General features: G+C 42.8%; 5 protein-coding genes, 2 long non-coding RNA genes and 1 pseudogene across 19 annotated transcripts; 3 read left to right on the top strand and 5 right to left on the bottom strand.

Moving 5' to 3' along the window:
• Nucleotides 1-23,089: 23,089 nt before the first annotated feature.
• Nucleotides 23,090-34,931, bottom strand: LOC106588549 (mucin-19-like). Its single transcript, XM_045709201.1, has 8 exons — nucleotides 34,899-34,931; nucleotides 32,254-32,467; nucleotides 31,468-31,565; nucleotides 25,660-31,249; nucleotides 24,973-25,351; nucleotides 24,042-24,311; nucleotides 23,673-23,978; nucleotides 23,090-23,375 (listed from the first exon to the last, which is right to left on the bottom strand). The coding sequence occupies exons 1-8, from the start codon at nucleotides 34,929-34,931 to the stop codon at nucleotides 23,090-23,092; spliced, it is 7,176 nt and encodes a 2,391-aa protein (XP_045565157.1).
• A 15,317-nt stretch (nucleotides 34,932-50,248) lies between these two features.
• On the bottom strand, nucleotides 50,249-86,143 carry tpm3 (tropomyosin 3). Of its 11 annotated transcripts, none has more exons than XM_014177643.2 (10): nucleotides 85,866-86,143; nucleotides 84,165-84,290; nucleotides 73,756-73,889; nucleotides 72,327-72,444; nucleotides 71,830-71,900; nucleotides 70,268-70,343; nucleotides 66,822-66,884; nucleotides 65,980-66,049; nucleotides 65,714-65,792; nucleotides 64,337-65,217 (listed from the first exon to the last, which is right to left on the bottom strand). In XM_014177643.2, exons 1-10 carry the CDS (start codon nucleotides 85,977-85,979, stop codon nucleotides 65,214-65,216), a joined length of 855 nt encoding a protein of 284 aa, XP_014033118.1. In that variant the 5' UTR covers nucleotides 85,980-86,143; the 3' UTR covers nucleotides 64,337-65,213.
• Nucleotides 75,979-99,418, top strand: LOC106588552 (uncharacterized). The gene is made up of 3 exons (XR_001324674.2): nucleotides 75,979-76,112; nucleotides 93,074-93,153; nucleotides 98,909-99,418. It is a non-coding gene; the product is annotated as an uncharacterized lncRNA (long non-coding RNA).
• Nucleotides 92,420-192,673, bottom strand: LOC106588550 (rho guanine nucleotide exchange factor 2-like; annotated as a pseudogene).
• A 961-nt stretch (nucleotides 192,674-193,634) lies between these two features.
• Nucleotides 193,635-217,830, bottom strand: LOC106588554 (death-associated protein kinase 2). 3 transcript variants are annotated; one of them, XM_014177685.2, is made up of 12 exons: nucleotides 217,540-217,830; nucleotides 204,943-205,103; nucleotides 204,372-204,593; nucleotides 204,079-204,217; nucleotides 203,267-203,396; nucleotides 201,319-201,367; nucleotides 200,560-200,586; nucleotides 198,565-198,717; nucleotides 198,107-198,152; nucleotides 197,047-197,136; nucleotides 195,275-195,361; nucleotides 193,635-194,945 (listed from the first exon to the last, which is right to left on the bottom strand). In XM_014177685.2, the coding sequence occupies exons 2-12, from the start codon at nucleotides 205,005-205,007 to the stop codon at nucleotides 194,865-194,867; spliced, it is 1,089 nt and encodes a 362-aa protein (XP_014033160.1). In that variant the 5' UTR covers nucleotides 205,008-205,103; nucleotides 217,540-217,830; the 3' UTR covers nucleotides 193,635-194,864. The 3 variants fall into 3 exon arrangements, with proteins under 3 accessions (XP_014033160.1, XP_014033159.1, XP_014033158.1); XM_014177684.2 differs by having other exon boundaries at nucleotides 217,344-217,560; XM_014177683.2 differs by lacking the exon at nucleotides 217,540-217,830 and adding an exon at nucleotides 210,834-211,109.
• On the top strand, nucleotides 197,423-202,974 carry LOC106588556 (uncharacterized). Its single transcript, XR_001324675.2, has 3 exons — nucleotides 197,423-197,495; nucleotides 202,503-202,601; nucleotides 202,841-202,974. It is a non-coding gene; the product is annotated as an uncharacterized lncRNA (long non-coding RNA).
• A 1,851-nt stretch (nucleotides 217,831-219,681) lies between the features above and the next one.
• Nucleotides 219,682-230,216, top strand: LOC106588553 (uncharacterized). The gene is made up of 9 exons (XM_014177682.2): nucleotides 219,682-219,840; nucleotides 221,071-221,273; nucleotides 222,334-222,509; nucleotides 227,716-227,805; nucleotides 227,882-228,056; nucleotides 228,234-228,476; nucleotides 228,579-228,939; nucleotides 229,127-229,278; nucleotides 229,703-230,216. The coding sequence occupies exons 1-9, from the start codon at nucleotides 219,813-219,815 to the stop codon at nucleotides 229,877-229,879; spliced, it is 1,605 nt and encodes a 534-aa protein (XP_014033157.2). The 5' UTR covers nucleotides 219,682-219,812; the 3' UTR covers nucleotides 229,880-230,216.
• Nucleotides 230,204-239,123, bottom strand: LOC106588555 (translocon-associated protein subunit beta). Its single transcript, XM_014177686.2, has 6 exons — nucleotides 238,988-239,123; nucleotides 237,936-238,093; nucleotides 237,434-237,532; nucleotides 237,200-237,308; nucleotides 236,518-236,595; nucleotides 230,204-230,958 (listed from the first exon to the last, which is right to left on the bottom strand). The coding sequence occupies exons 2-6, from the start codon at nucleotides 238,091-238,093 to the stop codon at nucleotides 230,848-230,850; spliced, it is 555 nt and encodes a 184-aa protein (XP_014033161.2). The 5' UTR covers nucleotides 238,988-239,123; the 3' UTR covers nucleotides 230,204-230,847.
• Nucleotides 239,124-254,119: the final 14,996 nt, after the last annotated feature.

The following is a 254,119-nucleotide window of genomic DNA, read 5'->3' as shown; positions in this document are numbered from 1 at the left end:
TATTTAGATGCTTGCCAGCAAAACCACTACACAACACAACACTAAACAATGCATGAATTGCACTGTAACGGTGACAAACTGTGCCCACACACTGTTAGGGCCTACATAAAACTGTCCCAACAGCAGTCCCAACGTCTTACCACTGCTACACCTGGCTATCGGCGGTGAAACAGTTCATTCAGCCTCATTTACTGCCTTTCAAAAAAACATAGCTGATATGGCTGACTTGCTTAAACAAATGTGGTTTCTACTGACAATTGAGATGTACAAACTAAGGGGATGACGAGGGGATAAGAGGCAATCCGTAATTTTGATTATGACATTAATGAGAGCACTAGGACGAGCGTAGTCAATATAACAATTTGTTCAGCACTTTTGAAATGTACAGCAACAGAATTCAGAACATGGGTCGTTCTTACAGTATTCTCCCTGTACACAAAGTCAGAACCATAGGATAAATAGAGGGCATATAAGCCGATAATGAAAGCTCTTACAATATTCGATGATTACCTTTCTCTAAAACAGGTTATAGGCTACATGTGCACCACCAAGTCAGAACAGTAGACAAAATTAGGAGGGGAAACTGGACCAAATTATTAGGGTGAGGCACATGGGCTACTAACAACTTACTACACAACATACACTTAGTATTATTTTCTTAGCTACAGTATACATATCTCCCTGGCATAACCTAGTGTTTAGAGCATTAGGCCAGTAACCGGAAGGTTGCTGGATCACATCCCCAAGCTGACAAGGTAAAAATCTGTTGTTCTGCCCCTGAGAAAGGCAGTTAACCCACTGTTCCCCTGGCACTGTGGATGTTAATTAAGGCAGCCCCCCGCACCTCTTTAATTAAGAGGGTTTGGGTTAAATATGGAAGACACATTTCAGTTGAATACATTCAGTTGGACAACTGACTAGGTATCCTCCTTTCCCCATATTACATAATTTATGCAGCAGCATACAATACATTTTTGGACTCACCTTGTTGTGCTGTGCTCACTTGAACAGGAAGGTGACGCGGCAGTCCTTCGTGGGAAAACATTTTCATCAAACTTTGTCATCAAAGTCTGGCATTCTCTGGATTTATGGTGCTTTCAAGATAACTGGGAACTCTGAAAAAAACAAGATTGAATCATGATGATGTCAGTGATCTTCAGGTCGGAGCTCTAGAAAGAGGCTCGAGTTCCCGACATGCAATTCCAAGTTGGATGACCGTTCAAAACGTATTCTTCCAGTCTGAGCTCATTTTTTTTCAGAGTGCCAGTTGTTTTGAACTCACTGAAATCAGATTTCCCAGTTCAGAGTTTTCTGTTGTTTTGAGCGAGGCAGAAGTAACGTTGGATTGACACCATGGCCAATTTTGAATGCTTATCCTTTTAAGCTTGGAAAAGAGACCCTTAAACCCAGACTTGGGACCACACACCTACTCCACTGAGTAGCAGGCTAGTAAAGGCTAGTAACTGCATATTGGCTATGCTTCAATTTGCCCTGGCAATGTTGTTGCGTCTTATGGTCAGTCTGAAGGGAGGGAGGAAGAGGAGCAGCAGTGAGGCTGCCTCTCAGCCGACTCACTCTCCCTCCGCTCTCCCTCTAGTGATGGGAAATCCTGGCTCTTTCGGCTCAGCTCACCAAAAAGAGCTGGCTCTTTTGGCTCCCAAATGGCTCTTTAAAAAATATGTTTTGTATTTTTTAAGTCAAACATTTTGCAATAGTTTGACTATGATTGGTGTTAAAGCAATTCTAATTAAATTATTAAATGAAATCATACTCTACATTAACCACAATGTATTTAAAAAAGCATTGGTTTGTTATGAAAAAGAATGCTATTAAACATTTGCATTTAAAGTATAACTTTTTTATGTATATAAACAAAGTGCATATAAATCTAACCATTCAACAATAATACAATCTGAACAGCATAATAGAATATTGCACCATATCAAAGAAAAATAAATAACAATTTGGAAAACTGCAGCATGCTGACAAATTTAAATAAATGTAAAAAAAGGATGCTATTACACGTGCATTAAAAGTATAACTGGGGCTGTCCCTCCCTGCTGCTGAGGTTATTCCTTGAAGAGCCTCATCAATCGCATTGGCATCACTGAAGGCTAACTTCATAAACCTGGGGTCAAGTGCAGCGGTTTCTGATAGCACGTGATTATATTCCAGAGAACTGTAACTTACTAGTTCAGGTTCATGTTTTGTCTACTGATACTACATTCTCATCTACTGCTCATATACATACAGATGAAGTCGGAACTTTACATACAGCTTAGCCAAATACATTTAAACTCAGTTTTTCACAATTCCTGACATTTAATCCTTGTAAAAATTCCCTGTCTTAGGTCAGTTAGGATCACCACTTTATTTTAATAATGTGAAATGTCAGAATAATAGTAGAGAGAATGATTTATTTCAACTTTTCTTTCATCACATTCCTAGTGGGTCAGAAGTTTACATACTCAATTAGTATTTGGTAGCATTGTCTTTAAATTGTTTCACTTGGGTCAAACGTTTCGGGTAGCCTTCCACAAGCTTCCCACAATAAGTTGGGTGAATTTTGGCCCATTCCTCCTGACAGAGCTGGTGTAACTGAGACAGGTTTGTAGGCCTCCTTGCTCGCACATGCTTTTTTGGTTCTGCCCACAAATGTTCTATAGGATTGAGGTCAGGGCTTTGTGATGGCCACTCCAATACCTTGACTTTGTTGTCCTTAAGCCATTTTGCCACAACTTTAGAAGTATGCTTGGGGTCATTGTCCATTTGGAAGACCCATTTGAGACCAAGCTTTAACTTCCTGACTGATGTCTTGATATGTTGCTTCAATATATCCACATAATTTTCCTCAATCATGAAGCCATCTATTTTGTGAAGTGCACCAGTCCCTCCTGCAGAAAAGCACCCCCACAACATGATGCTGCCACCCCCGTGCTTCACGGTTGGGATGGTGTTCTTCAGCTTGCTTGCAAGCCTCCCCCTTTTTCCTCCAAACATAACGATGGTCATTATGGCCAAACAGTTCTATTTTTGTTTCATCAGACCTGAGGACATTTCTCCAAAAAGTACAATCTTTGTCCCCATGTGCAGTTGCAAACCATAGTCTGGTTTTTTTATGGCGGTTTTGGAGCAGTGGCTTCTTCCTTGCTGAGCGGCTTTTCAGGTTATGTAGATATAGGACTCGTTTTACTGTGGATATAGATACTTTTGTACCTGTTTCCTCCAGTATCTTCACAAGGTCCTTTGCTGTTGTTCTGGGATTGATTTGCACTTTTCACACCAAAGTACGTTCATCTCTAGGAGACAGAACGCGTCTCCTTCCTGAGCGGTATGACGGCTGTGTGGTCCCATGGTGTTTATACTTGCGTACTATTGTTTGTACAGATGAACGTGGTACCTTCAGGCATTTTAAAATTGCTCCCAAGAGTGAACCAGACTTGTGGAGGTCTACAGTTTTTTTCTGAAGTCTTGGCTAATTTCTTTTGATTATCCCATGATGTCAAGCAAAGAGGCACTGAGTTTGAAGGTAGGCCTTGAAATACATCCACAGATACACCTCCAGTTGACTGAAATGATGTCAACTAGCCTATCAGAAGCTTCTAAAGCCATGACATAATTTCTGGAATTTTCCAAGCTGTTTAAAGACACAGTCAACTTAGTGTATGTAAACTTCTGACCCACTGGAATTGTGATACAGTGAATTATAAGTGAAATAATCTGTTTGTAAACAATTGTTGGAAAAATGACTTGTGTCATGCATGAAATAGATGTCATAAACGACTTGCCAAAACTAAAGTTTGTTAACAAGAAATTTGTGGATTGGTTGAAAAACAAGTTTTAATGACTCCAACCCTAAGTGTATGTAAACTTCTGACTTCAACTGTATATAATACTGGATTAAATAATGATGTAGTAATAACTGCTTATTGTACCACTCTCTACTGATATCCACAGTGACCTGCTCAAAGGGTTCCAGGACTCTGCACACCTCCTTCACCATCTCCCATTCCTCTTGGGTCAGAGCATCAACAGGTGCATTGACAATGGCCAGGGTAGAGATGATGGCATCCTTTGACTCAAGAAACCGCTTCAACATATAAAATGTTGAATTCCACCTTGTAGTGCAGTCTTGTTAGGTCTCAGCTCAGGCATCCCCATCTGGTGTTGTGTAGACTAGTTTTTCAGCACCTACTGTGCTCCTGTGGAAGTATTCCACAGCTGCTTTCATTTTGTCCACAGTGGGCTTCATCACCTTCATCACCATTTCTTACAATCAGGTTGATTGTGTGGGCAAGACATGGATGATGGGTCCATTTTAAAATGTTCATGGCTTTGGTTATGTTAGTTGCATTGTCACTGACACAACAGACCACTTGCCATTCTCTGGCCACTCTCACAGTTCCTCTGCCAAGTTCTCTGAGGTGTGTCTGTCGCTGAACTCAAAGCAGTCCAGAAGACAGCTAGACATCAAAGAATGTCTTCAGTGAAGTGACATGTAACCAACATGTAAGAAGTGGTTACCCTTGATGTCCAGCAGACAGTGGTAAGGCAAACTGCAGTAGCTTTTTGGACTCTTTCCCACACTGAAGCCTGTGTGCTCTAGTACAGTTGTGGAATACGTGATTTTGAAAGGGTTTTCCTGCATGGAATTGTGTACATTGGATTTAGACTATTGTTATTTCTAAAACCTCTGTCCTCCACCATCGAAAATGGCTGGAAATTGGTGGCAATAATTTTAGGCAATGCAATATCAATTTGGCCTTGTTTCGCTACAGACATGGACTTTGGCATAAACTGGTCCAGAGAAGACTGCGTAGCTGTGGGTCGCGGAGTAGGTCTACTTGACTGAGTGGCTCCACCACTATCACTAGCAGGCCCGCTAGTTTCTCGATGCTCCGCTACAGCTAGCTTCACAGTTGGGTGCACAGTTTACATATGCCGGTGTAGGTTGTGCGTAGAACCAGCTTTATATGATATTTTGTTTTGGCAAATTCTACACTGTGCAATAACATTGTCTACGTTATTAAAATGCATCCAAATGCTACTTTGCTTCCGACTCATTTTCCAGCTGTTGTTTTCACAGCTGTCCTTCCTCTCTCTCCTCGGCTGCTAAGTGTGTGACTGTGAGTGAGTTGGCTCGGCCCCCCTCACGCATCTTTGGTTCATTGGTTGACACTGCGTGTCTGATTGACAGGAACAACAGGTGAGGCTGTTAGTCTGAGCAGACAGTCAGAATGAATGTGTGTGCGCTTGAGCATTTAGGCCTATATTATTTAATTTATTTTTTCGTTCTTTGAATTAGTTAATTCTATTCATTTAAATATTTTGATTATTCATATATTCGTTTTTTTTTTTTTTTATAGATTTGGCTCTTCTGATATGCGATATGGCTCCCAACGTGTACCTACAAGAGCCGGCTCTTATGGATGGTGGCAGAATTGAGTAGCTTGGATGACTGACGTGCCCAGAGTAAACTGCCTGCTACTCACTCCCAGAAACTAAGATATGCATATTATTAGATTTGGATAGAAAACACTCTGAAGTTTCTAAAACTGTTTGAATGATGTCTGTGAGTATAACAGAACTCATATGGCAGGCAAAAACCTGAGACAAAATCCAAACAGGAAGTGGTCTGTAGGACTTCAATTAATTCCCTATTCAAACTACAGTGTCTGTGGGGTCGTGTTGCACTTCCTAAGGCTTCCACTAGATGTCAACAGTCTTTAGAACCTTGTTTGAGGCTTCTACTGTAAAGTGATTATGAATAAGAGCTACTGGAGTCAGAACACTGCCAGCAGGACATGAGCTTTCTCCGGTTGAAACTTTATTGCGGATTTACGATAAAAACATCCTAAAGATTGATTCTATACATCATTTGACATGTTTCTACGAACTGTAATGGACATTTTTGAGTTTTCGTCTGACATGCGCGTCCTGAATTTGGATTTGTTAACTGAAGGCGCGAACAAAAAGGAGGTATTTGGACATAAAGGATGGACTTTATAGAACAAAACAAACATTTATTGTGGACCTGGGATTCCTGGGAGTGCATTCTGATGAAGATCATCAAAGGTAAGTGAATATTTATAATGCTATTTCTGACTATTGTTGACTCCAACATGGCGGATATATTGTATGGCATGTTTTTGTGTCTGAGCGCCGTACTTAGATTATTGCTTTTCGGTAAAGCTTTTTTGAAATCTGACACAGTGGTTGCATTAAGGAGAAGTTTATCTAAAGTTCCATGTATAACACTTGTATTTTCATGAACATTTATGATGAGTATTTCTGTAAATTGATGTGGCTCTCTGCAAAATCACCGGATGTTTTTGGAGGCAAAAGATTACTGAACATAACGCGCCAATGTAAACTAAGATTTTTGGATATACATATGAACTTTATCGAACAAAACATACATGTATTGTGTAACATGAAGTCCTATGAGTGTCATCTGATGTCATCAAAGGTTAGTGATTTATTTTCCCTCTATTTCAGCTTTTTGTGAGTCCTCTCTTTGGCTGGAAAATGGCTGTGTTTTTGTGTGTGTTGGCGTTGACCTAACATAATCATATGTTTTGCTTTCGCCGTAAAGCCTTTTTGAAATCAGACACTGTGGCTGGATAAACAAGAAGTAAAGCTTTAAAATGGTGTATAATACTTGTATGTTTGAGGAATTTTAATTATGAGATTTTTGTTGTTTTGAATTTGCCGCCCTGCACTTTCACTGGCTGTCTTCATATCGATCCTGCTAACGGGATCAAGCCATAACAGGTTTAAGAGCCAACTCGTTCGCGAACGACTCATCACTATTTCCCTGATGGTGAAACTCAAGTCGAAGTGATTTATTTCTGCCTCATGCACCAATTAATGTTGTTACTCCAATAACCAAAGAAAGTGAAATATTCACCGATATTAAAAAAGACACACGTCGCTAATAGTAACAAGGCAAGCTTAACGGAACACTTTCATTGCAGCTGCAGTGCTGGTTGTGCAGTAGTACATTTTGACGGTGCTGAATAACAACGTAAACATTAACTTACTCGTAAAAACAGCTGTATTCCTTGTCTCCCTATAGTCATGTTTTTAAAAGCTTTCAAATCGCACAGTAGCAACTTTACTGTGCGTGCAATTTGTTTTTACAGTCTGTGGCACCAGGAAATTGTATAAACACGGTGATCTGAGCTATCTGATTGGCCAGCGGTAGGCCCATAGGTGCGCTTGATTTGCTCTCTGGGCCTGCCTGGTAGGCGGAGTTCTACCTTCAGACACATGAAATGGTTAAAAATGGTAAGACTGCTTCCTGGCGCTAGGGCTGCTGCATCAAGGGCAACTACAGTACATGCAAAAGCGCGAAACGATTAAAAAAAAATAGGGACGAAAAGCTTTATCATTGGGTTTTTTACAGAAATGTTTGGTGATTGACAGGAATGCCTCGACCGGATTGTGGCCACTGGTTTAGAATACAGAGAACTTGCTTATATTACTCCATGGGCCAGCAGGCCAAATTTCACACATTTGTCCACTTTGGGGTGGCAAAGTTTAACCTTTTACTACAGTGGGCTAAACCAGGGTCACATAAAGTGTTTTTTGGTAGTCTTAAACAAATCTACTTTGAAACAAAAGTATAAGGTTATGGGCTTAAAAAAAGAAAACACCTGTATCATGTCAGATATAGAGTTGAAATGGATTCTATTTTGAGTTTGCATCCCAATATTACACTTGATAGACATCACAGAAGACTGAAACATGAAACATTTCATATTAATTATGAAAAATATGAAAAACGTTCCACCCATGAGGCCACTAGCTCAATTGGCTGCAGGAAGGGCTACTGATGATTTTCATTAAGGTCCATGAAAGGAGTTTCCATGGGCAAGCAGCCGTACACAAGCCTAAGATCACCATGTGCAATGACAAGCATCGGCTAGAGTGGTATAAAGCTTGCCGTCATTGGACTCTGGAACAGTGGAAACGCGTTCTCTGGAGTGACGAATCACGCTTTACCATTTGGCAGTCTGACGGACTAATCTGGATTTGGCCGATGCCAGGAGAACGCTACCTGCCGGAATGCATAGTGCCAACTGTAAAGTTTGGTGGAGGAGGAATAATGGTCTGGGGATGTTTTTCATGGTTGGGGCTAGGCCCCTTAGTTCCATTGAAGGGAAAACTTAATGCTTCAGCATACAATGACATTCTAGATGATTCTGTGCTTCCAACTTTGTGCCAACAGTTTGGGGAATGCCCTTTCCTGTTTCAGCATGACAATGGCCCCATGCAAAAAGCGAGGTCCATACAGAAATGGTTTGTCGAGATCGGTGTGGAAGAACTTAACTGGCCTGCACAAAGGCCTGACCTCAACCCCATCGAACACATTTGGGATGAATTGGAACGCCGACTGCGAGCCAGGCCTAATCACCCTACATTAGTGCCGCTCCTTACTAATGCGCGTGGCTGAATGGAAGCAAGTCCCCGCAGCAATGTTCCAACATCTAGTGGAAAGCCTTCCCAGATTAGTGGAAGCTGTTATAGCAGCAATGGGTTGACCAACTCCATATTAATGGCAATGATTTTGGAATGAGATGTTTAACGACCAGGTGTCCACATACTTTTGGTCATGTAGTGTATGCGACTTAAACCCATAGTGTCTGCCATGATGAACCCCTTCTATATTTTTCCCTTAACTATGTTTTTTCATACTGTTGCAGCTCAAGTGAAAAAGAATTAAGCCGATGAACCAGGAATTTGTTCAATGGAAGAAAAAAGCAGAATTCCTCCAGCCTCGAGTGAAGACCTGAAGGCATTTCTGGAGCAGCAACTGGGCGAGATGACTGCAGAAAAAAGGTAGGTGACGTTATTCCAAATTTGGAAGTCTGTTTAATTGCATATATTATATTTTGGTTTATGAGTTCTCTAAAAATAAGCTATGAGCAAAAAACATTTACATTTCTTCAGTCAGTACATAAAATACCAACAAGACAAAAATATTCAGGTCTATAGCGCAATCTCCCACTAACGATATGGCCACATTCAGCAATTCCTCATACCATGAGTCCAGGACAAACCACGAAACACGATGATTCGTCCACATTACTTTTGCATGCGAGAAGCAGTAGCACATTTTGAAACATTGCTGGCGAGTGGTGACATTTTAGGCGAGTGGTGACCTCAGGAGGCTGAAGAAATTTGGCTTACAGATGCACAATTGAGAGCATCCTGTCGGGCTGCGGCAACTGCATCTCCCTCAACCGCAAGGCTCTCCAGAGGGTGGTGCGGTATGCATAACGCATCACCGGGGGCAAACTACCTGCCATCAAGGACACCTACAGCACCCGATGTCACAGGAAGGCCAAAAAGATCATCAAGGACAACAACCACCCGAGCCACTGCCTGTTCACACCACTATCATCCAGAAAGGTGAGGTCAGTACAGGTGTATCAAAGCTGGGACCGAGAGATTGAGAAACAGCTTCTATCTCAAGGCCATCAGACGGCTAAACAGCAATCATTAACTCAGAGAAGCTGCTGCCTACATTAAGACCCAATCACTGGACAGTTTAATAAATGGATCACTAGTCACTTTTGAAACAATGCCACTCTAAATAATGCCACTTTAATAATGTTTACAAACAGTTGAAGTCGGAAGTTTACATACACTTGGAGTCATTAAAACTTGTTTTTCAACCACTCCACAAATTTCTTGTTAACAAACTATAGTTTTGACAAGTCGGTTAGGACATCTACTTTGTGCATGACAGAAGTAATTTTTCCAACAATTGTTTACAGACAGATTATTTCACTTATAATTCACTGCATCACAATTCCAGTGGGTCAGAAGTTTACATACACTAAGTTGACTGTGCCTTTTAACAGCTTGGAAAATTACAGAAGATGATGTCATGGTTTAGAAGCTTCTGATAGGCTAATTGACATCATTTGAGTCAATTGGAGGTGTACTTGTGGATGTATTTCAAGGCCTACCTTCAAACTCAGTGCCTCTTTGCTTGACATCATGGGAAAATCAAAAGAAATTAGCCCTCAGAAAAGACCTCCTCAAAATTGTAGACCTCCACAAGTCTGGTTCATCATTGGGAGCAATATCCAAACGCCTGAAGGTACCACATTCATCTGCACAAGCAATGGTACGCAAGTACAAACACCATAGGACCACGAAGTCGTCATACAACTCAAGAAAGAGATGCGTTCTGTCTCCTAGAGATTAACCTACTTTGGTGTGAAAAGTGCAAATCAATCCCAGAACAACAGCAAAAGACCTTGTTAAGATGCTGGAGACAACAGGTACAAAGTATCTATTTCCACATGAAAACGAGTCCTATATCGACATAACCTGAATGGCCGCTCAGCAAGGAAGAAGCCACTGCTCCAAAACCGCCATAAAAAAGCCAGACTACAGTCTGCAACTGCACATGGGGACAAAGATCGTACTTTTTGGAGAAATGTCCTCAGGTCTGATGAAACAAAAATAGAACTGTTTGGCCATAATGACCATCATTATGTTTGGAATAAAAAGGGGGAGGCTTGCAAGCTGAAGAACACCATCCCAACCGTGAAGCACGGGGGTGGCAGCATCATGTTGTGGGGGTGCTTTGCTGCAGGAGGGACTGGTGCACTTCACAAAATAGATGGCTTCATGAGGGAGGAAAATTATGTGGATATATTGAAGCAACATCTCAAGATATCAGTCAGGAAGTTAAAGCTTGGTCGCAAAAGGGTCTTCCAAATGGACAATGACCTCAAGCATACTTCCAAAGTTGTGGCAAAATGGCTTAAAGACAAGAAAGTCAAGGTATTGGAGTGACCATCACAAAGCCCTGACCTCAATCCCACAGAAAATGTGTGGGCAGAACTGAAAAAGCGTGTGCGAGCAAGGAGGCCTACAAACCTGACTCAGTTACACCAGCTCTGTCAGGAGGAATGGGCCAAAATTCACCCAACTTATTGTGGGAAGCTTGTGGAAGGCTACCCGAAACATTTGACCCAAGTTAAACAATTTAAAGGCAATGCTACCAAATACTAATTGAGTGTATGTTTTTATTTTTTATTTTTATTTTACCTTAATTGTACAGGTTTACTCATTGAGATAACATCTCTTTTCCAAGAGAGACCTGGTCCAATGGCAGCAGGGGGAACAACGTTTCAGACAAAACAACTTACATACACTAACACAACATTAAACAAAACTATAAACACACATACAGAACTTCAAAAACATTTTACGTTAAAAACACAAAAGACTTGACTTAAAACAGCTGTCCTAAAGACAATTACACTCTTCAATGATATATACATCGATCAAGTGTTTAAACTCATCCAACAAAACTAGATCATCAAATTTTTAAATGTTTAGGAGAGAATTCCAGGACCACGGAGCTAAGTAACTAAAACTATTTCTACCACGACCTGTTCTGATTTTTGGTACTGTTAGAAGCAAATGAGAACAGGACGGTAATTGATATTTATTTACTGACCTGACTAAAAAAGAACAGAGATAAAATGGCATTTTACCCAATATGGCCTTATAAATCAGTGTATACCCGTGTTTAAGCCTATGCAAGGACAATGACGACCAGCCAACAGCGCTGTAGAGATCACAATAATGTGTTCGACATTTTTGATTTGTAATGAGCCTGAGGGCTGCATGTTACACTGAATCAAGTGCTCTCAGGGTAGTGGCGGCGGCTGCATATATATAACATCACAAAAATCTAAAACCGCCAGTGATGTACATCGTACCAGCTCCTTCCTGGCCTCCAAAGAAAAACAAGCCTTATGCCTGTAATAAAAACCTATTCTCAGCTTGAGCTTCCTAATCAAGTCCTCTACATGCAGAGTGAAGCTCAGCTTATCATCAACCCACACACCCAAATATTTGTACACTTTAACTTGCTCTATAGTATGTCCATGCAATGTAGCAATGACATGATTAGTAACATGCCTGGCATTTGAAAATACCATGCATTTTGTTTTACCCAAATTTAGAACCAGCTTTAAATCATACAGATTCTGTTGTAAGCTAAAGATAAACTACTACCACTTGAATAAAGAACAGTATTATCTGCATAAAAATGAACATGTAAACTTCTGACCCACTGGGAATGTGATGAACGAAATAAAAGCTGAAATAAATAATTCTCTCTTATTATTGTGACATTTCACATTCTTAAAATAAAGTGGTGATCCTAACTGACCTAAGACAGGGAATTTTTACTAGGATTAAATGTTAGGAATTGTGAAATACTGAGTTTAAATGTATTTGGCTAAGGTGTATGTAAACTTCCGACTTCAATTGTATCTTACATTACTCATATCACATGTATATACTGTATTTTATACCATCTACTGCACCTTGCCTATGCCGCTCGGCTATCGCTCATCCATATTATTATATGAACATATTTTCATTTACCCATTTAGATTTGTGTGTATTAGGTAGTTATTGGGAAATTGTTAGATTACTTGTTAGATTTGTGTGTATTAGGTAGTTGTTGGGAATTGTTAGATTACTTGTTAGATATTACTGCACTGTTGGAACTAGAAGCACTAGCATTTCGCTACACTCACATTAACATTGCTAATCATGTGTATGCGACCAATAAAACTTGATTTGATTTTGATTTGATTTTGATACATGGAAAATGTGCCTTGCTTTTTTTATTCTGATTTTCTATTTCTTCAGCGTGCAACATCAAAGACGTTATCACCAGATACCAGCAGCTGCTGAACCTGAAGAAGAGGAGCTACAATATGACAGTGGCTTTCCGAAAGGCGGTTGTGTCCAGGAACAAACGCAGTGGCCGCCACCACTCCCATTGCTGAGCTCTTCATAGCAGATAGATAGGTGTTTCCTTTCTGTAAACTCACAGATCTGGCAACATTATGCACAGAAAAGACAGTGGGTCAAGTAAAGGTCACAGAGATGAAGAGAAAGAGGGAGTTACTTATCTTCCAACTAAGATAAGCGGGCAAACATGTTTTCCTTGTTTCAGGACAACAGTACCTATTTACTGGTACTAAAAAAAAATCATATATTTACAATTTTGTCAAATTATGGTATCGGGATACTACTGATGTTTTGGTATATCATGCAACACTACTGTACACATGCCCCCTGAAAAGTGTTGCGGAGGCACACACACTTCTCAAGAGCAAATTTACAGTAGTGTTGCACGATATACTAAAACTTTGTGTTGGTTGAATTAAACTACCTTGGTGCTGCAATGTCTCTCTCACACACACTCTCCTCGGGTAACTGCCCGAATTGCACTGGCAGCCTTATGTCATTAGGCCAAAAATTTTGATATACAATGTTGTGATTTTTGTTCATTAAAATATAGATTTTAACATTATGCCTCTGATGTGTTTCTTCATCACCAACAAATAAGACAAGTTTAAGCATAGTGATTGTTTGTTTGTTTCCCTCTTGATTTATTTCTCCAGGTGCTCCAGTGTCAAAAGGCCATTTCAGTCATCCCAACAACAGTTGGACATTTGAATGTGTTGAGTGATTATTGCATAGGAACTTAATTCAACAGTATTTCACTTTATTGCATAGTCCCAATGCATATCTGTTGAGTGATTATTGCATACGAACTTAATGACACAGTCTTTCACTTTATTTAGATTGTCCCAATGCAAATCTACAGAGGATTACTTGTCACGTCCTGACCAGTAAAAGAGGTTGTTTGTTATTGTAGTTTGGTCAGGGCGTGGCAGGGGGTGTTTGTTTTATGTGTTTCGGGGGTTTTGGTAGATGTTCTATGTTAGTATATTTCTATGTCCGTGTCTAGTTTTTCTATTTCTATGTTTAGGATTTTTGTTTGACCTTCAATTGGAGGCAGCTGTTTCTTGTTGCCTCTGATTGGAGGTCCTATTTAGGGTTAGGGTTAGGGTTTTTCAGCTTGTGTTTGTGGGTGGTTGTTTTCAGTCTAGTGTTTTGTACCTGACGGAACTGTTAAGCTGTCGTTTGGTTCTTGTTTTGTTTACGTGTTCAATAAAAGTTAAAAATGAGCACTCAACCCGCTGCGCCTTGGTCTACTCCCTTCGACGGCCGTTACATTACTGGAGTGTTAGTGAATGCACATCAGTTGATACATATTTGAATGTGAAGTATATAGTCTGTAGACCAACTAAAATCAACTTGTGTTTCACTTTATTTGGATAGTCCAAAAGCATATCTACAGATAGAACAATAGAATGAACTTGTTACTGATACACAGTTGAGATGCTGCTGATAATCTCCTGTTTGTTTGTTAATCATCTATAGTCCCGTGTGGCTCAGTTGGTAGAGCATGGTGTTTGCAACGCCAGGGTTGCAAACACACGGGGGACCAGTACGGGGAAAAACTTTTTTTTTAATGAAATGTATTCACTACTGTAAGTCGCTCTGGAGAAGAGCGTCTGCTAAATGACTAAAATGTAAAAAAAATTGCTGGGTCGTGGCATTGTAAAAGCGAGGGGATATACTGTTGAAATATGACTTACGGGCTACAGATATAGTGTTGAAATTCTGCTGATAGTTTACAGAGGGATTGTAGAGCATCTATAGATGGACTATAGACTACCTTGATGAAAATGTTGAGATATACTGTTGAGATGCTACTGAAAGTCTAAAGATATGTTGATGAAATACTGCTGATAGACTAACTGTAGATGAACTACAGACATGCAGTTGACATATTACTGATAGTCTGTAGAGCATCTACAGATGGACTATCCAAATAAAGTGTTACCTTGTGTTAACATCAATACATTTGATGTGAAACCTGCAATGAAATGAAATCCTACAGGAATGCATTGGATCCAGCAAAGAGGTACAGGTAACCCATTTTTGCTAAACGTCTTCACAATGAGTGCACCAAATTTGACATGAAGCTAGAAATATGGCCGCCAACCAGCTCCATTGGTTTTAATTGGATTGGTATGACATTGCTACAACTCTTCCAATAATGGTGGAATATGCCCAATGATAACTGAAATATGATTATAGTTATGCAGGTAACACAACCAACTTAGCCAGGTTTGTAAAATACATCTTTGTAAAATATTAGCAAAAATCTTCACAACTTTTGCCAAAAACACATCATAATTGTTTTTGGTCAGTATTTGTATCACTCATTTATATATTTTATAAAAAAAATGGATCGATAATATTCCTAAAGGGATATTCCTGGTAGCAATTATAATGATATACAATACTATGCCATGTTGTTAAATATAGAATCTACGTCTTGAATCCTGTCATATACACGCATTCCAACATAAAAGTATAACAAAACACCTGACAAGAGCATTAACTTACATAGCTGGTGAAGAGTATAAAAGCCTTAGGTTAGCAGCCTTTATCGATGGTGTCAAGTTACACTATGAAAAAATGGTATATTGTAGTGAAATATGCATTGGTTGTTAAAATTACATGATGCACACCAGTAGTCATCAGTGATGCATTCACTTGTGATGAATGCTGCAGGCATTGATGTCTTGAAATGCCTGCAAGGGAAAGGAAAAATGTATTCATGTTACCCCTCAAGCTATGGACTGGGGTCATTGTGACTCGAGAGGCATATTTCTTAATCATAGCCCAAAGGTGGTTTATTAAATTCTTCAAATTCTTCATGACTTTGTCAATCAACTTGTTCTGTGTTTCTGTATCAATATGGACTTAAAAAAAGTTCAAGTGGCAACGGCAGTGGTAGTAACGGCTGCAGTAGCGGCACTACAGTTATGGTAGTGGCAGCAGTAGTGGCGGCAGCAGTTGTGGTGGCAGCGGCTGCTGTTGTAGTGGCTGCTGCAGTTACAGTGTGGTGGCATGGGCTGTCGTAGTGACGGTTACAGTTGTGGTGGCGGCTGCTGTTGCTGTGGTGGCAGGGGCTGTCATAGTGGTGGCCGTAGTTTTGCTGGCAGCAACTGCAGTGGTGGTTGCAGCAACTGTTGTCTTAGTGGCGGCTGCAGTTGTGGTGGCGGCTGCAGTTGGGATGGCACCGACTGTCGTAGTGGCGGCTCCAATTGGGGTGGCAGCGGCTGTCATAGTTAGCGACTGCTGTTGTGGTGGCAGAGGTTGCTGTTGATGTAGCGGCTGAAGTTATGGTGGCTGTGGCTGTCATAGTGGCAACTGCTGTTGTGGTGGCAGAGGGTGCTGTTGTTGTAGCAGGGGCTGTCATAGTGGTGTCTGTAGTTTTGTTGGCAGCAACTGCAGTTGTGGTTGCAGCGGCTGTTATCTTAGTGGCAGCTGCAGTTATGGTGGCAAGGGCTGTCATAGCGGTAGCAGCTGTTGTCATAGTGGCAGCTGCAGTTCAGTTACCAGCTGCAGCTGTGGTGGCAGTAGCTTTCATAGTGGCAGCTGCAGTTATGGTGGCAAGGGTTGTCGAAGTGGCAATTGTCGTGGTAGCGGCTGAAGTTGTGTGGCAGGGCCTGTCGTAGTGGTGGTTGCAGTTGTGGTGGCAGCTGGAGTTGTAGTGGCAGCGGCTGCTGCAGTTACAGTGTGGTGGCATGGGCTGTCGTAGTAGCGGCTACAGTTGCGGTGGCGGCTGCTGTTGCTGTGGTGGCAGGGGCTGTCATATTGGCGGCTGTAGTTATGTTGGCAGCAACTGCAGATGTGGTTGCAGCAGCTGTTGTCTTAGTGGCAGCTGCAGTTATGGTGGCTGCTGTAGTTGTGGTTGCCTCAGTTGTGGTTGCAGCGGCTGCTGTAATACTGGCAGCTGCAGTTGGGATGGCACCGACTATCGTAGTGGTGAATCCAATTGTGGTGACATGGCCTGTCATAGTGGTGGCTGCAGTTGTGGTGGCAGCGGCTGTCATAGTTAGCGACTGTTGTTTTAGCGGCTGAAGGTGTAGTGGCAGGGGCTGTCGTAGTGGCGACTGCTGTTGTGCTGGTAGATGCTGCTGTTGTAGCGGTTGAAGTTGTGGTGGCAGGGGCTGCCGTAGTGGCAGTTGTGGTGTTTACATTTGTGGTAGTGAATGCAGTTCTGGTGACAGCAGATGTGGTGGCATCAGCTGCTGTCATAGCGGAAGCTGCAATTGGGATGGCAGCGGCTGTGAAGTGGTGGTTCCAGTTGTGGTGGCAGGGAATGTCATAGTTGCGTATGCAGTTGTGGTGGCAGGGGTTGTCGTAGTGGTGTCTGCATTTATGGTGGTAGTGACTGTTGTCGTAGTGGCAGCAGCAGTTGTGGTAGCTGTGGCTGATGTTATGGAAGTGGCTAAAGTTGTGGTGTCAGGGGTTGCCATAGTGGTGGCTGCACTTGTGATTGCAGTGGCTGCTGTTGTGGTAGCGGCTAAAGTTGTGGTAGCCTGGGTTGTCTTAGTGGTGTCTGCATTTGTGGTGGCAAGGGCTGTCGTCATGTGTCCTTAGTTACGGTGGCAGTGGCTGCAGTAGTGGTGGCAGTGGATGTTGTCATAGCGGCAGCTGCAGTTGTGGTGGCAGCTGCGGCGGCAGTTGCACTTGTGGCTGATGTTGTGGAAGCGGCTAAAGTTGTGGTGGCAGGGGTTGCCTTAGTGGTGTCTGCATTTGTGGTGGTAGAAGCTGTTGTCATAGTGGCAGATGCAGTTGTACTGGCAGAGGCTGTCGTCATAGTGGCAGCTGCTGTTGTGATAGCAGCTGCACTTGTGATTGCAGTGGCTGCTGTTGTGGTAGTGGCTAAAGTTGTGGTGGCAGGGGTTGTCGTAGTGGGGCCCTTAGTTACGGTGGCAGGGGCAACAGTAGTGGTGTAAGCTGCACTTGTGGTTGCAGTGGCTGATGTTGTGGTAGCTTTTAAAGTTGTGGTGGCAGGGGTTGTATTTGTAGTGCCTGCAGTTGTGCTGGTAGCGGGTGTTGTCGTAGTGGCAACTAAATTTGTGGTGGCAGGGGTTGTCTTGGTGGTGTATTTAGTTGTGGCGGTAGCAGCTGTTGTTATAGTGGCAGCTGCAGGTGTAGTGGCAGAAGCTGTTATCATAGTTGCAGCTGCAGTTGATGTAGCAGCAGTGGTTGCAGTGGCTGCTGTTCTGGTAGTGGCAGCTGTTGTTGTGGTGGCCGTGACTGTCATAGTTGCAGCTGCAGTTGTGATTGCAGCTGCTGCTCTTGTGGGACCAGCTGGAGTTGTGGTGGCAGCTACAGTTGTGGTGGCGGCTACAGTTGCTGTGGTGGCAGGGGCTGTCGTATATGTGGCTGCAGTTGTGGTGGCAGGGGCTGTCGTATATGTGGCTGCAGTTGTGGTGGCAGGGGCTGTCGTAGGGACGTCTGCAGTTACGGTGGCAGGGGCTGCAGTAGTGGTGGCAGCGACTGTGGTCGTGGTGGCAGCTGCAGTTGTGGTGGCAGCAGCTGTTGTGGTAGCAGTCGTAGTGGTGGCTGCACTTGTGGTAGCAGTCGTAGTGGTGGCAAATGCAGTTGTGGTTGCAGATGCTGCTCTTGTGGTACCAGCTGGAGTTGTGGTGGCAGTGGCTGCTGTTGTAGTGGCTGCTGTAGTTGTAGTGGCTGCTGTAGTTGTAGTGGCAGCTACAGTTGTGCTGGCGACTGCTGTTGCTATGGTGGCAGAGGCTGTCGTAGTGGGGTCTGCATTTGTGGTGGCAGTGGCTGCTGTTGTGGTAGTGGCTAACATTGTGGTGGCATGGGTTGTCTTAGTGGTGTCTCCAGTTGTAGTGGTAGAGGCTGTCGTAGTGGCGTCTACAGTTACGGTGGCAGGGGCAACAGTAATGGTGGCAGTGGCTGTTGTCGTAGTGGCAGCTGCAGTTGTGGTGGCAGTTGCACTTGTGGTTGCAGTGGCTGCTGTTCTGGTAGCGGCTAAAGTTGTGGTGGCAGGGGGTGTTGTCGTAGTGGCAGCTGTTGTTGTGTTGGCCGTGACTGTGGTAGTGGCAGCAGTAGTTGTGGTGGCGGCTACTGTTGCTATGATGGCAGGGGCTGTCATATATGTGGCTGCAGTTGAAGTGGCAGGGCCTGTCGTAGGGACGTCTGCAGTTACAGTGGCAGGGGCTGCAGTAGTGGTGGCAGCAGCTGTTGTCATGGTGGCAGCTGCAGTTGTGGTGGCAGTTGCAGTCGTGGTGGTGGCAGCTGCAGTCGTGGTGGCGGCAGCTGCAGTCGTGGTGGCGGCAGCTGCAGTCGTGGTGGCGGCAGCTGCAGTCGTGGTGGCGGCCGCTGCAGTCGTGGTGGCGGCCGCTGCAGTCGTGGTGGCGGCTGCAGTTGTGGTAGCAGTCGTAGTGGTGGCAAATGCAGTTGTGGTTGCAGATTCTGCTCTTGTGGTACCAGCTGGAGTTGTGGTGGCAGCGGCTCCTGTTGTGGTGGCTGCTGTAGTTGTAGTGGCATCTACAATTGTGCTGGCAACTGCTGTTGCTATGGTGGCAGAGGTTGTCGTAGTGGAAGCTGCAGTTGTGGTAGGAGTCGTAGTGGTGTCTGCATTTGTGCTGGCAGGGTCTGTCGTTATTGCAGCTGCTGTGATGGTAGCAGCTGCACTTGTGGTTTCAGTGGCTACTGTGTTGGTAAAGGCTAAAGTTGTGGTGGCATGAGTTGTCTTAGTGGTGTCTCCAGTTGTGGTGGCAGGGCCTGTCATAGTGGCGTCTGCAGTTACAGTGGCAGGGGCTACAGTAGTGGTGGCAGCGGCTGTTGTCATGGTGGCAGCTGCAGTTGTGGTGGCAGTTGCAGTCGTGGTGGTGGCAGCTGCAGTCGTGGTGGTGGCAGCTGCAGTCGTGGTGGTGGCAGCTGCAGTCGTGGTGGTGGCAGCTGCAGTCGTGGTAGCAGTCGTAGTGGTGGAAAATGCAGTTGTGGTTGCAGATTCTGCTCTTGTGGTACCAGCTGGAGTTGTGGTGGCAGCGGCTCCTGTTGTGGTGGCTGCTGTAGTTGTAGTGGCATCTACAGTTGTGCTGGCGACTGCTGTTGCTATGGTGACAGAGGCTGTCGTAGTGGAAGCTGCAGTTGTGGTAGGAGTCGTAGTGGTGTCTGCATTTGTGCTGGCAGGGTCTGTCGTTATTGCAGCTGCTGTTGTGGTAGCAGCTGCACTTGTGGTTGCAGTGGCTGCTGTGTTGGTAAAGGCTAAAGTTATGGTGGCATGATTTGTCTTAGTGGTGTTTCCAGTTGTGGTGGCAGGGGCTGCAGTAGTGGTGGCAGCGGCTGTCGTCGTAGTGGCAGCTGCAGTTGTGCTGGCAGCGGCTGTCGTCTTAGTATCAGCTGCAGTTGTGGTGGCAGCTGCACTTGTGGTTGCAGTGGCTGCTGTTGTGGTAGCGGATAAAGTTGTGGTGGCATGGGTTGTCTTTGTGGTGTCTCCAGTTGTGGTGGCAGGGGCTGTCATAGTGGTGTCTACAGTTACGGTGGCAGGGGCTGCAGTAGTGGTGGCAGTGGCTGCTGTCGAGGTGGCAGGGGTTGTCTTAGCAGTGTCTACAGTTGTGGTGGTAGCGGCTGTTGTCGTAGTGGCAGCTGCAGTTGTGGTTGAAGCTGCTGCTCTTGTAGTACCAGCTGGAGTTGTGGTGACAATTGCTACTGTTGTAGTGGCTGCTGTAGTTGAAGTGGCGGCTACAGTTGTGGTGGTGGCGGCTGCTGTTGCTGTGGTTGCAGGGGCTGTTGTATATATGGCTGCAGTTGTGGTGGCAGGGGCTGTCGTAGGGACGTCTGCAGTTACGGTGGCAGGGGCTGCAGTAGTGGTAGCAGTGGCTGCTGTCGAGGTGGCAGGGGTTGTCTTATTGGTGTCTGAAGTTGTGGTGGTAGCGGCTGTTATCATAGTGGCAGCTGCAGTTGATGTAGCAGCTGCACTTGTGGTTGCAATGGCTGCTGTTCTTGTAGCGGCTAAAGAGTTGGTGGCATGGGCTGTCTTAGTGGTGTCTCCAGTTGTGGTGGCAGGGGCTGTCGTAGTGGCGTCCTTAGTTATGGTGGCAGGGGCTGCAGTAGTGGTGTCTGCTGCAGTTGTGGTGGTAGCGGCTGTTGTCATAGGGGCAGCTGTCGTAGCATATGCACTTGTATTTGCAGTGGCTGCTGTTGTGGTAGCGGCTAAAGTTGTGGTGGCAGGGGGTGTTGTCGAAGTGGCAGCTGTCGTAGTGGCGGCTGCAGTTGTGGTTGCAGCTCTTGTGGTACCAGCTGGAGTTGTGGTGGCAGTTGCTACTGTTGTAGTGGCTGCTGTAGTTGTAGTGGCGGCTACAGTTGTGCTGCCGACTGCTGTTGCTATGGTGGCAGAGGCTATTGTAGTGGAAGCTGCAGTTGTGGTAGTAGTTGTAGTGGTGTCTACAGTTGTGGTAGCAGGGGCTGTCGTCGTAGTGGCAGCTGCTGTTTTGTTAGCAGTCATAGTGGCAGCTGCTGTTGTTTTTGCAGATGCTGCTCTTGTGGTACCAGCTGAAGTTGTGGTGGCAGCGGCTGCTGTTGTGGTGGCAGCGGCTGCTGTTGTGGTGGCAGTCGTTGTGGTGGCTGCTGTTGTGGTGGCAGTCGTTGTGGTGGCTGCTGTTGTGGTTGCAGATGCTGCTCTTGTGGTACCAGCTGGAGTTGTGGAGGCAGCGGCTGCTGTAGTCGTAGTGGCTGCTGTAGTCGTAGTAGCATCTAGAGTTGTGCTGGCGGCTACTGTTGCGGCAGAGACTGTCGTAGTGGAAGCTAAAGTTGTGGTAGTAGTCATATTGGTGTCTGCAGTTGTGGTGGCAGGGTCTGTTGTAATTTCAGCTGCAGTTGTGGTGGCATGGACTGTCATAGTGGCGTCTGCATTTGTGGTGGCAGTGGCTGTCATAGTGGCGTCTACAGTTACGGAGGCAGTGGCTGCAGTAGTGGTGTCAGTGACTGTCGTCATAGTGGCAGCTGCAGTTGTGGTAGCAGCTGCACTTGTGGTTGCTGTGGCTGCTGTTGTGGTAGCGGCTAAAGTTGTGGTGGCATGGGATGTCTTAGTAGTGTCTCCAGTTGTGTTGGCAGAGGCTGTCGTAGTGGCGTCTACAGTTACGGTGGCAGGGGCTGCAGTAGTGGTGGCAGTGGCTGCTGTAGTGGTAGCAGCTGCTGCTCTTGTGGTACCAGCTGGTGTTGTGATGGCAGCTGGAGTTGTGGTGGCAGTTGCTACTGTTATAGTGGCTGCTGTAGTTGTAGTGGCAGCTACAGTTGTGCTGGCGACTGCTGTTGCTATGGTGGCAGAGGCTGTCGTAGTGGGGTCTGCATTTGTTGTGGCAGTGACTGCTGTTGTGGTAGCGGCTAAAATTGTGGTGGCATGGGTTGTCTTAGTGGTGTCTCCAGTTGTGGTGGCAGAGGCTGTCGAAGTGGCCTCTACATTTACGGTGGCAGGGGCTGCAGTAGTGATAGCAGTGGCTGCTGTCGTGATGGCAGGAGTTTTCTTAGTGGTGTCTGCAGTTGTGGTGGTAGAGGCTGTTGTTGTAGTGGCAGCTGCAGTTGTGGTTACAGCTGCTGCTCTTGTGGTACCAGCTGGAGTTGTGGTTGCAGTTGCTACTGTTGTGGTGGCTGCTGTAGTTGAAGTGGCGGCTGCAGTTGTGGTGGCGGCTGCTGTTGCTGTGGTGGCAGGGGCTGTCGTATAGTGGCTGCAGTTGTGGTGACAGGGGCTGTCGTGTATGTGGCTGCAGTCGTGGTGGCAGGTGCTGTCGTAGGGACGTCTGCAATTACGGTGGCAGGGGCTGCAGTAGTGGTGGCAGCGGCTGTTGTCGTGGTGGCGGCTGCAGTTGTGGTGGAAGCGGCTGTTGTGGTAGCAGTCGTAGTGGCGGCTGCATTAGTGGTAGCAGTCGTTGTGGTGGCAAATGCAGTTGTGGTTGCAGATGCTGCTCTTGTGGTACCAGCTGGAGTTGTGGTGGCAGCGGCTGCACTTGTGGTGGCCGCTGTAGGTGTAGTGGCATCTACAGTTGTGCTGGCGACTGCTGTTGCTATGGTGGCAGAGGCTGTCGTAGTGGAAGCTGCAGTTGTGGTAGGAGTCGTGGTGGTGTCTGTAGTTGTGCTGGCAGCGGCTGTCGTCTTAGTATCAGCTGCAGTTGTGGTGGCGGTTGCAGTGGCTGCTGTTGTGGTAGCGGATAAAGTTGTGGTGGCATGGGTTGTCTTTGTGGTGTCTCCAGTTGTGGTGGCAGGGGCTGTCATAGTGGTGTCTACAGTTACAGTGGCAGGGGCTGCAGTAGTGGTGGCAGTGGCTGCTGTTGTGGTGGCAGGGGTTGTCTTAGCAGTGTCTGCAGTTGTGGTGGTAGCGGCTGTTGTCGTAGTGGCAGCTGCAGTTGTGGTTGAAGCTGCTGCTCTTGTGGTACCAGCTGGAGTTGTGGTGGCAGTTGCTACTGTTGTAGTGGCTGCTGTAGTTGAAGTGGCGGCTACAGTTGTGGTGGTGGCGGCTGCTGTTGCTGTGGTTGCAGGGGCTGTTGTATATATGGCTGCAGTTGTGGTGGCAGGGGCTGTCGTAGGGACGTCTGCAGTTACGGTGGCAGGGGCTGCAGTAGTGGTAGCAGTGGCTGCTGTCGAGGTGGCAGGGGTTGTCTTATTGGTGTCTGAAGTTGTGGTGGTAGCGGCTGTTATCATAGTGGCAGCTGCAGTTGATGTAGCAGCTGCACTTGTGGTTGCAATGGCTGCTGTTCTTGTAGCGGCTAAAGAGTTGGTGGCATGGGCTGTCTTAGTGGTGTCTCCAGTTGTGGTGGCAGGGGCTGTCGTAGTGGCGTCCTTAGTTATGGTGGCAGGGGCTGCAGTAGTGGTGTCTGCTGCAGTTGTGGTGGTAGCGGCTGTTGTCATAGGGGCAGCTGTCGTAGCATATGCACTTGTATTTGCAGTGGCTGCTGTTGTGGTAGCGGCTAAAGTTGTGGTGGCAGGGGGTGTTGTCGAAGTGGCAGCTGTCGTAGTGGCGGCTGCAGTTGTGGTTGCAGCTCTTGTGGTACCAGCTGGAGTTGTGGTGGCAGTTGCTACTGTTGTAGTGGCTGCTGTAGTTGTAGTGGCGGCTACAGTTGTGCTGCCGACTGCTGTTGCTATGGTGGCAGAGGCTATTGTAGTGGAAGCTGCAGTTGTGGTAGTAGTTGTAGTGGTGTCTACAGTTGTGGTGGCAGGGGCTGTCGTCGTAGTGGCAGCTGCTGTTTTGTTAGCAGTCATAGTGGCAGCTGCTGTTGTTTTTGCAGATGCTGCTCTTGTGGTACCAGCTGAAGTTGTGGTGGCAGCGGCTGCTGTTGTGGTGGCAGCGGCTGTTGTTGTGGTGGCAGTCGTTGTGGTGGCTGCTGTTGTGGTGGCTGCTGTTGTGGTTGCAGATGCTGCTCTTGTGGTACCAGCTGGAGTTGTGGAGGCAGCGGCTGCTGTAGTCGTAGTGGCTGCTGTAGTCGTAGTAGCATCTAGAGTTGTGCTGGCGGCTGCTGTTGCGGCAGAGACTGTCGTAGTGGAAGCTAAAGTTGTGGTAGTAGTCGTATTGGTGTCTGCAGTTGTGGTGGCAGGGTCTGTTGTAATTTCAGCTGCAGTTGTGGTGGCAGGGACTGTCATAGTGGCGTCTGCATTTGTGGTGGCAGTGGCTGTCATAGTGGCGTCTACAGTTACGGAGGCAGTGGCTGCAGTAGTGGTGTCAGTGACTGTCGTCATAGTGGCAGCTGCAGTTGTGGTAGCAGCTGCACTTGTGGTTGCTGTGGCTGCTGTTGTGGTAGCGGCTAAAGTTGTGGTGGCATGGGATGTCTTAGTAGTGTCTCCAGTTGTGTTGGCAGAGGCTGTCGTAGTGGCGTCTACAGTTACGGTGGCAGGGGCTGCAGTAGTGGTGGCAGTGGCTGCTGTCAGTGGTAGCAGCTGCTGCTCTTGTGGTACCAGCTGGTGTTGTGATGGCAGCTGGAGTTGTGGTGGCAGTTGCTACTGTTATAGTGGCTGCTGTAGTTGTAGTGGCAGCTACAGTTGTGCTGGCGACTGCTGTTGCTATGGTGGCAGAGGCTGTCGTAGTGGGGTCTGCATTTGTTGTGGCAGTGACTGCTGTTGTGGTAGCGGCTAAGGGAATTGTGGTGGCATGGGTTGTCTTAGTGGTGTCTCCAGTTGTGGTGGCAGAGGCTGTCGAAGTGGCCTCTACATTTACGGTGGCAGGGGCTGCAGTAGTGGTACTGCAGTGGCTCGCTGTCGTGAGTGGCAGTTGTATTTGAGTGGTGTCTGCAGTTGTGGTGGTAGAGGCTGTTGTTGTAGTGGCAGCTGCAGTTGTGGTTGCAGCTGCTGCTCTTGTGGTACCAGCTGGAGTTGTGGTTGCAGTTGCTACTGTTGTAGTGGCTGCTGTAGTTGAAGTGGCGGCTGCAGTTGTGGTGGCGACTGCTGTTGCTATGGTGGCAGGGGCTGTCGTTATGTGGCTGCAGTTGTGGTGACAGGGGCTGTCGTATTGTGGCTGCAGTCGTGGTGGCAGGTGCTGTCGTCGTAGTGGAGCGTCTGCAATTACGGTGGCAGGGGCTGCAGTAGTGCTTGTGGCAGCCGGCTGTAGTCGTGGTGGCGGCTGCTGTTGTGGTGGAAGCGGCTGTTGTGATAGCAGTCGTAGTGGCGGCTGCATTAGTGGTAGCAGTCGTTGTGGTGGCAAATGCAGTTGTGGTTGCAGATGCTGCTCTTGTGGTACCAGCTGGAGTTGTGCTGGCAGCGGCTGCAGTCGTGGTGGCCGCTGTAGGTGTAGTGGCATCTACAGTTGTGCTGGCGACTGCTGTTGCTATGGTGGCAGAGGCTGTCGTAGTGGTGAAGCTGCAGTTGTGGTGCAGGAGTCGTGGTGGTGTCTGTAGTTGTGCTGGCAGTGGCTGTCGTCTTAATATCAGCTGCAGTTGTGGTGGCAGGTGGCTGCTGTTGTGGTAGCGGATAAAGTTGTGGTGGCATGGGTTGTCTTAGTTGTGTCTCCAGTTGTGTTGGCAGAGGCTGTCGTAGTGGCGTCTACAGTTACGGTGGCAGGGGCTGCAGTAGTGGTGGCAGTGGCTGCTGTCGAGGTGGCAGGGGTTGTCTTAGCAGTGTCTACAGTTGTGGTGGTAGCGGCTGTTGTCGTAGTGGCAGCTGCAGTTGTGGTTGAAGCTGCTGCTCTTGTGGTACCAGCTGGAGTTGTGGTGGCAGTTGCTACTGTTGTAGTGGCTGCTGTAGTTGAAGTGGCGGCTACAGTTGTGGTGGTGGCGGCTGCTGTTGCTGTGGTTGCAGGGGCTGTTGTATATATGGCTGCAGTTGTGGTGGCAGGGGCTGTCGTAGGGACGTCTGCAGTTACGGTGGCAGGGGCTGCAGTAGTGGTAGCAGTGGCTGCTGTCGAGGTGGCAGGGGTTGTCTTATTGGTGTCTGAAGTTGTGGTGGTAGCGGCTGTTATCATAGTGGCAGCTGCAGTTGATGTAGCAGCTGCACTTGTGGTTGCAATGGCTGCTGTTCTTGTAGCGGCTAAAGAGTTGGTGGCATGGGCTGTCTTAGTGGTGTCTCCAGTTGTGGTGGCAGGGGCTGTCGTAGTGGCGTCCTTAGTTATGGTGGCAGGGGCTGCAGTAGTGGTGTCAGCTGCAGTTGTGGTGGTAGCGGCTGTTATCATAGGGGCAGCTGTCGTAGCATATGCACTTGTATTTGCAGTGGCTGCTGTTGTGGTAGCGGCTAAAGTTGTGGTGGCAGGGGGTGTTGTCGAAGTGGCAGCTGTCGTAGTGGCGGCTGCAGTTGTGGTTGCAGCTCTTGTGGTACCAGCTGGAGTTGTGGTGGCAGTTGCTACTGTTGTAGTGGCTGCTGTAGTTGTAGTGGCGGCTACAGTTGTGCTGCCGACTGCTGTTGCTATGGTGGCAGAGGCTATTGTAGTGGAAGCTGCAGTTGTGGTAGTAGTTGTAGTGGTGTCTACAGTTGTGGTGGCAGGGGCTGTCGTCGTAGTGGCAGCTGCTGTTTTGTTAGCAGTCATAGTGGCAGCTGCTGTTGTTTTTGCAGATGCTGCTCTTGTGGTACCAGCTGAAGTTGTGGTGGCAGCGGCTGCTGTTGTGGTGGCAGCGGCTGTTGTTGTGGTGGCAGTCGTTGTGGTGGCTGCTGTTGTGGTGGCTGCTGTTGTGGTTGCAGATGCTGCTCTTGTGGTACCAGCTGGAGTTGTGGAGGCAGCGGCTGCTGTAGTCGTAGTGGCTGCTGTAGTCGTAGTAGCATCTACAGTTGTGCTGGCGGCTGCTGTTGCGGCAGAGACTGTCGTAGTGGAAGCTAAAGTTGTGGTAGTAGTCGTATTGGTGTCTGCAGTTGTGGTGGCAGGGTCTGTTGTAATTTCAGCTGCAGTTGTGGTGGCAGGGACTGTCATAGTGGCGTCTGCATTTGTGGTGGCAGTGGCTGTCGTAGTGGCGTCTACAGTTACGGAGGCAGCGGCTGCAGTAGTGGTGTCAGCGACTGTCGTCATAGTGGCAGCTGCAGTTGTGGTAGCAGCTGCACTTGTGGTTGCTGTGGCTGCTGTTGTGGTAGCGGCTAAAGTTGTGGTGGCATGGGATGTCTTAGTAGTGTCTCCAGTTGTGTTGGCAGAGGCTGTCGTAGTGGCGTCTACAGTTACGGTGGCAGGGGCTGCAGTAGTGGTGGCAGGGGCTGCTGTAGTGGTAGCAGCTGCTGCTCTTGTGGTACCAGCTGGTGTTGTGATGGCAGCTGGAGTTGTGGTGGCAGTTGCTACTGTTATAGTGGCTGCTGTAGTTGTAGTGGCAGCTACAGTTGTGCTGGCGACTGCTGTTGCTATGGTGGCAGAGGCTGTCGTAGTGGGGTCTGCATTTGTTGTGGCAGTGACTGCTGTTGTGGTAGCGGCTAAAATTGTGGTGGCATGGGTTGTCTTAGTGGTGTCTCCAGTTGTGGTGGCAGAGGCTGTCGAAGTGGCCTCTACATTTACGGTGGCAGGGGCTGCAGTAGTGATAGCAGTGGCTGCTGTCGTGATGGCAGGAGTTTTCTTAGTGGTGTCTGCAGTTGTGGTGGTAGAGGCTGTTGTTGTAGTGGCAGCTGCAGTTGTGGTTACAGCTGCTGCTCTTGTGGTACCAGCTGGAGTTGTGTTTGCAGTTGCTACTGTTGTAGTGGCTGCTGTAGTTGAAGTGGCGGCTGCAGTTGTGGTGGCGGCTGCTGTTGCTGTGGTGGCAGGGGCTGTCGTATATGTGGCTGCAGTTGTGGTGACAGGGGCTGTCGTATATGTGGCTGCAGTCGTGGTGGCAGGTGCTGTCGTAGGGACGTCTGCAATTACGGTGGCAGGGGCTGCAGTAGTGGTGGCAGCGGCTGTTGTCGTGGTGGCGGCTGCAGTTGTGGTGGAAGCGGCTGTTGTGATAGCAGTCGTAATGGCGGCTGCATTAGTGGTAGCAGTCGTTGTGGTGGCAAATGCAGTTGTGGTTGCAGATGCTGCTCTTGTGGTACCAGCTGGAGTTGTGCTGGCAGCGGCTGCACTTGTGGTGGCCGCTGTAGGTGTAGTGGCATCTACAGTTGTGCTGGCGACTGCTGTTGCTATGGTGGCAGAGGCTGTCGTAGTGGAAGCTGCAGTTGTGGTAGGAGTCGTGGTGGTGTCTGTAGTTGTGCTGGCAGTGGCTGTCGTCTTAATATCAGCTGCAGTTGTGGTGGCAGTGGCTGCTGTTGTGGTAGCGGATAAAGTTGTGGTGGCATGGGTTGTCTTTGTTGTGTCTCCAGTTGTGGTGGCAGGGGCTGTCATAGTGGTGTCTACAGTTACAGTGGCAGGGGCTGCAGTAGTGGTGGCAGTGGCTGCTGTTGTGGTGGCAGGGGTTGTCTTAGCAGTGTCTGCAGTTGTGGTGGTAGCGGCTGTTGTCGTAGTGGCAGCTGCAGTTGTGGTTGAAGCTGCTGCTCTTGTGGTACCAGCTGGAGTTGTGGTGGCAGTTGCTACTGTTGTAGTGGCTGCTGTAGTTGAAGTGGCGGCTACAGTCGTGGTGGTGTCTGCTGCTGTTGCTGTTGTGGCAGGGGCTGTCGTATATGTGGCTGCAGTTGTGGTTGCAGTGGCTGCTGTGTTGGTAGCGGTTAAAGTTGTGGTGGCATGAGTTCTCTTAGTGGTGTCTCCAGCTGTGGTGGCAGGGCCTGTCGTAGTGGCGTCTACAGTTACGGTGGCAGGGACTGCAGTAGTGGTGGCAGCGGCTGTCGTCATAGTGGCAGCTACAGTTGTGGTAGCAGCTGCACTTGTGGCTGCTGTTGTGGTAGCGGATAAAGTTGTGGTGGCATGAGTTCTCTTAGTGGTGTCTCCAGTTGTGGTGGCAGGGCCTGTCGTAGTGGTGTCTACAGTTACGGTGGCAGGGGCTGCTGTAGTGGTAGCAGTGGCTGCTGTTGAGGTGGCAGGGGTTGTCTTAGTGGTGTCTACAGTTGTGGTGGTAGCGACTGTTATCATAGTGGCAGCTGCAGTTGATGTAGCAGCTACACTTGCTGTTGCAATGGCTGCTGTTCTGGCAGCGGCTAAAGTTTTGGTGGCATGGGCTGTCTTAGTGGTGTCTCCAGTTGTGGTGGCAGGGGCTGTCGTAGTGGCGTCCTTAGTTATGGTGGCAGACTCTGCAGTTGTGGTGTCAGCTGCAGTTGTGGTGTCAGCTACAGTTGTGGTGGCAGCGGCTGTCATCATAGTGGCAGCTGCAGTTGTGGTGGCAGCTGCACTTGTGGTTGCAATGGCTGCTGTTCTGGTAGCAGTTAAAGTTTTGGTGGCATGGGCTGTCTTAGTGGTGTCTCCAATTGTGGTGGCAGGGGCTGTCGTAGTGGCGTCCTTAGTTATGGTGGCAGGGGCTGCAGTTGTGGTGTCAGCTGCAGTTGTGGTGTCAGCTACAGTTGTGGTGGCAGTGGCTGTCGTCATAGTGGCAGCTGCAGCTGTGGTAGTAGCGGCTGTTGTCGTAGGGGCAGCTGCAGTTGTGGTTGCAGTTGTTACTGTTGTAGTGGCTGCTGTATTCATAGTGGTGGCTACAGTTATGGTGGCAGCTGCTGTTGCTGTGGTGGCAGGGACTGTCATAGTGGAACCTACAGTTGTGGTAATGTCTGCAGTTGTGTTGGCAGGGGCTATCCTATTAGTGGCTGCAGTTACGGTGGCAGGGGCTGTCGTAGTGGTGGCAATGGCTGTTGTCGTGGTGGCAAATGCAGTTGTGGTGTCAGCGGCTGTCGTCATAGTGGCAGCTGCACTTGTGGTTGCAATGGCTGCTGTTCTTGTAGCGGCTAAAGAGTTGGTGGCATGGGCTGTCTTAGTGGTGTGTCCAGTTGTGGTGGCAGGGGCTGTCGTAGTGGCGTCCTTAGTTATGCTGGCAGAGGCTGCAGTAGTGGTGTCAGCTGCAGTTGTGGTGTCAGCTGCAGTTGTGGTGGTAGTGGCTGTCGTCATAGTGGCAGCTGCAGCTGTGGTGGTAGCAGCTGTTGTCATAGGGGCAGCTGCAGCTGTGGTAGCATATGCACTTGTATTTGCAGTGGCAGCTGTTGTGGTAGCGGCTAAAGTTGTGGTGGCAGGGGGTGTTGTCAAAGTGGCAGCTGTCGTAGTGGCGGCTGCAGTTGTGGTTGCAGCTCTTGTGGTACCAGCTGGAGTTGTGGTGGCAGTTGCTACTGTTGTAGTGGCTGCTGTAGTTGTAGTGGCGGCTACAGTTGTGCTGCCGACTGCTGTTGCTATGGTGGCAGAGGCTATTGTAGTGGAAGCTGCAGTTGTGGTAGTAGTTGTAGTGGTGTCTACAGTTGTGGTGGCAGGGGCTGTCGTCGTAGTGGCAGCTGCTGTTGTGTTAGCAGTCGTAGTGGCAGCTGCTGTTGTTGTTGCAGATGCTGCTCTTGTGGTACCAGCATAAGTTGTGGTGGCAGCGGCTGCTGTTGTGGTGGCAGCGGCTGCTGTTGTGGTGGCTGCTGTAGTCGTAGTGGCGGCTACAGTTGCGCTGGCGGCTGCTGTTGCTGTGGTGGCAGAGACTGTCGTAGTGGAAGCTAAAGTTGTGGTAGTAGTCGTATTGGTGTCTGCAGTTGTGGTGGCAGGGTCTGTTGTAATTTCAGCTGCAGTCGTAGTGGCGTCTACAGTTATGGTGGCAGGGGCTGCGGTAGTGGTGGCAGCGGCTGTTGTGGTGGCAGGTGTTGTCTCTGTGGTGTCTGCAGTTGTAGTGGCAGTGGCTGTTGTCGTAGTGGCAGCTGCAGTTGCGGCTGCCGTAGTGGCTGGAGTTGTTGTTGTTGTAGTGGCTGGAGTTGTTGATTCTTTACAAGGAATAAAAGCTCCAGTAGGAATGAATGGGAAGCCCCACAAGCAAAAAGCTCCTAGTGGGGTGGATGCTACAGATGTTGAAGGAACATTGGTGATGACTGGGGTCTGATCTATCATATAGGGTGCAGTGGGAATATTTGGGAATCCCCATAAATCCCCAAAAGGTTCTTCTACATTTCTTGACTTGAAAGGCTGAGGGAAACACGATACCAATGTGGTGGACAACTCTCCAGCAGAGTTCTGATAAACCAGTTGAAGCGAGAGACTGCCATACTGTGGAAGAAGAAATCATTTAAGGGCAACTGCAATCACCAGCACAAGTTCAATTGTATTTATTTTTACGTCTAAAATGTTCAACCGTTGCAACAAAGAATCATATGTGCATTTTAGTCCGTTTTCAGACAATCTAATACTTACATTTCAGAGCATGATCATTTTTTTTAATCAGTTTCTATGCAATATTGATAAATGACGCCCCAGGACTTTCTTACCTCCACATTTGATTGGGAAAATTTGACAAACAAGGCATTGAGACTTTTCCACTGAGTTACACTGTATCCATCATGAACGTGCAACAACGCCTCTGGACCTGCAAAACAGCATATCAATCAATATCAGAGCCAACTTTTTTAAATAAAGAATTTAACATGACATTGTAGTTCAGCCTGGTAAGTTATAGTAAGGCACAGCCTTTAAAAAAACCTTCCAGTTTACATTTCAGTGTTCAAAGGTTTGAAAGTAGACGTAAGCAATATGGTGATGGCACCACCTAACCTTCCAATAGGTCAAGTGTTGCTGCTACCATGTTGCATCCACCTAAGCCAGCGATTCCCAAACTTGGTCCTCGGGACCCCAAGGCATGCACGTTTTGGTTTTTGCCATAACACTACACAGCTGATTCAAATGATCAAAGCTTGATGATTAGTTGATTATTTGAATCAGCTGTGTAGTGCTAGGGCCGAGTTTAGGAAACCTTGACCTAAGCAGTCTTTTCAGATCTGTGAGCACAAAGGAAGAGTTTACACAGGCAGTCTAATTCAGATTTTTTTGTTTTATTATTCTTTTGGCCAATCACATCAGGTCTTTTGCCAATAAAAATATCAGAGTGGGGCTGTCTGTGGTCAAAACAAAGTAATCAAAAATCCACACCATGACTTGCTTGTTATCTACTACATGACATAGCAATGCATTTTTTATCAATCCATTGCTCCAATATGTGAAACATGTCCTCAGATTAGTATAGACATCAAATAACTACATTAATAATCCGTTCTTACCAAGCACCTTCACATCTATCAGCATTCCAGCAGGTAGTTTAACAGTCATGTCTGTTTTCCCACAGGTGACTTGGGGCAGCCACAATGTTGGTGGAACAGAGGTAGGGGAGGTGGAGATGGGAGTCTGACAAGTTGCCGTGCCAGACACATTCCTCATGAGAAGGCGGTCAAAGTAATGGACTTTCACAGAGTGCTGATGGACGCCACCCTGGATCTACAGAGAGCATGATAATGAGTCCATATGGGAAGAATTTTTTTTAAAATATATATACATTACCCTTCAACAGTTTGGGTTCACTTAAAAATGTCCATGTTTTTGAAAGAAAAGCACATTTTTTGTCCATTAAAAGAACATAAAATTGATCAGAAATACAGTGTACACATTGGTAATGTTGTAAATGACTATTGTAACTGGAAACAGCTGATTTATAATGGAATATCTACATAGGCGTACAGAGGCCCATTATCAGCAACCATCACTCCTGTGTTCCAATGGCACGTTGTGTTAGCTAATCCAAGTTTATAATTTTAAAAGGCTAATTGATCATTAGAAAACCCTTTTGCAATTATGTTAGCACAGCTGAAAACTGTTGTTCTGATTAAAGAAGCAATAAAACTGGCCTTTAGACTAGTTGAGTATCTGGAGCATCAGCATTTGTGGGTTCGATTACAGGCTCAAAATGGCCAGAAACAAAGACCTTTCTTCTAAACTCATCAGTCTATTCTTGTTCTGAGAAATGAAGGCTCTTCCATGTGAGAAATTGCATAAGAAACTGAAGATCTCATACAACGCTGTGTACTACTCCCTTCACAAAACAGCGCAAACTAGCTCTAACCAGAATAGAAAGAGGAGTGGGAGGCCCCGGTGCACAACTGAGCAAGAGGACAAGTACACAGTGTCTAGTTTGAGAAACAGATGGCTCACATCCTTAACTGGCAGCTTCACTAAATAGTACTCGCAAAACATAGGTCTCAACGTCAACAGTAAAGAGGCGACTCCGGGATGCTGACAGCCTCTGTCACCACAATTAAAGAATGTATTTGAGTATATTTTTACATGTATGTATCAATATATTTGCTAGATTTTAAAATGTATTTGGAAATGTGTTCTAAAATAAATTCCAACATGTATTTAAATGTATTTTTAAGCAATATATTTTTAGGTCAAATCAGTGATCATGGTTGATACGCATAAACAATTACTTCATAATACATCAGTGCATTATCACCTACAACATATTTGGCTAGACAGCAAATACACTTGATAGCGAGTTTTCTCAGTTTCACTGTTTGCGTAGTTACTGCTCTTAGTTTTTGTATGGCAGAGCGGGTAACTGAAGTCAAAACATGTTGGAACAAAGCCATAGTGCAGTAACTTAACTTACTGCTGTTGCCTTGATTTTACTTGGATTTTGTAGTTACTGCAAATTTCACACAACATTTTCTCTGAAACTAAACATAATTGAACCAGGACACGTTGTCACAAGATAAAACAGATATTAAAAAGCCTGATTTCAGTCTTTACTCAATTTTGTCTAAAGTGTAGTTACTGCATTTTGCCTTTGTAGGGCAGTATTGTGGGCCATTGCACGATGTATGTTTTTTGTTTAAATCGATAACTCAAATAAAATAATTATAAAAACATTATTTAATTAAGCTGAAGAGAGGCACTTACTACAATCATTTTTAATTTACCACTTGAGATAGGAAAATGTGTTGTATATGTTGTCTTCATGATGTTTTTTTTTCTCACCTTCACAATTCAAATTATATCACTGCCAAAGTTTTGGCTTGGTGGCCAAAATGTTTTCTCTCCATTGATACATTCAGAAGCCGAATTAGGAACCACTTTGGCCACCCTGTAGATTCCATTTTATAGCCATACATTTCTGTAATATTGTCAGGCATTACATGTATTTGAGCAAAGATGCAAATGCACAGTGCCTTCAGAAAGTATTCACATCTCTTGACTTTTTCCGAATTTTGTTGTGTTAAAGTTTTTGTCAACGATCTACACAAAATATTTGAATGTGAAAGTGGAAAAAAAAATTGAAGACTTGTACATTTTTGGGGGGAAAAATAAAACACTAATATGATTTAATCTTGATTTAATCTGTAGCATCGAAGGTCAGCATTGTAGCATGATTGCAATGTACTTTCACCGAGACTGCATTCATGGAAATCGGCATATGTCCGCTCAATCGAAAATGACCTTTACATTTCAATCACGCTACAACGCTACGGATTGAATCCATCCCCTAGTGTTGTTCACTGAACTCTGCATTGTTGAGGATGAGCTTGTAAGTAAGCATTTCACTGTATGGTTTACAGCTGTTGTATTCTGTCATGTGACAAATAAACTTTTATTTGATTAGTGACAGGGAGACATACATTATTTGAGCCGCGCTGAGAATTTGAAAAGTATGAAGCCAATGGTCCAATATTCTAGAAAACAGCTGTGGAAATGCGGACATGTTTTGGACTGATAAGCACTTTGGGCTACATACTCCACCCTATGCACCAGTCAGAAGCTAAACGTGGAAAGATGACACCAACTCGAAATCTGCCATCCCCATTATTATGATCATTCCATGACTTCAAGACTAGTGACAATCTTAAATAGGGTGTAGGTAATAACAACGTACCCAGTGGGTCAGGTCGCAGCCCCAGTAGGACATCTTCAAAAGCAGCCAAGGCCCATGTATCAACTCAACATGGTGGCATTGCTCTGGAAGGTGCATCAATGGAATGGGTGTCATTTCATCTATGAAGGGAAAAGTAGACAACACAGTACAGTTTGAGGTTGTAGCCAGTGAGATGGCAACAGGGTCACACAATTCTGTACTAAAAGCCCAATCTGTAATTTTAACTGCCTGAGTAGGCCACTTTTGTGACATACGGGCTGGGGGGGAAATGTAATCACTCAGATTCTTCTGCAGAGATATGGATGAAAGTGTAAACAGTCCATGAAGGCAACAGTTTTAAATATAGTTTGTAGCTATACGCATTGTTTACAAAGACTAAGAAAAAATGGCCTTAGATATTGGGTTATGATGGTGAAAGACATTGTAAACTCATAATCCATTTCTAAACTTTAGTCTTCAAGAATAAACATATATGGCTATGTACTATGATGCTTTCTTAACTAACATACTGCTTGACTAGCTGATTGCAAGCAGGGGTCACAACTGTAAGGCAAATTGAGATTCTGTATAACCAAACATTGAAGGTCCTAGAAAAATACGGCTACTAGCATTAGCTTTTATCACTGAGCTTGGATAATTATTACAACATTTCAGATGCATGCCTCCATTTTAAGAGACTGAATGATGGTGCTTCTACACTAATAATTTATTAAACAAAACATAGCGTCAGGACGACAAGATCCATTACTAAATGTGCCTAGTGCCTTTCAGGCAGAACAAATTCAGATTGTTTGCTTTTTCAGATTCCCACTTTTAGAATACCCTATATGGAACCCTGCACCTTGTGTATTCTACTATTCTAACTCTCAACAGTAAGTGGATCCCACTCACCAGAGGTCTGGACCTCAGTGTCCTCATACTGTATGTAGCTACGCCCCTGTCTGTATCCACTAGCAGTCTTCTTATATCCAGCACCATTACACTTCAATATTGTGTGAGTTATTGATTGTATACTGTCCCTTCTAATACATTATACTGTAGAGAACAGCGACCAGCCTCTACGGTAATTCCTCATGAAAACAAGACCAAAAATGTCCATGATTTTAAGGGAATTTCACACAAAAAATTATCCATAGAATGGTCCTTTGGAGGATGGATTGTTGACATATTTGACATTTGCTTCTAAAAGCATAATTGAGAAATAACTCATTGAAGTTGGAATATTTGTAAAATGAATAACAATAATTCAATAACAGTTTTCACCTTTAAGACTCCATAATGGTTCATCTGAATGAGTACAGATGAGTAGTATTTCGATTTCAAAAACAATTTTCTTACATTAATTTAGGAATATTTAAAAATATAAACATGAATGTAGAAAGACGCCATTTTTGATTCAGCTAATTGTTCAATATATTGTTGAACATAATATACTTTACTACCGGCATATAAATATTCCAGAGTGGCATCTCTATAGTTTTAAAGTTATGGCCCATTTCATACAGACAAATTGACACAGTAGGCAATGTAACCAATCACAGCATTCCTTATATTTGTATCATTACACATCCTGCAAATCACCAGCAGAAAGCGACCATTTTGAATCAATTTTCACATTCACTGTTGGTAATGCTTGAAAATGGGATCATAACCCTAAAACTAGCCGAGATCCCTCTCTGGAACTGTATATGCCTGTAGAATATATTATGTTCAACAATTGAAAAATTATCAAAATACTACTCATATTACAGAGTAAGTGGTAAAGCTTCAAGGTATTAAGCAATTAAAAATGTTTCTAGTCAATAAAAGGATTGATTGCTTCAACAGTTTTGACTTACCTTTTACCAAATAGAGCTCAGCCTGCCAAATGATTGAAAACCGGATGGAGAGATGTGCATGGCCACAATGATACAAAGGTTGGTTGACATGAAACCGCCTTCCACTTTCAGGACTTTTCGGAAAAACTAAAACATGACAAAATAAAATAATTATTTACATCAGGCAAGACATTAGTTGAAAAGGTATATGAGAAATGAATGCTACATTTTCTATGAAAGGAAGCAGCCTGCTAATAACCATCATAGTGAAATGTAAACACTTAAATGTAAACCCTTGTTGGAAAATATATATTTGTAAAAAATTGTATTGTGTCTGACGGGGAAATGGATTTTAATTAGGAGGTTGCTCCTTTTCATTGTTTGAGAGCTGATACAAATATAGATTTGTTAAATATTAAGATTAATGTGAGATGAAAACCCATGCTTTGTCCAGACTTTAAATTATATGTCTCGGCTAGGCGACTATGCAAAAAACTACGTTTGAAACCATACATAACTTAAAACGGACAACTTTGTGTTGTTCAAACCATAAATTTGATACATTCTCTCCGCACAAGATCAAGGAATGTAGGTCAAATATAGGCCTAACTTACTCAGTAGACGGCGTAGCCTAGCCTACTTTATAATGCAATGGCATTTGCCGGCACGTTCTTACCTTTGAGGTATTTCCAAACACGTAGGTCAATGGCCATTTCACTTCCCAGGTCATTCGAGGGCACAGAGGCTTCAGCATTAGAATCAGGAACATCAAATGCCAGACCTTTATCGGCAAAACCTTGGTTGACTTCACCCGCATTAAAGTAGCCTTTTCCAGTGTTGAGCTGGGCTGGTGTTAGACCAATATAAACCCAAGCCAACAATAAAAGTCCCTTTAATGATATGTTTGAGCTCCACAACATTTTTTGCAAGGAACTGGAGAATAAATTGGCACGTAGTAAGAATTTCTAGGTGAACAAGAGAAGAGCAATTGCAGATATAGTCAATCAAAAATATATCCGGTACAAGTTGCAACAGGGAGACACCTCCGGCACAAAAGCAGAGAAAATGTTTAACTGGCCTCTTGGAAACAGGCCCTTTATATCCTAATCAGACAGCACCAAATGTTCTGTAAACACCAGCCCGAGCGGCTTGTATAAAGTCCCAACAAAAAGGCAGTGACTTTGTCAGCTGCTACAGAATCACACAGTGTTCACAGAACGCTATCAATACAATACAACAGTGAATAATCAGTGTGTCTTCGTTCCATGTACTTGGACTTCCAGTCTGGCGTCAATCACTATCAACAGATAATCTGTAACACAATAATCTGTAACTTTTAGTGTCATGTCTAGTGACCATCGACCCACACCTTAAGTGTCACAAATAGAACACTGGAAATCATGTGTATTTAAGAAAGGGAAAAATATATAAATATGCTCAACATTGTATTAATTGTTCTAAATTGAATATGAACTTTAGTGATCTTAGATTTCCCCATTACAAAGCTATCATTGAAAAGGAAAAGGTGTAATGCTCTCTAACCATTAAAAATGCATTATTTTATTCAAGCAAAGTTTAAAGTTTGACATTTAAGCCTTTATCAATGGTCTTCATCAGAACAATGACAGATAGGGAATGGACAAGTACATATATAGTGCCTTTCAGAAAGTTTTCATACCCCTTGACTTATTCCACATTTTGTTGTGTTCCAGCCTGAATTCCAAATAGATTAAATATATTTTTTTCTTACCCATCTTCACACAACACCACAATGACAGTGAAAACACATTTTTAGAAATGTTTGCTAATTTATTGAAAATAAAATAGAGAAATTTCGAATTTACATAAATTATTCACACTCCTGAGTTAATACATGTTAGAAACAGCTTTGGCAACGATTACAGCTGTGAGTCTCTCTGGGTAAGTCTCTATCACAATATTTGCACATTATTTTTTTAATTCTTCAAGCTCTGTCAATTGGGTTGTTGATCAAGTCTTGCCATAGATTTTCAAGACAATTTAATTCAAAACTGTAATTAGGCCACTCAGGAACATTTAATGTCGTCTTGGTAAGCAACTCCAGTGTAGATTTGGCCTTGTGTTTTAGGTTATTGTCCTGCTGAAAGGTGAATTTGTCTCTCAGTGTCTGTTGGAAAGCAGACTGAATCAGGTTTTCCTTTAGGGGTTTGCCTGTGCTTAGCTCTATTCCATTTATTTTTATTACAAAAATACTCCCTAGTCCATGCCGATGACAAGCATACCCATAACATGATGCAGCCACCACCATGCTTGAAAATATGAATAGTGGTACTCAGTGATGTGTTTGTAATATTTGTATTCTGTACAGGCTTCCTTACTTTCACTCTGGCATTTAGGTTAGTACTGTATAGTAACTACAATGTTGTTGAAACATCCTCAGTTTTCTCCTAACACAGCCATTTAACTCTGTAACTGTTTTAAAGTCACAATTAGCCTCATGTTGAAATCCCTAGGTTGTTTCCTTCCTCTCCAGCAACTGAGTAAGGAAGGATGCCTGTATCTTTGTACTAGCTGGGTGTATTGATACATCATCCAATGTGTAATTAATAACTTCACCATGCTCAAAGGGATATTTAATGTCTGCTTTTATAATTTTACCCATCTACCAATAGGTGCCCTTTGTTGCGAGGCATTGGAAAACCTCCCTGGTCTTTGTAGATGAATCTGTGTTTGAAATTCACTGCTCGACTGAGGAACCTCCCAGGTAATTATATGTGTGGGGTACAGAGATGAGGTAGTCATTCAAAAATCATGTGAACACTATTATTGCACACAGTGAGTTCATTCAATTTATTATGTGACTTGTTAAGCAAATTCTTACTCCTGAACTTTTTTAGACTTGCCATAAGATAGGGGTTGAATACTTATTGACTCAAGGTAAAAATCTGTCGTTCTGCCACTGAGCAAGGCAGTTAACCCATTGTTCCCCGGGAGCCTAAGATGTGGATGTCGATTACGGCAGCCCCCATCACCTCTATGATTCAGAGGGGTTGGGTTAAATGCGGAAGGCACAGTTCTGTTCAAGGCATTCAGTTGTACAACTGACTAGGTATCCCCATTCCCTTTCAAGACAATACAGCTTTGAATTTTTTATTAATGTGTAAAAATTTCTAAAAACATAATTCCACTTTAATATTATGGGTTATTGTGTGTAGGCCAGTAACACAAAATCTCAGTTGAATCCATGGTAAATTAAGGCTGTAACACAACAAAATGTGGAAAAAGTCAAGAGGTGTGAATACTTTCTGAAGGCACTGTAGGTTATAGGGCAGAAAATTACGGAGAAAAATATCTTGCACTTGTGGTGCCAATGGGCACATTCGAGTGGATACATTTCGACCATTGTTGGTCACATCTTTCAAAGTCTGTTGCATTAGGAGGATAACATTTTTCAACATGCACCTACAGTACATGTCGACTGCATGAACTTCAAAAAACAATGTGATCAAAGGTCCTAACGTTATTGATTAAATCACCTTCAAGTCGCTGCACTTGCTACTCACCGGCTGCACCATGCAGCCATCACCTCAATAGTGGGAGACACTATTTGTCAACCAATCATTAGGGTGCTTTTGTTTCAACCACGCAAACATGTCCAAAGACGTGACAGAAACCAGAACCAACTTTGCCATGATATGATAGTTTGAGGCTCTCTCTCACAAATTAATAGTACAATGTACATTGCATTCACAATGACTTTTGCCCCCCAAAATGTAACAGACATTTTTTTAAATCCTCAACAATCTAGACACAATACCCCATAATGACAAAGGGAAAACAGGTTTTTATAAATCTTTGCAAATGTATTAAAATAAAAAAACAGAAACACCTTTTTTACATAAGTATTCAGACCCTTTGCTATGAGACTTGAAATTGAGGTCAGGTGCATCCTGTTTCCATTGATCATCCTTCAGATGTTTCTACAACTTGATTGGAGTCCACCTGTGGTAAATTCAATTGATTGGACATGATTTGGAAAGGTACAGACATGTCTATATAAGGTCCCACAGTTGACAATGCATGTCAGAGAAAAAAGCAAGCCATGAGGTCGAAGGAATTGTCTGTAGAGCTCCGAGACAGGATTGTGTTGAAGCACAGATCTGGGGAAGGGTACCACAACATTTCTGCAGCATTGAAGTTCCCCAAGAACTCAGTGGCTTCCATTATTCTTAAATGGATGAAGTTTGGAACCACCAAGACTCTTCCTAGATCTGGCCGCCCGGCCAAACTGAGAAATCGGGGAAAAGGGCCTTGGTCAGGGAGGTGAATAAGAACCCGATGATCACTCTGACAGAGCTCCAGAGTTTCTCTGTGGAGATGGGAGAACCTTCCAGAAGGACAACCATCTCTGCAGCACTCCACCAATCAAGCTAATCCATTTTAAAATAAGACTGTAACATAACGAAATGTGGAAAAAGTCAAGGGGTCTGAATACTTTTCGAAGGCAGTGTAGATGGATTTCAGAATTAACCTGGAAGAATCCATTGAAGGGTTTAGGTAAACTGTCTGGGAGGTATTTGTAAATGAAAATGCATAATTGACGTACAATGTCGTTAAATAGACAAGATATTGAGTTTCCTGAACAAAGGTGCAGATGGAGCCAGGTAATTTATTTTGTATGATGAGTAATTTGTGTAGGTAGGAAGATGGCTCCGACAGAGATGATCGCCTCGCTTCGAGTCCTTAGGAAATTATTAAGTATTTTGTTTTTTTAAATGTATTATTTCTTACATTGTTACCCCAGGAAAACTTAAGTCTTATTAAGAACTAAGTCTTCTTATTAAGAAGACTTAGTTAGAAACTTAAGTCTTCTTATTAAGAACTATTAGATATAAGAGCGACGTCAACTTACCAACATTACGATCAGGAATACAACTTTCCCAAAGCGGATCCTCTGTTTGGACCACCACCCAGGACAATGGACATAATCCTAGAAGCCGACCCAAAACAACGGTGCTCGCAGAAGGGTCAGACGGAGCGGCCTCCTGGTCAGGCTCCATAGACGTGCACATCGCCCACCGCTCCCAAGTATACTACTCGCCAATGTCCAGTCTCTTGACAACAAGGTAGATGAAATTCAAGGAAGGGTTGCCTTCCAAAGAGAAATCAGAGATTGTAACATTCTCTGTTTCACGGAAACATTGCTTTCTCTGGATATGTTGTCGGAATTGGTTCAGCCACCGGGCTTATCCATGCATCGCGCCGACAGATATAAACTCCTCTCTGGGAAGAGGAAGGGCGGGGATGTATGCTTCATCATTAACGACTCATGGTGTAATCATAACAACATACAGGAACTCAAGTCCTTCTGCTCACCCGACCTAGAATTCCTTACAATATAATGCCGGCCAAATGATCTCCCAAGAGAATTCTAGTCAGTTATCACCACAGCGGTGTACATTCTCCCTCAAGCAGACCCCAAGAGAGCCCTCAAGGAACTTCACTGGACTCTATGTAAACTGGAAACCATATATCCTGAGGCTGCATTTATTGTAGCTGCGGATTCTAACAAAGTAAATTTGAGAACAAGGCTACCTAAATTCTATCAGCATATTGATTGCACTACGCGCGGGTGTAATACACTCGTTCACTGCTTCTCTAACTTCTGCGATGCATAAAAAGCCTTCCCCCGCCCTCCCTTCGGGAAATCCGACCACGACGCCAACTTGCTCCTACCGTCTTATAGGGAGAAACTCAAACAGGATGTACCAGTGACTAGAACATTCAACGCTGGTCTGACCAATCGGAAGCCACGCTTCAAGATTGTTTTGATCAGGCGGGCTGGGATATGTTCCAGTCAGCCTCAGGTAACAACATCTATCTATACACTGACTCAGTGAGTGAGTTTATAAAGAAATCCATTGGAGATGTTGTACCCACTGTGACTATTAAAACCTACCCTACCAGAAACCGTGGATGGATGGCGGAATTCACGCAAAACTGAAAGCTTGAATCACTGCATTTAACCATGAAAAGAGGTCTGGGAATATGGCTGAATATAAACAGTATAGTTACTCCCACCGCAAGGCAATCAAACAAGTGAAATGCCGGTACAGGGACAAAGTGGAGTCGCAATTCAATGGATCAGACATGAGACATATGTGGCAGGGTCTACAGGAAATCACGGACTCCAAGAAGAAAACCAGCCACATCGCGGACATCGACGTCACGCTTCCAGACAAACTAAACACCTTCTTTGCCCGCTTTGAGGACAATACAGTGCCACCTTCGCAGCCCACTAACAAGGACTGCGCACCCCCCCCCCTTTCCTTCTCTGTGGCCGACATGAGTAAAACATTTAAACGTGTTAACACTCGCAAGGCTGCTGGCCCAGATGGCAAACCTAGCCTCATCCTCAGAGCATGCGCAGACCAACTGGCTGGTGTGTTTATGGATATATTCAATTGCTCCCTATCCCAGTCCGCTGTCCCCACATGCTTCAAGATGGCCACCATTGTTCCTGTACCCAAGAAGGCAAAAATAACTGAACTAAATGACTACCACCCCGTAGCACTCACTTCTGTCATCATGAAGTGCTTTGAGAGACTAGTCAAAGATCATATCACCTCCACCTTACCGACCACCCTAGACCCACTTCAGTTTGCATACCGCCCCAACAGGTCCACAGATGGGCCCCACAAGGGTGCGTGCTCAGCCCCCTCCTGTACTCCCTGTTCACCCACGACTGCGTGGCCAGACGACACAACAGTAGTGGGCTTGATTACCAACAACGACGCGACAGCCTACAGGGAGGAGGTGAGGGCACTCGGAGTGTGTTTTCAGGAAAACAACCTCTCACTCAACGCCATCAAAACAAAGGAGATGATCGTGGACTTCAGGAAACAGCAGAGGGAGCACCCCCCTATCCACATCGAAGGGACAGCAGTGGAAAAGGTAGAACGTTTTAAGTTCCTCGGCGTACACATTACAGACAAGCTGAAATGGTCCACCCACACAGACAATGTGGTGAAGAAGGTGCAACAGCGCCTCTTCAATCTCAGGAGGATGAAGAAATTCGGCTTGTCACCCAAAACCCTGACAAACATTTACAGATGCACAATCAAGAGCATCCTGTCGGGCTCTATCACAGCCTGGTATGGCAACTGCACCGCCCTCAACTGCAAGGCTCTCCAGAGGGTGGTGCAGTCTGCACAACGCATCACCAGGGCAAACTACCTGCCCTCCATGACACCTATAGCACCCGATGTCACAGGAAGGCCAAAAAGATCAAAGGACAACAACCACCCGAGCCACTGCTTGTTCACACTGCTACCATCCAGAAGGCGAGGTCAGTACAGGTGCATCAAATCTGGGACCGAGACAGGCCATCAGACTGCTAAACAGCAATCACTGACTCAGAGAGGCTGCTGCCTACATTGAGACCCAATCAATGCCACTTTAATAAATGGATCACTAGTCACTTTAAACAATGCCACTTTAATCATGTTTACATATCTTACATTACTCATATCATATGTATATACTGTATTTTATACCATCTATTGCACCTTGCCTATGCCGCTCGGCCATCGCTCATCCATATATTTATATGTATTCCTTCACCCCTTTAGATTTGTGTGTATTAGGTAGTTGTTGGGAAATTGTTAGATTACTTATTAGATATTACTGCACTGTCGGACCTAGAAGCACAGGCATTTTGCTACACTCACATTAACATCTGCTAACCATGTGTATGTGATCAATAACATTTGATTTGATTTGATATGTACTGGCCCAGACAATATTACAGTAAATGAGATATGGGTAAATTCATTGTTTTACATTTAAAAGATAAATTGTTTATCTGGAACAATTCAGAAAATGTGTCCGTGCCTGAGTTGGCTTCATTAATTGGTGAATCAAAATTCTTGTGTGATAAAATCAAATTGGTATCATCAGCAAAGAGAATGGGATGTACGGTAGAAGACACAGCAGCAAGGTCATTGATATAGATTTGGAATAAGAAAGATCAAATTATCAAACCCTGTTGGACACCACAGGATATCTTGTCCCTGGTAAATACACAGACGTTTGCATAAACAAATTGTTCTCTATCATAAACATAACTATATAACCAATTATATGTATAATCATGAATACCGTAATAATGCAATTTAGAAAGTAATATTTCATGATCAACAGTGTCAAACACTTTGGATAAATGTAAAAAGATGCCAAGAGCGCATTCATTGTTGTTAAGGGCAGTAAATATTTTCTCCACAAGTTGCAAATAGCCATATCTGTGGAGTAGTTTTTACAAAAATCATATTGGTGCTCATATAGAATACAGTGTTGATTTAAATGTTTCAACATTCTCTTAAACCCCAATTTGTCTAGGATTTTAGAAAAACATGGTAGTACAGATATTGGGCAATAATTTGGATCACCAGATTTATAGAGGGGGATAACTTTGGCAATTTTCAAATCTTTAGGAACAATACCAGTTTGCATAGATTTGGTGAAGATATACGTTATAGGCTCAGTGATCGAGGAAGACCCTGAATTCACCAGAGGCACCAATCTCATCATGACCTGCTGCTGATATCTTTAAGTAAACAATTACCTCCCTCACTTCCATTACACCATCACCTCCATTACATTAGGAATTTCAAACTGAAACAGAGAAGGGGAATGTCCCTTAATGTAATCCAAGAGATTTCTATCAGTTTTCAAAATTTTCTTTGACAGATAGAAACCCACATTCACAACAAACAAAAACAATTCACATGAAATAACATCAGAATCACTATAGGTCTTATTTACAACAATACATTGAGATGGGATAGTTGTAGATGCCTTTTTCTTGTTCAACAGTTGATTGATGATTTTCCATGTTGACTTCATATTATTTAAGGGTTATTGGAATTTGTTAGTAAAATATATTGTTGGGGATATCCAAACTAGGGGGTGGGATGTTGTGAACGGTGAGTCTTTGTGGAAATTTCTCATTGACAGACACGCAAACCTTTGAAATTCAAGCCTGACTCTACCAACAGGCCCAAGCCCAACCTGAGCCCTACATTAAAGACACATGATTTACCACGAAGGCATGAATTCTAACTTGATGTATGCATGTAAATAACTTGTATATACAGTACCAGTCAAAAGTTTGGACACACCTGCTCATTCCAGGGTTTATCTTTATTTTTACTATTTTCTACATTGTAGAATAATAGTGAAGACATCAAAACTATGAAATAACACATATGGAATCATGTAGTAACCAAAAAACAGCTAAAACGCACTTTGCACACTCTTGACATTCTCTCATCCAGCTTCAAGAGGAAGTCACCTGGAATGCGTTTAAATTAACAGGTGTGCCTTGTTAAAAGTTAATTTGTGGAAGTGAATTCCTTCTTAATGCGTTTGAGCCAATCAGTTGTGCTGTGAGAAGGTAGGGGTGGTATACAGGCGGGTCAGCAGGTAGCCCAGTGGCTAGAGCATTGGGCCAGTAACCGAAAGGTTTCTGGATCGAATCCCCAAGCTGACGAGGTAAATATCTGTCGTTCTGCCCCTGAACAAGGCAGGTAACTCACTGTTCCCAGGTAGGCTGTCACTGTAAATAAGAATTTGTTCTTAACTCGCCTAGTTAAATAAAGGTTAAAAAATACAGAAGATAGCCCTATTTTAGGTCAGTTACGATCACCACTTTATTTTAAGAATGTGAAATAATAATAGTAGAGAGAATGATTTATTTCAGCTTTTATTTCTTTCATCACATTCCCAGTGGGTCAGAAGTTTACATACACTCAATTAGTATTTGGTAGCATTGCCTTTAAATTGTTTAACTTGGGTCAAACGTTTTGGGTAGCCTTCCACAAGCTTCCCACAATAAATTGGGTGAATTTTGGCCCATTCCTCCTGACAGAGCTGGTGTACCTGAGTCAGGATTGTAGGCCTCCTTGCTCGCACACACTTTTTCAGTTCTGCCCACAAATTTTCTGTGGGATTGAGGTCAGGGCTTTGTGATGGCCACTCCAATACCTTGACTTTGTTGTCCTTAAGCTATTTTGCCACAACTTTGGAAGTATGCTTGGGGTCATTGTCCATTTGGAAGACCCATTTGCGACCAAGCTTTAACTTCCTGACTGATGTCTTGAGATGTTGCTTCAATATATCCACATAGATGGCATCATGAGGATGGAAAGTTATGTTGTGAAGTGCACCAGTCCCTCCTGCAGCAAAGCACCCCCACAACATGATGCTGCCACCCCCATGCTTCACGGTTGGGATGGTGTTCTTCGGGTTGCAAGCCTCCCCCTTTTTCCTCCAAACATAACGATGGTCATTATGGCCAAACAGTTCTATTTTTTTTCATCAGACCAGAGGACATTTCTCCAAAAAGTACAATCTTTGTCCCCATGTGCAGTTGCAAACCGTAGTCTGACTTTTTGATGGCGGTTTTGGAGCAGTGACTTCTTCCTTGCTGAGCGGCCTTTCAGGTTATGTCGATATAGGACTTGTTTTACTGTGGATATAGATAATTTTTTACCTGTTCCCTTCAGCATCTTCACAATGTCCTTTGCTGTTGTTCTGGTATTGATTTCCACTTTTCGCACCGAAGTACGTTCATCTCTAGAAGACAGAACGCGTCTCCTTCCTGAGCGGTATGACGGCTGCGTGGTCCCATGGTATTTATACTTGCAAACTATTGTTTGTACAGATGAACGCGTTACCTTCAGGCGTTTGGAAATTGCTCCCAAGGATGAACCAGACTTGTGAAGGTCTACAATTTCTCTTCTGAAGTCTTGGCTGATTTCTTTAGATTTTCCCATGATGTCAAGCACTGAGTTTGAAGGTAGGCCTTGAAATACATCCACAGGTACACCTCCAATTTACTCAAATGATGTCAATTAACCTATCAGTAGGTTCTAAAGCCATGACATCATTTCTGGAATTTTCCAAGCTGTTTAAAGGCACAGTCAACTTAGTGTATGTTAACTTCTGACCCACTGGAATTGTGATACAGTGAATTATAAGTGAAATAATCTGTCTGTAAACAATTGTTGAAAAAGTACTTGTGTCATGCACACAGTAGATGTCCTAAGTGACTTGCCAAAACTATAGTTTGGTAACAAGAAATTTGTGGAGTGGTTGAAAAACGAGTTTTAATGACTCCAACCTAAGTGTATGTAAACTTCTGACTTCAACTGTATTTACACCGAGGAACTTACCTTCCACCTTCTCCACTGCTGTCCCGTCGATGTGGATAGGGGGGTGCTCCCTTTGCTGTTTCCTGAAGTCCACAATCATCTTTGTTTTGCTGACATTGAGAGGTTATTTTCCTGACACCACACTCCGAGGGCCCTGACCTCCTCCCTGTAGTCTCGTCGTTGTTGGTAATCAAGCCTACCACTGTAGTGTCGTCTGCAAACTTGATGATTGAGTTGGAGGCGTGCATGGCCACGCAGTTATGGTTGAACAGGGAGAACAGGAGAGGTCTGAGAACGCACCCTTGTGGGTGTTTCCTACCTTCACCACCTGGGGGCGGCCATCAGGAAATCCAAGACCCAGTTGCACAGGTTGGGGTCGAGACCCAGGGTCTCAAGCTTAATGAGTTTGGAGGGCACTATGGTGTTGAATGATGAGCTGTAGTCAATGAACAGCATTCTTACATAGGTATTCCTCTTGTCCAGATGGTATAGGGCAGTGTGATGGCGATTGCATCGTCTGTGGACCTATTGGGGTGGTAAGCAAATTGGAGTGGCTCTAGGGTAACAGGTAGGGTGGAGGTGATATGATCCTTGACTAGTCTCTCAAAGCACTTCATGATGACAAAAGTGAGTGCTACGGGGCGATTGTCATTTAGTTCAGTTACCTTAAAATAAAATGAAAAATAACCTTCGCTTTCTTGGCAACAGGAACAATGGTGGCCATCTTGAAAAGTGGGGACAGCAGACTGGGATAGGGATTGATTTATTATGTAAACACACCAGCCAGCTGGTCTGCGCATTCTCTAAGGATGCGGCTAGGGGTGCCGTCTGGGCCGGCAGCCCTGCGAGGGTTAACGTTTAAATGTTTTACTCACGTCGGCCACGGAGAAGGAGATCCCACAGCATTTGGTAGTGGGCCATGTCAGTAGCACTATTGTTCTCAAAGAAGTTTAATTTGTCTGTGAGCAAGACGTCGATGTCTGCGACGGGGCTGGTTTTCTTCTTGTAATCCGCGATTGTCACGCAATGGGCGTTAGACCGGTGGAAATCTGTCCTTTGGTCTGATGAGTCCAAATTTGAGAATTTTGGTTCCAACCGCCGTGTCTTTGTGAGACGCAGAGTGAAGCATGGAAGTGGTGTGATGGTGCTTTGCTGGTGTTACTGTCAGTGATTTATTTAGAATTCAAGGCACACTTAACCAGCATGGCTTTCACAGCATTCTGCAGCGATACATCATCCCATCTGGTTTGTGCTTAGTGGGACAATCATTTGTTTTTCAACAGGACAATGACCAAAAACACTCCTCCAAGCTGTGTAAGGGCTATTTGACCAAGGAGAGTGATGGAGTGCTGTTTCAGATGACCTGGCCTCCACAATCACCCGACCTCAACCCAATTGAGATGGTCTGGGATGAGTTGGACCGCAGAGTAAAGGAAAAGCTGCCAACAAGTGCTCAGCATATGTGAGAACACCATCACTGTTGGAAAAGCATTCCAGGTGAAGCTGGTTGAGAAAAATACCAAGAGTGTAATGCTATCATAAAAGCAAAGATTGGCTTCATTGAATATAAAATATTGATTAACACTTTTTTGGTTACTACCAGATTCCATGCGTTATTTCATAGTTGTCTTTATTACTCTACAATAGAGAAAATAAAGAACAACCCTTGAACGAGGTGTGTCCAAACTTTGGTACTGTACATATGCACCTACGATCTCAAGTTAAGATTCAGGGTAAAGTGCCTAGGACCAGTCACTTGACTGATGTCCTTCAGTTCTGCCAAGTGATGCGCAGCCATTGGATCGGTACAGCAAGGATGAAACATTCAGAGCCAGGACGAAGCGTTCCCACACAAACACATGCAAGGCACACCCTCGACATGAACAACTGAGTGGACACATACGGGTAGTGGTACCAAAACATGGCACATGACAGAGATATTCATACAATCCCTGACAACTCAATAGCATAGTATGGTCTGAAAATAGAAATGTAAGTCAATCAACATATGTAATTCATAATGGCTGAAAACCAACATGATATACAGTATAAAGACATGTAGCACATCAAGACCGATTAAGTTTTTGAAAATGATCAATGAAGATGACTATTCCTCTAAGTGAGCTTAACATTATTGTATGATAGTTATTAGTTGTGTAACATGAAAGAAATACATTTTACTTGTGTTAATTGTTTTATGTATGCATGCATCTCTGTATGATTTTTTTAATTTTTTTTAAATGGTCTAATAAACAAATCAAAAGATGGCTGGCACTCAAGCCAGAGATGGGTCAATTCAATCAAAAAGTCTACACAACAATGAAACTAACTTAGACGATAGTTTTGTATGACAGTAAAAATCATGGTCTTTATTCAACATCAAAAAGTCATTACAATGGAACAAGACAAACAAAGTGGTTATACACATTGAGTTTCCAGTTAAAACGTTGAGTTAATTATTGGTGTTTTAGTTTAATCCCCTATTAAAAATGTATCTGTTTTGCATCACACTGATCATATCCCCCACCCATTTTCTATAATTTTCATGGTACTGGTAAGGTGATAGCCATTGATTTTTTTAACCCAAGAACTTCACCATAAACCTGTCAAACTAAAAAGGCTATGTTGATACAGGCAGTCCAAACCTAATATTTTTCACACTCATTTGTATTTTGACCAATCAGCTCGGAAAAAGAGCTAATATGAAAAGATCTGAACAATTAGTGGAAAAAACAGAATTGGGCTGCCTATGTAAACGCAGCCAAATAATTAGTGTCATACAAGTGCAGCATTGTCTTGTGATAGTGGCTATTGTTTAAGTGGGATAAAACAAAAATATCAGGCACAAACAAATACCTAAGGAATAGGAAAAACACCACCCAATGTGGTTTTGGTCCCAACCCGTATTGGTGTAAAGTAGGCAAAAGGAGTGATATAGGAGGACAGAAAGATAGTTACATTCTGTACCCTATTCACTAACCCTTTTTGGTGTTAACTAGTCAGAAAGGACTGCATAGGCCTAAGCAATGTGGAAATGGCCCATCCCTCTGATAGGCCAAGCGGAGCGTACTCCATCTTGTTTACCCCTTTCAGATCTGTGAACATTCAGAGTTTAAGAGTTAGGGGAAGGTGCTAGCGAACAAAAAAGAACCAGGCCAGAGTATACAACAGCAGGACAGGAGTAAATAGTCTGATGTAGTAAATGGCTGGTAAAAAGAAAAAATGCTCAGTTTCCCCCTTTTTCTAATGGGCTATAATGGATGAGTGGCCTAACCATGTTCTTGTTAACTTGGCAATAAATCCTTAAAAGGCAGTCATGCTAGCACCATTCAAACAAGGAGAAGTTAGAATAATCGACCACACAAGCAAGGAGAAGATAGAATAGACCACACAAGTACAACAGAGTTCCCCTATTAAACACCATTCCAATGGATAAAGGCAAGAGCTTCCGCAAGATGTCACATTGAAGAACACCTAAAGTTTAACAAGAACAATCAATGTTGTTGAGAATAAAGGTGTCATTGTAAATAGTGGTTTTGGCACCCTCCACTACAGCAGAGCGGGGAGAAATTAGACTTAACGAGAGAGAGGCGGAAAGCGAAGGTCGGCAGAGGATAAGTGGACGAAGGTGGTTATTCGGAGAGTCCATCTGGGGGTTCTTAGAAGCTGTTGAGGTCCTGCAAAGTCTGGTCCAGGGTGGCATGGATCTTGAGGTTCTCCTCCTTGGCATTGGCCAGTCTCTCTGGATAGTGAGAGAGAGAAAGGGAGAGGTTCATATTAACACATCTGGATTCACAGGGGAACACACCAAACATCCCTAGGTTCCACTTTAATGGAGGTCTCTGTCATAAAGGTTAAAGAACACTGCCATAATCAGCCGTTGAGAGCTTATAACTGGCTTTACCCCCAATAATTAAGTCAGTTTTCTAACCGTCCTGATGGTTTCTTATTGTGATTGTGTGGTTATTACATAGCCCAATATGACTGAGTTTGAGTAGATTTATCCTAAAAACAATATAACTGGACATGTCTAAAAATGGGAAATCTTCAGTGGTAGGGTTGCAAAGGGAGGGTATATTACTGGAAACTTTTGAAGTTGGGGGGGAGAGATATCAAATGATATCTAGTTGCCTTTGAGTACTTCAGATGATCACAGGTGTCTAATTCTCTGGGCCTCTGGCCTTCTCACATTTAAAATACATTTTTAAATACAAAACAGAATGAAGCTGTACAACATGATCCTAAATTTAAACCATCAACTAAGTGAATACCATTGCTGTTTAATATGACGGTTTCAACATGTTGTAAATGTTGATGCCAAACTGCTGGCAGTTTACTTTTTTATAGTTCGAAGAGTTGGAGTTAATTGAAATAATGACATTTTTGATTAATTAGGCCATTATCTTGAACCATATGGTCTATTCACAAGAAACTAAAATGGACAGACAGATAAAAGGAATACTATATTTTTATATTTATATACTCTTTTGAGTACTTTTTTCTCAAATTAGTCAAGCATATACTTTCAAAATTACCATAGGTTGTAATCATTGGCAAATGTACTTTAGATAACAGTAACTTTGGTAAATTACCAGTAGCTTTGCAACCCTATTCAGTGACTTAACTTGCGTTCATGTACCAAGCAGATAGACGAAGGCTGCGTTTATTCAGACAGCCCAATTCTGATATTTTTTCCACTAACTGGTCTTTTGACCAATCACATCTTTACACAAATATTTTTCAAAGCTGATCTGAAAAAGACCAATTAGTTCTAAAAAGGATCAGAATTTGGGCTGCCTGTGTAAACAGCCTAACACCGTACCCAAACCGATCGCGGGTGTGCGCCATCATGTGGGAATTGATTTTGTCCCCCCACATCAAACGCGACCACGACACGCAGGTTGAAATATCACAACAAACTCAACCCAATTATATTAATTTGGGGACAGGTCAAAAAGCATTAAACATTTATGGCAATTTAGCTAGCTAGCTTGCAGTTGCTAGCTACTTTGTCCTGGGATATAAACGTTGAGTTGTTATTTTAGGTCCTCTACGACAATTAATCCACACATAAACTGGTCAACCGAATCGTTTCTAGTCACCTCTCCTCTTTTCAGGCTTTTTCTTTGGACTTTATATGGCGATTGGCATCTAATAGTATTACCATGAGGACGACCGACCTCAGTTCGTGTTTCAATCACCCACGTGGGTAAAACCAATGAGGAGATGGCACGTGGGTGTCTGCTTCTATAAACCAGAGATGGGAGAGGCAGGACTGCAGCACGTTCTGCGCCACAAATAGAAACAACTTCTATTTTAGCACCTGGCAACGCAGATGCTCGTTGGCGCAAGCAGCGTGGGTGCAATGATTGCAAATGTACAGACGCATGTTATTCAACGCCTGTGCACATGACGCAAGCGGTGTGGTCAGCATGTAAGAAGTCTCAAACACAGCATTCACAGTGGGTCCCCAGGATACATATTGAGCAACACTATAAAGTGTAGACAGTCAAGTGGGTGTGAGATGGCAAAGTACTGGAGCATAGTAAACATGAATAATACTACTAAATAAAATACCAAATAAGCAAAGAGTGCAGAAAAGGTCATTTACCTGAGGATGGAGTAGTTGGAAGATGAAAAGATGGCCACAGGAGGGCAGACTTAGTTAGCCACGAGGGCAGTGTTTCCCAAACTGTTCTTTGGACCTCAAGGGGTGCACGTTTAGTTTTTTGCCCTAGCACTACATATTTAAATAATCAACTAATCATCAAGCTAGTGTTAATTTTTGCACTCTGAGGTGGGGGATTTTGTCTAGTGTTAGTCACATTTGTAAGTTGAATAATGATTTAGTCTAGTTATAAAAATGACTACTAAAATGGCCCACTGTATTCAACTAAATTCCCTTTCATTTTAGTCAGAATTTGTATTGACTCATTAACCTATAGTAAACAAATTACACAGCCTTGTCCTACCACATTTTTGCTGCATAACATTGTCATTTATGCTGTTGGGAAGAGAATACAAACATAAGAATAATATATTAGAATTATCTGGCCATGTACATTTTTAATTGAGCCTACATAGATACTGCACATTACAAAACAGAGGGGGGGGGGCACAAACACCAGATGGTGCTTCAAAGTAGTATCTGTTGTGTCATTGCCATCAACGTTCTACAGACGCCGCAGCCATATTGATTTCCAAAAGTAGAACGAGGGGTAATGACTATTTTGCCCAGGGCTCGAGTCCTGGTCCAAGTGCTCAAGACTGAGTGACTGGGTCCATATTAACTCAAAATAAAGTTATTTACCCAGTCAGCCTATAGCAGGACTCTCCAACCCCGTTCCTGGAGAGCTACCATCCTGTACGTTATCTAGCGCACCTGATTCTAAGAATTAGCTGGTTGATAAGCTGAATAAGGTTCGTTACAACTTGAGTTGGAGTGAAACCTACAGGAGGGTAGCTCTCCAGGAACAGGGTTGGAGAGCCCTGGCCTATAGCGTACTGGCAAGAGGAATTTAGAAATTGTTTGCTATCCCTTTTCCTTTCTGTGCCAATGTAATGCTTCCATATAGGCTACTGGTAATGTTAAATTCTTGAACTTTGCAGATAGAAATTCCATGAAGAGCGCCAACATTATTCCTTATTCAACGTGCCAGAGAGGCATGTTTGTTCTACATAGCATATTTATATCTGAACGTTCTGTCCTGCTGAACGCGGCCCAGGGCGTTAGCTATAGCTAGCTAATGAGGTAATCTCACTGAACAAGGTGTAGTCAAATGTTTAACGGTTCGGTCCGCAAGTAGCCTAGTTCTAGAGCAGCCCGCGATACGCTTTTTATGAATGCAAAATGTGGTCTGCACAATAGAAAGAAAAACATTGCGCCAGTATTATGGTCATGTCTATAGAAATAGAATGAAGCTGTATTCTGAGGAAAAAAAAAGAGGGACTTGGCTACAGAACCTGTATATGAAATGCAGTGGGAAAAGTGGGCAGGTTGAACAAGACTACAATTTAAAAAGACCACCTACTTTTCTACAGCCTACTCAAGGGAGAGAAACTATTAAACTCAATGCTGCCATTGTTTTTAAATTTTGTAAAGCAGTGTTTCATAACCAGGCAAATGATCGCTAACTAGAAGGCTAGTTGTGACTGGTTAGCTAAGGTGAAGCAAGAGAGTCGCCTGCACAATGTGTATGACTCATCCTTCCCACTGCTGAACAGAATTGCGCTGCGCATCTGTGCTGCTAATATTATTTGAAAAGCTCTCAATCCAGTCCACTTAGATTTTATTCACAGAGAATTTTGTCTCGTATCGTTTTAGTCAACTGAAATGAAAGGATTCTGGGTCTATTTAGACAGTTATAGTCTCGTCAATTGCCAGTGAAAAGTAGGTGTGATGAATATTTTAGTCACTATTTTTGTAGACAGAAATTAACACAGCATCAAGCTTTGATTCAGCTGTGTAGTGCTAAGGTAACAACCAAAACATGCACCACTTGGGGTCCCCAGGAACGAGTTTGGGAAACTCTGCACTAGAGACTGAGACAAGGCCTATTACATTAAGTGGTCACTATCTGGAGGAATACTAGGACTGGGCAATATTTCGAATATATTCAAATGTATGTTTCAGCGCGATACTCCAAATGCCTGTATCACAAAAATTAACTATACACCGTTTTATTAGCATTTATGTGCACTTATTCTAATGTCTTTATGGCCTCATTTCCCTCGCTGATTCAGTGGTGTGCGCCTTCCCATTTACACACACCAAGCCCCTCCCCCTGCCACTCACAACAATGATGAGATCACTTCTTCCTCTGACAAGCAGCCCAGTGATTTAATAGAGTCACTAAACCTTCAGTCTGAATCGAGTCCAAAATCCCCTGTGCTCGAGTCCAAATGTAAGTCACCAATGGTTGAGTCAAGTCCCTATGTCTACAATTTTGGAACGGACTGCATACGACGCTCGGTCGCTCTGTTTGTGTAGGGTGTGTATGGCTCTTAAAGCAAACGTTGTGGAACGTTGCAGAAAGACAGAACTGACCCCTATTCGGAGGCATTTTCGTTCTACATAAAGTTTCAATATAAATATTTCACAATCTTGTGCCCAGTTGAACACGTCCTACAATAGAATCCCTGAGAAAAGTGAATAGAGAGCAGTCTCTTGGAGTAATATTTTTTCCTTCAACCACTACATCCTTAAGTTGAAGTAAATTCACTTAAAATACAATACAAATCTGATTAAAGTTCTTAAAATTTACATAAAAATAAATTATGTAGCTGCTGCTCAGTGATCCGCTGAAGCTTCCCCTTGATCAGCGACGGTCGCCCTTGTCTGTTGTAGCCTACAAAACTTCATGTTATACACAAAGGACATGGTTGACATTTACGAACTATTGCATTCCATGCTTCAGTAGGCTACTAATCATAAATACAATTTCAGGGGAGTTACGCATGCGCAAACCGTGAACAGGATGTGAACGCAGTAATTTTACCTGCTATACCAGAGACGTAAAACAGATGTGCGCGTGGAAGCAGAATCAGTAGCATGCAGTCTCTCCTGCCAGAAATGTATTGACTTTGGGTGCAATATGAGTAGCCTGTATGACACCCATATTTCTCATTACATCACAAATAACATTTCTGCAACCACCTGCAGTCAATACATTAACCTTGTTCATTAAATCAACAATAAAAAGTAGTTGGCTAGCTGACTACTTTGCAGGGCCTTTGGGACAACCACTCCCATTGTTGGAGCGGAGACAAGATAATCTTGTCATTATATACAGTATCTGACTAAAAATATCTGTATTGGGATTTGCTTGTGTCATACAGCAGTGTGCTTCTCAACTTTGAGAAGCATCCTCTGCCTCAAAAGATAAAAGGCAGATCATTTGCAACTAGTTTGAATGTGTAATCGTTTCTAAAAAGCGATTACAGTTTTGTTTATATAGTCGATTTTCATACAGGTAGGCCTACTGCTATAGTATTGATGTAGCCTACTGTTATTTCTATTACATTTTCATACTATGAAGCTTAGTGAATGTTTTTAAATTGTCGAAAGGATGTATACCAATTGAGGCAAACCTAATTTTACATTGCTGATACAGCAGCTGTGCAACATCTACACTTGGACAAATCAGTTGAAGTTTAAGGGGGCAATTACTTTTTCACACAGGGAAATTGGGTGTTGCATAACATTGTTAATAAAAGTGTGTTATTTGTAAACTCAGGTTCTTTATCTAATATTAGGTTTTGCTTGTAGATCTGCTAACATTCAGTATCAAAAATAGAGAAAAATCAGTAAGGGAGCAAATACTTCGACATTAAATATTTTCAGCCTATAACGTTACCACATGCCAGCATGCCATTGTTTATTGAAAACCAGAAACGTCTGGAAAGTTACTCCTTTTCACGACTGAGATGAGCATTGTGGCCACTTGGCCGCCTGAGCAAATTCAAATACGGGGTGCAAACTTTGATTTTCTTAACAGAAAATGATCATAATCTGACAATGTTCACTTATTTGAGCTAGTCGGTATAAAAAACAAGATAGATATGACCATCTTATAAAATGGTACAAATGCGTGATAAGATAGCATTTCGCAAAACCGCTCCCCCCGTCAACAAGTTTGGTTTTGACCACAAGTTTTACTTCACTACATGCACCACTGCTTTAATTGGTGTAACATTAGCAAGAAACCACAAGTGTGTTTCCAGATAATGAAAAGGCACCAGCAAAATAAAATTCAAGGAACATCATTGCAGGTAATTTGTGGCACACATGATCGTCAGCAGTCATTGAAGCCTATCATTTCACTTCCCCAGTGAGAACCACCTTGACTTCGCTGTACTGCAGCCTACCTACCAAAAGGTTGCACTGTGTCCATTACAAAGTAGAAAAACAGATAAGCCATCTTTCAATAGTCAGCCATTTTACCAGAGCCTCATCACCCTCTTTGTAACTAAACTCAGCAAAAAAATAAACTTCCCTTTTTCAGGACCGTCTTTTAAAGAAAATTCCTAAAAACCCAAATAACTTCACAGATCTTCATTGTAAAAGGCTTTAAACACTGTTGCCCATGCTTGTTCAATGAACCATAAACAATTAATGAACACACACCTGTGGAATGGTCATTAAGACACTAACAGCTTACAGACGGTGGGCAATTAAGGTCACAGTTATGAAAACTTAGGACACTAGAGGCCTTTCTACTCTGAAAAACACCAAGATAAGATGCCCAGGGTCCCTGCTCATCTGCGTGAACATGCCTTAGGCATGCTGCAAGGAGGCATGAGGACTGCAGATGTGAACAGGGAAATAAAAAGCAATGTCCGAACTGTGAGACCCCCAAGACCGCACTACAGTGAGACAGGACAGACAACTGGTCGTCCTCGCAGTGGAAGACCATGTGTAACCCCAGCAAAGGATTGGTACATCCGAACATCACACCTGCGGGACAGGTACAGGATGGCAACAACCGCCCGAGTTACACCAGGAACGCACAATCCCTCCATCAGTGCTCAGACAGTCCGCAATAGGCTGAGAGAGGCTGGACTGAGGGCTTGTATGCCTGTTGTCTGGTGAGGACCTGCCTTACATCACCGGCAACAACGTCACCTACGGGCACAAACCCACCGTCGCTGGACCAGACAGGACAGGCAAAAAGTGCTCTTCACTGACGAGTCACGGTTTTGTCTCACCTGGGGTGATGGTCGGATTCACGTTTATTGTCGAAGGAATGAGCGTTACACAGAGGCCTGTACTCTGGAGCGGGATTGAGGTGGAGGGTCCGTCACGGTCTGGGGCAGTGTGTCACAGCATCATCGGGCTGAGCTTGTTGTCATTGCAGGCAATGTCAACGGTGTGCGTTACAGGGAAGACATCCTCCTACCTCATGTGGTACCCTTCCTGCAGGCTCATCCTGACATGGCCCTCCAGCATGACAATGCCACCAGTCATACTGCTCATTCTGTGCGTGATTTCCTACAAGACAGAAATGTCAGTGTTCTGCCATAGCCAGCGAAGAGCCCGGATCTCAATCCCATTGAGCACATCTGGGACCTGTTGGATCAGAGGGTGAGGCCTAGGGCCATTCCCCCCCAGAAATGTCCGGGAAATTGCAGGTGCCTTGGTGGAAGAGTGGGGTAACATCTCACAGCAAGAACTGGCAAATCTGGTGCAGTCCATGAGGAGGAGATGCAGTGCCGTACTTAGTCAGTCTGTAGCTGGTGGCCGCACCAGATACAGACTAACTTTTGATTGACACCCCCTTCATTCAGAGACACATTATTTCATTTCTGTTAGTTACATGTCTGTGGAACTTGTTCAGTTTGTCTGTTGAATCTTGTTATGGTCATACAAATATTTACATTAAGTTTGCTTTAAGTAAACGCAGCTGACAGTGAGGACGTTTCTTTATTTGCCGAGTTAATTTCCATGGCGGAGTCAGGGCCGCAATTTATGGAAGATGCCAAAACTTGAGATAATAGATGGTGAAGTCAAAGATAGGCTATTTATTTCCATCTGTGGCAAAGTGTTCCCTAAATCAATGCTTAAGAAAAATAAATCCAGCTCCACAACCAGCCAGAGCTAGCTGGCTAATCTTTCAAATATGTAGTAAAAAAAAAAAAAAAAAGAACCTACATATTAGCTAGCTACACTGAAAAAAAAAAAAAAAAAAACTGCAACATGTAAAAGTGTTGGCCACAAAATAAAAGTTCCCAGAAATGTTCCATACGCACGAAGCTTTTCAAATGATGTTCACAAATTTGTTTAGATCCCTGTTAGTGAGCATTTCTCCTTTGCCAAAATACTCCATTCACCTTACAGGTGTGGCACATCAAGAAGCTGATTAAACAGCATGACCATTACACAGGTGCACCTTGTGCTGGGGAGAATAAGATGCCACTAAAATGTGCAGTTTTGGGGGAGTGTGCAATTAGCATGCTGACTGCAGGAATGTCCACCAGAGCTGATGCCCGAGAATGGAATGTATTTCTCTACCATAAGCAAACGCCGTTTTAGAGAATTTGTTAGTACGTCCAACCGGCCTTACAACCGCAGCCCAGGACCTCCACATCCGGCTTCTTCGCATGCGGGATCGTCCGAGACCAGCCACCCGGCCAGCTGATGAAACTGTGGGTTTGCACAACCGAAGAACTTCTGTACAAACTGTCAGAAACAGGTCTCAGGAAAGGTCATCTGCACGCTCGTCGTCCTCACCAGGGTCTTGTCCTGACTGCAGTTCGGCGTCATAGCCGACTTCAGTGGGCAAATACTCACCTTCGATGGCCACTGGCACACTGGAGAAGTGTGCTCTTCACAGATGGTAGACCGCATGTATGGCATCGTGTGGATGAGCAGTTTGCTGAAGTCAACATTGTGAACAGAGTGCCCAATGGTGGGGTTATGGTATGGGCAAGCATAAGCTACGAACAACGAAAACAATGGTATTTTATCAATGACAATTTGAATGCACTGAGATACCTTGACGAGATCCTGAGGCCCATTTTCGTGCCATTCATCTACCGCCATCACTTCACGTTTCAGCATAATGCACAGCCCATGTCACAAGGATCTGTACACAATATGTATTCCCAGTCATGTGAAATCTATAGATTAGGGCCTATTGAATTTATTTCAATTGACTGATTTCTTTATATGAACTGTAACTCAGATATCTTAGAAACTAATGCATGTACAGTCAAACCTTAAATGTTTTTGGCTAAGGTGTATGTAAACTCAGTTTCACAATTCCTGACATTTAATCCTAGTAAAAATTCCCTGTCTTGGGCCAGTTAGGATCACCACTATTTAAAGAATGTGAAATGTCAGCATAATAGTAGAATGATTTATTTCAGCTATTATTTCTCTCATTACATTCCCAGTGGGTCAGAAGATTACATACACTCAATTAGTATTTGGTAGCATTGCCTTTAAATTGTTTAACTTGGGTCAAACGTTTTGGGTAGCATTCCACAACCCTCCCACAATAAGTTGGGTGAATTTTGGCCCATTCCTCCTGACAGAGCTGGTGTAACTGAGTCAGGTTTGTAGGCCTCATCCTTGCTCACAAACGCTTTTTCAGTTCTGTCCACAAACGTTCTATAGGATTGAGGTCAGAGCTTTGTGATGGCAACTCCAATACCTTGACTACGTTGTCCTTAAGCCATTTTGCAGCAACTTTGGATGTGTGCTTGGGGTCATTGTCCATTTGGAAGACCCATTTGCGACCAAGCTTTAACTTCCTGACTGATGTCTTGAGATGTTGCTTCAATATAGCCACATTAAGGCTTCATAAGGAAGGAAAATCTTTCGTGAAGTGCAGCAAAGCACCCCCACAACATGATGCTGCCACCCCTGTGCTTCACAGTTGGGATGGTGTTCTTCAGCTTGCAAGCATCCTTTCCCCTCAAAACATAACGATGGTCATTACGGCCAAACAGTTCCGTTTCATTAGACCAGAGGACATTCCTCCAAAAAGTACAATTTGTCCCCATGTGCAGTTGCAAACCGTAGTCTGACTTTTTGATGGTGGTTTTGGAGCAGTGGCTTCTTCCTTGCTGAGCGGCATTTCAGGTTAGCTCGATATAGGACTCGTTTTACTGTGGATATAGATACTTTTGTACCCGTTTCCTCCAGCATCTTCACAATGTCCTTTGCGGTTGATCTGGAATTGATTTGCACTTCTCGCACCAAAATAGTTTAATCTCTAGGGGACAGAACGCGTCTCCTTCCTGAGGGGTATGACGGCTGCGTGGTCCCATGGTGTTTATACTTGCGTACTATTGTTTGTACAGATGAATGCGGTACCTTCAGGCGTTTGGGAATTGCTCCTAAGGATGAACCAGACCTGTGGAGGTCTACATTTTTTTCCTGAGGTATTGGCTGATTTTCTTTTGATTTTCCCATGATGTCAAGCAAAGAGGCACTGAGTTTGAAAGTAGGCCTTGAAATACATCCACAGGTACATCTCCAATTGACTCAAATGATGTCAATTAGCCTATCAGAAGCTTCTAAAGCCATGACATCGTTTCCTGGAATTTTCCGAGCAGAACCTAAATGTGCATGTCCCCTCTAGGATAGAAAATCACATTGAAATAGTGTCTGCAACTTCCTCTGGGGGAGTGGGGGTAATGTGCTAGCTATTTGGTTAATATGTCTAAAAACTAGTTAGACAACCTGTCAGTTGACTGTTAGCTAGTCAAGGACTGGTTTTGAAAGTTGGATCTTTTTATCAGTCTTTAAAAGTGTACTTACATTTAAACTAATTGGGTTGGTTAGCAAACATGTTCTAGTGACTCCTGTTTTAATACAAAACCAGACCATATTTGATGAAATGTGATTTTTCATGCTAATTAGTTAGCATGACAAGCAAATGATTTTGCTTTGGCAACACCGGCAACCACCCATGTATGCCAATAGAACAGGGATTATCAACCAAATTCAGCTGCAGGCCATTTTTCTCGAACGGATGTTCGGGGGCCGGAACATCAAATAAATTTGGGCTGCAAATTGACCGCAAGAAGCCTAAACAGAAACTCAGCAAAAAAATAAATGTCCTCACTGTCAACTGCGTTTATTTTCAAACTTATTTGCAAAAAATATTTGTTTGAACATAAGACTCAACAACTGAGACAAACTGAACAAGTTCCACAGAGATGTGACTAACAAATGGAATAATGTGTTCCTGAACAAAAGGCGTCTCAAAATCAAAAGTCAGTATCTGGTGTGGCCACCAGCTGCATTAAGTACGGCAAAGCATCTCCTCATGGACTGCACCAGATTTGCCAGTTCTTGCTGTGAGATGTTACCCCCCCTCTTCCACCAAGGTACCTACAAGTTCCGGGAGATTCCTGGGGGGAAATTGGCCCTAGCCCTCACCCACCGATGCAACAGGTCCCAGATGTGCTCAACGGGATTGAGATCCGGGCTCGTCGCTGACCATGGCAGAACACTGACGTTCCTGTCTTGCAAGAAATCACACACAGAATGATCAGTATGGCTAGTGGCATTGTCATGCTACAGGGTCATGTCAGGATGAGCCTGCAGGAAGGGTACCACATGAGGTAGGAGGATGTCTTCCCTGTAACGCACAGCGTTGAGATTGCCTGCAATGACAAGCTCAGTCCGATGATGCTGTGACACACCGCCCCAGACCGTGACGGACCCTCCGCCTCCAAATTGATCCCGCTCCAGAGTACAGTCCTCGGAGTAACGCTCATTCCTTCGACAATGGTGAGACAAAACCGCGACTCGTCAGTGAAGAACACTTTGACAGTCCTGTCAGGTCCAGCGATGGTGGGTTTGTGCCCATAGGCGACGTAGTTGCCGGTGATGTCTGGTGAGGATCTGCCTTACAACAGGCCTACAAGCCCTCAGTCCAGCCTCTCTCAGCCCATTGCAGACAGTCTGAGCACTGGAGGGATTGTGCGTTCCTGGTGTAACTTGTTGTTGCCATCCTGTACCTGTCCCGCAGCTGTGATGTTCGGATGTACCAATCCTGTGCAGATGTTGTTACATGTGGTCTTCCACTGCGAGGACGATCAACTGTCCCCCTATCTTAGGCGTCTCACAGTACGGACATTGCAATTTATTACCCTGGCCACATCTGCAGTCCTCATGCCTTCTTGCAGCATGCCTAAGGCATGTTCACACAGATGAGCAGGGACCATGGGCATCTTTATTTTGGTGTTTTTTTTGAGTCAGTAGAAAGGCCTCTTTAGTGTCCAAAGTTTCCATAACTGTGACCTTAATTGCCTACCGTCTGTAAGCGGTTAGTGTCTTAACGACCGTTCCACAGGTGCATGTTCATTCATTTTCATTGTACAAGCATGGGCAGTGTTTAAACCCTTTACAATGAAGATCTGTTTAGTTATTTGGATTTTTACAAATTCTTTGAAAGACAGGGTCCTGAAAAAGGGCCGTTTCTTATTTTGCTGAGTTTATGTAACTAAAACAATAATTTCAAACCTTGATTATATTTGGGAACATTGTCCTGCATAGGGTGCCGTCTTTTGGATGGGACATAAAAAAAGAATCCCATGATGCTCATTGTAAGAGTAGTGTGTTCACCCCAGTGTCACGGCTACATTTCCAACCTGGCCACATTCCATCATGACCTCCTAATTGGCATATATCACCCCTCCACCTGATAGCTTATGCGTGTTGAGCACAAAATTGGTTGCCATGCAACACTGGAAGTGGGTGCTACACATTTCCCCTTACTATGTCAAGTACCTCAGCTGGTAGAGAAGAGCTATAAAAATCCAATGAATTATACATGATCACGTCTCCATGAGTGGGAATATATTTCCAAAATTAAGAGCACTTGCAGCTGATTTCACCATCTTATGTCCAACAATGAAAATTCAGAAAACTGTGGAGGGGCACTCTAAAAACAGACACTAAAAGGGGAAGATATTCACATTGAAATGACTTTATTAAATTACTCTTTAATCACATTCATATCTTATAAGCTGTACTGCTAATCAGCTCTGTATTGTAAATTGCACCATTGTGACACATCGTTGTACATGTGAACAAAACCTATCCATTACTTGACCTCATGTTCGAATGAACTTGTTGCGAGTGGCACTAGATGAGTAAATAACCAAAATACAGATGGCACATGTTTAATGAAGTCTTCTGCTTTTCCCTTAAAGTATGTTCTTAATTCTAGTGCTGGCATGATGCTAAACCCCAACGTGGAGGCACCATCCCCTCTGCTCATTAAATCAAATAAAATGTACAATTTCTACCAAGAGTATTTGTGGAAAAACAATGAGCACGTGGTAAGAGAACCAGAAACAATTGTGTTTGTTGTCACTTTGAAGCTACCCTAGCTAGCACAGGCCAAAAGAGAATAAAGTAGTCGTGGACAGGTTTTTCCCTCCTCCCTTTGTTAAATGTTTATAGAGAATCACATGTACAGAGTGTAGATAAAGTAGAGAACAGGGTGAAGGCAGAAAAGAGAAAATAGCAATACAACAAGTACAGGCTTGAGCACAGTGCATACAGTGACCCAAAGATACAATGACTGTTGCCCAAAAGGAGGGGGAAAAGAGGTGAGGAGGGGGAGGGAAAGATGAGGGTCAAAGAGTAATGAGAGAGAGAGTAAGTAGGGCAAAAGAAACAGGACAATAGAGTGAAAAGCACAAAAAGGGAACAGATTTAACCACGTAAGGAATGAGTGAATATTGACAGAAGGGAGAGAGAGCGAGAACTGCACAACCGAGATGGATGTTCAGAAGGACTGAGACAAAATTCTTGAAACCACAACGGGAGAGCTTCCCGACAGTTATCTGAAAACAGAGGGGTTGAGAAACCGTGACTACAGATTGTGAAAATCACTACATTGTTACGATTAGTAGCCATTGGGTATCACAGAATGTTTTCTTGTGGACGTTTAGTGTATCGTTGATACGCAAAATTGCAAGCATTCAGTTATTGAGCTATTAGACTTCATGAACCACCCTTTAATGTCACACCACTCACATCACACTGTTATTAGGTCACAAAAATACATTTTAGTATAAATACAGTCTTGGTTGACAGGTTTTGTAGCATTAGTCAAGCTTTTCTTTTTTGCATGATCTAGTTTGTCACGGGTCTGCCAGCGCTTAAATAATTTGAACAAATGATATGTGATGTTGGGTGACGTGTTAGAGCCAGGTGTTTTTCCTGGACGCCTGATTTCCGTGCAGTGTTAGGGGACTATTAGATTTGCAGTCAAACCCCCCCCCCCCCCCCCAGTCCCTGCACGACAACCACACACACACACAGTAAGCCTGTATTTACATGGAAGTCATGTCATTGAGGGCGTGGTCCAACTCCTCACTAATGGCCTTGTACTTCAGTTTCTGTGCGTATAGCTCATCTGTTCAGAGGCCAAAGAGTGAAGGGAGACATTTTTGTTTTAAAGAATAGGAAGATGTGTATAAAGAAAGGAGAGTGAGGGAAAGAGATGATGTATGCTAATAGTATGATGAAGCCAGAACAGGACTTTTCCTGTAGACAGTACAGTGGGAAATACAGGAGTTTTAAACAAAGTGGCTGGATCCTACCTTCCAGATCATCGATGGTCTTTTCCAGCTTGGCCACAGACCTCTCAGCAAACTCAGCACGAGTCTCAGCCTAAGAGAAGTCAAAGCAAAGGATTCAATCAAGATATTAGACAACCTAGACTAAACATGTTAACTTTGGACTACAAATGGAATCGAACCAAACTAATATCACTTTCTGAAAAAATAAACAAAAAGGTGACTAGACCAAACAAATGCATTGCACAAGACACTACAAACGAGACATCCAGACAAATAACAGATGGGAAACAAATTCCCACCTCCGATCCATTAACTACCATCAAACAAATCTCCTTGAGAAATTGAGCATTATGAATATTTTCTTCTTCCCCCCAATCGTCGCCCCACTAGATACTATAAGGGGACGTCATAGACCGACAACGCATGAACTTAGATGGACCTGAATTTTGCTTGTGTTAGTGTCAACCATGTGCAATTATATCTACCAAATTAAGGAGGCTTTTTTCCCATTTCTACATCAGGGTTCCCCAACTGGTGACCCAAGGGTCAAGATTTTATTTTAACGCTGGACATAAGACTAAAAAAAACCAGCAAATCAGTGCCAAGCGATTTGTGTCTGAAATTTGTTCCAAAGTATTCACACATATAGAGATATACAGTATGTGATCGTATACAAACGTAAGCAAGGTTTGAAATGATTGTTTTAGTCAGGATTTATATCTGTTGGAGCTTCTTGCGGTCAATTTGCAGTCTACAAATTTGTAATACTGTTTCCGGCCCCCTGACCATTCACTAAAAAAACAATAATATCAGCCCGCGTGTGAATCTAGTGATGATACCTGCTCTACAGGTTATCCACTTACCTCTTTGAGCTTGTCAGTCAGGATCTTAATCTCTTCCTCATACTTGTCCTCCTTCTGGGAGTACTGTAATAGAAAATAGGATTGTCAGTTTAAAGTGCATGTAGAGCACAGACAAAAACCATAAAACACCACATCACCTCAATCTCATGTCAAAGACAAGTTTATCGATGCTGCAATAGGATTCTTAAAATGCCATTATAATGCATGCCAATTTAGTTCAATAATAAGACGAATATCAAGGACAACCCCTGTGAAGTCAACAGTGCACGTGTGACTTGCTTGCTTAGATTGCAATTCATGGTTGGATTGCAGTGCCTCAATTGGCCAATCACTGATTGCAAACAGAAATATACCGAAATAAAATGGATAAGGCAAATAAAATCCACATAATACATTAAATTGAAGCATTTCTATGCAAAACATTTATTTTGCCAAATTTCTGAATATTTTCCCCCATAGGACAGGCCATTGGTAAAACATAACGGAGGAATACTAGAACACTATAGTCCATAAAAGATGGAAGTAGAATACCACTTATTTAACCTTTATTCCACTGAAACGGCTTTACTTGTAGGGATGTTTACTGTGCATCTGCTCTGAGCACACCTGGACTTGCATATGCAAGAATGTAGAGGGAACAATCATAAACCTGGGTTGTGTTCATTAAGTCAAACAATGGAAAACTTCTTCAAATGTTTTGCAACCAAAAACAAGTCCCAGTAGTCTCCTGTTTTAGCATTTTCTTCTGGTTGGTGCCTAATGAACAGACCTGGAAGAAGTGTTAATTTGTATTCCACTGCTGGGTCAATGGAAGATAACAATTACAAAGGGGGTGCAAAGGAACAATTCATTTTGGCCCCATTGCCTCTTCAACATAAGAGTAACATTACATTTTATCTATATGTTATATTAGACCAAACCCTAAACTTAGTATGGGGATGTTTGTCCATGTAGGCCTTCGGTCCAATCAGAAATATGGAAATTAAATGAACTCCATGCCTCATGCAAGTGTGACCTTTCTAGAAATTATAAACATAGGCTGTAAAGGGCACTGATGACAAGACTGGATGTCTTGAAGAGGTAGGGGGTATTCAAGCCTAGAATGGGGGTAAATGCCAAAGGGTAATTAACTACACAGACCAATTAACCCAAGGGTAACTGCCTGGGGTATATGGATAGGTAGTACACACACCCAATGTTGTTCAAGGCAGCGTCAATACAGAACCTTTGGTGTAGGGTGAATACAGCAGCTGCACATGCTGCTCACACAGATACAGAATATATATCTATCAACTGCAACACGTACAAACATTTGTCAACACATTACTTACTAAAATCGCTTCCGCAGATAGTCACAAAAAAACATGCCCACACACACAGGTAACATGCTGGTTTAATCTGAGGTTCACACAACCAGGTAAAATATCAACACACACTACCTTCTCCGCCTGGGCCTCCAGGGACTTAAGGTTATTGGTGACGTTTTTCAGCTCCTCCTCCAGTTCAGCACATTTACTGGATTTGAGGGGAGGTCGCCATTGAGTTTGTTTCAAGAGAACAAGGAGAGATGGCACAGAGGGTGACGAGGGCGGAGCATTGTAAAAAAGGAAGGAAAGAGCAGCAGTGTGAAAACATCAGCAATATGGTTTAAGATAATGAGGGCGAGAGATGACAGACAGAGTTGGCAGTGTGGCATAGATACAGTAGTTAGGGAACATGAAGAACGAGTGCCTTATGACAGAGAAAAGGCATGAGGCTAACCACAGACCGCGGCGGTCACAGACCCTTGACACTACCATATCTCTATATTAAAAATTGAGCCCACATGTCACAACAGGAAATCAGTTTAAGCAACATCCCTAACGTAAGACGAGCTATACGTGTAATATTCACGGTCTTTAGAATGGCATGCTTTAAGCTGGAGATGTCCTTATGAGGGTATTAAGAAAGTCAGTAGTGCATGCTCAAGTTCTCATGAGTCAATTCTGAGTTGTGTTCAGTAGGGCACACCTTAGCAAAATGTTTTGCAACAGAAAACTAAAGTGTTTCTTACTGGATGAGTCAAGATGGCATCTCCCATTTCACCCAGTTTCAATCCTACTAAACATGACCCTGAACTCTCCCATCGACTTTAGAGCAGTAGGATGTCAATTAATACACACTGGATTTCATGCAAACAGGATGAGAAAAGAGTAGGGAAGGGAAAGGGAGGCAAGGTAGAGACTGACAAGGAAAGAGAAGGCAAGGTTGAAGTTGGCAAGTCCTGGAGTTATCCAAAGACCACCACCTGTTTGTCCAGAGGCTACGCGTCTGATTACTTCTTTCTCCTCACACAAAACACTTTCCCTGTCCAGCTATTGAGATAAATAGTTCCAACACTATCCATAAATCTCAAGCCTGATGTTCCACCAACGGTAGATTACACTGAAGCACATCTAGTCAGTTGAGCATGAACATACTCTCATACATCTTACACACCCTAAAGTAAAGGCATATTCACCAACACAGAGTAGGGTGTCCAATCCAAAAATATTTTGACCAATGGGTAAATTTATGTTAATTGTGTTGATAATCCAATGGTCCAAATCTCATGTCTCCATTATAAATTGGAGTTTTTACCCTTGTAGGATGGCCAGAATTAGGGTGACTAAATAAATGGAGGCCGGGGGGGAGAGTACAAAAATAAGGAAAATAGCATTGCGTCAGTTAGGCTGGATTCTGTGCAAGAATTAGCCTAGTGGCTACCTGACAGGCTCCCTTTGCCATTGAGCTTGTCATCCTTCTCAAATCCACAGGACACAAAAACAATAGCGGTAAAATGGATAGTGTGAGACATGACGTATTTTACATTTTAGTTTTCGCTTTTCATATTCATAAATTCCTGTTATTTTTGAAGATTTCACAAAAAAACAAGCATATCTGAAATTTACATTACATTTAAGTCATTTAGCAGACACTTATCCAGAGCGACTTACAAATTGGTAAGTTTGTAAATTGAAATGTCAACGGAGCACTGAGTGTATACCAAGCTTTATATTTTCAAAGATTAGTACATTTAATTCAGCTTGTGTCATGCTAGTTTTGCATATTGTGACCTGCGGAAACAACTTTGAAGACAACCACAAAATGTAGAATCTTCAAACGTTATGAGAAACCTACACGCTATGTCAACAGAGCTCGGAGCTTATTATCAGATGTATTAGGTAAAGAAATCTGAATTATTGGAGAAAGACCCCACTGAATGACTCAGAACATGAATAATCATATTTGTCTCGGTAAAATGTATTTTAAAACACAAGGCAGTGAAGTCATCACCAAAGCGCGTTTCCATCCACTCTGGGCTGAGTGGGTGGACACCCTACACCCTCCTTTTTAGCGTACACACACTGAAGTGTAGGCATTTGCGCCATACATATTCACACCAGACACACAAACGCACTCTCTACCTGGTCTTCAGAGGCCTGCAGGGACTTCAGAGATTGGTCGAAACCCCTCAGCTCCTCCTCCAGGGCCCTGGCTTTGCTGTTAGTGCAGGGAGGGGGCGGAATCACGCATAAACATGCGGAGCGGGGGAGTATGGAGGGTGGGGGGGGTCATGCGTGGAATTTAGGTCGGACCCCCAGAAACATGCACAGAGACAGACAGAGGGAGGTCAATTTTTCATTAGGATACAGAACCATTGTTATGCAAACACACTTGTTTATTCTCATGGCTGTGGGAACAGTGAGGATGGGGCCGGTTTGGGATGATACCGGCAGTGGGAAAGGTATAATGCAGAACCGGATCAAACGCTTTCAAAAACTTGAGCTGTGCTTGATTTCGTTGGAATGATAAAATGGAACCAATGGAATAGTCCCAAATGTGCAAACTAAGCAGTATTTTTATTTTAATATAGCTTCAAGCAGCCATGGCAGGGTTCAAGCTATGGCCCCACCATCAGGACGGATTGCAATACGATTTGCAACATCTGTACTCCTTACCATGCTTATCACGTATCAGAACTCAACAGCAAACAGATTATGCACTATGCTTTTGATGCATCTTGGACAATATGTAATAATGTTGACTACTTCAAAATGCCTTCTCCAGAGTCGCTGGCACCAAATTTGGTATATAGCATCTATGGACGCACATCTTCAAAATGCTATGTTTTCCAAGACTCTCGCTCAAACAACATGGCCGCTATAAGCCAATAAGCTTGCATGAATGTTTTTTCCTGTCCAACAGTGCCGCCATGCGGCCAAAGAGAACCATACTCTGCAGGTTAGCTAGACTCAAATCCATGAGCATGTGCCAAATTTCATCAGATCAAGAGCAATAAATAAGTTCCCTTTTATATGTGTGGCCGATTTGAACGTGTTTGCATATGTTGAGTCTTGACAGTGTTATGAACATGTGTCAAGTTGTTACAATACAAGTAATTACATCTGCTTTACAATATATGCATTTCTGTGCCAGGTCAAGCCCACTTGAATGTTTATTGCTCAGTATGTTTGAGATGCTACCCACACTAGCTCAAATGGGGTGAGGGGCGTGACCTTTAAAATTTGCATCTTCCATAACTTGTTATAGCGCCACAATGTGGCCGCTTGCATGGCACTGTATGACATTGTGTGGCCCAGCTTTGCAGCTTGAACCTCTGACAATGCATTTGACTCTGGCCTGGTATAATTATGATGTGACAGGGAATTGTTTAAATATAGTTCACAAATATAATCTACGTGAAAATTCACAATGCATGTGTGCGTTCTGCATGAGTAGTAGTTGTGTGACAAAAGTATGTTTAGGACAACAGGGCTACAATGCAGTACATGTTAAATATTATATAGTATTCTGTGTAGTAGGTGTGTACACATTCCTTAGAGGGAAAAGGTCAGTATATCTAAATCATTTGACAGAATAATCTTTGGCCACGTGGAACAGGGGTTAACGTACCACCAGCGTAGTTCTGTGTATACGTGTGTGTGTGTGTGTTACTATTGTGCAGTTCAATCATGTGGCAACTCACGCCTCAGCAAGCTCTGCCCTCTCCTCTGTGCGCTCGTGATCCCCCTCGATGATCAGCAGCTTACGAGCCACCTGTAGACACACACAGGATTATTTACTGCCAGCTGCAGACGGAAACACTTGCTCACAAGATTGGCGCAGATGGTGTACAGGTGATGTGTGTGGAGAGACGCCCATTTTGGATATAAATTGTGTACATATAGGCCAAAACTGTACTAGTGAGCTTACAGCCTTGTGTGAGAGGAAAGGTATGTGATGTCCTCATCGAGACACAGAAGTGGATGAGGCTATTACCTCATTGTGTCCGTGTGTGCTTATGAGGTAGTACTGAAGCGGCATGGCGTGTGTGTACACGACCGTACCAATTTTAACACACGTATTGTATTACCTAACATTCCATTTTCCCAGAAATGTTGCGCAACTATCCAAGGCTAGTTGAGGCACAGCAGGCAGTTCTGTTCATTCTGAGGAGAACTCTGCCGTGTGTGATATCCTCACCTCCTCGTACTTGCGGTCAGCCTCCTCAGCAATGTGCTTGGCCTCTTTCAGCTGGATCTCCTGTAGCTCCATCTTCTCCTCATCCTTCAGGGCCCGGTTCTCAATCACCTTCATGCCCCTGGAACCAACACAGGCACACATATTGTATCGTGTAGGGATTAATTTGGCCTATCCTAACGTGAGAGCGTGCCATTTTGTGGTGAAAGGCCAATACTGGATATTAGACTTTGGATATTTGTCAAACTAAACACTTAATATTTCACACTGTCAGCAGCATGTGACACTACATTTCACAGTGTGGGAGGGACAATGAGGGAGAAACTCAACGGTGTGTCAAAGAAAACACACATCCAATCAATTAACATTATTGGCTGGGCCAATAATGACTCATGTGGAGAGATAGCGAGACGAAACACACAATCGTCAAAGATACTGGTAACTAACCTAAGATTTATCATCGGCGTCATTTACAACAGGAGCAAATGAAGCACAACGGGGAGAACAAGCAAGGTGGGAAGAGCCAAGCAAGAGCTAGTGAAATCCTATTGGCGCGTTTAAGCAAGTATTCACATATTTCCGTTAGGGAATAGTCTGAAGTGCACGTGTGCAATAACTCAATTTGCCCTTGCAGTCCTACAATTTTTTTTTTTTTTTTTTTACTTAGTTCACTCTGTCCGTAGCGTATTTTAGTTTCGGGTACAGAAAACGATATTTCAATGAAAAAGTGTCGGCCAAGTTTCACGTAGCTCCATATTCTCCCACTTCCCGCCACTAGACTTCTTATCACCATATTTGAGGGCAAGTTTTAAACAGATTTACACCCCCTGTGATGTGTCTGGGTTTCCCCTTGTGTCTGTGCCATCGTTGCCATGTGCTTTCACTTCCTGACCAACAACGATGATAAACTGACAAGGTTAAGACCATAACGGCCGAGGCCAAGACCCTTTTCTCAATATGTTGTCTTACTTCACGGAGCCAATGTTAAAAAGTTACGCTTCCATTGCAGCATAGAGCATTTTATTATAATAATAATAAATAATTTAGTGGGTGCTTATATTTATCCTATTTCACACATGCACAAGTGTATGTAAATGAATGCAGATGACACTTACGTAAGCCATTCCCAACAGTTGACCAGGCTATGTTAGAGATACAAATCGGACTTTGTTTACTTAGAGAAAGCCCTGGTTGTACATAATGTGGGCAAGACTAAATACATGTTGTAGCATGCTAGCAGACACAGACTTCAAGTCATTGCGCTAGCACTAGCTTGTGAAACTACCTCTAACTTTCTTCATACTGGACATAGACATAAAATTGTATCCACGAGTTAATCTGACTCTGGAGAAGTATCCCTTTAAAACGGTGGTGTTTGGAGCATTACAGTGTGTAGGCCTCTTTTCCCTTTTTGTAAGTGTGTCCCACTGACCTCTCACTTTCGTCCGCAGCCTTCTCTGCCTCCTCCAGTTTCTGCAGAGCAGTGGCCAGTCGCTCCTGGGCCCTGTCCAACTCCTCCTCAACCAGCTGGATACGCCGGTTCAGGGAAGCAACCTCAGCCTCAGCCTGTATCAGGGGGGAGAGTTGGGCTAAATGTCAGTATACTGCCCAACTTGAAATGGAATTTACCCCCAACCCTGCTCAGAACATAAAGTACATAATTGTTTGTATATGCCATCTTATAGGATTTATATAGTGCTCAAAGCACTTAACATTGCATCATATGACACCTCGTCCACCGATGTATGAGGCTAGACAATGTTCCAGTCAGATGGTCAATCATTCACTTTGATTTTCTCAACACAGCCATCCAGTACATGGGTCATGTTCAGTGCAGCACAACACTGCAACCATACAATATCTGTTACCTTGTATTCTCCAATGAAAATATATTGTGGGGGAAAGACAATCTGCATAAATGTTATCCTACCAATTTCTTGTTAGTTTTCATGGTTAACCTTCATTGAATAGAGGTCACCAGACTGGCTATAACAATTTGCCAGTGTACCCAGGTATACAGACAGATGACAGGAGAAAAGAGATGGCCATAGATAACAGATGAGAGAGGGGAGAGACATCGACACACATTAAAGACTAGCCATATCAAGCTTTACCTGGGGAGGCAGGTAAAGCGTTCTTATCAAAAGCCATTACTTTTGCATGTGAAAACACAGAATCCAACTCATTACTACAAGTGCTTAATAATTACATCACTTTCGTTTTGAACAGACTTTGCCATCGGCAAAAACGGGGACTTGGCTCACATCCAGAAGGCAAACTGATTCCAAAACTAATGCAATCAACACTACCCGGTTCACCCTGGGCATTAAATCAAATCCCCTCAGTATCTTTCTGTTGAAGTACCTGTCCAGTGAAAATCTCACTTAAATGCTCATATTCCGTTAACTCACAACCAAATAATGTTGTTGACTTGACTATACCTCGTGGCCAAAGCATAAATTGGAGAAAAATGTAAAAAATCTCTACCTCAAACTTGTATCACAGTCACGTTTGTGTAACCGTCACGGAGACCCATTGCAAATTTATTTTAGTTTTTAAAAGGCAAAATACGTGCATTTTATTTAAATAAATGAGGAAATAAAAGCATTTTATTTTTATACATTTTTTTTTTGTTGCATTTAGTCATTCCCCCCCCATCCCTGGCTGGGTAAAGTAACAGAAGAATGTTGGTTACCACAGTCCGTCCTAACCTGCTACGAAAAGTAACTTCCGGTCGTACGTATATCGAATTGGCAAATACCATGTCAATAGGCTCCTTGTAGGGCGGAGGTGTAAATGCATGAATCACGACCCAGTCGTAGGCTACATTGTTTCTTTTTCAAGTGCACCATCAACGCACTTCGTAGATCGAAACAATGTAGACCTATCGACGTGCACATCTTGTCGAAAAGCCTAAACGAATGTTGATTCATGAATATACTTTTTACCTGTTCTCTTGATGTTTTGTCCACCTCGACCTGTCTCTGAAGAATTTCTGCTCTTTCTTCGGCTTCATCTGCCTGTTGCTGTAAAACTTTAATCTTTCGCTTAACCGCGTCGATGCTGTTGTTTCCAGACATTGTCTTGTTTGCGAGCGTAGGCTAAGCCTAGTTAGTTTTTCTTCTCTAAAACGTTTCTTCGAACTTCGACTTCAGCTCGAGTTGTCCTGAAATGAAGAAAAAAAAAGCAGCAACGCCCCACCAAGAAGGGAACACGTTGATTGTAGTAGATTAGTGGCGTGAAAATACGTTCTTTCTCCTAACAGCAGTGACTCAATAACGCACTAAATTTTACACAGGTCTTACCTACTTTCGTAAAATGTTTTCAAATTAGCCTAACCCTGTGTTAGGTGGTTTAGATAGCTCTCCTGCTGCTATAATCAGCTAAGATTTTTTTTCTACAGACGTGGCAAGTAAGCAAACCTAATTCATTGGTTTCCGCTTTCGAAAATGGGAGGGGGATTTCTTTCAATTGTGCGCGGTTCTAACTTAATATCATTCAAACAAACGAATTCAAAATTGCCTTGACAAGCGTTGTGCGGTCCAGTCTCTTCCTCCCTGACTCCAAATCACTATGCCGGCTCGGTTTCCCTTCTCTTTCCTTTTCAACCCACTTCCGGCTTGCGCCACACCCAGTCTAGTGTAGACAATTGACTGGAATGCTGATCCAGAGTCTGCCCCTACAACTAGTTGGTCCCAAGACGAAAAGCAAAAATGATCGCCTGTCAGCGCATTGAGCACGATGTCTCTTCCACAGGAAGGCACTCCCTGTTATACGTGTCCTGATCAGGTAAAGTGACGTACAATTGATAAAATCACTCGCATTCCAAGCCACTCCCGGGGTAGCATATGAGAAAGTCCATATATGGGGGTATATTTGGGAAACTTCAGCTTTTATTAACAGAAACCAACCTAGGCTGTAGGTAGTGTGCGTGTATGATTATTTCCCCAGTATTTTATCTAAATTGATTTCGTTATTTGTTTGTGTCTGTTCGTGTATGGTTTAAACGTTTGACATAGCCATCATTCTGTCTCTGAGCTGCTATGTCACACTGTATCTATACCCTGTCTAGAGTCTAATTTAAGTGGAATGCAATTTTCAACTGCATGAGAATGTAATCTCTACATCACGATGTAGTAAACGTTGTACGTGTGTATGCCTTCTATCTACAGGCTATTTTGTATTGTATGCCTACTTGTTCATCGTGTGTGACTACAGTATGTGCTTGGTACGTGTACATTTTTTTGCTTGTCATCACATCGTACCTGAAGCATGTTTCAAAGCCCTCCAGACACAGAATATGACGGTTTCTTAATTCCTTCATATTTCACAACAACTGGAGGATGCCGAGACATGCACCAGAACACACACACAAATCAAGTCACTACTTGTGAACCATTTATGTGAATTCAGTGTGATATAAAACAATAACATTCGTTTTGTCCTCTAATTATGTTGGTTTAACGATGCGTTAAAATACATATTATTTTTCTATGAAAATATTGGTTACATTTTTTTGCCACGCCAAGCCTGTGCAGCAGGTCTAGATATTTAAATTATGCCCGAAATAATCTTTCCTTGTGAGATGAAATAAGTATTTCGAATGTAATTGAACTCTTTCGTTTCAGTGAATAAACACAGCTGTGAAGGCGACTATGTTTCAAACAGGGAAAAAAAAAAGACTGTTTCAAACAGCCTTGAGATGCAGAGTATTGAGAAATCCTGCTGTAGTCATCATTTCCTGGCCCTCCCTTCTTCTCTCAATCCACCGTCAATACCAGGATTGTGTTTACTAGGGCACACACCTGAAAACATATTGCAACAGAAAAAGAAAATAAGCGTTTCTTATTGGTCAAATCCAGGTAGTCCCCTCCTCGATTTCTTCTGTTTGGCGCCTAACGAACGTGTGTTGTTCCCTCGTGAATGGTTTCAGAAAGTGGCTCGATTGTCCACTTCCAGTTGTTACCGCCAAGTGTCGCTCCAGACAGCTATATACGTTGAGTATCTGGCGCTGCCCATTGATTCTGCTATGCCCAGTTTATCAATTTATAATTGTATAAGTAGGTCGAATTAGACGTTTGTTAACTATAAGTCTATAAAAAAATTATACAAATTTGGCTACATCTTGGCTATTTCAGGATTTTATCTAATGACTGAAATTAAGACATAAAATGTAAATTACGTGAAGAATGATGTGCTTTGGCCGAAAAAGGGCAAAATATGTGTGCCAAAACGCCGTGTGACTGCAATACTGTGGCAAATCGCTGGGCTCTTCCGAAGCCACATTTTTGCTACTTCTATGCTAAAATGGTCAGTTAGCACTTAGCAAAGGATTATTAGTTAGCATGAGTTATGCAAAAATCTGTAAACTGTTAGCAGGAGTTGTAATACTGAAATAGGGTGTAGTGGTAGCCTACATGGTAAAATGTGTTAGCTTTTAGTAGAAGCTGGATGCTAAACAATGGGTGTTTCTCAATATGCATACTAACGTGCTCCACATTGTCATGCTCCAAGTGCATTCTCTTGAGTAGGTTCTCGTGCGGACGAGAGTGTGGAGAATGCATAATTAAGTGATAATGCCAGAGAAGCCAGTGTTTGGAGGATATATTGGTACGGGTGTTGTTTGTCGAGGGCCGGCAAACCGTGCCAATATATCCTCCAAACACCGGCTTCGAGGGCATTATCACTTTTATACAACGGGTTACCAACATATTCAAATAATGATTGACATATTTTAATTGAGAACGTTATTTTGATGAATTTATTCATACTATTTCATCCTTCCACAAGATATAGTCCCGACACAAATCTAGGGTTGCAACCCAAGCCGGCTGGTCATTCGTTCTATCGGTTCGGAAGCCAGAGACCCAGTCGTTCAGTCTTTTGGACGCAACCCAGGTCATTCGTTCTAAATGTTCCATTGCCATATTGCCTGATCACCTGGCATATAAAATGTGCTCTCTCCTCAGGACACTGTTGTTCAGAGGAGCTAGCCAACAACAAAGCTAACACGATCACTTCAAACTGAAGCTGGAAAGACTTCCAACTAGCTGCACGTAGTTTTCTTTGACCTGTTTTCTATTGATAGTTCTTTGTATATATCCATACAAATGATGCTGATTTATGATTTCGACTGGCTGAGAAAAGCTGCCTACCTGTCTGTCTCATCCTGACACATTCATTACAATGGGACAGCTGGAGAATTTGAATTATTGAAACAATGTTGCAAATGTCGGAGAAACAGACAGCAAAGTTTATACAAAACTCGGCTGTTGAAAAATAAGAGTCTAAAAGAAATGTGAGATGAATATGCTTTTTATAGTGGAGATCAAGTTTATAAATTGCCTGGATGTGCTGATGAGACAGTGGATTGCGCATGTCAGATGGAATATAGTAAATATGCATTTTAAACTCATAGATTTAGCCAGTGGTCATTTGTGGAATAGACACGGGCTGGATTGCGGTTTTAACCAATCAGCATTCAGGATTAAACCCAGCCATTGTATAAAACATTACATTTGAGAAGCACTCGCACTCCCCCTACTGTATTACCTCATGCTTCACCTCCCCATTCACTGAGCATTCTTCCAGCCAGGACAATGGCAACAATAGACGAAACAAGATATACACAAAGCAAACGTTTTACTTCATAATTATCAGCTAGCTATATGCGAATCGTAATAATGTAGCTAACCAAATAGTTTAACAGGCAAAATTGACCTAAAACGAATATTATGCCAGTTAATGTCAATTCTTCGTGGGTACCTAGCTAACAATTATTCGTGGCTATCTGGCTAGATAACAGTAGTAGCTAGCCAGTTAGCCCTATTGACTTATTATGGGCTCGCGATCTATGGTCTGTAGGCAGGTAAAAATGTCTAAATTAATTTGAGAAGTGCCCTCTGTGCTCCATTTACCATACTTTGATTTTGACTCATACTCCGACCCTCCCGTGCTCCAATTTGCGTGCTTGGAGCACAGTAGTATGCATTTTGAGAAACACCCTTTGCCTTCAGCAGGAGTTGAATGCACATTTGTTTTAGCCATTAGCCGCTGGTTAAGTAGCGCTGCTGAAGGAGCGGAGCTTTGAGAGCTCCTTAATGTGTGAAGATTGAGTTGCTCTTTACCCTCTTGCTGAAAACTGTGTGCCTGTGATTTAGTGCGTAAGGAGCTAGGCATACTCAGGCAGTCATAAAACTGTCCTTTAGCATGTCTTATTATGACACTAATCACAAGCATGTGGAGAGAGGCAGACGGGCCACGTAGGTCAAGGAAAGGTTTATCCCAACGACTTAGAACTCTGACTCCTCTGAGACTTAATGACACTGGAAAAGACACACACACACCAATAGAGGCTGCTGAGGGGAGGACAGCTCATAATAATGGCTGGAATGGAGTGGTATCAACCTCATGGAAACCATATCTTTGATGTTTGATACCATTCCATTGACTCCATTCCAGTCATTATTATCAGCTGTCCTACCTTCAGCAGCCTCCACTGACACACACACAAATACACACATTGCACACTCAAAAGGACCACACACACACAGAGAAAGAGCGAGCAGAGCAACATTTGGAGAGATCTGGTTACACTTTAGGGACAAATGTCCTTCACTAATCTCTTTGGCACTATCGCCTCACACTAATCTAGTTGTCTCTATGGAAGAATTATTATATTCTGGGGGAGATATTTAGGACATACCAAGGTAGAGGGGAAAGAAAGTGGGGGCCCATATAATATAGAAATACATGTTATTAAGAAAGGTATAAGGTAGACCTTAAAGGTAAATCCATATTAATTAAGAAGAGAAGTAATTGGATGAAAGGGTAATGTACACTTAACCAGACCACTCACACTAAATTCTTCCTCTGCTTTGTTGTTCGCTACATACAGTACTTTAGTCTGAGGATGACATCATTGGAGTAATTTCTGGTGATAGGGCACAAGGAGTATTGTACAAAACAAAGTTTTCAGTGATTGGATCTTCTATAACCAACCAGAGTATCAAAGCCAATGACAAATTTTCAAACCACCACTTTCCAACTGATGTTCTTACTCTGGCCCAAGACATCGATTTCTGGACCAATGAGATGGCCCCAAATGTGTTCGCATTCGGTGTAGGGTTGGGGAGGTACTCAGATCCAAACTCATTACAGAGAAAAAACGAACGTTAGTGGGCGTGGCGTAGCGTTTGGCTGGAACAAGGAGTTTGGATAACCAGGAAAAAGTACACTCCCCTCGGTATGTATTTGGACAGTGAAGCTAAAATGTTGAATTTAACTCTATTCTCCAGAATTTCAGCTTTGAGATCAAATGTTTTATGAAGCAACAGTACAGAATGTTTTATTTGAGAGTATTTTCATACATATCTGTTTTACCGTTTAAAAATGAAGCACTTTATGTATCTGGTCCCACCCTTGTGAAGTCATAGGTATTTGGATAAATTCACTTATGTATCAAAGCGGTCAAAAGTATAGAATTTGGTCCCATGTTTCTTGCACACAATGACTACATCAAGTTTTGTGACTCTACAAACTTGTTGTATGCATTTGCAGTTTGTTTTGGGTTATGTTTTGCCCAATAGTAACTGAATGGTGAATGAAGTCATTTTCTTTCTAATTGAGTAGATAAGATGTTTCTGAACACCTAAATTAATCCTGATAATTCCATGATTAAGAAAAATCATGATTTAATCATGAATAATGATAAGTGAGATGCCGTTCAGACGCTACAACAAAAAATGCTAACCTCTCACCATTACCAAGAAGGGGAGGTTAGCATATTTGGGGAGGTATGATCTTTATTCATGAATTTGGGGGCATGAACATCATTACTCATGATTAACTGTAATCAAGGTAGCATCCACATTAATGTAGAAGTGTTCAGAAACATCTTCAATTCTTGTTTACAATCAAATTTACCATTCAGTTCCTTTTGGGGCAAAACATACTGTAATCCGAAACACAACCAAAACAAACTGAAAATGCATCCAACAAGTTTTTAGAGTCACAAGCTTGATGGAGTCATTGCGTGCTAGGAATATGGGTCCAAATACTACACTTTTGACTACTTTAATACACTATGAGTGAAATTTGTCCAAACACTTATTCAAATGGGGGGACTAGATATATAAAGTGCTTTCATTTCTAAATGGCAAATGTATGAAAATTCTCTAAAATAAAAGGTGACATTCTGTACTGTCACCTCATAGGAAACATTTGAACTCAAATCAAAATGCTGGAGTATAGAGCCAAATAAAAAAATGGAGCTTCATTGTCCAAATACATACGGAGGGGAGTGTATCCAGTATATAAAGTTTAATATTTTTTTGTTTGTTTAGTAAGTCTGTCCCATTGGCTTCTATGAGACAGCTGTACATCCCCCTCCTCTGGTATTTCTGTTATGCCCCATTCTATCCCCCTTTCAGACCACTAAACCCCACCCCACCCCCTCAATGGAAATAACCTTGTGGTCATGGCCTTTGTATCCCCTATACACTCCTCATATAGGATGGCTCATGAGAAGAGATTATTTTACATAGGTCTCTGGTCCCCTTTCATACGAATATACCGTATATTCACACATATGCACAAGGACAAGACAGAGAGGTGTATTCAAAGAAAGGTGTCTTCACAGGTATATGCACAAGAAAATGCATGCATGCGCACGAACACACACACACAATACGGATTTGAAGCTTGCAAAGATGAAAAACACACACATGATTTTACCACATAACTGTACAGACAGTGGAGGGCAGACAGACCACACAAGAGCACATAACACCCGTAATGACCTTGGCTTGTTATAAACCATACAAATCATTGGGTAATCATCACTCCAAGGCACCACACAATACCTATTTACTGTAAAACACACACACGCACACAAACCTAAGCCACTCTGGTATTTCAACATGGTCACTCCATGCATTCTCTCTATTGAGAGAAACGATTGTGATGACAGCTGCTGTTTGTGCTATATCTAAAGTCCGGAGAAAAGTACTTCATTACAGTCAACTAGGGGAAATACAGAGAGAGAGAGAAATAGAGAATTACTGAGACCTAAGTTGTTGGAGAAAAAGATACCTAAACCACAAGAAGAGTAAAGAAATACGAAGGGGGAGGGGACTAGGATGAGATTGCCAACCCAAGAATAGAGAGTGGCAACCCAAGTATAGTCTTGGCCGCGGTAGCCTCAAGGTTAGAGAGGCGGGTCGGTAACGGGAGGTTTGCGGGTTCGAATCCCAGTGCTGACTTGAAAAAGTGAGCTGGCAACTGGAGAATTGCAGGCATCAATAACTCACATGCCATCTACAGTTACTGTGCCCTTGAGCAAAGCCCTTAAACCCCAAACTACTCCTGGGGTTCCGCTCTGTTGCTGACCCTGTGCTGCTCCCAGCCTGCTGTGTAGGTTGGGTACTGTCACAGCAAAAATAACATCTGTGCAAATGGACAATAAGGGTCTATTATATTCTATTCCATTCTTTGGGGAGCGTTCAGATAGTAAAGCCTGTGTGCACAATCCAAAATGCAAATGAAAACCAAACCTTTGAATTTTATCTTAGCTTCCTAGCACTAGAGTTAACCCTTAACTCCAGCGGGTTACTGCTCGAAATAAACTGCCAACAAAGGGGACTAAAAGTGTCAGTCAAACTGTCACTAAATTATCATCCCAGAAACAGGCATGGCCCTGTGGTTTTCACATACTCCTTGGCCAAACTAAAGCAGGCCTTTTTTGGCAATGTATGGGTAAAGGCTCTATGGCTCGCGAATCCAAATGTCATCTGTTGTTCAGAAAGTCTGAATGGTTATATTATCTGTTGCTCAAAAAGTCTTTGGAGTTGGTTAGTGTCTTGTGTTTCTATCGCTTGTACCATAACAGCAACTATTTCCAGTGTACGTCATTCCTGTTCCTTTGGACCCACAGGGTCTGCAAGCTTTTGTTTTAGCTCAGCACCAACACTCCTGATTCAACTCAAGGGCTTATTGATTAGTTAAATCAGGTGTGTTAGTGCTGGGCTGGAACAAAAGCCTGCACACCCTGTGGGTCCCCAAGACCAGACATGACGAATGCTACTCTAGTAAGAATATCTATGTTTATTGTCCCTAAAATGGTAGCATGATTGGTGGGATAGTCATAGCTCGATTGGATGATATCATGGTCAGAATATGGGGATGAAACAGCAGTAGCAGTGGATGGGTGATCAGAGCGAATGAAAGGAATGGGAGCTAGGGGAGACACAAGGCACCAGGTTTAACCTCCTGTGGTCGAAACTTGTCTAACCCTGTAAGAGCAGGTTGTGTTTTCATAGCACAAGTGTGCTCGCTTTGTCATACACTATGTAATATGAGCAGGTATGAGGCTTCTGGTACCTTCAAGCTTGGTAAATCCTTAATGGGTCTCCTGCACAGAACCTGCATCGCTCCGGGTTCAAAGCTCTTATCTCTAACCTATTATAACTTTGGGACTTTCTAAGGCATCTAGCTAGACCTATTCTACACCCTCTGCTGTTGATGATGATCATTGGACCAATTCCACCACCTCTTCAATCTTCACATCGTTTCCAAAGCAACCCCAGCATCCAGGCCATGGCACCAATGTGACCGGCCTGGTGTCACACAAAGATCATCCCTGCTACTCAAGACCATGTAACGTAACAAATAGCCAAGGCATCAGTTCTTGGAGCTAACACAAGTTGGTAGATGTTGCACCTAACCACTGGTCACGGGTCAGCTACTGTATTTTATCGTCCTCCTAATACTTAAGGTTAGGAAATGGGGTTGGGTAATCTGATATTAGACCTGTAAGACCTTGGAAGAACACAACACACTTACATCTGCGGCCTTCTTGTCCGCAACCTCCAACTTCTCCTGGGCATCCTTCAAGGCCTCAGAGTATTTGTCCAGCTCATCCTCAGTCCCCTTCAGCTTCTTCTGCATCTGCAGCAACTCATCCTCATGCTGAGAGAGAGAGAGCAAGAGTGAGAGAAGGAAGTAGAGAGGGAGGGAGGGCAATAAGAGGAAAGAGAGATGGCAAAAGGGTGTGTGAGATTTGTACACTCTTTTCACACTATGGTGTGGACCTGAATCATACTGTGCTGACTCTATTTTCTTTTCACCTTGACCTTTCCAGCACTGTTCCAGCAACTACGGTGGATACATTACCAGGCCAGCACAGTAAAGCTCGGCTTAATAGTGTGAAAATAGTATTCATTAACTGATAGCCTCATAGCCTTGTCCATCTCCATTCATCAAGGCATCTTGACTGTCACCCAGGCCTGGGTTCAAATAGTATTTGTCTTCTTTCAAATAATTTTTGCGCTTGAGCCTTCGTGGCGTGGCAAATGGACCGGTTTGACACTTTTGGGACTATTCCATTGACTCCATTGTGCCAGGCAAGCTAGGAAAGTATTTGAAAGAAAACAAATACTAGTTGAACCCATGTCTCTAGCCACCTCACCTGTCCTCTTGTCACAAGTAACCTAAAGCCTGGTGGACATGCCTGCCATGGTTCCACTTCAATGACATCTAGATATAAATACTTGCTCTGGATGGTAACATCCCCCAACAATCACTCAGTGAAAGGATCCAGCATCGTATTCCATCCTAGTGTCTTGCCCTTCGCAATTTCTCTGTGGAGAGATCACTAGCTAAACCATCCCAGCCTTGACTGACAGCTTGTCTGGCCTCGCTAATGAGAGAAATACGGTCTTACGTTTCTCTCAAGTTGTCTAGGCATGGTTTAGAATTTTCCAGTTGTCATTTTTTGGGGGACAGAGGTCACTTTGGACTCAGTTGTTAAGTCTTGTCAAATCTGTCCTATTCTTAACCGTATTCTAACCTCTAGTATTTATAGTAATGTCATGAACTTGTTACCTTATTTTCAAGAAGAATAAATGAATGTAAAACAAAACCCTTCAAAATAAAATATTGAAAATAATAAAGAAAATATAATTACATCTGTTACAAACACATCTAGAAAAGCAGGTGAGATGATACCTTCACCAACCAGTATATTACAATATCAGTAAAACATGTCACATCTATTTGACCAATTACTTTCTAATTCTATCGTTTAACGATGACCGGCCTAGGAGTTGTAACGGAGTTGTATCTAAGCAGACCATTTCCAATCACACAGCAACATTATGGAAACCAATAAGCCATTTCACCTTTCGAGACTTCCACCCCCCGTCATGACAACATTTTCTGGTGGTTAATTGGATTTCCAGTTGTACAGACAATTCAGTGCTCTGGTCAAAATAAGTTCAATATATAGGGACTGGGATGCCATGTGTGACACACCCATACATCCTTTTCTGGTCACTAAAAAATACATCTGAAAAGTCCTTAAAGTCCGCACAATAGGTATACAACCTGACCATGACGTAGAAAAATGACAGAATGACATCATTGCAACCAGTTTTGCTCCCTGGGGTAGTAGTAACCTATAGTTGCCTATTTGACTGCCCAAGGTGCCCATGTCCCCATCTATGATAGAGGATCCCCCCACTCTCTGTGATGTGGTTGGCCCACCTGCTTGCTTCTCTCCTCGGCTGCCTTCTTGTCGGTATCGGCCTGTTCTGCCGCGTCCAGAGCGTTCTCCTTATCCAGCTTCAACATAAGCATCTTCTTCTTGACTGCCTCCATTTTTATGAAGGTCTTTTGGGCTTTTTGACCGAGAAAAGGAGGGAAAAGAGGGATAAAGGGTGCAGGACAGTCCTGTCAACTCAGTGGAATAGGAGAGACAGAGAGAGAAGGAGGGAGGGAGAAAGAGCAGAAGAGAGACCAAACTCTGGGATAGAAAGAGAACATATATATCCCAGAGTAGATGACCACACCCACAAACATGCCCCTCCCATTCTATCCTTCTGGCTCCACCCAACTCAATCCTTTAAAGGTCAATTCTTTAAATTGATCTACTGAGCCTTCCTCTCTTTAATAAAGCAAAGTAGGATGATCTTACCTTGATGTTGCGTTGTTCTCCCTAATGGTTAAGGTCAGGTTTGGAGAACGCATGCTGATTCTAGATCTGTGCATACGGACAACTTCTACCGGCAGATAGAAAGCCTGTTCTCATCCATTTCCTTCTGTCTTCCTGTGTCAGCTGTCATAAATTTGATTTATTCTTTGACATAATTGACATATATTGTGTGTTTCCTGTTGTGTGGTCTTTTACTAATAAAAACAACGGTGGTGGGGTTTTAGTAATAAAAACAAAGGTGGTGGGAGAGAGAGAGAAGGACAATGAGCGGGGCATAGAGGATTAGGCAGATGCTGTCATAAAACAAAAGAGACGGTTCTATTTCTGTCCTCCACACATGCACACCGCACACACACAGGGTTCAAATTACAAAGGTGTCTAGGAGTGCAGGGTAGTGTGGGGAGTGGGCACTCCCATAATACATCAGGAATCCCCCATACCATAGCTCTGGGCACCATTTAAATATTAGCTTCAGGGTTTGAAATGACAACATTGGCAACAAAACAACAGTAGTAATTTTCCTTATTATTCATCCAAACTACAAAATTACATATTGGGTTCCTTACCCTATAAGGAGTCTATCGACAAGGTAAGGCAGCAATCTATCCTTTAGTTTTTACTAGCCGCTGGCTCCAAACACTAACTTTTGTGCATTTTTGTCCAAAAACCAATACAAGTTAATGTCCCCGATATAAGCATTTTTTGCATTTGATGTCCAAATCATCTTAAAAAGTAACTTTGAGGTAGACAATTAATTTGAGACACTTTGCGATCATTTGGACAGGAAATGCTAAACATGCTAACAAGGAGAAAGCACATCATCTCAACAGCTTACGCCAAAGATTCATGGCATACTAAATATTAAGAGATCATAAACTTATACTACTTCATAACTCTTTTACAACAGCAACACCTGCTCATGTGCCTGACACCACTACTACAAACTCCAATTCTCTTAAACATCAACTTGACAGACAAAGATACAGAGTGACTGAAAGAGAGACGTCTAGCAATTTTACGTTAGGTTAAAGCAAGGTACAAAAGTCAACAACACTTAAGATCCGATTCAATCAGATCCGCTTTAGCCGACATCCGCATAGCTGATGTTTTGATGGTGCCGGAACTGCGAGCTGTCAAATCCACAAGCAGCTCCCAGCATTATACCTAAAGCAGACATTGCCATTGGCTGCACGGACTCGCATTAAAATAAATCCCATGCAGCCTTGTTTACAAGTTCGAACACTGGAATGTGAGATGTAACCTACACCTCGATTAGGCTGATAGAAATCGTCATTATTTTGTTTAATGATTTTCAATATGAACCTTATTATTCCTATATAGCCTACACTTTCTCGTTCTGAACTTCTAACGTGAGTGGGACGGGTGTGGCTTCGTGACAATGATCAAGAGCAGCTGCTCACCGATTTGACAGCTCCAATGAAGTTACACCTCTGACACCCCGCCAAAACATAAGCTATGCGAGTGTCGGCTATCGCCAGTTAGCGCTTGATCTGATTGAATCTAGGCCTTAGTTTTGGAGGTCAGATCCAAGGTTTCATGTACTCTTCTAATAGTTACACAGTTGTTAAATGTAAGAACAATTTAAGACAGTTTGGTTGTACTGTGACCTTCCTAAAACGTTAAGAATACCATAATCAGGCAATTATTTAAGCGCGAGAGAAAAATAAAGAGAGAGACATGTAGAAAGGGAAAGAGAGGGAGATAGCTTGAAGAAGGGGCCACAGTACAGCTTCCCGGTAACCCCACTCCCCCTGCTTCTCTCCCAGACCACCAGAGCTTGTCGGGGCTTACAGTGCCATGGCATCCCCAATGTTGGTAAATTCCAATGATGAATGGGGTGCAGGCGGGCCATAGAGAGGCGCCCACTATGCCAACTATGTCCCCCAATGGGGATATTTATACATGTTACTTGGCTGACATTGTCCCCAGCATTAGGGAGGGAGGGATAGAGAGAAACAAAAAGAGATGGAGAAGGGAGTGAGATATACTGTATATAGCTAGAGAGAAAGAGAGAGGTAGTGGACAAGAGTAAGGGGGTTAGAGAAGGGAGAAAATACAAGTCATGTGGTCGACAGTGTCCAGGTTTAGACTGTGGAAGGAAGGAAGGGAGAAAGAGAAACGAAGAGATGGCTAAGAGAGTGAGATAGAACCTGTCCGTAAACAACTCCTCATGGAGATGAGACAATTGGACAGGTGGGTAGGGACTAAGGGCTGTTTCTGGATGGAGCCATAGAGTGAGAGAGAAAAAGAGAGGTAGTGGAAAAGAGAGTAAGAGAGATGGACAAAGACGGGCGGTGGAATTCATTTAAAAAAATGGCATAGAGAGAGGAAGTTAAAAAGGGTAAAGGGAAAAGAGAGATGGTGAAGAAGGTGAGAGAGTTAAGTGTGTTGGGGTTTGATAGATTTGACCTGTTTCGGTAGAGGCATCAAGTCACCGTGAGGGGTTTAGGGGGAGGTATTTGGGGAAGCGGTGTCAGCCTACATTAGATAGATATAGAGTGTGAGACAGTGGGATACATGAGCTAAGGCCCTCCAAAAGACAGCTGCGTTTTACCACCGAATTGGATTGACGTACTACGGGGATCGTCATAGTCTGATATGAGCTTTGTTAGCCACAGCTAATTGAGTGATTGTCTGTACAATGTGCCAGTTTATAGCAGAGCTAGATTCGATTACCAGAATGCAGTGGTAATGCTTCAGGTAAGAGCAACTGTTGGTAACACTTCCTTTGGACCTTTTTTATCACAAGGTCTACCTAACACTGTCATAATAATGACATACAGATGTCATAAACAGTCATGACCGCTTATGACAACTGTTACAAACCTTTTTTAGGTTTACCTAGGCATTAATTCCAAATAGGATAGGCATATGCCAACAAACTTACCATAATAACGGTTTGTGTCAGGACCATGATAAATTGTGGAAATAAGTCTTCATAACTACACCACCTGTTGTTTTGACAGAGGGCTCAAGTGAGGTGGACCACAACTATCTGTAGTAAGAGCACAAATCAAGAAGACCCTTTTTATACCAGCACAGAACTTGTCAAAACGAGTGGATATATGCCATTGATACGTAAATATGACAATATAATTTTGATAACAACTTGAAAGGCAACATTTGGATTTGACATTCATATCTTTAGTATGGGCTTCTATAAACATAAATTGAATATAGTACAGTCAAATAAAGACAGACACAAAATCATTGCCCATGTCATTTTTAGCCAGATTGATACACACTATGCAAGCCAGCAAAATATGGTACATGAGTCAAATTAAGATGACAAGAAATTACAAGAATAAAGAAAGCCTCATTTAAAGCATTTTAGTTTCAAAAGAATTTAAAGGCAAATATAATGGTTGCTCAGCTGTCCGTTGTTCAAAAACAGTCCCCGATGTCATTGGTTTAGTCCTTAATAGAGAAGACTCCGTTTTATAATTCGATGTTTGCAAAAAGTTGTTGATTTCCCCTATCTCTCAATGCATCTCAAAATGGATTACATGGTGTATTGTCTTAGTTCCACCTTCCAATGTCTGTTTTTTTGACTGCTTCTTTTATATAGTCTACCAAGTCCACTAGAGTTAAACTTGGAAACTACATTGCTTATGCTGTAGTGATCCATACAGGGATTAGGTTTATTTTGTCCATTTAGGTAAAACTTTATTTTATGCTCCCTTATTGCCAAGTATTTACTTTGTAACTACATGGTAATAGCATCATTCTTTCTGGTAATTACTTGAAATTAATTATTAACAATTGTCACTTTCTGGTATTTGTGATGAAGAATCCCCAAGTAATATACACAGAGTGCACAAATCATTAGGAACACCTTCCTAATATTGAGTTGCACCCCATTTGCCCTCAGAACAGCCTCAATGCGTTGGGGGATGAACTCTGCAAGGTGTCGAAAGCATTCCACAGGGATGCTGGCCCATGTTGACTCCACTGCTTCCAATAGTTGTCAAGTTGGCTGGATGTCCTTTGGGTGGTGGAACATTCTTGATACGCTCGGGAAACTGTTGAGTGTGAAAAACCCAGCAGCGTTGCAGTTCTTGACACACTCAAATCAGTGCGCCTGGCAACTCCTACCATACACGTTCAAAGGCACTTAAATATTTTGTCTTGCCCATTCACTCTCTGAATGGCACAGATACACAATCCATTTCTCAAGGCTTAAAAATCCTTCTTTAACCCATCTCCTCCCCTACATCTACACTGATTGAAGTGCATTTAACAGAAGACATCAATAAGGGAGCATAGCTTTCACCTGGATTCACCTGTTCCTAATGTTTTTTACACTCAGTGTATACACTACCGTTCAAAAGTTTGGGGTCACTTAGAAATGTCCTTGTTTTTGAAAGAAAAGCACATGTTTTGTCCATTAAAATAACATCAAATTGTTCAGAAATACAGTGTAGACATTGTTAATGTTGTAAATGACTATTGTAGCTGGAAACGGCTGATTTTTAATGGAATATCTACATAGGCGTACAGAGGCCCATTATCAGCAACCATCACTCCTGTGTTCCAATGGTACGTTGTGTTAACTAATCCAAGTTTATCAGTTTGAGAAACAGATGCCTCACAAGTCCTCAACTGGCAGCTTCATTAAATAGTACACGCAAAACACCAGTCTCAACATCAACAGTGAAGAGGCGACTCCGGGATGCTGGCCTTCTAGGCAGAGTTCCTCTGTCCAATCTCTGTGTTATTTTGCCCATCTTAATATTTTATTTTTATTGGCCAGTCTGAGATATGGCTTTTTCTTTGTAACTCTGCCTAGAAGGCCAGCCTCCCAGAGTCACCTCTTCACTGTTGACGTTGAGACTGGTGTTTTGGGGATACTATTTAATGAAGCTGCCAGTTGAGGACTTGTGAGGCGTCTGTTTCACAAACTAGACACTCTAATGTACTTGTCCTCTTGCTCAGTTGTGCACCGGGGCCTCCCACTCCTCTTTCTATTCTGGTTAGAGCCAGTTTGCACTAGTCTGTGAAGGGAGTAGTACACAGTGTTGTACAAGATCTTCAGTTTCTTAGCAATTTCTCGCATGGAATAGCCTTCACTTCTCAGAACAAGAGTAGACTGACGAGTTTCAGAAGAGAGTTATTTGTTTCTGGCCATTTTGAGCCTGTAATTGAACCCACAAATGCTGATGCTCCAGATACTCAACTAGTCTAAAGTAGGCCAGTTGTATTGCTTCTTTAAGCAGAACAACAGTTTTCAGCTGTGCTAACATAATTGCAAAAGGGTTTTCTAATGATCAATTAGCCTTTAAAAATGATAAACTTGGATTAGCTAACACAACGTGCCATTGGAACACAGGAGTGATGGTTGCTGATAATGGGCCTCTGTACATCTATGTAGATATTCCATTAAAAATCTGCCATTTCCAGCTACAATAGTCATTTACAACATTAACAATGTCTACACAGTATTTCTGATCAATTTGATGTTATTATAAATGGACAAAAAATTTAGCTTTTCTTTCAAAAACAAGGACATTTCTAAGTGACCCCAAACTTTTGTAAGGTAGTGTATGTGCCATGAAGCGAGTTACATTACTTTGAGCATTTAAAGTATATGTATGTGATCCCTGCAGGAAATGAACCACAAACCAGTGGGTAAGTAAGTAAGTAATTTTAGAATAATAATTGTCATTATGCTGTTGCCATGTGGTTTCTAAGTAAAAACATGGTAATTAGGGGAGAGAAATACAGTGCTACCTCATTCTTGTACAGTCACTCTAATGTTTGGCCTGTGTCATGAGAGGTCTTAACTTACCTGCTTAAATAACGAAGGAAGAATAAATAAACAAATCATTAGCATCATAAACAGCGGTGAGAATTAGATAATCCTAATTATGGAAATGTAAAGGACTTAAATATGTGTATGTGAGCATGTATGACTGTGTGTGTCTGTGGTGTGTGTCTGTGGTGTGTCTGTGGTGTGTGTTTGTGCATATCCATGTGTCTCAGCACAAGCTGCTATATATATACACATCCACATCCTAATGCAAAGAAGCAGCTACCCAACCATCATTAATGCAGTGTCCCATTCACTTAGACAAAACCCATCAGGTTTGGTTATCCATTCACTGCTTTTATATTTGCTGTCCATTTCCTGCATATTCTTCTTTGGAAAATCATCATTGCATAACTCCCTTCCTGTTATTCACGCCACTTTAATAGGTCCTCATTAGTCCAGCATCGATTCCAAAAGGGAGCAGTATAAATCCAAATAATCCCAAGCGAGAAACACAAAAGAATAGCGTAGTCACATATTGCCGCTGGTCGTGTACTGTAAAGCAAAAGCCAAGAAACAAATATATATATATATTTGAAAATTAATATGATACTTCCTTTTAAGTGTAAAAAGAGGAAGACTATTTCAAGTTCAGTTCTGATGTTCTCTTCGGCCTATTTTTGAGAGTAGGGGAGCAGTGTGACACGTCAGGCTCTCGTGGTGGTTCTGCTGTGGCTTCGCTCTCCTCTGGAATGTCCTGAAGATCTGAGTAAAGAGACAATTTGCAAATAAACAATTTATATCAAAGCAAACACCATGGCCTTTATTATGATGCCAGAGATGGTGGTTAATGACAGATTCTTTCGAATAGTTGACAAACAGGTTATTTTCATGCAAACTTGGAGGGTACTGTAGTCTTTTGTTTCGTTGGGCTAGAAATCATTGGTGTAGTGCATTCCTTTACTGGGATCTCTCTCTCTCTTTCAACAGGGAGTAGAATGATGGCGCTCAGCACTAGCCCTGGAAAGACATCTCCACCCACACACAAACACTGAGAGAAGCAGAGGGATGTGAGTTGTTCGCATGCACACACAGAGAGAGAACATGAGGTGAGAAGGGCAGCGATGGTGTGTGTGTCCCAGAAAGAGACAATTTGTGCCTCATCACAAAATCGATGTGTTATATAAAACTGTGTGTGGGCTTGCATTAGCATTATGGAGAGGAAAGAAGTAAGCCTATCTCTGCTAAAGTACATTTCAATATAATTATACTACAGGGGGATATCCCCTGTTGGGAATTGTGTATTTCTTTATATTTCGTATTTTGCTGCTTTTTGCTGTTTGAATTAATCACGAAAAAACAGGCCTTATTTTAGGGCATTTTCAACCTGCCAGCTCCTATTAGTTAACACCATGGCACCAACTCGCCTTACGAACGTTCTATTCCCAGTCTATTGTTCTACGTCACAATGCCTGCTTTGCTATTGTTGGCCCACGTTGCTGGTAGTTAAAATGTAAACAACAAAAAGTAACTAATGGAACTCTGAGGTTGTCCCATTGTTTCCTATTGGGAAATATAGGTATGTCTGTCTATTTTGCCAAATATCTCACAATGTGTACATTTAGATTTTTTCAAACTGGACACCATTTTAATCATGAGAATCTCCTCTTTCTAATTATGTAAGGCTGAGCAGCGTACTCTGTTGTCATCAAACGCTACCCCAAAATGCCGTTTGCCCTTGGAACGCTGAGCTCCCCCATTGTTTTCCTATGGAGAGGCATGCTGGTATATTTCGCCAAATATCTCGCAATGTGTATATTTTGATTTTCTCAAGTTGGACACCATTTTAAATCAGGATAATCTCCTCTTTCTAATTACATAAGGTTGGGTAGCGTACTCTGCTGTCATCGATCGCCAGACCAGAAATAGTTAAAAGTTTCAATTTCTTCCCTACTTCCTCATTATGCAGACGTAAGCACACTTGGCACCATCGAGGTGCAAATGTTTACTTTCTACACAAGTTGTTATTTTTCAGTTTCATCAAAAGAACAGATTGTGGTGGTAAAATAAAAGGGGATACATTTTTTGGCGCCAAGCTCTGCGAACGTTCGATTCCATTCATTTGCTATGGGCTCGCGCAAGTGTTCCAGCTTAGCCAATGTTCTTTTGCCATTTTTTTGCCTTGGGTGAATTTTGACTTGTTCTATTGTCCAGCCTACAACAAGTGCAGCTGAAAATTCACTCATCAAAACCACTGCTACAGTTGCTGGCGATCATGGCAATGCAGTGACTAGCCCACAGAGTTTGGCTAGGCTAGTCTCTGTCAACGGTGAAGCTAGCAGAGCCCCCCTCCCAGTACCGCCACCAGCCTCCTTGCCGCCACCCAGCTAAGCAGCAGCTGCTAGCAATGCTAAATCACACGGGCCAGAGCCACTTACATCCAGAGGAGCAACCCCAGATGACCTTGGGGTTGAGAAGCCCAACCAGGTCACATTAGGTAAGTTTCCAGTAAGATTGTATTCAGGGAAGAAGCTGTCTTTTGGTAAGAATTCAGTACAAACTGTTGCAGCCTTTTGTTTCTCCTGATGAAATTTCGGTCCAGCACGTCATCAGATTCAACCTTTACCATTAAAGGGTTCTGTGATTGGAAGCATGCTTTACAGAGAGATAAAGGACTGAACGAACATGCCACCTCGAAATAACACTTAACGTGAGGCTATGGAGAGAGAGAAACGCGTAAAGAGACAGGGCAGGAAATATCAACACTGGTTGACACGGATCAGCTTGCACGTCATCGATATTACCTGGGCTCTATTGTTGACATTATTGCATTTCTAGCAGATAACTTCTCTAGGGTAGGGGGCAGTATTTTGACGTCTGGATGAAAGGCGTGCCCAAATTAAACTGCCTGCTACTCAGACTCAGAAGGAAGGATATGCATATTATTAGTAGATTTGGATAGAAAACACTCAGAAGTTTCTAAAACTGTTTGAATGATGTCTGTGAGCATAACAGAACTCATATGGCAGGCAAAACCCTGAGAAAAATCCAACCAGGAAGTAGGAAATCTGAGGTTGTAGTTTTTTTCAAATGATTGCCTTTACATTATACAGTGACTTAGGGTTCATTTTGCACTTCCTACGGCTTCCACTAGATGTCAACAGTCTTTAGAAAGTTGTTTGAGACTTTTATGGTGAACAGAGAGCGAACAAAGGAAGTTGGAAGTTGTTGACTCAGGTAAGGACATGACTTCATTGGCGCGCATTCACCTGAGAGGGAGCTGTGTTCCATTACATTTTTCAAGACATTGGAATCGTCCGGTTGGAATATTATTTAACTTTTATGTTAAAAAGGCCCTAAAGATTGATGCTATACATTGTTTGACATGTCTCTACGAACGTAAATATAACTTTTTTTGACTTTTCGTCGTGAAATCTTCGGCGCGCTTCCTACATTTGGAGTAGCTTACTGAACGCGCAAACAACAAGGAGGTATTTGGACATAAATTATGGACTTTATCGAACAAAACAACATTTATTGTGGACCTAGGATTCTTGGGAGTGCATTCTGATGATCATCAAAGGTAAGTGAATATTTATAATGCTATTTATGATTTTAGATGACTCCAAAATGGCGGGTATCTGTATTGCCTGCTGTTGTTTTCTGAGCGCTGTACTCAGATTATTGCAAAGTGTGCTTTCCCCGTGAAGCTTTTTTGAAATCTGTCACAGCGGTTGCATTAAGGAGATATGTATCTATAATTCTTTGAATAACAGTTTAATATTTTATCAACGTTTATGATGAGTATTTCTATAAATTGATGTGCTCATTCACCTAAAGTTTTTGAAGGAAAAACATTTCAGAATATTACGGGCCAATGTAAAATGGGGTTTTTGGATATAAATATGAACTTTATCGAGCAAAACATACATGTATTGTGTAACATGAAGTCCTATGAGTGCCATCTGATGAAGATCATCAAAGGTTAGTGCTTAATTTTAGCTGTATTTCTGGTTTTTGTGACGCCTCTTCTTGCTTGGAAAATAGCTGTGTGGCTTTTCTTGTTTAGATGGTGTCCTAACATAATCTAATGTTTTGCTTTCGCCGTAAAGCCTTTTTGAAATCGGACAATGTGGTTGGATTAACGAGAGTCTTATCTATAAAATGGTGTATAACACTTGTATGTGTGAGAAGTTTGAATTGTGAGATTTTGGTGGTTTTGAATTTGCCGCCCTGCTATTTCACTGGCTGTTGAATAGTGTGTCCCGCAGGTGGGACGGCCACGTCCCACATACCCAAGAGAGATGAATCAAATCACTCTGAGAAGAGATCACGATGCATTTAAAAGCATGACAGAGGAAGGCAGTGGGTGGTTCTTGTCATTGTTTGAGTATACCCTCCAAAAAGACCAAGAGTTGGCCAAGATAGCACCAACCCTCCCAAGTGGCGCATTGGTCTAAGGCACTGCATCGCAGTTGCTAGCTGTGCCACTAGAGATCCTGGTTTGAGTCCAGGCTCTGTCGCAGCCGGCCTTGACAGGGAGACCCATGGGGCGGCTCACAATTGGCCCAGCGTCGTCCAGGTTAGGGGAGGGTTTGGCGGCAGGGATGTCCTTGTCCCATCGCACTCTAGGGACTCCTGTGACGGGCCGGGCGCATGCACGCTGACACGGTCGCCAGGTGTACGGTGTTTCCTCCAGGTTAAGCGGGCATTGTGTCAAGAAGCAGTGCGGTTTGGTTGGGTAGTGTTTCGGAGGACTCATGGCTCTCAACCTTCGCCTCTCCCAAGTCCGTATAGGAGTTGCAGTGATGAGACAAGACTGTAACTACCAATTGGAAACCACAAAATTGGGGAGAAGAAGGGGTAAAAGTAAAAAAAAAAAAGTAAGGTAGCACCAACCATTCCCCATAACGCAACCTACACGAGCCACGACGCCCAGAATGACTTAATAAAACAAATGAGAAACTTAGTAACAGAGCATATTGTCGGGGAAGTGGACAGAACGAGGGACCCAACAGACTATGAAAACTTTTCAATCGTACTTCGGTTTGTAGATGGAAACTATGAAATAAAAGAGCCTTCTGACTATAGCCACTGCAGATGCAGGTGATGCCAACACTCTCATAGAAACTGTGGTTGGACTGAGAACTGACAAAATCCTCTGTCAAGTCTACAACAGAGCCTCTGATGTCAGGGAAGCAAGGGGGAGTGCAGAAACGTCTACAGGAGAAATTGGGTTGAGACATACCTTATGTTCATTGCTTTAACCACCATTTTCATCTGGTGGTGGTCCATGCCATGACAGCAGAGATTTTTTAAAACATTTGTAACCTTTAAAAATACTTAAGAAAGCCCACTGTTGGAGTTCATTACAAGGGGGAAACACAAACGCCTGCTGAACCAGCCACTGTACAAGTTATCCTTAAGTCCTCCAAGGATATATCCCAGTAGCTGACGCAGGTTGAAAACTAACAAGCTTTTCCTGCAGATGTGAAAGTCAAGGAAGTGGGGTTGCTGCGCACCATATCGAGCCCAGCTTCAGATTTATCGCTCTCATGGTACCCAAGATTCTGTTACTTTTTGACCCACCAAACAAAATGCTCCAGTCAGAATAGATGGATCTCGTAACAGCTGTCCAACTGGTGAACAATGCATCAGAGTGTGTTGACGGTCGGGATGGAGGCAGGATAACTAAGACCTTTATTAATACACTAATGGTAACGACTTATTCTCTTACCTAATTTAAATAAGTACCGCCTTGTAACCAACATCGCAGAAGGCGTGTTCGGAGAGGGGCGTAGTTTACATAGCTAAGTAGCTAGTCTACTGGGGCCGGTTGCACCAGTTGGTCGTAAGTGGGTCGTAACTACAGCCGACGTAAAATGTGCTCTACGCCGGACCTAAAAATGATACCTGTTGCACCACCTGGGCGTAAGCCCTTTATGAGCTATGCCTTGGCATAGATTCTTCGCCTAGTAGCTAGCAGGCGGAGCGCACCAAAGTGTGTCGACTCGCGAACATTCTCGATGGTAACACTATTCTTCTTAGAAACACTATTCAAAAACTGCAATAACGGAGCATGGGGTGTCTTTGTCTATCGGTTTCACAACCAGTGGGCCTTTAGACGGGAACGAATAATAATATATCGGAGCAACACTCTGGATATGTATACAGACGGGGAGTGTATCGTGAGGTTCCACTATAGCAGTTCTGATCAGTTTGAAATAATCGATGAGCTTTCACCGGCGCTGTCCCCGGCTTTGCAAACTCTGATTGCGCTTCGGTTCTATGCCAAAGGTGCATTTCAAAACAGTGGAGGACAGGATAAATGTCAGCAGATCCACAGTCTACGGGATACCAGGCATCATCGGATGTTATTGACGGGTCTCATGTCAGGATACAGACCCCTTCTGACCATGAATCAGATATGTCAACAGATAAGGATTTCACTCCAACGTACAGCTTGCCTGCAATGAGGGGATGAAGATTACAGACGTGGTGGCCTGGGTCTACCCACGACGCACGGCTCCTACTAGAGAGCGCACTCCAGCGGGAGTTTGTAGAGGTTAGACTTTGTGGCATCCTGCTGGGGGACAGTGGCTACCCACTAAAAAGGTGGCTGATGACACCAATGTTGGCACCCAGGACAGACCAGGAGCAGGAGTACAACAATGCTCATGCTGAGGCGAGGTGCCTTATTGAGTGCTGCATAGGGGTGCTGAAGCACAGGTTTGTAGCCTACTTTTTCATTAGGCTATGAAATGCACCAAATAACATAAGATGACTGCATTACCACACCGTTTTATTGCGTTGTGCTCTCACTAGGTTCCACTGCCTACATGGAGAGATAAGAATGGCACCAGAGAGGACCTGCACCATTGTTGCTGTCACAGTGGTATTGCAGAATAGCTGCGTGAAGAAGAGGCTGCCCCATCCCATGACTGAGCCAGGGCACAGGAAAACCATAGGGAACCTGCTGGTCCAGAAAACATCAAAGGTCGACTGGTCCGGAATCAAATCATCGATCAAATGTAGCCAATAGGTCTAGGTTAAATGAGAGACGTAGAAACTTATATAACCAGCATAACCAATCAATAAATATATACGTTGTAACAATTAAAAAGCATATCTTCCTTTCCTTCCTTCAGTCTTGAAAGTCTTACAGGCAGTATTTACAAATGCAAATACTACACTTAAAATGATTGTAAATCAAATAGGCCTATTCAATGTACAATTTCTTATTATTGCTCGCGCTACAATTAACTGCTGCTGTTGTTGCTCAAGGAACCTAATTTCCAAATGTAATTTATTTTTCTCAAGCTCTAATTTGTATTTTTTCCACTCAGTTTCTAAGTTTCCATCTCTACTCTCTCTATCTCATTCTCTATGAGCATCAGCTGCATCTCATTTAGCTGCTCTTGTGTTGGTACTGACGCACCCTGCTCTCCCACATAAATTTAAAAAATACAGTTTACTATAGAATAAATACTACAGTACTTACTATAGAATTCTGTAATAAACTATAGTTTACTGTAAAATACTATACTACACATCGATCAGAATTGTGTAGTATACTGTAGAATACTATAGTAAATGCTACAGTATTAACAACAACAAAAAACACTTATAGATACTTGTTTAATGGGGGAGGGGAATGAGCAGGGTATATGCACATTAAATATTGTAGTATTTACTATAATATATATATCCACACACACACACTACCGGTCAAAAGTTTTAGAACACCTACTCAAGGGTTTTTCTTTATTTTTACTATTTTCGACATTGTAGAATAATAGTGAAGACATCAAAACTATGAAATAACACATATGGAATCATGTAGTAACTAAAAAAGTGTTAAACAAATAAAAATATATTTTATATTTGAGATTATTCAAATAGCCACCATTTCCCTTGATGACAGCTTTGCACACTCTTGGCATTGTCCAATCAACTAGTTAGCTAGCTTGATAAATAGCGCTGACAATTCCATTTGGGCTAGCTAGCTAAATTATACAGCCAACATTTTGTCTATATTGATGCTGTTTACAATAACCAAACAGTTGGATAAACAAATCAGTTGTGAAGCCATGAGATGTATGACAGGATTGGATGTTGCATGCAATTTCAATGTTGTTTGAGTTTCTTTGTGTAGAGGCAAATTTGCTTGAGATAATGTTGCTTGACATAGGCGTTTTCAAAGACCCGTCAGTCAAGGTAAGCTCAGCCTACTAGCTCCCCGCCCACTCAGTCGGTCTTTTCAGACTTCCTGGTAGTTTGACATGAGAAAAGGGACTTTTTCTGCATTTTTTTGCATTTTTTATCAGAAAGAATATTATGGGTGATGTTTTAGTCATTTAAAGGGCTATTTAATATTCTGGTGCATTGTCTACTCATTGTTTACAGTCGTGGCCAAAAGCTTTGAGAATGAGACAAATATTAATTTTCACAAAGTCTGCTGCCTCAGTTTGTATAATGGCAATTTGCATATACTCCAGAATGTTATGAAGAGTAATCAGATTAATTGCAATTAATTGCAAAGTCCCCCTTTGCCATGCAAATGAACAGAATCCCCCAAAAACATTTCCACTGCATTTCAGCCCTGCCACAAAAAGACCAGCTGACATCATGTCAGTGATTCTCCCGTTAACACAGATGTGAGTGTTGACGAGGACAAGGCTGGAGATCACTCTGTCATGCTGATTGAGTTCGAATAACAGACTGGAAGCTTCAAAAGAAGGGTGGTGCTTGGAATCATTGTTCTTCCTCTGTCAACCATGGTTACCTGTAAGGAAACAGGTGCCGTCATCATTGCTTTGCACAAAAAGGGCTTCACAGGCAAGGATATTGCTGCAAATAAGATTGCACCTAGATCAACCATTTATCGGATCATCAAGAACTTCAAGGAGAGCGGTTCAATTGTTGTGAAGAAGGCTTCAGGGCGCCCAAGAATGTCCAGCAAGCGCCAGAACCGTCTCCTAAAGTTGATTCAGCTGGGGGATCGGGGCACCACCAGTACAGAGCTTGCTCAGGAATGGCAGCAGGCAGGTGTGAGTGCATCTGCACGCACAGTGAGAGGAAGACTTTTGGAGGATGGCCTGGTGTCAAGAAGGGCAGCAAAAAAGCCACTTCTCTCCAGGAAAAACATCAGGAACAGACTGATATTCTGCAAAAGGTACAGGTATTGGACTGCTGAGGACAGGGGTAAAGTCATTTTCTCTAATGAATCCCCTTTCCGATTGTTTGGGGCATCCGGAAAAAAGCTTGTCCGGAGAAGACAAGGTGAGCGCTACCATCAGTCCTATGTCATGCCAACAGTAAAGCATCCTGAGACCATTCATGTGTGGGGTTGCTTCTCAGCCAAGGGAGTGGGCTCACTCACAATTTTGCCTAAGAACACAGCCATGAATAAAGAATGGTACCAACACATCCTCCGAGAGCAACTTCTCCCAACCATCCAGGAACAGTTTGGTGACGAACAATGCCTTTTCCAGCATGATGGAGCATCTTGCCATAAGGCAAAAGTGATAACTAAGTGGCTCGGGGAACAAAACATAGATATTTTGGGTCCATGGCCAGGAAACTCCCCAGACCTTAATCCCATTGAGAACTTGTGGTCAATCCTCAAGAGGCGGGTGGACAAACAAAACCCCACAAATTCTGACAAACTCCAAGCATTGATTATGCAAGAATGGGCTGCCATCAGTCAGGATGTAGCCCAGAAGTTAATTGACAGCATGCCAGGGCGGATTGCAGAGGTCTTGAAAAAGAAGGGTCAACATTGCAAATATTGACTCTTTGCATCAACTTCATGTAATTGTCAATAAAAGCCTTTGACACTTATGAAATGCTTGTAATTATACTTCAGTATTCCATAGTAACATCTGACAAAAATATCTAAAGACACTGAAGCAGCAAACTTTGTGGAAATTAATATTTGTGTCATTCTCAACTTTTGGCCACGACTGTACACTTGGAAGTGTTGTTTACTAAGACTCTTTACACACCATGGGGACTCTCCGAGCGCGGTGATGCTTTGGCCTCCTCCTCCTCCTCATCTGACGTCACCTCCACCTCCAAGTCACTGCCATCATGATGCCCTTCCGAATGCTCGATTGACTCCTGGCTGGCCAATTGGGTGTCTGCGTTGGTTTCACTTGCTCTGCGAAGGGGTGGAGCCTAGGCAAGATGACAAGTGGAACGATACACCAGATCAATTGTGACACCTACTGACTCTTTCTTTCTATATTTGGCTAATATATAACCTACAGTGCCTTCAGAAAGTATTCAGACCCCTTGACTTCTTCCACATTTTGTTGTGTTACAGCCTGAATGAAACATCTATTAAATTGAGATGTTAATAAAAATTCATAAAAAATGAAAACTTTAAATGTTTTCAATAAGTATTAAACCCCTTTGGTATGGCATACCTAAATACGTTCAGGAGTAAAAATGTTCTGAATAATAGTGATTTTGAATGACTACCCCACACATACAATTATCTGTAAGGTCTCTCAATCGAGCAGTGAATTTCAAACACAGATTCAACCACAAAGACCAGGGAGGTTTTCCAATGCCTCGCAAAGAAGAGCACCTATTGGTAGATGGATAAAAAAAGAAATATTCCTTTGAGCATGGTGAAGTTATTAATTACACTTTGGATAGTGTATCAATACATAGATACAGGCGTCCTTCCTAATTCAGTTAGGAAGCCACTCAGGGATTTCACCATGAGGCCAATGATGACTTTAAAACAGTTACAGAGTTTATTGGCTATCATAGAAGAAAACTGAGGGTGGATCAACAACATTGTAGTTACTCCAAAATACTAAGCTAAATGACAGTGTGAAAAGGAAGCCTCTACAGAATAACAAATATTCCAAAACATGGATCCTGTTTACAATAAGGCACTAAAGTAAAATTGCAAAAAATGTGGCAAAGAAATTAACTTTATGTCCTGCATACAAAGCATTATGTTTTGCATTATGTTTGAGTACCACCCTTCATATTTTCAGGCATGGTGGTGGCTACATCATGTTATGGGTATGCTTGTGATTATTATTATTTGACCCTGCTGGTCATCTGTGAACGTTTGAACATCTTGGCCATGTACTGTTATAATCTCCACCCGGCACAGCCAGAAGAGGATTGGCCACCCCTTAGAGCCTGGTTCCTCTCTAGGTTTCTTCCTAGGTTCCTGCCTTTTTAGGGAGTTTTTCCTAGCCACTGTGCTTCTACATCTGAATTGCTTGCTGTTTGGGGTTTTAGGCTGGGCTTCTGTATAGCACTTTGTGACATCGGCTAAAAAGGGCTTTATAAATAAATTTGATTGATTGTCATTGGCAAGGGCTAGGGAGTTTTTTAGGATACAAATAAATGGAATAGAGCTAATTTTAGGCAAAATCCTAGAGGAAAACCTGGTTCAGCCTGCTTTCCAACAGACACTGGGAGACAATTTCACCTTTCAGCAGGACAATAACATAAAACACAAGGCCAAATATACACTGGAGTTGCTTACCAAGATGACATTGAATGTTTCTGTGTCGCCGAGTTACAGTTTCGACTTAAATATATCTTGCAAGTCTTGAAAATGGCTGTCTAGCAATGATCAACAACCAACTTGACAGAGCTTGAATAATTTTTTTAAGAATAATGTGCAAATATTGTACAATCCAGGTGTGCAAAGCACTTAAAAACGTACCCAAAAAAAGACACTTAGCTGTAATCGTTTCCAAAGGTGATTCTATTGACTCAGGGGTGTGAATACTTATGTAAATGAGATATTTCATTTTCAATAAATTAGCTAAACTTTGTCATTATGGGCAATTGTGTGGTGAGAAAAAAATGGGTGAGAAAAATGATCTATTTGATCTATTTTGAATTCAGGCTGTAACACAACAAAATGTAGAATAAGTCAAGGGGTATGAATACTTTCTGAAGGCATTTACTCAACTCAGATGATTGAGAGCATATTCCCATGATCAGATTCTCATCTACAACAATGACCTTGGTAAAAAAAAATCGATGCACCCCCTATAGTTAAGCTAAGTGCAACTACCCAGTGTCAGAGTTGGTGTCTCAACTTACTGTTGCGAGTTGGAATAGTAAAAAACACAAGGTGCAATTTAGAAATTTGGTTGTGCATCAGCAGTTTTTCTGTTGTCAGTCACTGATAGTCAGTCAATTAGCCCATGTCAGCTACATTTTTTTAGATTGCTAAGTTAGTTTAGCACCCAGCTATGTAAACTTGTTATCATGGTCGAATGGGCTGTGGGGCCCCCCATTGATTTTGTTAGTCAGTCTCACTCAGATATATTAAAAACTGCAAACATTTCTCCCACCCTATGGCAAAATGTATAGAAGTAGAAGTGCAGGAATAAGCTGTAAAACAGCCCATTTTCCTCCCGGCCCCATGGCAAAATGTGTCGAATTGCAGCAAATTAACTCAAATTTATTTCCATCTCCAAGGTCAAGAGGAGGGTCACTAAAATGTTTTGCTCACAATGTGTGTGGGGGGGGTGGATGTGGATACACAGACCCGCGAGCAACTGCAGCCCTTCATGATGAGATCAGATTTTTTTGTGGCCCCCCCCCACCCCCATCAAAGTTGCCCATACCTGCTCTGAGCCTGCAGTTCCCACACTGTCCATCATGGTGGCACTGTGGGCCTTCATGTCGCGGACCTGCCTCTCCAGCTGGGCGCGGGCCTTTTCGCTATCCCTCAGACGGCCCTCGGTACCCCGCAGCCTACTGAGCTCCTCCTGCAGGAGGCTGTGCTGCCTCTGGAGCAGGGCCAGCTCTCCGATGGCCGCCCCCGTGCTGGCCTCAGCCATGCCCGCGTCACGTGACAGGGAGCGCCAGACCCGTCCGGTGGGCGTGGTCGGGGCATCGACTGGTGGGCCTTCAGAGCGCAGGCAGAGCTCCAGGATGGAGTCCTGCTTGATCACGGTGCCCTGGGAGAAGGAGAATAAGTTAGAAGGGAATGGAGTGAGATATGAGGAGACTGATCTAGTGGTAGCATTGCTGACTCCATATCATTGGGGCGGCAGGGTAGGCTAGTGCTTAGAGCGTTGGACTAGTAACCAAAAGGTTGCACGATTGAATCCCTCGAGCTGACAAGAAAAAAAAAAATTGGTCGTTCTGCCCCTGAACAAGGCAGTTAACCCACTGTTCCTAGGCCGTCATTGAAAATAAGAATTTGTTTTTAATTGACTTGCTTAGTTAAATAAAGGTAAAATAAATTAAAAATGTGACGGGAGTATCTCCAGGCCATCAGACTGTTAAAGAGTCACCACTAGCTGGCCTCCGCCCAGTACCCTGCCCTGAACCTTAGTCACTGTTCTAGCCAGCTACCACCCAGTACTCTACCCTGCATATATATATATATATATATATATATATATATATATACTGTATTCTAGTCATGGCTCATCCTATAATTTCTTTATTTTCTTTTCTGGAATATATGTGTATAGTTTTTTTATTGCTAGGTATTACTGCGCTGTTGGAGCAGTAATTGCACCTGCAATAACAACCGCAAATCTGTGTACGCAACCAATAAACTTTTATTTTTGTTTGATCCACAGGAATGAAGGCACATAGAGGGCAAGCTATAGATAGGAATACATTTATAGATTTCACAATAGAAAATATTTGATCAACTGTGAGATCATGAAAGGAAAATAATACATTACTATTCAAGCTGATTAAAACAAGCAGAAGCCTAAGCAGGTCTACTGCAAAACTGTAACTGTATTTGACCCTATATGGGTCAAATACTCTCAACTACTTCAGCACATTAAAACCAATTAAATAGTCCCAAAAATTCAAACTCGGCTAAATAAAGAGCACCTCAAATACAGTCAAGTATTAGAAAATATTTGACAGTTGTATTCGACTCAGGTTGGGTACAATGAGATACATCCACTGACCTGGAGGGCATGAAGGTAGGCACTAAGGTTGACCAACCTCTGATACGCTTCCTGAAAAACATACACCATCAGTACATACAAGAAATATGTCAATGCCATTAAGAGCATATACAGTGCCTTCGGGAAGAATTCAGACCTCTTGACTTTTTCCACACTTTGTTACCTTACAGCCTTATTCTAAAATTGATTTATTTTTTTATCTACACACAATACCCCATAATGACAAAGCGATATACCTTATTTACATAAGTATTCAGACCCTTTGGTAAAATACTCGAAATTGAGCTCAGGTGCATCCTGTTTCCATTGATCATCCTTGAGATGTTTCTACAACTTGATTGGAGTCCACCTGTGGTAAATTCAATTGATTGAACATGATCTGGAAAGGCACACACCTGTCTATGTAAGGTCCCACTTTGACAGTGCATGTCAGAGCAAAATCCAAGCCATGAGGTCAAAGGAATTGTCCGTAGAGCTCCGAGACAGGATTGTGTCGAGGCACAGATCTGGGGAAGGGTACCAAAAAAATGTAAGCAGCATTGAAAATCCCCAAGAACACAGTGGCCTCCATCATTCCTCAACAGAAGAAGTTTGGAACCACCCAGATTCTTCCTAGAGCTGGCCACCTGGCCAAACTGAGCAATCGGGGGAGAAGGGGCCTTGGTCAGGGAGGTGACCATGAACCCAATGGTCACTCTGACAGAGTTCCAGAGTTCCTCTCTGGAGATGGGGGAACATTCCAGGACAACCATCATTGCACCACTCCACCAATCAGGCCTTTATGGTAAAGTGGCCAGACGGAAGCAAATCCTCAGTAAAAGGCACATGATAGGATGCTTGGAGTTTGCCAAAAGGCACCCAAAGACTCTCAGACCATGAGAAACATGATTCTCTGGTCTGATGATACCAACAGTGAACTTGGCCTAAATGCCAAGCGTCACGTCTAGAGGAAACCTGGCACCATCCCTACGGTGAAGCATGGTGGTAGCAGCATCATGCTGTGGGGATGTTTTTCAGCAGCAGGGACTGGGAGACTAGTCAGGATCGAGGCAAAGATGAACGGAGCAAAGTACAGAGAGATCCTTGTTGAAAACCTGCTCCAGAGTACTCAGGACCTCAGACTGGGGCGAAGGTTCACCTTCCAACAGGACAACAACTCTAAGCACACAGCCAAGTCTCTGAATGTCCTTGAGTGGCCCAGCCAGAGGCCGGATTTGAACCCGATCAAAAATCTCTGGAGAGACCTGAAAATAACTGTGCAGCAACGGTCCCCATCCTACCTGACAGAGCTTGAGAGGATCTGCAGAGGATCTGCAGAGAAGAATGGGAGAAGCTCTTCAAATACAGGTGTGCTGTAATCGCTGCCAAAGGTGCTTCAACAAAGTACAGAGTAAAGGATCTGAATATGCAAACATTTCTAAAAACCTGTTTTTGCTTTATCATTATGGGGTATCGTGTGTAAATTGATGAGGGGGGAAAAATGTAATACATTTTAGAATAAGGATGTAATGTAACAAAATGTGGGAAAAGTCAAGGGGTCTGAATACTATCCGAATGCACTGTACCAACACCTTGCTCTATCTCATAGGCTATACAGACAGGCACACGCAGACATCTACACAACACAGACACACAACCTCTCGCCATCTCTAGCCAAATATTTCAATGGGTTCTCTGTTAGCTAGTTAGACATGTATGGATAAAGTGACAGTAGTTCATTATGAGATAGTGTGCATTGACCACTGTACCTCAGTTGAGGGCCTATCTCCAGCCTGATTCCCATTCCGGTCCTGGGAAATTTGAAATATTATTATCTTAATCAACGCTTAAATGTCGAAACAAAATTTATTCACAAAGCAATATCAGATGAATTGGTATAAGAAAAATGTAATAAAAGAAACACCAATTAATGCCACAGAGCTAAACTGATAAGTGTTTCATGTAAAAATAATAATACTTTAAAGTTTGCAAAATATCTGAATGATCCTCATATCACTTTGTTTCTGTATATTGAGATTCAAAATGCCATTAAAATAAGCAAATTACTCACTGATTGACTGTAGTATAGCATTGCTTCATATCACATTAGAAATTCCATTCCTTTGGTGGAGGTGAAAAATGTTTGCTAACAAACTACTTTTCAACTTTTGCAATTTATGAATATTTCTCTAAGGAAACCAGTAGGGTTTTATTGTGAAACATCCCTATAATTATAATGACATTTCAGAATAGAGTTGTCAAACAGGCTTCAGAAAAGAATGGTGATTGGAAAAATGTATGTTGCCATGGATACTCCATGGCACTGTCTGAAACAGAGCTGTCAAGCTATAAAAACTCAGAGTGGAAGACTCATGAATAACTGACGCCTTCACTTGAAACTTCAAACATAAGGTCATATTCATTAAGTACCAAACAGAAATCAGACTGAAACAGGGAGGAACTACATGGACAATTGTTGTTTTCCATTGCAAATGCCCTAATGCAGTGGCTCACAAACCTTTTCACTCGGGCCAGGGCTCTAGACTAACTTTTTCAGTTGACAGCACCAGCACATGATTTGGTCGCACAAATGATGACCTGACCTGTGTTCCATAATGTACATGCATTCCATACAGAACCAGGCTAATGATGATCTTTTAAAGTAGCATGCCGTTGAGGGCTTGACATTCAGGCAAATTTGCCCGTGGCACACCAGTGCCAACTGAAAGCTACTGGCCCGAATGAAATGAATACTGGCCCGGGAAAGCAGATGATGCACACATCATTTACATTTTATATTTCATTTTCAGGCTGAGTAAGTAGTCTATAGCCTGTAATGACCTACCCTGCATTCACAAAATTACATTTTACATTGATTGTTTGGAGGAGAAAAAAATCGACCATTTGCGCAATCTCGAAAAGGGTGTTATTGTCAGCAATTTTGAACAGTCACTCTACAGTTATTGGACCCTATAAAATCAATTGTATCTTTTGGAAAATTCTGTTTTCCCGGTTAGATTTTTCCTGATTTTCATTCTCAAAATCATACTTATTTTTTAATAGAAACAATGCTTAAACCACATCAGGAGACCACTCTGGGAACAATTATACTTTGGACGGTGTAGTTGCTCTTTCATTGAATTGCACACCTAGCAAGAGACTTGTGTTTGGCTAGCTTTGTTTTTGTACTGTACAATGTACAGTGTAGGCTACATGTGATGGCAGAGTTTGCAAAACAAATGCCCAGCAATTGATACAAATCAGCATGATATATTTCTGCCAGGGTGTAGTTTCCCTTTAATTCAACTGTGCACCTATCAAGAGACCATTGTGTTTGGCTAGCGGTGTTTTTGTACTGTACAATGTATAGTGTAGTTTTGATGTGATGGCAGAGTTTGCAAAACAAATGCCCCACGATTGATACAAATCATCATGATATCATTCTGCCAGGTAGGTCTACTTTGCAGTCAAACTTTAATTGGAAAGTTTTTGGGGAAAACCTTAAGAAAGTTTAATTCAAACAGTGCATGATGACTGATTTGTGCATTGCAAAGATTCAACTAAGACTTCGGACCAAACCTTTTGAATACCTGGTCAGCATATCAATTGTTGCATACCGATTACTGGTTGAATAAATATTAATAAAAATAAAAGCTAATTGTGAACCAAAAAACTAACATGATCAGCTACATTTATTTCACTGGCACCAAAGTGACCAATAAAAAATTGGTGTCTCACTGCTAATTCAAAGGGTCCCCCGCACGTCATGTCTATTCCTATGGGCACAACCACAGTTCACGACACAAACTGTCCACACCCATCTTGTTAGCAGAGATAACAATTTGCAGGTTTAAAGTTTGTTTCCTGCAATTCTATACATTTTGCCATGCCTTATTTGTGTTTATATGATATCGGTTACTCAAACATTACAATAAAATCAATATGCTAAAAAACCTAGCCAAAAAAACGTTAGCTGACATGGACTAGTTGATCTGGACATTTCTGACAAGTTATAAATAGTATCTCTCTAATGTCTGCAATGACTGACTCCCTGCCCGCCCTGTCGACCCCTCCCACCCTTACATTTGGGAACCACTGCTCTAATGAACATGACCCAGCTTTAAGCGATCATAAGCCTATTTTAAAAATGACTAGAACTTCTAATCTATCTTCAATATTTGTTTATTTGGGTTGACCAGTATGTTGGCAGGGATGTTGTCTACACCCATTTTGTCTTATGACAGACCTGGGGCTGTTGCCACCAGACATAAATCAATCTTAGACTAAAAGAAGCTGGATGATGACATGACACTGTTAAATGGCCAGCTAACCATGAACTTCAGTCTGCAATGTTACTGGCAAAATTAACCTTCATAACTGGATTCATTTATCTCTGTGGTGCCACTCGTATGACTAATCAGGGCCATAACCTCATAAGCACTAAAATATCACTGTGGACATCCTCTTAAAATATCAACGATGGTACAAACCCCTATTTCTATTTAGGGCACCTCCAGAGTGTAATATGGAATTGAACCCTGCCAATAAAAAGTATATGGTAAATATTGTATAACAATCACTATCACAACTAATTTCCATTTGATCAGTTAGTTGAAGCATGGTGCTACCAACACAGGGGCTGTTGGTTTGAATCCTACTACACCGGCTCTGATGCTCGTCGGATGTGGCAGAGCTTGCAAACTATCACGGATCACAAATGGAAACCCAGGAGTGCGCTGTCCAGTGATGCAAGCTTACCAGACGAGCTAAATACCTTCTATGCTCGCTTCGAGGCTAGCAACCCAAACCATGCATGAGAGCACCAGCTGTCCCGGACGGCTGTGTGATCTCGCCCTCCGTAGCAGCGCGAGAGGACCCTGGGATCAAACACCTCCCTCTGCAACTGTATCCTGGACTTCCTGACGGGCCGCCCCCAGGTGGTGAGGGTAGGCAACAACACATCTGTCACGGTGACCCTCAACGCGGGGGCCCCTCAGGGGTGCGTGCTTAGTCCCCTCATGTACTCCCTGTTCACCTTCATCCAGAACTGCATGGCCGTGCACAACCTCAACATCATCATTAAGTCTGCCAACACGATGGTAGTACGCCTGATCACCTGGCAGTGTGGTTCCAGGAAAACAACCTCTCCCTCAGTGTCAGCAAGACAAAGGAGCTGATCGTGGACTACAGAAAACGGAGGGGCGAGCACTCCCCCATCCACATCAACGGAGCTGTAGTGGAGCAGGTTGAGAGCTTCAAGTTCCTCGGTATCCACATCACTACGGAATTGTCATCACACACCAACACAGACGTGAAGAGGGTACAACGACGTCTCTTGAAAAGAGTCGGCATGGGCCCTCAAAAAGTTCTACAGCTGCACCATTGAGAGCATCTTGACTGTCTGCTGCTTGGCATCCCACTTCAAGGCCAAAGGGTAGTGCGTAAGGCCCAGTACATCACTGGGGCCGAGCTCCCTGCCATCCAGGATCTCTATACTAGGCGGTGTCAGAGGAAGGCCCAAAACTGTCAAAGACTCCAGCCATAGACAGTTCTCTCTGCTACTGCACGACATGCAGTACCGATGTCTGGAACCAACAGGACCCTGAACAGCTTCTACCCTTAAGCCATAAGACTGCTAAATAGTTAACCAATAGCTACCCAGGCATTGATCGTTTTTGCATGAACTCTTTTGACTCATCACATACTCTGCTGTTACTGTTTATCTATCCTGTTGCCTAGTTACTTTATCCCTACCTACATGTACAGTACCAGTCAAAAGTTTGGACACACCTACTCATTCAAGGGTTTTTCTTTATTTTTACTATTTTCTACATTGTATAATAATAGCGAAGACATCAAAACTATGAAATAACACATATGGAATCATGTAGTAACCAGAAAAGTGTTAAAAAAATATACTCTATATTTTAGATTCTTCAAAGTAGCAAGCTTTGCCTTGATGACAGCTTTGCACACTCTTGGCATTCTTTCAACCAGCTTCACCTGGAATGCTTTTCCAACAGTCTTAAAGAAGTTCCCACATATGCTGAGCACTTGTTGGTTGCTTTCCTTCACTCTGCAGTTCAACTCATCCCAAACCATCTCAATTGGGTTGAGGTCGGGTGATTGTGGAGGCCAGGTCATCTGATGCAGCAAACCATCACTCTCCTTCTTGGTCAAACAGCCCTTACACAGCCTGGAGGTGTGTTGGGTCATTTTCCTGTTGAAAAACAAATGATAGTCCCACTAAGCGCAAACCAGATGGGATGGCGTATCGCTGCAGAATGCTGTGGTAAACATGCTGGTTAAGTGTGCCTTGAATTCTATAAATCACAGACAGTGTCACCAGCAAAGCACCCCAACACCATCATACCACCTCCTCCATGCTACACGGTGGGAACCACACATCAGAGATCATCCGTTCACCTGCTCTGCATCTCACAAAGACATGGGGGTTGGAACCAAAAATCAGTCATCAGACCAAAGGACAATATTTACACCGGTCTAATGTCCATTGCTCGTGTTTCTTAGCCCAAGCAAGTCTCTTCTTCTTATTGGTGTCCTTTAGTAGTGGTTTCTTTGCAGCAATTCGACCATGAAGGCCAGATTCACGCAGTCTCCTCTGAACAGTTGATGTTGAGATGTGTCTGTTACTTGAACTATGTGAAGCATTTATTTGGGCTGCAATCTGAGGTGCAGTTAACTCTAATGAACTTATCCTCTGCAGCAGAGGTAACTCTGGGTCTTCCTTTCCTGTGTCCTCATGCGAGCAAGTTTCATCATAGCGACTGCACTTGAAGAAACTTTGAAAGTTCATGTCTTAAAGCAATGATGGACTGTTGTTTCTCTTTGCTTATTTGAGCGGTTCTTGCCATATTATGGACTTGGTCTTTTAGCAAATAGGGCTATCCTCTGTATACCACTCCTATGTTGTCACAACACAACTGATTGGCTCAAATGCATTAAGGAAAGAAATTCCACAAATTAACTTTTAACAAGGCACACCTGTTAATTGAAATGCATTCCAGGTGACGACCTCATGAAGCTGGTTAAGAGAATGCCAAGAGTTTGCAAAGCTGTCATCAAGGCAAAGGGTGGCTACTTTGAAGAATCTCAAATATAAAATATATTTAGATTTGTTTAACACTTTTTTGGTTACTACATGATTTCATATGTGTTATTTCATAGTTTTGATGTCTTCACTATTAATCTACAATGTAGAAAATAGTAAAAAATAAAGAAAAACCCTGGAATGAGTAGGTGTGTCCAAACCTTTGACTGGTACTGTACATATCTACCTCAATTACCTCATACCCCTGCACATCGACTCGGTACTGGTATATATCATTACTCATTGTGTATTTATTCCTCGTGTTATAATTGTTCTATTATTTCAATGTTTTTCTCTCTGTACAGTTGGAAAGGGCCCATAAGTAAGCATTTCACTCTTAGTCTACACCTTGATTTGATTCCCTTACATGAACCATGCTCACAATGAGCAATCTTGCCGGCGTCCTGAAGACTTCTGTTATCTTCCCGAGCTAAGGACTTGGCTTTACTGTAGCTCAGCGCATGACTTTAGCTTGGCTTTGTGGCGCATTGGAGACCTTGGTTCTAAGCCTGGTCGACCACAGTAAATTACCATATTATTATTATTATTATTATTATTATTAGGACCTCACCTTTGCTGCTGGGGACCTGTGCGTTCCATTGACAACCACCTCCTGACCATCTACAAACAAACACAACGGTCACTCAATGATCATTAGTCACAGTGCTATGGAGTCTAGAATACTATACAACTTGTCAATCAATGGCACAAAGGAGTCACTCACTGATCACTAGCGCCCCTGTGTGGTTCGGGTGACCGTTGAAACTGCAGGGCAGAGGCATTTCAAAGGTGGAGCCCAGTAGTAGCTCACTCAGCCTATCCACTGGGAGACACAAAGACAGACAACACATCATCAGTGCCTTAACAAAATGTATGGTGCATTCATTTTAACTCACCTACGACACAGCGTGGGTTGAGCTTTTACATTTTAGACCATTCCATTGGTCGTAAAGTGAACTCTACGCCCACCCGGGGCACCGCCCATAAGGAAAAGATATAGAAAGATGTTCTACCTGGAACTTCTAAGTAATACATATGGCAGCAAATACACAAACAAGATTAATTAAAAAAAACCATGAACATTTAAATAAGAATCTTGTAAGGCAGAAGAAGATTATTTGTACAATAATATAACAAATAATATAAGTATCTGGTAATATATTTATATCTCAACAATCATTCTCTTGATAGCACATTGGTAGTAGTCAGTGACAAATATCAAAGCTAAGCAGGGCTGGCCTTGGTTAAAATCCTGGATTGGAGAGTAAAGGGATATCTTTAGATAAATCAACTGTCCAGTAGGAGGTGCTGCCCAGCCTATTGTTTTCTTACCATGGAAACTCATTCTTGAAAATGTATCTACAAATATTGTATTTTTCTGATAGTAATTGCCATGGTTTTTATATGTTAACTTATAGAACAAAATTGAAACCTATAAGGAGAGCATTTATTTTGTAGAGGTTACATTATCAGACATACACTTTTCTTATAACATTAATTGATGACTCATACTGTTAAATTCATTTATTTTGTCTCAAATATGTCGTACCATTTCTATGTGGGAAAATGACCACCATCATGTATTCGGCTGGGGGTCCACACGGAGAGGTTTGAGAATCATTGACATAAGTCGGAAGTCAGAAGTTTACATACACCTTAGCCAAATACATTTAAACTCAGTTTTTCACAATTCCTGACATTCCTCGTAAAATTCCCTGTCTTAGGTCAGTTAGGATCACCACTTTATTTTAAGAATATGAAATGTCAGAATAAAAGTAGAGAGAATGATTTATTGCAGCTTTAATTTTTTTCCATCACAGTCCCAGTGGGTCAGAAGTTTACATACACTCAATTAGTATTTGGGTACATTGCCTTTACATTTTTTAACTTGGGTCAAACGTTTCTGGTAGCCTTCCACAAGCTTCCCACAATAAGTTGGGTGAATTTTGACCCATTCCTCCTGACAGGGCTGGTGTAACTGAGTCAGGTTTGTAGGCTTCCTTGCTCGCACACGCCTTTTCAGTTCTGCCCACACATTTTCTATAGGATTGAGGTCAGGGCTTTGTGATGGCCACTCCAATACCTTGACTTTGTTGTCCTTAAGCCATTTTCCCACAACTTTGGAAGTATGCATGTGGTCATTGTCCATTTGGAAGACCCATTTGCAACCAAGCTTTAACTTCCTGACTGATGTCTTGAGATGTTGCTTCAATATATACACATTATTTTCCTTCCAGCATGATGCCATCTATTTTGTGAAGTGCACCAGTCCCTCCTGCAGCAAAGCACCCCCACAACATGATGCACCCACCCCCGTGCTTCACGGTTGGGATGGTGTTCTTCGGCTTGCAAGCCTCCCCCTTTTTCCTCCAAACATAACGATGGTCATTATGGCCAAACAGTTCTATTTTTGTTTCATCAGACCAGAGGACATTTCTCCAAAAAGTACAATCTTTTTCCCCATGTGCAGTTGCAAACCGTAGTTTGGCTTTTTTAATGGCGGTTTTGGACCAGTGGCTTCTTCCTTGCTGAGCGGCCTTTCAGGTTATCTCGTCATAGGACTTGTTTTACTGTGGATATAAATAATTTTGTACCTGTATCCTCCACCATCTTCACAAGGTCCTTTTCTGTTGTTCTGGGATTGATTTGCACTTTTCGCACCAAAGTACGTTTATCTCTAGGACACAGAACGCGTCTCCTTCCTGAGCGGTATGATGGCTGCGTGGTGTTTATACTTGCGTACTATTGTTTGTACAGATGAACGTAGTACCGTCAGGCATTTGGAAATTGCTCCAAATGATGAAGCAGACTTGTGGAGGTCTACAATTATTTCTCTGCGCTCTTGGCTGATTTCTTTTGATTTTCCCATGATGTCAAGCAAAGAGGCACTGAGTTGACAGTAGGCCTTGAAATACATCCACAGGTACACCTCCAATTGACTCAAATTATGTCAATTAGCCTATCAGAAGCTTCTAAAGCCATGACATAATTTTCTGGAATTTTCCAAGCTGTTTAAAGGCACAGTCAACTTAGTGTATGTAAACTTCTGACCCACTGGAATTGTGATATCGTGAATTATAAGTGAAATAATCTATCTGTAAACAATTGTTGGAAAAATGACTTGTGTCATGCACAAAGTAGATGTCCTAACCGACTTGCCAAAACTATAGTTAACAAGACATTTGTGGAGTGGTTGAAAAACGAGTTTTAATGAGTCCAAACTAAGTTTATGTAAACTTTCGACTACAGCTGTACACCACTGACATATAAGGTAAAACATAACATTTTACCAGATACTTATTAGATTATTTGTGAAAAAAAATGTTTTAAGTAATCTTCTCCTGCCATACAAGATTCTTATGTGATTTGTATGATTGTTTTCCACATGGGCGGGAAAGCTAAAACAAATGTACGCTGTCAGAATCCAGACTCAATGGAAAGAAAGCACCCCATGACATTTCACATGCATTTAGCACTTTCTATGGCATAGTGCTCAAGGAATGGCATTCCATGAGAGAAACATTAGCCTAGGGGTTGACAGCCACTTCAAATTTACCATTGGATATTCATAAACATACACATGATACCCATTGAAGACATTGCCATCTTCACTGTATATAGGGAGGGAACTGGACAACTGTACACGTCAATCAATGTCTCGGTGATGATGAGTTGATAGTTTGCCGTTTGTGTAAATGTAGCTCGAAGGCTTTGAAAAATAAGTTCTAATCTATAATTGTACAGACAGTACACAATTAAAATGTCTCTTTGACTGTTCCATGAAGGAAACTTTGAAGTCAGTCGTCTAAAATGTATGGCATGTTTGGCAACTTCACCACCACCTGGCAGCCATTTTGTGGCAACACATTGCACATGCATCCGTAGAATAGTGAGTAAAGGAATAGCGACAGTTGATGCTTAGACTAAGTGCATTGCCAAGTACAACTGAAAACATGCCAAGGCATTTCATAGCTGCCATAATTCATCTTTGAAGTATCGTTGCAGTCAGTTAAGTGGAAGCACAGTAGCAGTTGCGTTTCTGCATTCAAACAGGCTATTTGCACTTCTCCATCTTTATCTCCTGTCTGCTTATTTTCCTCTCTAGTCTGGCTCTCCTCTCTGTTTCAACATCTCCCTATACCGCTCTCCCTCTTATCACCCTCTTTATATTTTCCTGTTTCTCCTCTCTTCCAGTCTAACCTGCTCTAAATCTGCTTAAAGGCCCAGTGCACTCAAAATTCTGTTTTTTCTGTGTTCTGTATCATATTGTACAACAGCTGATGAAACTAAAACTGTAAAAGTGTGAACAAATTTGATCAGTGTTATTTCTTGATAGTTGCTAGTTGAAAATACAATTTACATCAGGTTTTGCATGGGTGGAGTTGTGGCTTGCCTGGTAACATCACCAGGCGATATAAGTTAAGATAACAATAACAAAGAGAGTTCCAAACCTCTCTGCCAACAGCTAGTCTTCAGGTTCATATGCTTCCTATTTGGACCCTCCAATTAGGTAGATCTGCAGACCACTCCCAGACAGTCCTAGCAAAACTTTTGCTTGATAATTAGTTATTGTTTCTAAAAAGCAACTTTTGTTTTTATAGAAAACTGTTAGGTAGAAAATTGTTACCCAGAAATTATTTGAAATTGAGACCAAAAACTGCTACACCGGTCCTTTAACAACTCTCTTGCGCTCTTCCACTCTTGCTCTCCCTTGCCCTAACTCTATATCACCCCCCCTCCCTCCCTCACTCTGCTCCCACCCCCCCTCCTTGCCCCCCACTCCCTCCACCAACCCCTCACCCTCTGCGATGGCATCAGTGAGCAATCTCTCGCCGAGTGGCGCATGGGGCGTGTCGGCCCGGAACAGGTTCCGGGAGTTGGGGCCCCCCGGCAGCATGACCTCCTGACCCCCCCGTCACCTCAGCCAGGTCTGAGAACAAGGTGACCCGCTCCTGGAGCAGCTCCAGCACCTCCCGGTCCTTCTGCTGGATGTCCGCTGGAAGGAGAGATGAAAGAGGAAGATGGGAGGATAGGGAAGGGTGGGGGGATGGAGGGGGGGAAGAAAGAAAGAGATGGAGTAGGGAGAAAGAAGGAAAGAGTCGAGAGAAAGCGGGAAGGAAAGGGAGAAAGAGAGGGGGAGGGAAAAAGGAGGGGGAGAGAGGGAAAGACTGACTTGATGCTCTTCCTAAAGACCTCTGACTTAACAGTGGGGGCAATCATATTCACACATTGTTCAGTTGGATGTAGGCTATAAGTGAGAGATCGAGAAAAGGAAGAATGGAGATAGAAAAGAGGGAGAGACAAAGAAACAAATGAAGAAGTGCAGGAATAGAAGGTACAAGTGAGCAAGAAAGATGAGAGTCCAAGAGAGTGAAATTGAGAGACAGAAAAACTGTGATGGAAAGATAGAGTTTGACGAGCTCCTCCACTGGGATTGAGTAGGAGGCAGGCTTCACACTTGTCCTCCTACACACAGAGTGAGAATTGCACGTTGTACTGTAGGCACCATGTAGAGAGGGAGAGATAGAGGGGGGTGAAGAGGAAAGGGAGAGAGAGAAAGGGAGAGGTGGAGAGAGCGAGAGATAAGAGAGCTTGAAAGGGAGACGTGTAGATAGAGAAAGGAAGGAATGGAGATAGTCAAAGGGGTTGATAGAGAAAGAACAATGGAGAGAGGTAGAAAGGAAGACAGATAGACAGAGGGTCATGTAGAGACGAAGTGAAACAGAGTTCTTATGTGCAAACAAGTGTGTTTATACCTACATCAGATCGAATCAAAGTGTATTGGCCACGTACACAGATTTGCAGGTGTTATAAGAGGTAGAGCAAAACGCTTATGTTACTAGTTCCAACAGTGCAGTAGAATACAACACAAATACACAAATAATACAAAATATAAACAAGAAATCAAGAAATTATCCAGAATATGAAACAAAGGGTTCAGGTCTGGGAAGTCGAATTTGTGGTGATTTTTATAGATTTCTAATGTCCAGAAGTTCTTATTGGAAATTATACCATAAACGTCCTGAGCAAATAAAGTAAGAAATAGGGCCGCCGTATATGTCGGCGCAATCTTGCCATCCCTACGTTACATATAGATCTGTATGAGTGTGTGTTCATTGCTGACCTTTCAGTCGTCTCAGAAGGGCCTTGTCTTCAGTCTCTATGAGTGGGAACTCTTCCCTGGAAGGACAACTGCAGAGAGAAAAGACAGTGAGTATATGAGCAGTTTGTGTGTGTCTCTGTGTGTGTATGTGTGTTTATGTATATACCTGCTGACAGTGTGCTGTATGATGCGTATCCAGGTGTTCTTGTCATCTTTTGAGGCAGCATGGACCTCGTACATCTCCGGAGGGGAGGAGTCACTGATGAGGAAGAGCCCTCGCTCCTGATTGGCTATCTCCCTAATCATGAGGTTCTGCAGGGAGAGGACCGGAGACTTGTCCTGAAAAGAGAAAGAGGGAGGGAAAGAAGGGGAGTTGCTATATTCCCTGACCTTCCATATATTATATTCAATGGTGACGAAACAAGTCTCTCCATATTCAAGTGTTTTTTGTTTGGTGTGTGTGTGTGTGTGTGTGTGTGTGTGTGTGTGTGCTTACTAGACAAGGGAAGATGAACCTCTGGTCTTTTTCCTGTAGGAACACTAGGATGTCTGTCATCAGCAGGACCTGCACATCTAAACACACACACACACACACACACACGCATGCGCGCACACACACACAAAAGAAAAACTTCCTTTAAAACATGAGTAAGCAACACGTTTTGAGGATAGTTCCATCCCCTACAGTGCCTTCAGAAAGTATTCACAACCCTTGACTTTTTTCCAATTTTGTTGTGTTATAGCCTGAATTTAAAATGGATTAAATTGAGATATTTTGTCACTGGCCTACACACAATAAATACCCCATTATGTCAAAGTGGAATTATGTTTTTCCAAAGAAAAAGGAAAAGCTGAAATGTCTTGAGTCAATAAGTATTCAACCCCTTTGTTATGGCAAGCCTAAATAAGTTCAGGAGTAAACATTTGCTTAACAATTCACGTAATAAATTGCATGGACTCACTCTGTGTACAATAATAGTGTTTAACATGTTTGAGTGACTACCCCACACATACAATTATCTCTAAGGTCCCTAAGTCAAGCAGTTAATTTCAAGTACAGATTCAACCAAAAATACCAGGGAGGTTTTCCAATGACTCGCAAAGAAGGGCACCTATTGGTAGATGGGGAAAAAAAAGAAAAAGAAAAAGCAGACACTGAATTTCCCTTTGAGCATGGTGAATTTAGTAATTAGACTTTGGATGGTGTATCAATACACCCAGTCACTATAAAGATACAGGCGTCCTTCCTAACTCAGTTGCCGGAGACGAAGGAAACCACTCAGGGACTTCACCATGAGGCCAATGGTTTAAACAGCTACACAGTTACAGAGTATAATGGCTGTGATAGGAGAAAACTGAGGATGGATCAACAACATTGTAGTTACTCCACAATACTAACCTAATTGACAGAGTGAAAAGAAAGAAGCCTGTACATAATAAAAAATATAGCAAAACATGCATCTAGTTTGCAACAAGGCACTAAAGTAATACTGCAACAAATGTGGAAAAGAAATGAACTTTTTGTCCTGAATACAAAGTGTTATGTTTGAGGCAAATCCAATACAACACATTACTGAGCACCACTCTCCATATTTTCAAGCATAGTGGTGGCTGCATCATGTTACGGGTATGCTTGTAATCATTAAGACTGGAGAGTTTTTCAGGATAAAAATGAAACAACGGAGCTGAGCACTGGCAAAATCATGGAGGAAAACCTGGTTCAGTCTGGGAGATGAATTTACCTTTCAGCAGGACAATAACCTAAAACACAAGGCCAAATCTTCACTGGAGTTGCTTACCAAGAAGACAGTGAATGTTCTGAGTTACAGTTTTGACTTAAATCTACTTGAAAATATATGGTAAGACCTGACAATGGTTGTCTAGCAATGATCAACAACCAATTTGACAGAGCTTGAAGAATTTTGAAAAGAATAAATGGGCAAATGTTGCACAATCCAGGTGTGCAAAGCTCTTAGAGACAGAAAGACTCACAGCTGTAATCGCTGCCAAAGGTGCTTCTACAAAGTATTGACTCAGGGGTGTGAATACTTATGTAAATGAGATATTGCTGTATTCAATTTTCAATAAATTAGCAAACATTTCTAAAAACATGTTTTCACTTTGTCATTATGGGGTATTGTGTGTAGATGGGCGAGAAAGAAAATATATTTAATCAATTTTGAATTCAGGTTGTAACACAACAAAATGTGGAATAAGTCAAGGGCTATGAATACTTTCTGAAGGCACTGTACAAACTTACTTGACAAATTAAGCTAGTGGAGGCTGGTTACCATGTGTTTGATACTGTTCCATTCAAGTCATTACAACGTCCCTGTCCTCAGCCTCCACTGACACACACAGACCCTTCCACTCACACACACACACGCACCTTTGAGCCTGGATCCAGGGGTCTTCCAGAGCAGCGTTCCCTCATGGATGAGTCTCCTGCGGAGCAACTCTCCTCCCCTGAACAGGCCCCCGTCCCTCACCTTGGCCTCGACCCGTGGGTCCAGCCTGGCCCGGATCTCCTGCAGCCGATGAGTCCGCTCCAGCTCCATCACCTGGACAGCAGGGTCATGTTCATTAGGCACTGATTGGAAGCAAACGGACTGAGAATCACCCATTTCCGTGCCCTAATGAACACAACCCTGGTTCACAATAGTGTTAGTGTGCAATACATTTTCTGCGCTGTGTTTATAGATAAAGTGTGGGAAGTCAAAATGGTGTCCTTTATTTCAGTCTGACTAACAGGTGCTGGTTCATGTCAGAATTGATCTCAGTGATAACTTGAGTAAATCAAACTATAAATGGATGAATAAAGCACCTGCTGGTCCACTGAGCTGAGTAGCTCCCTGATCTGGGTCAGAGACTGGGTCAGACAGGAGGCCTCCTCTTCATTGTCTGGGGGGGGGGGGAATATAAGGTGGACAGACATATCATTAGTAGTGCTGATTTTTACCATGCTCCGTCATTGACTTTAAAGACCCTGTGCTTTTAGTTAGTTCTGAGGAACTAACTCACCTCATGATATTAAAAAGCTGGCATAGTTTGGCTACATTCTTTTACACCCCACGTAACTGTTTGCTGCCCCCAACAATATATTTCAGTCTAAAGTGAGGATGACTTTGATATATCACCCTCGCCCCTGCTATCGTATCAACGGGGTGTTTTTCTCACCCTTGGTGTTGTCAAGGATACGCTGGATGAGGACAGGGTACTTGGTGATGCGTTGAGTGACCAACAGGATGCACTCCTGGACGCCATGGCGACGCAACAGGTGACCCCGACACACCCGCTGAACAGAGAGCGAGGAAGAGAGGGTGAAAGAGAGATGAGAGGGTGAACGAGAGATGAAAGGTGAACGAGACATAAGGGAGAGAGAGAGAAAGATAGAGTTAGTGTGAAAGGGAGCAGGAAAGCGTGTGAGAGAGAAAGGAGAAGCAGAGTGAAAGAGAGGGTATAAGAGCGAAAGAGCAGAAGGGAAGAAATGAATATGTACAAGACAAAAAAAATTGAGAACAGACAGGAAAAGCGGCAAACACGAGGGATGGTTGGAAAAAAACGAATATCTGTGTTTTGTAATGCAATCAAGAGCAAATCATATTTTTAACCGAAATTCTGGAGACGTCACTCGATACGAATGATACAACTTCAAAACTAGCTTGAAGAGCTTTAAATCTTAAACGAAAGATAAAACATACAATTTACAATAGAAAAATATCAAATAACACATGATATTGTACAGAGTATAAATGATTCATTGGATAGGTGCCAGTAACAAAAGGCAAGGTTAGCAAAGTAAATGGTAATGCAACTCCAACTCCTCACAGTTCAGAACACTCATTATCAGTAAACACACATCTTTCTATGTGCCCCCTCTCTCTGCTAAGGAAGGTGAAACGACCAAATATTATCGCAAGTAAGACCTTAGTAACGGTGACAAAAATGTGGGTTTAATAAAAAATTACGAAAACACAAAAGCTCTCCCTCTGTCATGCACTCTACTCCCCCATTCCCCTTTCAATCTGAATTCAAGGTTTTTTATTGACAGGAAATACATTCTGTGAATAGTTCCAAAGCATTCCAAAAAGCATTGTTTTAGAAGTAAAAAATTGCATTAAGTCTCATCACTCATTCTATCCGTCTTGTTTTTCCCTTCTCTCTCTCTGTCTTACCCGTATGAAGTACTGGAACCTCTTGTCTCTAGCCAGCAACTCCTTGTACAGCTTGACAGCCTTCAGGTGGCGGCTGCAGAACTCAGCGTAGGTCTTTCTCATCTCGTCAGCACACTGGCCCGAGAACTGAGAGAAACAATCAGTCCGTCAATCAAATCAAATATATTTCAAGTACCCTGGCCTAGACACCAAAGTCCAATCAGAAGCAGAGTGGCTAGGATCAACTGCCTAGAAGGAAGAAACCTCAAGAGGAACCAGGGGAGGCCCATACTCCTCTGGCTGTACAGTGTAGTTAAGATTACATATGACCATCAAGGCCAGATAGTTTCTCAGGTCTACAAAGAATGAATGACCCATTAGGATGGGTGGGCGGCAGGTAGCCTAGTGGGTAGAGCGTTAGGCCAGTAACCCGAAAGGTTTCGAATCCCCGAGCTGACAAGGTAAAAATCTGTCGTTATGCCCCAGAACAACCCACTGTTCCTAGGCCGTCACTGTAAATAAGAATTTGTTCTTAACTGACTTGCCTAGTTAAATAAAGGTTTAATAATTTTAAAAAAAATTTATTACATTTTTTATTTCACCTTTATTTAACCAGGTAGGCTAGTTGAGAACAAGTTCTCATTTACAAGTTCAAGTTCTCATACAAGTTCTCATACAACAACACAGAGTTACACATGGAATAAACAAACATACAGTCAATAATACAGTAGAAAAAAGGAAGTATATATACAGTGTGTGCAAATGAGGTAAGATAAGGGAGGTAAGGCAATAAAATAGGCCATAGTGGCAAGGTAATTTCGATATAGCAATTAAACACTGGAGTGGTAGATGTGCAGAAGATGAATGTGCAAGTAGAGATACTGGGGTGCAAAGGAGCAAAATAAATAAATAAATAAATACAGTATGGGGATGAGGTAGTTGGATGGGCTATTTACAGATGGGCTATGTACTGGTGCAATGATCTGTGAGCTGCTCTGACAGCTGGTGCTTGAAGTTAGTGAGGGAGATAAGAGTCTCCAGCTTCAGCGATTTTTGCAGTTCGTTCCAGTCATTGGCAGCAGAGAACTGGAAGGAAAGGCAGTTAAAGGAGGAATTGGCTTTGGGGAGACCAGTGAAATATACCTGCTGGAGCGTGTGCTGCAGGTAGGTGCTGCTATGGTGACCAAAGAAACTGAGATAAGGCGGGGCTTTACCTAGCAAAGACTTGCAGATGACCTGGAGCCAGTGGGTTTGGCGACGAGTATGAAGCGAGGGCCAGATTTAATTTTGGATTGGAGATGCTTAACGTGGGTCTGGAAGGAGAGTTTACAGTCTAACCAGACACCTAGGTATTTGTAGTTAGCTAGCAGTGTCCAAAGAAGGGCCAGAAGTATACATAATGGTGTCGTCTGCGTAGAGGTGAATCAGAGAATCACCAGCAGCAAGAGCGACATCACTGATGTATACAGAGAAGAGAGTCGGCCCGAGAATTGAACCCTGTGGCACCACCATAGAGACTGCCAGAGGTCCGGACAACAGGCCTCCGATTTGACACACTGAACTCTATCAGAGAAGTAGTTGGTGAACCAGGCAAGGCAGTCATTTGAGAAACCAAGGCTGTTGAGTCTGCCGATAAGAATGTGGTGATTGACAGAGTCGAAAGCCTTGGCCAGATCGATGAATACGGCTGCACAGTATTGTCTTTTATCGATGGCGGTTATGATATCATTTAGGACCTTGAGCGTGGCTGACCATCTCGGAAACCAGATTGCATAGCGGAGAAGGTACGGTGGGATTCGAAATGGTCGGTGATTTGTTTGTTAACTTGGCTTTCGAAGACACTTAGAAAGGCAAGGTAGGATAGATATAGGATGGTAAATGTATACATCACATAAGGCAGTTGGTATAATGTCCATGTCTGTCTACCACCTGTACCTGTTCCAGCAGCACATCTCCCAGCTGGTGGATAGTGAAGTTGTAGGTGCTGCCAGTCTGCAGGCTGTGATTGCGCCGTGTGAGCAGCTGTGCCAGGAAGCGGACATGGATGCCAGTGAGGCGGTCCAGGCAGGGGAAGATGGCGTGCACCACGCCCGGCTCCAGCTGCACCTCCTCCAGCATGCCCTGGCGGAACACTCGCTCCATAATGCGAAGCGTCCGCACGTGGTGCAGCTCTGTCTGGATCAGCTCTGCGGAAGACAAAAAAACACAAAGAAAGAGTCAATCATGTAACATAGGGATAAAATAAAATTGCCCATCTAGTGAAGGAAATTCATATTTTGCTCTGTTCATCACCTGACAGAAACACATCACCTGACAGAAACACACACATATGAACATTTGGGAGGAGGCACAGGGTCAGCTGCACCCCTGGAGCTATGTCGGGGTTAAGTGCCTTGCTCAAGGGCACAACAGTAGTGGATGGTGGCCATGATCTGAAACAAGCAGCCTCTGCAATTGCCACTTTTTCTATCGCCCAGCCCATGACCTTTTCACCACAAAGGGAAAGAGGTTCAAGACGTACAGTGCATGTCACCGCTCTCACCATAGATGACGTCCTGCCTCTTGATGATGTCTTTGCGATGCGTCTGCAGGTAGCCCGAGTCCACTGCCATGCTCCATGAGTCCGCCTCAAAATCCCGCCCCTCAATCTCCATTTCCTCCAGCATGGAGGCGTAGTACACTTCTCCTGAGAGAGTAAAACATTAATCCAGTGTAAACAACAAATGGCCACTAATTGTCTTAAAATCTCTCCTGACAATGAATATATATTCATGCTTTTTCATATAAACGTTTTCAATGTAGACATGATGACATGACAGTTGCCAATATCTCTTTTACCCTCTACCCAAAATCCCTGAGGCTTTCCCTATGTAATGGATGCAACCTTGTCCCAGACCCAAAGACTTGCATAAGCTACACAATCTGCATGCCTAGGCTTAAGATCAGTAGCAAATACATAGCACAAATGTCCCACGTTTAATCCCAGGAAGGTACAACCACATCCCTGGGTCTTACCCTCGTCGTTGAGCGACTCCATGGACATAGCTCTGTTCCTGAAGTTGAGCGAGTCTGTGGACTGGGACAGGATCCTGCGCAGCCCCAAGGGAGAGTCATCATTCAGGTTCCTATACAGAGGCATGGACGAGGACACACATGCCAGGACAAAAACACAAATATACATATATACACATATACACATGCACCAATAAACATATATAATATACACATGCCATATGCATATGCAGTAAACACAAACATGCACACAGAAACCATCCACATCTGTATGAGTACACAGAAAACAACAAAAGTACAAACGGAGATATCGATACAGTATATATATATATATATATATATATATATATATATATATATATATTATACATACACACACACACTGAACAAAAATATAAACGCAACATGCAACAATTTCTACAATTTTACCGAGTTACAGTTCATATAAGGAAATCAGTCAAATTAAATACATTTGTTAGGCCCTAATCTATAGATTTCACATGACTGGACATTGGCGCAGCTATGAGTTGCCCTGGGAGGGTATATGCCCACCCACTGGGGAGCCAGGCCCAGCCAGTCAGAATGAGATTTAGCCCACAAAAGGGCTTTATTACAAACAGAAATACTCCTCAAATTAACATTCAATTCTCTGGCAACAGCTCTGGTGGACATTCCTGCAGTCAGCATGCCAATTGCACGCTCCCTCAAAACTTGAGACATCTGTGGCATTGTGTTGGGTGACAAAATTCCACATTATAGAGTGGCCTTTAATTTTCCCCAGCACAAGATGCTCCTGTGTAATGATCACGCTGTTTAATCAGTTTCTTGATAAGCCACACCTGTCAGGTGGATGGATTATCTTGGAAAATGGGAAATGTTCACTAACAGGGACGTAAACAAATTTGTGCACAACATTTGAGAGAAATAAGCTTTGTGTGCATAAGGAACATTTCTGGGATCTTTTATTTCAGCACATTAAACATGGGACCAACACTTTACATGTTGCGTTTAGGCACACCTACTCATTCAAGTTTAAAAAATAATAATTGTTACTATTTTCTACATTGTAGAATAATAGTGACGACATCAAAACTATGAAAAAACACATACGTAATCATGTAGTAACCAAAAAAGTGTTAAAAAAAATCTAAATATATTTTAGATTTTTCAAAGTATCCACTCTTTGCCTTGATGACAGCTTTGCACACTCTTGGCATTCTTTCATCCAGCTTCATCAGGAATGCTTTTCCAACAGTCTTGAAGGAGTTCCCACATATACTGAGCACTTGTTGGCTGCTTTTCCTTCACTCTGCGATGCAACTCATCCCAAACCATCTCAATTGTGTTAAGGACGGGTGATTGTGGAGGCCAGGTCATCTGATGCAGCAATCCATCACATTCCTTCTTGGTCAAATAGCCCTGGATGTGTGTTTTGGGTCATTGCCCTGTTGAAAAACAAAATATAGTCCTACTAAGGACAAACCAGATGGGATGGCATATCGCTGCATAATGAATGCTGTGTTAGCCATCCTGGTTAAGTGTGCCTTGAATTCTAAATAAAATCACTGACAGTGTCACCAGCAAAGCCCCCCCCAAACCTCACACCTCCTCCTCCATGCTTCACAGTGGGAACCACACATGCGGAGATCATCCGTTCACCTACTCTGCGTTTCACAAAGACATGGCGGTTGGAACCAAAATCTCCAATTTGGACTCATTAGACCAAAGGACAGATTTCATTGCTCGTGTTTCTTGGCCCAAGCAAGTCTCTTCTTATTGTTGTCCTTCAGTAGTGGTTTCTTTGCAGAAATTCGACCATGAAGGCCTTATTCACGCAGTCTCCTCTGAACAGTTGATGGTGAGATGTGTGTTATTTGAACTCTGTGAAGCATTTATTTGGGCTGCAATCAGAGGTGCAGTTAATTATAATGAAATTATCCTCTGCAGCAGAGGTAATTCTGGGTCTTTCCTATGGTGGTCCTCATGAGAGCCAGTTTCATCATAGCGCTTGATGGTTTTTCAACTGCACCTTAAGAAATGTTCAAAGTTCTTGAAATTTTCCGCATTGACTGACCTTCATGTCTTAAAGTAATGATGGACTGTCATTTCTCTTTGCTTATTTGAGCTGTTTTTGCCATAATATGGACTTGGTCTTTTATCAAATAGGGCTATCCTTTGTATATCACCCCTACCTTGTCACAACACAACTGATTGGCTCAAAAGCATTAAGAAGGAATGAAATTCCACAAAATAACTTTTAACAAGGCACACTTATTAATTGAAATGCATTCCAGGTGACGACCTCATGAAGCTGGTTGAGAGAATGCCAAAAGTGTACAAAGCAAAGGATGGCTACTTTGAAGAATCTCAAATATAAAATATATTTTGATTTGTTTAACACTTTTTTGCTTACGACATGATTCCATATGTGTAGGTTCATAGTTTTGATGTCTTCACTATTATTCTACAATGTAGAAAATCGTAAAAATAAGGAAAAACCCTGGAATGAGTAGGTGTCCAAACTTTAGACTGGTACTGTATATATATTAATTAGTGAGTGGGACTTTCATTTCTACTATGAAAAGTGTATATGTGGCATGATGTCACTATTAATGTCAATGACAAGTTTGACTGTGGTTTCCCTTGTAACCTCCCCCTTTTTGTGCTTTGGCCAATGAGCAGGCGGTGGCGGGGCTCACCCTGCAATGTTATTGGTGGAGACGCTCTTGGAGAGGGAAAGGCCGGAGCGTCCACGGCGCGAGCCCAGCAGGGATTGGCGGAGATTATCAGAGTGGTAGATGGCGGAGCTGGGGCGTTCCCTCATCATGGGGGCTAACGAGCAGTAGATAAAATTGGAGTAGGAGGAAGAAGAGGAGGGAATAGAGGAGGAAGGAGAAGAGGAGGAGGAATATAGTGGAATATTGTAAAAGGGAAGCTCTTATAATGAAAAAGGAGTCTCCACAGATACTTTTGCTCAATTGCGAAACTGACATTGCTATTACATTCTAGCCCAATAGTGAAAAATAAGTTTTCCTTTGCATATGTAATAAAGAATTTGAAGTACGTAGCATGCATGTGCGTGTTTGCATGTACTGACTTTTGGTACGAAGGGTCACGTTCTGCAGAGCTGAGTTGTTCCTCATGAGAGCCATCTTCTGTTGCTGTGGTTACATAGAGTACAGTTCAATATCATATACCACATATTATTACATGCTTGTATACAGTGCCTTCAGAGCGTATTCACACCACATCACTTTTCCCAAATTTTGTTGTGTAACAGCCTGCATTTAAAATGGATTAAATGGAGATTGGGTGTCACTGGCCTACACACAATACTACATGTCTATTGGTTGGAGTCATTATAAATCATTTTTCAACTACTTCACACATTTCTTGTTAACAAACTATAGTTTTAGCAAGACGGTTAGGACATCTACTTTGTGCATGACAAGTAATATTTCAAACAATTGCTTACAGACAGATTATTTCACTTATAATTCACTGTATCACAATTTCAGTGGGTCAGAGGTTTACATACACTAAGTTGACTGTGCCTTTAAACAGCTTGGAAAATTCCCAAAAATGATGTCATGGATTTAGAAGTTTCTGATAGGCTAATTGACATCATTTGAGTCAATTGGAGGTGTACCTGTGGATGTATTTCAAGGCCGACCTTCAAACTCTGTGTGTCTTTGCTTTACATCATGGGAAAATCAAAGGAAATCAGCCAAGACCTCAGAAAAAACATTGTAGACCTCCACAAGTCTGGTTCATCCTTGGGAGCAATTTCCAAACTCCCGAAGGTACCATGTTCATCTGTACAAACAATAGTACGTAAGTATAAACACCATGGGACCACGCAGCCGTCATAACGCTCAAGAAGGAGACGCGTTCTGTCTCCTTGAGATGAATGTACTTTGGTGCGAAAAGTGCAAATCAATCCCAGAACAACAGCAAAGGACCTTATGAAGATGCTGGAGGAAACAGGTACAAATGTGTCTATATCCACAGTAAAACAAGCCCTATCTCGAGATAACCTGCTCAGCAAGGAAGAAGCCACTGCTCCAAAATCGGCATAAAAAAGCCAGACTACGGTTTGCAACTGCATACGGGGACAAAGATTGTACTTTTTGGAGAAATGTCCTCTGGTCTGATGAAACAAAAACAGAACTGTTTGGCCATAATGACCATCATTATGTTTGGAGGAAAAAGGGGGAGGCTTGCAAGCTGAAGAACACCATCCCAACCGTGAGGCATGGAGGTGGCAGCATCATGTTGTTGGGGTACTTTCCTGCAGGAGGGTCTGGTGCACTTCACAAAATAGATGGCATCATGAGGGAGGAAAATGATGTGGATATATTGAAGCAACATCTCAAGACATCAGTCAGGAAGTTAAAGCTTGGTCGCAAATGGGTCTTCCAAATGGACAATGACCACAAGCATACTTCCAAAGTTGTGGCAAAATGGCTTAAGGACAACAAAGTCAAGGTATTGGAGTGGCCATCACAAAGCCCTGACCTCAATCCTATAGAAAATGTGTAGGCAGAACTGAAAAAGCGTGTGCGAGCAGCTCTGTCAGGAGGAATGGGCCAGAATTCACCCAACTTATTGTGGGGAATCTTGTGGAAGGCTACCCGAAACGTTTGACCCAAGTTAAACAATTTAAAGGCAATGCTACCAAATACTAATCGAGTGTATGTAAACTTCCGACCCACTGGGAATGTGTGTCAAATAATGTGAAATAAAAGCTGAAATAAATAATTCTCTCTACTATTATTCTGACATTTCACATTCTTAAAATAAAGTGGTGATCCTAACTGACCTAAGACAGGGAATTAAATGTCAGGAATTGTGAAAAACTGAGTTTAAATGTATTTGGCTAAGGTGTATGTAATCTTCCGACTTCAACTGTATATATATGCACTACATGACCAAAAGTATGTGGATACCCGCTCGTCAAACATCTCATTCTAAAATCATGGGCATTAATATGGAGTTGGTCCCCCTTTGCTGCTATAACAGCCTCCACTCTTCTGGGAAGGCTTTCCACTAGATGTTAGAACATTGCTGTGGGGACTTGCTTCCATTTAGCCACAAGAGCATTAGTGAGGTGGGACACTGATGTTGGGCGATTAGGCCTGGCTTGCAGTCAATTCATCCCAAAGGTGTTCAATGGGGTTCAGGCCAGGGTTCTGTGCAGGCCAGTCAAGTTCTTCCACACCGATCTCGACAAATCATTTCTGTATGGACCTCGCTTTGTCCACAGGGGCACTGTCATGCTGAAACATGACACTGCCTTCCCTAAACTATTGCCACTAAGTTGGAAGCACAGAATCGTCTAAAATATCATTGTATGCTGTGCAGCAATGCTCCCCATCCAATCTGACATAGCTTGAGACGATCTGCAAAGAATAGGAGAAACTCCCCAAATACAGGTGTGCCAAGCTTGTGGTGTCATACCCAAGAAGACTCGAGGCTGTAATCACTGCCAAAAGGTGATTCCACAAAGTACTGAGTAAAGCGTCGGAATACTTATGTAAATGTGATTTCATTATTTGATATTTAATAAATTAGAAAAAAATTCTAATAACCTGTTTTTGCTTCATCATTATGGGGTATTGTGTGTGGATTGATGAGGGGGGAAAAAACTATTTAATCAGTTTTAGAATAAGGCTGTAACGCATTCTAAAATACTTTCCAAATGCCCTGTATATAAATCCTCTGTTATCTCTTACCCTCTGTTTCATTTTGGCACAGTTTGGCAACGTGTCTCGACAGCGGTTGTGGATGGTTACACTGCAGGCTGTGAGAAAAAGAAAACACACACGTGACTCACTCTTTCAAACATTTTCTCTCTCTCTCACACTCTGAATGTCCCCCCTATCCTATATGTATCTTTCTGTCTCTCTCAACTTGTTCCTCTATTTTATGTGTCAACCTTCATCGAATATGGAGAAACTTTTAATGTATGGTGAGGATCTCCCTCTCTCTTCCCACTTCTCCCACCTGCTTCGTTTGTGGCCATCGTTTCACTTCCTGTGCAGGGTTTGTGAACAGGAAGTTAGGGTTTAGACACAACTGGCGGAGGGGAGAAGAGACCCAGGGGTGTTTCAGAACCCTCTAACCCAGTTCCACTGGTCCTCCACCGCCCGCCCTTAACACTTCTCTGACCCAAATCTAGACATAAAGCCTACTTAAATTTGTAGGCTTACACACTGAAGAAAGCAATCCTGACTCCCTGTTGCAGTAAAAACATTTTTTTAGAGAGATCTTTTAAGACAATTGTTTGAGTGAACACTGAATTTATTTGCTTTCACTTATTCACCGGTTTGATTTGGTGCAGTGAAATCAAGCCAAACTAAATATGGTGAGTAAGTGTACTAGCATTAATGGTATTGACCCTGAACTAAATTTTGCATATTTCATAATTTAGTATTAGGAATATGAACAACGTCATGGAACAGTGACCTTTAACACCCCCTCAAAATAGGAAGAACCTGCAAGGTACATAGTTAGCGCCTGGCTATGTTAGCGGTTACCGCCTGCCACAGATACAGATGGGCTGTCAGAGCAGTGTGTGGTGCAGGCCAGCACAGGGTGCACAGTTCTGACAGAACACCAGGGCTATTTTCTGTACAGGGGCATGGAGTCCTGACAACACAGGAACTGTTTGTTATTTGTAACCAACCCTCTCTGTCTGGAAAACTGAATCAGGTTTGGTTGAGAAATGAAGAAATGCTACCCAGCAGAAAAAGTGAAGTATAAAGGCATAACAGGAAAGGGAGTGTGTGTGTGTGTGTGTGTGTGTGTGTGTGTGTGTGTGTGTGTGTGTGTGTGTGTGTGTGTGTGTGACACGTGCAGGACTGTGTCTATATTTGTGTGTGAAATGTTTTGCCTGTGCACATGACTGACACACACCGTGGCAAGTTTTGCATAACTTAATGTGTATATTTGTGTGTGAACTGTGTGTCAAAATGTATTCCTATAATGTAAATATTTCAAAATAAATACTTAGCATAAGACACAAACCAAAACGTATTGCAGCACAATCTATTCTAAGTTAAATCAAATGTAATGAAAACACATTGGGCTGCAGCTCAGGATGGAGAGGTGTTTTTGAGTGGGTGTGAAGCTCACCATCCCCAACTCTCACCCATTATCTGACTGCATGTAGATTAATGTCCATAATGTAACTATTTTAAATGGAATTGATAATCACATTGTAGTTCATTACTGTGTTGTAGGTTATTTGAAGAATTAACAGGTTGATTTGCTTGTATAGGAATGGTATAAATAGCGTAGATTGTTCCTTTTGGTAGTGCCTCAATATTCTGCCACTATAGAGTGATATGAAGATCTATGTCCTGATAAATGATGCTGCATTTTTGTAAATCGTCTTAGGGTTTTAGGGAGGTACAGGGTGTGGTACGTTTTTGAGATGCTCTTTTGGTTTGCTGAGGTACACATGCTGTGTAGCTCAGGCCTGTCTCTGAAGGATCTGGTGGGTAGGCAAGGCTTACTGGGACAGTTAAGGGCCACTATAGGGGTGCTGTGTGTGTGGTAGTAGTTGTATTAATTTGTAGTAGTAGTAGTATTTGTAGTAGCACTCACTGGGGCAGCTGAGGGCCTCCTTGGCAGTGATGCTCTTGTTGCATGCTGAACAAAGGGTGGTCCCCGACACGGTGAGGGAGGTGAAGAGATGCCCGTTGCTGTAGCGAGCCTCCCTGTCCCGCGCCTCCTTCTCCCTCTCCCTCATGCGCTCCTTCTCCTTATTCTGGGAGGAAAAGAAAAAGGAGGAGAGAAGCAGAATGCACTGATGACATACAATGGCACCTTTGACATAAGGTGGACAGGTTAAAGAGTTTGAATTGTGTATCAGAACTTCCCTTAATCCTCCTACTCTTCTGCTTTTAAAAATAGGCCTTTTACATTCCATCAGTACCTTAAAGAAACATGTTGGTGGAAAGCGTACAACTCGTGACAATAGCAAATGGAAGCAAAATCTAAGCGTTACCAGTAGCCCTCTTAGGTGTCAAAATTAGATGTGAGAATGATAAACGCTAAAGAGGGAGTCGTCCCCCCCGGATCCGTCACACACCCCAGTGTTATCATCGTAATGTTCCATCATTAAAACGTTCCATCACTAATAAGGATTTCCTAATGCAATGTCCACAATCATCTTGTAACCATAGCTACCTTGACCAGGCAGGCCATAGTCGCCCTGACAACTAACTTAATAGCTGATACTATCTCCAACTAAAAACTCCAGTGTGTTCCTGTCACAGAAGCATGAGCAATGTTCAGTGTCTTTGGGAACCAGTCTGATGAAGTAGAACTTTATGCAACATAAATTGCTGTCTTGTTGGGAACTAAAAGCAGTTGCCGCCACATTGAACCTGTACATTTTCCTGTGTTGGGATTGCTTGTTCAAGCAGAAACAGGTATACGGTAGCAGTGAAGGGTTAACAATGTATTTCCATTCTTTTAGAGTTGTGCCAAGTAATGTATTTTTGTCTGTGTGTCAGGGGAGGGTCAGCCTTATGTCTGTTGCCATGTTGACATCCTGCACAGGAAGTAGACAGGGAAGGCTTCCTCTTTCGGGGCTAAAGTGGGCAGGGTGAGCTGTTACTAGGGCAACAGCGGCAAAAGAGGGAGGGCACCACAAAACAGCATTTGTGCAGTTTTTCATTTGAGGTCAAAAGTTTTTCTGTTTTCAGTATGAAATAATTGAGGATAAAGGTGAGAGTTAGAGACTTGATTCTCTGTGTGTGAGATCAGCACGTGTGGGTAGGTCTCAAAACCAAATGTCACTATAAAAGTAAGAGGATTTACAAAACCGGTCAGAATTTTTTGACAGCGATCACCAGCAGAGGACGTTAATATGAGAGAGAGAGATGAATCCCAGCACTTTACACAACATAGACCTAGAATGCAACACAATAGATGTCTGTTTTCACTGTCTTTCTACACCTTCTCACTCACTACCCCATCATTGCCTTATGTCTCTTTCTCTGTTTCCGCTGTTTTTCTACAGAAGGCTGATACTGAGAAGCAAATTGGAGAACGCCTTGTGATGATCACATGAACTTTGCAATAAAAGAGGAACCCAAGCTAGACAGATTGACTCTAGTTTGCCAAGTCATTATTAAAATATAAATATTCCTGAGGGGTAAATGTCTAGACAATGACCTTCATGGTGTTTTCCACCATCTCATAGTCCACACAGCACTAACACACCTGATAAATTGTCTGGTTGATAAAGCAAGACTTAATGAGTAGATTATTCGTCAAATCAGGTTGAATTGTATGTTTGTGCTTGGCTGGAAAGAAAATGTGGGTTGTGGGGACAGGAGTTGAGAAACACTTCTCTGAATCTATCTGGGACTACTTATACAGTATAGTGACGTCCAAAAGTTAACATTTGCCAATATTACCTTTACATTTTGGCATCATCACCTCAGTGGTGACCCATTGACATTCAGGGTTGACTGATATGCTGGACCAGGTCTTCCAAACCTCTACATCTGTACTGTCCCTAAATTTTGGTCAATGTTTGTGTACCTGTTATTTTGATGCAGCAATGCAAAGCAGTAACATTTTTACAGGGAAAAGAGAATAAATATACCAATGAAGTTTATAATTAGTTATTTCTGATGTGTCAGAGGCAAAGCTTCTCTCTCTCTCTCTCTCTCTCTCTCTCTCTCTCTCTCTCTCTCTCTCTCTATATATATATATATATATATATATATATACAGCTTAGGGCTGTATAATTGGCGTAGACGCTAAAGTGAGCAATACATCAGGGAGTGAAAGAATAGATGGGGTGAGATAGAGAGAGATATAGAAGGTGTCATTAAAAGGTGTCAGGACGATAACACTGAGAAAGACATGGGAATATGGACAGAGTCTATAGGGGGGATTCATTTTATAGTCTTCCACCTGTTTACTTCACTGAGTCACTGATAAAGCAACGGCAAACACACACAACAAAGTTTAATACCTCTTATGCAGTGTGTTTCCTAGAATGTCCATGCTTTCTGTGTGTTGGTATGTGTGTTGGTATGTGTATTGACATCAAATGTGTGTGTATGTGTGCGCGCTCCAGATTAAGGACTGCTGTGTGGATTGAGGTGGCCCTGTAGCCTGGTTTCTGTCCTCTGGAGGGATGCTGGGCAAAGCAGAGCCTGAGGTGGATTCAAGTTTAGTCTCCCTGATCGACATACCATACAGAGGGACAAGAAGAAAACGGGGTGTCAGTCTAATATTGGCCTGTGTGTGTGTGTGTGTGTGTGTGTGTGTGTGTGTGTGTGTGTGTGTGTGTGTGTGTGTGTGTGTGTGTGTGTGTGTGTGAATCCCTCCAACCTGACACACAACTCTGGAATGCACCAGAGTCATTGCTCTATATGGAAGTCGTATATCCTCCATCTCTCCCTCTCTGTATCTCACACAATATCTTTCTCTATCCCCCTCTCTCACTCTTTACTTCTAACTCTCAAGCTTTGTCCTTCGCCCTCGGTCCTCTCGTTCGAACACATTCACGCCTACACACATTCTCCTACACAGTTTCCCATGTGTGCTATAGATTGCAATAGCTCCCTCCCACCTCGCTCCTGTACTGTAGGAAGTGTTCCTATTGCGTTTGGTTAAGTTCAACACAACCATACATACCGGTAGCAATACCGATCAAAATAATAACATAAGGAAGCACAGTGACGATGATGTTTTTTACTCTGGTCACTAATTGTACTTGGGAAGTTACTATTTAAAAAGGTGTAAAATGCAGACATCACTCCTCCATTTCCTAATAGTTTGTCTGATTTCAGTTTACGTGACAAAACAAGCAGCCATTTTGTAGAGAATCATTGTACTATCTAAACTGCTGTCAAATATCTTTTCCATAACCAGAAATATTGCTTTTTCAGCTGGTGTACAAAACCGAAAGTAAAAGATGCAAAAAACTAAACATAGAAGAGATCTAGAGCTTCTTAGAATGGCTTTCAATGAGAATGACAGATCTATAAATCTCTGTGAATTTGGTCGGGTAGCCCTAAAAGTTACATATTGCAGCTTTAATCAGGGTTCGAACTACAAGGGTGTGTAGGAGTGCTGGGGACTACCATAGCAAATAAGGGCACCCAAGCTTTAAAAAACATCAACAGCAGGGGTTGTAATAAGCATTTCAGTAAAAATATTGACTTTGATATCCTGTTAGGGCTAGGGGGCAGTATTGACACGGCTGGATAAAAAACATACCCGATTTAATCTGGTTACCACTCCTACCCAGTAACTAGAATATGCATATACTTATTACATATGGATAGAAAACACCCTAAAGTTTCGAAAACTGTTTGAATGGTGTCTGTGAGTATAACAGAACTCAAATGGCAGGTCAAAACCTGAGAGATTCCTTTACAGGAAGTGGCCTGTCTGACCATTTCTTGAACTTCTTTTCCATCTCTATCTTTTACTAAGGATCTCTGCTCTAACGTGACACTTCCCACGTCTTCCATAGGCTCTCAGAGCCCGGGAAAAAACAGAATGTCGTCATTCCAGCCCCAGGCTGAAACACATTATCGCCTTTCTCAAGTGGCCGATCAAGGGACTCTGGGCTTATGCGCGTGACCCGACTGCCCCCGCCTTTGTGATTTTTTCCTCTGTTTGCCGAAAAGGAGATTCCCTGTCGGAATATTATCGCTTTTCTACGAGAAACATGGCGTAAAAATTGATTTTAAACAGCGGTTGACATGCTTCGAAGTACGGTAATGGAATATTTAGAATTTTATTGTCACGAATTGCGCCATGCGCGCGACACTTCTTTACCATTTCGGATAGTGTCTGGAACGCACGAACAAAATATCCGCTATTCGGATATAACGATGGATTATTTTGGACCAAACCAACATTTGTTATTGAAGTAGCAGTCCTGGGAGTGCATTCTGACGAAGACAACAAAAGGTAATCAAACTTTTATAATAGTAAATATGATTATGGTGAGTGCTAAACTTGCCGGGTGTCTAAATAGCGAGCCCGTGATGCCTGGGCTATGTACTTAGAATATTGCAAAATGTGCTTTCACCAAAAAGCTATTTTAAAATCGGACATATCGAGTGCATAGAGGAGGTCTGTATCTATAATTCTTAAAATAATTGTTATGCTTTTTGTGAACGTTTATCGTGAGTAATTTAGTAAAATGTTAGCGAATTCCCCGGAAGTTTGCGGGGGGTATGCTAGTTCTGAACGTCACATGCTAATGTAAAAAGCTGGTTTTTGATATAAATATGAACTTGATTGAACAAAACATGCATGTATTGTATAACATAATGTCCTAGGGTTGTCATCTGATGAAGATCATCAAAGGTGAGTGCTGCATTTAGCTGTCTTCTGGGTTTTGGTGACATTATATGCTGGCTTGAAAAATGGGTGTCTGATTATTTCTGGCTTGGTACTCTGCTGACATAATCTAATGTTTTGCTTTCGTTGTAAAGCCTTTTTGAAATCGGACAGTGTGGTTAGATTAACGAGAGTCTTGTCTTTAAATAGCTGTAAAATAGTCATATGTTTGAGAAATTGAAGTAATAGGATTTTTAAGGTTTTGAAAATCGCGCCACAGGCTTAAAGTGGCTGTTACGTAGGTGGGACGAATTCGTCCCGCCTAGCCCAGAGAGGATATACTAGGGCAGTATTTCTCAACCTTTATTTATCCTTGCCTGGTGCAAAGAAATCAAAAGAATACTCCCATTTAGTGAAAACCCCACCCATATGGCACTCCAGGCAGGCTCTGTGAAACACTACAAGTATTTAAGAGAAAACAAATACTATTTAAACTCAGGTCTGATTAGTGTAGTGGAGTGAATGTGTAACATGAACCGAGGACACCAGCAAAATGACTCGAAGCATGGTCTCCTGCATGTGCTGAACATGCAAAACTTCTAACTGTCCAGTTTGTTGTAGTGTGTGAGTGAGTGACACATAGATTTGTTGGCACTGGCCCCAATACTATGTTTAATAAATATGCAATAAGCATACATGCATACATACTATGTTTAATAAATGTGCAATAAGCATACATGCATACACGCACACACACCCCCCACCGTAGGAAAGTGATGTTCATATGGCGCTGGCAAGCCAAGGTTTTTCTCAGCCAACCGCCATCCACTGTGCCAGAGAAAGCAGATAATATCACACCAACAGTGTCATTTCTATGGCAACCGATGCTATAGTCAAACACACACACACAAGCTGCATGTACTCCTCCCTTACATACAAGATCACTACATTAACAAAACTAAGGGCACATGCAGTCCTCACTCCCTGAAACCAGCACACATGCAAGCATGTGCACAGGCACACACACAATCAGTCTAATTGGGAGGCAAAATGGTACACACAACATGTCATATTTTAATATTGCAGGCTTGCATGGTAATAGCATGATGCACTGTTGTTTTGTTGTTGTAGCCTATGTATGTTGTATAACGTTTACATGTAATTCTGAAATAAAACAAAAATACTGTACAGGTACATGCTTCTTCCAATAAGAAATATTACACTAAAGGTATATACTTATTTTAGGGGTGTCTCATAGGTCTATATATAGCCTACATGGAAAACTGCAAATATGGAAACAACTGTTAGTTCCAATGACTGTTTCGTCTCCAGAATGTGGCAAGAATTCCGGGTACCGATGCAAAAATACCCCCTCCCGTCCCCCCCAAAAGAACTTTCTCTAAAAAACACTTTCTCTAACTCAGACCCCTAGTCTCGAGTATTTTGGGGAATCATGACCAAACAGAAAAAGGTGATGAACAGTATAGGCTTCCACAGACCAATTGTCACCATTAGGGCAGGATCATTGCCAAGCGCGCCGCTTGCTTTTGTAAAGTATCTCCATATTGCGAAAACTTCCTAAAAAGATTGCCTACGTGCTTCTGCAATGACGATCGCAATCTAAACGTTATCATTGTAACCAATATAAGATAATGTCACCAATCCTAAAATTACATCCACAAGTTTCAAGTTTTAGTCATATGTACAGATGCGCTTGAAACATTTACTTTTTACGCATTTCACTTTTGTCCGAAGTTTGCCAGTAGCACACGGTATCAGTAATAATAAGCCTCCAAATACATCCACTTACCCGTAAATTAATATCTCTCATTCTCTCTTGTCGAATTTTCGACAGATCCGCGACTCTGGACATGGTGAGAATCGAGACCCTTCCTCTCCAGTACGATAAATAAATCCTTTTAAAGACAAAGCGCTGTGGCTGTCAAGCAGGAACTTCAAATATCTGCCTGTTTTGTTCGCCCTGAGAGGTTAACGCTAAAGCAGTTATATGATTATATGGCTAGGGTAGTCAAACTGTAACACCCTTACAAAATAGCGCGTTCAACTTATCTGTATCCCTAGTCCAACGGCAATGTCACTGATGCTGCGTAAGAGGCGGCTTTCTCATACAGGAAATTATGTCGTTTTTTTTGCACTTCAGATGATATAATATTACGCCTACCGGAGGAGGTTTCAAGGTTTCAGAATCAGAACATCATTCAATTCTGTGGTACCAGTCACTGCTAGCACAGAGAGAAAATAGATGGAAGTAAATCAAGAAGTGTTTAGTTCTTTCTGATACTATTCTGGTATTATGGCGAGAGAGGGAAAAGTCACTGTATGTACACTGAACAAAAATATGAACGCAACATGTAAAGTGTTGGTCCTATGAGCTGAAAAAAGACACACAAAAAGCTTATTACTCTCAAATTTGGTGAACAAATTTGTTTACATGCCTGCTAGTAGGCATTTTTTATTTGCCAATATTATCCATCCACCAGATATGTGTGGCAGTAACATTTTTAAAATAGCATTATCATTACAAAGGTGCACCTTGTGCTGGGGACAATAAAAGGCCACTTTAAAATGTATGGTTTTGTCACACAACACAATGCCACATATGTGTCAAGTTGAGGAAGAGTGCAATTGGAATGCTGACTGCAGGAATGTCCACCAGAGCTGTTGTCAGACAATTTAATGTTAATTTCTCTAGCATAAGCTGCTCCCAGTGTCGTTTTAGAGAATTTGGCAGTTCGTCCAACCGGACTCACAACCGCAGACCACGTGTAACCATGCCAGCCCAGGACCTCCACATACATACAGTGCATTCTGGAAATATTCAGACCACTCAAATTTTTCCACATTTTGTTACGTGACAGCCTTCTTCTAAAATGGATTAGTCCCCCCCTCCTAAATCTACACACAATACCCTATAATGATAAAGCAAAAACAGGTTTTTAGAAATTTTAGCAAATTTATTACAAATAAACAGAAATATCACATTTACATAAGTATTCAGACCCTTTACTTAGTACTTTGTTGAAGCACCTTTGGCAGTGACTATAGCCTCGAGTCTTCTTGGGTATGACGCTACAAGCTTGGCATACCTGTATTTGGGGAGTTTCTCCCATCCTTCTCTGCAGATTGTCTCAAGCTGGATGGGCAGGGTCGCTGTACAGCTATTTTCAAAAAATAAATATTATACATTTGTAAAAATGTCAAAAAACATGTTTTCACTTTGTCATGATGGGTGCAGATTGATGCCATTTTTTTATTTTTTTTATACATTTTATAATAAGGCTGTGATGTAACAAAATATGTAAAAAGGGAAAGGGTCTGAATACTTTCCAAATGCACTATACATACATATACAGTACCAGTCAAAAGTTGACACACCTACTCATTTAAGGGTTCTTCATTTTTACTATTTTCTACATTGTAGAATAAGAGTGAAGACATACAAAAATATGAAAAAACACAACCAACAAAGTATATATCTTTTAGATTCTTCAAAGTAGCCACCCTTTGCCTTGATGACAGCTTTGCACACTCTTGGCAATTCTCTCAACCAGCTTCATGAGGTATTCACATGAAATGCATTTCAATTAACAGTTTAATTAGTGTGCTTGTGTAATCATTAGTGGAATTTATTTCCTTCGTAATGCCTTTGAGCCAATCAGTTGTGTTGTGACAAGGTAAGGGTGGTATACAGAAGACAGCCCTATTTGGTAAAATACCACATGTCTGAGGCTGGTAACTCTTAATGAACTTATCCTCTGCATCCGAGGTAACTCTGGGTCTTCCTTTCCTGTGGCGGTCCTCATGAGAGCCAGTTTCATCATAGCACTTGATGGTTTTTGCCACTGCACTTGAAGAAACTTTCAAAGTTCTTAATGTTACGAATTTACTGACCTTCATGTCTTAAAGTAATGATGGACTGTTGTTTCTCTTTGCTATTTGACCTGTTCTTGCCATAATATGGACTTGGTCTTTTACATAATATACCACCACCCCAGTATACCACCACTACCTTGTCACAACACAACTGACTGGCTCAAACACATTAAGAAGGAAAGAAACAATAAAATAACAGTAGCGAGGCCATATGCAGAAGGTACCGGTACAGATGTGCGGGGACACAGGTTAGTCGAGGAAATTGAGATAATATGTACATGTAGGTAGAGGTAAAGTGACTACGCATGGATAATAAACAGAAAGTATCAGCAGCGTAAAAATGGGGGTGGGGGGGTAGCCATTTGATTACCTGTTTAGGAGTCTTATGGCTAGCTGTTAAAAAGCCTTTTGGACCTAGACTTGGCGCTCCGGTACCGCTTGCTGTGCGGTGGAAGAGGGAGAAGTCTATGACTAGGGTGGCTGGAGTCTTTGGCAATTTTTAAGGCCTTCCTCTGACACCGCCTCGTATAGAGGTCTTGGATGGCAGGAAGTTTGGCCCCAGTGATGTACTGGGCCGTTCCCTTTGTAGTGCCTTGCAGTCGGAGGCCGAGCAGTTGTCAAACCAGGCGGTGATGTAACCAGTCAGGATGTTCTCGATGGTGCAGCTGTAGAACTTTTTGAGGATCTGAGGACCCATACCAAATCTTTTCAGTTTCTTGAGGGGGAATAAGCGTTGTCGTGCCCTCTTCACGACTGTCTTGGTGTGCTTGGAACATGATAATTTGTTGGTAATGTAGACACCAAGGAACTTAAAGGTCTCAACCTGCTCCACTACAGCCCCGTCGATGAGAATGGGGGCATGCTCTGTCCTACTTTTTCTGTAGTCCACAATCATCTCCTTTGTCTTGATCACGTTGAGGGAGAGGTTGTTATTCTGGCACTGACCTCCTCCCTATAGGCTGTCTTATCGTTGTCGGTGATCAGTTCCAGAGTCCAGAGTTTAGTTCCAGAGTCCTTAGCTTAGTGATGAGCATTGAGGACACTATGCTGCTGAACGCTGAGCTGTAGGTGGGAAAGGGCAGTGTGGAGTGCAATAGAGATTTCATCATCTGTGGATCTGTTGTGGCAGTATGCAAATTGGAGTGGGTCTATAGTTTATTGGATAATGGTGTTCATGTGAGCCATGATCAGCCTTTCAAAGCACTTCATGGCTACAGATGTGAGTGCTACGGGTCGATAGTCATTTAGGCAGGTTACCTTGGTGTTCTTGGGCACAGGGACTATGGTGGTCTGCTTGAAACATGTAGGTATTACAGACTAGGTCAGGGATATGTTGAAAAATGTCACTGAAGACACATGCCAGTCTGTCAGCGCATGCTCAGAGTACACGTCCTGGTAATCCGTCTGGCCCTGCGGCCTTGTGAATGTTGACCTGATTAAAGGTCTTACCCACATCGGCTACAGAGAGCGTGATCACACAGTCATCCGGAACAGCTGATGCTCTCATGCATGCTTCAGTGTTGCTTGCCTCGAAGCGAGCATAGAAGTTATTTAGCTCGTCTGGTAGGCTTGTGTCACTGGGCAGCTCGCGGCTATACTTCCCTTTGTAGTCTGTAATAGTTTGCAAGCCCTGCAACATCCGATGAGCGTCAGAGCTGGTGTAGCACGATTCATTCGTATTCTTTTATTGACGCTTTGCCTGTTTGGATGGTTTTTCGGAGGGCATAGCGGGATTTCTTATAGGCGTCCGGGTTAGAGTCCCGCTCCTTTAAAGCGTCAACTCTACCGTTTAGCTCAGTGCGGATGTTGCCTGTACTCCGTGGCTTTTGGTTAGGGTATGTACGTACAGTCACTGTGGTGACGACGTCATCGATGCACTTATTGATGAAGCCAATTGACTGATGTGGTGTATTCCTCAATGCCATCGGAAGAATCCCGGAACATATTCCAGTCTGTGCTAGCAAAACAGTCCTGTAGCTTAGCATCTGCGTCATCTGACCAATTCCTTATTGAGCGAGTCACTGGTACTTCCTGCTTTAGTTTTTGCTTGTAAGCAGGAATCAGGAGGATAGAGTTATGGTCAGATTTGCCAAATGGAGGATGAGGGAGAGTTTTGTACGCATCTCTGTGTGTGGAGTAAAGGTGGTCTAGAGTTTTTTTTCCTCTGGTGCACATGTAACATGTTGGTAGAAATGAGGTAAAACGGCTTTAAGTTTCCCCGCATTAAAGTCCCCGGCCACTAGGAGCGCTGCCTCTGGATGAGCATTTTACTTGTTTGCTTATGGCCTTATACAGCTCTTTGAGTGCTGTCTTAGTGCCAGCATCAGTTTGTGGTGGTAAATAGACATCTACGAAAACTATAGATGAAAACTCTTGGTACATAGTGTGGCTTACAGCTTATCATGTGATACTCTACCTCAGGCTAGCAAAACCTTGAGACTTCCTTAATATTAGATTTCGTGCACCAGCTGTTATTTACAGATAGACACAGACCGCTAACCCTTGTCTTACCGGAGGCAGCGGTTCCATCTTGCCGATGGACCGAAAACCCAGCCAGCTGTATGTTATCCATGTCGTCGTTCAGCCATGACTCGGTGAAACATAAGATATTACAGATTTTAATGTCCCGTTGGTAGGATAGTCTTGATAGGAGCTCATCCATTTTATTATCCAATGATTGCACGTTGGCTAATAGGAGTGATGGTAGAGGCGGATCTCCTCCAGCACCATTCTTTCTAGTTACAAATGTGATGAAATAAGATGACAGAAACTTCACATGTAATACAGTAACTGAAGAGCTTTGCAAAAGAAAAATGTATGATCAATTTATACAGAGGGACTACTTCTAATGAGGCCAAGACAACTGAAGACATAGGCTATGCTATAATCAATGCCTTGTCAATTCATATGGACCTGTTATGAGTTGTAAATGCATTGCATCCAATCAAAACAGTGCTGAAAATATCTAGTTGACCACACACGGGTAAACTATTGCTCAAAATGTATTATAAATTATTAGATGACTTTGGAAGTTTCAGTATTAAACAATATGATCCATGCCTTCAATTGCATTAGCCTACTTTATTCCAATATTTTCATCATTCAGTGACATTCATTTCCATAGTAATTATTTATGGATCCATCCAGTTGTGGTTAATAAGTGCATGCTTAGTGGAGGGCTATGCGAAGAGATGGACAAAGTGACATGCCTCTCAAAGTTTATAACTGCCAGGAGGATGATAACAGCCTAGTAAACGGCCCTGTTTACACTCTTAGAAAAAAGGCGCTATCTAGAACCTAAAAGGGTTCTTCGGCTATCCACACGAGAAACTTTTTGGTTCCAGGTAGAAACCTTGTGGGTTCTATCTTGAACACTTTCCACAGTGGGTTCTACATGGAACCAAAAAGGGTTCTCCGATGGGTACAGTCAAATAACCCCTTTGAAACCCTTTTTTCTAAGAGTGTACATTTACATTTTAGTCATGTAGCAGACACTCTTATCCAGAGGGACTTACAGTAGTAAATACATACATTTCATACATTTTTTTTTTTTTTTTTTGTTTTCGTACTGGCCCCCTGTGGGAATCGAACCCACAACCCTGGCGTTGCAAACGCCATGCTCTACCAACTGATCCACAGGGAAGGCTAGCAACCATCAAGAGCAAAGAGCATGCCAATGCCGCCTCAGCATTACAGCTATGTTCATACTAAGCCATAAGCAGAACTTTACCACAATCAAGACTAGGTCGGTTGGCGGAAATAAAAGTACAGGCTTTGTTGCCGACAACACCTTTCAGATATAAAGAAAAGTAGTCCAAAAGTTGGCGGAAACATCTTGGTTTGAAAGGTGTATTTGACTCCCTCTCTCAGTCTCTCTCTACCTTTCTCCTGCCCTCTATGCATCAGACTTCCATCTCGGTGTGCAAAATTTGGCACATGACATCTTAATGACAAAACGTTCTGGTTGGAAACTGGTTTGGTGATTGAGAAGACCAACTCGTTTCTGTTACAAAGAAGTACAGACGTCTTTTTCATGATGAGAGGAAGACGTCATACTTTTGTTGTTATAGTCAGATTACATTTTTTAAAGGAGTTTCCCCAAGCCCCTGCTCCCCCTCCAAGAAACTGACATCGCCTGTAGGTGAAAGTAGATGAAAAACAGGGTATCCCTGCTACGTCTTTATCTTAGGGAGTGAAGATTCCTCTAGACTTGAGGACATTTCAATTGGCTGCAGCAGTCTCTACTAGGGGCCCCTTGCTGGTTTCACAAGTCCTATTGTATATATCAGCCCCTTGGAGGACGCATGGATTGAACCCCAGTATCCGGGGTCATACCCATACATGTGTCAAGAGACAGGAGGGTTACCGCTCACCCACGGGCTCTGTACTGTTGCCGTATAAAAGGTTTTATCTTAGGGAGTCTGCGTGGGAGTGAAAGGGTCCTCTTGATTTTGAAGGGCCTGTTAATGGGCGGTGGCAGACACTGACAGAGAGACAAAGTGACATGTTTGACTATGCTGCCTCTATCAGTCCTCTCCCTCCACAGCTCTGGTGAATTTCGGTCGGCTTGAGACCAGAGCGTTGCCGTGGGTTACCGTTCCACTGCAAAGCCGCACCGCTTTGTGGAGAAATGTGTGTGTGTGTGTGTGTGTGTGTCAGTGTCGGTGGCTGTGTGTGAGAACCAATGTAAGTACATGTATATTTTATGTGTGTGTGCGTGTATTTTGAGTCAGCAGCGCGTAGGTGTCTCCATGCACAGATATGCTCCTGCGCCGGTGAGATAATGACCAGGTGCTGAGAGCCATCACCCACAAACCCTGTCATTCAGCCCAGCACAGGGAGACTGTGTGTGTGAGAATGTGTTTCATAGTGTGATTATGTAGCAACAGGAGAGAGAGCACTCATATTGTGAGTAGCTTGTTTGAATTAGACTTCAATTGTTCTCCGTTGCAATCCAGAAAAATGACAGAACATAGGAGAGGGAGGCTACAGGAGAGAGGGGGCAGAGGGGTGGACGACTGTACCTACAAAACATGAGTAGATGGTGCACTGACTCATTCTATGACACCCACATTGTAACCCCACCCACCCACACAGTGAATTCATGCACAATACTTTCCCCTCTCTCAAACACAGGCTTATGGACACAACACATGGATGCATAAACACACACGTGCACCAGTGGAGGCTCCTCAGAGGAGGAAGGGGAGGACCAGTGAATTGCATAAAAGTTGTAAAACAGTTTTAAAAAACATTTTTGGATAAAACTATACAACACTGAACCAAAATCTAAACGCAACATGTAAAGTGTTGGTCCCATTTTTCATGAGCTGAAATAAAAAAGTGTTCCATAGGCACAAAAAATGATTTCTCTCAAATTTGGTGTACAAATTTGTTTACATCCCTGTTAGTGAGCATTTCTCTTTTGCCAAGACAATCCATCCACCTGCCAGGTGTAGCATATCAAGAAGCTGATTAAACAGCATGATCATTACACAAGTGCACCTTGTGTAATGGGGGACAATAAAAGGCCACTCTTAAATGTGCAGTATTGTCCACAACACAATGCCACAAATGTCTCAAGTTGAGTGTCAGGTTCTAAACAAACAGTAAAAACTCACAGACAACTTGTAAAACTTCAAACCAAGTTTATTCACCCACTGGGTCAAACAGCTGCAAAGTCAAAGCCATGATTACACAAGCACATATATTTACACCCTCCTTCTAGGCGGAGTCATCTCCTTGCACATCTAGACAGCCAATACATCTCTGTTGATAGTCAGGGACTTAATTGGTTACTCTCACTGGTGTAGTCATGGCCCTGCCTCATGGTAGAACCTTTGTGGGCATGGAAGTATATATATGTGTGTGTGTGTGTGTGTGTGTGTGTGTGTGTGTGTGTGTGTGTGTGTGTGTGTGTGTGTGTGTGTGTGTGTAATAGGACTGCTCCTTCTCACTTCATCTGACCTCGGGCCAAATTCCTCACCGTGGCATTGAGGCGGTGGGAGAAGGCGGCACAGGGATGCAGCTTAATGTCAAGGGCAGAACGTTGGGACAGGACAGGACAGCCCCCACTCAGACATCCAAAGCATTGGCCTCCACCACAAACTGACGGGTAGGGTCCGGATGACGGATGAACCAGGATCGGAGCCGTGGTGAAGCGGTGTTTAAGGTCACGGAACGCCCGGTCAGCGGCCGTGGACGACGTGAACAGAACCTTGGTAGAGGTAAGGGCAGACAGGGGGGAGGCCAGGGTGCTGTAACCCTGGATAAAGAGGCGATAAAAGTTGGCGAACTCCAGGAAGCATTGCAGCTGCACCCTGGACGTAGGCTGAGGCCAATCCAACACTGCTTTCACCTTCTCGGGATCTATCTGGACACTCCCAGCAGACACTTTGTAGTCCAGAAAGGGAATGGTGGAGCGATGGAACTCAAACTTTTCTGCATTAACGAACAACAGGTTCTCCAGAAGGCACTGGAGAACCTGCCAGACAAGGAGCACATGTTCTTGGGGGAACGGGGGAAGACGAGGATGTCATCAAGGTAGACGAAGACGAACCGTTTCAGCATGTTGCGGAAAACATCGTTCACCAGAGCCTGGAACATGACAGGGGCGTTGGTGAGGCCAAAGGGCATGACCAGATATTCGTAGCGGCCGCTGGCCGTGTTGAGGACGACCCCTCTCGTATCCGCACCAGGTGGTAGGCATTTTGTAGATCCAGCTTAGAGAAGATTGTGGCCCCTTGGAGCGGCTTGAAGGCCGAGGAAATGAGTGGTAGCGGATAACGGTTCTTCACTGTGATGTCATCGAGTCTCCGGTAGTCAATGCACGAGCGCAGGGTCTTGTCCTTCTTCTCCGCGAATAATAACCCCACGCCAGCGGGAGAGGAGGAGGGATGAATAACTCCTGTAGGTAGGGAGTCCCCAATGTATTTCTCCATAGCTTTGGTCTCTGGTCACGATAGCGAGTACAGACGTCCCCAGGGCGGCGTGGTACTAGGGAGAAGATAAGTCCAATGCCAGGTCATGGTGCTCAGCCAATGGTGCTCAGCCAACGTTTGGACCCTCTCCATCAGCCCACGAAGCAACTCCTCGTGCCTACCAATGGAGGCTCCTTGGGAGGAGATGGCGTTGCACAGCAACACAAAGCAAATAAACAGTGACCACCTATCACATTACAAAGGAACACCTTCTAAAGATAAACTCAAACAAACATCGGCAGCTACTAAACAGTATTAGGATATCACTGGAGCGGTTGGTGAAGACCTTAGTTGCATTATATACTGTATGTTAGTGTTAATGTGCGTGTATTTGGCTTATGAGACCATGAAATGATGGCCCCCACTTTGTACCTTAACAAAATACTTCTACTGACCGCACACACACACATGATCCTCCCAAAACAAGTCACGCAGGTGTCACAATTTGACTCCAAATGAGGCATAATTAGTAGACACTCAATTTAAGTAATCAGCAGATTTGATTAGCATGTCCCAGATGTTGGCTCGCTCTTATGAAAAAACACACACACCATCTGTTCTCCCCCTCCCCATGCTGTGCTACCAATGCTTTTCATTAGGGGCTACTGCTGTACTAAAGTGTGTGTGATGAAGTGCTAGGGGCCTCCAGGAAAGACAGTGTTGTGTTTATTAGGCATCAAACCGATGAGGGATTACATGGACTTGTCCAATAAGAAACACACATTTTGGTTTTCCATAACAAAAGATTTTAAATTGAAAACAAAGACTCAACTACTGTACTGCAACTGAGGGCAACTGAGGGAACAGCAACTAGGGTAAGCGTGGCTTGACTAATCCATGAGTATTTTAATGTCTTCAAACAATAGCTTTGTAGTGCTTATAAAGACTTCATGAATGCTCTATAAGCCTTTATTAGTTCACTTTCGTGTGACCTCTAGGTCTCAAGCACTGTTAGGCGTTACTTCCACTTGTGGAGGATCAACTTAAGTGGCGGTCAGAGGTGACAAACTTAGTGTGGAAGGCTTCCGGAATCAACATGGGCCACAGGGGATGTCCTTTGAAACAGACTGTCCTCTGTAGGAGGCATTGCCATTGAATGGATGGAATGGAAACCCCCTTGGCAATGAGAGAGGCTTCAGACCCCAGACTGAAAGTCCTGCCCTTCTGACTAAATGATATATACTTTTACTTCTTCACCAGGAAACCCAGTTTACTACTAGAAAATGACTTATTTTCCCGCTGGGAAATTTCCTTTTCAGGACTTCATCAACAACCAGATAAATGGCAATGAACATTCACTCTATTGTGACTTTTAGTGATAACAACCTATACAACCTGCCCAGCATGTCACGAAAGATGTCATAATGAAGTCACTAGTTCCACCTGCTTTTTCTAGCCTAACTTTGCTTTAACTTGAAATGATCTAGGCCGGCTAATTAGAGCACGCTTACAGGACTCCTGTGTAGTTTTAGAATATTTAATGAAAATCTGTGAGGCAGCAGGTTTCATTTCAGTTTTAGTCTGGTTTGTAGCTTACCCTACTAAGGGAGCAGACAGATGGAGTAAAACATTAAGGTTATCTTCAAAGCCCATATTAATAGAAATCAGGAAGTCATGAAGAGAGTTGAAGCAGTAGAAATATACTGTACCACTCATTAATTTACGATGTGAACACATTAAATGTACTTCGAGTCACACTTGCACATTATGAACTTCTGTTCCTATTGCTTCATAATACTGTCAAAATCAGTCCGGACCCATTTAAAAAAGTCCCTCCAGGCTTGTCAGTTTTCTATCACAAGCTTGTGGTGATGTCATGTCTCAGTGCTCAGCTGATCAGGCCCCTGATTCTTGACCTAAATGTATCTGTAAGAAAGAACCAGTCTTTTAAACATACAGGCAGTTTGTGTGACTGGTTTGAACCGGTCTTTAACATAATCACAATGTTATACAGAACCAGCCTGGAAGAAAGGGCTCATCTGCTGTAGCCTGTAGACATGGAGACTGGGTAAGCAGACTTATGATAACCAGGCATGTCAGACAGAAACCAGCCTTTAAAAGATCCATCACAACTCCGAAGACAATGTCAATTGGCTAGGCTCCATATCAACAGAGTAGACCTATTTATCTAGACCCCGACATGGATAGTATTCATAGGCTACTTTGTTTAAAAAGAATATGGTGTATACAACATTCTCCGGGGTCGAGGCATAGTTCGATTTTTTTACCCAGACTCCAATGGAACATGTGTTACGGTGCGTTGCCATGGTATGTTCTCATGGCTTCTAGTCAGTTTATGCTGGATCATTGTCATTATCTAGAGCAGGTATTCCCAAACTGGGTTACGCACAATGCCGTCGGGGGTACGCCAAATAAAAATGAGATTCACTTTTATTTTTTTCTCTCCCTCTCTTCTTCTTCACATTTTCAAACAGTCCATTTATATTTTCCAATGGGGCTATACATTTGGGTTAAGTCCCCCCCCCCCCCTTCCTCGCCTGAGTAGCCTCGTTTCACTGCCAAAAATAAAATGAAACCATCTAGTGTTCAGCGAAATAACAACACAACGTCAAATACTGGTAACCTGGTCAAATAATTAACATCCAATCACATTAATCGTTATGCTCTAGCGAGAATTCCACTAATGATCCGTATGTAGCCAAACATAGGTGCTGCTCATTCCGTTTGCTCAAGAATGGATCAATGGTTAAAAAAAGTAAGGACCAAGTCCATAGAGACTCATACCAACTGCTACTACCAGCAGTACTACACCTGCACCTGTCGACGACACAAGTGCTTCCACGAGCACATCCAAAGCTAGCATCAGTAGTTCTACATTTGTTGTTAGCCCGGCTAGCATGGACACTGACAGTTGTGAATCTGATGCAGCCGAAGAGCTACTGCCCCCTTACCCGGGAAAGCACCGAACAGACAGGGACGTTGGACCATCGAAGAGGTGCAAATATGATGAGAAATACATTGATTTGGGGTTCACTTATATTGGGAATAGTGCCTTTCTTCAGCCACAGTGTGTTATATGACCCTTCTGGCCCTTCTTTGGACACTCTTAACTAACCTCCAGACGAACTTCAATGCCATACAACTCTCCTTCCGTGGCCTCCAACAGCTCTTAAATGCAAGTAAAACTAAATGCATGCTATTCAACCGATCGCTGCCCACACCTGCCCGCCCATCCAGCATCACTACTCTGGACGGTTCTGAGTTGTAATTGTCCACATATTCTAAACACCTAGGTGTCTGGTTAGACTGTAAACTCTCCTTCCAGACTCGTATTAAGCATCTCCAATCCAAAATCAAAGCTAGAATCGGCTTCGCAATAAAGCATCTTTCACTCATGCTGCCAAACATATCCTTGTCAAACTGACTATCCTACCGATCCTTGACTTCGGCGATGTCATTTACAAAATAGCCTCCAACACTCTACTCAGCAAATTGGATGCAGTCTATCACAGTGCCATCCGTTTTGTCACCAAAGCCCCATATACTACCCACCACTGCGACCTGTATGCTCTTGTTGGCTGGCCCTCGCTTCATATTCGTCGCCAAACCCACTGGCTCCAGGTCTTCTATAAGTCTTTGCTAGGTAAAGCTCCGCCTTATCTCAGCTCACTGGTCACCATATCAGCACCCACCCGTAGCACGAGCTCCAGCAGTTATATTTCACTGGTATCCCCCAAAGCCAATTCCTCCTTTGGCTGACTTTCCTTCCAGTTCTCTGCTGCCAATGACTGGAACGAACTGCAAAAATCACTGAAGCTGGAGACTCATATCTCCATCACTGACTTTAAGCATCAGCTGTCAGAGCAGCTCACAGATCATTGCACCTGTACATAGCCCATCTGTAAATAGCCCATCTAACTACCTCATCCCCATATTGTTATTTATTTTCTTGCTCCTTTGCACCCCAGTATCTCCACTAGCACATTCAACTTCTGCACATCTATCGCTCCAGTGTTTAGCATTTAAATTGTAATTACTTTGCCACTACGGCCTATTTATTGCCTTACCTCCCTAATCTTACCTCATTTGCACACACTGAATATAGATTTTTATGTTGTGTTATTGACTGTATGTTTGTTTATTCCATGTGAAACTCTGTGGTGTTGTTTGTGTCACACTGCTTTGCTTTATCTTGGCCAGGTCGCAGTTGTAAATGAGAACTAGTTCTCAACTGGCCTACCTGGTTAAATAAAGGCAAAACAAAATATGTGCAAAAGTACTCTTACAACTTGATGAAACCTTCACTCTTGCGCAGACGTTTAGAAACCAAACATGCCAATTTGAAAAATAAGCCACGTAAGTTTTTTGAGCAAGAATTAAGATTACTTTTGAGTAGTAAGACATAAAAGCAACAGATACCATTAATAAGAAGGGGCTAGAAGTGTCTTATATGGTGAGCTACCGAGTGGCTAGGACAAGCAAGCCCCATGCTTATTTCTTCCTGCTGCTGCGGATATGGCTGGGACAACGTAGGGGGAAAAGGCCCCAAAAAACTATACAGACAATACAATACAAACAACACTGTTTCACGACACAGTGACATGGCAGGACATGTTTTGAAACAATTACTGCTTTGCATACAAGCCAGTGAATTCTTTGCGTTACAGCTGGATGAGTCAGACTTCGCAGGCCTGGCACAGCTCCTGATATATGTCCGTTACATTTATGGGGGGGGTCAATTAAGGAAGACATCCTCTTCTGCAAACCAGGACAACAGGAGAGGATATTTTTAAAAGTACTGGATAGCTTTGTGATGTCAAACGGACTTTGGTGGTGGAGATGTGTTGGTATCTGTGATGGGGCAAAAGCCATGACAGGGAGACATAGTGGAGTGGTAACGCACATGCAAGAACTTGCTCCCGATGCCACTTGGGTATACTGCAGCATCCACCGAGAGTCTCTTGCTGCCAAGGGAATGCCTGACATCTTGAGAGACGTTTGACACTACAGTGAAAATGGTTAGAACTTGGTTAAAGCAAGGCCCCTGAACTCTCGTGTATTTCCTACACTATGCAATGATATGGGTAGCGACCATGTAATGCTTTTACAACATACAGAAGGGTGCTGGTAATCAAGGGGCAAAGTATTGACACATATTTTTTAATTGAGAGACGAGCTTAAAGTTTTTACTGACCATAATTTTCACTTGTCTGACCGCTTGCATGATGACAAGTTTCTCACAAGACTGGCCTATCTGGGTGATGTTTTTTCCTTGCCTGAATGATCTGAATCTAGGATTACAGGGACTCTCCGCAACTATATTTAATGTGCGGGACAAAATTGAGGCTATGATTAAGAAGTTGGAGCTCTTCTCGGTCTGCATTAACAAGGACAATACAGGCCTTTCTATCATTGTATGATTTTTTGTGTGCCAATGAACGCAAGGTTACAGACAATGTAAAATGTGATATAGCGAAGCACCTCAGCGAGTTGGGTGCGCAATTATGCAGGTACTTTCCCGAAACAACTGGAGTCGTTATCCCTTTCATGCCCTGCCTCCAGTCCGCTTACCGATATCTGAACAAAAGAGCCTCATCAAAATTGCAACAAGAGGTACTGTGAAAATTAAATACAAATCAGAAGCCACTGACAGATTTCTGGATTGGGCTATGCTCAGAGTATCCTGCCTTGGAAAATTGCGCTGTTAAAAAGACACTGATGCCCTTCGCAACCACGTACCTATGTGAGAGTGGATTCTCGGCCCCACTAGCATGAAAACTAAATACAGGCACAGACTGTGTGTGGAAAATGATTTAAGACTCTTTCCAATACGACCCAACATTGCAGAGTTATGTGCATCCTTTCAAGCACACCCTTCTCATTAACCTGTTGTGAGTTATTCACAATTTTCAATTAACAAATTTATATGTAAGATGGCTCAATAAAGAGAAAAATTATTGATTATTATTTGTGCCCTGGTCCTATAAGAGCTCTTTGTCACTTCCCATGAGCTGGGTTGTGACAAAAACTCACACTCATTCTTATGTGTAATAAATGTATCGTATAGTGTGTGTGGCAGGCTTACAATGATGGCAAAGAAGAACATTTGAGAGTGTGCTGACCCTGGTGCTAGAGGGGGTACGCAGCTGGAGGTTGAATGTTCGAAGGGGTACGGGACTATAAAAAGTTTGGGAACCACTGATCTAGAGGGATAGAAAGTTATTGCTTCAAGGTATCTGTACCTGAAAATACATGATCTAAGTGATTGATAGTCGGCATTCAGCAGTCATAAAAGTATGCCTTTACTTTGAAGAACTACGAAAATAGTGATTTGGTCAGACAGCAGCTCTGAGATGAGGAAATAAAGTCAAAGTAATATACACATCAACTGAAATATTTGATTAAAGTAGGCCTGAAGTAATGTGAATAAATGATGGTTAATAAGTGATACACAGTAATGGGCAGTCAACTACCATCATGGGACTTTTATTAATCGTTTTATTCTGTGTTGTTACAGAATTCAACCAGATTCTGACAATGCATGTTGCGTTGTAGTGGCAGGAAGGTTGACAGTGAGGAAGGGAGAGAAAAGCTGACTGCAAAGCTCTACTGAGCTCACAAGGCAATAAAGTGATTTACTCTGCCCTCTGCTGGACATAACTGTTACAAACACTCTCCCAATAGTACATTGTCAAGTACAAGTAATATTTCAGGGAATTTAACATATGTAATAAACAAGACCTTTGAAATTATTTGCCAATCCATAAAAAAAAAAATGTTTCCATTGTAATGTTTTGCTGGTCTTGTTATTACTCGATGTAAGCGGTCAGTCATTTGCAAGTGAATGACCAGTCCATTTCATAGTATACTACATAGTTATAAAGACCATGGACAAAGTCCACTGTAACCAACAGAAGGCAATAATCAAAAAGCCTCCACTCTGTCCAAGGAGTATCCACCCTGTGTGATAAGTACAGTGCAGTCGGAAAGTATTCAGACCCCTTGACTTTTTCCACATTTTTGTTACAGCCTTATTCTAAAATTATTTAAATGGTATTTTTTCCTCAAATCTATACACAATAACCCATAATAAGCAAAAACAGTATTTTAGAAATTGTTAGAAATGTATTAAACTGAAATATCACATTTACATAAGTATTCAGACCTTTTACTCAGTACTTGTTTGGGGGGCAGCAAGTAGCCTAGTGGTTAGAGCGTTGGGACAGTAACAGAAAGGTTTCTGGATCGAATCCCTGAGCTGACGAAGATTAAAAAAAAATATATACATATATGTCTTTCTGCCCTTGAACAAAGCAGTTAACCCACTGTTCCCCAGTAGGTCTTGTAAATACGAATTTGTTCTTAACTGACTTGCCTAGTTAAATAAAGGTTAAATAAAATAAATACTTTGTTGAAGCTGTGATTACAGCCTCGAGTCTTCTTGGGTATGAAGCTACAAGCTTGGCACACCTGTATTTGGGGAGTTTCTCCCATTCTTCTCTGCAGATCCTCTAAAGAGTTGGATGGGGAGCGTTGCAGCACAGTAATTTTCAGGTCCACTCCTCAAGCCACTCCTGCATTATCTTGGCTGTGTGCTTAGGGTCGTTATCCTGTTGGAAGGTGAACTCTCGCCCCAGGTTGACGTCCTGAGCTCTCTGCAGCAGGTTTTTATCAAGGATCTCTCTGTACTTTGCTCCATTCATCTTTCCCTCGATCCTGACTAGTCCCAGTGCCTGTCATTGAAAAACATCCACCACCATGCTTCGCCGTAGGGATGATGCCAGGTTTCCTCCAGACGTAATGCGTGGCATTCAGGCCAAAGAGTTCAATCTTGGTTTCATCAGACCAGATAATCTTGTTTCTCATGGTCAGAGTCCTTTAGGTGCCTTTTGGCAAACTCCAAGTGGGCTGTCATGTGCCTTTTACTGAGCAGTGGCTTCTGTCTGGCCACTCTACCATAAAGGCATGATTGGTGGAGTGCGGCAGAGATGGTTGTCCTTCTGGAAGGTTCTCCCATCTCCACAGAGGAACTCTGGAGCTCTGTCAGAGGAACCATAGGGTTCTTGGTCACCTCCCTGACCAAGGCCCTTCTCCTCCGATTGCTCAGTTTGGCCGGGCGGCCAGCTCTAGGAAGAGTCTTGGTGGTTCCAAACTTCTTCCATTAAAGAATGATGGAGGCCACTATGTTCAATGCATTTTGTGGTACCCTTCCCCAGATCTGTGCCTTGACACAATCCTGACTCAGAGCTCTAGGGGACAATTCCTTCGACCTCATGGCTTGGTTTTTGCTCTAACATGCACTGTCAACTGCGGGACCTTACATAGGCAGGTGTGCGTCTTTCCAAATCATGTCCAATCAATAAAATTTACAACAGGTGGACTCCAATCAAGTTGTAGAAACATCAAGGATGATCAATGGAAACAGGATGCACCTGAGCTCAATTTCGGGTATCATAGCAAAGAGTCTGAATAGTTATGTAAATAACTTTTTATTTTTAAAAAATTTGCTAAAAAATCTAAAAACCTATTTTCACTTTGTTATTATGGGGTAGTGTGTGTAGACTGATGGGGGGAACAATTTAATGCATTTTATAATAAAGCTGTGACATAAAATGTGGAAAAAGTCACAGGGTCTGAATACTTTCCAAATGCACTGTTCACAACCCTCTAGGCCTCTAAGCCCGTAGGTTTACTATAATGGGCAAAATTATGCAGTTATCACAATGCTGTGTCTGACTATTCATTAATGTGAAGACTGTTGTATTATCAAATCAATTCTCTGTACTTATTACGTGATTAAACTAATCATGTAAACTTTACCTAGGAAGTTGGGGCACCACGGGAAAATGTTTATAGTCTCTATTTTTCATATTTTATCGATTAGTCATTCTCATCTGAATGTTGCAAACCCTTGGATATCTGCACGATGTCACGACTTCCGCCGAAGTTGGTCCCTCTCCTTGTTCGTTCGGCGGTTGTTGTCACTGGTTTTCTAGTTGCCACCGATCCACGTTTTCGTTTTCCATTTGTTTTGTCTTCATTGTACACACCTGTTTTCCATTTCTTAATTATTGTTCCCTATTTAACCCTCTGGTTTCCCCATTGGTTTTGTGCGTGTTTGTTCCGTGTTAAGCTGTCGCGTATGTTTGTGAGCCGAGTTTGTTTCCCTACGTGGAATATTTTGTTGAGTAAAGACCTTTATTACTCATTCTCGGTGTCCTGCACCTGACTCCGTCCCACCTGCTGCACACTGACTCTTGATAGAAACACGCACCATATATTATGGAGTCAGCAGGTGCACCCAGCCCTCCGTTACCTACGGAGGAGCGCGTCCAGCAGCACGCGACTATGCTACAAGATCTTGGCACAGCCATGGATCACGTGCTGCACACCATGGAGCGATGGGAGAGAGGGGGTTTTCCCACACCCCCATCAACGTCACCCCAACCCATACCACTGTCCACCCCTCTGTCACCTGGACCCAGTGGGATTTGGCTCTCGCCCCCGAGGGTGTATGATGGGATGGCTGCCGGGTGCCAGGGGTTCCTGCTCCAGTTGGAGCTCTACCTGGCGACCGTCCACCCGGCTCCTTCAGGACACGAGAGCATGTCCGCCCTCATCTCCTGTCTGTTGGGGAAGGCACTTGAGTGGGCCAACGCCGTATGGGGGAGAGAAGGCGCAACTTTGGTCCACTATGAGGATTTCAACGCTTGTTCCATCTTAGACAGGGGATGAGGAGCGCACAAGTCTTTGCACTGGACTTCAGGACCCTGGCCGCCAGCGCGGGATGGAATGAAAGGGCCCTGATTGACCATTACCGGTGTAGTCTACAGGAGGACGTTCGTCGGGAGCTGGCATGCAGGGTCACCACCCTTACCCTCGACCAGCTGGTGAATTTATCCATCCGGCTGGATAACCTGTTGGCCACCAGCGGACGTCTGGATCGGGGCCCATCAATTCCATCCCCCCAGCACCTCCGATCCTACACCTATGGAGCTCGGAGGTGCTGCTCTGAGGGTGACCGGAGGGGGGGCCATTCCCTGCACCACATGTGGCCGCAGAGGGCACACTGCTGGTCAGCGCTGGGGAGGTTCCTCAGGGAGTCGAGGCAGCAGGCAGGGCACTGGCGGATCATCCCAGGTGAGTAGGCACCTGACTCACCCAGAGCTCCCTGTTGCTCACGTGTCTGTGTGTGTATAGAATTTCCTGAGTTTTCCACGCATAAGGCGCTAGTAGATTCAGGCGCAGCTGGGAACTTTATTGACCGTTCATTTGCACTTAGTTTAGGGATCCCAATTGTTTCTGTTGATGTGCCCTTCCCTGTACATGCCTTAGATAGTCGTCCTTTAGGGTCGGGGCTGATTAGGGAGGTCACTGCTCCACTATGTATGATAACGCAGGAGGGTCATGAGGAGAGAATTGGTCTCTTCCTGATTGAGTCTCCTGCGTTTCCGTGGTGCTGGGCCTTCCCTGGTTGGCCTATCATGACCCCACTATTTTGTGGCAACAGAGGGCTCTCAAGGGATGGTCACGTAGGTGCTCAGGGAGGTGTGTAGGTGTTTCCATCGGTGCCACTATGGTGGAGAGTCCAGACCAGGTCTCCACCGTGCACATCCCCTCTGAATATGCCGATTTGGCTCTCGCCTTCTGTAAGAAGAGGGCGACTAAATTACCACCCCATCGACGGGGGGATTGTGCGATAAATCTCCTGGTAGACGCAGCACTTCCCAGGAGTCACGTGTATCCTCTGTCACAGGAGGAGACGGCGGCTATGGAAACATATGTCTCCGAATCTCTGGGGCAGGGATACATTCGGCCTTCCACTTCACCTGCCTCCTTGAGTTTCTTTTTTGTGAAGAAGGACGGTGGTTTACGCCCGTGTATTGACTATCGAGGTATCAATCAGATCACTGTGAGGTACAGTTACCCGCTGCCTCTCATAGCCAGTGCGATCGAGTCAATGCACGGGGCACGCTTCTTCACAAAATTGGATCTCAGGAACGCTTACAATCTGGTGCGTATCCGGGAGGGGGGGATGAGTGGAAGACGGCATTTAGTTCCACCTCTGGGCACTATGAGTGCCTCGTCATGCCGTACGGGTTGATGAATGCTCCATCAGTCTTCCAATCCTTTGTAGACGAGATTTACAGGGACCTGCACGGGAAGGGTGTAGTGGTGTATATCGATGACATTCTGATTTACTCCGCTACACGCGCCGAGCATGTGTCCCTGATGCACAGGGTGCTTGGTCGACTTTTGGAGCATGACCTGTACGTCAAGGCTGAGAAATGTCTGTTCTTCCAACAGTCCATCTCCTTCCTCGGGTACCACCTCTCCGCGTCAGGGGTGGCGATGGAAAGTGACCGCATTTCAGCCGTGCGTAATTGGCCGACTCCAACCACGGTAAAGGAGGTGCAGCGGTTCTTAGGGTTTGCCAACTACTACCGGAGATTTATCTGGGGCTTTGGTCAGGTAGCGGCTACCATTACCTCATTGCTGAAGGGGGGACCGGTGCGACTGCAGTGGTCAGCTGGGGCGGACAGGGCTTTTGGTCACCTGAAGGCTCTGTTTACCTCGGCTCCCGTGCTGGCTCATCCTGATCCCTCCTTGGCATTTATAGTGGAGGTGGACGCGTCCGAGGCTGGGATAGGAGCTGTGCTGTCTCAGCACTCGGGTATGCCACCAAAGCTCTGCCCCTGTGCTTTCTTTTCGAAGAAGTTCAGCTCGGCGAAGCGAAACTATGATGTGGGGGAACCGGAGCTGTTGGCTGTCATAAAGGCTCCGAAGGCGTGGAGGCACTGGCTTGAGGGGGCTAAACACCCTTTTCTCACCTGGACTGACCACCGTAATCTGGAGTACATCCGGGCGGCGAGGAGAATGAACCCTTGCCAGGCAAGGTGGGCCATGTTTTTCACCCATTTTCGTTCACCCTATCCTACAGACCAGGTTCCCAGAACGCTAAGGCAGATGCACTTTCCCGGATGTATGACACAGAGGAGCAGTCCACGGATCCCACTTCCATACTCCAGGCTTCTTGCCTGGTGGCACCAGTGGTGTGGGAAGTGGGCGCGGACCTTGTGCACAGAGCCCACACCCACCCAGTGTCCGGTGGGGCGTCTGTACGTTCTGTCTGCGACTGTTTGATCTCTTGGGCCCACACGTCACCCTCCTCTGGTCATCCTGGCATTGGTCGGACAGTGTGCTGTCTTAGTGGGAAGTACTGGTGGTCTACCCTGGCTCAGGATGTGAGGGTTTATGTTTCCTACTGCTCGGTGTGCACCCAGTGCAAGGCACCTAGACACTTGCCCAGAGGGAAATTACAACCCCTACCCGTTCCACAATGGCCGTGGTCACACCTATCGGTGGATTTCTTGACGGATCTTCCTCCGTCACAAGGGAACACCACGATCCTGGTCGTTGTGGATCGGTTTTCTAAGTCCTGCCGTCTCCTTCCTTAGCCCGGTCTCCCTACGGCCCTACAGACTGCAGAGGCCCTGTTTACTCACGTCTTCCGGCACTATGTGGGTAGGTTTCTGCGGTCCTATTGCCAGGACCGGCCGGGGGAGTGGGCGGCTTTCATCCCCTGGGCAGAGATGGCCCAGAACTCACTCCGCCACTCACCTATCTCCTTTCCAGTGCGTACTAGGTTATCAGCCGGTTCTGGCACCGTGGCATCAGAGCCAGATGAGACGCTGCCCATGTGCACCTGCAACGGGCCATCAGGCGGCAGAAGGCGAGCGCTGACCGCCACCGCAGTGAGGCCCCGGTGTTCACGCCGGGGGATCGGGTCTGGCTCTCGACCCGAAACCTGCCCCTCTGCCTGCCCTGCCGGAAGCTGGGTCCGCGGTTTGTGGGGCCATTTAAAGTCCTGAGGAGACTGAACGAGGTTTGTTATAGATTACAGCTCCCCCCGATTACCGCATTAACCCCTTGTTCCATGTGTCTCTCCTCAGGCCGGTGGTGGCTGGTCCGCTCCAGGGATCTGAGGTACGGGAGGTTCCTCCGCCCCCTCTGGACACCGAGGGGTCCCGGCGTATGCTGTTCGAGCCATCATGGACTCAAGGCGTCGGGCGAGGGGCCTTCAGTACCTCGTGGAGTGGGAGGAGTATGGTCCGGAGGAGAGATGCTGGGTGCCGGTGGAGGACATTCTGGATCCTTCGTTACTGCGGGAGTTTCACGGTCTCCACCCGGATCGTCCTCCGGGTCATCCCTGAGGCCAGTGTCGGCGCGCTGCTGGAGCCGCGCGTCAAGGGGGGTACTGTCACGACTTCCGCCGAAGTTGGTCCCTCTCCTTGTTCGGGCGGCGTTCGGTGGTCGTCGTTACCGGTTTTCTAGTTGCCACCAATCCACGTTTTCTTTTTCCATTTGTTTTGTCTTCATTGTACACACCTGTTTTCCATTTCTTAATTATTGTTCCCTATTCAACCCTCTGGTTTCCCCATTGGTTTTGTGCATGTTTGTTCCGTGTTAAGCTGTTGCGTATGTTTGTGAGCTGAGTTTGTTTCCCTACGTGGAATATTTTGTTGTTTTGTTGAGTAAAGACCTTTATTACTCATTCTCGGTGTCCTGCGCCTGACTCCGTCCCACCTGCTGCACACTGACTCTTGACACAGGAACCGTACTCTCCATAATGAATCAGCGATATACAAATTGGCAAAATTATTTATTTACTAACTAACTAAAATCACAGAAATACATAAACAAACAATACAGTAATTGGTTACTAACACAATGCATCGATAAGTCCCTAGTGGGCTAAACCGCTATGACGGCTTGGTAGACAATGGAAAGGAGTGGGGACGGATAAAGAGCGGGAAAGACAAAATGGATTCACTACACACAGTTGACAATTATATTAATTGAAATGCTAATCCTTTGCACATGAATGGCCGCTCCTTCAAAAATAATTGCAATGTATTTATTTACGCCCTTATGTCGTTGTTGTCTTCTCTGTTGGAATCGCCGGTCTGTCTGCTGGAGAGTCAGCTCATCAGAGAGTCTCTGGTTAACATCCCCAGAAGTCACAATGTCTTTCGTGGTTGTGGCTTTCTCAGCGGCTCTGGATAGTGTCTGTCGTAATGGATCCGTCAGGCATACAGATAGATGGTTGTTGCATAGAATAGTTGCTTCTGCGGTTGTCGGTATTCTCGTACTAGATTTACGTAATTTCCAGCTGCAGACGACTAGTAATTCTATGTCTAGGATTTGCTCTTATTCTGTAGTGATCGATAGTCTTAGAGTTGAACCATTTCCAGCCGTGTAGCCAACACTACACGCTGTCTGGTCTCCTGGGCCTATAGAGTTGTAGTTCTTAACCATTTCAACATGTAGCGTCAGCTCCATGTTTTCTAGTCTAATGTACATTTCGCAAGGAGTGGGTTTTATACTCACTGAGAAAAGTGCAGTCCATGACGCCGACGTGATGTCTATGCTCACTTGGCAGTGGCCACTGACTTGGTTAACTTTATATGAAAACCCATATTTTCTCATTTAGAAGGTTAACATCACATTACATCTTTTCACAAATAGTTCCACGTTTAATCATATACGTTTCACAATATTTAGATGTAAACCCCATAATTAAGTGTACACAACCAAAGACACAGTAATGACTGTTTCCTGTCCTTCATGAGATCACCAAATGAAACACACTCATCATGACTGTCCCTTAAGTGTCCACAGACCACTCTCACATTCTCAAAAATATAAATATTGTTTAATTATTCAAAACTTTTGATGTCCAAGGATGTCTCTGTGTTCCACAGTTTGCATTCCAAACTCACACACTACAGAGCATAGATGCAGCATGTTTTATGACCGCCATAAAACAGCCGACTTCCCACTCTCCCCCTCTACGAGAACGAGCACGCTGTAGAGCGGACCCACTGTAACCTGATCCTTCAGATCGTCACAGGAGAGTTATGACAACTTATGGCTAGTTAGGAGACAAAATGATTCTGTTATCACTAGCTATTGACTAAAGGCAAAAAACTAAAATATATGCAGACCTTTGACACGTTTATTACTCTCCATTCCGTTTCAGTCATGAGTCAACACACCTTGTTCAAAAGGTAAAATCTTTCTGGTCGCCATTCAATATGATCAGCAACACCACACAGTGTCGTTGTCATAATGATATTACCCTATTGAGAAGAGACCTTAGATAAATAATGAGTCGTAGATCTCGTGTGCTGTGGGTTGGTCGGTCGGTTAAGGCCACCGCATTTGGCACATGCAATCCCATGTCTTCGAGGGATGAAATCCTAATCTTCTACACCGTTTCTCCTCTATCAGTCTGCCCTTCATTCATACCCGTCGCTGTCAATAAAATATGATTTACTCTACTGCAGAAAGCAGGCCTCTCCTACCTTGCGGTTGCCGGCCATCTTGCGTAGGAAACTGAAGGTGCGCACAAAAGGGCCGCCTGTCACCTCCTCCTGGGCCCGGTCTCTCGTGATCTCCGTCCAGCTTCCCTCTCTCCCCCAGAGCAGAAGACCCAGGTCCCTATCCACACTGAGGGAGAGGAGAACATTAAAGAGAAGAGGGAAAAGGACAGGAAAGTTTGACAAAGAAAAGAGAGAGACGACATGAAAGTTTGAGAGGACACGAGGATGACAAGAAAGGGAAGAATTACAGAGAGGAAAGAGGAACAGAAGACATGAAAGATTTAGATAGATGATTAGAGGAAGGAGCAGGATAGTAAAGGGAATGATAAAAGAGAAGAGAGGAAGTGAGAAAAATAGAGAGGTAGAGAAAGTGCCAGATTGCATATTATCACTGCAGGCCGCTTTTAGCATTGAATGTGAACGGTCATTTAATAACAACATGGGACATGCAACTATAAAATGCACCATGACTTCCATGATAACAGGAACCACAGCCAGAATTGAGACTGCGGTACGAGAGACAAACAGGTCTAGCATGGTTATGGCTGTTTGCTAAAGGAAACAGATCCAAAATGGCGACCTCCTTTGCATGAAAGGAAAAACGGGGAGAAAGGCAACTCACCTCTGCGTGGATCCTCCAAGTTGACCGTAGGGTAAAGTCTCTGGAACACACAGATCAGAAGACACTCACACTGACACCTTTCTAAACACTCTCCACAGCTTACAACTCAATAACAGCTATGCCAAGAACAAGGCAGAAATAAAAAGATTTTTAAAAATAAAATAAAAAAGTAGGTAAATGTCCCATTCACCTGATGCTCATTCAAGGGCTTCACTGTTATTTATAACCAAGAATAAACTAGCCAAGCGCAAATAGTAAGTTATTATGAGAGTGAAAGAGACACAGATAGTAGCCTATAGGCTACTGAGTTTGATAACACGGATTAGACGAGAAGGATAGGGAGAGAATGATAGAAGAAATTACAGTAAAACAGTTGGTCATCCAAGCAGTGTGTCAAAATGGAGGAATTGAAGTGGAGGAGACTAGTAGAGAGCGAGAGAGGAGAGATGGGAGAGGTAGCAGTAGAAATGGAGGCTCTGCTATGAAGCTGGTACTGGGGATAACAGGACCAGAGCCCAGACAGAACAAACACAGGAAGAGCGCTTCCGCATTGCTGCACATACACACAGAGATGGAGGCACACACACAGAGATGGAGGCACACACACAGAGATGGAGGCACACACACACACAAACCCTCAGAGAAACACTGACACATTGACAAACACAAACCCTTAAGAAATAAAGACTGAAGCATACACATGCACTGAAAAACAAAAAGACACACACCAACTGAGAAACATACTGTACACATAAACAGTGAAAACCAGACAAACATACATGCAGAAACTGATAATCATTGACAAACAAAAACAAGCATGCATTTAGTGCAAATTACAAAACCCAATTATGATCATTAAATACACCCACATAAATATGTACAAAAATGATCCAACCATTGTAAACAAAACAAGAAGGCACAATGAGACAGGGCATTTACACACAAACACATGTACTTTCACTCCGTCTATCAAACGCATGGACGCACACACAGCTATTGACTGACACTGACGTACTGTCCAACTTGAGCCCGATTCAGAGCAAAACAAAGACTGACAAAGTGTGCGTGTGTCTAGATACGATACAGATCGCATAAAAAAGGCAAGAAAGACACTTTGCAGTCAGAGCAGTGTTTGGGAAGAGTAAAGAGTTTATCGACTTACTAACATCTAGAGATGGCTACAAGGATACATTCTGCCCAGCAAACAGTTAAACCATCTACTTTAGAACTTCAAGTAACATTCCTTGGCTGCAGTCCAGTTCTCTACCCTTCTCCACTAAGTCTCCTCATTATGTGCTGAATTTAAAAGGAATGGACGGGTGTAAGAAATCTGGGAGAAACGAGGGTACGCTTTAGGGTGTAGGGATACAGAATAGGATCACAGGCAGCCTATGTGACACCTTCAACCATTTGAACTTGTCTGACCCCAGGTTGTGTTCATTAAGGCACACAACAGAAAACATGTTGGAACAGGAAACAAAAATCTGTGTTTCTTATTGGACAGTTCCAGGTAGTCCCTCCCCGTTTCAGTCCATTTTCTTTGTTTGGTGCGTAATAAACACGATCCAGGCATGTAGCATAGGCTTACCGTAGCAGTTGGAGCGTGGTCGGGGGGCCGTGCTGGGAGGGTTGCTGCGACGCACCACACTGAGGGTTGGGGCCGACGCACTGCAGCCCTGCAGCTGGTTGGACTGTTCCTATTTTAATTAAGCACATATTACACAAAATTAACGATTAGCATTGAACTGCTCCTGTGACCGAACAAGAAGTTATACTTCAGGTTTTAGTGGAGGGTGAATGCACGTAAACAGCATTTACTCACCTTTTTATTAAGTAAATAATGTTTACGCACCTATCACGCTAAATTAACGTTGACGGCATTTACGTTACTTACTATTCATCTCAATGTTCACCATTGACGAACCTTAGCTACACTACATCAAATCAAATTTTATTGGTCACATACACATGGTTAGCAGATGTTATTGCGAGTGTAGCGAAATGCTTGTGCTTCTAGTTCAGTCAGTGCAGCAATATCTAACAATTCCACAACATATACCTAAAACACACAAATCTAAGTAAAGGAATGGAATAAGAATATCTAAATATATGGATGAGCAATGACAGAGCGGCATAGGCTAAGATGCAATAGAGAGTATAGAATACAGTATAGATATGAGATGAGTATGCAAGATATGTGAACATAATTAAAGTGGCATTACTAAAGTGACAAGTGTTCCATTTATTAAAGTGGCCAATGATATCAAGTCTGTGTGTAGACAGCAGCCTCTCTGTGCTAGTGATGGCTGTTTAACAGTCTGATGGCCTTGAGATAGAAGCTGTTTTTCAGTCTCTCGGTCCCAGCTTTGATACACCTGAACTGACCTCGCCTTCTGGTTGGTAGCGGGGTGAACAGGCAGTGGCTTGGGGGGTTGTCCTTGATGATCTTTTTGGCCTTCCTGTGACATCGGGTGCTGCAGGTGTCCTGGAGGGCAGGTAGTTTGCCCCCGGGGAGGAGTTGTGCAGACCGCACCACCCTCTGGAGAGCCCTGCGGTTGTGGGCGGGGCAGTTGCCGTACCAGGCAGGGATACAGCCTGGTACGGCAACTGCATCTAAAAGTTTGTGAGGGTTTTAGGTGACAAGCCACATTTCTTCAGCTTCCCGAGGTTGAAGAGGCGCTGTTACGCTTTCACCACACTATCTGTGTGGTTGGACCATTTCAGTTTGTCCGTGATGTGTACGCTGAGAAACCTAAAACGTTCCACCTTCTCCATTGCTGTCCCGTCGATGTGGATAGGGGGGTGTTCCCTCTGCTGTTTCCTGAAGTCGACAATCATCTATGAGTGAGGTTATTTTCCTGACACCACACAGAGCCCTCACCTCCTCCCTGTAGGCTGTCTCGTCATTGTTTGTAATCAAGCCTAGTACTGTAGTGTCGTCTGCAAACTTGATGATTGAGTTGGAGGCGTGCATGGCCACGCAGTCATGGGTGAACAGGGAGTACAGGAGGGGGCTGAGCACGCACCCTTGTGGGGCCCCAGTGTTGAGGATCAGCGAAGTGGAGATGTTTCCTACCATCACCACCCGGGGGCAGCCCGTCAGGAATTCCAGGACCCAATTGCACAGGGCGGGGTTGAGACCCAGGGTCTCAAGCTTAATGATGAGCTTGGAGGGTACTATGGTGTTGAATGCTGAGCTGTAGTCAATGAACAGCATTCTTACATAGGTATTCCTCTTGTCCAGATGGGATAGGGCTGTGTGCAGTGTGATGGCAATTACATTGTCTGTGTAATCGCCCTATTGGGGCGGTAAGCAAATTGAAGTGGGTCTAGAGTGACAGGTAAGGTGGAGGTGATATGATCCTTGACTAGTCTCTCAAAGCACTTCATGATGACAGTGAGTGCTACGGGGCAATAGTCATTTAGTTCAGTTACCTTTGCATTCTTGTGTACAGGAACAATGGTGGCCATCTTGAAGCATGTGGGGACAGTAGACTGGGATAGGGAGAGACTGAATATGTCCGTAAACACCAGCCAGCTGGTCTGCGGATACTCTGCGGATGAGGCAAGGGATACCGTCTGGGCCAGCAGCCTTGCGAGGGTTAACACGTTTAAATGACTTACTCACATTGGCCACGGAGAAGGAGAGCCCACAGTCCTTGGTAGCAGGCCGCGTCGGTGGCACTGTATTATCCTCAAAGCAGGCAAAGGTATTTAGTTTGTCTGGAAGCAAGACGGTGTCCGTGACATGGCTGGTTTTCCTTTTGTAGTCCGTGATTGTCTGTAGACTCTGCCACATACGTCATGTCTCAGCCGTTGAATTGCGACTCCACTTTGTCTCGATACTGACATTTTGCTTGTTTGATTGCCTTGCGGAGGGAATAACTACACTGTTTGTATTCGGGCATAGTCCCAGTCACCTTTCCATGGTTAAATGCGGTGGTTCATGCTTTCAGTTTTGCGCCAATGCTGCCATCTATCCATGGTTTCTGGTTAGTGTAGGTTTTAATAAAGTCACAGTGGGTAAAACATATCCTATACTCTTCCTTATAAACTCACTCACCGAATCAGCGTATACGTCAATATTATTCTCTGAGGCTACCCGGAACATAGCTCATTCCACAACTTTCATAGCATTGAAAGTCTCTACGGTTTTCTCAATACATGCATCTTCATTCAGACTGAATGAAAGCCTGCTAGTCCAATCCCACGACCAGGGTTCGCTGATTCACAGGCTCACCTCCAATACGGAGTAGTGCTGCGGGTCGGACCCTGCCTCCTCTTCCGTGAGGGAAGACAAGGAGCCCTCCTGAGTGATGGGGTTCCTCCCCACTCGCCGGACGCCCAGTGCCGCTCCCAGAACCTTCTCCATCTCCAGGTTCTCCAGACTCACACTAAGGGAAGAATCAGTTCAATTTAACTTTATTTATCCCTTAGATAGGCATTGTCAGTTTACAAATATTAAAATCCTCCATAAATACATACGAACACTCCCAAATAAAATACATCCCCTGCAACAATATTAGTAGAATAGAAGTAGAGAGATCAGAGAGAAAGGGAAAATGTTTCTAACCAACTTTGACCCCTACACTTCTGAATAAAGTATCCACACACATACACACTCCCATTCACTAGTTACCACTCACTATAGTTGCAGATGAGAGGTTGTTTCCATAACTCCTGGTAGGTATCAAGGCAATGAGGGTTGACTGACACTGTCCCACACAGCTGTGTGTGTTGTGGTTGTAACAATGTCTGACTGGACATGTCATTCTGTGTGTGTGTGTGTTTGTGTTTGAGGGGAGGGGGAGAGATGTCCAAGGATGGCAGTGCCAGTACAATGGCCACTCTCAGAGTGGTGTGTGTGTGTCAGAGAGAGGGAGGGTGCCCGTACCAGTTTGAGTTTGAATGCATGTGCTTATATGTGTGTGAATCTGGACACTGTGGACACACTGAACACTGCTCATTCTCTTCCCAAGACAGGGCCGTTATTGGATAAACCACTGTTTAACCAACCCTTCAGTTTTTACCAGTCATATCAACAAGCTTTCATCAAGGTTTGTGCCACATAATGATTGACCTTGTACCTACCGCCCACAGAAATGTGCTATTGTCAGGTCAATCACGTGGTAAATGAGGTGAAAAAGAGGCTGGAGTGAGAGACGTATAGTCAGTCTCCTAAACTAAAAAGGTATTAAAGCATTTTAGATTTTTCTCAAAAGAGAGAATAAAAGAGCGTGAAAGAAAGACAGTGAGTAGGGGGTTAACTATCAGTGAGCAGTCCCTCCAGGATTCCGCAATCGTACAAAAAGAGGGCTCGCAATTTCCACCAATCACTGCACCGCATAATATGGTTCAATCAAGCCAGTGAATCGCCACACGTCAACAAATTTTCCCCCTCGTCAGCGCATTTTCGCAACAACTTTGATACAATCATTGCATATTGCCAAAGAAAAAGTCAAAATTGATGCAGCAAAATCAAGCATTTTTACCCTCAAATATCACAAAAAATCCCAGCACAATACTAGAGGGATTGCTTGAAATTCACGTGAATACGGCTTTCAAATAAATCATGATGTTGATAGAATTAAAGATATAATTTTTTTTCTACCCCTTTTCGTGATATCTAATTGGTGGTTACAGTCTTGTCCCATTGCTGAAACTCCCCTACGGAAGAGGAGGCGAAGGTCGAGAGCCATGCATCCTCCGAAAAGACCCTGCCTAGCCGCACTGCTTCTTGACACACTGTTTGCTTAACCCGGAAGCCAGCCGCATCAATGTGTCGGAGGAAACACCGTCCAGCTGGCAACCAAAGTCAGATTACAGGCACCCGGCCTGCCACAAGGAGTCGCTAAAGCGCGATGGGACAAGGAAATCCCGGCCGACCAAACCCTCCTCTAAGCCAGACGACGCTGGGCCAATTGTACGCCACTTAAGTCTCCCGGTCACGGCCAGCTGTGACACAGCATGGGATCGAACCCGGGTCTGTAGTGGATTTTGTTAGATTTGACTGTAGATTTGGGTATAAACATGTGATTTAAGAGGGTGTGGATGAGAGTGTCTTAACTTACTATAATGTAGTTATGTGGTGGGACTGGGTACGGTGACAGTAAAACATTTCCATTGCTTCTGTATAATAGATTGTAAAGAAAGATTGTACTATAAATGGCTATAAACTATAAACTAAAATGTAAACATAAGGATTCCCATATAGAATTATATGTTTAGGGCACCCCCTACCTGTGGTTGTCGCTGGGCTCCGTCCCCTGCTGCTGCACTGTCAGTACAGCCACAGGCTCCCAGCTATGCCTCCTCCAGGGGTCCAGGTGGGTGAGGTGACGAGTGGCTGGAGAACGCAGGGTCACCCCTCCGGAACCTCCAATCCCCTTCACCCCAGGGCCTGGGGAGCATGGTGGGGAGGGGTACGGGGAACAGGGGGGGGCGGGTGGTGTGGTGGAGGAAAAGGCCGGGAAAGCTGGTGGGTGGGCATAGAGGGAGGAGGGAGGGGTGGTCGGCATCTAGATGAGGGGTTAAAGTAAGAGAGGGATACAGTGAGAACTCATACTGTTCACTAGGGTTGGGCGATGTCAATCTCCATAGGAGGAATGTGGACAGGTTATTGGCCATGTGGTTTTTAACATAATTTCTTTCTTTATAAGCTTAAACTTGTCATTTTCTATAGGCTATTGATATTGTTTGTTCTCTCTTATTATTAGTTCCCTGGCTACCTTAGGGGCTATTGAAATAACAGATGCAACTTCCATTCATTGTTTGATCGAGAGAAAGCCATGCATAAAATGATGAAGTGTAGCCCTCAGTCATTCATATACTGAACGGAGAGTGAATGGAATATAGGCAAAAAAAAAATGTTTAAGTTAAACAAGCCTAAACCCCATGCATCTGACAGAGAGAAACAAGATTTTCTGACTGGACATTTAGCGTTGCTTTGGTGGAATTCTCCGCTCAGTCTATTGAAATAGACTATAGCAAATAGGCAAATTACTCTGAATATCACTTGTGTGCTGCCCTGCAATGCGATGACACTCGTTTCTTCTTTACTGCGGGCACTAGTCAAGTTCAAATAGGCTAAACTACCATCTGTCACCATCGACGATGGTTATCAATCATCATCATCATCAATAGACCATGCTATCGTAATGTCGCCCAACCCTCTGTGCACTACAACATTTTCAGACACAGAAAAAGACGGATAGTTGTACCCTGTGGATCAGGTTTCTCAGGGCCCATACTCCAGAGGAGAATAGTTCACTGCTCCCCCACAGGTCAAAGGATGTCATGATCAATTCAAACTTCCACCTTGACTGGCCCTAGGACAACAAAAATACAAGAAAAGTGGATATGAGTGACTAATATTATACATATAACCACTACAGAGGATAAAAGGTCATGCTTAACAGTGACTGGCTGTTAACATGTCAGAAGCAAACCTGTTGGGGCATTATGCACATACAAAGCTCTCCCTCACCTTCCATTTGGCAAATCTGACCATAAAAAAACTATCCTCCCAATTCCTGCTTACAAAGAAAAACACAAAAGTAAGGAAGTACCAGCTCAATACGGAAGTGGTCTAATTAAGTGGATGCTAAGCAACAGGACTGTTTCGCAAGCACAGACTGGAACATGTTCCGTGATTCATCCGATAACATTGATGAATCACCCGCTTCATTAATAAGTGCATTGACGACATCGTCCCCACAGTGTCTGTACGTACATATCATAACCAGAAGCCCTGGATTACAGGCAACATCAGCACTGAGTTTAAGGCTAGAGCTGCCGCTTTCAAGGAGCAGGACACTAATCTGAACGCTTGTCTAATCCAGACGCTTATAAGAAATCCCGCTACAACCTCGACGAGCCATCAAACAGTAAAAATGCTAATACAGGAATAAGATCAAATCCTACTACGCCGGATGTGTCAGGACTTGCAAACTATCAGAGATTAGAAAAGGGAACCCCAACTGCTAGCAGTCCAGTGATGTGAGCCTACCAGACGAGCTAAATTCCTTCGATGCTCGCTTCGAGGCAAGCAACACTGAACCGTGCATAAGAGCTCTAGCTGTTCCGGAGAGCTGTGCAATCTCTCGCTTGCTCTCTCTGTAGCTGATGTGAGCAAGACCTTTACATTCACAAGGCCGCGGCGCCAGACCTATTACCAGGACGCGTACTCAGAGCTTGCGCTAACCAGCTAGCAAGTGTGTTCACTGACATTTTCAACCTCTCACTGACCCAGTCTAATACCTACATGTTTCAAGCAGACCACCATAGTCCCTGTGCCCAAGAACACTAAGGTAACCTGCCTAAATGATTACTGACCCGCAACACTCACATCTGTAGCCATGAAATGCTTTGAAAGGCTGGTCATGGCTCACATCAACACCATCATCCCACACACTCTGGACTCACTCCAATTAACGCAATCTCTATTGCACTCCACACTGCCCTCTCCCACCTGGACAAGAGGAACACCTACGTAAGAAAGCTGTTCAGCATTCATCACCATAGTGCCCAAGCTCATCACTAAGCTCAGGACCCTGGGACTGAACACCTCCGCCTGCAACTGGATCCTTGACTTCCTGACGGCTGCCCCCAGGTGGTGAGGGTTGGCAACAACTCATCCGCCACGCTAACCCTGTAGCTCAGTTGGTAGAGCATGGTGTTTGCAACGCCAGGGTTGTGGGTTCGATTCCCACGGGGGGCCAAGTACGAAAAAAAAAAAAATATGAAATGAAAAAAATGAAATGTATGCATTCACTACTGTAAGTCGCTCTGGATAAGAGCGTCTGCTAAATGACTAAAATGTAAAATGTAAACATGGGGCCCCTCAGGGGTGTGTGCTTAGTCCCCTCCTGTACTCCCTGTTCACCCAGGACTGCGTGGTCATGCACGACTCCAACAGCATCATCAAGTTTGATGATGACATCGTGGTTGGCCTGATCACCGATGTGACAGCCTATAGGGAGGTCAGTGACCCTATCAGTGTGGTACCAGGACAACAACCTCTCCCTCAACATCAGCAAGACAAAGGAGCTGATCGTGTGCTACAGTAAACAGAGGGCCGAGCACACCCCATCCACATCGACGGGGCTATAATTGCGCAGGTCGTGAGCTTCCTCAGGTGTCTACAACACTGAGGAATTATCATGGTCCACACTAGGGATGGGCATTTGAAATATTTTGACTGTTCGAGTATTTGCATATTATTTTCCAGTACTCAAATATTTTTTGAACACAAGGTCCACAATGGAAAAATATGTCAACAGTGTGCAACAATGCCCAATTTATTTTTTTACCTTTACAGGTAAATCCTAATTGCATCATATACACTACTGTTCAAAAGTATGGGTTCACTTAGAAATGTCCTTGTTTTGAAAGAAAATCACATTTTATGACAGCAAATTGATCAGAAATACAGTGTAGACATTGCTAATGTTGTAAATGACTATTGTAGCTAGAAACGGCTGATTTTCTATGGAATATCTACATAGGCGTGCAGAGGCCCATTATCAGCAACCATCACTCCTGTGTTCCAATGACACGTTGTGTTAGCTAATCCAAGTTTATCCTTTTAAAATGGCTAATTGATCATTAGAAAACCCTTTTTGAATTATGTTAGTGCAGCTGAAAACTGTTGTTCTGATTAAAGAAGCAATAAAACTGCCCTTCTTTAGACTAGTTGAGTATCAGGAGCATCAGCATTTGTGGGTTCGATTACAGGCTCAAAATGGACAGAAATAAATAACTTTCTTCTGACATTCATCAGTCTATTCTTGTTCTGAGAAATGAAAGCTATTCCATGCGAGAAATTGCGAAGAAACTGAAGATATCGTACAACGCTGTGTACTACTCCCTTCACAGAACAGCGCAAACTAGCTCTAACCAGAATAGAAAGAGGAGTGGGAGGCCCCGGTGCACAACTGAGTAAGAGGACAAGTAAACCCAGCAAAAAAAAGAAACCTCCCTTTTTCAGGACCTTGATTTCAAAGATAATTTGTAAAAATCCAAATAAATTCACAGATCTTCATTGTAAAGGGTTTAAACACGGTTTCCCATGCTTGGTCAAGCATAAACACATGCACCTGTGGAACAGTTATTACAACACTAACAGCTTACAGACGATAGGCAATTAAGGTCACAGTTATTAAAACTTAGGAAACTAAAGAGGCCTTTCTACTGACTCTGAAAAACACCAAAAGAAAGATGCCCAGGGTCCCTGCTCATCTGCGTGAACGTGCCTTAGGCATGCTGCAAGGAGGCATGAGGACTGCAGATGTGGCCAGGGCAATAAATTGCAATGTCTGTAATGTGAGATGCCTAAGACAGCGCTACAGGGAGACAGGACAGACAGTTGATCGTCCTCGCAGTGGCAGACCACGTGTAACAACACCTGCACAGGATCGGTACATCCGAACATCACACCTGCGGGACAGGTACAGGATGGCAACAACTGCCCGAGTTACACCAGGAACGCACAATCCCTCCATCAGTGCTCAGACTGTCCGCAATAGGCTGAGAGAGGCTGGACTGAGGGCTTGTAGGCCTGTTGTAAGGCAGGGAACTTGCCTTGGTGGAAGAGCGGGGTAATATTTCACAGCAAGAACTGGCAAAATCTGGTGCAGTCCATGAGGAGGAGATGCACTGCAGTACTTAATGCAGCTGGTGGCCACACCAGATACTATTACTTTCGATTGACCCCCGCCACCCACATTATTCCATTTATGTTAGTCACATATCTGTGGAACTTGTTCAGTTTAATGTCTCAGTTGTTGAATCTTGTTATGTTTATACAAATATTTACACATGTTATTAAGTTTGCTGAAAATAAATGCAGTTGACAGTAACAGGACGTTTCATTTTTTGCTGAGTTTGAGCAAAAAATATTCAACTTTATTTGGAATGGCAATGAGACTTATCACTTAGCTAAATAGTTGGGAAGAGATTTTTAACTCCAAACCTCATGCAACCGCAAAATGTCGGATAAAGCATATACTGTACAGGACTTCTTGATAGAAATACTCTTTCAAAATGAAGAGGCAAGTGGAAAAATGTTTTCAAATACTTGTTTTTCCCATGGGCTATTAGCAGGACAATAGACACGATGTGGTCCCAAAAACACCTCTCTGACATAAGGTCCAGCATATCTCTTGATGATGTCATTGAATGTCTCTGTTTAAGTAGTATTTTAGTATTTTGAAACTTTGTGCAAGGCAATTGATCAGCATTAATATCTTTGTGGATGGGGCCTCTCAAGTGGCGGAGCGGTCTAAGACACTGCATCACAGTGCAATCTGCATTGCTACAGATGCTGGTTCGATACCTGTGCCGGCCGTGACCGGGAGATCCATGAGGTGACGCACAATTGGCCCAACGTCATCCGGGTTAGGGGAGGGTTTGGCCGGCGGGGTTGTCCTTGTCACAAAAGAATAGGCACGGTGGGCTTTTGGTTTCTCTTCCTCTAAAAAGATAAATAAATCATTCTAAATAACAAACTGCCTTTATTTACAAATTAGCAAGAATGTCTCACCCCATGTTCAATGGCCTTTTTCCCTTTATTCAGATTTCAAATAACCGAAAGTGAGCTATTTGTAAACAAAATCTCCAAAATATATATATATTTTTTAAACAAGCCATAGAAAGTTTAATCCACCAGAAAATACACAAAATATTGGGGTTAAACTCAAATCTACAAATTGATTAAAAAAATGTATCAATTGGAACCTTTAACAAGTGGGAGGGGGAAAACGTATTATTATTATTAACCCTGCATTATAATTATATAAAAGCCCCTTAGATATTCTGTGTTTTTGACATGCGGCCTCATCCAGCGAGGGTATTGTTTCCTTAGCCAGGGGGGAGAATTCTCCACCTGGGCGGACTGTGAGAGGATCACGCACAAACGCAATGATATCCTTGGGCATGCTGTGGTCTTCAAAACCTGGTGGATAAAGTTGTCCCTCAGCTGATTTGGGACAAGCTGATGAGGTGATGAAATGATGGACAAGGTGATGAGGTGATGAAATCTTCCATCACCTCTGGGACAATGCTGCGGCCTGTCGTTTCTTCAGTGTGCTGAAGTGCAGTAGCCTTCCAGATGAAGTCCAAATCGAACAACTCAAGCTTCCTAGTAAAGGCCTCACATTTCTCCACCAAGTCTAGGACTGTTTCCCTCTTCCTTGTAACTGCAGATTTAATCCATTTAAGCTACAGAATGTCCCTTTATTTAACTAGGGAAGTCAGTTAAGAACAAATGGCAGCCTACCAGGGAACAGTGGGTTAACTTCCTTGTTCAGGGGCATTGGGAAAAGATGGAGAGATGAACGTATATCTCTGTACATTATTCTCTCAAACTTTGATTTTCATTATCCACATTTCTTCTTGATAATTTTTGCAAGCAAGCAACATTTTATCTAGCTATCAAGCAAATTGTTCTGAACAATTGTTGACGTTAAAAAAAGTAGTGTAGCCTACAGTAGGCTACGTATACCTGTTTTTCCCCACCAATCAACGCAGAAATAGACAATAATAACTGAATAGAGACAAAGAAATTATGAGGGTAATCAGATCAAATTGTCACTGAATTTATTATGTCATGTGTTAAATTTGTAGTGTAGGCCAATAATTGTGCTAATATTATATACTTACTATGTTCTGGCCCGCCGACTATTGACTCAGAAAAATGTTTTGAGCCCGAGGCCAAACCTACAGTTGAAGTCGGAGGTTTACATAAACTTAGGTTGGAGTCATTAAAACTTGTTTTTCAACCACTCCACACATTTCTTGTTAACAAACTATAGTTTTGACAAGTCAGTTAGGACATCTACTTTGTGCAAGACACAAGTAATTTTTCAAACAATTGTTTAGAGACAGATTATTTCACTGTATCACAATTCCAGTGGGTCAGAAGTTCACATACACCAAGTTGACTGTGCCTTTAAACAGCTTGGAAGTTTCCAGAAAATTATGTAATGGCTTTAGAAGCTTCTGATAGGCTAATTGACATAATTTGAATCAATTGGAGGTGTACATGTGGACGGATTTCAAGACCTAGCTTCAAACTCAGTGCCTCTTTGCTTGACATATTCGAAAAATCAAAAGAAAAGATCTCAGAAAAGAAAATTGTAGACCTCCACAAGTCTGGTTCATCCTTGGGAGCAATTTCCAAATGCCTGAAGGTAGCACGTTCATCTGTACAAACAATAGTAAACAAGTATAAACACCATGGGACCATGCAGCCGTCATACCACTCAGGAAGGAGACGCGTTCTCTCTCCTAGAGATAAACGTACTGTGGTGCGAAAAGTGCAAATCAATCCCAGAAAACAGCAAAGGACATTGTGAAGATGCTGGAGGAAACAGGTAAAACAGTATCTATAGCCACAGTAAAACGAGTCCTATATCGACATAACCTAAAAGGCAGCTCAGCAAGGAAGAAGCCACTGCTCCAAAGCCGCCATAAAAAAAAACAGACTTTGGTTTGCAACTGCACATGGGGACAAAGATTGTACTTTTTGGAGAAATGTCCTCTGGTCTGATGAAACAAAAATAGAACTGTTTGGCCATAATAACCATCGTTATGTTTGGAGGAAAAAGGGGGATGCTTGCAAGCCGAAGAACACCATTCCAACCGTGAAGCACAGGAGTGGCAGCATCATGTTGTGGGGGTGCTTTGCTGCAGGAGGGACTGGTGCACTTCACAACATAGATGGCATCATGAGGCAGGAAAATTATGTGGATGTATTGAAGCAACATCAAGACCAGTCAGGAAGTTAAAGCTTGGTCGCAAATGGGTCTTCCAAATGAACAATGACCCCAAGCATACTTCCAAAGTTGTGGCAAAATGGCTTAAGGACAACAAAGTCAAGGTATTGGAGTGGCCATCACAAAGCCCTGACCTCAATCCTATAGAAGATTTGTGGGCAGAACTGAAAAAGCGTGTGTGAGAAAGGAGGCCTACAAACCTGACTCAGTTACACCAGCTCTGTCAGGAGGAATGGGCCAAAATTCACCCAACTTATTGTGGGAAGCTTGTGGAAGGCTACCTGAAACGTTTGACCCAAGTCAAACAATTTAAAGGCAATGCTACCAAATACTAATTGAGTGTATGTAAACTTCTGACCCACTGGGAATGTGATAAAAGAAATAAAAGCTGAAATAAATCACTCTACTATTATTCTGACGTTTCACATTCTTAAAATAAAGTGGTGATCCTAACTGACCTTAGACAGGGAATTTTTACTAGGATTAAATGGAATTGTGAAAAACTGAGTTTAAATGTATTTGGCTAAGGTGTATGTAAACTTCTGACTTCAACTGTAGTTGACGAACCCTAGTATACCTTACAGAGCCTTTCCATAAGTCCACTCAAGTTTCTTCAACTGTCTTCTGACGGTGCTTAGAGTGATGTTGTGCTGTGATGCCAGCAGATTCCAGACTGCATTTGTCAATCGCTCATCATCTTCAACCATCAGTGAGTCGATGGCTTGAATAGTCTCGCTGGAAATGGAATACAATGTGCAGCATACATTAAAGACCAGCAGTCAATTTATTTAAGCATTATTTTTAGCATTATTAGGCCTACTTTACAGTATTGTGGCCTACTGTACCTGTTCATTTTCCTGGGTTTTCGCGTTCGGCGTAACACAGGCGAATAGCCCTGTCCGTGACCATAATCCCCAATTCTAACAGTATCTTAACGACATGTTTAATTATTCAAGGCTCCTTTCTCTTCTCTGTGCTGGAGTTATTTTAAGAATACTTACTGGAACACCCAAAGTCATCCAATTGTTTTACTAGGATTTGAAGCCTACCCGGGTGTGGTCAACTACTTCAGCACCGTTTCACGCTGCTCTGAGACAAGCATGGAGACTGGTCTTGATAAATCAATGAGATTTTTATTTTTCACTAAATCTGCTATATCAGCAGACCTCGACATAAGCACAGGGTTATACCATGCAATCACACAGTGGGCAAACACTTCTAAGATAAGGTAGATTAGCTTTGGATGGCACCACACCCAATAGCACAAGGAACAACACTTTCACAAACTTCCTTTCATGGCTATGAAAACAAACATAACTTCCCTTAGCCTTTGTGTTCTAAAAAGAATGACCTCAAGGTTTACTTAAAAACATAGTATTCAACATCAAAAAGTTATGATAACACCAACAAAATCAATAGCAAATTAAGTAGATTCCACAACCTTAACAACACTACCAGAACATTAATACAATGACACTAACTAAAAACATACACCTCGCAACATTATCCATTATACTGCCATAACATAACCCTCTCACAGTCCTTGAATAACATTTGTAATCCCATTACAACACGAGCACCATTCACGTCAATCACATCACTCTTTTCAACACTTTCACAACCAATACAAAACTCAATATCAACATTTGATTTACCGGTATAGTTGTCATCAAAATGTAGGCTATACTTCATCACTTTCTTTTTTGCAACCTCAATCCCACAGGTGTGTTTTTCTTCCCTCTCCCACCTCATTCCTTTCTCCTTATTCCTCCCTCTATTCTTCGATTTCAAGCCGTAATGGATATCAAGTTGCGTAATGCTGTGTTTTGGCCCCATTTTCTTTCTTTTTTAACCAAATACACAGACAGTACTTCAAATGAGTCACGAGTATAAACCTGTATAATAACGATAAGTCTGCAGGATATCTTCTTTCACTAAAAGGTATTAATTGATTGCATTGTAGGTGAAGGGCAGGAGACCGGTTAACAAACGATTTTTAACCCTTGAGACAATTGAGACATGGGTTGTGTATGTGTCCCAATCAGGGGGTGAATTGGCAAGTCAAAAGATTTAAGTGCATTTGAACGGGGTATGGTAGGTGCCAAACGCACTGGGTTGAGTGTGTCAAAAACTGCGACACTGCTGGGTTAATCAAGCTCAACAGTTTCCTGTGTGTATCAAGAATGGTTCACCACCCAAAGGACATCCAGCCAACTTGACAACTGTGGGAAGCATTGGAGTCAACATGGGCCAGCATCGCTGTGGAACGCTTTCAACACCTTGTAGAGTCCATGCCTCAACAAATTGAGGCTGTTCTGATGGCAAAAGGGGGTGCAACTCAATATTTGGAAGGTGTTCCTAATATTTTGTACAGTCAGTGTATATTTCCCAGTCTTCCTCTAACAATACTCTCCATCATATCCAATTGTCATATCCCTGCTCTCTCCCACCCTATCCTTGTTCAAGCCCATAGAGCAAACATGGAAAACAATGGGGAGTTGGATGGGTCAGTAACTACGTCAGCGTTAAACTCTGAGTCAATGAACGTGTGTGTCCGCACACGTTTGTGTATGTGACAGAGTGAAAAGTCTGCAAGTATACTGGACATGTCTAGGAGTACGTCAATATTTATCTGAAAGTGTATTCACACATGGGGCAACAGCCCACAAGAGAAAGAAAGATGGTGTGTACAGTAATATGTCCATTAAGAATGTAGGTGCATGACACAGTGACAGGACATAAAGCTCTGAGCAGTGTTCAGCAAACACAAGTTTGAATAGTTTCTTTGGTCTACCAAAGCATCAAAACACAAGTAAATATAGTTGGCCACTCAAGTTTGAAAGACATGTTCGTAAGTCCTTCTATTCAATAAAATGATGTCTATTCAATACATTGAGTACATTTTCTATTTTCCTTATTCCTCATTAACCCACTATTTACCTGGTAGCCTCTTCAAAACTACATGGTAAAATTATAATTACAGAATACTTCCGTATTAACAAATCAGCTTTTGGTTTCTTGAGGATTCATTAAAACAAGCACCGTGCTCCATTTAATACCAGGTTAAATTCTGATACAAGTACAAAAAAAAAAAAAAAAAAAAAGGTACCCACTGTTACCACATTATTTATTGGTTTGACTACTTTTTAAACTCTAAATTACTTTATCCTACTCTTATGCACTAGCCACCTACTACTACTAGCCTTGGTGCAGACCCTAACACTGCAGCTCTATGAAATAAAGGCACAATCGCACTGACATGGTTGCATCCAACTTCTTTAATTGACATAGCTGCCGACTACACTTGTCATCATATGCTGCAGTTTTGGCCCCTATAGAATTAACAGTGGGCAAGAAGACAGACAACTGCACCTCTTACCTTCTCTCAGTCTGTCCTGCCAGTCTTTTTACTCTCTCTGTCCCTCAGTCTTCCTACATTATCTTTCCATCCCCCCCATCTCATGTCACTCACTCATCCCCACACTATAAACACCCACTTCCCTCCCTCCCCCGCTCTCCCCTTTTTTTGTCTCCTACTCTTTCTGCCTATTCATGGGGGTGAAGTGAATTAAGACACCAGGAGCTTGTTTTGAGAGTATCCCTGGGGGGCATTTGGTACAGAGGTAACTTAATGTAGCCTGGTCCCAGATCTGTTTATGCTGTATACCATGACAACGACCATAGGAGTTGGCAAGACAGCAAAACATATATGCAATTAGCCAGGCTACAGTTTATGTTCTAATGCGAAGGTCGATTGTGGGAAAATGTCAAAGCAGGGGCTGAATTACAAATCGACTCGAGAGAGCTAACGGTTGACTGATATTCTTTACGCCTATGGGGGTGCTAATGTTAATATTTCAACATTCATGGTGCTTCCCTAATTTATCTTGGGAGTGCTAAAGGCACCGGCCTAATTCAATCCCTGTGTTATTCTGGAAATAAAACAAAGACGGTTGAAGTTAGGAAAATAGATTAGCCATTTTTACATCCAAAGTGACATAATGCTACCACACAACATTGCTCTTATTCTCCTCTTCTCTTTCCCCATAATCTTCCATAACTTCACCTTTTATCCACCTCTCACAGATGGACCTGCATCAGAAGTCCTAAGTACAGTAACAGTCAAAAGTTTGGACACACCTACTCATTCAATGGTTTTTCTTTACAGTGTTCTACATTGTAGAATAGTGAAGACATCAAAACTATGCAATAACACATGGAATCATGTAGGAACCAAAAAAAGTGTTAAACAAATCAAAATATATTTTCTATTTGAGATTCTTCAAAGTAGCCACCCCTTGCCTTGACAGCTTTGCACACGATTGGCATTCTCTCGACCAGCTTCATGAGGTAGTCACCTGGGATGCATTTCAATTAACAGGTGTGCCTTGTTAAAAGGGAATTTGTGGAATTTATTTCCTTCTTAATGCGTTTGAGCCAATCAGTTGTGTTGTGACAAGGTAGGGGTGGTATACAGAAGATAGCCCTATTTGGTAAAAGACCAAGTCCATATTATGGCAAGAATAGCTCAAATAAGCGAATAGAAACGACAGTCCATCATTACTTTAAGACATGAAAGTCAGTCAATCCAGAGAATTAAGAACTTTGAGCGTTTCGTCAAGTGCAGTCGCAAAAACCATCAAGCGCTATGATGAAACTGGCTCTCATGAGGACCGCCACAGGAAAGGAAGACCCAGAGTTACCTCTGCTGCCGAGGATTAATTCATTAGAGTTACCAGCCTCAGAAATTGCAGCCCAAATAAATGCTTCACAGAGTTCAAGTAACAGACACATCTCAACATCAACTGTTCAGAGAAGACTGCGTGAATCAGGCCTTCATGGTCGAATTGCTGCAAAGAAACAACTACTAAGAAGGACACCAATAAGAAGAAGAGATTTGCTTGGGCCAAGAAACACAAGCAATGGACATTAGACAGGTGTAAATCTGTCCTTTTAGTCTGATGAGTCCAAATTTGAGAAAGTTCAACGGATGATCCCCACATGCGTGGTTCCCACCGTGAAGCATGGAGGTGGTGGTGTGATGGTGTGGGGGTGCTTTGCCGGTGACACTGTCGTTGATTTATTTAGAATTCAAGGAACACCTGAATTGCATGGCGACCACTGCATTCTGCCACAATACGCCATCCCATCTGGTTTGTGCTTAGTGGGACTATCATTTGTTTTTCAACAGGACAATGACCCAACACACCTCCAAGCTGTGTAAGGACTATTTGACCAAGGAGAATGATGGAGTGCTGCATCAGATGACCTGGCCCCCACAATCACCCGGCATCAACACAATTGAGATGGTTTGGGATGAGTTGGACCGCAGAGTGAAGGAAAAGCTGCCAACAAGTGCTCAGCATATGTGGGAACTCCTTTAGGACTGTTGGAAAAGCATTCCTCATGAAACTGGTTGAGAGAATGCCAAGAGTGTGCAAAGCTGTCATCAAGGCATAGGGTGGCTACTTTGAAGAATATAAAATATATTTTGATTTGTTTCAAACTTTTTTGGTTACTACATGATTCCATGTGTTATTTCATAGTTTTGATGTCTTCACTATTATTCTACAATGTGGAAAAGAGTAAAAAATAAAGAAAAACCCTACAATGAGTAGGTGTGTCCAAACTTTTGACTGGTACTGTACATTCTTAACTGAACATTGAGTGTGACCATCTACTGATTGTCCTCTATTGGGACCCCTGGGGGAAAGATGGCAAAAGGGTCTTGAATTCTCTTTACCTCCCTATGACTTCAATCATTCATTAGCTAATCACCTTAGGATGGAAATAAGGACAGTCAGACACAAGGGCTGCGGCCTATACACTACTAGGTCAAAGAATTTGCTCCCACAATTCTGAATCTGCAAAAGGAAGGTACTTTCCAGTTCTCTGTGTAAATGGGGTATGAGTCTAAGAGCAGAGTCAAGTTATTGCTGTAAAACTAGCAGTCTAGCCTCATGTATTCCTAATGATGAAATACCTACTTAAGCTCATCTTTGTAGTGCTATGTTTTACTGGTGTTGAGCAAGGTGTTCTGAACAGGTGGACAGCCTCATAACTTCCTGTACTTTATGTCTCCAAGAAATATGGTTTATTGTCCCCCATGATGAAATCGGGGCAGGGACTGTGGATCTGTCTCCATCTGTCCGTTATACCCAGTTTACATCGTGACGTATTTCATTTACACCGTGCATCATCTTCAAGGAGTCTTGCCCCGCTACTGAACAGACAAGTGTAGTGTTTGTAACGCAAGAGGAAAGCCTAACATTCAGAGATTACATTTATTTTGGGAGAATACAAAATATGGCCTTTTCATTCAAGACAGGATAAATATATTGTTTCAGGTGATAATAGAACATGTTTTGTTTAGTTACTTTTCCCCTCAACTGGTTTTCAAACTTTATAGCAAGTCAAGCTAGCTTGCATTGCAGAGTAGCTAGCTAGCTAAAAGCTAGGCTGAAAATACCATAGAAGCTAGAGACCTCCACCTAATAATTAGCACAAAAAACAAGTGTCATTACCATCACAATAAACTTAAAATCGGAGGCAACAGTCATAATATAATTGGCTTAGCAGCCAATGTGTATTATTTAACATTACTCACACTCACACATTACATTATAGGAATGGGTCATTTTTTTAGAAGCTGCTAGCTATCCCATAAAGCCAAAACCACATATTTTCATCTTCTGCGTTGTTCGACGGCTTAAAAGTATTTAAAAGTATGTAGCATCCGTCTTGCAACAGAGTGTTGCGTTTCCACTCTGTTGTGGACCTCCCCATTGAAATGCATGACATCCAGTGAAACGTAAGAGTGCTTATGGGTAATGTGCATTCAAATTGCCATCGATAAAATATAATTGTGTTCGTTGTCTGCAGTTTATGCCTGCCCATATCATAACCCCACCATGGGGTACTCTGTTCACAACTTTGACATTTAGCATACCGCTCGCCCACACAACGCCATACATGTGGTCTGCGGTTGTGACGCAGGTTGAACGTACTGACAAATTCTCTAAAAGACAATGTTGGAGGCAGCTTATGGTAGAGAACATTTAAATCTTTGGCAACAGCTCTGGTAGACATCCCTGCAGTCAGCACGCCAATTGCACACTCCCTCTGAACTTGAGACATCTGTGGCATTGTGTTGTGTGACCAAACTGCATATTTTAGAATGGCCTTTTATTGTCACCAGCACAAGTTGCACCTGTGTAATGATCATGCTGTTTAATCAGCTTCTTGATATGCTAAACCTGTCAGGTGGTGGATTATCTTGGCAAAGGAGAAATTCTCACTAACAGGGGTGTAAACAAAAGTGTGAGAAATACGTGTGTATTGAACATTTCTGGGATCTTTTATTTCAGCTTATAAAACTAACACTTACATGTTGCGTTTATATTTTTGTTCGGGCATAACACGGAACCCAAACCGCATCGTGCATACATTTATTTTGTCCCCCTAAACCAAACGCGATCACGACACGCAGGTTAAAATATCAAAACAAACTCGGAACCAATTACATTCATTTGGGGACAGGTCGAAAAGCATTAAACCTTTATGGCAATTTAACTAGCTTGCACTTGCTAGCTAATTTGTCCTATTTAGCTAGCTTGCTGTTGCTAGCTAATTTATCCTGGGATATAAACATTGAGATGTTATTTTACCTGAAATGCACAAGGTCCTCTACTCCGACAATTAATCCACACATAAATCCAAGATGGCGTAGCAATCAGACGTCTTTGACCTGTCGTGTCCTTGTATATATCTTTTTACATCTTTTTCTTCGCATATCTTTTTAAAATATTTTCCTAAACCTCAACTTCTAAATACTCTCCTGCAACCCGCCTCACCCAATGTGGCGTGGATCAGTTTTTTTTCCTAAAGTATTTATATTTCGTTCGGATTGGGAATCCCTCAACTGAAGCTAGCCAGCTAACTACCTACCAGCTATCAGTCAGCAAACCATTGCTAGCGGTCATCAGCTAACCTTTAACTCAGAAAGCTCTCGCCAGTTCGAACAACGTGACGCAAACCAGAGCATAATGGACCAATTATAAAAAAAAATCCCCATATCCCCAGATTCCTACTGCAAACTCTGAACATTTTCATCTGGATCTTCGCAACTAGCTAACTGCAATCCCGGGTGACTACTCCTGGCTAGCGTTTCCATCCCGGAGTAGGCACCAATTAGCCTGAAGCTAGCCCGGCCAGGGCTCCTGTGCTACCACCGAAGCCCACTCCTGGGCTACAATACCCGGAACCCTTCTACTGCCGGTACGGGGCACGGAACCCCGCCGATCCTCTACGACTGGAATACCTACATAATCTGCCCGAGGATTCCACTAATTCCACGACTGGTCTATCGACGTCACCGCACAAAGAGGCAAAAACAGACTTACCCCCATCAAGAGGTCCCCCAAAGGCTAACTTGCTAGCCCCGGTCTGTTAACTGCTAGCTTGCTTGCCCCGGTCTGCTAACTGCTAGCCCCGGTCTGCCAACTGCTTGCTTGCTAACCCGGTCTGCTAACTGCTAGCTTGCCAGCCCCGGTCTGCTAACTGCTAGCTTGCCAGCCCCGGTCTGCTAACTGCTAGCTTGCCAGCCCCGGTCTGCTAACTGCTAGCTTGCCAGCCCCGGTCTGCTAACTTGTTTAGCCCCGGTCTACTAACTGTTAGCTTGTTAGCATCGGCCTGCTAACTGTCTGAATCGCCGTGTCCCCAGTCAGCCCAACCACTCACTGGACCCATATGTTCACTTGGCTATGCATGCCTCTCTCTAATATCAATATGCCACGTCCATTACTGTCCTGGTTTGTGATTACTGTCTTATCTCACTGTAGAGCCTCTAGCCCTGCTCAATATGCCTTAACCAACCATGTTGTTCCACCTCCTACATATGCGATGACATCACCTGGTTTAAACATCTCTAGAGACTATATCTCTCTAATCATTACTCAATGCCTAGATTTACCTCCAATGTACTCACATCCTACCTTACCTTTGTCTGTACACTATGCCTTGAATCTATGCTATCGTGCCCAGAAACCTGTTCCTTTTACGCTCTGTTCCGAACGTGCTAGACGGCCAGTTCGTATAGCCTTTAGCCGTACCCTTATCCTACTTCTCCTCTGTTCCTCTGGTGATGTGGAGGTTAATCCAGCTTCTGCAGTGCCTAGCTCCACTCTCACTCCCCAGGTGCTCTCATTTGTTGACTTCTGTAACCGTAAAAGCCTTGGTTTCATGCATGTTAACATTAGAAGCCTACTCCCTAAGTTTGTTTTACTCACTGCTTTAGCACACTCTGCCAACCCGGATGTCTTAGCCGTGTCTGAATCCTGGCTTAGGAAAACCACCAAAAACCCTGAAATCTCTATCGCTAACTATAACATTTTCCACCAAGATAGAAATGCCAAAGGGGGCGGTGTTGCAATCTACTGCAAAGATAGCCTGCAGAGTTCTGTATTACTATCGAAGTCTGTACCCAAAGAATTCGAGCTTCTACTTCTAAAAATCCACCTTTCCAGAAACAAGTCTCTCGCTTGCTGTAGACCTCCCTCTGCCCCCAGCTGTGCCCTCGATACCATATGTGAATTGATTGCCCCCATCTATCTTCTGAGCTTGTGCTACTAGGTGACCTAAACTGGAACATGCTTAACACCCCGGCCATCCTACAATCTAAGCTTGATGCCCTCAATCTCACACAAATTATCAATGAACCAACCAGGTACAACCCCAAATCCGTAAACACGGGCACCCTCATAGATGTCATCCTAACTAACTCACCCTTCAAATACACCTCTGCTGTTTTCAATCAAGATCTCAGCGATCACTGCCTCATTGCCTGCATCCGTAATGGGTCTGCGACCAAACGACCACCCCTCATCACTGTCAAACGCTCCCAAAAACACTTCTGCGAGCAGGCCTTTCTAATCGACCTGGCCATAGTATCCTGGAATGATATTGACCTCATCCCATCAGTAGATGATGCCTGGCTATTCTATAAAAGTGCCTTCCTCACCATCTTAAATAAGCATGCCCCACTCTAAAATTTTTAACTAGGAATAGATATAGTCCTTGGTTCACTCCAGACCTGTCTGCCCTTGACCAGCACAAAAACATCATGTGGCGTTCTGCATTAGCATCGAATAGCCCCCGTGATATGCAACTTTTCAGGGAAGATAGGAACAAATACAAACAGTCAGTTAGAAAAGCTAAGGCTAGCTTTTTCAAACAGAAATTTGCTTCCTGTAGTACTAACTCAAAAAAGTTCTGGGACACTGTAAAGTCCATGGAGAATAAGAGCACCTCCTCCCAGCTGCCCACTGCTCTGAGGCTAGGAAACACTGATACCACCGATAAATCCACTATAATTCAGAATTTCAATAAGCATTACTCTACGGCTGGCCATGCTTTCCACCTGGCTACCCCTTCCCCAGTCAACTGCCCGGCCCACTCCACAGCAACCCGCCATTGCCCCCACCATTTCTCCTTCACCCAAATCCAGATAGCTGATGTTCTGAAAGAGCTGCAAAATCTGGACCCATACAAATCAGCCGGGCTAGACAATCTGGACCCTCTCTTTCTAAAATTATCTGCCGAAATTGTTGCAACCCCTATTACTAGCCTGTTCAACCTCTCTTTCGTATCGTCTGAGATTCCCAAAGATTGGAAAGCTGCCGCGGTCATCCCCCTCTTCAAAGGGGGTGACACTCTAGACCCAAACCGCTACAGACCTATATCTATCCTACCCTGTCTTTCTAAGGTCTTTGAAAGCCAAGTTAACAAACAGATTACTGACCATTTCGAATCCCACCGTACCTTCTCCGCTATGCAATCTGGTTTCAGAGCTGGTCATGGGTGCACCTCAGCCACGCTCAAGGTCCTAAATGACATCATAACCGCCATCAATAAGAGACATTACTGTGTAGTCGTAGTCATCGACCTGGCCAAGGCTTTCGACTCTGTCAATCACCACATTTCTCAAATGATTGCCTCACCTGGTTTACCAACTACTTCTCTGATAGAGTTCAGTGTGTCAAATCGGAGGGCCTGTTGTCCGGACCTCTGGCAGTCTCTATGGGTGTGCCATAGGGTTCAATTCTCGGGCCGACTCTCTTCTCTGTATACATCAATGATGTTGCTCTTGCTGCTGGTGATTCTCTGATCCACCTCTACGCAGACGACACCATTCTGCATACTTCTGGCCCCTCTTTGGACACTGTGTTAACTAACCTCCAGTCAAGCTTCAATGTCATACAACTCTCCTTCCGTGCCCTCCAACTGCTCTTAAACGCAAGTAAAACTAAATGCATGCTATTCAAACGATCACTGCCCGCACCTGCTCGCCCGTCCAGCATCACTACTCTGGACAGTTCTGACTTAGAATACGTGGACAACTACAAATACCTGGGTGTCTGGTTAGACTGTAAACTCTCCTTCCAGACTCCCATTAAGCATCTCCCAAACAAAATTAAATCTAGAATCGGCTTCCTATATCGCAACAAAGCATTCTTCACTCATGCTGCCAAACATACTCTCGTAAAACTGACCATCCTACCGATCCTCGACTTCGGTGATGTCATCTATAAAATTGCCTCCAACACTCTACTCAACAAACTGGATGCAGTCTATCACAGTGCCATCTATTTTGTCACCAAAGCCCCATACACTACACACCATTGCGATCTGTACGCTCTTGTTGGTTGGCCCTTGCTTCATACTCGTCGCCAAACCCACTGGCTACAGGTTATCTACAAGTCTCTGCTAGATAAAGCCCCGCCTTATCTCAGCTCACTGGTCACCATAGCAGCACCCACTTGTAGCACGCGCTCCAGCAGGTATATCTCACTGGTCACCCCCAAAGCCAATTCCTCCCTTGGTCGTCTTTCCTTCCAGTTCTCTGCTGCCAATGATTGGAATGAACTGCAAAAATCTCTGAAGCTGGAGACTCATATCTCCCTCACTAGCTTTAAGCACCAGCTGTCAGAGCAGCTCACAGATCACTGCACCTGTACATAGCCCATCTGTAAACAGCCCATCTATCTACCTACCTCATATTGTATTTATTTTCTTGCTCCTTTGCACCCCAGTTTCTCTACTTGCACATTCATCTTCTGCACATCTACCATTCCAGTGTTTAATTGCTATATTGTAATTACTTCGCCACCATGGCCTATTTATTGCCTTAACTTACCTCATTTGCACTCACTGTATCTAGATTTTTTGTTTTCTTTTGTTCTATTGTAATATTGACTGTATGTTTTGTTAATTCCATGTGTAACTCTGTGTTGTTGTATGTGTTGAATTGCTATGCTTTATCTTGGCCAGGTCGCAGTTGCAAATGAGAACTTGTTCTCAACTAGCCTACCTGGTTAAATAAAGGTGAAATACATTTTTTTAATAAAACGGACAACCAAATCGTTTCTAGTCATCTCTCCTAGGCTTTTTCTTCTCTTGATTTCATATTGCGATTGGCAACTATCATAAATTAGATGCATTACCGCCACTGACCTCGTTTGTCTTTCAGTCACCCACATGGGTATAACCAATGAGGAGATGGCACGTGGGTACCTGCTTCTATAAACCAATGAGGAGATGGGAGAAGCAAGACTTGCAGCACGATTTGCATCAGAAATAGAACTGACTTCTATTTTAGCCCTTGGCAACACAGATGCTAGTTGGCACGCACGAGCAGTGTGGGTGCAATAATTGAATAATATAGATTTCTACATTTATTTTTGCGATGCGAGCAGTGTAGTCAGCCTGTACGTTTGGAGATATTTCACTTAGTATAAACTACCTGCAATGTTTGCTCTGAATGGTTAAAACATTGCCATTTTATAGACCTCTAAATTGAGAGGTAAGCAAGTCGTAGTTTATTGCATACAATGTAGTTATTAGGCTACAGTATAATTGTATGTAAGATAATAACGCCATAATGTGGTCATGAAAACGTTGGTTATACCAACGCAAATGTGAATAGAATTAGACTAATTAACGTTTTTGATGGAAGATGCTCGCATCTAACTCCGCGAAACATTCGCTCACTGAAATACAACTGGACTACTGCTTTAGTTGATTAAATAATTTGGGGGCATATAAACGTTTTTCGTAGTGATATTTTGAATAAGAAGTTCTGTCGGCGATTTTTACCTTTCTTCTTGGGTTTGAACCAATCCGCTTCTGCGCGAGGAACCAATAAATAGTTCCAGAGAAAAGAAACCTATTCCAAGCGGTCCAAAAGGAAACGAGCCTAAAAACACCAACTCGACTGCTTCTTGAGAACGTTTTTGCAGGTCGAATGCTTACACGAAGTCTACTGTCATTTGCTTGTTGTCCCGTCTCAGGAGTGTTGCCAAAGACTTTCTTGTTATGTTGCCCCTTGGTTTTCAAACGAGAACCATAACTCCCTCCTCTCGACTCAAACGCACTAATGCACCTTTTATTCGACGAGTTTATTACACATCATTGGGTAATTAAAAAAAGAGAACGCTTTTGGAATTTTGCTAAATCAATAAAACATAAATGCAACTTTATTTGTATTTGAATTTACTGCTTGATTACCGATTGATATGATTTATAGACGTTACTTAAGTGAACATCACGTTGTGCACCTTGAAATATTGTTCTATTGTTCATGTTTTGTTTTTGTGTCGACTCTTTAATAGTAGCCTATGTAAAACATGATATTGTAGATTCAAATGTTATTACAAAATTCTTTATCGCTCACAGAAGTGTATTCTTATAGGCCTAGACTACTTTAGTATACGCCTAGACATTTCATGAGACTATTTATTATATCAACTAATTTCAAATTGATAATGGACCACATTAGGCTATTTATTAATTAACTCGTTTTTTTCTGTATTGTTAATCTCACGTCAAATCATTGATGGCCCAATCCATGTATTCGTTTCTGTGCTTTATGGTTTGCTCCTGCAGAGGGCGACAAGACTGCAGGGAACCGGTTGGAAGCCCAGTCTGCGCTCATCAGAAAGGTCGTTTTTTAATATACAAATTAATCTATTTTAATGGAAAAATCCTCAAAATAGTGTACAGCTTCAATAATGGGTTATTACACAATGGTCACGCTCCTATTTACCTAAACACTTTGAGGGATGGATGCTACTTAATAACAGCTGTCAAAACACCAATGACACATTGCAGAGGTAAACTAGTGCCGAGCTGCAAAGCTCTGGTCCAAGTTAGAACATTAAGAGCTGATTAAAAAGAATGGCCTGCACTATTTTTCTATTCCCTATGATTTGAAAAGTTTGCAAGGGGGATGATTCCAAAATGTATTCACAAAACCTGTTGACAACAATGTTATTTTTTTTTTTTTAAACCACACTTAACACAGACAGTCGTTAGGTATTATGATAAAGGTTATGATAAAATAAAAACATGTAAATTCGTAAACTTCTTTGAGAAACAGAAAACAAAAATAGTTCTCACAAAAATACAATTCATCGACCAACACATTATTTGTCATGCATTACTGTATGATCGTGTCAGTAATGCTACTGGTTCAGTAGAGCATGGAGTGTTCAAAGTATTCACTGTATGCAGGAAGTCAGTATTGGATTAGTAGAAACACAGAACTGGAATTCCTTCTTCATCCTATTTCTATGAGTAGAACCTTTAAAAGTTGATTTGCTGTGCTATTTATACTGGTTAGTTACCTTAAAACATTTGTCGATCATGCATGTACAATACGAGAACACTTGGTAATCATGTTTAGGACACTACGATATATATATATTGTATAGCATTATATTGTATAATTGTATTATACTGTATATAACATAATATATTCATATTTGGTAATTTAATGGAAGCTTAATAAAAATGTCAAAAACACATTTGGAAGACTAAAAACCTACTAAATTCTGAAGTTTCCGTTCAATTTCCATCCACCCTTTTAGGGGAAAAATACTAGATGTACAGACATGCCTCAGGTTTAAACACCCTACATGGTGCAACCCAGTACTATACATCGCCAAATCAGTAACTTCACCATAAGAACAATATTGTCACCGCCTGCTATCAGTTGACCTTTACAACTGCAAAAGCACCATAAAAACATGCAATAAACCACAGTAATACTGAGCAAAGCTCGAAAAACAAGTCATGCTTGGTTTTCTTGTGTTTTACCCCATCGAGCCTTATATGACTTCTCACTCAAGGAATCCATCACACACTTGTATTTGTGCTCTTAGTAGAACTACCTTCACCACTTTCAATCCACCTGAAGTGCATTGAGCCTAAAACTAAGCCTTGACAGGCCCTTTGGGAAATAGTTTGATAGGCAAGAATTGTTCTGTAGATTCCATTCCACTTCATCAGGGAAAAGTCTCATGTAGGAACATAGAGCCTGAAAATTCCTTCTTGTGTGCCCAGCGCTTGTGTCAGCCTGTGTCTTGGTCTTACCCTCCCTCGAGGTCTGGTAAAGGGGGAGGGCAAATACTGTAGGCCTGGTTGGGTCACGGTTACGGGAAGTGTGCACTGCAGCTTGATGCATTGTCTTCCTCCTGGTGGTCGAGTCTATGAACTGCTGCTAAGTCGCCGGCGAATGAGAGATGATGGCTTGGTCTCTGTGTCCTCCTGGTCACTCTCACACTGTCTCTGATGACGAGGAGAGATATAGCAGGTTAGTTCTCTTTTCCCTGACTCACACTATAGGGCAGACACAAATCATAGTGTGCTGGCTCGGTTATTTTCTTTGACATTGTTCTTTCCAGAATGGTTCCAGGAACTATGGTGCATGTACAACATTGCTTGTATTTGAATACAGTCAAGTTCTTTGCAATGTTTTATGTATAGAATACAATTTTTGCAATTAATAGCATTTTTAGCAATAGAGGTTGAAATAGGGGGCACTCTTTATTAAAATAATGTAATAGGTTTCGTTCAAGTGTAACTCTTAGTTAAACTATCATGGCAGCCTTACTCACCAGTTCCTCGTCCGCCAGTGCACTAGTCTTACATAGCATCTTAAGTCGATGCAGCCGGTTACACACCCATACCATGTTATATGACATCTAGAGAGAGAAAGAAAAGAAAGAAAGAAAGAAAGAAAGAAAGAAAGAAAGAAAGAAAGAAAGAAAGAAAGAAAGAAAGAAAGAAAGAAAGAAAGAAAGAAAGAAAGAAAGCAGAGGAAAGGAGATATGAAAAGAGAAAGAAAGGAATAGGATGTCGAGGGGACGGGAACATAAGAGTCAGATGTTATAGACAGAAAAAGACAGTGTTATTTGACACTACGATGTATACACCCTGCTTCTCAATGTACACTGAAGAAAAATAAATGCAACCATTTCAAAGATTTTACCGAGTTACAGTTCATATAATGAAATCAGTCAATTGGGGAAAGGGGGATACCTAGTCAGCATTGAAAATCCCCACAGTGGCCTCCCTGATTCTTAAATGGAAGAAGTTTGGAACCACAGAGACTCTGCCTTGAGCTGGCCGCCCTGCATAACTGAGCAATCGAGGGAGAAGGGCCTTGGTCAGGGAGGTGACCAAGAACACGATGGGGACTCTGACAAAGCGCTGTAGAGATGGGAGAACCTTCCAGAAGGACAACCATCTCTGCAGCACTCCACCAATCAGGCTTTTATGGTAGAGTGGCCAGACGGAAGCCACTCCTCAGTAAAAGGGTCATGACAGCCCACTTGGAATTTGCCAAAAGGCACCTAAAGCACTCTCAGACCATGAGAAACAATATTCTCTGGTCTGATGAAACCAAGATTGAACTCTTTGCGTCCCGTCTGGAGGAAACCTGGCACCATCCCTACGGTATAGATATTACTTCAACCCTCACCCCCCTCACCATCCTTGCCCCCACTCTTCTGTGGACATGACAACTCCCCCCACCCCCCAATATTATTAGCACTCAGTAACGACATAGCAAAATACCTAGCGCTGCTAATGACGTAGCTAACTATATAGTGCTGCTATGGTCAAAACTAGCGCTGCTAATGACGTAGCTAACTATATAGTGCTGCTATGGTCATAACTAGCGCTGCTAATGACGTAGCTAACTAGCGTTGTTAGCTAGGTTTGCTAACGATTTAGCTAACTTGCTACCGCTGCTAACTACGTAGCTAAATAGATGACGCTGCTAACGTCTTAACTACGTTGTTAGCGATTCTTCCTACGTAGCTAACTAGCTAGTGCTGTTCATTTGAACAAACATCACAGGCAAAAATATTTCTAAACTCCTTAACAAATTTGCGGCCTGAAATATTTTGATGGTCTTTGAAATATTTTGCTGGCGTTTCAAATATTTTGCCGCTTTTCACAAAACTTAACAGCATTAAATATTTCTCTGGCCGAAATATTGAAGACCGAAATATTTAGCAGGCCTTTGAAATATTTTGCAGCTTTTGACCAAACTTCAGCCTGAAATATTTTGCAGCCTACTAAACTATTTTGACGCCTTTTAGCAAAATCCGCAGCCTATTATTTTGAAAGCTGGTTTGCCCATTAGGGAGTAGACTTGAAAAGGGCCATTCGAACAAAACGTTGCCGCCTCACATTCATATCCTATTTGTTAATTTAGCTCAAGAAGACACGCATTGACTCTAGCAATGACATCAGTTTGATTTCATTATCTGTTTAACAAAACACACGAACATTTTCAAGATTTGAGCTTCATTCAGTGTCATAATAATATGTGATATGGCATAAAATGATATGATATAAATAGGCCATATATCCTACTCACCTTCCATTTCCTCTTGGCATTGAACTTCTTAAAGTTCTTCATGTTGATGGAAGAGCGATTCCTGTTGGCCACCTGTTTCCGTGTCAAAGGCTAAAAGAGAGGGAGAGATAATAAGTGAAGGGGATCAAATTAATCAATGTCGAGATTAAAAACAAATACACATATTAAACGTGCATTATACCGCAGCCTTGTTGAATACTCATTTCTGATTGATTAGAAGGGAATTCTAGAATGGACATTAAAACCAGATAACGGGACAGTTGGAAAAGATATCGGGACACCTTGCATTTGTGAAGCAATAAGCGCCTACACATGCAAACTGTACTTGCTACAAAGTTACAGAAACCTAATCCAACAACCACACAAACGCAGGTCCAACGAGGAAAAAAATAGCTACTATTGATTTGTTTTTGCAGAGATATATTTTTTGGAGCATCTGATGTAACGTGGTGAGTGATGAATATGAATTTCTCTGGTCCCTACTGTTGCAGTCATGACGCAAGTGGCTCTATGCTGTCAAATACTCCCACGTTTAAAGTTTGAGGAGCTGTTTTCAGCAACTTATATTTTAATTTGCTTGTCATATTGGCAGGTTTGCTAGCAACAAACTATTTAGCTAGCTTCTAGCCTAGTGTTTGATATGCAACGCGATCTCCTCGTAATTAACAGTGTTGAGTGTCCTGACGAGAAGGCACATTTTTCTATCTATGCCAGGCAAAATCGGACATTATCAGCTCATTGTTATGGATGCATCCAAATGAATGTCAATAGAAAACAGCTACTGCAGAGGTCGTGACTGTGTTAGCCGTTGGATAAGAACGTTGCCATGGAACATAAGGAACGAACGACTGGGTCGCGTGTCTTTCTACTGGTAAATGTGTGCTTATGGTATTGTTTTCTTTGGCAACTATGGTATAAGCGGGATAAATGCCAACGTTCTGTACTTTACCTCTGCTCCGCCTCGTCCATTATTTCCAAGCTAATGTACAGAATGTCAGTGTTTATCCTTTCCATATTAAACAGTTTGTATGGAGCAAAGCCTTGTGCTGCTGACTCTCACCTTGATCCAGGGGTGCTGTAGACACTCCTGAGCTGTAATTCTCTCACTACACATAGACAGACCGACAGAGAGACAATAAGATCAGTGCACACACAGACACCACAGGCGGTCAGACAAAAGGTCATCTATTAATTTGATACGCGAGTTCATATTCTATCAATGGCGTCTGAAATAGAAAGCTGTCATTCTCAGCTGTCGTTCTCTCACTACACAGAGACAGACAAGTAACCACAGAAAGTTAGACAAAGGGTGATCTATTCATACAATACACAGTTCCTATTCTATCAATCAATAGAGGCTGAAAAGAAAGTATAGTGGCTGAAAAAAAACCTAGTATAGTCCATTTAAAATAGGTGCAAAGTCACAAAATAAGTGATGCTTTCACTATTCCAGTCACTTTCCATATTTGTCTTGACATCATAATAGGCCAAATTACCCATGACCAATGCATTATTTACTTCTGATCTTTCACTAAGAGCTTCTGGATGAAGTCTTTGGCCATGGCGCTGGTCATGCTGAAGTGGTGGTCGTCAAACTTATAGTTCAGGGCTATGATGTTCCTCAGCGTCTCCTCGTCCGTGTCCCCTTGGAACGGGGACATACCACTCAGTCTGGAAAAAATAAAGGGGAGTCAGAGGAAAGAAGGTTGCTGTTACTATTGCACAATTCCAAGTCAACAGAGAGGAAGATGGCGCTATTGCCACATTGTTAATACCTATCTGATTAACTCTGCAAATAGCAATGCTGGGTGATTTGAAAAGTCATAGTCAATCGATCAAAAATATAATAATACTTATAGCAAAAATGTGTATCTTTAATTTACAATCTGTTGAAACAATGAGAATAGAAAGGTTCAGACCTTTTGTGAAACATCACAGCACAGTTGAAACATATACGGCAAACAGAAATCAAAACTGGATGGTGTTCAGAGATGGATAGGAGGGGTTGAGGGTAGCTGAAGAATGGGACTAAAAACAAACAAAAGATAGCTATTGTAAAATACACTGTGTCCGTAAAATGTATATAGTATGTATAAGCTAGAAGTGGAAGCCTAAGTGTTGTTGTCCATTAGTTTAATCCAATTAGGGGAGGGGTGGTAGAGTTAGGAGAAAATACTAAAGAAAGACAAAATGATATAAACTCAGCAAAAAAAGAAACGTCCTCTCACTGTCAACTGCGTTTATTTTCAGCAAACTTAACATGTGTAAATATTTGTATGAACATAACAAGATTCAACAACTGAGACATGAACTGAACAAGTTCCACAGACGTAACTAACATAAATGGAATAATGTGTCCCTGAACAAAGGGGGGTCAAAATCAAAAGTAACAATCAATATCTGGTGTGGCCACCAGCTGCATGCTGTGACACACCGCCCCAGACCCTCCACGTCCAAATCGATCCCGCTCCAGTGTAACGCTCATTCCTTCGACGATAAACGCGAATCCGACCATCACCCCTGGTGAGAAAAACCGCAACTCGTCAGTGAAGAGCACTTTTTGCCAGTCCTGTCTGGTCCAGCGACGGTGGGTTTGTGCCCATAGGCGACGTTGTTGCTGGTGATGTCTGGTTAGGACCTGCCTTACAAAAGGCCTACAAGCCCTCAGTCCAGCCTCTCTCAGCCTATTGCGGACAGTCTGAGCACTGATGGAGGGATTGTGCGTTCCTGGTGTAACTCGGGCAGTTGTTGTTGCCATCCTGTACCTGTCCCGCAGGTGTGATGTTCGGATGTACCGATCCAGTGCAGGTGTTGTTACACGTGGTCTGCCACTGCGAGGACGATCAGCTGTCCGTCCTGTCTCCCTGTAGTGCTGTCTTAGGCATCTCACATTACGGACATTGCAATTTATTGCCCTGGCCACATCTGCAGTCCTCATGCCTACCTTGCAGCATGCCTAAGGCACGTTCACGCAGATGAGCAGGGACCCTGGGCATCTTTCTTTTGGTGTTTTTCAGAGTCAGTAGAAAGGCCTCTTTAGTGTCCTAAGTTTTCATAACTGTGACCTTCATTGCCTACCGTCTGTAAGCTGTTAGTGTCTTAACGACCGTTCCACAGGTGCATGTTCATTAACTGTTTATGGCTCATTGAACAAGCATGGGAAACAGTGTTTAAACCCTTTACAATGAAGATCTGTGAAGTTATTTGGATTTTTACAAATTATCTTTGAAAGACAGGGTCCTGAAAATGGGCCGTTTCTTTTTTTGCAGAGTTTACATATACACACAAAAATATATAGGGGATTGGAAATAATGCAGACAATTACATTGATGGAAGTCACAATCTATCTGCAATATTAATGCTTATCTATCCCCACCCCCCACCACAACAAATAAATAAATAATAATAATCATTAAAAATGAAGGGTTATGGTAGGCCATGGGTTGATTTGGAATTGGGCATATGTGTGAATCCAAACGTACAGTAGCACCCCCCTTTTCTCCCCCAACTTACAGTATGTAGGTGATCACTCCGATGCTCCTATAGGGGGAGGCAAACACAAACAAAGAAAAAACGTTGTTGTTATTATTTTGCTCACAGAGGCCTAGAGAGACTCAGTTATTATCTCATTAGCTTAACTTTATTCCAAAGGATGTAGACATTAGAGCTGTTGTGGTGAGTAGTTTTTTAATGCTTGCTTTTGTATTTCTAAAAGCACTAATCAGCTGTCTCTGGGCAGTTTCCTGTTTAAGGTTCTGGTGGAGAGGCATGACACGTCGAAAACATAAGCCTGTCTGTTTGTCCCTAAAATAAACCTCAAAGATAAACACAGCCATCTGAATGCTCCTTTACTTTTCGGGGATCGTCACAATGTGAAGTGTCCTGGGGTAAGAATTGTTCATTGTTCTTTTTTTAAGTACCTCAGTTTTGAGCACCATTTATTAACATTGTGCTGGAGCGCGTCTGTGTACACTCATATTCTACTGTACTACAATCAAATCCAACCCTTTAGACTCCGACCAGTTCATTTCTGTGTAAAAAAAACACCGTATTTGATTTGATTTAGTCGAAACCCACTAGAGAATCAGATTGTGATACAGTGTTTTAACACATAGGGTGTACTTAATGCATTCAACCAGAAACAGTCACACTGTTTAGGGAATGCGTGCCTACACATGTCCAAACGCATCCCAGGGGCTTATTCATCAAGATGGAAGGGGGTCATTTTAGGTGTCTGTATATGTTGGAAGAGAGGGCAGTACACACACTCACCACATGTCGACAGCTGTGCTCAGAGGTTCGTAGTTGATCACTTCAGGGGCTGAGAGAGAGAGAGAGAGGAAGGCAGTTAACCCCCAACAACAACAACTGCTCCCTGGGTGCTGATGACGTCAATTAAGGCAGCCCCATGCACCTCTCTGATTCAGAGGGGTTGGGTTAAATGAGGTGGAATGCATTCAGTTGTGCAACTGATTAGGTATCCCCTTTCACTTGTATTTACTGAAATGCTGTACCGCTATACTGCTTTATCTACAAATTCTACAAATTGTATTTCATGCCAATAAAGCAATCGGAGAAACTTGTCATAAATGCAGCTACATGCATAGACAAGCCCAGAAGGCCTGTCAGACTTCACACTGCCTGAAGGAACAATTTCACATTTTTAAGAATGCAAACGGAACACTGCATTCATCAGAAAAACATGAATAGATTGTTCCTACAAGTCAAACAACTCCAGTGGCTTTGAGATAACTTTCTCCACCAGTCGCATTGTATTATTTAAACCTACCGTACTGTAGCTGCTACTGGTGGGAAAACACATTTGAATTCCAAACAGGAAGAGCTTTGGAACCATGCCAACCTTATCATGCTGGCCAAATCTGTGTTGAAGCAGCTAGTTTGACAACAGCTCTTTGTCTTGGGGCAAACTACCTGTTGTTTCAAAATCTAATAGGATTTTAAAGATATTTTTGCTTTGTTATGCATTTTTGCTTTATGATATACTGTTTTACTAAATATGTAGATTTTAAATATATGTAGAATATAATTATTATATTGATAAGAGGTTTCTTAAATTATCTGAGTTGGGGGTGTATTTTAGTTATGACTGAAATAGCGACTATCCTACATCCTCCAAATCACTTCCTGTTTCAACTGGATTTGCAACCCCCCTAGTTTATCATAACACCATCAACCCAGATCATGACACTGCACTTCTTTCACTGTCTCCATGGAAAACCCTGGACCTGGAAATACACGCTAACTTCCACAGAACACAGTAGGGATTGCATTACAAAGGGCCTGTTCCAATTCTTTAATAATGCATCTGTTGTGAAGGGTCATAACACTCCTACAGTCTTCTAATTGTCTCCAATTACCCTAGACTGCGCCCCTTTCCATCACACCTGTTTCCACGCCTAAATCACGGCACTTTTGTCTTTTTCCACCCCTTTCAGGTTCTATTTAAGTGGCATGCTCCTTCCTACACACTAGAATAGTTTGCTTGGTGATGTCACGAGGTGGCTCCATCCTGCCATTGTGCTTGATATGATTAAGTAAGTGCCTTATATTGTAGGAGAAATGTTAACCATGTATATTATGCTGCCTGAACTTGTTATGTTGTATCCTTTATATCCCTGCTATGCTAATGGCCCTTTTGTGTTTAGTCCTGGCAGCCTCCTTAGTTTGTAGTTATATGTTAAACTCATTCCTTATAAGTCACCTGGCACTACTTTGTCACTTCAGCAGCTTTATGTCGTGTTCCTAATGTTTCCCTTTTGAATCTCCCTTCCAGACCACTACATCCAATCCTATCTCCAAGGCCTTACAAGCCACATCCTAAAGCACAAGCCCTACCTCTGTCCCAATACAACACTCCCCCATGTGCCTCTGTTCGTACCTGTGTTTGAACTTTGTTTAATAAATACCCCTAAACCTGGATTCTGGTTCCATCTCCTGCTTCTCATTCTGACTGATGCACCATGGTGGCAGAAACCATCCTGAACCTAGCTTACAGTTTGTCCTAGTCTTTTTCTAAAGTATCCATCCTCCCTCAATCAGTGGTGGGACAATTGGATATAACAAAAGCGATGGTTTCAAGAATCCAGTACTCAAGAATCCAGTCATGTCAGTAAGTGCTTCACAGCAAAAGATGAGGAAGGATGCATTTACATGGTATTTAAACTGGGCCTAACACATATGAAATGACTGTACTACTCACGAATATACTGGGGGGTGCCACTCATGCACTTGTACTCCTCCCCTGGCTGGAAGCGGTGGGCCAGCCCAAAGTCGATGATCTTAATGTCAGTGTTTGGCGCCATCTTGGCTGACAGCATGATGTTTTCCGGCTGATTGGGGAAGGGGAGTAAACATGTTACATGCAAAATGAGGTCAATCTGACCATAATGGTCAATTGCATGCTGACCACACTGACCGACCGGCACACAAACAGCATGTTCATCAACACTAGTGAACAGGCACACTCTATTTAGTGGCACCTGTGGATACAAACACGACCATGTGTGGTAAGCGTGCGGCATGGACATTTCTGCTAATAAGTAGCAGTATCAGCATGTTTGTCTTATGTGGTTTTGGGATGGATGAATACAGATATGCTCTTTTCACTTCAAGTACTTATGCCTAAAAGCCTAGGATTTTGGATTCAATAAATGGACAGGCTTTGATGTGTTACTATTTTCATGCATACTACTACATTAGCAGTGTTATTGGGGAGGTAAGAGGTTAGATATAAATCACTACCACAGACTATTGCAGCACTGGATTTCTAAATGTCATATGGAGTGAGTAACAAACTAACCTCTTCAAGGAATACCTGGGTTAGGATAAGGTAATCCTTCTAACCCCCCCCCTTAAAAGATTTAGATGCACTATTGTAAAGTGGTTGTTCCACTGGATATTATAGGTGAATGCACCAATTTGTAAGTCGCTCTGGATAAGAGCGTCTGCTAAATGACTAAAATGTAATGTAAATGTAAAGATATGTAAAATCAACAAACTAGCATAATTTACCTTAAGGTCAAAATGGCCTATTTGTTTGCTGTGCATAAAGCCCACACCCAGTAGTATCTGCTTCATGAACTCGATGGCTTCGCTCTCTGTCAGGTTCTCCTTCTCAGCAATGAAGTCAAACAGCTCTCCTCCACTAATACTGAAAGAGGAAGGAGGAAAATAAATGGAGAGAAGTGTTAGAACTTAACTCTACTACATAATTCAGCCACTTCATGGAATCAATGACTTGCCCTGCATGTATGACCTGGGTTCAAATAGTATTGTTTTCTCCTTCCTCCCTTCCCTCCACTCACAGCTCCAGCACCAGCACCACCTCGGCCCGGCTCTCGAACACATCCTTTAGGGCCATGATGTTGGGATGCTGCAGGGCCTGCAGGACCTCCACCTCCCGCTCCACGCTCTTCCTCTCCATGCCCAGCCGGCTGCTGGCGCACTTCCTAATCTTCAGGAACTTCCCAGCCCAGTGAGCCCCCGTGGCCCGCTCGCGCACCTCCCGCACCTGCCCAAAGTGGCCACTGGAGCGGCGACAGAGTGCAACAATGTATTTACTTGTTTGGAAACATCTTGAAATGGGTAGGTACTACCTGAGTTTGTCCAATAAAAATATGTTCCTCCTGAACACAACACAGATTTATTTATGTAGCTGTTCTGCAATGTCATTTGTGATGTTGAAAAGCAACAAGACTTAGACATGAGTAGTTTCTTTATTTCAATTGCTTACGTTGAATTTTAGTTAACATTGACCTATGCAACAAGACAGCATATGCAAAATTGACCTTGAAAAGCAACTGAATTCAGAGTTATAATACCTTCCTCACTTAAACAGCCTCATACAAGAAAAGCTTTTATAATGACCATCCTTACCTCCCAAGTACTTCTCCAATTTCATAGAGGTCTTCCACATTATCAAGCTTATTAAAGACTGCCATACTGATCTTCTCCTGTTTCACCTCACTGTATGTTACTGGTGGTTCACATCCATGTGCTGCATGGTGCTTTCAACTATGTCTTCACAAGGTCAGGACCTGAACAAAGAGAGAAAGAAAGCAATTAATATCACAGTTCTAAGGAAAATGTGATAGCATGCAGGGGTATTCAACTCTTACCCTATTAGGTCCGGAGCCTGTTGGTTTTCTGTTCTACCTGACAATTAATTGTGCACACCTGGTGTCCCAGGTCTAAATCAGTCCCTGATTAGAGGGGAACAATTAAAAAATGCAGTGGAACTAGCTTCGAGGTCCAGAGTTGAGTTTGAGGTGCATAGGGGCTGAATTGAATCCAGACTTTTTAAAATTATTATTATTACTATTATGGACCCCATTAGCTAATCGTTCTGGGGTCCAAACACAAGGCACATCCCACAAAAAACACCATTACATATTTACAACACAAAACCAATATTGAGATGTGCACCTGCAACTCAAATGTTCAGACATATCTTCAGTTGAGGCCAATGGATGATTTTAGCTCAATCCAATCTGAAATATCTGAAATTAGGATTCCGCTCATAATAAGAAGAAGGCTCTGTAGAGCTCGCCAGCTTGTAGTTCTAAAACACGGAAATGAGCTACCTCTTGTTCGTTCAGGCATCCCTATGGGAAAAATTAATGGCGAAAGAATAGGGTTCTGGAATAAACGCAGAAAATAAGGTCTGAGGTTAACACAGGCTTAGGAGATCTTATATGTTTTGTTATATGAGATAATAGCTGTTAGTTAACATGACTGTTATTAATTATGAAGCCTTTGTGTTTTTTTAAATTACATAAATTCTTCAAAATTCACAAGAAGTTACGCTAGTTGATCTCATAGAACAGAACGTACAAGGTCTCCTAAGCCTGTGTTCACAGCATTTATACAAAACTTCTACAAAAATGCCTTTCATTTTCTCCATAGGCTTTGTCCAACAAACCATGGTGGATTTAGTGCTTACAAAAAGACCCCATTACTGTTTCTATCTATTGCAGCACAAAAAAACACAAACAGTGATAGAACAATGACTCAAAACATTCTATATGCATTTGCCCATGGTAGAAGTGGTCAGAAAATAACTTTTTCAACATGAATGCCAAAACAGTTAGGAGATTGAGGTGCTCAAAGTTGACCCATTTTGCATACCCACCCTACCCAGTGGTGGAAAACGTTTTTAAGGTTTTAAATATACTTAAAACCTGTTGGGGATAGGGGGCAGTATTTGCATGGCCGGATAAAAAACGTACCCGATTTAATCTGGTTACTACTCCTGCCCAGTAACTAGAATATGCATATAATTGTTTGATTTGGATAGAAAACACCCTAAAGTTTCTAAAACTGCTTGAATGGTGTCTGTGAGTATAACAGAACTCATTTGGCAGGCCAAAACCTGAGAAGATTCCAAACAGGAAGCGCTCTCTCTGACTATTTCTTGGCCTTCTTGATCATCTCTATCCAAAACAGGGGATCTCTGGCATAACGTGACATTTTCTAACGCTCCCATAGGCTCTCAGAAGGCGCCAGAACGTTGAATGATTACTTTGCAGGCCATGGCTGAAAAACAGTAGCGCATTTGGATAGTGGTCGATCTGAGAACAATGAGACTGGGGCGCTCGTGCACGAGCCTCCACCATGTTTACATTTTCAGTCTTTGAACAAAAACAGGGTTTCCAGGTCGGAATATTATCGCTTTTGACATGCTTCGAAGTACGGTAATGGAATATTTTGAATTTTTTTGTCACGAAACGCGCCGGGCGCGTCACCCTTCTTTACCCTTCGGATAGTGTCTTGAACGCACGAACAAAACGCCGCTATTTGGATATAACTATGGATTATTTGGAACCAAACCAACATTTGTTATTGAAGTAGAAGTCCTGGGAGTGCATTCTGACGAAGAACAGCAAAGGTAATCCAATTTTTCTTATAGTAAATCTGAGTTTGGTGAGGGCCAAACTTGGTGGGTGTCAAAATAGCTAGCCTGTGATGGCCGGGCTATCTACTCAGAATATTGCAAAATGTGCTTTCACCGAAAAGCTATTTTAAAATCGGACATAGCGATTGCATAAAGGAGTTCTGTATCTATAATTCTTAAAATAATTGTTATGTTTTTTGTGAACGTTTATCATGAGTAATTTAGTAAATTCACCGGAAGTGTTCGGTGGGAATGCTAGTCACATGCTAGTCACATGCTAATGTAAAAAGCTGGTTTTTGATATAAATATGAACTTGATTGAACAAAACATGCATGTATTGTATAACATAATGTCCTAGGAGTGTCATCTGATGAAGATCATCAAAGGTTAGTGCTGCATTTAGCTGTGGTTTTTGTGACATTATATGCTAGCTTGAAAAATGGGTGTCTGATTATTTCTGGCTGGGTACTCTGCTGACATAATCTAATGTTTTGCTTTCGTTGTAAAGCCTTTTTGAAATCGGACAGTGTGGTTAGATTAACGAGAGTCTTGTCTTTAAAATGGTGTAAAATAGTCATATGTTTGAGAAATTGAAGTAATAGCATTTCTAAGGTTTTTGAATAACGCGACACGGGATTCCACTGGCTGTTGAGTAGGTGTGACGATTTCGTCCCACCTACCCTAGAGAGGTTAAACAAATGCAGCTACTGTTGTTATTCTGTCTGCACTGTTTGATGTCACTGTAAATTAGCCGTAGTTGGCTAGCTAGCAAGCAAGGGATAAGAACGTTGCCAGCCAGTATGGCAATGGAACATTTAGAACAAACAGATACAGAAGAAAAAGACTGAACGACTGGGTCGTGTCTCTGGCAACTGAACCAACAGAACGAACGACCAGCCGGGCTTGGGTAGCAACCCTAGATTTGTTTAGGGACTATATCTTGTGGAAGGATGAAATAGTATGAATAAATTCATCAAAATAATGTTTTTAATGAATATATGTCAATCATTATTTGAATATGTTGGTAACCCGGTGTATAAATGTGATAATTCCCTCGAAGCCGGTGTTTGGACTTAATCTCGAGCCTAACAACACCCATGCCAATATATCCCCCAAACACCAGCTTCTCGGGCATTATCACTTAATTAAATGGTATCAAACTACACAATTTATCTTTACCAATGATAAAGACATGGATGTCTTGTGGTATGGTGGAGTATGCAAAATGGGTAAACTTTTAGCACCTCCATCTCGTAAATGTTTTGTCAGTTCTGACCACTTCTACTATGGGCAAATATGTATGGGAAGTTAAGTTCCAATCAAAAAAGTTATTGAAATCAAATGGAATGACCCATAAGCCTTTATTAGCAGTGAACGCAGAGGGACTGAAGAGCGAGACAGTGTTTTGAAGTGCAAGTTCACAGAGTATTACTCTGCTTCTACCCACAGTATGAAATCAAACGTGATTAAAATAACAGGCTAAAACCCTCAGAAAGCCTCAAGTGTCAAAGTACATCAGCCCATGCATCAGTGAGTGTTTTTTTTCCCCCTTAGTTATGTAATGCGGCCCTTTTGAATATTCTCAATGGGGATTGGTGATCAGTTTTGAAAGGATTACTGATGTTAATTGCAGGGAAGAATTATCCTTGTCGGCGTCCAGTCGTGCCTAATATAATGAACCAAATACAGGGAGGGTGAAAGAGAGTGAAAGAGAGAGAAAGAGAGAAATGCTGACAATGAGAGAAAAGCATGTTGTCTCCAAAAACCAGCATCATAAAGACAGACACAGACAGATAGACAGACAGACAGAGCAAAATATGGTGTGAGGGAGGGAGGCAGAAAGAGACAGAGAAAGAAAGAGATAAAAGAGAGCGAGAGAAAGGGAGTGAGGACAAGAGGGGTCAACTTCAACGGTCTGCAATCATATAGAGGTAATGTACATGCGCCAAATACAACTGGTGTAGACTTAAATGTGTCTATTTGTGACAGCATCTGAGTGTTTGTGAGTCTTCCTGTATATATACTAACTACAGAACACAATAATATCTTTCACTCTCAGACTCTGTCTGACAGTTTTTATGTGCATGTCCCCTCCCCTGCTAAAAATCATTCTCAGATATTGTTCACGCCCATGTGTTACAGTAAATTCTATCCCAGCCTCTCCCAAGAAGACATTCCCGAGACTGACCTCATGATCCACCCCCAGCTTCCCACCACAATACCGTGAAGTCAACAGCACGACAACATCCTGAGAACAACTGCGTTGATTCAAGAACCAGCTCCCCCGCAACTCCAAAACCACCCCTTCCCCAAATTACACTACAGTGGAACAATGGCCCTTGTCTATGAACGGTGCACTATGTCAAGAGGTCTGATAAGCGGCTAAAAGTGAGGCCTCGCTCCTAAATGTGGGACAAAATAGACAGACAGACCGTGGCTTTACTGTCTTATCTAGGACACTCTATTCTGAAGAGTAAGTGTGAAGAAGCGGTTGTTTATGGGTGCCACCAGCAAACTGGGTGTGTGTGTGTGTGTGTGTGTGTGTGTGTGTGTGTGTGTGTGTGTCTGGCTGACTAGGTGCCCCATAAAACAAAAAATGCCTTGTTATCGTTCATCTATCCTCACAAGAGATGAGTCAGAGATAGACAGTACAGTTCAGTTCTGATGAAAATATGCCATCATCATGGAGTGTAGAGAGACTGATCTGTTCTGAGATAACTTCTGCTCAACCCACTTGACTTCAGTGTGGGCACAAGCCATGGACCAGTACCATGTAAACAGAGTGCATTATATTCTGCCAGGAGCAGGGCTCAAATTTGCAACCTTCTGTACAACAACACACGCCACTCAAAACCCACTGTATTAGCCAACTGAGCAAGAGACTAGTCTGGCACTTCATGAGCGACAATTGACGTTCAGCATGTCACCAATGTACTCCAGCCAACATGCTACGGGGCAGGAGTGTTTCACATCCGATTCCCGTTTAGATGGAGCATTTGGCTTGTTTCGGCTGCCGGAGCCAATACACCTCTAAACAGAACATGTAAGGTCCTTGGACTATAATGAGTAACATTAGGCTCATTTAATCCATTAATCCATTACTGGGCTACTGCAGACCCTGACCACACTGGTGTGTCTAAGGTAATGTGATCTGTTCATTTTTCAACATGATGTTGAGTTTGGCCTTCCCCTGTGTGTGTTTGTGTGTAAATATAAAGCCGTTGACCAGCTAGGCATATGATAGCACTTGTAGAAAATACTAAATTGATCACCACATAGAGCAGAAGATTTAGAGAAGATTATGATCATGTGGACACCGCAATAATAATATGTGTAAGCTGAATCGGTTGGAATTGGGGAACTATGAAAGTCAATGAAGAGAAAGAGAAGTGAGGGTGCCTAAACGTTGTACAAAAAAATATCATCAGAAACTCAGATGAACCAGTTAGGAAAAACAATCCCATAATTTACTCCAAAATAAATGGTGTGTAACGTGCCCAACTTTCTCATTTTAAAAATGCCAAACTTCGGATTCTGACAATCCATTACTACCATCAGAAAATAGCAGAACAAAACCCGAAAATAAATGTTCTATTCCAAAAGGTATTGCACAGTTTTTCATCAAACTCAACTAGTCGGGAACGATGGAAAGATTGCAGCAGTGATGCGCAATGGTCTTTGAGAGAAAAGTGGGTGATGAGAGCGGCACATCGTTTATTATCATGAGGTTATAATTTATTGGGTAGCCTGGGTGGTTTACACACACACACACGCACACACACACACACACACACACACACACATATATATATACAAGCATAAATCAGAGAAAAAACAAAATGCGTCGAGAAGATCGTCAGGAGAAACACTCACCCAACTGAATGCCAGACCAGGCTCTTTTGCAAACTGAAACAAATAAGTGTTTGTTCTTCTAATGCGTTGCAATGAATTTTTCTCGATGACAAGTAGTAGGGCAACTAGTCAACGACGTAGCAAACTTCCCTGTGCATGTGTAAATAGGCCTACAGTCAGAGTGCTTTACAGTTAACCGTGGAATGCGGAAAAGTTCATCTTATTTCTGCCCCTCCTTCGGTTTATGCGTATCTTCGTTGGGAGTGCTTGCTGCCTAGATGCAAACCTGCTATGACTAGGTTGTCACTAGTTACCACAGTCACAAAGCCAACATTGGCAATCATAACAATTCATGAAAACAAAAAGGTTTTGGTATAATGTTAGCAGTGGGGGTAGGTGTAAAATCAAAGTTTTAAGAAGAGACATTTTAGAAATAGGCGGGGTTTGGCCATAATTATGACTTTGTAGCTGTGGTCTCCAATGATAACGACACTACGGAGTTCCTCATTGCAGTCATGAATTGCTCAACGAAACAACGCAGGCGCGCGCACACACGCAGATATTATATACAAAATATATGGATTTGAAACTCTCACAATGAATATGTTATGATGACTACTGGAATGTGGTACTTGTACAATACAGACAACGCATTCCTATTCTATTAACACACTAATCTGAGTCTGAAGTTTAGTTGTAAATTGTAACAGTGGGAGATATCACGAACAATGTCCCTAAGGAACATCAGAAGAACATCAGCTAGACAAAAATGAACAACGTTCAACCCTATGCAGCAGTGTTGTAGTACTCGAGACCGGTCTCGGTCTTTTATAGACATGATTGCGCAGTGGCGAACCTATCGGACATAGGTCTTCAGTGTGTGACAGGTTCGTGATTCTGAAAGGACAGCAACGGTAATACCAGCGCACTCGAGTGCACTTTTTGTAAAACACGACGGGCCAATAGTGTAGTGGAAGCTATGCAGGTATATACCGTATACCCACTTTTTTCCCCCAGTGGGTATTGCGTATATTCAGTTCTTAATCCCCACGGATGCTTATTAAAGTAGTGTAGTGGAGGTATACGATTTATCAATTATGTAGTACAATAGTGAAATCATACACAAAGTAGCCTACACAATCGCAAATCACGTGAAATGTGTTCACATGCGCGATGCACACAGCCTAGTTTCAGCAGAATATAATATGTAGGCAGCAAGCGCGCGCAGCTCTCAACTGGTTTTGGCATGGAGCAGTTTACAGAAGAATGACATCGGTAGCCAGTAGGTAGGACATTTCAATTTATGATATCTACCAGTAAATGCTAACTAAGGCAACAATAAGTATGTAAACCAGGTACTGAAAAAGTTTGGTCTGAAGTCTTGGTTAGCTGGCTATTTGTGATGTGCAATTCAGTCATCATGAGCTGTTTGCATCAGGGGCATACAATAGGCATGAGTGGGCCTTCGTGGACACAGGCACACCCACTGGGGAGCCAGGCCCACCCAATCAGATTGAGGAAAAACAAAACAATTATACATTATTACAAAAAAAAACACAGTTCCACTCACCAGCTGATGATAATTTGAAACAATCCTTTCCTTCAGCCAAATACCAAAAGCACACTTTTTGGCCTCATGGGTGGAATGTTATTAATATTTTTTATCATAAATAATAAAGATGATTTTTTTTTCAGACACAAATCTGGTGTTTCAATGTCAAACAGTTTTGTTATATCTCAGTCTTCTGGGATGTATATAAATATTAATATTGGGATGCAAAAAAAGAACTTTCTGACATGGTACAGGTGTCTTTTTTCAAGCCCTTAACCATGTGTGAGGTGTGTACTTTTGTTTCAAAGTAGATTTGTTAAAGACTACCTATAATCCCTCTGTGTGACCCTGATCTAGCCCACTGCAGTAAAAGGTTAACTTCTTGTTGAAAGTTATTCTTGAAAAGGGAGAAGCTAAGAAATTAGCAACAACATCCTCTTCGATAACACTAGTTTACAACAAAAGATAGCTAGCTAGACTGTGGGAAAACTACGGCTTGCTATTGCGAAATGACCTGTTTTGAAAAGAGAAAGATTTTTGTAAAAATGGTCCCACCCATTACAAGTCAAAATGTGATTCGTTGATTCCACTGTCACTCCAAAATGTTGCCCTAATACAGTGGAATGGCAGATTCCTTCTAACTAGCTTCTGATAGCCTAGCCAATGGCTGATTTAGCTAGCCCCAGAGATGGCCAAAGAAAAATCCAGATTGAATATTTTTTTCTATTCAGTGTTAACCCTTTCCTTTCCAACAAAAACTGAAGAGATTAAATCAGAACATCATTGAAAATAACATTCTAATTATTATTGTTATTATTATTATTTTATAAATCCTTAGCCCTTCTCTGAAGGCGTAGAAGGCCCGCATTGTTCTCCACTGTGTTTAGGTTAGTAATAATTTGTAGAGTAGCTCTATTTGTCCTCAGCATGCATTTTTCACCATTCTGAATGTCAGAAAAATCCATATGTTTACCTGAAATATGAACACAGAAATACTGGACATTTTGAACTTTTGTTATGGTGGTAATTTGACAAAATCACAATTATGTTTTTTCTGGTCTCAGTCTTGACTCGGTCTCAGACCCCTTGTTCCCCGCCCGGTCTCGGTCTTGCCCCCCCTCCAGTCTTGGTCTTGACTCGGACTCGATTTGCTCCGGTCTTGGTCTTGAATTGGTCTTGCTTTGGGTGGTTTTGAACACAACACTGCAATGTAGGCAAGTCTATCCTAGCTACAAAACAGTGTTTTCCCTCATTAAAGCAGCTGAATCACTTTGGTTCTTTTCATGGTTATAAATAGATTTCAATCAAAAAGAACCCTGGCTTACCATATGAGATAAGTCACAACAAACTTGTCAAAACACTGTTATGTTAGTTGTCTGTTCACTTTCACGTCAGCTGACATCATGGTATTTCATATATAATGCCAATTATAGCAGGTCCCACAAAGTGACACAGGAGGTATATCATTTTGGAAATGTCAGGTGTGTTTGCACATGATGTTAACTTTAGATGCACTCACACCAGCAAAGTACACAGATCATTACAAAATCAACATTTGCGAGCTTTAAGTCAAAACTATTCACAAATCATTGTCATGTTCAGCATTGTGCTTGTCTGACAAGGCTAGAATGGAGTACCCATACTGCCATACACAAAGTCAGACCTGGTTTCAAGTAGAATTTAATATCTTTCAAATGTTTGAGCCTTCTTGGAGTGCCAGAATGGCGGGGTTTGCATTTTTGTGACTATTCCATTGGTCCCAATGTACCAAGCAAGCTCAACAATTTCTCAACAAAAGCTCAACAATTTCTCCTTTGGTTGCAGAGCATTTCCAGACCACTAAGGATTACATAGTACACTGATTACAGGAACTACTGAGACAGTGATATACATGGTGAGACATTATCCTTGGCCATGTCATAAACTTTACAATCTTCTTATAGAGTAAAGACATCTTTCTGTTATGTTTGTGGTTGGAGTTTAGGCCTGTGATCAGATTTTTCTATTGCATTGGTGAAAATATGGATAACTAATTTAACAATATCAACAGCTACAATCATTATCTATGAACATCACAGGCCAGGGGACTATTTGGTGTTGTTCACTAAGATGACCTAGCAGACAGATTAACACCACAGTAGTATCTAATTGGGTTGGCAAGTACAGTATCAGTCAAAACTTTGGACACAGCTACTCATTCTTGGGTTTTTCTTATTTTTTACTATTTTCTACATTGTAGAATAATAGTGAAGAATCACACCTCCTCCTCCATGCTTCATGGTGGGAACCACACATGCGGAGGTCATCCGTTCACCTATTCTGCATCTCACAAAGACACGGCAGTTGGAACCAAAAATCTCAAATTTGGACTCATCAGACCAAAGGACAGATTTCCACCGGTCTAATGTCCATTGCTTGTGCTTCTTGGCCCAAGCAAGTCTCTTCTTATTATTGGTGTCCTTTAGTAGTGGTTTCTTTGTAGCAATTCGACCATGAAGGCCTGATTCACGCAGTCTCCTTTGAACAGTTGATGTTGAGATGTGTTGTTACTTGAACTCTGTGAAGCATTTATTTGGGCTGCAATCTGAGGTGCAGTTAACTCGAATGAATTTATCCTCTGCAGCAGAGGTAACTCTGAGTCTTCCTTTCCTGTGGCGGTCCTCATGAGAGCAAGTTTCATCATAGCGCTTGATGTTTTTTGCGACTGCACTTGAAGAAACATTCAAAGTTCTTGAAATTTTCTGAATTGACTGGCCTTCATGTCTTAAAGTAATGATGGACTATCATTTTGTGGGGTGGCAGGTAGCTTAGTGGTTAGAGCGTTGGGCCAGTATACCGAAAGGTTGCTAGATCAAATCCCCGAGCTGACATGGTATACATCTCTCGTTCTGCACCTGAACAAGGCAGCTAACCCACTGTTACTAGGCCATCATTGTAAATAAGAATTTGTTCTTAAATTACTTGCCTGGTTAAATACAATTGTTTTAATCTTTGCTTATTTGAGCTGTTCTTGCCATAATATGGACTTGGTCTTTTACCAAAAAGGGTTATCTTCTGTATACCACCCCTACCTTGTCACAACACAACTGATTGGCTCAAACGCATTAAGAAGGAAAGAAATTCCACAAATTAACAAGGCACACCTGTTAATGTAAATGCATTGCAGGTGACTACCTCATGAAGTTGGTTGAGAGAATGCCAAGAGTGTGCAAAGCTGTCATCAAGGCAAAGGTTGGCTACTTTGAAGAATCTCAAATATAAAATATATTTTGATTTGTTTAACACTTTTTTGGTTACTACATGATTCCATATGTGTTATTACATAGTTTGATGTCTTCACTATTATTCTACAATGCAGAAAATAGTAAAAAAGAAAGAAAAACCCTTGAATGAGTAGGTTTTCCAAACTTTTGACATACTGTATGAGGTGATGACTAATTGAGCCCAGCTGTCAGCTATGCCTCAACTTCACTACATTGGTGTCAGAAGTGGGATCTGTTATGATATGAGACATTAGATATGCCAGTAAAAAAGTATCTCCCGTTACTTTCAAACCTTACATTTTTGATAATCAAACATAATTGAATCTGTGAAGATTAAAGGGGTAATCTGTAAGTAATCAACCCGCCACTGTTAATTAAACAGTTAAGGGTTGGGGTTGGAGAAATGTTACCACTCTCAAATTCATAGACAGAGCTATGAATATAAGGTCTGACCATCTATGACATTAACATTGAATTTCTGGTTCTCATGAGGCATTTATAAGTTATATTTTTCAATAACCAATGGGTATAGGCCTATATAAATAATTTAAAAGTAAAACAAAAAATGGATGTATCATTCGCAGATTGCCCCTTTAATTTAGCCATACCCCAGTAGCCTACAGTACTGTATATCCATATTTCAATGTAGATAAAGGTTACAACTGAGCCATAGTCAGAGCCACTACACAGTGCATTGGTCAGTGTGATGTCATGTGAGTCAAGCCCCTGGGAGCAGTGCAGAGAACGGTATGTTCAAATCAACAACCTGGTCTCATAGACTAGACGTAACATAGTAAATGTAAATCCGGGACACTCAAATTAGTATGATTTGTAATGTTTGGTATGGTTACACAAGGCAAAAGGTTATTTAAGGCAAAAACAAAAGGTATAACGCAAACATCTAGCAACCCAAAGGTTGCGTGTTCGAATCTCATCATGGACAACTTAGCTAATTAGCAACTTTTCAACTACTTACTACTTTTTTGCTACTTTGCAACTACTTAGTATGTTAGCTAACCCAAACCCTTTTAGCTAACCATTCCCATTCCCATAACCCTAACCTTAACCCTTTAACCTAACTCCTAACCTTAACCCTAACACCTAAACCCTAAGCCCTAGCCTAGCTAACGTTAGCATTAGCCACCTAGCTAACATTAGCCAAAACAAATAATAATTTGTTACATATCATACGTTTTGCGAATTCGTAACCTATTGTATGTTTTGCCAATTCATATCATAAGAATGATAATTTGTAACATATATAAAATTCGTAACATATCATACGAAATGGATGATGGACATCCACAAATTAATACATACCATACGAAACATAATACACCACACTAAATGGAGTATCTCGGATTAATATACAGAATAACACGAAAGGTTCTGAGACCAGGTTGCAATCAGAGCTCACGATGCTTTTTGCTCCAGTGCACACGCACCCAATTCCCATTACTTCGAAGTAGTACCACTACACACAACACAACCAGATTTACATTAGGGTATCACATACAAATAACTAGGATAGAGCATTTGATTATACAGTAGCCTACACATTATGAATATAAAAGCCCCCGCTCTCTCTCTCTCACTCACACACACACACACACATTACTGGGAGAGAATAGCATGTCATACAAAACACGACCACCGGTATTTACAACTGTGTGAATTTAATTCTACAATAGACCCACCTGGATAAAAAATAAATACCTGCAAAATATTGGAATCCTTTTCTCGGAATGTAGCCTATTATAAACGTTCAGGCAACGTTGTTTCGTTTGAGTTGCGACATACCACAGCAATGCAACATTGTCTGATACCCCCGCTATCGTTCTGCTTTTCTGTATGAGTAAATAACGATACCGTCGTTTTACGCACCAAAGGCGGCTATGGAAAAAGAGCTCACCTGTTTTCGAAACTGTCCGCGTGGCTGCGCACGAAGACGTCACGAATCGTGCCAGTCCAACAGAGGTCCGAAATAGAGGCACGAAACCGCTGTCTCAAACAAGAAAATCGTTGAACAAGTGTGCGGTTTGTATAGACTATATTGAGTTGTACAGGCATGCTATGCAATTCGAAAAAAACTAACCTGACAACCACACTTCCTAGATATGAAGCAACTTGTCAAGTCGCCATATGGGCTATTATGTTTCAATGATCCTATGCTGTAACACACGACGATGGTGAGATATTGTCAGCCTGTGTGTGTGTGTGTGTGTGTGTGGTGGCACCCTATTGTATGGCTATACACACTAATTCTTTGAAATTAGATCAACGACATTCATGGATTGATGATGATGATAATTAATGATGACCATGATGATATGCAATTGGCCTATGGTCGTTTGTTACACGATGTCATGTTTTTATTATGGCACGTGTGCTGTATCATCCCCAAAACATTCTCTTGGGATGTGTTTGGTTCTTGCGCCGCTCTGTGGAATTAAAATTGAACTGTTATTTATAAGTAGCCTAATCCTACTGTAGTTCTGCCCTAATCCTTTCTCTTTACCTTTAACATTAGAATAACCACAAGTCTATGGCATAATACTCCGATAAATACAAATTATTTTTAAAAAATGCATGGAATACACCTGATTTAATAAATGTAGCAAATTATTATTGTGATTATTGTTTTTATACAGTAATACACAGTAAGTATACCTACACGGATGGAACAGAACAGGGACATAATATGAGCTCTTAGAAAAAAGAACTGCTCTAAATGTTTCATAATAAGTAAGTGCTATGTCACATGACAAGTTGAGACAATGGCAGCTACAGTGTAACTTACTTGGATATTTGTAGGTGAAAGGAAGTGGAGAGAAATGTCACAGAATGCAATACAGTTACTGAGACAGAGAGAGTGGTGTTGTGTGTGTGTGTGTGTGTGTGTGTGTGTGTGTGTGTGTGTGTGTGTGTGTGTGTGTGCGCACCTGTGCCTGTGCCTGCAGGTTTGTTTATGTAAAATAAATATTTGTGTGTTTCAAGAGAGATGGAGAGATTTTTGAGGCATGGGGAGACAGCGAGAACAGGAGAGATGTGAAGATACAAATATTAAGAAAACGAACGTGACAACAACAATGCAGCTGTGAGAAAGATAACAGGACATTTTCCTTAATTCCTGCTAACTTTTCATTATTCAGTATTGAGAGTGTATTTCAGTGTTAGTTGACCTTATGGTGAACCAATGAGAGCTACTTTGGTCATAGTTAAGCGTAGGCCCAATTTCAATCAATCACAGATACAGGAAATCGCACTGCGGGTTCACTCAGGGGCGAATCCTCAAACCTACCTTACACTTAAGTAAAATGTTTCCTATGTATTTTAAATTAAAGACAGATGGGGTTTCACATAACCAATGACAAAGTCTGCGAGAGGAACAACTTGTGGGGAGGGACAGTTTTAACGTGGTTCACAGAGCTATACATTCTGAGTCATCTCGTTTCCACAGTGCTATTTTCCATCATCTGTAATTTAATGAATTGAGTCCTCCTGAGTCTGTCAGACTAAGTTCAGCTCACTCTTTCATTTTCTCCAGTCCTCCTATCTCTGTTGTCATTTGTTAAGTTGCGGTCCCTCACTCTTCCTGTGTGTGTGTGTGTGTGTGTGTGTGTGTGTGTGTGTGTGTGTGTGTGTGTGTGTGTGTGTGTGTGTGTGTGTGTGTGTGTGTGTGTGTGTGTGCGTGCATGGGTGGGGGCATGTGACTGCCACTTTGTTCTTTGTGCTACTTGTCTCTCAGTTCTCTAACTTGACAAATGCAAAATGTGCACCAAAAAGAGAGCGCTAGGTTACTTGTAGGCAACAGGGTAAAGACTCAGCTCAGCTCATGCAAGTTATTGTTTCTTTTGTGATGGACATGAACAGTTGTTATTTGTAAAAAAAAAAAAAGATCTAAAATATCTATGCACAACTTAGGACATAATTATGTAATTAAGAAATTGGAAAGATTACAATTCCCCTCCCCCACCCACAACTTTTATAGTTTATCTCTCTATTATGTTTCCTCCTCCCCTCTCGCTACCTTCCTCTCTCTCTCTTTCTCTGTCTCTCTTCTCTCTCTCTCTCTCTCTCTCTCTCAACACACACACACACACAGCAGTTGATGTAGAGGAGGAAAGAGATGTTCAGACATCCGTTAATGCAGCCGTCTTGTGACAACCTATTTTAAATGTCATCATGGACTTTGACTACCAGCGCTTAAAAGGTCAGGCTTATACTTTTAACCATTTTATATTCAGCCAGAACCATGTAGGAACAATGTTTTCATTACTAACTCATTTAATATCATTGCTCATATTTACCATTGCTTACATTGGTATTGCCGTTTGAGTCTTTATTAACAAACAATGTATAGTTTAGAAATATGTTTAAAAAGATCATGTCGATCTCACGGACTGTGAATCCTGGCCATAGCTCCATCTATGAATTTGAGAGTGGTTACATTTCCCCATCCCAATCACTCAGCATTATACAAAGCCAAGTGACGGGTCTGCTGTTGGGCTGAAAGAGTTAGAGAGACAGGTTTGTCTGCGCACCTGAAGATTGTGTTAGCCCACTAAGCTAAAACCTACATGCATTAGCTGTGGGAGCTAAGGCCGGTCTCAGAAAAAGGTTACTCATCACACAAGAGTAGTTACCTGATTACCTTGGTTACACTCCACCTTTTCTCCAATAAGATACCAACAGCTAATAGGCATCAACTGACCAAATCTCAGTCACACAAAAAATCTACAACTGTGCTTGTTATAAAATTGATTATTTGTGTGAATTCTACTAGGTGCATCCAATGCACTAATGTGAACATTGCATTATCTACGGTGTTATCTACAATACCTGAAGTTGATGCTAAAAGTGATCTGAATTGCTTGATAGTCAGAGAAAATATGCAGTTTACACCGTTCTAACTTCCATTAATTGCTATGTTTTTTATGTTGTCTTGTGTCTCATGTGTTTTACTACAGTGCCTTCAGAAAGTATTCATACCCCTTGACTTATTCCACATTTTGTTGTGTTACAGTCTGAATTCAAAATTGATTCAATATTTTTTTGTTTCACACAATACCCCATCATGACAAAGTGAAAACATCAAATTCCCCATTAAAATCCGTCAATTTAGGCATTTTTTGCAAGGGCTCAATCCACCGCATCCACCTATGTCGGGCTTCAGCATCTGTTGTGGAAGGTAACCGAGTTACTGCGGTGTTTGTCAGACCATGAGACAAATCGGTCTTCTCACGAAAACTCACAAAATTTGTTCTTAACTGACTTGCCTAGTTAAATAAAATAAAAAAATACTGTACTGTTATTAAGCCCATAATATTTTGTTAGTTCATAATATTGTGTTTGTTAAGTGTAAAAAAATATGGTTTCTGTGGCCGTCACTTTTGTGATGGTTAATGGTTAACTTTATAGATTATTTTGTGTTGGTTTGCAGATGTTGAAATCCTCAAGCGAGAAGAGCGAATCAGCTGCCTGCCAATCCAACCCCAAAAGCATGTACCACGCCAGCATTCTGCTCAAGACCCGCCTACCCGCCAGACTCCTCCAATTAAACCCAGGCGGAGCTTAAAGGTCCCCAAAACCCTTCGTGAGGAGGTGGTGTTACCAGCCAAACAAACCAATGGCCAGGAGAATGAGGTTACAGAATAAACATTTTACATTAGATTTACCAGATCAGTGGAAACTCTACTATTGGGTCAAAATCCTGAAATTTGCATGCTTTTCAATAGTGTTTTCTATGCATGTAGACACGACACAGACAAACATTTGTACAATTTCTACTGTATGTGAATGCTTGTTTTCTAAAATGCATGTCTGTGTATTTGTAGAGGACTTCCTGTAAGCCTCCAGTCAGATTGTCATGTGTGAAACCAGCAGACACACTTTACACCATAAACCACATAGTGCAGTTAGAGACAGACAACTTCCTGTGGCTCGGCAAATAAAAAGGTCCATTTCATGGTGGGATAGAAACGTTAAAATAAAGACAACTGAAAGTAACCTCTCGACGTTCAGCGTTGCATGGGTCAGCCAAGTTCAGATTCTGCGTCTAGAGCCTTCTACAAGATCCTACCGGTTTGATGTGCATAAATGGGAAAGGATAGGTGAAATACTATGATGGGTTTATTTGAAGGTTTAAACCATACATACACATTATAGGCCTTGTTGTCCACTGGCCGCACAGTAACGATGTAGCAGATGCCGGGGACTGTGGTGCCTTGCAGGTTTGTGACAGAGAGCACCAACTGGACGTGCTGCGGGTAGGGCCCAATGTCCAGGATGGCATGTAGGCCACTTTCATGTAGTTGACTGCACGCTGGAACGAAAAAGGCATGGATGAGCATATCAAGTTTTGTCTTCTCAACTGTCTTCTCTTGCTAAGGTAACTTCTGTGGGAACGTATCCAAGCTTACCTGTGTGAACAGCCGTGTTCTCCCTCTCCCGCCCCCTCTCTCCCATCTCTTTCCTTCCCTCTTTCAGACAAGGTGGAGCTATACATATTGCTTATAGTTGGTAGGTGCTATTTCTGGACCAGGCCTTGTTCTCTCATACTCTCTCCTTTTCCCCCTTTTTGTTTTCTTTTCAGTATAGCCTTAAAATCTCCACAATAATGGAAAGATACCCGACAGCACAACAGAGAAACTATTGAATGTGCCTATACATCTCACAACCCTCCCTGTCTATCTCCCTCTATCAGACAGTAGTGAAGAGGGTGCCTCCTGCTCTGACTCTGGGTGGCCCCGGGCCCCTGGAGCCCTTGTCCCCGTCCCTTCGGGCCCACACCCTGCTGTGGTTTGAGAGGACACAGCTTCCCCGCCTGTGTCGGCCTGGTCGTCCAATGCCCCGCTGGCTACATGGCTTCGCCACGCGCAGGTCAGACTGCAAGCACACAGAAACATATACTGGTATACATATCTGCAATAGAAAAAAGAAACATGGCGCATCCAGGGAAACAAGTGCATATGCAAAAAGACCGCAGACACACATGCACACACGTACAATCAAACACACATAAAACACACACATGCACACATACACACGACCACAGATGACACGACAAATACAAAGGGACAAACATACTCATCTTGACCATTCACACTTTGAAAGCCTCAGATGGAGGAGAGATTCTCTCAGATTTAAATTGTGTCTTGTATATAAGATTGTCCACAGTATGGTCCTCAAGTACCTATGTAATTATACTGAACAAAAATATAAACAATTTCAAAGATTTTGCGGAGTTACAGTTAATAAATTAAATAAGTCAATTGAAATTGTTAGGTTCTAAATGAACCTATTAAAACTCACGGCCGATTAGTAAAGCGTAAACCAAGTTTATTCACCAATTGGGTCATTACATCTGCATAAGACAAAAAAACATATTCACGCAAGCACTGATATTTAACCCTTTTTCCTATGCTGAGTCTCCTCCTACACATCTGAACAGCCAATGCATCTCTGTTGCTAGACAGAACCTTAGTGATATCTGTTCTTCCTCACTTCCTCTGACCTGACCTCTGCCCCAAATTGCTCACTCCTCCCCAACTCACGGCTGTCATGGTGACTGGTACCAGACTGTCTTTTCTCCTCCCATAGGAATGTGAACGTTATACATTCCTCTCGCTCCCTCAGTGACATGAATAAGTATATTTCATATTCTCAGAACCCAACAAAATACATTGATTAGGCCCTAATCTATGGATTTCACATGACTGGGCAGGGGCGCATACAATCCAATCAGAATTAGTTTTTCACCACAAAAAGGGGACAGAAATACTCCTCAGTTTCATCAGATGTCCGGGTGGCAGGTCTCAGATGACCCCACAGATGAAGAAGCTGGATGTGTAGGTCCTTGGCTGGCGTGGTTACACGTGCTCTGCGATGTGAGGCCGGTTGGACGTACTTCCAAATTCTTTAAAACAATGTTGAATTCTCTGGCAACAGCTCTGGTGGACATTCCTGCAGTCATCACAACATCACAAGCATTGTGTTGTGTGACAAAACTGCACATTTTAGAGTGGCCTTTTATTGATCCCAGCACAAGGTGCACCTGTGTAATGATCATACTGTTTAATCAGCTTCTTGATATGCCACATCTGTCAGGTGGATGGATTATCTTGACAAAGAATAAAATGCTCCCTACCTGGGATGTAAACAAATTTCTGCGCAGAGTTTGAGGGAATTAAGCTTTTTGTGCATATAGAACATTTCTGGGATCTTTTAACACTTTACATGTTGCGTTTATATTTTTGTTTAGTGTACTTTAACTTGGTCAGGGATAACCATAACTATTCCACTAGAAGAAGTGAAACTGACTTCGCTCCTTTCAGATTTAACCTCTATGGGCCTACGTAACAGCCACTGGCAGCCTGTGGCGCGATTTTCAAAACCTTAAAAATCCTATTACTTCAATTTCTCAAACATATGACTATTTTACAGCTATTTAAAGACAAGACTCTCGTTAATCTAACCACACTGTCCGATTTCAAAAAGGCTTTACAACGAAAGCAAAACATTAGATTATGTCAGCAGAGTACCAAGCCAGAAATAATCAGACACCCATTTTTCAAGCCAGCATATAATGTCACCAAAACCCAGAAGACAGCTAAATGCAGCACTCACCTTTGATGATCTTCATCAGATGACAACCCTAGGACATTATGTTATACAATACATGCATGTTTTGTTCAATCAAGTTCATATTTATATCAAAAACCAGCTTTTTACATTAGCATGTGACGTTCAGAACTAGCATACCCCCCGCAAACTTCCGGGAATTCGCTAACATTTTACTAAATTACTCACGATAAACGTTCACAAAAAGCATAACAATTATTTTAAGAATTATAGATACAGACCTCCTCTATGCACTCGATATGTCCGATTTTAAAATAGCTTTTTGGTGAAAGCACATTTTGCAATATTCTAAGTACATAGCCCAGGCATCACGGGCTCGCTATTTAGACACCCGGCAAGTTTAGCACTCACCATAATCATATTTACTATTATAAAAGTTTGATTACCTTTTGTTGTCTTCGTCAGAATGCACACCCAGGACTGCTACTTCAATAACAAATGTTGGTTTGGTCCAAAATAATCCATCGTTATATCCGAATAGCGGCGTTTTGTTCGAATGCGTTCCAGACACTATCCGAAATAGTAAAGAAGTGTCGCGCGCATGGCGCAATTCGTGACAATAAAATTCTAAATATTCCATTACCGTACTTCGAAGCATGTCAACCGCTGTTTAAAATCAATTTTTACGCCATTTTTCTCGTAGAAAGCGATAATATTCCGACAGGGAATCTCCTTTTCGGCAAACAGAGGAAAAAAATCCCAAAGGCGGGGGCGGTCGGGTCACGCGCATAAGCCCAGTGTCCCTTGATCGGCCACTTGAGAAAGGCGATAATGTGTTTCAGCCTGGGGCTGGAATGACGACATTCTGTTTTTTCCCGGGCTCTGAGCGCCTATGGACGACGTGGGAAGTGTCACGTTAGAGCAGAGATCCTTAGTAAATGATAGAGATGGAAAAGAAGTTCAAGAAATGGTCAGACAGGCCACTTCCTGTAAAGGAATCTCTCAGGTTTTGACCTGCCATTTGAGTTCTGTTATACTCACAGACACCATTCAAAGAGTTTTAGAAAATTTAGGGTGTTTTCTATCCATATGTAATAAGTATATGCATATTCTAGTTACTGGGTAGGAGTGGTAACCAGATTAAATCGGGTATGTTTTTTATCCAGCCGTGTCAATACTGCCCCCTAGCCCTAACAGGTTTTAAGAGTGGTATAGGGGAAGGAAACCTTTTTGTACTCAGCTGCCATTCTTTGGAATAGTCTTCCAAAGACCTTGAAATGCATAACCTCCATGGTCAGTTTCAAGGTCTCACTGAAAAGACTGCTAAATAAACTCAGCAAAAAAAGAAACGTCCTCTCACTGTCAACTGCGTTTATTTTCAGCAAACTTAACGTGTAAATATTTGTATGAACATAACAAGATTCAACAACTGAGACATAAACTGAACAAGTTCCACAAACATGTGACTAATATAAATGGAATAATGTGTCCCTGAACAAAGGGGGGGTCAAAATCAAAAATAGTCCATATCTGGTGTGGCCACCAGCTGCGTTAAGTACTGCAGTGCATCTCCTCCTCATGGACTGCACCAGATTTGCCAGTTATTGCTGTGAGATGTTACCCCACTCTTCAACCAAGGCACCTGCAAGTTCCCGGACATTTCTGGGGGGAATGGCCCTAGCCCTCGCACTTCGATCCAACAGGTCCCAGACGTGCTCAATGGGATTGAGATCCGGACTCTTCGTTGGCCATGGCAGAACACTGACTTGCAGGAAATCACGCACAGAATGAGCAGTATGGCTGGTGGCATTGTCATGCTGGAGGGTCATGTCAGGATGAGCCTGCAAGAAGGGTGCCACATGAGGGAAGATGTCTTCCCTGTAACGCACAGCATTGAGATTACCTGCAATGACAACAAGCTCAGTCCGATGATGCTGTGACACACCGCCCCAGACCATGACAGACCCTTCACTTACCAAATCGATCCCGCTCCAGAGTACAGGCCTCAGTGTAACGCTCATTCCTTCGACGATAAACACGAATCCGACTATCACCCCTGGTGAGACAAAACTGAGACTCGTCAGTGAAGAGCACTTTTTGCCAGTCCTGTCTGGTCCAGCAACGGTGGGTTTGTGCCCATAGGCGACATTGTTGCTGGTGATGTCTGGTGAGGACCTGCCTTACAACAGGCCTTCATCCAGCCTCTCTCAGCCTATTGCGGACAGTCTGAGCACTGATGGAGGGATTGTGCGTTCCTGGTGTAACTCAGGCAGTTGTTGTTGCCATCCTGTACCTGTCCCGCAGGTGTGATGTTCGGATGTACCGATCCTATGCAGGTGTTGTTACATGTGGTCTGCCACTGCGAGGACGATCAGTTGTCCGTCCTGTCTCCCTGTAGCGCTGTCTTAGGTGTCTCACAGTACAGACATTGCAATTTATTGCGCTGGCCACATCTGCAGTCCTAATGCCTCCTTGCAGAATGCCTAAGGCACGTTCACACAGATGAGCAGGGACCCTGGGCATCTTTCTTTTCGTGTTTTTCAGAGTCAGTAAAAAGGCTTTGGATTTTTACGAATTATCTTTGAAAGACAGGGTCCTGAAAAAGGGACGTTTCTTTTTTTGCTGAGTTTAGTAGCAGGTCTCAAAAGTGAGCAGTAGACCAACAGTTCGTGGGTGAGATTTGTTGTTGTTTTTAATGTTTTTAAAATTGTCTAATTCAATCAAATATACAGGTCATATTCATATTCGCACACACACACAAATATTTCTCACTTAGAGAAACAGGTACACATGCAATTGAATCCAAATCTGGGACTGCAGAATTCTCAAAAACAAGCATTTTGTACCTCCTCGTTTCGGCCCAGGTTTGAAGAACACTGTTCGAAAGCTAGATATGTAAACAAAATAGAAAATAGTTCAGAAAGACTACTCCTCAATGGAACCACTTTAGTGTTAAAGGCGCTGCATGGTCAATCCGGCATCTGCATTGACTGTGCAGCATTTATGGTGATACGACCTCTGCAGAAGTCAGGGCATTCATACTTCTTGCACTTCATGGAGCAGCGCAGAGCTCTTGTGAAGGAAGTTGTCAACAAAGTGAGTTTGTGTTTATACTGGACCTCCCGCCCCCCACCTACTGTCAAGCAATCAAATCAATGCGGAGCTATACGGAGCCCTCCTCATTGTTACAGAATTTGGGAGGCGGACGGCAGTGTGGTACGGAGCTCAATTAGGCCTCTGCATGCCTCTGGAGGCACCGCAATTGCGTCACACCCTCCATATGGAGCCTCCGACCACATTTTCGGATCAAGTATAACTTGGCTTTTACTCAGCACTAGAGGGGAACGGATAAGGCGTGACACACACATCATGAGTCAAAGCTAAGACATATAATTGTACACACATACATACATACGTGCTGTGTTTGTACAGCTTATGCAGTTTGTTAAAGATTAATTGTTCTCACTTTTCTCTGTGTGTGTGTCTCTCTCGACTGTTTGGATAGGGAGGCAGAGGAGCTTCTAAAGGACAAGCAGCAGGGCTGTTTCCTGCTCAGGCTCAGCGAGTCAAAGATTGGTTTTGTACTCTCGTACAGGTAAAGTCACAACAGACCACACACACACACACACACTTAAATACATTTTTAGACAGACACACACTTTTCCCCCCAGAGGAAAGGATAGGTGCCGCCATTTCATCATAGAGGAAGAAGAGGGTGGCAGAGGGGCGTGTTACCTCATCGCTGGGGAGAAGAGTCGCCATAGCAGCCTGCAGGAGCTGGTCAGCTATTACACCCAGTTTCCCGTGGGGCCCTTCAACGAGATTCTCACCACGCCCTGTGACGAGGTGCCGAGTACATATTCCACACCATGCCTTCTTCATAAGCGAAAGGGAAATAGTCATTGGCACCACCTAAACATCTAACAAACTTACATTTTATGGCAAACTATCCTTTTAGGTAAACTCAACTGCAACAGTTTGTTTCTCAATCTTTCTCCTTCTCTTTTACTCTCTCTCTCTCAGTCCAGTGAAGCTTGTGAGGGTACAGTTAAACTGGGGTTGCAGGATGAAGGTGGAGAGACAACGAAAGTGACCGAAAACGAAGCCTCATTATATGCACCCTCGGCTCCTGCCGCTGTCCATGTCCAAGAGATATTGGCCAGCTCAGCCCCTACGAACGACTTGGCACCAGAGTATGCTGTGGTGAAGAAGGTGCTAAAAAAGTCCCTTTCTCAATCAGAAAACCAGCTTGGCGAACAGTTGGTGGTGAGGAACTATTGTCACTTTAACATTTGTAAGTTAAACAAACCCACAAAAAAGTCAATACTATTAATGGATTTACAGACTACATGACAAAACATTTTCCAGGTGAGAAATCTGATCCTCCCCGAAGATGTGACAGAACCTGACGTTAGCTGTGCAGGAGCATTTGGGGGGGGGGAGGATGCCTTCGACGCACTGTACGCCCGGGTCAACAAGCCACCAAGCATGCTTTCCCAGACAGATACATCTCCCTACGTCAATGTGGGCAATCCTCCAGGCCAGGAGGTGACAGCGTCCTCCGTCCCTCTCATGCACCGTGGGTCCACGGGGGACCCAAGCTACTGGAAGTTGGAGCCCCTGCACACCTACGAGGAAACCCCTCATCTGGTTCAACGTGAAGAAGAGACAAAGGAACACATCGACTTCTACGCCATGGGGCGCTGGCGGGATGCCGAGAGGAGTGCAGGTGGGCGAGGTGAAAGACAAGACTAGCGACTTGTCTTTCAGGGGTTGTATTGTTATTGGTCTGAGCAAGGCACGGCATGCCTGATTTGACCTGAAATTACACAATACACATTTTTGCATGTCTAGAATGAACAATGAACATATATGACTGTATTCATGTATTACAAAATATCTGCTCTCTTTTGTAGACCCCCAGCATCACCTCTACTCAGAGGTGAACCTAAGGACAAGAGAGGCCCCCAGTCACATCCCCCTTCCAGCCAGGACAGCCCCCAACCGGCCTTTACGACTGCCTCCCAGGCCCGTTAACTGCCCCCCTCAACAAGACGGAAGTGTGCAGGTATTGGAACACCAAACATACATTGTTGTGCATATATTATCTACTCCAGGGGTATCAAACCCTCCATGGAGGGTCTAGTGTCTGCAAGTATTTGGTTTTTCCTTTCAATTAAGACCTAGACAACCAGGTAAAGGGAGTTCTTTACTAATTAGTGATCTTAATTCATCACTCAAGTACACGGGAGTGAAACCCGCCCTCCGTTTGACACGCGATCTACACCATTTTGATAAGAGGTTGGCAATAAAGAAAATAATAGGCTAATGTAATTCTAAATAACTGATGTTAATCAGGCATTTTCAGTAATTGAGTAAAAATTACATTGGTAGATAAGGTCGTTTGGAAATGTTAGATAAAAAATATACAGATTTTATATAAAAGTATTTTGATAAGGTGTTTCATTTCTTTTTTTCATGCATTTTTCTAGCGATGTGGAGATCCCATCTTGTCCTCTTCCCCATCCCGACCTGGAGTCTTTCTGACACCTTGTTCAGAACGACCTTTGACCAAAGACCCGAGCACCAGCATTTATGAACAGATCCCAGAGAGGCCAACCAGCTCAAGGCCTCCGCTGCCTCCACCCAACCCGACCACTCCTTACTAAGACCCTATCATACAACTCCTCTTGTAAACAAAATACTGACCACCTATCTACAATATAGCAAACTATAAACCCTAAACACTCTTCACCAAAGACCCTCTTTGCAAATATTCAGAATTAAGCCTTACTTACTGTACACTTGTATCAACTGATCAAGTTATCTTTTCTATTTAACGCAAGAGGCTAGAGACAGTCCTGAATGTCAATATGTGTGCCAAAAATGCATATACATTAGTTGTGCTCCATTTTCTGTCCCGATCTACCCTTGAAGTGTACACTTGCGCACTACCCCACAAAGATAGAGAAATGTGTAAAAATACAAGAATCTCACTTTATAAAACTCTGCTTGTTTATTTTCCAAACACAAAGCCTCACCCAGAACCACCTGGGAAACTATCCACTTTTTTTCTGTAGAAATGACTGAGGGTTTCAAAACAAATTAATTACAAAATAAAACAAAAGGCAAAAAGTTCATGTCATTCTTGCATTGCAGCTGTAGTCTGACTTGGACACCCCTCTGTATATGTACTGTATGTAATGCATGTGCGTGTGTATGGAATAGAATAACCAGCAATGAAACCACTGGCCCATTCTCGCCATCATCGAACGCTACAGTCCACAAAGCTCATAATTCCACAATCAATCACAAGGAAGCACATCTTCCCAGATCACTCATATTACATGTTTTGTTTTACCCCAATATGGGTAAGTATGCTATTACGGCCACTCCTCCCATCCTGAGTTACTAATACCCTTTTCACACTACTGAGCAGAGATGTACTGCACTAGTCTGGATGCACATCCAGCATGGTTACTGGAACTATGCTGGATGTGCATAGTGACAAGAAAATATCTGAGCCAGCACAGTACGGTTTATGTCAGCACAATAGTGTGAAAAGGTGCAAGTTCTTGAACCCAAACCCTGTGCCCCCCACCCCCACCATAGCTAGTTCCACAGTGAAGAGTAGTATTCAGTTCTTCTTGGCCTTGGGCGAGTTGTACTTCCTCTTGCTAGAGAACCACAGGAGCAGGGGGATGCCGATGGAGGGGAGGGTCATTACGCCAAAGGCGGCCCAGTCCAGCTGGAGGGAGAAAGAGAGAGGGGGGGTGAGAGAAGAGGGAGATGTGTGGAGGTCACAGCCAATTAAAAGGCCTAGGTCAAATTTAGCAAGAAAACTTTTGGAAAACAGGAAAATACTTCTAGAACTCGTCCATCAAAAACATATTTTTGTTACAAAACCCTACTGAAGTGGGGTTCTATTTAAATTGTATACAAAATGGACAGAGTGGAGAATAAAACAAAATGAACCATGGTTGTTTGTAGTCTAGTTTGTTTGGGGTGGCTGCTCACTCGTTAGTAAACAGAGGCCCTGACAGTTATTTTCATGTGTTCCATCAATTGAGGATAGGACCGGCTTGGGCGGTATCCTGATTGTCATACTGGGATATTCGGCAATACTGGCATTGAACACAAGGGTTGAGCTGTTTTCAAACACTACTGATAGCATTGCTAACCTTCGGATTACAGAGTAACAAATGCATGTAAAATCACAGAGAATGCTAACGAGCGCATTGTGAACATAACGTAGTTTGACCCAAACTATACAAGTAACTCAAAAATGCTACTCAGTTTCCTGCACGAACAAAACAAATATTAGCCAGCAAGGCTCTTGATCCAGGACGGGATTCTCTGCTGTTAGCTTCTTCAAAAATCAAGCATTCGCTTGCTAACAACTTAGCCAACTAGCAACTAAATTAGCAAACCATATGCACAAGTGCAGATCATTTAGCACATTTTAGTTCTAAGATATCTAGACAGGAAACATTTAGTTGTGAATTCCATACTGTAAGTAGATCACCTTGCTGCATAACAGTGAGTGACTCACAAGGCTCCGGTCTCTCGTCGCTGTGTGCGCTTAAACAAACACCACGTGACCCCTGACTGGGGACTACAGTAAGCTTCATAATGTGACAGGCGAAATAAAGGCAACATTCTTTATCTCTTAACTATTGCACAAGTTACATGACTGCAGGTATTTACTTAAAAAGTAATATTCAAAGAAATGGAATTCTAAGAACGACAACAAAGGTCTGGTTTCCTGGACTCAGACTGAGCCCATTTCTACACTAAAAAGAACTTCCAATAAAAGGTTCTCCATTGAGCATGATATTAAGACTATTAGCCATGTTCCCTCTAAGCTCCCTGGAACTGCCGCCCAGAAGAAATATCAACCTGCTCAGAGAAGCATGAGATTAGAAAGTTCAGTTCAGAGTTTCCCCCCTTAGTTAACAATATCACCATTTCCCTTAACTGTGGGAATTGTGATCGAATCACTGCAATATTAGCCACTTTCAATGCAACATACAGAAACAAACTATGCAAGACTTAGTATGCAAAATTAACTATGCAAGAGATCTTGTAGGCAGAACACATCGGAACAGGATTCTATTACACTGACACATAAGACTCAGCCTGGTCTGTGTCAGCCCGGTCTGTGTTGTACTCCACACAAACCAGTGTGGCATAGCCAATCAGAGCGGCAGTAGGTCTATATGCAAATAGACCAATTGCCATATGGATCTTTGCCATTCACTTTGAACTGCCTTTACAGCATGAGTGGTCGTGAGTAATGCGCTTGTTTTGCAATCAAAGAGAGCGCTGCATGTAACCATGTGTGCACATTTGTTCATATCCTTTGCTAGTTAGAAAGTTACAAGCCCAGTTATAGATAATTTGTAGTGCATCCTACAAGAGGACAAAACATGTACATTTCTAGACATCTTTGAAACAGAGTTGGGAAAAATAGCTTCTTTTTTTACTTAAAGGGTCAGTGTTGTATTTTGAGACAGGCTTGAATAACCTATGTAGCCAATAGGAAGAGGGTATCACAATTTGTCTGATTCTGTCATAATGGTATGGGAATAACAATGCATTTTATTTTGTAAAGTGTTTTTTTGTTGTTGCATCAAACACCACAACATTTTCAGTCACCTTGTCAGAAGGGCAAGTGGATAAAGTGGTTAATGTCAAGCTCCGCATGTTCTAAAAACTGCTACTGTAAGCTGAATGATAGAACAGCTATTTCAATGTTAAAATGTTATGGGATGCATTTTCTCCATTGTTTTTAATGGTAGGCCTACATTATGGTTAAATAGCCACAGTAGCCTACTTGACCACTGTCTGAAACTAACTTAAAGCAGGTACAGCCTCAGTGTTCACAGTTAACGCGGAAGTTGCACAGAATTTTCAATGTTCAAGTTAGAGCTCAGCAGACTTGAAATTTGCTCAGTTCCAGAAAAAAAAAGTGAGGGAACATTGACTAGGAGTAAGCTTAATCTGGGTCCAGAAAATCAGCCCGGAGGGCATCAAGTTAAACTGCGGCTTCGTTAAGAAGTCGGACCCCTAGACTTTTTCCACATTGATGAGGAATGTCTGTAATGTAACAATCTACACACAATACCCCATAAAGACAAAGCAAAAAGAGGTTTAGACATTTTTGCAAATTTATTACAAACAAAAAACTGATATATCACATTTACTTAAGTATTCAGACCCTTTACACAGTACTTTGTTGAACCACCTTTGGCAGCCTCAAGGCTTCTTGGGTATGACGCAACAAGCTTGGCACACCTGTATTTAGTGAGTTTCTACCATTCTTCTCTGCAGATCCTCACAAGCGCTGTCAGGTTGGATGGGGAGCGTCGCTGCACTGCTATTTTCAGGTCTCTACAGAGATGTTCGATTGGGTTCAAGTCCGGGCCACTCAAGGACATTGAGACTTGACCTGAAGCCACTCCTGCATTGTGTTGGCTGTGTGCTTAAGGCCATTGTCCTTTTGGAAGGTGAAACTTTGCCCCAGTCTGAGATCCTGAGCGCTCTGGTGCAGGTTTTCATCAAGGATCTCTTTGTACATCGCTCCGTTCATCTTTCCCTCAACCCTGTCTAGTCTGCCAGTCCTGGCCCTGAAAAACATCCCAACAGTATGCTGCCACCACCATGCTTCACCATGTGGATTGTGCCAGGTTTCCTCCAGATGTGATGCTAGGCATTCAAGCCAAAGAGTTCAATCTTGGTTTCATCAGCCCAGAGAATCTTTTAGGTCAGAGTCCTTTAGGTGCCTTTTGGCAAACAAGCTGGCTGAGTGGCTTCCGTCTGGCCACTACCATAAAGGCCTGATTGGTGGAGTGCTGCAGAGATGGATGTCCTTCTGGAAGGTTGTCCCATCGCCACAGAGAAACTCTGGAGCTCTGTCAGAGGGACCATAGGGTTCTTGGTCAGCTCCGTGACCAAGGCCCTCCTTCCACAATTGCTCAGTTTGGCCAGGCGGCCAGCTCAAGGTAGAGTCTTGGTTGTTCCAAACTACTTCCATTTAAAAAAGATGGAGGCTACGGTGTTCTTGGGGACCTTCAATGCTGCAGAAATGTTTTGGTACCCTTCCCCGGATCTGTGCCTAGACACAATCCTGTCTCGGAGCTCTACCTTTGACCTCATGGCTTGGTTTTTGCTCTGACATTCACTGTCAAATGTGGGACCTTATAGACAGGTGTATAACTTTCCAAATCACATCAACAAAATTTACCACAGGTGGACTCCAATCAACTTGTAGAAAAATCTCAAGGATGATCAATGGAAACAGGATGCACCGGAGCTCAATTTCTAGTCTTATAGCAAAAGGTCTGAATACTTGTAAATAAAAGGTTCATTTTAAATTTTTAATACATTTGCAAAAACCTGAAAACCTGTTTTCGCTTTGTCATTATGGGGTATTGTGCGTAGATTGATGAGGAAAAAATATAATTGAATCAATTTTAGAACAAGGCTGTAACGTAACAATGTGGAAAAGGTCAAGGCGTTGAATACTTTCCGAATGCACTGTGTATGCGTATGTATATGTACAGTACCAGTCAAAAGTTTGGACACACCTACTCATTCAAAGGTTTCTTTATTTTTACTATTTTCTATTGTAGAATAATAGTGAAGACATTAAAACTATGAAATAACACACATGGAATAATGTAGTATCCCCCCCAAAAAGTGTTATAATTTGATTTATTTTAAATTTGAGATTCTTCAAAGTAGCCACCCTTTGCCTTGATGACAGCTTTGCACACGATTGGCATTCTCTTAACCAGCTTCATGAGATAGTCACCTGGAATGCATTTAAATTAACAGGTGTGCCTTGTTCAAAGTTAATTTGTGGAATTTCTTTCCTTCTTAATTGCGTTTGAGCCTATTTTTATTTTACTAGGCAAATCAGTTAAGAACAAATCCTTATTTACAATGACTGCGTACCCCGGCCAAACTCTAACCCGGACGACACTGGGCCAATTGCGCGCCACCCTATGGGACTCCCAATCACAGCCGGTTGTAATACAGCCAGGAATCGAACCAGGGTCTGTAGTGACGACTCCAGCACTGAGATGCAGTGCCTTAGACCGCTGCGCCACTCGGGAGCCCAAAAGTTGTGTCGTGACAAGGTAGGGGAGGTATACAGAAGATAGCTCTATTTGGTAAAAGACCAAGTCCATATTATGGCAAGAACAGCTCAAATAAGCAGAGAAATGACAGTGCATTACTTTATGATGGAACTGGCTCTCATGAGGACCGCCACAGGAATGGGAGACCCAGAGTTACCTCTGCTGCAAAGGATAAGTTCATTAGAGTTACCATCCCCCGAAATTGCAGCCCAAATAAATGCTTCAGAGTTCAAGTAACAGACACATCTCAACATCAACTGTTCAGAGGAGAATGCGTGAATCAGGCCTTCATGGTCAAATTGCTGCAAGAAACCACTACTAAAGGACACCAATAAGAAGACTTGCTTGGGCCAAGAAACACGAGCAATGGACATTAGACAAGTGGAAATCTGTTCTTTGGTCTGATGAGTCCAAATTTGTGAGAAGCAGAGTAGGTGAAGGGATTATCACCGCATGTGTGGTTCCCACTGTGAAACATGGAAGAGGTGTGATGGCGATTTGCTGGTGACACTGTTGGTGATTTATTTAGAAGTCAAGGCACACTTAACCAGCATGGGTACCACAGCACTCCGCAGCGATACGCCATCCCATCTGCTTTGTGCTTAGTGGGACTATCATTTGTTTTTCAACAGAACAATGACCGACCCAACACACCTCCAGGCTGTGTACGGGCTATTTGACCAAAGAGAGTGATGAGTGCTGCATCAGATTACCCGACATCAACCCAATTGAGATGGTTTGGGATGAGTTGGACCGCAGAATGAAAGAAAAGTTGGTTGAGAGAATGCCAAGTGTGCAAAGCTGTCATCAAGGCAAAAAGGTGGCTACTTTTAAGAATCTCAAATATAAAATCTATTTTGATTTGTTTAACTATTTTTGTGTTACTACAATATACCATGTGTGTTATTTCATAGTTGATGTCTTTACTATTATTCTACAATGCAGAAAATAGTACAAATAAAGAAAAACCCTTGAATGAGTAGATGTTTCCAAACTTTTGACTGGTACTGTACATACGCATACATAGTGCATTCGGAAAGTATTCAACCCCTTGACCTTTTCCACATTGTTACGTGGAAACTTTTGACTGGTACTTTTGTAAGAGGTCTTTGAGAGAAGTCTACTATAACCATGCCAATGGTTTGAAAGGACGAATGATTTACATAGTGGGGGGAGAAACGCCTGTCAAACTCCCTCTGAGCCAAGATCCCGCCCTGTCCGGGGGCGCTGGTGTAGCCAACCTGCAGGAAGAAGACATAAGGTTTAATTTCCACAAAAGGTCATGAACATCACTACTCTGCATCAGTCTCTAGTTCAATTGACTAGAGGGAGTTTCCAATGGCTTGAAATCAATAACAGGAAGTCTGCAATTGCATAAAAACAATTTTGCCAGTAAATCAACACCAGCCTAATAGTAGGCCAGTGTGTTAGGCTACATTCTGCACATTAATGTAGCAGTGGAAAAGTTCTAGGCTGGAGAGAGCAGCAGAGAAAAGAGTGAGTCTGCATCAGACCCGAGTTCAAATACTTCAGCTCTGCTTGATTGAGCACGCCTTTTGCAATGGAACCAATACAAAAGCATAAAAAGTTCAAACCCTGACCACATGCCACTGCTAAAGCAAACAAAGTATTTGAAAGGTTTCAAATAGTATTTCAACCCAGGTCTGGGGCCATATTTATAAAGCATTTCAGAATAGGAGTGCTGATCTAGGATAAAGTCCACGGTGTCCATGCAATCTTATTCATTATGACGTAAATGGGGAAAAACAAATCCTAGATCAGTATTCCTACTACGCTTGATGAATACAGGCCATGATCTCCATAGAGGATTTTACTCTCCCTTACCACTACATGTCCTCCCTCCTGAGCCAGGTAGCTGACGGAGGCAGAGGTGAAGTTGAAGTATCCGGCCTTCAGGGGGCGCAGTACCACAGTATGAGAGACATTGCTGGCACTGGGTAGGGTTAAGGTACAAACAACAACTAGAGAAACTGATAAGACTTCAGGGTACAATGCGGGCTTCATTGAAAAAGATTGGTGCTTTGAAACACATTTTAGGATTGTGTCTTTAAAGGATACGGGGCGATCCGGTCCCATTTCACATTCAGCATCCCGGAGACGATGCCAAAATCTTCAGGTGGGAAGGAGTCATCAGACAGCTCGACCTCTAGGGCAGCGCTGTGGAGCGGAGATCAAGTTAAGGTGGATTTTGAAACCACCCACGTCGGGATAAGGGTACAGAATTGGGACTAAACCAATAAAACAATACATTTCTTTTCAGCACACAGACTGACATTCAATGCCTTGTATTGGCACAGCTTCTCACACAATGTAGTTTTTCCATAATGTGGGGCTTCCATCAATGCCCCTGAGGCTGGGTTTCAACGTGCATTTTCAGTTTCCTTTTCTTCACAAACAATGACTGGAACTAGAATGGATGTGTTTCCACCATAATCCATGCAGTGTTGTAGCAATCAATTCAGATCATTGCTTTTGAAGGATTTGAAGCCATTCAAGACTAGTGTAATATCAGGTATTATTTGACATAGGCTAGGGAGAGATGGATGATGTTGTACAATACCTGGTTCCAACGTTGTAGATGTTGTACTGCAGTGTGAGGTCACGGCCTTCAACAGCGTAACGGTTCAACAGGGACTTGGAAGCCAACAGACGAGCCCCCTCCTCTCCTGTCCCCAGACCCAGTAGAGCCAGTAGAGCAAAAACGTACAGGGACCTCATCTGCAACAGAGTAGAAAACTCAATTGCCATTACATTACATAGTAGAAAAGTAGCGTGTGTATTTCAGTTTATTCAATGCATCTTTGATCCAAGACAAAGTTATACATTTTAAGAAAAATATGTACTGTATATTCCTTACGTAATATTCCTAAATATTGCCAAACAAAGCAAAAACGAAGTGCCAACTAGCTATCTTAGTGACGATAACGTTACCGATGCCATTCTTGGCCAAAGCGACAGACAATATTTTATTCTCTCGTGTCAAAACTATACCGTTCTCAACATAGTACTATAGTAATGGATAATTCAATACATCTACTTAACGTTAGCTCGTGACGTGAATATAGATTATAGGCCAATCTACCACAATCTTGATTAAAAAAAATAGAACAAACTCACTCAAAGAAAGCATACGTGTACATGTTGCCAACTTTGAGCTAGGCGCTATGGGATTTATTCTAGCATGGCTAGCGACCTATGTAACGTTAACTGACTACAGTAACTACATTAAGACCAGATGTTAAAATGAAAGATTACTGTTATCTAGCTTGAATTGACTATAAAAATACATGGTCAACCATTCTGCCAAACAATGTTAACCCGTTTGAAAAAAGTAACATTACGAGAAGATGCTAGTTAACGTTAGCAGCTAGATACAGTACCTAACTAACGTTAGCTAGCAAGCAATTAGCCCCCAAGCTTATGCTTACGTGTACTTGGCTAAAAACTGGGAAGACGACTGACAGTCAAGATTGTAGTCAACTTGCAAATTGTATATTTAAAAATAATACGCGAATTGTTGACAAGGTATTAAAACGCGTGATTTCCTCAGTCTGTTTGATACTAACAGAAGATAAAACGCTACAAACCACAATAGATAAAGCAGAGTCTTACCTTCTTTCGTGTCACAAATCAGCAAGGAAAGAACGTCTCTTCTTCTGTGGATTTTTATTTGGCGGTTGGCAACCAACTTTAAGGCGCATTATTACCGCCACCAACTGGACTGGAGTGTCGTCTAGAGACAGTGACGTTCTCAAGCCTTCCCAATAATATCGTCTCCTCCCTAAGGAAACGAAATACATAATTAAATAGCACAACCCCTGAATATTTCCCCAGCAGTTCACTTAATCCTGTCTCTTCAACCCCATTACTCCTCAAATCGAATAACAATCTCTCCCTTTCTCTCACATATTTCTGGCACTGAAATAGAAAATGTTCCACTGTCTCCAACTCCTCCTGACAATGATCACACCTCCCAGTCAGATGTTTCCCCACCACTTTCAATGTACTATTTAGCCTTGTGTCCCAGACTCAGCCTTGTAACTACACTTTCTTCCCTTCTCTCTGTCTGAGGACCTCCCTGCCCCCACCTTTTCCTGGATTTTATACAGGTGTCTTCCCTTACTCTTCCTGTTCCACTACACTTGCCACTTATTTTTAACCACTGTTCAAATCAAATGTAATTTGTCACATGCGCCGAATACAATAGGTGTAGACCTTACAGTGAAATGCTTACTTACAAGCCCTTAACCAACAATGCAGTTAAGAAAAATAGATAAGTAAAAAAATATATATATATACACACACACACACACACACACACACACACACACACACACACACACACACACACACACACACACACACACACACACACACACACACACACACACACACACACACACACACACACACACACACACACTACCAGTCAAAAGTTTCAGAACGCCTACTCATTCAAGGGTTTTTCTTTATTTATTTTTTTACTATTTTCTATATTGTAGAATAATAGTGAATTCATCAAAACTATGAAATTACACATATGGAATCATGTAGTATCCAAAAAGTGTTCTACAAATCAAAATATATTTTATATTTAAGATTCTTCAAATAGCCACCCTTTGCCTTGATGACAGCTTTGCACACTCTTGGCATTCTCTCAACCAGCTTCATGGAATGCATTTCAATGAACAGGTGCGCCTTCTTAAAAGTTAATTTCTGGAATTTCTTTCCTTCTTAATGCGTTTAAGCCAATCAGTTGTGTTGTGACAAGGTATCAGAGAGAACAGTCTATTACTAGGGTGGCTGGAGTCTTTGACAATTTTTAGGGCCTTCCTTTGAAGCTTGGCCCCAGTGATTAACTGGGCCGTATGCACTACCCTCTGTAGTGCCTTGCAGTCGGAGGCCGAGCAGTTGCCATACCAGGCAGTGATGCAACCAGTCAGGATGCTCTCGATGGTGCAGCTGTAGAACTTTTTGAGGATCTGAGGACCCATGCCAAATCTTTTCAGTCTCCAGAGGGGGAATAGGGTTTGTCATGCCCTCTTCACGACTGTCTTGATGTGTTTGGACCATGATAGTTTGTTGGTGATGTGGACACCAAGGAACTTGAAGCTCTCAACCTGCTCCACTACAGCCCCATTGATGAGAATGGGGGCGTGATCAGTCCTCCTTTTCCTGTAGTCCACAATCATCTCCTTTGTCTTGATCACTTTGAGGGACAGGTTGTTATCCTGGCACCACAGTGCAGGACTCTGACCTCCTCCCTATAGGATGTCTCATTGTTGTCGGTGATCAGGTGTTGTCGGTGTTGTTGGTCAGCGTGGCATATGTGTTGTTGCTAACCCTCACCACCTGTGGGCGTCCCATCAGGAATCCAGGATCCAGTTGCAGAGGGAGGTGTTCAGTCTCATGTTCCTTGGCTTAATGATGAGCTTGGAGGGCACTATGGTGTTGAATGCTGAGCTGTAGTCAAGGCTAGTTGAGAGCTCCATGAACACGATTATGCCTAACATTTTTAGAAGCATTAGACCAGAACCTTGATACTGTTTGACGTCTAAATTTGAACATTAGTCATTAAGAGTAAGCTCCAAAATTCTTCTCTTCATGACTAATGTTCAAACGTAGACGTCAAACAGTATCAAGGTTCTGGTCTAATGCTTCTAAAAATGTTTCACTTTTAAGTAGGTGTTCATCTTTCCAGGTGGGAGAGGGCAGTGTGGAGTGCAATCGAGATTGCATAATCCATGGATCTGTTGGGGCGGTATGCGAATTGGAGTGGGTCCAGGGTTTCTGGGATGATGGTGTTGATGTGAGCTACGAGCAGCCTTTCAAAGCATTTCATGGCTACAGATGTGAGTGCCTCATGGTGATAGTGTAAAGTGGTTGTTCCACTAGATATCATAAGGTGAATGCACCAATTTGTAAGTCGCTCTGGATAAGAGTGTCTGCTAAATGACGGAAATGTAAATGTAAATAGTAATTTAGACTGATTACATTGGCGTTCTTGGGCACAGGGAATATGGTGCTCTGCTTGAAACATGTGGGTATTACAGACTGGGTCAGGGAGAGCATGAAAATGTCAGTGAAGACTCTTGGCAGCTGGTCAATGCATGCTCTGAGTACGTGTCCTGGTAATACGTATGACTCTGCTGCCTTGTGAATGTTAACTTCTTTAAAGGTCTTACTCACATTGAATCTGTGATGACGCTCTCCAGAGCCAGTCTTAGTCCTGTATTGACACTTTGCTGTTTGATGGTTTGTCGGAGGGCGCAGTGGGATTTCTTATAAGCATCCGGGTTAATGTTCTGTTCCTTGAAAGCGGCAGCTCTAGCCTTTAGCTCAGTGCTCAAATCTGTGCAGGGAGCTGAAGGTTCGAGTTGCCAAACGTCAGCCTCGAAACCTTAATGACTTGGAGAAGATCTGCAAAAAGGAGTGGGACAAAATCCCTCCTGAGATGTGTGCAAACCTGGTGACCAACTACAAGACCTCTGTGATTGGCAACAAGGGTTTTGCCACCAAGTACCAAGTCATGTTTTGCAGAGGGGTCAAATACATATTTCCCTCATTAAAATGCAAATCAATTTATAACATTTCTGACATGCGTTTTGGGGGATTTTTTTGTTGTTATTCTGTCTCTCACTGTTCAAATAAACCTACCATTAAAATTATAGACTGATAATTTCTTTGTCAGTGGGCAAACGTACAAAATCAGCAGGGGATCAAATACTTTTTTCCCTCACTGTAACTCTACCCCAGCTGACAAGGCTCAGCAGAAGTACAATTTAAGATGGGTGTTTAATTATAATTTGTATATGTTTTTCTGTACAATTGTTCTCTGTGATTTTATCTTTAGAAACATGATTAGTTGAATGCGTAGACTGTAAGTCGCTCTGGAGAAAAGCGTCTGGCCTGCTAAATGACCGAAAGGTTAATGTAAGATGAGAACATCAAACTATGCTAAACAAAATATAAACGCAACATGCAACAATTTCAACTTTTTTACTGAGTTACAATTCATCAGTCAATTTAAATCAATTAATTAGGCCCTAATCTCGGGATTTCACATGACTGGACAGGGGCGCAGCCATGGATGGGTCTGGGAGGGCATAGGCCCACCCACTGGGGATTCAGGCCCAGCCAGTCAGAATGAGTTTTCCCCCACAAAAGGGTTTTATTACAGACAGAAATACTCCTCAGTTTTATCAACTGTCCGGGTGGCTGGTCTCAGACGATCCCGGAGTTGAAGAAGCCGGATGTGGAGGTCCTGGGCTGGCGTGGTTACACATGGTCTGCGGTTGTGAGGCTGGTTGGGCGTACAGCGAAATTCTCTAAAACTATGTTGGAGGCGGCTTATGGTAGAGAAATTAGCATTAAATTATTCTGTCAACAGCTCTGGTGGACATTCTTCTAGTCAGCATGCCAATTGCAATTGCATGCTCCCCCAAAACTTGAGACATCTGTGGCATTGTGTTTGGTTATAACATTGCACATTTCATAGTGGCCTTTTATTGTCCCCAGCACAAGGTGCACCTGTGTAATGATCATGTTGTTTAATCAGCTTCTTGGTATGCCACACCTGTCAGGTGGAGGGATTATCTTGGCAAAGGGGATATTTTCAGTAACAGGGATGTAAAGAAATGTCTGCCAAAAATGTAGAGAAATACGCTTTTTGTGCATATTGAACATTTCTGGGATCTTTTATTTCAGCTCATGAAACATGGGACCAACACTTTGCATGTTGCGTTTATATATTTTTTCAGTATACATAAAAGAAATGCTCAGAAATGTCAGTTTTTCTTTTAGTTCTATTAAACAAAAGGATCGCAGTTCTGTTTTCACTGGTATGAAACAATCTAAAGAACAGTGTGGAAGTGGTGTGTGGATGTCTGAGCTTGGTGGACCAATTACTGGTTGTGCTAATGAAACTCATATTAGGTAGCAGCAACAAGGACATCACCTTCAGGGTTATTATAACAGAATGCCAATAGCTATTTTGAGAAACTGGTGTGCTCCCTGTAACGCCAAAGGCATTAAAACCTCTTATCAAGTGGACAAGCAAGAATGTATCCAAAATATTTAAAAAAGAGATTAAAAAGATGTAGAAGCATCATTGATTGTACTGAGATTTTCTTTGACAGACCTACAAATCTGAACTCAGAGCTCAGCGAAACGCTTAGAGCTGAAGCTCTCAGAAAATGATTGTGCCTTCCTTGTGGAACTGGAAACTGGAAAATAGACTACTGTTGCATTGTTACTTTGTATACTATTCTCTTGCTCCTGGTTTGAATGAACTTGTGTTTTTAATAATTAGCTCTGAGAACCTCACCTCATTATACAAAAAGGTGGTGTAGTATTGCTACATTAGTTATCATTATCAAGTAATCCCTCACATAACATTTCTACTTTGTAGCGTTCCCTGATACGAGTGACAATTTGGTTTGTTGGTGACATGCGAGGCTGAGGGCCAATTACTGCTGCTTGGAGTTTTGCTTACCCAGTAGAGGGAGTGCTTCCTCTTCTTCTAATTTCTTTCATGAATTAATCCCTTGCTGTCAAAACAGACCTCTGCACTTGTTGCAAATGCTTAGTAAATCTGGGTCAGTGTGCTTTGATCCTACACCTTGGTAGTGTAACATATCCTAAACTATTTCTGTTTGAAGGAAAGTTACATTGTGCTACCAAGAGTTGCTGAATACATTTTAATCTTCAGCTTGCTCAATGGTTTATGCAATTTGGTTTGAAAGCGAGGTAGGCCTAGTAGTAACAGCAATTTATTTTCTTGAATAATCTTATTTTTGCCATGGGGCGGAGAGAGAATTTAACAATTTAAAAACTAATTTCATGCAATTCTGCTAATTTTCCCATGGGGTGGAGAGAAACTTATGCAGTTTTCTGCTAATTTCATGCAAGTATACACATTTTGCCATAGGGTGGAGAGAAAATGTTGCCAATTTAAAGCTAATTTCCAGCTAATTTCTCACTCAGATATCTGAGTGAGAAATTAGGGGAACAACCACTTCAGGTCTCAGAGCGAGTGACGTCACCGATTGAAATGCTATTAGTGCGCACCACCGCTAACTAACTAGCCATTTCACATCGGTTACACCCAACCAATTGTGCAATTTTGTAAATTAGTTTTTGTGTTTTGTGTAACTTATTTTTTTACTTATTGTGTACATAATGTTGCTGCTACCATCTCTTATGACTGAAAATAACTTCTGGACATCAGAAAAGTGATTACTCACCGCGGACTGGAAGAAACTTTTTCCTTTAACGAGTCCAACGAGAAGGATATCCTGCTTTCACTTGAACAGGCCCAGATCCACGCATTTTATTTTGGAAAAGGGGACGCAGATCAGGGATCCTTCTGAGATGCCAGAGGCGAGCGAGTAAACTCCCAATGCCTTCCATTCTCCTTGCTAACGTGCAATCGTTAGAAAATAATATTGATGACCTACTATTAAGATTATCCTACCAACGGGACATTAAAAACTGTAACATCTTATGTTTCACCGAGACGTGGCTGAATGAAGAAATGGACAATATAGAGCTGGCTGGATTTTCCATGCACCGGCAGAACAGAGACGCTACCTCTGGTAAGACGAGGGGTGGGGGTGTGTATCTTACTGTCAATAACAGCAGGTGCGCGATGTCTAATATTATTATTATTATTTTTTTTTCTTTTTTTTTTCACATTTTTCTAATATTCTAATATTAAAGAAGTCTCGAGGTATTGCACGCCTAAGGTAGAGTACCTTATGATAAGTTGTCGACCACACTATCTACCAAGAGAGTTCTCATCTGTATTATTCGTAACCATATATTTACCACCACAAAGCGAAGTTGGCACTAAGACAGGTCTCAAGCAACTCTATAAGGCCATAAGCAAGAAGAAAATTCTCACCCAGAAGCGGCACTCCTAGTGGCCAGGGACTTTAATGCAGGCAAACTTAAATCAGCTTTACCAAATTTTTACCAGCATTTCACATGTGCAACCAGGGGGAAAGAATCTAAGACCACCTTTACTCCACACACAGAGAAGCATACAAAGCTCTCCCCCTCCCTCCATTTGGCAAATCTGACCACAATTCAATCCTCCTGATTCCTGCTTACAAGCAAAAACTAAAGCAGGAAGTACCAGAGACTCGCTCAATACGGAAGTGGTCAGATGATGCGGATGCTACACTACAGGACTGTTTTGCTAGCACAGCCTGGAATATGTTCCGGGATTCATCCAATGGCATTGAGGAATACATCACCTCAGTCATCGGCTTCATCAATAAGTGCATCGATGACGTCACCCCACAGTGACTGTACGTACATATCCCAACCAGAAGCCATGGATTACAGGCAACATCAGCATTGAGCTAAAGGCTAGAGCTGCCGCTTTCAAGGCGCGGGAGACTAATCCGGACGCTTATAACAAATCCCGCTATGCCCTCAGACGAACCATCAAACAAGCAAAGCGTCAATACAGGATTAAGATTGAATCCTACTACACCGGCTCTGATGCTTGTTGGATGTGGCAGGGCTTGAAAACTATTACGGACTACAAAGGGAAACCCAGACGCGAGCTGTCCAGTGACGCGAGCCTACCAGACGAGCTAAATGCCTTTTATCCTCGCTTCGAGGCAAGCAACACTGAAGCATGCACGAGAGCACCAGCTGTTCTGGATGACTGTGTGATAACGCTCTCGGTAGCCGATGTGAACAAAACCTTTAAACAGGTAAACATTCACAAAGCCGCGGGGCCAGACGGATTACCAGGACGTGACCTCAAAGCATGCAAGAACCAACTGTCAAGTGTCTTCACTGACATTTTCAACCTTTCCCTGACCGAGTCTGTAATACCTACATGTTTCAAGCAGACCACCATAGTCCCTGTGCCCAAGGAAGCGAAGGCAACCTGCCTAAATGACTACAGACCCGTGGCACTCACGTCGGTAGCCATGAAGGGCTTTGAAAGGCTGGTCATGGCTCACATTAACAGCATCCTCCCGGACACCGTAGACCCACTCCAATTTGCATTCCGCCCCAACTGATCCACAGATGACGCAATCTCAATTGCACACCACACCGCCCTTTCTCACCTGGACAAAAGGAACACCTATGTGAGAATGCTGTTCATCGACTACAGCTCAACGTTCAACACCGTAGTGCCCACGAAGCTCATCACTAAGCTAAGGACTCTGGACTAAACACCTCCCTCTGCAACTGGATCCTGGACTTCCTGACGGGCCGCCCCCAGGTGGTAAGAGTAGGCAACAACACGTCTGCCACGCTGATCCTTAACACTGGGGCCCCTCAGGGTTGTGTACTTAGTCCCCTCCTGTATTCCCTATTCACCGACAACTGCGTGGCCAAACACGACTCCAACACCATCATTAAGTTTACTGACAACACAACAGTGGTAGGCCTGATCACTGACAACGATGAGACGGCCTATAGGGAGGAGGTCAGAGAACTGGCAGTGTGGTGCCAGGACAACAACCTCTCCCTCAATGTGAGCAAGATAAAGGAGCTGATCGTGGGCTACAGGAAAAGGCGGGCTGAATAGGCCCCCATTAACATCAACGAGGCTGTAGTGGAGCGGGTCGAGTGTCTTGGTATGTTTGGGTCCAAACGTACTAGAGGTCAACCGATTCTGATTTTTCAACACCGATACCGATACCTATTATTGGAGGACCAAAAAAAGCCAATACCAATTATTCGGCCAAGTTTTTATATATATATATATATATATATATATATATTTGTAATAATGACAATTACAACAATACTGAATGAACACTTTTATTTTAACTTAATATAATACATAAATAAAATCTAATTAGTCTCAAATAAATAATGAAACACGCTCAATTTGGTTTAAATAATGCAAAAACACAGTGTTGGAGAAGAAAGTAAAAGTGCAATATGTGCCATGTAAAAAAGCTAACATTTAAGTTCCTTGCTCAGAACATATGAAAGCTGGTGGTTCAATATTCCCAGTTCTTCAATATTCGCAGTTAAGAAGTTTTAGGTTGTAGTTATTATAGGAATTATGACGCGTCGACTATTTCTCTCTATACCATTTGTATTTCATATAAATTTGACTATTGGATGTTCTAATAGGCACTTTTGTATTGCCAGCCTAATCTCAGGAGTTGATAGGCTTGAAGTCATAAACACCGCTGTGCATTCAAGCATTGCTAAGAGCTGCTGGCAAACGCAGTAAAGTTTGAATGAATTCTTACGAGCCTGCTGCTGCCTACCACCGCTCAGTCAGACTGCTCTATCAAATATCAAATCATAGACTTAATTATAATATAATAAACACAGAAATACGAGCCTTTGGTCATTAATATGGTAAAATCCGGGAACTATCATTTCGAAAACAAAACGTTAATTCTTTCAGTGAAATACGGAACCATTCCATATTTTATCGAAAGGGTGGCAACCCTAAGTCTAAATATTGCTGTTACATTGCACAACCTTCAATGTTATGTCTTAACATTGTCATAATTATGTAACATTTTGGCAAATTAGTTCGCAACGAGCCAGGCGGCCCAAACTGTTGCATATACCCTGACTCAGCGTGCAATGAACGCAAGAGAAGTGACACAATTTCCCTAGTTAATATTTCCTGCTAACATTAATTTCTTTTATCTAAATATGCAGGTTTAAAAAAATGTACTTCTGTGTATTGATTTTAAGAAAGGCATTGATGTTTATGGTTAGGTACATTCGTGCAACGATTGTGCTTTTGTTAAATCATCACCCGTTTGGCGAAGTAGCCTGTGATTCGATGAAAAAGTAACAGGTACGACAAAACCTTTTCCCCCTCAGGAGACTGAAAAGATTTGGCATGGGCCCCCAGATCCTCAAAATGTTCTACAGCTGCACCATCGAGAGCATCCTGGCCGGTTGCATCACCCCCTGGTATGGCAACTGCTCGGCATCTGACCGTAAGGCACTACAGAGTGTAGTGCGAACGGCCCAGTACATCAAGCTTCCTGCCATCCAGGACCTATATAATAGGCGGTGTAAGAGGAAAGCCCATAAAATTGTCAGAGACTCCAGTCACCCAAGTTATAGACTGTTTTCTCTGCTACCGCACGGCAAGCGGTACCGGAGTGCCAAGTCTAGGACCAAAAGACTCCTCAACAGCTTCTACCCCCAAGCCATTACTGCTGATCAATTCATAAAAATTGCCACCGGACAATTTACATTGACCCCACCCCCGTACACAGCTGCTACTCGCTGTTTGTTTGTTACCTATGCATAGTCACTTTGCCCCTACGTGCATGTACAGATTACCTCAACTAGCCTGTACCCCTGCACACTGACTCAGTACCGGTGCCCGCTGTATATAGCCTCGTTATTGTTATTGTTATTCTTATTGAGTTACTTTTTATTATTACTTTTTATTTTAGCCTACTTGGTAAATATTTTCTTCTTCTTGAACTGCACTGTTGGTTAAGGGCTTGTAAGTAAGCATTTCACGGTAAAGTCTACACTTGTTGTATTTGGCACATGTGGAAGATAAAGTTTGATTTGATTAGATTTTTTAAAATGTTATTTGTTCAAATGAGCACAGCACAGCAACGGTGAGTCCAAAAACATCTTGTATACTGCTGCATAAATTATGTAATATGCCAGGGAGATATGTACACTATACTGTAGCTAAGAAAATAATACTAAGTGTATGTTGTGTAGTAAGCTGTTAGTAGCCCATGTGCCTCACCCTAATAATTTGGTCCAGTTTCCCCTCCTAATTTCGCCTACTGTTCTGACTTGGTGGTGCACATGTAGCCTATAGCCTGTTTTAGAGAAAGGTAATCATCAAATATTGTAAGAGCTTTCATTATCTGCTTATATGCCCCCACTATTTATCCTATGGTTCTGACTTGGTGTACAGGGAGAATACTATAAGAACGGCCCATGTTCTGAATTCTGTTGCTGTACATTTCAAAAGTGCTGAACAAATTGTTATATTGACTACGTTCGTCCTAGCGCTCTCATAAATGTCTTAATCGAAATTATGGATTGCCTCTCATCCGCAAGTCAGCCATATCAGCTATGTTTTTTTAAATGGCAGTAAATAAGGCTGAATTAACTGTTTCGCTGCCAGACAAGGCTCCGCTGATAGCCAGGTGTAGCAGTAGTAAGGATTCACTCCATGGTGCTGAAAAGAAAGCTCTGCCGTTGAGACAGCTTTATGTAGGCCCTAACAGTTTGTGAGCACTCTTTGTCACCATTATAGTGCAATTGATCTATTGCTTAGTGTTGTGTAACGGCTATGTTGAGTTTGCCCCACCAAGATTTACATGCTAAAATCGCCACTGATTACAGTATATTCAATGGGCTATTACAATGGAATGAAATTGTACTGTTTAATATTTGTGTGCCACATAGTGGACTTGAACTTGACTCCATGTGTGTGGCCTGGCCTGTTTTTCAACTTGAAACTGTCTTCCCCTAAAATTATCTCAGTACTGTTCTGTGCTTAAAGTCACCGTGAATGAAAGATGCCATGCCCATTGTCCTGTCCCCTCACTTGAAACCACTTGTACAAGATATAGGCTAGTTACTTTAAGGCATTGAATTTGAATGTATTGTTGCAAATCTTCGCACTATCGCTCTGTGACAATTCACCCGATGTGTTAACTTGTATTTCTATTAGATACTTTGCATATTACAGTGATAGTACATCATTGTATGAATTATACTGTATTAAGTGTGTTTTATGAATAAACAAATACAGTCACATTTTTCAACCTCTTTAAAACTTTATCGAACATCGACTCTGCTTCATTCATCTCATATCTCCCACCCTTCTCTCTTCCCTCCATCAAAGCTCCTTCTCTCTTCTTTCTCTCCTAAACTCCCTCTGTCCCTCACTGCTTTCTCTTTCCCTTCTTTTCCAATCTCTTGCCTCTCATCCCTCCTCTCTCACTCATCTCTCTTCTCTCATTCAAGCTCCTTTACGCTGTCATCGTTCTCTCCTGCACTCCCTCATCTCTCTCTGCATCCCCTTTTACAGTCGTGCCCTCTCTCCCCTCCTCTATAACTTCTTCTCTCTTCCTTCCCTCAAGGCTCCTTTTCTCTCTTCTTTCTCTCCTACACCCCCATTTTCCTTCTCTGCGTTCTCTTTGCCTTTCTCTCTTTCTTTTTGTCTGTTTATAATGGAGTCAACAGCTTATGAAAGTGACCAGGGCCATGGATTTTGGGCCCCATGAAAAGATATCACATTGGGCCCCACCACCACAGGCCACACCAGCCCTGCGCAATTGCTGTACCCACACACCACCAGAACCCAATCGACCCATTCAAAGCTTTAAATAACTCTACCTTTGCAGGCTTGCAACTGTCTTGTAGTCCAATATTTACTGCATGATATTTCCTGACAGTGAGCTGTGAAAATATAACATTGTGCAGACATGCATGCAACATTCTGCATACAGTGGAACTCACTATTTGATGCAAGACTGATACCCTCTATAAGAAATGTGCTAAAGGCCATCTTCTACAGTCTAAATGTAATTTTAATGGGAAAATTCTTGAATGGAAAATTCTCTTAACATTAATGAATAACTTAAAATAAATATAACTTAAATATACATTAACCTCTTCAATTAAAATAAATGTGCATTATCATCTATAGACTGATATAACAAACAAAAGAATAAAATCAGCAGCAGATTTTTGAACTAAGCATTACATACCAACTAGAAAATAAGCAGCTGTAAAAGTGGATATGGGAAATGGAAAACAAAATGGAAATGGAAATGAAAAGGTCTGATGGTGGCGCTAGAGGAAAGGTCAAGTGGTCACCAAATCAACAGGTTTCTTCCACTTGGGGTCTTCATTGTGCACAACAAATTTTATGGCAATCCAGCCGTTACTTTGAGATATATCTTGTTCTCAGTCTGTTCTCAGTTTTGTTCTCAGCCTGTGGGCATCATGTGTGTAGTGATCCAATATCCATAGCCATGCCATTTAACAGTTATCACTGGCCCTTGCTCCTTACTCACCAAGAGCCCAGCGCCGAGCCTTCTTGCTAGCAAAGTCACTAATCAAGTCTTTGAAGTCCAGCTTTCTATCTAACTGACTTTCAATGGACCAGTGGCGGTTCTAGACCATTTCAACTGGGGGGGCCAAGCTGGGGCCAGTTGTACTGTTAGAGGGGCCAGTTACATTAGACGTTGTCCGTCCCCCCCCTCCCCCCGCTAGTGCAATGGACAGCATTGCAAGACTGCAAAGCCTGTCCTGGGACATAGCGGACCTCAAATAGTTTTTTTTAATCAGTTTTAGCTTACTGAAAGCTCTCTCGCCACCAGCAACAGTCACTGTCACAGTGTGCAAAATATACGTAAAGCAATTGTCACGTTTGTATAAATTATTCGGGAGACAGACGCAGGAATGCATAAAATGGGTTTTTATTTCACCCAAATTATGCTGTGCCGTGTGAAGGCACGGGGACGAAGACCAAACAAACACGTAACAAAACACAGGGTAGAAACCCAAAACAAAAGAGCGAGGAGTACCTCGAATAAATACCACACGCGCACAATGATTAACTCACGGGTTAAGACCCTTTCTTTGATCTTTCCTGTCTTTATTTTCTTTCCTTTTGTTTTTGAAAGCCAGATTTTTCTTTAGGAAGCTGAGACACCGGCACTCCTCACTGGCAATTCACTGCTAGCAAGTACCGTTAGCGCCTGGTTTGGGGGCAGGACCGATCCATTTCATGTAAATAGAGGGGGCAATACAGAGGCTCTCTTGACTTTTACTTTTTGCCAAAAACAAGAAAAGAAAAATAAACCGTTAGTTTTATCAGTACATTGTAAATAAAATATTATATTAATGATGATAGGTTAATCATTTAACCTATACTGCGCCCCTGGCCATGGCCACGGGTGTTTAATGCAACCTCCGCTCATGGCAAAGGACCCTATAAACAGCTCCATTACCAATGGCTCGCAGCCAACTCAAACCCTATTGCGAGGTCCTCTCTACTGTCCTTAGTGCCTCTATAGCGGAGGTAATTTGGAATCATGGTCTCGTGATGAGGTAGCCTTGTTTACGAGGTTGCCTTGTTTAAGACCAAATGTCGCCCTTAGACATTGAGGATTTACTCGGCCTAATGGTTGGTTTGGTGACCGGGACACCTGGTTAAATTCCCACCGGTTACACCTCCCACCGACCCCCAAACACAGCCCTCACACATTGTATAGATCTTTTTCCCAAATATTTTTCTGGGCAAGTGCCACAGCTTCTTCCTTCTTACTGTAACAGACTGATGTGGAGAGAGAGTGAGCTGTAACGTGGGATCGATCCATGGATCCTGCGGTGCAGAGGCAGCTCACATATACCATGCTACAGTATTCCCCCTCTTTCTCAAAGCATCCTCACATTTGCTCCAAGCCCCAAATGCTTAAGGTCATCCCACTGCTGTCAATAATGTAACAGGCCGATGTGGATAGACAGTGAGCTGTAATGGGGGATTGATCCATGAATCCTTCCGTGCATAAATGTCAACAGCTCAAGCAGTGTCATGGTCTTCGATGGCAAGTCAGGCGAGTTCTTCAGTTCCTGTGCAAGCTCTTAGCCATCCAAGTCTGAGTGTTCTTTATAGTGCAGTGTCATACTAAGGGCCTCACATTGTTCTGTCAGCTCCTCATTTGAGAGACTTTGGAAAGTTGACAGCACTCCAAACTTCTCTCCCACATTTTCCAATGGGGAAAATCTTTCCTGAAAGGCTGAGGTTGTAGCGTCAACGACGGCATTGAAAAATGTCACTTCCAGCTTGTTCAGGGCATTAAGGCTCATCAAATGATTTGTATGAAAAGTGCCGTTTTGTGGACCTTAGCCTTTTTTGCTGTAGAACGGCCTCTACATACCTTCGCAAATATCCTTGGCTGACGTTTGTGCAGTCGTAAAGCCTGTTGCCCTGTATTTGCTGAGACCTCTCTCTGTCTTTCTGAGAAGACTGACTGCAACATTCACATGCATACTGGGAGACTGTATCAGCTTGCTCACATGTTGGATCTGGCTCAAAATGTCATACCACACCACTGTACAGATGCTGAAGCAGTATGATCCCACCTCCTCTGATAAGGACTGGGCCTCAAACTTTATCACAGGGTCTTTGGTTTGATCCGTCACCTCAATCAGTGCCTCTCTCACTGCTGCTGCCTGATACCTCAGTGTCTAAACACTCTTAACTTTACTCTCCCACCTTGTCTCAGTCCACATCTTCAAAGTGATGTCCACATGTTTTTTAAGGATGGCCCATCACTGTGTGGAGGCTGAGAACAAGGTGTACAGTTTGTGTAAGATGCCAAAGTAACCTATGGCATCGACAGAACTTTTAGCAGCATCAGCCACAACCAGGTTCAATGTGTGAGCCCTACATGGCACAAATAGAGCACTTGGATTCATTTCCAGGAGTATGGCTTGGACATCTTTGTTTTTGTCTCTCATGTTGGCCCCATTATCATAAGACTGTCCGCTGCAGTCCTCAAAATGAATTTTTACCTCCTCTAATCTTTTAAGAATCAGGGATGCCAAATGTTGGCCCGTGGACTCCTCTGTCTCCAAAAACCCCATAAAATGTTCCTTTATGTGGAGCTCCTCCTTCAGTGACACAATTCTTGTCAACTGACAACTGTTCAGTGTGGCTGACATCTGAGGTGCAATCTAGAATGATAGAGAATAATGTTTCCAGCTTGATGTCACCCAACATTATTGAAATGACCT

This window comes from Salmo salar, chromosome ssa27, assembly GCF_905237065.1.
Source record: "Salmo salar chromosome ssa27, Ssal_v3.1, whole genome shotgun sequence".
NCBI classification, from domain to species: domain Eukaryota; kingdom Metazoa; phylum Chordata; class Actinopteri; order Salmoniformes; family Salmonidae; genus Salmo; species Salmo salar.
This window is presented reverse-complemented; position numbering and strand designations above follow the sequence as displayed.

Bases quoted from the DNA above. Each gene is read 5' to 3' on its own strand.
- LOC106588555 (XM_014177686.2), bottom strand. From the start codon at position 238,093: ATGAGGTCCCTGTACGTTTTTGCTCTACTGGCTCTACTGGGTCTGGGG. The intron at 237,309-237,433 runs GTATCCTTTAAA...AACCCTACCCAG, and splicing joins AAATGGGACCGGATCGCCCC to TGCCAGCAATGTCTCTCATA. The intron at 236,596-237,199 runs GTAAGGGAGAGT...TTCTTCCTGCAG, and splicing joins AGGAGGGAGGACATGTAGTG to GTTGGCTACACCAGCGCCCC.
- LOC106588549 (XM_045709201.1), bottom strand. From the start codon at position 34,931: ATGTCCTACTGGGGCTGCGACCTGACCCACTGG. The intron at 25,352-25,659 runs GCAGCTGATATT...CCACCACAACAG, and splicing joins AGCCACCTGCCACCACAACT to CAGCCGCCACCACGACTACA. The intron at 24,312-24,972 runs GTACCACTACTG...CCACAACTGCAG, and splicing joins CACGACAGCGAGCCACTGCA to ACACCAATACGACTACTACC.
- LOC106588553 (XM_014177682.2), top strand. From the start codon at position 219,813: ATGGACTTTGACTACCAGCGCTTAAAAG. The intron at 227,806-227,881 runs GTAAAGTCACAA...TTTTCCCCCCAG, and splicing joins GGTTTTGTACTCTCGTACAG to AGGAAAGGATAGGTGCCGCC. The intron at 229,279-229,702 runs GTATTGGAACAC...GCATTTTTCTAG, and splicing joins AACAAGACGGAAGTGTGCAG to CGATGTGGAGATCCCATCTT.
- LOC106588554 (XM_014177685.2), bottom strand. From the start codon at position 205,007: ATGGCAGTCTTTAATAAGCTTGATAATGTGGAAGACCTCTATGAAATT. The intron at 204,594-204,942 runs GTAAGGATGGTC...TCGCCGCTCCAG, and splicing joins ATTGGAGAAGTACTTGGGAG to TGGCCACTTTGGGCAGGTGC. The intron at 204,218-204,371 runs GTGAGTGGAGGG...TTCCTCTTTCAG, and splicing joins GTGGTGCTGGTGCTGGAGCT to TATTAGTGGAGGAGAGCTGT.
- tpm3 (XM_014177643.2), bottom strand. From the start codon at position 85,979: ATGGAGGCAGTCAAGAAGAAGATGCTTATGTTGAAGCTGGATAAGGAG. The intron at 73,890-84,164 runs GTAAGTGTGTTG...CCCCTGATACAG, and splicing joins CGGACAAGAAGGCCGCAGAT to GCTGAGGCTGAGGTTGCTTC. The intron at 71,901-72,326 runs GTGAGGATATCA...GTGTGTCTACAG, and splicing joins CTGACCGCAAGTACGAGGAG to GTGGCTCGTAAGCTGCTGAT.